Consider the following 210,852-nt stretch of genomic DNA (forward strand, 5'->3'; position numbering starts at 1 on the left):
AGTATAACTGAATGAAAGAAAAAAGACCTTCAGGTATTTGTGACAAAAACTAGTAGAACTTAAGGGAAAATTTGACGTACAATATCCTGGAGAAATATAAGTTAAACAATAAAGACCAATTATAGGGAACCTAATAAGGTCAAATTGTTTACTTCTTAAAAAGGAAAATATTATCAGTACTTTCATGACTGTTATTATTTGGGCAATTTGAAAGAAAGGCGTGGGCTGAGCTGAGTATGATGGAAGTAGTTCTAAAAAATAAAACTGTAGGGAGAGAGAAAAAAGAGTATTTCATCCAAATGAGGCATAAAAGGAAAATCTGATACAGAAACCATATAGGAACCATACTTTCATCGGGAATGGGTTAAAGAGGGAAAAGTCTTCTAAATTCAGAAAGAAAAAAGGGAGAGGGGAGATGGGAGAGGGAAAGGATAATGGAGAGAGTCTTAGAGAGGGAGGTAGATTAAGGAATAGGAGGGCAAGGTAGCTGGTAGAAATAAAACAGAGGAGTGAGGAGGGAATAGGGTAAATAGAGTGAGAAGGATAGTGAAGAAAAATAGGAAGGAGGAAAAAAGACAAAAAGTAATTATATTTTAGAATGAATGTGAATGGATATTTACCCATAAAATGGAAACTGATAGCAGATTAAAAATTTGAATTCAACAATATGTTGCTTTCAGGAAATGCTGTCGAAATAAGAGATAGACACAAAGATAAAATAAGGGGCAAGAATAGAATTTATTATGTAAAAAAAAGCTGGGGTAGTAGTTATGATCTCAGAAAAAGATAAAGCTAAGATAGATTTAGTCAAAAGAGAAAAATGGGGAAACTATACTATGTGTCAGCACTGTTATTCAATATTGTTTTAAACCATTTAAAATAACGGGATAGTATAAAATACCTGAGTGTATACTTGCCAAAACAGACACAGGAACTATGTGAACATAAACATAAGACATTTTTTTATGCAAATAAGGTTAGATCTAAATAACTGAAATAATATTAATTAAATATTATATAAAAGTTCATGGGTATGTAAAACCAATATAAAAATGTCAGTTTTACCTAATTTATTTAATGCCATCCCAATTAAATTATTAAAAAGTTATCTGAGTTAGAAAAATAATAACAAAGTTCATGTGGAAAAACAAAAGGTCAGGAGTTTCAAGGAAACCAGGAGAGAAAAGATATAAAGGAAAGCAGAATCAGTTGCATCAGACCTTAAATTCTATTATAAGGCGAGAGCATTGTTGAAATGAATAATTTCATTTCAATTTACATAAAAATGTAAAAAGAATAATTTTGATGACTTTAAATTGAAATTTTCTTGTATAAATAAAACCTATGCAACCAAGAATAGAAAGAATGCAGAAAATGGGGAAAAACTTTCATAGACAATCTCTCAGACAGGATGTGATTACGTTTGAATATCGCTGTGGTGTAGGAAATGATGAGTTGGTTGATTTAGAAAAACATGGAAAGAACTGGACTTGTGAAGGAAAATGCCATCCATCTGAGAAACAAATGGAAGTAAGCATAGTATGGTCTTAGATATATGTATATGAGTGTGTATGTGTGTATGTTTATAGATATCTGTACACATACATGTATATGTGTGTGTATATATATATATACATATGTATGTAAAAATATATCCTCTTTAGAGCATGGGGAGGGGGAAAGGGAAAAATAAAGTAAAAAGTGCATAGCAGAGAACAAAAGAAAATCTGCAAGGAAGCAAAGAAAAGCTGGCAGCTTTGACAAAAATGTGTGGTATTTATTATATAGGCTTTCTTGAAATGGAAACATTGTTTTATGTTGAATTGTCTCTTATATTCTGCTATGCACATAGCAATGTGTTTTTTCCTCATTTTCAATTTAAATTTAAAATAAATAAAAACATTAACCCACCCCCTACCCCAAAGACCCAAAACTAACAGACAAACAACCCCACAACATCTAGCTAGCACTTTAATTCAGCTTCTTGGTTGGTTCCTGGTCTCAAGTCTCCCCCTAATTCCTGTCCATCCAACACACCGCTGCTGCAGTTGGTTTCCCTAAGTCCAGATCTGGCCATGTGATGCTCCCATTCAGCTGTTTCCAGTGGCTTCTGATTTTTTCTAGGACAAAATATAAACTTCTTTGGGTAGCTTTTAAAGCTTTACACAAACAGGCCCCAAACTATCTCTCCAGCCTCACTGACCTCTTACTTCCCATTTGGCACTTGGAAACCCAGCCAAGCTGATCTTCTTTCTGTTCCCAACACACAGTCCTCTCTTTCTCTTGTCTTCGTCCTGATCATCCCTGTGCCTGGAGTGCGTGCTCCCCCTTACCTCTGCCTCATGGACACCCTTCTCTTGCTTTAAGGTGCAGCTCATGAACCATCTTCTGCATGAATCGTTTCCTGACACCCCATCTTCCAAAACAGCTTGCACTAAACTATTTTGCACACTTTGTGTGTATTGCTTTCCCCATTAGAATGTATGCATACTGTAAGTAGTTCATTCTTTTTACTTTTGTCCCCGAGGTACAGTAGAGTGCCTGGCACATAAATATTTGTTGATTGATTTATTTTATGGGTTTTTTGCGGGGAGGAGGGGCGGGAGGAGGCAATCGGTGTTGTGACTTGCTCAACACCTAGTAAGTATCTGAGGTCGGATTTGAATTCAGTTTCTCCTGACTCCAGGGCTGGTGCTTATCCATGTGCCACCTAGCTGCTACAACTGATTGATTTTAGACAGCTCTCCATGTTAGGGAATTTTTCCTTGTAATGAATCAAAATCTGACTCTCTGTATCTTCCACCTTTCTTGTTATTCTGGGACCAGAATAAACCTCTTTCAGATGACACCTCTTCAAAAATTTAAATGAAATGTTTTAAGTGCATACTGTGCGCCAGGCACTTTCCTCACTAAGTCCTCACTTCTCCAGTAAACACTCCCAGCCAGTACCTTCAAATCCTTCTGTGATGTGCTGCCTGTCGATCCTCTGTCTGCTTTACTCTTTGACCATCTTCTTGCCAGCTTCCTTGGCCCTGCTCTCCACCTCTCAGGTGCTTCCCTTGTAGCCTCCTCACTCACTATCCCGGTAGCTGTCCAAATCAAAAATACCCTCCCTGGCCACCGCTCCCCCTTTTGTCTTTGCATTTGTCTTTGTGTGCCTGGTGCCAAAGTGTTTGGAGAAGCTTTGACTATAGTGATGGACTCATGTGATGGCCAGCCTTGCTCAGAATAGAGAACCTTAGCACTAGAGGACTGATCACTGAGTATTTGTGTCCCTAGTGCTAAACACAGTGTTTGGAGAGACTTTGATTACAGGTCCAGTGATGGACTTACATAAGGACCAGCCTAGTTCAGGACAGAGAACCTTATCACTAAAAGATTGGTCACTGAGTAATTTGCAACAGCTTATAAAGAATAAGCTTGAACACTGACAAAATCACACGGGGATTCTTTAAGTATAAATGCTGCACCTTGGGGCAGACTTAGTGGTGAACAGTAGGGAGGGAAAGATGGGCAGTGGATGTTTTCTCCCAAAGTGGAGTTTCCCAAAGTCTTTATATGAGCCCTGCTGTTTGGTTTTAGGATTTGCCTTCCTACTAGTGGAGGGGGTGGGATTACACCAGAGCTCAGCAGGAGCCTTTCATCTCTTTAAGCTGGGCGCTGGATGTGGCTTGAACAGATGTTCCACCTCAGCACTGGGACTCGAGGGGGGGGGGTGGAGGTGGGGAGGGGGTGGGGAATAGCTGGCTGACTGGTCTCCACTGGAGGTATATTGGGAGGGATTTGGGATGGAGGAGCAGTCACAGATCTGTCAGGGGGCATGGGGAAAATGTCCCATTAACATTAACTCCATGGGAGGGAGGGGGTGTCCTTTGTGCTGGAACTAGGTGGAAGAACTCTCTCTTAAGGACAAACCTAGAAGGAGGAGACTGGGATCCCTTGGCTCCTGGGCAGGGGGAAGGCTGCAGGAAGATGGGGGTGGGGTGGGGAATAGGGTCTGAGGTTTCTATGTTTACTTAAGAATTCTGCAACACTGAATGAAGCAGTGGTGTGGCGCAGATTGTTGCGTGAGATTTTGTCCAGGAATCAAAATGAGTTATATTCAGAATGAATCTTAACCTTTTGGCAAGAAGTAGCCCCAGGCATGGGTTGGCCATTGTCTTGATGCTCAGTTTATGGGTTTGGGGCCCCAGGGAGTGAGCCCCTCCTGTGGGCAGCTTTGGTCTCTGGATTTGTATCCCTTGAACACCAGACCTTGATATCCAAAGCTTTGAAGTCCCTGAGGTCTGGCTCCCCAAGCTGGTGGGCCTTCTGTCAGCTCTGCTCGTGAGCCAGAGAGGAACCCCAGGGAAGCTCTTCCCACATGCCTGGCCCTGGGAGCAGTCTCTGCAATCTACATTTGGGCTGCTGAGTGTGGAGAGGAGAGGGCACTGCAGAGAGGAATTGATTTCTCCAGCGGGTACAGAGAAACCTTTTCTTCTCCCTTCTGCCTCCTGTTTCACCAGTTTTATTTGACTCCTATAGCCCCAAGCTGTGTTTTTCCACTTGGTTTCCAAGTATCGTCTGGACAAGGGGTATAAAAAAAGTCCTTCTCCTGTGAGAGAAAATGAAGCTGAGTCAGAGCAGTCAGAAACAGCCTGGTGAGCTCAGCAGGGCCCGGGCAGGGCTGGGGTTCTGAGCCCCTCTCCCCTCAGGGTTCATGTCTGAACATTCTGCGTGTAAGAGGCATGTTAGGAGCTGTGTAGCCTGTCACGTCATCCCTGAACTTGAAGCTGTCAGGCTGCAGGGCTGGGGCCCTTCACTGCATTCACTTTTTATATCCCTCTAGAACCAACAAACAGAGGCTTGAGGGGCAGAGGCTCCCTGTCCCGTCAAATGGAAGAGGCAGGGGCATAGGGCAGTGCTAGCCTCTGATCCAAGTCCAATCCTAGAGAGGCACTTTGGCTGATGTTTGTTCTCTCATGTAGGGTAGAGACCCTAGACATCGTCCCCTGATAGATAAGAGGGAAGAGGATGCCCTTAGGGGGTCTCATCTCTGGGGCTTTCTCCCACTCTTTCCCTTGAAGCCGGCTAACCGTGATCCTCTCTTTTGCTTTTCTTCCTGTTTCTTACTCCTAGGTCATGTGTGTTCAGGTAACCTGGTGTAGTGAAATGGGAACTACATTTGGGGTCAGGAGACCTGGATTCAAATCTCAGCTCTGCTACTTAAGACTATAACCTTGGGCAAGTCAATTCCTTTCAAGCCCAAACTTTCTTCATCCATTAAAATGAGAGCATTAGATGAGCCCTCTTACATCTCTAAATCCTAGGATCATTGTCACTGGCTGACAAGCCTTATTCCCAGCTCTTTCCCCTCTTGTCCCAAAACTTCTTAGTTTCAGTAAGGTGGATTCATTGTGCTTTCCTTCTTTTCTTTGCCTCAGAGTAACCTCGTGCTACCTGTTCAATGTATTTATATGCCAAATGTTAATATACCAAAATATTAATATTCTTCCTTCCCTAGAAAGCCTACCTAGATAGCCTTTCCAAGTATAGATGGTAGGATTTCAGTATGATAAATCCCCATTTTGAGACATGGAGAAGAGTGGTTGATAAGGTGATAACCTTGAGTGCCTTGTTTCTTACTCTTGTGTGAATACCATTCTGGAATGGGGTTATAGCACCCCTCTTTTGATTGCTCATGGTTCAGGGGAAGAAAATCTCTTGGACATCTTCCCCTGCCCTTGAGGAGCTCTTATCATGGTTAAGAAAGCAACACACCCACCCACAACACAATAGGTAATTGTGTTGGACCCAGGAATTCTGAGTTGGGGGAGCTTTGTAGCCTAAATTAATTAGTGGCTTAGTCTTGGAAGACTTCCAAACAGAGATGGGACCTCAGTGGGGCTTTGGAAGATGTGTGGGAGTTGAATATTCAGAAGGGAGAACATTACACGTGGAGACAATGGCATGAGGCAATAAGGCATCTTATTCCACTTTAGAATAATTGTTAGGAGATTGTCAAGGTGATGTCTCCCTAAAACTTCCCCCCACTGGATCTAGATCTGCCCTCTGAAAGCAATAAAATGCCTAATTAGCATGCAAGGACACCAAGGAGACCAGCAGACCAGGAGTGGAACATCTCTGTTAGGAAGTCATGGGAGATAAAGTCTATAAAAGTTGAGTCATAGAATCTCAGAGCTGAAAGGGTTAGCCTGACCCATCCTGGAAACTGGTCTACTCCCTTTACAACATCCCTGACCAGTGGTCTTTCAAACTCAGCTTGGACCTTCCAGTAATGAGCTCACTACTTCCCAAGGCAACTCCATTCTGCTTTTGGACAACTGATGGTTAGGAAGTTATTATTTACATAAATCTGCCTCTCTCAAGCTTCTCCTTATTGTTCTGAGTTTTTTCCTTTGACAACAGGTAGAACTACCCTAATGCCTATTCCACCTGATAGGTTGTAAGTCCTTGAAGACCGACATCATGTTTTCCTTATTACCTCGTCTTCTTTTCAGTCTAAACACCACCACTTCATTCACCTTTACTTGTACGACATTGCTTACATGCCCCTTCTCATCTGGGTGACTCTATCAGCTCACTTCAGTTGTCAGTGTCCCTGCCAAAATGTGGTTCTCAGCTCTGGACAGAGGATTTCAGAGCTCGTCTGACCAGGGCAGAGAACAGCAGAGCTCTCACTGCTTCTGAACCTTGAAACCTAAGAGCACATAAGAGGTTTTGGCTGCCACATCATAGCGCTGACTCATGGATAAGCTTTTGTTCATTAACTCCATCCCCCAGGCTGTTTTTACGTTAGTTGCCCTCTAACCAGGTCTTTTTTTTTTTTTTGATATAATTATTTTTCAATTAACATAAATTTGTTTTCTCTCGCTTCCATTTCCCCCCATTGAAAAAAAGAAAAAAAAACCCTAGCTATAAATATGAATAGTGAAATAGAAGAGATTGACACATTGACCACATCCAAAAAATTATTAATCAGGTCTTCACCTAGTACTTGATTTTTTTTGTAACCTAACTTTGGTAACGTCAAAGCTTTTCCTCTAACTTTAGAATTATCCCTACTAAATTTAATTTATTTTAAATTCACTCCATCACTTCAATTTGGCATTCTTTTTGGAACCTGAATCATCCAACATATGCTTATGAAATGTACTGGCATAGCTAGAACTATATTTTCAACCGAATCAATGACGATAACATTGAAACCTAGACCCAAACCCTATGATATATTACTAGAGATCACCCTCCAGGCTGACTCTGTGAATTAATGAATACTCTAATTAATTAATGAATATATTGCCAGTTATGAGTCTAATTTTACAATTTTTCAACCCACTTCTCTCCGTTCTGTGATAAAAGTACAGTGATGGTTTGTCTAAAGTCTTCTTGAAATCCAAGCATCCTGTGTTTATAATATTCCTCTCATTTAGTAATCTATTAATCTCGTCAAGACAGGAGATAAAGTTAATTTGGCATGATTTATTGTTAGTGAGCCTATATTGGGTCCCAGTAATCACTGCTTTCTTTGGTAAGTATTGAACAATCATTTGCCAAATTCATTAGGGGATTTGGAGATTGAACTGGTGGAGATGGATTCCTGCTTCTCATGCCTTTGAGTCAGGACAACGTTTACCTGTCTCCAGTCCTGTGGCACCTTTATGCTGCTTGTATTTGTATCCCCACTTCTTAGCCCAGTGCCTGACAGATGGTAAACATGCCATGAATGCTGGTTGTCTGTCTTGCCTGTTTTCAAAGGTCCCAGACAGATCTTCTTAGAATGTAATTCATTTGGACCTTTAACTTAGAGCAGGCAGCTCCATACTCTCTTCTCACCTCACTGAGTACCTTGAACTTCAACTCTTGTTTCACTGTTTTGGTCCTGTCCTTTCTAAGTCTAAATATGATGCTCCCTAGTGGCAGGGGGGGTGGGGAAAGAGGGAAACAAGTCAAATAATAATTATATAGATACTTCTACCTTCCCGTTCTTGTCCATTATCATCATCCCAGCTACTTCTGAGCAATAGGGCTATCCTTTGTGAGCCTTTCTCTTGTACACAATGTAATTGCTCATATCTCCAAGCCCAGGGTGCTGGGAGGAGAGTTCAAGACGACCAGAGTGTGAGTGACATGGTCTGGAAGGAGCCCGGAAATAACCAATGTGTGGTTGGTCATTCAGCTTTTGCTTAGAAACCTTTAGTGAAGGGGAGTTTGCTACCTCCAAAGGCAGCTTATTAGAAGTTTTTCCTTACAACAAGCAGAAATAAACGAGGAACAAGAAGGTTCCTTGAACTCTCCTTCTTCCTTTCCCTTTCTCATGTCACCTTCTTCTCACACTGATCCTAGGTCTGCCCTCTGGAGCCAAGAACAAGCCTCTTCCATATAGCAACCCTTCGAATATTTTAAGTCATTGATCATACTATATAAATGATAGCAGTTACTATTATCATCTCCCATATTGTGTCCTTTTTCAAGGGGACTCAGTCCAAGGATTACAGTTCTAGGAAGTCTTGGTGTTGATTCAGGGGTGGAGTTTGTTTTAAAGTTCCCAAACCTCTGCTGTGTATGGGGTGTCCCTGGACTCTCTTGTCATCCTCTAATGTTTTGAGTTTGGGGCAGCGAGAGACTCAAAGAGACACCTCTGAGGCTACTGGAAGAAGCTGCCTATTCTGTCCCTACAACTCCCCAGAACATCTGCTCCTTGAACTTGGTGCCAGAGTGGATTGGGGGGAAGAGGAAGCACTTCCCTTTAGGCTCCATGGATGACTTGGGCCACAGGGGGTGCCAGATGTCTCAGCCTCTGAGGTCAAGCTCCCAGGACCTCTGCAGAGCACAGCCCCGGGCCAGTGACTCACTGAGACTTTGGGTTGGCATCAGAATGCTCAGTGTCGGGGTTGGGGAACAGCTGGCAGTCAGGACTCTGGGTAGGACAAGCATCCCTGGGCCTGGTTTGGAGGGTGGTATAAGACTGGAGACCAAGGCAGACCTGGGGATATTTAGTTTGGAGAAGAGATGACATGGAAGACATGACCAAGGTCTTCAAGTATTTGAAGGGCTGTCATGTGAAAGAGGGATTCCGTTTGTTCAGGCATGCTTAGAGAGGCAAATTTTAGCCTCTATATGAAGAAAGGCTTCCCCACAACCAGAATGGACCTGAAGTAGAATGGGATACCTTGGGAACCAGTCTTCTACTGGATGCTGAAGGACCTCTTGTCAGCAATACTATTAGAGGAGATTCCTGCCTGCTCAGGTTCTGTTTGTTTGTGAGGTTCGGTGATTCCATGGTGGGGTTCTGAACTTGGACCCAGATCTGGCCCTCTTAAGGCAGCCAGGAAACTGAGCATTTTTAGGGATTATGCATTCAGGTCCTTAATATGACCTATGTACTTATCCCCTTTCTATTCCGTATATTGCTTTGGCACTGCAAGAGAAAAGGAAGCTGGGGGAGGGGAAGGAGTTGGTAGCCAATTCAACAGAAGCAGCTCCATTCCCTCCTCCCCCACCATCTGCCTGACATCACCATCCTTACCCCACCCTTGGGAAGAAGGAGGAAGAAGTAGTGGTTGCTGGCCCTGCCCCCCTTCTTTGGGTCTGGACAGAATGGGTACTTCAACATCTCTTGTCTCAGACTAAAGAGATTTTGTGCCTCCAGACCTGGCTCTGTGCCACTGCCCCCTACCCTTTTCCCTGAAGTTGCGTGTGGGTCTGGAAGATATGGGCTTGAGGCCCAGGCATAGAGAAGCACAGGCAGGTGATGGCAGGCGGAGAGCAGCCATCTCCAGGTGGCAGTTGGGCAGGTGCTGACTTGTGTCTGCGGGCTCCCTGGCAGGGAAGGCTCCAGTGGCTTCCCCAGCACAACCTTTGTCCCCCAGAAGCTGTGGATTCTGGGGGAGTTGGGGCCAGCACTCCAACAAGCTTACCCCCTCCCCCAGCAGGCTTGGAGTGGGCTCTTTGCCAGACAGAAGCAGCTTCCCTTGGCATGAACATCCCACCACTCCTTCCCCTAGTCTGGGAGGGACAGAATTGTGTAGTGGAAAAAGTGTAGGAATTTGGAGATAGAGGAGCAGGGATTGAATCTGCCTCTGCTCCCTAGAACCTATATAATCCAAGACTAGATAGAATCAGTAGGACTGGACCAGTGATTCAATGCCTGAGACCAGCAGTGGAGGAGCCATAGATTGGGGGGTGGGGTTCCAAGCCTAGGTGGCTGGGAGGATGGCTGGACCTGTGGATGGGTTTCCTGAAGTAAGGGTGTATGGGGAAAGGAGCTGGTTCTTTTATGGGTGCTGGTAGATCATCCAGAAGAGGCCCACCAGGCAAGTGGACTCCTTGACTAAGAGCTTAGTGAGATGTCAGGACTGGAGAGAGATGGGAATGTCTTGGCACCAGAGCTATGGATAGGAATGGAAAAAGCCTGGAGGCCCTCGACCCAGTTAAGGCCCTGCTCTTAATCATAGTAATCAACACCACACATATGCAATGTATGGGTATAAGTCTACATATACATATGTGCATCATGCATATTATACAGATAATGTACAAATAACTAAAATAGTATGCTTTTTCAAGTTTGCAAAGTCTTTATATACATCTCTTATTTGATCCTCATGACAACTCTGTGAGGTAGTTATTACCTTTATGTACATTTTACAGAAAAGGAAACTGAGTCACAGAGAATAAGTGCCAATGTCAAACAGCCAGTAAAGATGTGAAGTAGGATTTTGACCGGTTGCATGCTGGCTGAGTGACCTTGGGCAAGTGACTCTTACTGTCGATCTCAGTTTTTCCCTTTATAAAAGGAACAGGTTTAGACTGGATGACCTTTCACTTCCTGTCCTAGCTCTGATATTGTTATCCAGATTCTAACGTCCCTCCTAACTCTGACAGTCTATGTTCCAAGGGCCCTTCCAATTCTGATATCTATGAAATAAGGGGGAATAAGAAGAGGTGAAATTCTAAAAAGTCTCTTCTGTGTAGAGGCATGGAAAGATACAGAGATGAGTGTATGGCTGACCTGGAGATTGGGACTAATTTGATTTGAATCAGGCCTTTTTAAGGGTAGCCTGGGGCTCCCTGCGCTGGAAGTCCCTCCATATGCGCCACCACCCCAGATGGGCTGCTTCTGGGTGGATTCCTTTGTAGTGAGCTGTCCTTGTGGGTGGTCCATCCCTTTTACATCTGGGAAGGGTGATTCCCTCACACACACACCCCCCTCCTTTATCCCTCTGCCTCCTCTAGAGGCACAGCTGGATGGCATCCCTTGTCTGGAAAGAGCTGAGGGGAACCATAGGATGAGGACTGGGGTGCACATGTATGTTATTATATGTGGGCATGTGAACACTCATGTATACAACTTTGTTCATACATTTCCCTCACATGAGAAGCTGGCTTCTGAGAGCCCTGTCTTCCATGGGGCCTCCACACCAGGATTCCTGGCTCAGTTCTATCTGTCTGAGGGTGGGCAGACAGCCACAGGTCTTTCAGGGAAGGGTGGGTCTGCAAGATTGCCAGGTGTCCAAGGTAGTTTCTAGACTCTCCCCTCAAACTCCATCAGTGCCAACTCCTAAGGTGAGTCAGAGGCTCAGTCTTCATACTAGAGAATGGATGTTTCTCACTAGCCTGAAGCTCCAGCTAGGAATCTTCTCTCCTCCCTCTCCCCCAAAGGTTACCCCTTCCCCCCTTCCTGTGTCTGAGAAGGGAAAAGGTTGCCTGCCTCTAGGCCTTGTCTGCGGTTGTTTCTTTGTGACTAGGGGGAGGAGGGCACTGGATGTGAGTCACCTCCAGCTGTAGCCTCTCTCCCTCCTGAAACTATCCCACAAGATACAAATGCCCTGCTCTCTTTGGGGCCCCTATCTTCCTCCCAGTCCATCTGCCAGGGAACAACGGCAGCCAAGAACCGCTTCCCCATGCCCTTCATAAGATCACAGAGCAAAAGGGACCTTAGAGGCCATCTTGTCCAAGGTGTTAGGCCCAGAAAAGTTAATAGGAAAACTGGGGTTAAATTCAGGTCCTCCTCAGAGCCCAAATCTCTCAATCTCCACTGGACCATGTTGGCACTGCATGAGTTCCAACTATTTACTCGGTCATAATAGTAACAATGTTAACAGTAATACCTGATATTTCTATAAAGTGAAATTCCATTATACAGATGGGAAAACTGACGATCAGATGAAGCAACCTAGTGTCACCTGGCTAGCAAGGGGTGGAGTCAGGCCTGGAACCCAAGTCTGCTGATCTCAAGCCTCCTGATGAGTAGGACTGCAAAGGAGATAGGAGCAGGTCTAGCTTTTATAGTCACGGACCCTGAGGTCTGTTTGTAGGGGGCAGGGCATTGCCCGGTCAGTGGGTCAGAGAGCAGGAAGGTTTCCCTTCTGTGGGAGGTGAGGGTGAGAATATGTGGGCTCTCGGAGGAGGGAGACGTCCCTGGGCTGGGGGAGGGTTAGAGAGCAAGGAGAAGAAAACCAGGGAAGCTTCTTGGAGATGGTGGGTTGGAACTGGACTTGAAATGCTTGAGCATTTGAGGGGAGGGATCCTGGGGTCTGGAAGGGACTCCATTTAGTCTGTTTTAGGCTAACTCCCTCGTTTCTCAGAGAAGGAAGCTGCATTCCCAGGGGAGACACATGCTGAGCCTAAGAAAACCTAGGGAGTAGTACGTTGCGGAGCTAGGATTCGAACCCAGGCCCTCCGACAGCCTCCACTCTCTACCCCTCACCCCACCCCAATCCAGGTCTCTTTCCATTTCACCGATGGAGTCTGGGGTAGGGAGAATTTGGGGACAGGGGGAGCGCAGGTGGGGCGCCGCATTCCGCACCTTAGTCTCTGACTTCCGAGGGGCAAATTTCTGACCCAATCCGTGGGGGCGGGGCTGGGGGGGAGGGGGCGTGGTTGGAGGGGGCGTGATGACTGCGGTCCGGGGAGGGGAGCCCCAGATCTCCTGCCCCTGCCCGGGCCGGCCCGGGGCAGGAAGGGGTGTGGAGAGGGGAACCCAGGTCCCTCCCCGGGCGGCGGCTAGGACGGGATTTGTCCAAGGGAAGGAGCAGGGCGGTGTTGGGCGGGGGGCCGGCCTTCTCCTCCCCGCCCCTGCCCCGCCCCGCGGGATCTCGGGGACTTTTCTCCAGCGGAGAGAGGCGGCGGGGGCAGCCGGAGGACGGAGCTGGGGCAGCCGGAGGACGCAGCTGGGGCAGCCGGAGGACGGAGCTGGGGCAGCCGGAGGACGCAGCTGGTCCCGCTGAGTCCTGGACAGATGGACAGCTCCAGGTAACCGCGCAGACCTGGGGGGTGGGTTTGGAGAAGAGAGTGGAACTCAGTTTCCCCCTCTTTACTCCCCAGGCGGCCGCCCGGAATTTGACTGCAGGGTGTTGGGGCTGCTCATCCAACTCACCCCTGTTCCTCCCGAGACTTTCCCCTCCACCCCCACTCCTAGTGATTCTCCCGGAGAAAAACCTCCCAGGGAGAGACGCCGGGAAACTTCCCCAGAGAAAGAGAGAGCCCCTTTTGGAGGAGGACTCTGAGATGTGCCCACGCATAGTCCTCCTTCCCCTCCTCCTCAGCTAGAGAGAAACCTCTAGAAGTCTACCCCCACCTCCTGATTGCTTTCTCGTGCTTCTCCTGGCACCCCGAGTCTCCCAACCTCTTCCCCCACCTCAAGAAAACCCTTCACTTCGCAGTGTGAGATCGGTGGGTGGTCAGGGGTCCGGTCCACATCCTTCCTGCCTCTTCCCTCTGATGCTGGCTCCTCTGGGGCGTGAATCCCTCTCCCAAACCTTTTGCTAGGGAATCTGAGGGGAGGGATGGGCCGTGCCATTACCTGGCCTTCCTCCTCTAACACGTCAAACACAAACCAGATGTGGCAGGGACAGGGCTGCTGAAGAGATCTTAGGGGCTATGTCGTTCAATCCCTTCATTTCATAGAGGCAGAAAGAGGAGGCCGAGACGGGAAGTGTTTTTCTCCTGGTGAGGGTCTGTTAGAAAGCACCCTGATCCCTCCGATCCAATGTTGCCTCCCCAGGATGAAGCCCTGGTTCCTGTTCACTGTCCAGGTCCTCGGAGTATTGTTGATGCCAGTGAAAGGACAGGGGGAGAGAGGTCGAGGTATGGACAGACCTCAAAACCGTGTTCCTCCAGCCTGAGTCCCTAAGCTCCACTAATATCTAAATTCCCCTAAATCTTTCATGAACTTGAGACTTCTCAAACTGCCTTCCCCACAGGCCTGGGAGGAGGTGAGGGATCCACCCCCAAACATACAGCTCCAGCCCAACCCCAGCCCCAGGTCCCTGTTATTCTCTGTTCAAGTTTCAGGTCCTAATTTTTATATATGCAGATAAATCCATGTCCTCCATAGGAGAGACCTTAAATGGGACGGGATTGGGGCAGAGTGCTGGTACCCTGGGGAGGGAGGGGGGGACAACACCATTGAAGTGGTACCTCCAGGTACCTCCCTACCTAGGACCTATGTCCTCCATGTTTTGTTTATTTTCATGTCTTGTGCCTACTGTGATTCCTGTCTTTCAAAGTTCTGTGATCTATATTCCTTCATGTATCCATTAAGACCTAAGGCACATGTCCCCAGTGATCCATAGCTCCCACTGACCCAAATCCTCCATGTCTTGTGCTCCTGAATCCTGTGTCCTGAGTCCCCTTATGTTTCTCTGTGCTCCTCTATGAACCATATACTCCACATCCTTTGTTCCCAGTCATCTTCCATGCCCCACCTGTCCAAGTCTCATGTGTTCCTGAAGCCACCGATTGGTATCCCCTGAGTCCTATGAGCTTATGTCCCTACCCCTAGTGACCTGCACCAACCTCTATGCTGCTGACATCGTCTTCCTGCTGGATGGATCCTCCTCCATTGGCCGAAACAACTTTCGAGAAGTCCGGGCCTTCATGGAGGGGCTGGTGCTTCCCTTCACTGAGGTCGTAGGGGCTTCTGGTGTCCGCTTCAGTGTGGTGCAGTACAGTGATGACCCACGGTGAGGGCTGGGCCACCTAGGATCTTCACAGATTCCCTGAAACTCCTAACATTCCCCCAACATCTGCTAGGACTCCTAAGATTCTCAGAGACTTGTTTGACACTCTTAGAAACTCCCAGAGACTCCTAGATACCTTGAGACTCCACTTCCATAATGAGCCTTCAGAGACTCATAGAAGCCTCCCTTCCTTAGTGGACCCCTTTCTCCTCCTTTCCCTCTGCCTCCAAGGACTGAGTTTGGCCTGGATACCTATGGTTCTGGTAATGATGTGATCCAAGCAGTTCGGGAGCTCTCCTACAAGGGAGGAAACACTCGTACCGGGGCTGGATTTCGACATGTTGCAGACCATATCTTTCTGTCTCGCCTTGCCCGGCCTGGTGTCCCCAAGGTGAGCCTTACCCTAGCCCTCCCCCCAATTTTTACACTTCCAATCTCTGTTTCAGGTCTCTTCACTTCTTAGAGTTCCTCCCATCCTCCCAAATCTGACCTTGTCCTGGTTCCTGAACCATATTCTTCTCCATATATTACAACCTTATATTTGATGCCTATGGTCCCACCCTCAACCTTACCCCTTCCCCTACCAAAGGAGTCTCATCTCCTGATGTGGGTGATGCTGACTCTTGAAACTGGTTTGGCACTATCTTGGCAATCTGGCTTCTGACCTCATCACTTGACTGAAACTACTGTCTCCAAAAGTATCAACAATTCTTTAATTAACCAGTTTAATGATCTTTTTTCAAGTCTCATCCTCATTGGCCTTGCTGTATGTAACATTTGGTACTTGGCCACCCTTTCCTCCTGAAGACTCCCTTCCCTTTGGGTCTTTGTGACACTGGTCTCTTGGTTCTCCTCCTACCTGGCAACTTCTTCAACTCCTTTGCAGGATCATTATCCATACTGTGCCCTTACCTCTGGTCTATCCCAAGGTCCTCTCCTGGGCCCTCTTCTCTCTCTACACTCTCTCACTTGGAGACCTCATCCATATCCATTGGATTAGTTATCTCTATGCAGATGATCTACATATCTATCTATCTGTCTGTCTGTCTGTCTATCACTATAGAGAGATACAGATCTGTAGATCCCAGATTTATATATCTAGCCTCAGTCTCTTTCTTGAACTTCAGTTCCACATCACCAACTGCCTGCTAGATATTTCCAACTAGATATACCACAAGTATCTGAAACTCAGTGTTTTCAAAACAGAATTCATTACTTTCCCCTCAAACCCACTGCTTTTCTCAACTTCACTATTTCTGTCATTGTTCCAGCCACTCAAGTTCAAGACTTCAGAGTCAGCCTTGACCCCTGGCACTCTCTCACCCCACATACCCAACCAGTTGGAAGTCTTGTCAGTTCTGATCCTACAATATCCCTTTTAGGTGGTTGGGAGGAGAGGACCCCTGGGTGATTTAGGGAGTCTGTGTCTGTTCCTTCTCTCTACTCACAGAGCCACTACCCTAATTCAAGCCCTTATCCCTTCTCTCCTGGATTATTACAATAGCCTCCTAATTGTCTTCTTGCCCCAAACCATCCTCCACACAAATGGCAAAGTAATTTTCCTAAATCACAAGCCTGACCATGTCATTCTCCTCCTCAGTGAACTCCTGAGGCCTCTTTTATTTCTAGGATCCAATACAAACTCCTTTCTTTAGCATCTGAAATTCTTTACGATCTGGCCCCAACGCACCTTTCCAGCCTTATTATACATTACTCCTCTAGTGCAGCCGAAGTGGTGCTCTTACATTCCTTACTCACCACACTCTCCCTCTCGCCTCTGTGCCCTTGCCAGCCCTCCAGTCTGGGATGCCCTCAGCCTGCTTCTTAGAATCTCTGTTTAAAATTCAGCTCAAGTACCATCTTCTACATGAAGCCTTTCTTGACCTCTCTCAATACTAGTGCTGCCTTGCAAATGTTCCTGTATACACTTTGTATATATTTTATGTTCGCATATCTGTGTATCATCTCAGTAGGCTATAAATTCTATAGGGGCAAGTACTGTTTCATTTTTATCTTTGAATACCTAGTGCCTAGTCCAGTGGCTGGTATGTAATAGGTGACCCCACCTACCCTTGGCCTCATTAGCCTCTACATACAAAGCTATTTCTATCCCTTCACCTTTTACCTGCCTGACTCCAATCACCCCCCCCTCCCCTCCCACCAAATCCCTGATTCTCCCTACCTCTGCTTCTAGGTCTGCATTCTCATCACTGATGGGAAGTCTCAGGACCAGGTGGAATCTGCAGCTCAGAGGTTGAAGGGGCAGGGAGTGAAGGTGTTTGCAGTGGGTGAGTAGGGCTGTAGAGATTGTTGGGGGACACCGGGGGAGGGGTACAGGGCTGCTGAAGTGACATTTTCCCTCCGGATGCCCTGTACCCTCCCCCGCCCAGGGATCAAGAATGCTGACCAGGGAGAGCTTCGACGGGCAGCTTCAGAGCCACCAGATGTCTTCTTCTACTTTGTCAACGACTTTAGCATCCTCAGTACGCTGCTACCTCTTGTGTCCCGTCGAGTCTGCACCACCACAGGGGGCACCCCCCAGATCTTGCCCCGTGAGTGCCCCTGTCTGGGATCCCCCCATGCTCCAGGACCTCCCTGGTCCCCACTAAATTACCCAGGGGCTCTCTCTTCTCTACCACCAGGATTACCCTCTTCTCTCTGCCCCCAAACACATTCCACACTTCAATGGAGAGAGTCTTGGGAGGAGAATGAGGAAGGGACCAAGGCTTCATGGCTTGTTCTTCAACTTGAACACAACAAATATTATTATTCTGTGCCTACTGTGAGCAGAGCACTGGGCTTGCTCAGTCTCAGGGCAGGTACAAAGTTTAGATTAGATGGAAGCTGATCGTGTGGTAGGGAGGTAATCCACAAACATGAAGAACTACAGTGTAGAATCCTCCAGAAGCATTACATTCCAGGCTGGCGACTCCAGTCTCCAGATTTCTCCACTTATAGAAGGAGAATGATGTTTACAGGACCTGACCCACAGGGCTCAGAACTTAGATCTGTTCCTGAGAATCATAGAGTTAAATCTGAAAGGGACCTTTGAGGTCATCTAGTCCTTTTGCAGATGAGCAAACAGAGTCCCAGAGAACAGTGACTTGACCAAGGTCACACAGGTGGTCAAGTCTCAGAGCTGGAGTTAGAGCCCAGATACTCGGACTCCAAATCCATTCTTTTCCATCATACCGTAGGAACCCTTTCCCCTTCTGGGTCTGTTTCCTCATTTGAGTTGGACTAATATAGATTTCCACTCCTTAACTACCTGGGTGATCCTGGGGAAATCACTTAACCTCTCAGGCCTCAGTTTTCTTGTCTGTAAAATAAGAGGGTTGGATTAGGTGATCTCGTTCTAGGTCGATGATGCTTAAATGAAAGGTAAGATTTCAAGAACATCTCAGTAGTGGAGTGGGTAGAATGCTGGGCTTGAAGTCAGGAAGACTCATCTTTCTGAGTTCAAATCTGGCCTCAAACACTTACTAGCTGTGTGACCCTGGATAAATCACTTAACCCTGTTTGCCTCAGTTTACTCAACTGTAAAGTGATCTGGAGAAGAAAATGACAAGTCACTCCAGTATCTTTGCCAAGAAAACTTCAGATGGGCTCCCAGAGAGTTGAACACAACTGAAATGACTGAAAAACAACAAAGATTTCAAGGGGCAAAGAGGGAATAAAAGGCATTCCAGGCATAGGGGACAGCCTTGGTGAAGGCACATAGGTAGGATCCTGAGGGATATGTACAAGGGGTGGGGAATAGTCCAGTCTTACTAGGAAATGGTGCCTGGAGTGAATAATAAGAGGTAAGAGGTAAGGAGAGTGTGTGTTTCCTTTCCTTCTTTGTTGCCGAAGAAGACCATGCCATCAGAGAAATAATGACATGACTTGCACTTTGTTTTGAGAGAGGGAGGGCTGTGCAGGTCACCAGCCTCACTTCTCCTCCAGAGCCATCTGAATCCATTGATCAGATATTCATCAGGATGACTGGAGATGACCCAGGATGAGGCAATTGGGGTTAAGTGACTTGCCCAAGGTCACACAGCTAGTGAGTGTCAAGTGTCTGAGGTGAGATTTGTGTTCAGGTGCTCCTGACTCCTGCACTGGTATTCTACCCACTGCACCACCTAGCTGCAAGCTTGTAGTATGTTTGAAATCCAGGTGGAGGCATTGGAAGTTTATTTAGGAGTCCATAGAGAGCCACTGAAGATTTCTGTGTAAAGAAGTGACATGATCAGATCTGTGTGGTGGGGAGATTATTCAGGTAGCGTGTGCAGGATGGATTGACGTGGGGGAGAGGAAAGGCAGCAATGACCCATTGGGAGGCCTCTGCAGTTGTCTAGGCAGATATTGACAAGGACTTGTGCCGGGGTGATAGGAGCCAGAATAGAGGGGAGAAAGATGCTGCGGAGATGGACACCTCTAAGCTGAGTTACTCATTGGAACTGAGTGGTGAGGAGAGAGAAGAACCAAATAGAGCTCAGGAACAGGGGAGACCTGATGAATGACGGTGCTGTAGGCCGGGAGAGTGCAGTAAGGAGAAGAAGTAGGCTTAGGGGAAAAGATGAGGTGCTCCACTTTGGACATGGTAGATCTGAGGTGCTTTTGGAATATCCTGGTAAGTAGTGGGTGATATGGGATGTCTGAAACTCGGGTTTGGGAGCTGTCTACAAAGAGGCAGTAGTGCAAGTCATGGGAGGGAATGAGACTGTCATCAAGGGAGAGTGGAAAGAGAAGGAAAAGAAGGCCAAGGGCAGAGTCGTGGGGAACAGCTGCCTTAGAGGTTGGGAAAAGGAGGAAACAGGGAGAGACGCAGGAGGAGAGCCAGGAGCACGTGTAGTCTCTGCAGCCAAGGAAAGAGAGCGTGCAGCAGGAGAGGGGTGGTTAGCAAGAGATGCAGATAGAGCATAATGAGGACTGGAAGATGGGCTGAGGGGTAGCAACTCGTACATCCTCCGTGATGTCAGAAAGAGCGTGTTCCCGAGGGCTGAGGTGCCAAAGTCAGGATGCAGGGGCTGGAGGAAGGAATGACTACTGAGGCAGTGAACGTAAGTGAAATCCTTCTGGGAAGAAGAGAGATGGGCCGGTAGTTGGAGGAGAGTGGTAAGGTAAGGGAGAAGTTGTTTTTAGGATTGGGGAGGTCTGAAATGGAATGGAGGTGGTGGAAAAGGTGGGGCTGATGAAGATACAGATAAAAGAGAACAGCTGAAGATGGTGGAGGCAAGTGCAAATGGATTGAGGGCCCAGGGAAAGGGATTAGCTTTAGTGAGGAGTAGGGATACCTCTGAGAAGATGATGATGCTTAGAAGTAGAGGTCTAGAGCTAGAGAGTCATCCAAGTGAACTTAGGATTGTCTCTTCCCCTTTGGGGGCCCATTTCCTTTTCCTACTTTCCTTCTAATTTCTAACTCTGAGATCCTGTGGTTCTCAGATCCTCTGACCTGATGTATAAACAGTTCTACCCCTTTCTGATCTGCAGGACCTTCCTTTGGGCCCCAGCTCTTGGAGGTTAAAAAGGCAGTGTAGTATAGTGTGGTGTAGTGACAAGAGTATGGGCTTGGAGTTAGGAGAGACTTGAGTCTGAGCTTCAACTCTGACACGTTATAACTGTATGACCTTGGAGAAGTCACTTAACCTGTGGTGGGGTTTTTTTTTTTGGCCTCAGTTTTCTTATCTGTAAAATGCGCATAATAATACTTGTACTGTCAGACTGACAGGGTTGTGGCTTATAAAATATGGGATAAAGTATTATAGAAATGGAAACTATTATCTTGCAGTAAGTGAGTAAGGTGGTAGATATGAGAGATGCTGAGGAGGTAGAGTTGCCCATATTTGGCAGCTGTGGAAGGTGAGAGAAAGGGAAGAATCAGCTGATTTGAAGAGTTCAGGCCTGAGGGTCTGGGGAGGTAGATGGGTCTTCCCAACCGAACCAGGGAAGTAAGGAGTCAGAAGGGTTGCTTTAGGAGGAAAATCACAAGTTCTGTTTTGGACGCTAATTGAAATGACGACTGGACAACCCGGTGATGTCCAGCAACTCTGTCCCTGGCCTCGACTATTTCAATAGCTTTCTTGGTGGTTCAAATCTCTCCCCACAAATGCAAAAGTTAATCTCCTAAAGTGCTAGAGTGCATCCCTCACCTCCTCAATAAACTCCAGGGGCTCCTCTTTGCCTCTGAGCTCAAATAGAGATTCCTCTGTTTAGCTTTTAAAGCTTGTCCCAATTTACCTTCCCAACCTTATTACACACTCCTCTCCGTTTCGCCTAGTCTGTGGTCCAGCCATCCTGGTTTTCTTGCTGTTCATCACACGTGCCATACTTCATTCCCCATCTCTGTTCCTCTGCAGTGGCTGTCCTCCAACTCTGACATGTGATCCTACCTCTGCCTCATGAAATCCCTTGTTCCTTTCAAAATTCTGCTCAAGCCATACCTTGTCCATGAAGTGTTTGCTGATTTCCTCAGCAGCTAGTATCCTCTCTCTCACTCCCCCCAAAAACACCTTCTGGTTTATGTCCTTATTTATATATATTTTCTCTCTTTCTACCCCCTCAAGAATATAAGCTCTTTGAAGGCAGGGATTATTTCATTTTTGATTTTGTATCCCCAGGGCCTAGCTCAGTGGCCTGGCACATAGCTGTAAATCCTTGTTGATTTATTGACTTATCAATTCAGGAAAGAGATTGGAGCTGGGTATTTATAGATTTGGGAGTCATCTGTATGATGATTGTGTGATGATAATGGAACCTGGAGAAGCAGATGAAGTCACTAAGAGAGTATAGAGAATGGCAGGGGGCACAGGACAGAGGTTTAGAGGTTGAAAAGAGGATGGAGAACCAGTGGAGACTGAGGAGGGGGTCAAGCAAATAAGAAATAACTTCGAGAGAGGAGTGTCACAGGAGCCAGCAGGAGAGAGCATTAAGGAGAAGGGGAGGGTGACCAACAAGGAAAAAAGACTGAGAAAGGGTGGAAACTGTGTGGATGAGCCTTTCAATGGAGCATGAAGAGGAGACAGAAGATGCTAACTTGAGAGGATGGCAGTCATGCATGGAGCTAGGGTGACTCCAAGGAGGGGAGCTTCTGCCTTGAACTATGAGAGAAAGGGTGGCCTAATGAGAAACAACAACACTGTACCAAAAGTTATGAAAACTGGGTTCAAATCCCAGGTCTGATCCTTAGGAGTGTAGGATTTAGAGCAGAGATGGACCTTAGAGATCATCCTATTTCCTCATTTTGCAGATGAGGAAATGGAGGCTCCCCCAGGATGATTGACTTGCTCAAGACTTTAGGCCCAGCTCTCTTGCCATCATATCTGAGGCTTCTTCAATTCAAGGCAGTTGCCGTTTTTTTGTCCTGCGTTTGAATGGCATTCTACTCCTTGACATTGACCTCTGGACATGTCTACCAGTCACTTTGGGGATTAGGTGAGGGTACTTTCTACCATGGTTCTCACAGAAGGTGCCCTCTGTCTCTCTGCAGCAGAGGGTCTCCCCTCCGGTCCCCGAGATCTGGTGCTATCACAGGCAAGCAGTGAATCCCTCTTGGCTGAATGGACAGCAGCTAGTGGTCCTGTGGTCAGCTACAAGGTCCAGTATGTCCCTCTTACTGGGCTAGGACAGCCTATGCCTGACCAGCGACAGGAGGTAAGGAGCAAAGAGAAGTGAAGGCTTGGGAGCAGCCAGAGGACCCAGAGGCAGAGGAACAGTCAATATTGAATCCTGTGTTCCCTGGGAGCAGGTGACTGTGCCAGCAGGGGAGACAAGAGTCCGGCTGCAGGGTTTGCGACCACAGACTGAATACCAGGTGACGGTGGTTGCCCAGTATGCCAACAGTGTTGGGGAGGCCGTGAGTGGGACTGCCCAGACAGGTGAGTGATATCTCTTGCTGATTTCCCCAGGGGGTCCCCCAAGGCTTCTTAACTCCTCCCTCAGTCTGGGACTATGACTGACCCTCATATTCTCCCTTATTCCCATAGCCTGTGCCTGCTTCTCCTAGGACTCCTTTATATCCACTGATTCCCCCATCCCCCATCCTGGGGTTTCCTACTTTTGATGTCACCTGTACAAACCAGCCCTCTGATCCCCTGCCCTTGCCACCTTCCACTGTGAGTGACCCTTTGCCTTTCACAGTTGCACTGGAGGGGCCCATGATCTCCATCCAGAATGCCACAGCCTACACCCTCCTGGTGGCTTGGCGGGCTGTGGCTGGAGCCAGTGGTTATCGAGTGACTTGGAGAAGTTTAGAGAGTAAGATGGAGGGGTATCAGGGAATCTGGGGGATCCCTGACATACTGTGCTGTGAATATTCTCTTCCTTGTGTCTCAGTCATGCTCTCTCCTACCCCAGCCTCTTATTCCCCCTTTTCTTCCATTGAGTATATCCATACCTCCCCCAGGTGGATCCTCCCAGCAACTGGACATTGGCCGGGGCCAATCATCTGCCCTTCTAAAGGGCCTGAGCCCAGACTCAGAATACGTGGTGACTGTGACCCCTCTACATGGCCGGATGCCAGGGCCCTCTGCTTCACTGACGGCCCGAACAGGTGAGGTTGTAAAGAGGTCTCTATTATCAGGGTTAAGGGGCTCTACTTTTGGCTAGGCCAGGAGCCTTTGAGGGAAGGGGGGACCTAGACTTTGTTGGGAGGTCTAATGTTCATTGAGGTGCTGAACTTTCCTGTGTCCTTGGCCAGAGCTGGGCATCACTCAGAACTTACAAACGGTCATCTTGGGCCCCACATCCATCCAAGTATTCTGGACCCATATTCCTGAGGCCCAGGGCTACAGGCTGGAGTGGAGACGAGTGAGCGGTTAGTGAGGGATGGGGAGGGGGGAGAGCGGAACAGGGGGGCATCTGGGCCTGGACCATAACTATTCCATTCACCCCATCTGACGTCATCCTTCTCAGAGTCTCAGTCTTTTGACTGGTTCTGAATATGAGGGAGAGACACAGACCTTGCCATCAGGGACTCTCTCTGAGGGGGCTCAGGGACCACTCTGAAGGAGAAGAAATAGCCATTATCCTCTGTGAGCCCCTGATGTGAGGAAGAGATACATATATCCCTTGTCTTAAGGGAGGTCCCAGTCCAAGGGGAACATTTAGCAGCTGTGGGTCCCTGGAATTTGTGAAAAAAGGTCAACTTTGGTGTTTAGGCCTCTGAATCTACCTTGCCAGGCTCGGAGCCAACACAGTCAGTAGTGCTGTCCACAGATGTGACCAGTTACCAGCTTCAGGGGCTGCAGCCAGGCACTGAGTACCTGCTCACACTCTATACCCTGTATGAGGGGCGTGAAGTTGCTACACCTGCTACCATCTCTCAGACTGGTGAGCTTGGTGGGCACTGGGTAAGACAGGTATAAGGAGGTATAAGGAGAGATCCTGGGTGAGCCCAGGGTGAGGACACAGCAAAGAGAGGCCCAGTGTGTGGGGGGTCAATGATACTCTTGGTAGGGAAGGTTCCTATTAGGGCCAAGTGGGAAGGACTCTGGATTCCAAAAGACTTCTCTACTCCCACCTAGTGCTGGAACCTGCCCTGGGCCGAGTGTCTGATTTACGAATAACTGAATCGTCCCCATCCAGGCGACTGGTTAGGGTGGTCTGGAGCTCTGTGCCTGGGGCCTCTGGCTACCGTTTTGTGGTACGCAACACACAAGGTGAGTGGGGGATGTTTTTCCATCGCCTTGGGGACTGGAGACATTTGCTCACTGTCTCCTCAGTCAGGGATCTCCTCCTCCAAGTCTAGCCTTCTTCCCTCTAGGGAGCCGTCTCAGAATGATTTCCCCCTCCCCCACTATTCCTAGGGATCCAGAAAGATATATGCAGGCCCTCACTTGTTCTATCCTTGTGCCCATATTTCTATACAGGGATAGTCTCTGTCCCATTACCTGTGTCTCTGTCCCCTTGTCCCTGTATCTATACCTTACTTCCTCTGGTTCCCTAGATGGCTCTGAGAAGACACAGAGGCTTCCTGCTGACCAGACAAGCTTTGAGCTGGACAGAGTCCAGCCTGGTGTGAGCTATGTAGTGCGTGTGTCGGCCCTGGCAGGAAGCCGGGAAGGCCCTGCTGGCATCCTCACTGTTCGGCTTGGTGAGGCTGGGATATGTGGATGTTTGCCCTCCAAGGGCTGCTAAAACTTCTGGGGTAGCTGTGCCTCTGATGAGGGGAGAAGGGCTCTGTTAGCCTGAGAAGCTTGGGAGTGGTAGCTATAGTCATGAAGTGGGCAAACGTGTGAGGAGCGAGTGGGAGGGAGTGTCTCAGGTTGGTCCTTGCTCTGCTCATACAGACCCTGAGCCCTTGTCCAGAGTTCCCAGACTTCGAGTGGTAGCATCGGAACCCGGCCGGGTCCAGGTTTCCTGGGGCCCAGTGCCTGGAGCTAGTGGTTACCGGTTAAGCTGGCGACTGAGAGATGGTTAGTTGGGAAGAGTCAGTGGGGGTGAGAGGGGCTCAAGGGCAGGGCAGGGTGGGAGGGCATTGGCTCATTCTGAGGGTGAGGGGACAGGGAAAGGAGGGAGACTAGAGACCTGTAGGGGACCATGGGGTGGGCAAGGTTGGTCAGACCACAAAGAGGAACATCTCCAAATGGATTCATCCCTCTTTGGATGCAGGCCAAGAGTCTTCCAGGACCCTGCCAGCAGACACCACATCCTTTGACATCAGAGGGCTGCGGCCAGGGGCCACGTACCAAGTTTCAGTGTTTGCTCTACGGGGGGCTGACCAGGGTCCCCCCTCAGTCACCACCATCCTCACAGGTGAGACCCTGACCCCTTCCCCCTGGACTCTTCCTCCTCGCCTTCCCCAAATGCCCCAGTGGTCCCCACCCACTTAAAACTCTTCTTGTGCTTCCCCTGGTCTTCTCCCAAGACCTCTTTCTAGCTACCACTAATGCTTTCTCAGACTCCCCAGTCCACCCCCTTGTTTCCCCCAGACTCTCCAGGATCCGTCACTGGTCTTCGGGTGACTCATGCTGGGAGCTCCTTTGTCAGGATCACCTGGACGGGCATCCCAGGAGCCACAAGCTATAGGATCTCTTGGCATTCAGGCAGAGGTACAGGTTTGAGTGGGGTAGAGAGTGTTAGGCAGGGCCCTGTATTTGTGGGTCAGTGAGTGTTCAACAAGGTTACTGCAATGGGGGTCATCCAGGGAGTATGGAGATCCCTGTCCCACCCCACTAGCGTGGGGGCACTCAATGTCTGATTGGGGTTGGAGAGGGAGGAATCCTTTATGGAGAGTGCTGCTGGAATGTACTGTTGGTCTCCCAGGGCCAGAACAATCCCAGCTAGTCCCTGGGGAAGCTTCAACAGCCAAACTGGACGGGCTGGAGTCAAACACAGACTACACAGTGAGAGTGACAGCCCTGGTGGGCAGCTTGGAAGGGGCAGCTGCTTCTGTGGCTGTGAGGACAGGTAAGCTGGTTCCAGTCTGTCTCTTGGATTATTATTAACTGACCAGCCTCTCCCCAGACTGACTGAGGTTTTCTTCAGTGACTGATTGATTATGCCACATCTCAGACTGGTCACTTCTGGACTGATGAGCCAGATCAGGATTGATTACCCTTAACCCCCCTTTTGAACTGTGTCTTCATGCTCTGTGACTTGGGTCCTTTGTCCCCCAGCCCCAGAGCCTGTGGGTGCTGTGTCCAGGCTGCAGATCCTTGACTCGTCCAGTGACGTTGTCCGAGTCACCTGGGTGGGAGTGCCTGGTGCCACATCCTACAGGCTGGTGTGGGGAAGAAGAGACGGTATGACCCCAAACCCACGGGCAGCCATCTCCTCCTGCCCAGACCCTGCTTCGCCGACGCTCCGTGCTTCACCCATCCCTGATCCCCTTCATTGACCCTAGAACCCCACCGCGCAAAGATCCCTCCTCCCAAACCCTCCCGCCCTTTAATGATCTATGGCGAGTCTTTGTCATTCCCGCTTCTTGGCCACGCGTGCCTGCGTCACTCCCACCCCATGCCCCTGTCCCCCACGTCCCTGCTCCTCCCCCATCCTGCTGCTGTCCTCTTGTCCTTGCCCCTCCACAGGTGGCCCAGAGAGTAGCCGCATGCTCCCGGGAGACACAGACTCAGCTGAGATTGGCGGCCTGGAGGGAGGCATCAGTTACACCGTCCGAGTGACAGCGCTGATAGGGAACCGCGAGGGGGCGCCCGTGAGCCTCGTAGTGACCACACGTACGGCCTGGAAGGGCCCCCTGGAGGGGGCGGGTCCTCCGGGAGATGGGCGGGGATTGGGGCGGGGCCTGAGTCCGGGCTGGCCGGCTGAGCCTCCCTCCTCCCTCTCCCTTTGCCTGCAGCGCCGGTGACTCCTGCTGCCCCCGGCTCAGTTAGACTCGTGCAGAGCGAGGAGCGGGCGCTGCGCCTGGCGTGGGACCCTGTGCCCGGGGCCGGCGGCTTCCGGCTCCGCTGGCGGCCTGAAGGTGAGGGGGCGTGCGAGGCAGGACCGCCCCCCCCAGCTCCTGGGGGCGGGGCTCAGGAGTGGAGCCCCGCCCCGCCCCTTTGTCTGCCCCGCCCCTTCATCTGCCCCCGCCCCTTTGTCTGCCCCGCCCCTTCATCTGCCCCCGCCCCTTCGTCTGCCCTTCTCCGTCACCTTCCCTCTCCATCGTGTCTTCTGCTCTTTCGTTTCCCACCTCTCCTCATCTCCCCCATCTCTTTCTTCCCTGTCTCCGGTCCTTTCTGTCTGTCTTTCTTTTTTCCTTCTTTCGTTTGTTTCTTTGTTTCTTAGTTTGTTTCTTTGTTTCCTTCTTTGTTTCTTTGTTTCCTTCTCTTCTTTCCGTCTCCTGGTCGCTCCATCCTCCATCTTCCACCTCTTTTCTGGGCATAGTGAACAGAGATCTGGGCCTGGAGCCGGGAGGACCAGAGATCAAACCCCACCTTAGACTCTCTCTAGCAGTGTGACCCTGAGCAAGTCACTTAACATCTGTCTGCCTCAGTTTTCTCATCTGTAAAATGAGGATAATTGTAACACCTACCTACCAGGGTTGCTGACAGGACCAAATGAGGTAGTAATTGTAACAACTCAGTACAGTATAAATGTTATCTTCTCCATCTGCTCCCATCTCCCCATCTCCTACTTCTCTGCCCTCTTCCCCAATTCTCTTCTAGGCGGCCCAGAGCAGTCCAGGGTCCTGAGCCCAGAAGTCAACCGCTATGACCTGGTAGGGCTGGAGCCAGGGACGCTGTACTATGTGACCCTGAGCACTTTGGGTCCTTCTGGATCAGGGGAGAGCCCCCCACTGACTCTATCTGCCCGAACCGGTAAGAGCCTGACACCTGGGATCCCTTTTCTCAGGTTGGGACTTGTTTCTAGGCCAGCATCTCCTTCTCTCTGTGGTCCCTGAACCAAACACCACACCCTCTCTTTTGGGGCAGTCACCTTGATCCTAGGCAGCCTGTTGTAGTAGAAAGATGCCTGTGTGGGGAATCAGGAATCCTGGGTTCTATTGTCAGTTTTGTATGACCCTAAGTTGTCCTATCCCCACTCTGACCCTTAATGGAGGTGTGATCTCTGAGGTCCCTTCCACCTTTATCACTTTAGATCCTCTGACTCTCCCTTCTCCTCCCTAAGAAGGGTTCTCCAGGACATTAATGCCCCATGCCTCTTTCTCTCCCAACCCCTTCTGCTGCCTTCTGTCTTGGAATATTTCCTTGTGATCAATATTATTCAAGTACTGTATCTCCCCTTCAGAGACACCATCCCTATCTCCATTCACTTCCATGTATATTGACTCCTGGCTCTGCCCACAGGGCCTCCCTCCCTCCTTACCACTGACCTTCGTATTGTGGAGACCTCCCTTGATTCAGTGACATTGGCCTGGACGCCAGTGCCAGGGTCATCCAGCTACATCCTGTCTTGGAGACCACTTCCAGGCTCTGGCCACAGTAAGAGTGCCTGGCAATGAGTGGGCTGGAGGGACTCTTCAGCGTTGGTGTGGGGGGAGAGGCAAAGACTTAGGCCCTACCCCTCTCTCCATCAGCAGTAAATTCTCTTGGGGGATTATATATTTGAGTAGAGTGTTCCCAGCACCATGTTGAGAGGAAGTCTCCAGATCCTTTGTGGGTGAAAAGTTCTAGGATTGTTTGTATAATATGGGGATCCTAAGGACATTTGGGACTTTTGCAAGCTGGGGTGCCATGTGTGTACCTGGGATTTTATGAGGGGGCCTTAAAAATCTAGGAGAGGTTTTGGAGCTGTCTAGTGGCAAGAGTCCATTGTGTATTGGTGAGGCCATGCCACTCATACTTAATCTTTACATCTCCTTTACATCCGTTATATCTCCTCTTTCTTTTCTACCTTGGTAGCTGCTCCTGGGTCCCAGCAGATACTTCCAGGCTCCCTGAACTCCCAGAGAGTGTCAGGGCTGGAACCTGGTGTCTCCTACACCTTTTCCTTAACACCTGTCCAAGGAAGTAACCGAGGTCCTGAGGTTTCACTCACTCAGCATCCTGGTAAAGAGATCACAGGGCAAGCATTTGGGGTGGATGTGGAGCTAGGGGGATTGTTGGAGGATAGATCTACTGGGTATCAGTGGCCAGTGAGATTCCACATAGAGTGATATTAAGGACTGAGGGAGCCAGATCTGCTAGGTGGGAGTGATGGGTGACACCAAGAGGAGCCAGTGATCATGGGAAGCATACTGATAGTACCACTGGGGACACCTTCTCCCCTCTCCTGCCTGCAGGGTGCCCAAATGGCAAGGCAGATGTTGTGTTCCTGATCCATGCCACTAGGGACAATGAGCATCACTCAGATGTTGTGAAGTCTGCCCTCAGCCGCTTGGTATCTGCCCTGGGGCCACTTGGGCCAGATGCTATGCAGGTATTTCCTTGTCCTCTGCGCCAGCCCCAGATACCAATCAGGATTCCAGAGGAAGACATTTCACCTGTAGAGGAGCCCTGCACCTGGATGCTTGCCCCAATTCTGACTTTTCTCTCTTTTCAGAAATTTCTCCCTTCCCCCTGTATCCAGCTCATTCTGTTCCTGTTCCCAGATCCCTGATTGACACAGTCACAGAAAATAGGCTATCAGGTCTAGGGGGGATCTTCTAGGGATCGCATCTATTCTCCTTATGTTATAAATAGAGAAACTGAGGTTCTAAGTGTGCAGGTATCTTCTCCATAGTCACATAGCTAGGGAGAGGCAGAACTGGGAACCCAGATTTCCAGTTCCCAGGCCAAGGCTCTTCCAGTGACATCATGGAATCTTTATTGATCAGACTTCATTCATTTATAAGTATAGGCTAGCATTCCTTAGGTAACTTGTATGGAGACAGTCCTGGCCTGCAGGTCAGAGAACCGAGGTTCTGGTTCTAGACCTGCTGTTTCCTGAGTTCCCTTGGCTAGTCTCTGTCCTTCCTGAATCTTAATCTCTCCATCTGTGAAATGTTCTCTGAAGTTCTTTCTAGTCCTGTGAGACTGTGGTTCTCTGATTCCAAATTTATTATAGATTTAAAACCTCTTGTATTCTCTATTGTCATTTCCCTTTCCAATCATGAGTTCCCGGTGTAGGGTCTACCTGGCCTTACTGTTATCACTCACTGACGTTACTTCGACCCTGGGTCCTAGGCTGAATTCTTGTATTCAGCCCCTTGGTTCCTGAAAATGGTAGGATTTCTTCCTGATTGGGCCGCTTTCCAGTCATCATCATCAAGCCGTCATCATCAAAGGAAGTAATGTAAAGTACTTAGCACAGTGCCTGGTATACAGTTGGCACTTAATAAATGCTTATTTCCTTCCCAGCTTCAGCTAGCTTTCATCAGTCTACTTCTGTCACCTCCAGGCTACAAGTCAGCTTCTGAGTCCAGTGAACTTGGGCCACTCAGTCCACATCTCTAACATTTTATCCTATGTTTTTTCTGTTACCATTCTGAACTCTGACTCAGCATCCCCCACAATTCTTCCCCCTCCCCACCCCTTCACAGAATTCCTCCTGGGAGCACATGTGACCTCTCCACTCTGGGTTGCTACCTTCCATCTTCATTAACATGTCCTGCTGGGATCCTTCCAGATCCCTCCCTTTCTATAAACGGCCCCCTCCCCTTCCTCCCTTTTCCCCAGCCCCTAGAAAGGCCCAAATCCAGTCTTTCCTCTAGGTCCAGCTGAGAGCCATCGTTCAACAATTTATTAAACAAGCATTTACTAATTACCTGCTCTTTGTGAATACCTAGGCTGGGCTCCGGAACTCAGTTTAATGGGTAGATAAGACACAGACACCAATAGCTAGAACACTCCATTCTCCACATCAGACAGGAGTGCAAACAGAAGCACTAAGTGAGGCTTGGGGGTGGGATCAGGGAAGGCTTGCGGGAAGTGCCGGTGGGCTTAAGAAATGGGCTTTAAAGATTGAGTTGGAACATGCCTAGGACTTAATTACAAGATGTCCCCAGGCTTCCAGCCTGACTAGACACCTCTCAGCTCTCAAACCTTCTCCCTTGCAGGTTGGACTTATGACCTACAGTCACCGACCCTCCCCCCTGGTTCCCCTGAATGGCTCCTATGATCGAAATGCCATCCTTCAGCGGATCCAGGGCATTCCCTACACAGATACAAGTGGGAACAATCTTGGTGAGGGGCCAGGAGGGCAGGAGGATGGAGTCACTGGCCAGCCTCTGCCCATAGATCCTTGGGTTTTCTAACTCTCTGGAGGTGGTTTCTGGGCTCTCTGTCTTGTCCTCAAGCATCTGGATTTAACTGGCTGAGGAGGGGGTGGCCCTGGAGTTGATGGGGTTAGGAGTTTTCTCTTTGGGGCCCCAGTCTAAAAGTGCTCTTTCCCTATAGGGGTTGCCATCAATACGGCACACAGGTACCTGTTGGCCCCTGGCAGCAGTGGGCGGCGCTCTGGTGTGCCTGGTTTGCTCGTGCTGGTGGCAGATGGTCCTTCTGGGGATGATGTCATCAGCCCTGCCCGGGAGGCCCACGCTGCAGGTGAAGGGCTTAGATTTGTGGGGATAACATGACTTTAAGTGTTGGGGGGGAGCACAGTTCCCCTTTTAAAAGAAATCTTGGTCTGAGGGAAAAATATGGGGGGGCCCTCAGTCTGAGTAGTGTCTCTGGCAGGGATCTCTGTGTTTGCATTGGGTATGCCTGGGGCTCAACGGGAGCAGTTGAGGCGACTCGTGTCTGGTGTGGATCCTGCCCCTGTCTTTATGGCTGTGGACAATGCCCGTAGCCTGGAGCAGGCAGTTAGCGGCTTGGCCGCTGCTCTTTGCCAGGCCTCTGGCACCCAGGTGAGAGATGCATGGGTGGGCAGACAGAAGGGACCCAGAACTCCAAGGACGTGTTCTGGGGGGAGGATTCAGGTTGCTTAGGCTTCAAGGAGATTTTATCTGTGTCCACAGCCCGTGGCCTGCCCATCCCAGTGTCCGAGGGTGAGTGCCAGGAGCTCTTGGGCAGGGAGGAGGGATAAAGGGAATGAAAGGATGGGAGCTGGAAGATGATGCTTGGATCTGAGCACCTTTATCTCTGCCCCATGTGTGTCCTTAGGGCCAGAAAGGGGAACCTGGAGAGACTGTGAGTATGAGTTGGGGGTGGGGGAGGGATAGAGCTTGTTTATTTGTGGGAATGGGGAGAAAACTGGCGAGAAGGGGGGGGGGAGAAGCAATTTGAGTGACACTGAGAGATTCTGTGGGTGGGAGTCGGTGGGTGAGATGCATGAGGGATGACTTGGGGAGGGGATGGTCAGTGGCTTGGGCCTCATTGTTCCTTGTATCTTCTCAGGGCCAGAGAGGACCAATTGGCCCCCCTGGAGACCCGGTAACTGCCCCTCCCCTCTCATCCCCTTCCCTGTGTCTCTTTGTCTCCCTTCATACCTTTCCTGTGTCTACTAGACCCTACCTCCGTGGACCCCCTTATCCCCTCTCACTCACTCTCTTTTCCCTCAGGGCAGGAGTGGCCCCCCTGGACCTCGGGGGTTACCTGGAGGTGGCGAGAAGGGGGAGAGGGTGAGTAAGGGGAACGGGTAAGGAATGACTGCCTAGTACTCAGGTCCTGGGGACACCCCACCCCAGTCATGCTTGGGACCCCCGATGAGATACCTTCCCCTACTCTATGTGTCTGTCACTGCCATTTATTCTAGACAGGGGCAGCTGCTCTGTCCCTGACTCCCTGGAGTGTTCTCAAGACTGGCCTAGCCCTCTATCAAATGCCCAGAACTGACTGCTAGGTCAGGGAGGGAGGGGTTGAGGGCTAGATGGAATATGTCAGAGAGGAGTCAAGCTCACGTTGCTTAAAGTCAGCCAACATTTATTCAGTTTCTACTGTGTGCAAAGCACTGAGTGTAGGCAGATGAAAAATATCTCTTGTCTTCTCTCAAAGAGCTCATGATTTAATAGTGGAGAATGAGAGAGGTACATGGTAAAGTCTATTATACAAGGTAAGAGGTGCTAGAAGCAAAAGAGAGATCCAGAGAAAGTGCCCTAGGAAGACTTTGGGAGGGAGAGATCACTTTCAGCTGGGAGAAATCAAGGAAGGCTTCATGGTGGAGATGGCCTCTGAGCTGGGGGAGGGGCAGATCTAAAGAAATTCAGACAACCTGCAAAACAACATACGCAGTGATTACAACAGTGCACACAGGGATGGGGACGGCACCTGTGACGGATAAAGAAACTCGATAAATGTAGATCTGCACCTCCTCTGTTCATTATAGACTCGGAGAGAGGCCTAGAGCCCTGAGAGGAGAGGTGACTTTTCCCGGGTCCTAGCTAGGATGTCATGTAGACTCGATAAAGAACAAAAACCAACCCACTGGAAAACAGTCTAAGTATGTCTTCTTCACAGGGTTCAGGGACTGAGAGAGGAACTTTGCAGTAATGTCAGACTTGGTTCACATGTTAATTTTGTTAGTTTCCTTCTCTTTCCTTCTCTCCTTTCCTTCCTCCCTTCCTCCTTCCCTCCTTCACTTCCCCCTTTCCTTCCTTCCTTCCTTCCTTCCTTCCTTCCTTCCTTCCTTCCTTCCTTCCTTCCTTCCTTCCTTCCTTCCTCCCTCCCTCCCTCCCTCCTTCTTTCCTATATGGTATGGTTGTTTAGGTAGTAGAGAAGGAAATTTTATATATATATATATATATATATATATGCACATATAATATATATGGAAAGAGGGTCATATAAAATAATCCTAATTTTTTAAATTTTTAAAAATTTTTAAATTTTTAAAATTTTTAAAATTTTTTAAAATTTTTAAAAAAGAAAATTAAAAAACAATAGGAATAAGCTAGATATTCGAAAAATGATTTAATAAAAGGGAGCAGTAAATTGAAAGGAACTTGAAAGATAAAACTACATAAAACATTGATTGCAAAATGAATGAATGAATGAGTAAAGCTTTTAATAAGTGCTTATTATGTGTATGCTGCTGGGGATACAAATAAAAACGTAAGAGACTGTTCCTGTTCATAAGGAGTTCACTTTTATTGTATTTTAAATTTTTTAAAAAAAATTTATTTTGTTAAATATTTCCTAACTACATTTAAATTTTTTTAACATTTATTAAAAAAATTTTTTCAGCTCCAAATTTTCTCCCTCCTTCCTGTCCCTCCTCCAGCTATTGAAAAGGCAAACAAGGATGTTGACTGTACATATGAAGTCATGCAAAATATATTTCCATATTAGTCACACTGCAAATATGCACACGCATGCACACAGAGTAAAAAAGCATGCTTTAGTCTGCTTTCAGAGTTCATCACTTCTCTGGAGGTGGATATAATTTTTCATCATGAGTCCTTTGGGATTGTCTTAGATCTTTATCTTGGTCCAAGTAGCTAAGACTTTCACACGATCCTCCTTACAATGTTGTGATTACTGTGTACAATGTTCTCCTGGTTCTGCTTACTTCACTTTGCACCAGTTTATGTGTAGGTTTTCCCAGGTTTCTGAAACCCCCTCCTCTTGTCATTTTTTATAGCACAATAGTATCTGTTACAATCAGATACCACAACTTGTTCAGCCGTTCTCCGATTGATGGGCATCCCTTCAATTTTATAGTTTTATAGCCCTTTGGCCATAGTTCCAATTTGTTCTCCAGAGTGATCAGTTCATAACTCCACCAATGGTGCATTATGGTCCCAACTTTTCCACATCTGCTCCAGCATTTGTCATTTTCTTTTTCTGTCATGTTAGCCAATCTGATAGGTATGAAGTGATGTCTCAGATTGTTTCAATTTTCATTTTTCTAATTGATAATGATTTAGAGCATTTCTTCATGTGACCATTGATAGTTTTGTCTTCCTCTTTTAAAAGAGGATTTGACTATTTACCAGCTGGGAAATGGCTCTTATTTTTATAAATTTGATTCAGTTTCCTATATATTTGAGAAATGAGAAGGGGCTCACATTCTCATAGGGGAGATAGCACATATGAGAGGTAGGAGAAAAGGAAGGGAGGGAGGGGAGAGAGGGAGGGAGACAGAGACAGAGAGAGGAGATAGAGATAGAGAAAAACAGAGAAAATGGATGACCAAGTTACAAGGTGGTGCAGGGCAGAGAGTACTGGGCCTGGAGTCAGGAAGACCTGAGTTCAAATTCAAATCAGACACTTCCTAGCCATGTGACCCTTGATAAATCACTTAACCTTTGCTTGCCTCCGTTTCCTTATCTATAAAATGGGACTAATAATAGCACTTGCCTCCTGGGGTAGTTGTGAGGATCAAATGAGATATTTGGAAGGTGCTTGACACAGTGCCCAGCAGGTACTATGTAAATGTTATTAGTGAGAATTTGAGTTATGGATATATCAGAGTTGATGAGTTATATGTTAAAAGTGGGGGACATTCCTGGCTCCTCAGGAGAGGGGGGTGGTCAATCCTCAGTCCTGTTTGTGGTCTTCGATGTTCTAGCATTAGTTCTAGACCATTTCTTTGCACCTTGACCCCTGACCTTTCTTTTCCTAAAGGGGTTCCCCGGAGTGGCTGGGCAACCAGGCAGCCCTGGTAACCCTGGAAGTCCTGGTCTGACAGTGAGTAAATCTTGTGCCCACCAAAGTTACCTCTTACACAGCACCATAACTAGAAATTCCAGTGCCTGGGGCAAAGTTGAGGGTTGTTGGTGGTTTGAGGTTCAAGGATGGTTCCTTGGTCCTTCAGTCTTACTGGACGTTCCCCAGAAGCCGGTGGGGTTTGTCCTAGTTTCTTGCATTCCAGGTGGGTAGAGTAGCCCACGCTGAAGGACGTGGTGCATATGTGTGGGGAGGGGAGATGGTGGGGGCAGGAAGAACCCTCCTGTGTAGGGTCCACAAAGGGTCAGAAAGCTCTGGGATGTGGGTGGGGAGGAAGTACATTCAGTGTCCTTGAGGTGAGTCTCCTAGAAACCGTGGTTTGCCCCCCCTGCTCTGCTCATTCCGTTACTCATGCTCATTCACACAACATGAAGACTGATCTTGGGTCTCTGTTTATAGGGCTCTCCTGGCCGACAGGGCCCTCGAGGAGAAGCGGTAAGGAGCATACCTCTCCCCACCATTAACTCCCTCAACCTCGTGATGCCCTTGTGGCTCTCCTCAGCTTATGACCCTTGCCTGATCCCTTATTTACTCCCCCAAAACCCATATCCCACCTTTAAATGAGATGAGGGATTTAAAGGATACAACTGACCCCAAGGAGGGCCTAGTTATTGTCAATTCAGGAAAGCTTCATGAAGGAGGAGGAGGTAGAGGGGGAGGGAGTTTTACCCTGAATCTGTCTCCTTTGATTTGGGGGAGCCATCTATTTCCCATGACCCCCTATTTCTCTTTGCTCTGCAGGGGGAACCAGGCCTGCCTGGACAGAAGGGGGAGCCGGTAAGTAGTTCGAGGAAGGATGGAGTGCCATTATAGGGGCTCCTGGGGTAGGAGTGAACACCATCCCTGATCTCTCCTTACTGCTTGGTTCCACAGGGGAGGCCTGGCTCTGTTATAGGAGGAGGAGCAGGGCAGCCCGGAAGAAAAGGGGAGCCAGGTGTCCAGGTAGGTTGGGTGATGGATAGAGGGTGGGGAGGGAGAGGAAAGAGTGATTCTGTGGTCCTATTTCCTGATAACCCTATACCTCTTCTCTTCCTTCCTCTCCCCATACCATAGGGACCTCCAGGCCCCCGTGGCTCAGATGGGACCCCAGGCCTGCCAGGGCCCCGAGGAGCATCGATAAAGGTGCCTGTCATCTTGGGACATTCCCCTTTCCTAACTCCTTCCTGTCTGCAAGTTTCTTCCTAGAAATTCTCTAGCCCCATGTGCCCTAGTCCACCCTAGTCTCCATTGGGGGAGGTGGAGGGCAGGGGGTCCTGGAACTTGTGAAGAGGGGTTGGGAAGAGAGGGCTCTCTGGTGGTCACTTATGATGTGCTTTGCAGGGTGACAAGGGTGAGCGAGGAGAGCCGGTGAGTGAATGGGGAAGAGGGGGACATGAAAGGGCATGTGGGCGAGGGGATGAGATTTTAGGGAGCCTTCCACCTTCACTTTACCCTAACAGGATTCTCTTTTCCCAGGGTCTTCCTGGAGTAGTCCGTGAAGGTGCTGGAGGGGGTGACCCAGGGCTGCCGGTGAGTTGGAGGCTGTGGAGAGGAGTTATGAGGACTTTTCCTGGGGGCAAGTGTTGAAAACCATATTTCCTGAGTTGAGTTATTGGGGGGCTGTTTCCTCATGGATTTGGGGACTTCAGGGTATGACCCCCTTTTCTTTCTGTGATACCTGCATTATAACCTTTCTCTTTCTAGGGCCTCCCAGGAAATCCAGGTCCTGTGGGTCCCCGTGGCCCCCCTGGGGAGAAAGGAGACAAGGTAAGAGAATAGAGAAGGAGCTGGGTAAATGTTCCTTAGGGTAATCCTGGATGCAGGCTCTCTACTGACATCGAATCCTTCTCTGTTTTGTCCCCTGTGACTTTCCTCTCTCCAACCCTCTCTGATCCTTAAATCAAAATTCAGCTACCATTTATTAAGTACTTACTGTCTGAAGATCCTTGTGCTAGGTGCTAGGGGAGGTAACAATTTTTAGCAAAGACAGGGTAGGGACCCACAAGGAGCTCAGTCTAAAAGGTGGGTAAGGCACAAACATAAATCATTTTAATGCCCTAGAACATGGCAAATTTCATTAGAGAGGTGGGGGAAGGAGGGAGGCATAGGTCTTCACCACCATGACCAAGTTAGGGTAGACTTCCTGGAGAAGATGGCATTTGAATTGGGCTACAAAGGATGGACAGGAATTCAGCATGAGGTGGGGGACCTTGCAGGCATAGGGACTGGTGTGAGTAAAGGCCCAAGCTGGTGGGGCAGGCCTGGAAAAGTAGGTAGCAACAAATTCTAGAGTCTTGAATGCTGAACAGAGAAGTCTGAACTTTACCTGGTAGGAGGCTTCACAGTTCAAGTCAATAAGCGTTTATTAGGCACTTCATGTAGACAAACACTGTGCTCAAGGCTTGGGGAGGACATTATGGGATGAGAGAGCTTGAGGAAATGAAAAGAACCCACGATCTGGAGGAAGAGGACCTGGTTTTGTTACTTACCAGATGCACAACTCTGAGTTAATTATCATCCCTGGATCTCAGTTTTCATCTGATAAAGTGAAGGGATTAGATCAGAGGTTTCCAAGGTGATGCTGTGATAAGACCCCTGTCCTTATAGAACTCACAGTCTAGTGGGGCGAAGGGTCTGACCTTCACTTACTTTCCCCTTTGACCTTTTCATTGACTCTTGGGTGTGTGTATCCATTGATTTAACCTGAAATAAGGACTCTTCCCAACCAACCCTCTGTGTGTCTTCCTGGGAGTCTCTCATACCCACCCCCAACACATACACTTATGGTCCTCAGGGTGAAGGCGAAGATGGATTTCCAGGGCTCCCAGGTCGACCAGGAAACCCTGGAGACAGAGTGAGTGGGGCCTTGAGTGGAAGGGGGGAGAGGAGGATAGATCCCAAATTTGGGGGTATGGTGCTTGGTCAGGGCTAGGAGAGAGGAGGAGGGGATGGAGATAGTGCTTCCTTGGTTGCCATCTTGTCAGCTCAGGGACACAGACTGTTGGGGAGGAATATATGTCCTCCCTTCCCTGTCTGAGCTACCTTTGATCCACTAAATCTAATCCTTGCTCCTTTTAGGGTCCTCGAGGACCACCAGGAGAACCTGGAAGCAAAGTGAGTGTTGAGGGGTGTCCAGACACTTGGATTTACTTCAGGATTTGAGCTCCCCTAATTTGTCAGTACCCCTGTGGGGAGACTAGTCATGGAACTGGGGGTGAGAGGTGGTCCAGGATGAATGAGGGCTGGGCCAAGGATCTGAGGCTGAGTCTAGAGGCTGGTGCTTCTCTATACGTTCACCCATAATCTCAGCCATTCTCTCTTCCAGGGAGACCCAGGCCAGCCAGGGTCTTCAGGGGAGGTTGGAGAGAAGGTGAGTACATATGCTGTGTTGGGGGAATGGTTCTGGGAGACAGGGGCTGGACATGGTGAGAGGCATCAGTGAGACCCTGTGGGTGGTGGGGCTGGAGCTTCTCTGGGTGTGTGATTCCTCCTGCTCCAGCTAGGACATAGCCTAGGGAAATCTGAATCCCTCCCCTTCCCTTTACTGGCTGTGTGGCCTTGGGCAAGTCACTCTCACTTCTTTGAGCCTGTTTCCTGCCTTCTAAATTGGGGAAATCAATTCTGACACTCCCTACCTCACTGGGCTGTTACTTAGAAAGTGTTATAAACTTGAGAGCGATATTGACTATCATTTTTCCTGCCATCAGGGTGATCGAGGCCTTCCAGGTCCGCCAGGGCTGCAGGTAGGTCCCTTCTGTACTGCCCCATCCCCTCCCCTGCTGCTCTGGTGCCCCTTTTCACTTCCCCACCCCCCCTTGGAGCTTGTAAACTATTCCCCAAACACCTAGCCTACAGGTGGGCTTCAGGAATTGTTGAAGGAATATCTCCTGCCTGAGGAGGTCCCTGTCTGGTACAATGGAAAACTTCCTGAATGGGGAATCTTGAGACATGAGTTCAAATCCCAGCTCTATCCCTGACTGCTATGTGAGCTAGAAAGGTGGTGGGATCTCATGGAAGGAGCACTGAGTTTGGATCAAAGGTCCCCAATATATGTTTGAGGGGTGATGGGAGATGGAGGGAGGGTATTCTGGACCCCAAGGTATCTTGAGTAAGTCACTTCCCTCCCCTCTTAAAGGAGAGAGTTAGACTGAGATCTCTAAGGTCTCTGTTGCTGCCAAATCCTGTAACTTCCAAACCCCTTCCTCTTTCTGGGCATATGCTTTTTTCCTGGCACAAATGAGAGGGTTGTGGACAGCTCCCAGATGCCTCTGGCTCAGGCATGTTGTGATTCTCAGCTTGGTTGGTTGTATAAGGTAGCCTTTGTGCTGGGGGCAGGGTGTTGGAGAGGTCTTCCCTTCCAAATCACTTTCCCTTCTACTTTCCCCATCCCCTTGTGTCCACTGGAGCCCTCTGGCCCCAGCTTCCCCTCCAGATGATGGAGTTGTCAGAGCCAATTTGGACCTTCAGAACTCCCTCAGTATTTCAGAGTCTTCCTCCCTAATGGCCTTCTTGCTCCCCAGCACACTTTCTGGCTGCCCCGAACTCCACCCTGTGTCTCCTTTGTGATTCTCCTTGTTTTCAATATCCCACCTTTGAGGATGTTTACCACTCCCACCCTCCCCATGTTCACCATGTCTCACAGTCCTCCCCCAGACCTCATGACTAGATCATTGTCTCAGAGAGGGCTTTCAAAGGGGCTGCTTCTTCTTCCTCCAAATGTATCCCTTTAGAGGGAGGGGACTGTCCCCTTCTGAGATCTTCACAGGAGATGTCCCCTTCTGAGATCTTCACAGGAGATAAGAGCATCTAGAATGTGCCCAGAGAACACACTGAGTAGACTAATGTGGAGGCCAGGGGGAAGATGAGGGGGTCCTAGGAGAAAGTCACCCCGCCTTAGGATCTATGTCTCTCAACAGGGGGAGCCTGGCTTGTCAGGGAGACCTGGGGCTGAAGGCCAAGAGGTGAGAGTGGGAAATGAGTGAACAGGGACTGAAAGGGATGGGGGAAGGGGGATGGTTGAGACTGGAGGGGAAGAGGGAGATGAGAGATGGGAGCTGTATCCCCCTTTCCCCTTCCTCTTCCTGAAAAGAGCTGCTCTGTCCGTTTACAGGGACCACCAGGACCAGCCGGTCGAAGAGGAGAGAAGGTAGCTCAGAACTCAAGCCAGGCTAAGCCCCACAAGGCTGCCCCCTGTCCCCTACTCCCACCAGAATCTTTAGGATGTTGAGGAATATGGCTCAGTTGGAAGCCTTGGGCTCCTCCCTTACCCATGCCCTGGTGGACTCCCATCTTCATCCTTTCTCTCTCCCCCATTTCAGGGAGAACCTGGAGAGCCTGGCAAACCTGGGGAGGTCCTGGTGAGTAAGGGTGCTGGGGCTTGGGGATGGGAACTCAGAGGGTAGGGTCATGACCCAAGTCTCCTCCTTTGGCATACCCAGCTACCCCTTAAAGAGCAGTATGTGCCCTCCCTGCACTCCCCCTACTCCCCGGAAGTTCAATATTCCTTGGGACTCTGCATCCTGAAGGGTCCCAACATCCTTATTTCTGTGTGGTTTCAGGGATTTGAAGGAGCTGGAGTAAAAGGAGAGAAGGTATGGGAGGGCCTGGGGACAATGGGAGCTTTGGAGGGTCCAATTTCTTTATCATCCTGGAGGAGGTGCCAGAAGGCCCTGGGTCAGGAGGATTGGGGGGGGCTGAAGATCAAAGAAAGGATGCTGGAAACAATGAGAATAATAAAAGGAGCCCAAGGGTGGAGTTCAGGGTCACAGGAAGGTATCCTGGGGGCTCTGTGGAGTGTCTAGGGACCATGAGGGAATTGTGGGACAGGGGGTGCTTGCAGCACAGAGACAGCTTGGAGGGTAAAAGCTGGTCTAACATCTCTATCATCTGCAGGGGAATCTTGGACCAGAGGGACCCAGGGGAGCTCCAGGACCCAGAGGGGATAGAGTGAGTAGAGGGGAGAGGGATTTGGAAGATGAGGTCAAGGGTCACATGGATTTCTCTAACCCACCTTCTTCCCTGTCTCTTTTTCCCCTTAGGGTCCACCTGGAATCGGCATTCCTGGGGATCCTGGTCCCAAAGGGGACATTGGAGATCCAGTAAGTGAATGGGTGGATGAGGAGCTATGGGCACAAGGGGAAAAAGAGGATTCCAAAGGAGACCCCAATGCTCCCATCCCAACTTTGTCTCTCCTCACCCCCACAGGGAGCCATTGGCCTCACAGGCAGAGCTGGGCCCAAAGTGAGTATACCTGCCTATGTCTGTGGCTGTGGCTCTTCAGAAGGCATTTATTAAGTGCCTACTATGAGCAAAGCATGATGTGCTTATGTGTGTATGTGTCCACCTGTCTGAGCTTCTCAGGCTTCAGACTCCTAACTCTGGCTTTACTCTTAGGGTGATATCGGGGCTTCTGGAGAGAAAGGAGAGCCTGGGCGAGCAGGGGCCCCAGGACCCATTGGCCCTCGAGGGAGAGATGTAAGAGGGAATTACAGGAGAGAGGTCATGGTTGTGTGGCCTGAGGGAGAGGGCAGCCTGGGAGAAGAATAGGAATTGGAAGACTGGCAATGTTGGGGAAGAGGTGGGCTGCTTGGAAAAGTATACATAGCAATGGGACCAGCAAAGGGAGGGCCCAGAGAAAGGGGAGCATGATCAAGGAAGCATTCACTGTCTTCTCCCACAGGGTGAACCTGGAGAGAAGGGAAATGAGGGTCCTGTGGTAAGATGTCCCCCCCCCTCCCCACCTCTTCCTCCTGCCCAAGCATAGTGGTGATCTCTGACCTCTCAATGCCTAACTATAGTTTCAAAATAGGCCAGTCTTAGGACTGGGGAAAACCTTCCCAAGGTCACTTTGTCCTTTCCCCTGCCTCTAGCCAAGCAAGTACAGGGTCAGGGTGGGGCTCTCTGTCCTATCTCCGAGAAGTCTGAGACCCCTTCTGAAAGACAGAAGCATAGGTTCCACGCTCTGCTGTCTCCTGGGTCTCTGTTTCTCCAGGTCTCTGACTTTCTGTTAATTTTGTGTTTTCTCTTTCTTGTGTATTTATCTATCTATCTATCTGTCTGTCTGTCTGTCTATCATCTATCTATTTCTTTCTAGCTGGGTCAGCTTCTTTCTACATCTCTCTCTATCTCTTTCTGTTTCTGTAATCCTGTGTTTTTGTTTCCAGGGTGAGACAGGTCTGCCTGGAAAGCCTGGGGACCGGGGTCTTCGGGTAAGTAGGGCTTTCTCCCAACTTTGACGTTTTCCCCATTATGCCAGGCCAAGAGTGAGTATAAATGTGGGATAACTTAGAAAGTCTCTCCAAGAATCTGAGATCTTAAAAAGGAGGGCAGGATTCTCTTGGGGGCTGAGGAGGAGGGAGAGGGAGCTTCACTCTTGGAATGTGTCTCTGGGCCTTGGGTCTTGGTGGGGGGGGGGGGGTCTCTGAGCCCTGTTTCTTTATATCAATCTAGGGTCTCCCAGGCACTCGGGGTATACCAGGTGAGAAGGGAGAACAAGGTGACCCTGGAGAGGATGGACGAAACGTAAGTCTCCCTCCACAGCCTTCATCTTCTCCTTTTCCATCCCATCATGTTCCCCGTCTTCTAAAATTCTTCCCTTTTCTCCTCTATGACTTCCTCCTCACTCCTCTGCTCTCTCATTTGACCTCTGACCTTTACAACCAGGGCAGTCCAGGACCAATGGGTTTCAAAGGTGAACGTGGAGAACCGGTGAGTGATTCTCTCCATACATGGGATTTGGGATTTGGAGTGCTGGGAATTGCAGTGAGAATGAGGGTCTCTTATGAGTGCTGAGCTCTCATCCTTTGAGCTTATGAAGGGGAATATGAGGACAGGGTTGGGGCCATATCTGGAGGTTGAGGTAAAGGAACCCAAGCAGTGGCCTCAAGAATTCCTGGGACGCTATTGGGGGTAATCCCTCTCCCTAACCCTCTGTTCTCAATCGATTACTTCCGTAGGGGCCACCAGGACCCCCTGGGAGATTGGTAAGTTGGGAGTTTGTATTTCCTCCACAGCCCTGCTTTATGTCTTCCCTTTTTTTTTAATTAAAATTAGCAAATTTTAATTAGCAAAATTGTAATTTCAAATTAAAATAAGCAAAAATGTTAATTTCAGGGAGCAAACATTTATTTTCTCTTTCTTCCATCTGTTAGTGGATCTGTGAATTAGTCTAGCTCTTCTGGAAAGCAGTTTGCAACCCTGTTCTCAAAGTGAATAAACTACATGCCCTTTGACCCATCAGTACTTCCCTAGGTTTCCCCCAGGCATCTACTTCATGACCCATATCTCCCTGTATTCCCCCAAGATCCTTTCCATGTCAATGACACCTTTTATTTCCCCTCCTATGTCCCTGTATCCTGGGTCTTTCCCATGCCCTTCCCACCTTGTGTCCTACTGCCCCCTTGTCTGCTCGTAGGTGGATCCAGGGACTGGAATTCCAGGGGTTGGAGAGAAAGGAATAAAGGTACCAGGGCCTGGTGTGAGAATGTGTGTGTGTGTGTGTGTGTGTGTGTGTGTGTGTTGAGTGCAGGGGCCGGGGAGGAGCCTGGAGGGCCGTGCCCATAAACACCAAGGAGGAGTTTCCCCTTCCTCCATCAGCTGCTGCTCCCTGGCTGGTTATGGGGCTGATAGGCTCTGGTGGAACACTCCCACACCAATGCTTCTCTTGCTCCAGGGGGAGCCTGGTGACCCCGGAGAGGACGGGCCTCGGGGCCCAAAGGGTGATGCTGGACCTCCAGGAGTTCCTGGGGAGAGGGTCTGTATCAGGAGGATTCCTGGGGGGAGGGCAGTGGGGAGAGGATACTGGGGATCCTTGGAAAGCTCCCTGGACTATCTCCTGGTCTCACAGAGAGGCCAATCAGTCAAGAAGTATTTATTATGAGCTTACTGTATAAATGCTGGGAATCCAAAGACAGGTAATACAAAAACATGGTTCCTGCCTTCAAGGAACTTAAACTCTAACAGAGAAGACAACATGTCAATGCCTGTGCACACAGAAGCTATGTTCAGGGTGAACAGGAGTTGTCTCAGAGGAAAGGCATTAGCCGTGGGAGGACAATGTCTCCTGTACAAGGAGGGATTTGAGCTGGGAAACCAAAAAAGCCGGGAGCTGAAAGCGAGGACAGGGAACATTGTAAGAGAAAGAGGACACACAGTCCAGTGGTCGTGGGGTTAAGGAGGGCTGGGAGGGGGTGATCAGGGAAGATTTCCCAGAGGAAGTAAGGTTTGGGGAGCTGGCCTCTTGAATAAGCCTCTGCCCTTACTTTTCACAGGGGGCTGAAGGTTTGCGAGGTCCCCCAGGATCCCGGGTGAGTGCATCTCCCTCATCCCCATCATTCCTCCTTCCCTTGCCCCCTCCTCCACTTCCATGCCTTCTGACCAGTCCCTTGTGCTTGCTCTGTTCAGGGAGACTCAGGTGACCGGGGCCCTGCTGGGGAGAAGGTGAGGCCTGGGAGCCCTGCCCCTCACTGTGCTGGGAAGGACCAGCCTGGTCGGGGCTGGGGTGGAGGGAGAGAGTACTCACTCCTGCTCATCCACCTACTGTTGAGTGGAGGGTCGGGGACAACTGTTTGGGGTGGGTTGTCCCACAGTATGCTTTTCCTTCCCCAGGGTGAGCGGGGAGCCCCTGGGTCTGATGGTCGGAATGGCCTGGATGGGAAGCCAGGAGCAATCGGACCCCCTGGCCTGAGGGTGAGTTGGAGGGGAACATGAGCTTAGGGTCCTGTCTGTTTTGGGCCTCTGTCCCATCCTCCCAAGGGGAGTCGGCCTCCTAGCCTCACTCTCCCAGATGTCCTGAGGTTGGGCTTCTGGACCCACTCTCCTTCAGTTAGTGAGCTCTATTTTGGCTCTCGCCATATCTTATGGAGTAAATGGCAGGGTGGAGTCTGAGAGGGCCCAGAGACCCAAAGTCACTTTTCCCTATTTCAGAGAGATTCCAGACTCAGGCTTTGATCTCCAAGGGTTCTTCCCATTCACATAGAGGATTCCTCTGATAAAAAATACCCCCACTCAACCACCACACCCACATAGTGACCATGAACCTGAACTCTGGCCACATGGTGCAAGGATCCCTTGCCTACCAGGCACACATGGTGACCCTGGAAACCACTGACCTCCATCTTTCTCTCCCCAGGGTGACAGTGGCAAAACTGGGGAGCCTGGAAGAGATGTGAGTTTAGCCTGAAAGGCAGGATACTGTCTGTGGTTTTGCCCCCAATAGGCCCACGGATCACTTTAGGAGGTCCTAGGAGAGGAGGGAAGAAGGAGCAGAGAGGGGCAAACTGAGAAAAAGATAGCAGGGGTGGGGGAGAAGAGGAAAGTTTGTTGGGTCGGGGGAGTTGTGGGGCTCTCTCCCTTCGGTATGGGGTGTGTGTGTGTGGTGGGGGGAGGTGTCTCATCTCTCCTCTGGGGGAAGCCTCTGTCCCCTCCTTGGGAGAGGATGCCCTTTGGGGTTTTGGGGAAGGGGATGTTCCCTACCTGGCTTCCTCCCATATCAACAAATAGGGACTATTTCAGGGACTCCCTGGCCTGAGAGGAGAACAGGGACCCCCGGGACCGCCTGGTCTTCCTGGGGTGACTGTAAGTATCCATAGCTTTCGGTCTCCTCTGATACTGGAGTCCTTCCGTTCCCTGCACAACCCCCCACACCCTCCACCTTGGGCTGATCTTAGAATTTTTAAGCCTGGGGTAGTGGGGAAGGCATTAAGGATTGTAACTCTGAACCTGGTCCCTGAAGGTCTCCTAACCTTATTCTCCAATGTTTTCTGACTCCACTCTGACAGGGAAAGCCTGGGGATGATGGCAAACCAGGGCTGAATGGAAAAAATGTGAGTGTGGGGTGAGACTGGGAGACTGGGTGAGACTGCCCTGCACCTAAGTCCATAGTCAGTACACACACACACACACACACACACACACACACACACACACACACACACACACACACATGCACACACACATATGTGTATATATATACATACAGTATACATATACTTATACCAATTTTACATGTATTATATAACCACATTTTATATATGTGTATATATATATACACATATGTACACACACACGCATATACATAAACCACATACTGACAACCATGCTAGACGTCCAGTCAGATAGACCCATGCACTCACCTTCAATCATTACACATGAGTCACATGAGAATGTGACTACGGGGATCTGGGGGTAGGGAGCTATGGACTCAGGACAGATGTTGTACCTTCTTTCTCTACACAGGGAGAACCTGGGGACCCTGGAGAAGATGGGAGGAAGGTAAAGAGTCCCCCATCCCCCAGCACCTGGAACCAGTCCTGATGATTCCCTTTCCCTCCATCCCCATATCCACTCAATGGAATCTGGGCCTGGGGAAAACTGGTCTGAGGTATCTGTCTCTGTTAGGGTGACAAGGGTGAAGCTGGAGCCCCTGGAAGAGATGTGAGTTGCCCTTCCTTTGAGATTCCTGCGGGTACATGATCCCTTCTCCCCACCAATCTCTCAGTGCATGACTCCTTGACTGCCCCTTCCCCCGAGGCCACTTTTGCCTCTTTGCTAGAACTCTCAGAATCCCTTGAGTAGGGTCTTTCGGGCTCCATCATTCCTTGGGTCAGGGGAGGGCATGTGGGTATGAGGTGGGAGACCCTGAGGATAGAGGGGGCTGTTGGTGATGTGTGCTTTGTTCTCTCCAGGGTCGCGATGGTTCCAAAGGTGATCGTGGGGATGTAGGAAGCCCAGGACTACAGGGTCCCCCTGGACTCCCTGGCCCAGTTGGCCCCCCTGGCCAGGTACCTTGTCTATATCCACAGCCCACATATGGGCACATTCCAGGCATTGAGGAAAAGATGGAGCACATGGGGGAATCTGAGTTTGGAGAGATCTAGGATCCTGGCTTCCTTCCTGACACCTGGAAGCTCTTTGTCTGGTGGGGGTGGGGGAAGGAGGGGAAGGGTGTAAAACAAGCCCAGGGACCACCATACCCTCTATGATTCACTTTCTCCATGTGTCTTAGGGTTTTCCAGGTGTTGCTGGGAGTCCAGGGCCCAAGGTAAGTTTTCTTGGGAAGGTGAGAAAGAGAATGTATCACCTGAGAGGGAGAGGTTCTTTGCAGACTGACCCTTTTCCTTCCTTCCCTCCCTTCTACCCTCCTTCCCTTCCTCCATTTCCCCCTTCCCCCTACTCCCATAGCTCTCTGTTGGTTGAAATAACATCCCTCTTCCCTGTCCCAACTTTATTCTCAGGGTGACCGAGGGGAAGCAGGAGCCAGAGGTGAACAGGTAAAATTCCTCCTTCCTTTCCCCCAGCCCAGCTGTCCCTCCCCTCTTCAGGGCTTCCTTCCCACCAGATGGACTGGCCTCAGCCTTTCTCATGGACTTCCATAAGTTCTCCTGCCTCCAACGAGAAGCCCTGAACCCACACAGATAAAACGTGATGAGCATATCCACACATTCCCCCATCATCCAGAGATGCGCATGTGCATGCATGAGCACATGTGTGTGCACACAGTCCCAGCACCCCATGTGGTCCCCGAAAGCACTACGCCTGCCCACGTGGCCCACAATGCTTGCTTACACAGCCTGCCATACATGGGCCTCCACATATACACAATTATCTTCCTCCTGAGGCCCTTGTGGACTTCTTTGTGTTTCCTCTTGGCTTCATAGGAAAGTGGGAGGGGGAGATTTGCTGTGACTAAGAGATGGTAAAGGAAGGGACTGCCCACAGTGTCCTGGTCTCTGGAGGTCTAGGCTTGGGTGTGTTAATGGCTCCTTTCTTGGACCAGTCATGCCAGGGCAGTACTTACAACAGCCAGCACTGCTGGGATGCTCCCTCCTTCCTTTTGTGTGGAGCAGGATGGGGGGGGAGTTGAGAAAAGAGGGAACCTAGGAGGACCATTGCCTACCCTGTTTTCTTTTTTTATTTTTGTTTACCTTCTTTTCCCCCTTTCTTAGGGACTCCCTGGTGAGCGTGGCTTGAAAGGGGACTCAGGATCTGTGACAGTAAGTGAGACACTAGCAGGGAAAATGGCAGATGCATATGGGGGTGATGGATAGAGCAAGGAGCCCAAGGAATCATAACCCCTTATCTTCTGTGTCCCCTCAGAACATAGAACAATCCCTGGAGTCCCTTGGCCTCAAGGTAAGATGTTGCAGGGGTGGAAATTGTGCAGGGAAAGTGAGTACCCATGGGATAGTCAGGGCAGCAGACATCCACAGGAGGGACCACGGACAGGGGTGAGTGCCCACAGGCAGAGGACGGGTACTTTAGGGGGTGGTAGGCACTGGATATCCCAGGAACAGGAGAGATAAGAGGATTGTTTCCTTGCAGGGCAGGGCAGGGCAATGCTCTGGTGGGAGGAGAGAGGATATGGGAGCAGTAAATACTCAGGGCCCCTGGTGACAGACCTGGGGGGATGTGACAGTTCCACACTTCCCATTTAATTCCCGAGTGCTCTCAGATCTTCTCCAATTCCCTTCACCCCCTTCCAAGGTGTCTACACTTCGACAAATTGTGAAAGATAGCTCAGAGGGCTTCCTTGGCATCTCAGACCGATTCCGGGGCTACAAAGGGGAACCTGGAGAGCGTGGGCCAACGGGCAAGGAGGCAAGTGGGAGTTGGGGATGATGATGATGGGGAGTAGGCAATGTGGTATAGCAGTAAGGGCATTGATTTGAATTTTTTTTTTTTGGGTGGGGAGGCAATCAGGGTTAAGTGACTTGCCTAAGGCAAGTAAGTAAGTGTCTGAGGCTGAATTTGAACTCAGGTCCTCCTGACTCCAGGCCCAGTGCTCTATCCACTGTGCTACCTAGCTGTCCCAAAGACATTGAATTTAGAGTTAGAAGTCTTAAGTTTGAATTCCAATTCTGTGTGACCTTGAGTAAATGATTTTTCTGGGCCTCTCTTTCCTCATCTGTAAAAGGAGAGAATTGGACTTTGATTTCCAAGGTCCTTTCTAGTGCTTAAATCAATGGTCCACTATCACAAGGGGCCAAGGATTTAAACCCTCCCAGGAGTGTGGCTAGTGCAGCCACAGCCACTGGGGAGTTAGTTTTGTTAGACCTTCTTACAAGGGATTCTGGGGTCAGGGGTACCTTGGAGCCTCATGGAGTCATCCTCCTTTGTTAGGGGCCTGTTGGCTTGACTGGAGAGCGAGGCCCAAAGGGGGACAGAGGAGACACAGGTCCCCCGGGACCTCCAGGACATGGCCTTATGGAGAGGGGCCCCCCTGGTCCCCCTGGTCAGCCTGGGGAGCCGGGCAAACCTGGTATCCCTGGGCTCCCAGGCCGAGCAGGAGAGCTAGGCGAGGCTGGACGGCCAGGGGAAAGGGTGAGTATGAGGCATGAGGAAAGGGAAGGTAATGAGAATGGTGTCACTACTGGGGAGTAGGGAGAAAGCTAGAACAGGGGAGGAGGGAGGGTTGGGATGGGGAGGGGTTGATCCCCGTCACAGCCCCATCCCAGTATTGCTTTGAGTGGTTAAGGATGTACATATGGAAGGGGGAAATGAGGAGGATGAATGAGGGAACCATGATGGGGAGAGAGGGGGCAAACATGATTACCTGGGTGCTGTGGAGAGGAGGAATGAGGAATGAGAATTGAGCAGAAAGGATGGGAAGGGAAGGGTTAATGCTTGACATGATCCCCACAATATTATTTGCTTTTTCAGGGTGAGCGTGGAGAGAAAGGGGAGCGTGGTGAACAGGTGGGTAGGGTGAAGCATCTTTAGAACCCATGTCTTCCTCCCAGGAGCTCCTGCAGGGAGGGGTAGAGAACTGACTCTTTTCATCTCATTTACAGGGCAGAGATGGGTTACAAGGTCCTCCTGGACCCCCTGGGCCAAAGGTGAGGCTCCCCCAGATGTCCTCCGATATCCTCACAGTCCTTCTGAGCCATCAATCCCCCCTGCCCTTAGAGGGCTCCATTAAGGAGAAAGACCTCTAGACTTTTCCCTTGACCCCTAGGATGGAGGGGGTCACAGAACCTGAGTTCTGTTCCTGGATCTCCTATGTAGCACCAATAGGACCTAGGACTTATCTGTAAAATGTGGGTGTTAGACCAGGTGAGAATCATGGTCCCTGCCAGCTCCCAGTCCTATTCCTAGTGTCTTACTGGGATGCTTATTTTCAGTGGCCTAGGACAGAATGTTCCTGCTGGTCCATGTCTGGGGGCACTGTCCCTGCTCGTCACCAACATGACTGGGTGATCCATGGCTTTCTGATCAGGGTGCCCCAGCCTGGTGCTCTTAGACTCTACCATACAGCAGATAGAAAAGTCATCTGTTAATTAACCTTTAGACATTAATTAGCCTTTACTTAGGGGCATGATGATATTACCCATTCTGTTCATTAAAAATTCTACCTACCTCTCACTGCGTTTCTTACTTAGATCTCACCACCTGGTTTCCTCATTTTCTAGGTTGATGTGGATGGAACAATTCCTGGAGTCCCTGGAGAGCCGGGTGTCCCAGGGCTCAGGGGAGCTAAGGTCAGTCTGGGCAGGTGTGGTGTGATCAGCTCCTGTCCTGAGTCCCTCATGCCCCTCCACAGTTTCACTGTTGCCTTTCCTAAACTGTTGTTCATAAGGGACATAGAAAACCTGGGGCCTGAGCTGCCTTCTCTCCCCTCCCCTCCCCTCCCCTTTTCTCCCCTCTCCTCCCCTCCTCTCCCCTTCCTTCTCCTCCCCTTCCCTTCCTTCCCACAAAACCCAGCCCCCTCCCCCAGTATGGTGTAGAGGAGAGAACACTCAGGAGACCTTGGTTCAAATTTCAGACCTTCTATTTACTGGGGGCATTTTCTCTCTCTCAATCTGTTTTCCTCCTCTGTAAAATGGGGAGAACACTTGTGCATGAAATTGTTGTGGGGAAAACTCTTTTAAAACTTATGGTTAAACTGATATTTGTGTTATTTTACTCTTCTAAACTTAAACATTCCCTAATATGAGCATTCTCACACGAGAACATTAAAAGAGGATTGCATATGAAACCACAAATCTCAATTAGATCCTGCTTTCTTTTTACAAGAAGCATATAGTAAAGTCGGCATGTAGCTTCCAATATGGTTTTGTTTTTTCTGTGCTTCCTTCTGCTCTCTTTTATGCATTTAAAAATAGCCCTCTTTGGCATCAGTATTGCAACCGTACTCCCTTAAAAACAGAGGAGGAAATTCTTTCAGCAAATGAGCAAATCCACACAGGGCCATGTTCAAAAATGTCTCCTTCTGCACTTTATGGTACAATTGAAATGAGGTCTTTTTTCCTTCCTCTTCCTCTTCTTCCTCTTTTTCCTCCTCTTTCTCTTCACCCCTCCTTGTCCTGGGGGTGAATGGGTAGGACTTTGATAAGGGCTGAAAAAAGATGGAAGAGGGTGGGTGCCGGGCTATCCAGATGGCTGATACATAGACTTCTCCCCTGTTAGGGTGAGCCAGGTCAAGATGGAGATAGAGGCCCCAAAGGAGACAAGGTGAGAGCTGCCCCTGGGGTCCTTTCAGCAGCTCAGGGGGCTCCTTTGTCCTGACCCCAAGGTAGCTTCTCGGATTCCTTGGGGGTACTGGTGAGAAGATGGTTTGTTTTCTTTTTGAGAGACTTAGAAACCTGCCATTCCCAGGCCTGTGATCCCTCCCCTTCCCAAGAAAAGATCCAGCCTTCCTGGTCATCACAGGGCTCATCAGTGTTAATTATGGATCAAGTGTGAATTAATAAATGCCCTTGGACTCCTCCTTTAAGGGTGAGGGGCTGCACCCTGGCCTGGGGCTAAGGCCTTCAAGGTTTAGTGACTGACATCTGAAATGCAGGGAGAAAATGGAGCCAAGGGTGACCGTGGAGACGTGGGAGAGAAGGGCCGAGATGGCAGCCCGGTGAGCATCAGCTGGCTTCCTTGGGCACTGGCCTGAATGGGGGTGGCTGGGTAGGGAATGTGTAAAGGCTCTTGCATTGGCGTTCATGGGCAGACCCACAAGGACAGCAGGACTGTGTGTCTGTGGGCCATGGGAAGGAGTGTGGATGTGCATGGAACTTCATGTGGGAAACTTTGTGAGTAAATTGACATAATGTAGGACCTCAGCCCTGGGTATGTGGAGACACACAGGAATTGTATGTGTACATAGGACTGTGGATGTATATTCCAATGTGCATAAGGCCATGTGGAGGAACTGCATGTATGTAAGCTAATGTGTGTGTGTGTATGTACTATGTGGGTGGAACAATTTTGTGTATCTAGTATTGTGTGTGTGTGTGTGTGTGTGTGTGTGTGTGTGTGTGTGTGTGTGTGTGTGTGTGTAGGGGCCACACGGACTGCAATGCACATGGAACTGCATGAACAGAGACCTTGTTAGCCAGGGACTAACCATAGCTTGGTCCCTGGGGAGGCAATTCTGGAGGTGGAGATAGCAGTATCCATTCTTAGGATACCCTAGACCTATCCAGGAGCCATGCCGTGGAGGTTGGAGGTTGGGGGAGGGAAGGATCTCTCCCTAGGCTCTTCAGGTTAATATTGTTCTCTCCAGGGTCCTTCTGGAGAACGGGGACCATCAGGGCCAGAAGGAAAGCCGGTGAGTGGGGACCTGGTGAAAAGGAGGGGGGCTAGGTCACAGTTCTAGTGTAATGCCCTATGACATCTCCAGGGTGGAATGAGTCAATAATTCTGTTCCCTTGCCAAGTTCTAGGCCCCCTCCCAACATCAGGCTTTGGATCCAAGCTTTGGGTCTAGGGGTAGTTATTCAGCATACCTTCCAGGTGCAGTAGTACTCAGCCTTTGGAATGTCTGGTCCCTGGTTTTCCTTCATTGTTAGTCAATTGGGGTACAGGCGAGAGAGGGATGGAAGAGAGTGGCCAAGGGAGGATTATAATTATATCGTTTGATTATAAATCATGGGGTCATCAACTGTAGAAACTGAGGCCCAGAGAGTTTAAGTGTTTCAAGGTCTCAAGACTAGTAAGTGTCATAGATAGAATTTGACTCAGTTTTTCTTGACCCTACGTCCAGTGCTGTATCCACTATCCATCTGGGAAGTCTTACTGCAAGGTCTTGGGGCTGTTTCCCCCCTCAGCATTAGCTCTCCCGATCTTTTTCACAATTCCAAAGATCCCTGGCTATGGTCATGGTTGACTTCCACTGAAGGGTCATAGGTCAGTGTCCCCCAACCTTTACAGACTTGTAGAAGAAATCCCCATCTCATCTATTCTCCATCCAGGGTCCTCAGGGTGCAAGAGGAGCCCCAGGTCCAGCAGTGAGTAACCCCCACAACCTTTACTTTCCAGAGATCCCCTCCCACCTCTAGGGGACTCCCCTGGTGACCCAATTGCTCCCCCATGTTCCCTGGGATCCTTTCTGTTCCTGCTTCCCCAGGAACCCCCTTGTTCCCCACTTCCACACCTCCCCCTCTGTTCCTAGTACTTAGAAACATCCTTGACATCTCTGTTTCTCTTGACTGTGTCCCCACCCTCCTTCTTGGGTTCCTCCTTTCCTTCCAAGGTCTTCCTGGTCTTGTAAACCAGGATACCTCAGTTTCTCCCTCTGTTTAGTTCAGGCAGGACTTTGGGTGAGGAGGCTGTGGGGATATTGGTACTAGGCCTTTCTCATCAGATTTCTTCCTTCTCTTCAGGGCAACCACGGGGACCCAGGACCAAATGGTGCTCCTGTGAGTGAAGGGGTGTAGTGCCCCTGGGGCAATGCCATGGGAGATATTTTGGTTATTTTTCTCCCTCTTTATGAGAAATGGGGAGGGAGGAGAATAGAAGGTCTGTGGTGGTAATGGGGGCTGCCTAGAAACTGGCAGAACTGTCAGGTTAGGGCTGCAGGGATGGAGCTTGTGGCATACTCCACTGAGTGAAGGGGGGTGGTGTTGGTGATCCACCTACAGCCCCAGTCCAGGGCTATGGCTCTCAAATACCTAGTAGGTATCCTGCTTCTAGATATCACCACTTATCTCTCCTTCTCCCCTTGGAGGGCAGAAGAGTCAATAAGAACAGGGGCTCTGGGTCACAAAGGCTGTTGTTGGGCCCTGGGGGAGGGAGGGCTGTGCCCAGGTAATGTGGTAACAATGTCACAGGTCTGAGTTAGCTCCAAGCCCACCTGGCCCCAGTGGCCATAAGGAGGCCAACTGAGGTTGCCTGACCAGTGCTTCTGGAGGGGCTGGATGCCCTGAGATGATATAGGAGGGAACCTGAGATTTTCATGGGGGAAGTGAGGGCCATGCTGAGCCAGAGATCCTGAGAAGCAAAGTGATGGAATGGGGCTAAGAGACCTGCGTTTGGAGTCAGGCCTGGTCTCTTATGCTGAGCTTGTGCTGGGACAGTCCCCTGGTTTGATTAATCTTAAACTTTGGCCCTCTGATTCTACTTTGAACCTTCTCCCCAGGGACTTGCTGGCCCTGCAGGACCCCAGGGTCCATCGGGCTCGAAGGTCAGTGAAAGGTGTTTTGGGGTACTGTGTGTGGCTTGGTCATCTGGCCTAGGGGACCCTATGGGGGAGGTCAGGGTCCTGTCCTGGGGCAGAGCACCCCCCCAGAGGGAATGGAAAGGAATCGGGTGGGAGCAGTGGGGAGCACACTGTGTACTAGCTTAGGCAAAGAAAACATTAGACCGATGACAGCTGGAGGGATGTAGAGACGGACCCCTTTGGGGCAAAGGGGACTTTGGAGAGGAACGATCTGATCTGTGGGAGCCCCAGGTTGGGTTTACAATTTCATGGGATTACTTGGATTGTTTTCAGGGGGAGCCTGGTGAGCCTGGACCACCTGGGCGGGTGAGTAACTCCTTCCTTTAGGGGGGTCATTGGGATTGGTCACCTAGGGTCAGTGCAGGGGAATCATGGGTAGGGGGCTGCTGTTACTGTTTTTCCTGATCTTTTATGTCCTGATGAGGTTCCAAGGTGGGATCTCCCACTAGATACTCAGACTCTGCCTGGGATTAATAGGGGATCGGGGAGGTTATTCCCTCTGAGAAACTTTGATCTCAGTTTCTTTGTCCATCTGTGTCTTCACATAGGGCCTGCCTGGCCCCCCGGGAGCTGTGGGTCTGCCTGGCCCCCCAGGTTCCTCTGGCCTTGTGGTGAGTGGCTATGTCTGCCTTGGGTTGGGGGGACACCCTAGGTCTCTGTACCAGCTTCCCAGGCTCTGTCTAACCCCCAGCCCTACCTCTGGAGTGTTTCTCCTTTTCAATCCTTGTCCTGTTCTATGGCCTCCTTTCCTCCTTCCCATCATGTTTGATACATTCCTCTCTCCAACCCCCTAGGGCCCACAGGGGGCACCGGGTTTACCAGGTCAAGTGGTGAGTCTTTGGGCAAGGAATCTCTGGGGATATTATATATTTTTTAAATTTTATTTTATATTTTTTGGAATGGGGATATTAGTTAGAAAAGGAAGGATAGGGAAAGAGGGTGACAGATGGTGATTTGTGACATCTTTCTCTTAGGGGGAGACAGGAAAGCCTGGAGTGACAGGCCGGGATGGCAAAGATGGAGAAAGGGGAGCTCCTGGTGTCCCTGTAAGTATGCAGATTCAGAAGGTGGCATCATAGAGAGAAGGAAGAGGGGTGACAGGGAAGGACTGAGAGAGCTGGGGTAGGTCAGGGATGGGTGGAAAGGAGTCAGAGGGTTAATAAAGGAAGGGAAGGGATGAGAGGGTGGGCAGAGGTCAGCCTCTCTAATGTTCTTCTGGGGCAGGGGCCACCTGGTCTGCCTGGCCCTGTCGGACCCAAGGGGGAGCCCGGAGCTGCAGGACTCCCAGGACAGGTAACTAGACAATGTGTCCTCAGCTCTTTGCCCCTCAGCCCTCCCCCTGCAGTCCCTCCACCCAGCCATTGCTCTAAGCCCAGACCATCCAGAGGCTCCAAGTCCCAGAATCAGGAGTCAGAAAATCCAGCTTCAAGCTGCAGCTCCGACCGTAACTAGCCTTGTCACCTTGGGCAAGTCAGTAATCTCTCCCGACCTCAACTTCTTCCTCTGTAAAATGAGCGTGAGCAAAAATCTCCCGAGTTGTTGTGAGGATCAAATGAGAAAAGCACGTGTGTGAAGCGTGTTGTAAACTGTGTTCGGAGAGACTCAGATCTGGCGTTGGGGGAGGGGGGCCCAAATCTGGGTTCTTCAATTTACCGGACACTCTCTCGGCCTTAGTTTCCCCATCTGTGTAAAGGTGGGGATTAGGCGACGCCCCCTTCCTCCTCTAAATCCCATGATCACAGCCCTGAGGATACGCCTTTAGCTTTGTTCTCCAGGAGGGCCCCCATCCTACAGGAAACCGAGAAGGAAAAATTAGTCCCCTCCTTGTCGCCCCCCACCCCCAATGAGGGGATGGCGGTGCAGATGAAGAGGTGACAGCTCCTCCCAGGGGAAGCACTCAGTCATTGTGTTTCCCCTCCCAGGCTGTGATCGGACCTCCTGGTATGAAGGGCGAGAAGGTGAGTGAGCCAGGACCAAGCCCCCGGGGGAGGGAATGGGGCAAAGACCTGGGCCAGGTGAAGAGCCTGGGTGAGTGCTGAAGGGTGGAGAAGATCCCTCCCTGGGGCTGCCCCTTCCCCATCCCTGATTCCATTTTTTTGGTTCTCAGGGAGCTCCTGGAGGCCTTGCTGGGGACCTAGTGGGAGAACCTGTGAGTACTTCCCTTCAATACCTGGGGTTTCCATAATTTTTAATCAGTGACCTCTATAACCCCCTAGGATAACCATCATAACCCTTGTGATCACCCCTAGAATGAACCCATGACTCCTGATTGGTGATTCCCCCAGAGTATCTGTACTGACCCCTGTGAATCCCCAAGGATGGTGGTCTGTGGCCTCCATGTCCACCCCAGAGTAGCCATGGTGACCTTCCTCATCCCCTAGTCAGTGACTTACCCTTGAGCTATCCCATTGACCCCCATTCCCTGATCCTGTCTCTGCAGGGATCCAAAGGAGACAGAGGACTTCCTGGGCCCCGAGGAGAAAAGGTGAGCACTGGCCCCCAATATCTGAGTCCACTAGTCCAATGTGGGAGGGAAAAGGAGGGCAGCGTGCCTAGCTCTGGAGAAGAAGGGAAGCCCGTGTTTGGTCTGAGGTCCCCATATCCTCTCCTTTCTCTGTGCAGGGTGAAGCTGGACAGCCTGGGGAACCTGGAGATCCTGGAGAGGATGTAAGTTGAGGTGGGGGGCAGTGAGGGGAGAGCACATCTAAGGACATGGATGAATGTACACACTTGTACTAGCTCAGGTGTATGAAAAGAAATGGCCACTTGGATGTGGGGGGCATATGCATATTTATGTAATATGTACATGTACATTATAATGTACGTATAATATATTGCATATGCACCTTTGTGTCTGCTTTCATGTCTGAGCACATACATGCCTGTGTCCCCATATCTGAGCACACATGCCCAAGGTCACATGCTGGAGCTCTCCAGCTCATGTTTCTCTTTCTCAGGGCCAGAAAGGGGCACCAGGACTCAGAGGTGAAAAGGTGAGCGTGCATGCCTTCCACTCCAAGACCCACGTACACTTTCCTCCCAATTCCACCTTTCCAGCTGGGCTTCCTTCTTTGCTCCCCCTCTCAATCTGTGACCCTCCCTGGGACTCTAGGCTCCCCTAACACTTACTATGGTCTTTGCTGGGGTGGTGTTGGGGTGCGCTGAGATTCCCCAAGGCCCCTGAGTTAACTCCCCCTTTTCCCTTCAGGGCTCCATGGGGATTGGGATCCAGGGCCCCCCTGGATCAGATGGGCCCCCAGGCCTGAAGGTGAGAGTGCCCTCTGCCCCAGCTCAGACTGGCAGTTTTGGGGGTTTGGGGGCAGGAGAAATGGGGCATAAGAGGCTGAAAAATAGCAGGGTGGGGTGGGAGCAGGGGGTGGAGAAGAAGCAGTGAGCTCTGCGATTTGGGCAAGTCCCATCTCCTGCTTGGGATTGAGTTTCCTCCCTGGTAGAAAGAGAGGACTGACCTGGTATCTCTTGGGTCCCTTGTAGTTCTAAATCCTGTGGTCTGTGATCTGGGGGTAGACAGGGACCAAGGGGAGGGAGGATGGATGAAGGGGACACTGACTTATGATCTGGGCTTCTCTATCTCTATTTTAGGGAGACTCAGGCCCTCCAGGCCCTCCTGGACCCCCAGGGACACCAGGCGTGGTGGGATTCCCTGGCAGTGCAGGCCCCAGAGGAGAGCCTGGGCAGCTGGGCCTTACTGGAGAGAGGGTAAGAGGGACCGTGGGGTGGGTGGGACAGGAGAGGCTTCCCAGGGGGTCAAATGACCCCTCACAGCCAGTCACACAGTCAGCACATCTGTATTGAGCCTCTTCTTCCTGGAGAGTCTGAAGAGAGGCAGAGACAGGCACTACTTTAGAGTTTACTGACCAAGAGAGACTCAGCTGGGAGAAGCGGGCCAGTCTGGGGCCTGACTCCGGGAGCACACAGTCTGGGAAACGGAAGGGCCCCGGATGCAAGGCTCAGTGTAAATGCTCAGTCCCAGGGGAGAGTGGACCAGTGTGGCTTCTCCAGCAGCTTGAGTGACCTCAGGGACTTCTCTCCTTTGGGCTGGAGTGGTCAGCTAAGGCTTCCTAAGGAGGAGGGGTTGGAAAGTGAAAGACGGTGTCAAAGATTCCTTTAGAGCAGCCTTGTCGACCAGCAGGCCCTGAGCTGTTAAATAATTTTGTGATACCTGTATGTCAAGGTAATTGTAAGTATAAAACAACGTAAGAGAAGGAAGGGATCAGCTGTGTGTGTGTGTGTGTGTGTGTGTGTGTGTGTGTCCGTGTATATATCTGTGTGTGTTTATGTGTATGTGTATGGGAGTGCATTTGTATTTGTCCGTGTCTGTATGTCTGTGTTTTACAGTATTGTCTGTGTGTCACATGTATGAAAGTCTGCTTGTGAGTGTCTGAGTAGGTATATGTGAGTGTGTGTCTGTGTGTGTATGTGAATGTGTGTCTGTGTGTAGGTGAGTATATGTCTGTGGAAGAGTGTGTGAGTGTGTCTGTGTGTGAATGTAAGATGACGAGTCATTGTCAGAGTGAGTGTGTTTGTGTGAGAGTGTGTCTGTGTGTGTGTGTGAGACTGTGTGAGTGTAGGTGTGTGAGCATATTGTTTAAGAATGTGTGTATATGTGTGTGGGGGTCAGTGGCTGATTGTGTATAGTCTGGCCTGACTGGTGCCCATCTTAGGTGCTGGGGAGCAAGGGGTGACAGGGGCAGCCCAAGGGTTTGTCAGGGCCAGGGTGTGGATAGCCTTTATCTAAACCAAGGAGTTTGGACCTTGTCCTGTAGTCAGTGGGAGCCCTGCTGGCTTCTTAGCCCAGGAGGGACAGGCTCTGAGCTATGCTGTAGAGAGATGCTTTGAAGGCCTGGTCTTGGGGAGTCGCCAAGAGGGGCCGTGGGGGCAGGACTCGAGACCCAGCTCAGCTCTCTCTTGTCTCTTCATGACTTTGGACCAATCACTGACCTTCTCTGGGCCTCAGTTTCCTCTCCTGTAAAATGAGGGGCTCGGGCTTGATGCCTCCGAGGTCCCTTTTGGCTCCAGCTCCGTCATTCAACAAGCATTTGTGAAACTCCTGTTTGTGAGGATGTGGGGCCACAAAGCCAAATCATCCCTGTCCTCAAGGAACTTACATTTTATCAGGGCCCACAGGATGTCTCTACGTAATAATAATGATAAGTAGCCTTTGTATGGTGCTTATTTGTTCCCACTTTACAAATATTATTTCATTCGCCATGCACCACAGCTCTGCGAAGTCGGGACTATCATTACCCCCACTTTACAGGCAAGCAGAGGTTAAATGACTTACCCAGGGCCACACCACCAGTAAGTGTCTGAGGCCCAATTTGAATTCAGGTCTTCCTGCCTCTAGGCCCAGGCCTCTATCCTCTGCACCAAAACCATGAAATAAACTTAAAGTGAAATTAGGAAAGGAGGGCACGAGCACGGGGAGGCTTTGTGTGGGGCGTGGATTCCTGGAGGAGGCAGGGAGAGGGAGCACTGGGTGCAAGGAGCAGAGAGGCCAGTTGGTACAGTTTGTGTGGAGTGCAGCAGGGCCGGATATGTGCACTGAGCCGAGGAGGAGAGCTGGTGTAACAGAACGAGCATTGGTCTGGTCATCCGCAGATCCCATCATGGGATAGTCTTACAGCTGGAAGGCAATTTGGAAGATATCTGGGTCAGCTCTGTCATTTGGCTGATGAAAAAACCCAATGTTTAGAGAGAGGTTAAGTGAACCTAAGCTCACACAGGTAGTCAGTATCAGAGACAAGATCTGGACCCAGGTCCTTGGACTCCAAAGCCTGCCCCCTTTCTACTCTGCCACTGTCTCTGCTATTTACTGCTTGCATGGCCTTGGGCAAGTCTCCTTCTATCTCTGGGTCTGTTTCTTCATTCATAAAATAAGGAATTGATCTCTAAGGACCTTTCCTTGGAGGCCAAGGTCTGAAATTAAATCATTCAGATGAAAAGTGACTAGAGCCTGAACTCAGGTGGGGGCCTTTGTGATGGATAATGCAGTAAGATAGAGGGATCCCATCTCTGGTGCCTTACTCCTTCTTCTCCTCGGTCTATATCTAAAGATAATGCTGAGATTTGGATCCTGAGAGAAGTGGCAGCTGAAGGAGGGAGAGCCAGCTTAGGGAGAGCGGGGTGGCTTAGAAGAGGGCTCTCTACATTTCTGATTGGGGGAGTCTCACTGTGGACCCTACACTCCTAACCTTAATTTTTTCTACATGGGACATAGCTTCCTCATCCTCTCATCTCTCCTGCAGGGTTTGATGGGGCCTCCTGGGAAACAAGGGGCCCCAGGACCTCCTGGGCTCTCAGGACCCACTGGGGCAGTGGTGAGTTCTAGCATTGATGTACCTGAGTGTCCGTGTGTGTGTGAATGCTCCCACATCCAGTCATCTGAGTATTTCTATGTTCCTGGGTTCATTCCTAAGGATGTCATCTCCCAGGCCCTCCTGACCTTGCCCAACTGAGGAACATTCCCCTTCCACAGAGAGAATGAGGGCTAACCCTCCATCATCACAAATCCCTCCTTTTTACAGTTCTCTGTCTGTTCACAGGGACCCCCTGGGGCCTTTGGACCCAAAGGAGACAAGGTAGGAGGAGAGGCTGAGGGAGAGACTTGGAGAAAGTAGAGAAGAGAGGTGTGGAGGAGGAGGAGGCCCTGGCCCCGCCCTCCCTACACCCCTCACCCCCCTGGCTAGAGCTAGCAAGCTCATCTGCCTCTTTATCAGGGAGATCCTGGAGTGGGGCAGCCAGGAGCCCGAGGAGAGAGAGGGGATCCGGGCATCCGGGTATGTATGCCTTCAAGTATGGGAGTCTCTATAGCAGTGACCAGGCAGCTCCTAGCCTGGGAAGTGGGGAAGGTCACCCCATGGACCCTTACCCTCACCCCAGTTCCTTACTCCCCAAACTTTTCCTGCCCTATCTCTGAGACCCCTCTGGATTGCTGGGAAACCTGATTTTTTTCTCTAGGGTGAAAATGGCCGTCCTGGACTGGAGGGAGACAGAGGCCCTGCAGTAAGTGTTGGAGCATCCTGCTGTGGTGTCAATCCTAGTGCATGTTTCATTCATTCAGGATTTATTAGGCACCTACTGTATGCAGAACCCATCCCTAGGTGCTGGGGGAGGTAAAAATTTGCTCAGACATAGTCCCTGCCCTCCTAGAGCTCACTGATTAACAGAGAGATAATACACAGTTTTAGACATAAGCATGTTTGGGTGGGTGACTGAACCTGAACCCAGCACCCTAGCCCATCGAAGGGATTTCTGCTCTTCCACATTCTCAGCCTTTTGTTGGAGCCTCTCTCTTGTCCTGGCCTCTCTTGCTGGCATTGGTTATTTCTGTACATGTCCTCTCTCTTGTTAGATCCTAAGCATCGTGAAGTCAGGGTCTAGGGCAGTGCCACCAATGGGCTCCTCTGGCCAAACCCAGGACTTCACACATAGTGTTATCCCTGGGATGTCAGGACCAAGAGATTCTCCCATGTCTCCAAGAGAGCCCAGGCTGGGTATCTCCACCCTTAATGCCTTCCCTGCCTCTCCCACCCTTCTTCCCCAGGAATTATCCCCCAGATGGCTTCATTAATTCTTCTCCCTTTCCCCCTCCCATAGGGCCCTCCCGGGAATCGGGGGGAACGAGGAGACAAGGTGAGTATGTGTGGATAGGATGGGCCAGGCCCCAAGGAGTGTGGGAACATAGCCATGAATGAATGCATGCACATGTGTATATGCGTATATGTATGTGTATTTGTGCAGGAGCGGCTATGTGTGAGGGTTGGGGTGTAGAGACCGTGAAGAGGGGAGGTGTCTGAGAGTGGGGGTGCTAAGGGAGAGAGATCTCCAACCCATCCTCCCCTCCCAGACTTCTGTGATCTCGGGGAGATTTCTTGCCCTTTCTGGGTCTCAGTTTCCTTATCTGAAAAATGAAGGACCAGGTTAGGTGATCTCTAAGCTTTTATCCAGCTTCCAATGCTGAAACTCAATGAAACTCAATAGTACTAGACTGAGGAAACACCTTTCTCCCCCTCTCCTATCCCTTTTTCCTTCTCTTCCTCTGGCAGGGTGATGCAGGAGTCCCTGGACTGAAGGGTGACAAGGTAAGATGGGGAAGGGAGGACGGGAGGACAGAAGAAGGAGGACAGATGGAAGGGACTCACAGCACTATTTTTCCCTCTCCTTCCCTTTTAGGGTGATACAGCTGTGATCGAGGGGCCTCCTGGGCCTCGAGGCCCCAAAGGAGAGACAGTGAGTTGGGAAAGGGAGAAATGGGGTGCCAGAGGCTTGGAGCAGCTAGAAGGAGGAGATGGGAGGAGCTTTCTCTTAGTGGCATGCTTCCTGGGAGATGCCTCCCCTCTCCCTACCCTGCCATGGTCCCCAGATACCGGGGTTCCCTAAGTAGGGGTTAGACTCCTGAGAGGGGGAGAGGTAGGGTCTGGCCAATTCCTGATGGAGAATCAGAGGAAAGAAGAAGTTGGGCAGCAAAATGTTCCAATCTATGTCATCTTCACTGTTCGTCCTGGATCAAGAAGGAAGGACTTCGTGATGTTTGTTGGGATTGAACCTGGAGAGTTTTCTGAGGAAAAATAACATTTCTCAAATGAAAAAATACATTTTTTTTTCCTATCACTCTCCGTTCCCTTTCCCAATTCAGGGTGACCGAGGCCTGAGAGGCTTAGATGGTGACAAAGGAACCAGAGGGGACATTGGTCTTCCTGGGGAAAAGGTAAGGATAGTGGCTGGGCCAGAAAGTTGGGCAGGGGTGGGCAAAGGGGGCAGAATGGTACTGTTCTCCAGAAGCATCTTGGTGGAATGGACAGGGTACTGAACTGGACTCAGGAAGACCTGAGTTCAGATTCTAGCTCAAATACTTCCTAGTTCAACGACCCTGGACAAGTCACTCTTGATGCCTCAGTTTCCTCATCTGTAAGATGAGGGAGAGGGTTGGCCTTGAGGGCTTTTGGTCCTCTTTCGACTCTAGAACTATAACGGTATTCTGACACTCTCTCTACCCCCATTTCTGCAGGGCGTGAAGGGGGAACTGGGAGACAAAGGCTCTCCTGGTTCCCAGGGTATTCGAGGTGCCATGGGGCAGAAGGTGAGGACATAGGTCAAAGGCACATGTTGGTTGCATGCATATGTTCCGCCGGTCTTATGCATTTATCACGTCTCCACAGGATCCACCTTTACAGTTAGCTGCATGTATGTGTGTGTCCTACAACTGTCTATGTGTGGATTACGTGAATGTCCTCTCTGGGTTATCCCTAGTGTATGGTGGTGTGTGTGGCATTGATTGCTCCCAACTTCATGGGTTCCATGTGCCAGCTGTGGGTGGTGCCATGACTTCCTGTGTACTCAGTGTTGATTCCCAGAAGCCTCCTGGGATCCTACACTCCCTACCCCCCACCCCACTCTGATTGTCTTTTTCCCACAGGGAGAGACTGGTGACCCAGGGATCCCCGGGGCATCGGTGAGACACCCTTCCCTCTGAGCCCCCATCTAAGATTTCTCCTTCCATAGCTCACGCTGACTATGACCTTTGCCCACTAAGACACTTCCCTGTTCTTAATCCCTCTACTTTCCATTTGATCCCAGCCCCTTTCCACGTACATGCTCCATGATGCTCTTTGAGACCCTCCTCTCCTCTCCTCAGGGCCTCTCTGGGAAGGATGGTGCTCCTGGTGCCCATGGTGGGAAGGGAGAACCAGGCTTTATGGGTCCCCGTGGTCCCAAGGTAGGTGTCCAGGAAGGATGGGGATGTGAGGTTGGGGTGAGGCTTGAGGGTCAAGGTGATGGGAAGGAGTTGATGTGGTACAGCACAGAGTCCTGGTTCCAGGATTAGGAGACCTGCCCCCTGGTTCTACTTTAGTCTGCTTTGTGGCTACAGGTTAGTAACTTCCTTTCCTTGACCTCAGTTTCTTGCCCTGACAAATAAGCTGGAGGGAGGGGTGGGGGACAGAGGGGAGTTGAACTAGATGGGGCTCTAGGGTCCATTTTAGCTCAAAAAGGATATGACTTAGTGGGTCAGAGTTGAGGTGGTGGGAGATGGAACTGGTGATGAGGGGATCAGAATTGGGACCTCATCAGCATCTGTCCTGCAGGGAGATCGGGGCCTGAAAGGGGCCTGTGGCCAAGATGGGGAGAAGGGGGACAAGGTAAGAACATCCTGGGGAAGGGACTGGGTGAGGTTAGGAAGCTGGCTGGCTTTCATGGGGTGGGGGAGGCAGACTAGGGCACTGCTTTGTCAGATGACTGAATTAGCCTCTCCTCCTTCATTGGTTTTTGGGTCTTCTTTCACCTTTAGGGGGAAGCAGGTATCCATGGGCGGCCTGGACTCCCTGGACGAAAAGGAGAGATGGTGAGGGGTATGGGGGTATCCAGGGGCAAACATAGCTGGGGGGCCCTCCATCACATCTGGAGGAAGTGGGCTCACATTTAAAGGGAGAAGAACGGGTTAATACATCTCATCTCATCTAGGGGCCTTATTCTAGTCTGGGGGTGCTCATGTATGGGTCATGGGGGTGAATGAGGCTACACTCATACCTTGTTCCTTCTCAGGGGGAGATGGGACTTCCAGGCTTGTCGGGGCACCCAGGAAAGGAGGGTTTGATTGGCCCTAAGGTATGAAGTTGGAGGGGGGACCTTTCTGCTCTCTCAGGTGCTGGAATTTGAGTCTAAATCCAACCAGGTTGCTAAGGGTGTGTGTGTGAAGGTCGATATCCCCCTTGGTGGGCAGTAGAATTAGGGGACTGGAAGGGATAGGAGTCTAATGGGATGCAGATGAGGACAGAGCTGGAGGAGGCTGGGGGTAGGGGACCCCCTGAGACTTACCATTCTCTCCCCTAGGGTGACCGAGGCTTTGATGGTCAGCAAGGACCCAAGGGTGACCAGGGTGAGAAAGGGGAGCGGGTAAGTAAGAGAAGAGGTCATGGTTCCACATCAGAGCAGCCCATAAACCTGCTGGCTGAAGCTGGTGCAAGAAATTCCATTTTTTTCAATAATACTTTATTCTTTCCCCATTGGCTGGTCCAAGGGATTCTAGCTGGCTCTGACCTTCACCTTTTTGACCTTGAGCCTAATTACTCATCTCTGAAATGGGTATTAATAATAGTGCCTCATTCATAAGGTGGGGGGGAGAATCAGGTGAAATGACCTATGAAAAACATGCTGTCAACTTTCAAGGGTGCTAGAAACGTCTGCTTTTATTACTTCAATTGTCAGTGTGGCCTAGTGCTTAGAGTGCTGAACTTGGGAGGGAGTGTGGAAGTCCTGGGTTCAAATCCCACTCCTGACACTAGCTGTGGGAATTTGGACAAGGCATATGACCTCGGAGCCTCAGTTTCCTCATCTGTAAAATGGGGACAGGGTTGTTGTGAAGCCTAGAGATAATTTATATTGAAGGCTTCTCCTTGATAGAGAAATGTCAGTCTTTGTTTTCAGCTACTTCAGTCAATCTGTAAACACTTTTAAAGCACCTACTATGTGCCAGTCATTGTTGGAAGCACTGAGAATGTAAAAGGAGTCCAAAGACAGTATTTGCCTCAGGGACCTTACATTCTAGTGGGGGCTTGTAACTTCATTGGTACGGATGGCCAGTGGCCATCTTACATGTTCCTTCATCTTAGAGTGGTGCCTGGTTCACCGAGGCATCAAGGGACTTGTCTACATTCACACAGTCAGTAGGTACCAGAGGCTAGATTTGAATCTGGGACCCCAGGGTCAATTGTCCACCTGCCACCACAGGCAGCGCCTCCAAGTGTTGTCAATTACTTTTCATCTCTGCGGTCTTCATTTTCATTGCCCCTTTCTCCCCCAGGGGGCTCCTGGTGTTGGCGGGATCCAAGGCCCCAGGGGCAGTGATGGAGCCCCTGGACCTCTTGGGCCTCCAGGCATCGTCGGCCCCAAAGGTCCCGAGGGCATTCAAGGGCAAAAGGTGAGTAGTTCTGTCATCCTATCTGTGGCCTTTGGCAGCGTCCCGTCCCTGATACTCGGGAATTATCCTCAATTGTGGAGCTGTGGCCATACCAGCCAGATCCTTAGCACGGCTTCTCTCTCAGTCAAAGAAAAGAGATTTTTTTTTTTGAAGGGAGGAAAGGGGTGTAGGAACCTCTGGCTCATCATTTCCTCCTTCGTTGTCTCCTGCAGGGGGAGAGGGGCCCCCCTGGGGAGAGTGTGGTTGGTGCCCGAGGAGTCCCTGGAATCCCAGGAGAGCGAGGGGAGCAGGTAAGTCTGGGCTTCTGAGGGAAGGTTGTGAGTTGTTGGGAGACTTTCAGGGACACTTGAAGTCCCCTGGTCTGTATCTCCTTGGGAGCAGAGGGAAAGGTAGTCAATTTATTATTCATAGCACCTCTAGGGGGCTTGCTCCCATTTGGGGAGGGGCCTTGCTCAAGTCTGGGGTGTGCTCACATCTGGGTCATTCTTTCTTGGTGCCAGCTGGGGCTGCCAGGCCTCTTAGCTCCCCCAGGGAAGGAGAGTATGTGATGTCCTTCCTTCCAAATCTACTGCTCCCTGCATCTGGCACATTCATCCTTTATCTCACATCTGTAACTTTGGGGTCCCCTTTGGGGTCCTTCTTCCCTCTCCCTTCCAAACAGTTTCTAAGTCTTGGGGTTTCTATCTCCTGGGATGTCTCACTGGGTCCCCTCCTCTCTAGCCTCACATGGGCACTGTTACATGCTTCCTGCTGTACAACTTCTGAATTCCTAGCCTTCCTTCTCCAGGAAGCCTACGCTGATTTCTTCCTCTTGTCAATGCCCTTCTGCCTCCGTCCTACAGAGCACTTTGTTTTATAACTAACGCACTGCTTATGTTGTATTGGGTATTATAGGTATACATTGGTGTCATCTCATTAGAAGGCTAAACACAAAGGCAGGGACCTAGCTAACTTCATACCTCTCCCAGCTCAGCACAGGGCTCTGTGTGCAGTAGGCACTTAAGTGCTTGGTGACCTGAATTGAGTTCTGTCTCTTGCAGGGAAGCCCAGGTCCTATGGGCCCCCGAGGAGAGAAGGGGGAGCCATCTATGACGGTGAGTGGCACCCCCCACCCCACTTTCAGAGGTGTGGGGAGGAAGACAAGGGGATGGAATGGGAGGGGAGAGGGCAGGACCTCTCCCACCTTGGAGCTGGCTAAGTGTTACCTCTGTGCTCCTCCAGGCATCAGACATCCGGAGTTTCATCCGACAGGAGATGAGCCAGCATTGCGGTGAGGAGGGGCGGGGGAAGGGTGAAAGGAGAACCCCAGGATTGTGTGACAAGGGTCCATTCCTCCTCTCCCCCTCCCACCAAATGTCTGGGGCCTGGGGTTCCCGGTGTGTAATTTGGGGTGTGGGGGAAGGAGAAGAGTCTGGGGCAGGAAGTAAGACCTGTCTCAGGAAGTGAATGTGTCCTTCTCTTTCTGTCTTCTCCAGCCTGTGGGGGTCAGTTTATCTCATCAGGATCAAGTAAGCCCCCCGTCTGGGATCATGCCTCACTTCTAAGCCCTGTCCGTTCCTTTGGACTTTTACCCCTTCTTCCTGCCCCACCCCTCATCTCCTCATTCTTGACTTTTGTACTTCTACCCCTTCACAAAGACTGACATTTCCCTCTGAGCTTGGCTCTTGCCTTTAACCTTTCTCTAACCCGTGAACCCAAACCCCAAATGTTGTGGACCCACCTTTGGGCTCCTGGCCCCACCCTCTCTCCAAGGCAAAAGAGTGGCCATGACGCTTGGCAGTCTTCCCTCCTAGGACCCCTTCCCAGTTACTCTGCAGACACCCCAGGGCCTGGCTCCTGGCCCCACCCAGTACCTGTATTGAGGCTCTCCCATGCTGAAGAGGAAGGTGAGTCCTTAGGAAACAGCCTGAGAGCCACATCTGGCCTGGGTGCAGGGAGGGAACAGGGGGGCTGACTACTCGATACTGTGCTGGTGATTTGAGGGTCAGAAGGGGTAGGGCAGTCCATGATATTTCCTAGAAGTGCTGAGAGCAGAGGCGGTCACTAGGGCTCTGGGTTCCAGGGCTGGCTGGATGGAGAAAGGTGAACTCAGGACCCTGATCCCCCTTTCCTCAGGGCCGGGGCCTCCAGAAGATGATGAGTATTCCATGGACGATTACGAGGACATGGAGGGTGATGCCACTGAGGAGCCATGGGCTGCTGGTCATGGTGAGACCCCCAGATCCGCCTTGGAGCCCTTGACTCAGAGGTGCCCCCATTGCCCCCCTCCCCCCCACTGAACTCCTCCTGGCTTCTGCCTCAGGTTTGTGCTCTCTGCCAATGGATGAAGGCTCTTGCTCCAATTACACCCTACGATGGTATCACCGCCCTGGCAGGGGCTGTCAACCCTTTGTATTTGGTGGCTGTGAGGGCAATGCCAACCGCTTCAGTTCCCGTGAGGACTGTGAAAGGCAATGTCTACCCCATGGAGGCCCAGGTATGTCTGTATGATCTACCTCAAAACCCCTGCCCTTGGGAAGCCCCTGGGCTGAGGAGGTGCTTGGCCCCTGCCCTTGGGGAGCCCCTGGGCTGAGGAAGTGCTTGGCCCCTGCCCTTGGGGAGCCCCTGGGCTGAGGAGGTGCTTGGCCCCTGACCTTGGGGAGCCCCTGGTTTGAAGGGGGGAGACATAGTCCCTGCCCTTGGAGGGCCCTGATCTGGAGGGGAGATATTTCCTGCTTTTAGGGGAGTCTCCATTCTGATGGAGGAGTCAGTCAATTCATATTAAGTTCCTACTATGTGCCAAAAAGACGGTGCCAGCCCCTAAGAGCTGACAACCCAGTGGAAGAGACAACATGCAAACAACCACACACAGTCACAAATATTTAACAGACTGACTGGGGGCAGGCATGGCTCCCTGCCTCCTGGAGCCCCTGGTCAGGGGCAATGAGGCAGGGAGAGGCTGTCTTTAAGCTGTAAAGGCCTAGCCCAGGCAGGATGGAGCTGTTCAGGGAAAGTTTTCTGGAAGAGGAGGAGGGTTTTCAGAGAGATGCTAGGAGAGGCAAGAGAGGGTGGCAGGGGGTCCTGAGAGGACCGCTAAGTCATCCTCCTCCTCATCTTCCCTAGGTGCTCGCCCTGCCTCCTAGAGTTGAGATGTTGGAATGGATAGAGTGCCTGGGTCCTGGGCACTAAACCCTGCCCCTCTACTGAGGGGGAGTGAGTACTGACCCCTGGGAGAGTCATTGGGGGTTGCAGAAGGGCCTCACCCCCTACCCCTGCCCTTTATCTCCCTCAGATGGGGCCCGATGGGAACTTGGTGCTACTTGGGTGTGTATGTGTATGTTTGTCAGTATCTGTGAAACTGTATCCAGTGAAAGGGCCGAGGGGTTTGCCTGGTCCCCCTCCTTCCGGAATTCTGCCTCCCCCTCAATTCCTGCCCCTGTCCTTCAGGCCCAAATGACTGGGGGGACAAGGGCAGGTGGTGCTAACAGAACTGACCTCCAATGGACTGTCTGTCTGTCTGGCCCCTGCTCCACTGATGACTGATGGTGCTGACCCAGGTCAAGGACAAGGGGATGTGGGTGAAGGCTGGCTCCCTTGTGGGCTCCACTCCACCTCTTGGTGGTCCCAGATTAGAGTGTGTCTTGGAATCATTAAAGCTGCTGTTTTCAAAGGTGTCCGACTTCGTGTCTGTGAGGGGAGATGTTGGGAGCTAAGGGTAAAGGGGACAGCACAGAGGGGATGGGGGACCATCCTGGGGCTGGGAAGAGATTTGTATTTGTATCATTTGGCCAAGAGTGAGGAGCAAATGGTGCTGATGAGGGGCTTGTGGAGTCCAGGGTGGGCTGTCTGGGTGGGCTCTAGACAGGGGATGCTTGTGGGGGCTGTTGGGGGGAGGGCTGGAGAGGTCGGGGGGATAGTGTGCTTATGAGGGATGTAGAGGGCTGAGATGAGGGGAATGTGAAGGCCCCGGAAGCTCGGCAGGCAGCTGCTGGTCTAGCTGGAATTCCCGTGGCCTTGGATATTTATTTCTCTATCTCCTTTTCTTTTAAAATATTTTTAAAATAATGTCTTTTTTTCTCATCTTCATTTTCAAATATATTTCTCCCCCACTGCCTTACGTAGTCATCCCTTGTCACCAATAAAAAAAAGAAAAAGGAAGTTCAGCAAAACACATTATTTAAGTCTGACAGCAGATGTAGTATTCCGTACCCATAGTCCCCCACTTCTGCAAAGAAGAAAGGGAGGTGAATTTCCTTATCTCTTCTTTGGTCGTCGTAATTCCATGGTGTTCTCTTGCTCCTGTGCTCTTCATTTCTTTGCCTCACCCCCTTCTGCCGTTCGGGGCTCTTCCAGTTTTTTGGTGGGAGGGAATAGAGTAGTCAGAAGCAGTACAGCTCTTCTACAGTACTTCTCTTTCTGGGAAGCAGAAAAGAGAGTTCGGGGGTTTTACTTCCTCCCCACCCCTGGGCCCCAGCTCCGGAGAGGCTTTACTTCACCTTCCCTAGGGCAGCAAGCATTTGGTTGTCTCAGCTTGGTTTGTTTCTGTCTCATGTCCCTTTAAAAGACATTTTGTTGATACTTTTGGGTTTTTTTTACATCATAGTTACTTCCCCATAAGCTCCATCCCCTTGAACTTTCCCTTGTAATAAAGAAAAATAGCTAAGCATAATCCGCTAATAGATTGACACCATCTGACAGTGCATCTAACATTGTGCACCCACAGTCCCCCACCTCTCCAGAAGCAGGTTTCATCCAGGGAGGCGCTTCATACTGGTTCTGGAGAACCTACCGTTATACTTCAGTGTGAATACATACACTTTGAAAATCAGCAAAGGCTACAAATCACAGCTTGATTTATTGTTTTGCTGATTGTCCAGACTTAAAAAAAAAACGCTGTAGAGAAATTGTCAGTAATGTAGGCTAAACTTAAAAGTGGATGGTGTGGGGGCAGCTAGGTGGCATGGTGCATAGAGCACCGGACCTGCTGTCAGGTCCTGGCCTCAGACACTTATTAGCTCTGTGACCCTAGGCAAGTCACTCAACTCCGATTGCCTCCAAAAAAATAAGTGGATGGTGTGTTTTCCCCCTTTCCCCCCTCTACCCTCCAGAGCCTGTTAAGATCTGCCCATTTTATCATTATTCTTAAGGGGTTTTCTTTCCTTGTCTTCTCCTTGGCATTTAATACAAATTCTGAAAGTTTTTTTTCTGTTATTTTTGCCTGACCTTCTGCTGAGTATAAAGTTCCTTTTGACAGTAAAATGTCTCCAGAGATTGACCTAGAGGACCCCTTTAGTAATTCGAAAAGATTGGGAAAAGGTAGGTGGAGACAACCTTAGTTTTGTGGATCCCCCAATCTCCATGGTCTAACCTGTAACATTACTTTAAGAAGCAGGAAGTTCTCGGAGTTCTTTAGGAGGTGCTAGTTGTCTGCCTCCAGCTTGGACTTTAATACTTTATATTCTAAAATGTCCACTTTGGGGACTATGTGCACATAGTTTTTAAAAAATTAGATATTTTTTCAATTACACATAAATACAATTTTAAAAATTGAATTATTTTATTTGTTTTCAGTGTTCTACAATCACTTCCATATATCTTAGATTTTTTTCCACTCCCTCCCCCTCTCCCGACTCCCTCCCTGAGACAGCATAAAATCTTATATAGGTTCTACACGTACATTTCTAGTAAATACATGTTGCATAGAAGAATTAAAATGAATGGGAGAAACCATAAAACAAAACAAAACAGAACATAATACAAAAGAAAATGGAATGTTTCTATCTGTGATCCAATTCCATAGCTCTTTCTCTGGATGTGGAAGGTGTTTTGTCTTGAGTTCAATGGAAATTTTTTAAGTCCACGCATTTCAGTGAAGTACTAAGTCTATCAGAAAAATTACTGACACACTGTGGTTGTTGCTGCGTACAAAGTTCTGGTTTTGCTCACTTCACTCAGCCTCAGTTCATACAAGTCTTTCCAAGCTTCTCTGAAGTCTTCCTGTTCATCGTTTCTTATAGCACCACAGTATTCCATTATATTCAAATACCACAACTTGTTCAGTCATTCCCCAATTGATGGCCAACCCCTTGATTTCCAGTTTTTGACCAGCACAAAGAGAGCTGCTATAAATATTTTTGTACACGTGGGACCCTTTCCCATTTTTATGATCTCTTTGGGATATAATGCTAGAAGTGATATTGCTGGGTCAAAGGGTATGCACATTTTTGTAGCCCTTTGGGCATAGTTCCAAATTGCTTCCAGAATTGTTGGATCAGCTCACAGCTCCACCAACAATGAATTAGTGTTCTAACTCTCCCACATCTTCTCCAACATTTGTCATCTTCCTGTTTTGTCATTTTAGCCAATCTGATAGGTGTGATGTGGTACCTCAGAGTTGTTTTGATTTGTATCTCTCTAATCAATAGCGATTTAGAGCAGTAAATATAATTTTTAACATCCATTTTTAAAAATTTGAGTTTCAAATTTTCTCCCTCCTTTCCTATCCTCCCCTCTGCCCTGAGAAGGCAAGAAATTGGATATAGGTTATACATGTGCAGTCATGCAAAACATATTTCTTTATTAGTCATGTTGTGAAAGAAAATACAGACAAAATACCCTATGGAAAATAAAGTTTAGAAAAGTATGCTTTCATCTGCTTTCAAACTCCATTAATTCTTTCTCTGGGGGTGAATATGGTTTTTCATCATAAGTCTTTTGGGATTGTCTTGGGTCATTGTATCTCTGAGAATAGCTAAGTCATTCACAGCTGATCATCATACAATATTGCTGCTACTGGGCACAGTGTTCTGGTTCTGCTCCCTTCATTCTGCATCAGTTCATGTGAGTCTTTCCAGGTTTCTCTGACAGCATCCTGCTTGTCATTTGTATGATAGTATTCCATCACAATTATACAACAACTTTTTCAGCCATTCCTCAATTTCCAATTCTTTGTGTTTCTTCACAAAGTCTCAGAGCTAGAAGAAAGCTCAGAAGATTTCTAACTCAGCCCTTAGCTGAGCAGGAATCCCTTCTAAAATACTCTAGGAAAGTGATTATATTCAGTCTCCACTTGGAAGTCTCCAGTGATGGGGAGCTCACCACTTCTCAAGGTAGCCTGTTCCATTTTTGGTCAGTGCTTATATCAGGAATTTGTTACTTATATTATGTTGAAACTTTTTCTCCTGTAACTTCTGCCCATGTACAGAAGTTCTGCTCTCTGTTACAAAGGCACAAGGGAACTGTTCCACATTTTAATGCATGGAGGAGATTCTCAGACATTGTTCTGGTCCTTCCCTCTTTGCAGGGCACTCAATTCTAGCAATGACATCTTCCAGTAAAAAGCACAAAAGTCCTCATTGCTTCCAAATGATAAGGGCTTTAGTTTGTCATTGATGACATCTCCTTAGTACAGTATGACATTTCTTCAACAAGGTGTGAATTTCTCGCTTTTTTTTTGGGTTGCCCCATTGAGGATGGCTGATTCTCTGCAAGTTTATACACCTGGGCTGCACCATTGGAATTGGTCTTTAAAAGGGAAAGCTAGAGCACAGATAGAGAGAAGCCATTTGGATACATAGACTTAGTTTCCTGGGGAAGAGGAGGATGCCTGCATAGATAACCTTAACCTCCCAGGTAGGTACTCTAATGTGCTCTAAGAATCCACGGGCACAAGGGACTTGTGTTCCAGAAAACCATGCCCCAGGGATGGTTAACAGAGGCAGTGAGTGAGTGCTGAGGAGTTGCTGGCTTGACTAGGGGGAATATGAGGCAACAGCGATGAGGAAGGAGAGAGCTCCTGCACTGAGGGGGAGGAGGGAGAGAGAGAGAGAGAGAGAGAGAGAGAGAGAGAGAGAGAGAGAGAGAGAGAGAGAGAGAGAGAGAGAGAGAGAGAGAGAGAGACTGAGTGTCAAGGAACTTCAAGGGAGAGCCACAACTGGGAGGTGCACACCTACATCTCTTCTTTCACTAGTACTGTGAGTTACTGTGGATTTTGTAGATTCAGGGAGGGAAGATGCCTCGAAGTGCTTTCCCCTTGCAGGGTGGAATATGCCCTAGAGTAGTATTATGCATCTATAAAACTGAATAACTCCTTGGGAGAATTGGGGCTTATCTGAGGGAGTATTTCTTGACTCTTAAACAACTGGAGTCATTTTCCATTTCAAGGAGTGTCCAGCCAGATCAGTACTATAAATCAGGGAGAGCTCCTTGGAGATGCAAGACTTTGGAGAGGAAATTCGAGTTGTTTTGACTGTTTGTGGGTTTAGGTGTGAATCCTTTGCATTTCCTATTAAATAAAGCTTATCTTATAGTCCGTGTTTTATTAGTTTGTGTGTTTACTGAGTGAAGGGTCCTTTTCTTTCTGTGAAGATGAGCCAAATTTTAATATTCTTAGGAAAACTTTATGTCAAAATAAGAGGAAGGGAGATTTTGTTGAGAAAGTCCCAAAATTAAATCCATTCTGTGAAAATCTTAAGTTTTCTAGGATGTCAAATTCAGGGCTTTTGGCTGTATCACCAAAGCCACAGCTGCACAATTTGGGACTAACAAGACTTGTAATCACTATTTCACGGGGCTATTGTGAGGATGAAGTGAAACAATCCATGAAAAGCACTTTGCAGATCTTTAAAGTGTGAGAAAACCATCTGTTATCATGGTCATTATGTTTAGCTTGGGGAAGAGTCAGGAAAGACCTGATACTGGTCTTCAAGTGTTTGATAGGAGGTGGACTGGCGATCTCATTGGTATTGAGAACTCCTGGATGAAGACACTTCTTCCCCCAATGCAGGTTGAAATTTTTTTTTTTTGAGAAGTTGCTAAGATCAAACCAATTCTGTAAACCTGGAGCTTTGGTTCTGAACCCCAGCTTAGAGATGCCCGATGCCCCATAGACACAATTGTAGAATTTGGGACACACAGGGCAAAGAACAGCTGGCAGGGAGGCAGGCAGGTCACTGAGGACTGTACCTTCTAGAGGGTTTCCTAAAGCTTGGGGTAGGGAAGGGTCACTAACCCATACATTGACTTAGAAAACCACATGTGAATATTACCTATATTTTATTGTATTTTTATTTGTTTTGTCAAGTATTTCCCAATTATATTTTAATCTGGTTCAAGCTGATTCAGTGCCTTACCTAGAGCTCTAGGAGATGAGTTGACCTGTCCTGGTCATCCAGTTCTCCCTAGTGATAGTTGTCTAGTTCTCTAGCTAGCATTGCCATAGCACTTTACATAGATTGCCTCAAATACTCTACTGTTGAGCAAACTGAGGCAGGCAGAGGTTAAGTGACCTGTCCAGGGTGACACAGCTAGTGAGAACTCAGTTCTTCCAATATTCTATCCACCATACCACCTAGCTTCCTTGATGGAGCTTTCATTATATGGTCTATTAAAATACTGAGCTCCACAAGGCTGGAGATTCTGTATCTCTCCCCACCCCTCCTTTCACCATGTTGCCTTCTACATGAAGATTAAATTGAATCACTTTTCCAGACTGTTCTTTTAGGCTGGCCACCTCTCCTCTTAGGATTGAATTCTTGGCCGACAAGGCTGGTGAGCTCCTCCATGCCTCTGAGGAGACATGGGAATGTCCATGGATGCCCAGGCACGTTTTGGAACTGGCTTCTGGACAGGCGATCACTGGCCAATAGAGGGTAGCAGCTGCTTGTGGTAGTAGATCTGACAATGGTTCCTCCAGAGTGGACAGATGTATTGAACGCCTCAGCCCCTCCTTAATGTGACCCTGACACTGCTCCTCTATTCCCTCCTTTCTCCCTCCTTGCCCCTCCTGTTTCCCCAGAGCCAAGATGAGCCTATCATCCAATATGAGAAGCTATTTTCTTTTTTCCTGAACCCTGTGGGGCTTCCAGGGACTATTCCCTTTCTTCCTGGGCCTTTGCCATCTCCTCCCTTCCTCTGATGGCCTTGGTCCTGCCTTCTCCTCTAGATCTCCTCATAGTGTCTGGTGCAGGGCTTTCCAATAGGGGTCCCCAGGACTTTCAGAATCAGTGATCAAAAGCACTGTTTGGTGTCTTGATGGTTCTTTTTGGTTCGCCATCTTAGATGCCTTCTTCCTTTCAATGCTGATCTCATCCTGGAGCACTTAAGGCTTCCTCTGGTCTGGGATTAGAGCTAAGTCTTTTACTGTGAGCAGGGAGCTTTGTCCACAGCCAGGGTCAGGGTTCAGTCTGGGCCTCTGGTTAAGGGTTAGTCTGTGGATTTTTTTGGTTGGGGGAGGAGACTGGGTGGGGAGGGTCAAGCTTTCCAGCATACGAAATAATTGAAGTTGTCAAGACAGAGAGTGGAGAGAGAAAAGAGAAGGCCAAGGACAGAACCTCAGAGGCTGCCCACTCTTAGGGATGGGGGTGAGACAGAAGAATGTGGGGATTTTAGAAGGAGTAGTTTGATAGGAAGGAACAAAACTAAGACAAAATAATGTCCTAGGAGAGAACAAGAAAGGGGGGGCGGAGTCAGTTGTGTCCAATGCTGCCGGGACGTCACAGAGGAGGAGGACAGAGAAGGGCTGATGGGTTTTGGGGATTATGAGGTGATAGGTGAACTTGTAACAGTGTTGGGTAATTGGGGAAAAATTAAAATATTACACAATTAAAAAAAAACTGTGTTGGTAGAGGGATGGGGTTATAAATGAGTGGTGAGTAGGCAATAAAGTCAAGAAGTGTAGATGACTATTCCTAGAAGTTTGGCAATAAAGGGGCAGTGAAGATAAATCAGTGGTCAAGTCTGAAAACCATAGTCTGGGATGTTTGCCAGTCCCCCCTCCATCTCCCTAGGTCCTTGATTCTGATGCAAAACTCCCACACGTTTTGCAGGTGGAGTGGTAGTTTTCTTGACCTGGGACCCCCAGAAATCCAATGTGACCCAGGTATAGGATCTTAAGGAAACCCACAAGGTCCATGAGCAGCACATTGGGGTAAGGGCCTAAATCTTTGGTTCAAGCCTTCCTAGAAAGATAGTAGGGTCACGTGGTGAGCAGTCCCTTTGATAAGGAAGGCCCTCCCATGCTGAAGTGGAGCCATTCCAAAAGGCAACCAGCTGCATCCTGCGTGCATAAGGGTCCTGCTGATGGTGAAACCAAGTAAGTGTAACCACACAAGGCTGGGTTTGGGACTTGACCAAATTCTCCTCCCACAGGAGGTTAGTAGCCAGGTAGAAACTTCAAACTATAGGGGAAGCAGCTCAACTTTGGTTCCAGGCAAAATTTTAAAATACATTATCTAAAGTGGGGTTATGGAATGGTAGAAATTCAAGTTCTGTTGGTCACTTTTTTGGGTATTAACGAGGACTAAGATGTTTTCACCACCCCTTTTGAATTTTTCTCTTTTTTAGATAACTTGTATATCAGTCCCTCATTAATGTCATAATTGTGTCACCTCCAGTGTGGATCTCCTTTGTATGCACTTGGTTTGATTGTCATTGCAGTCTTCACTCACTTTAGCTAACATTTACATACTAGACATACTAGACTCTGAAGTCAGGGTCTAAGGATGATGCTTCCACTATCTTTAGTGGGGAAAATGCTTTGCCACAATGTTTTCTTCAAGTCTTTTCCTTTTTTATTCTGTTTGTAGTCATCTTTCAATTTGGATCCATGAATACCCATCTGATGACTTTACTTACATGTGTATCTTGCCAAGCTTTCTTTAAATTGTTTTTACTTTCCATTGCTTCCTTCTGATTCATGAGATGATACTGTTTGTAATCAAATATACCCTTCATAATATTTGACAAATGATTTAATATTCTTAATCTGGTATTGCCTCTGGAAGCCATTTCTCTCTATTTGGCAAGTACATCAGATGTTTGCTAAGGAACATCCTGGGCTGTCTTGTTCTTCTTATTGTGGTTTCAAAGTCGTTGTCCATCTACTAAGGAATGACTAAAAATATCGCGATATTGGAATGAATTGGAATATTACTGTGCTATAAGAAATGGAAAACAAGATGAGTACAGAGAAGAACGGAAAGATTTATATGAACTGACACAGAGTGAAATAAGCAGAACCAGTGATATAAACAACAACCATACCAATGGAAATAGAAAGAACAACAACAAAACAACTGAAACAATGTTGCAAAATTATGATATACAAAGTTGACTCCAAAGAAGAGAAATGAGGAGCCTTCTGATTCTTTGAAGAGCTGAGAGATCATGGTTGTGGAGCACTGCAGAAAGCATTAGGCTTTTTTGATAGGTTGCTTAGTTTTGTGGAACTTCTTCACTCCTCTCCCCCTTCTTGCTCTTTTAAATAGTTTATTATAAGAGATGCATATGAAGATGGTGGAGTAAATACAGGGACTTGCTTGAGCTCTCCCTTAAACCCCTCAAAATACCTTTAAATAGTGACTCCTAAACAAATCATAGAGGGGCAGAACCCATAAAAAGATGGAGTGAAACAATTTTCCAGGCCAAGAAACTTAGAAAGTCAGTGGGAAGATCCATTGCACCAGGGTGAGAGAGGAGTGCAGTTCAGTGCAAGCCAGACGCCAGCAAACCTGGAGCAGGGCTTGGGGGAACTGAATCAGTGGCACCAGTGGTGGTTTTCAGACCTCTCAGTTAACAGATGGAAAGGGGATCAGACAACAAGTCAAAAGGAGATTTATAGGGGTCCCGTTGTTGGACCAGGAGAAGAACTCTGTTGCATTGGATCTGGGTAGCAGTTCTGGATCTTAGTCCTAGTGTAAGGAGAAGCACTAACTTTGTGGCCATAGGGGAGAAAGAACTCTGGTCACGTTTCAGGATTAAAAAGAGTGCTTGTGGTCACTCACAAAGTAGTGCACAGTACAGGAAAGTAGTAAACATACCTCAAAATTTACAGGTCCCCAGAATTACCTCTGAAAACAGCTGCACTAAAACCTGAAGCTTGGGGCAGTGCTCTCTCTACTTGGGAAACAGAGCTTTGGCATAGAGTTAAAAGTCAAGAAATAGACCAGAAAAATGAGCAAACAACAGGAAAAAATTCTGACGATAGAAAGTTACTATGGTGACAAGGACGATCAGAACACACACTTAGAAGAACACAACAAAGTAAAAAAATTCCTGTATCCAAAGCCTCAAAGAAAAAATATGGGGGCAGAGCCAAGATGGCAGAGTAGAAAGATGCACATACACATAGCTCCGAACCCACAACCCATAGAACATCTGTAAATAGCAACTCACTGCAAATTCTGCAGGACCAGAGGCCACAGAACATTGGAGCAAAGGAGATTTCTGTTCCAGAGGGACCTGCAAACCTCTCACAAAAGGTCCTTTGCTCTGCGGACTGGGAGCCAAGTACAGCCCTGCCGCGGCCGCAGCACCGAGAGGAGCAGATCTGAGCAGGCTTCAGGGACAGAATCTCCAGCAGCCGCACGGGTCTCTCCACCCACAGGTGACGGGGGTCGGTGAAAGGGTCTCTTTGGTGGGTCAAGAGGAGAGTGGGGTGCCCCCATAACTCAGGCCCCCTCGGGAGGCAGAAGCGGAGGTGGGAGCAGACAGGGGCTCCCAAAGCATGCAGGAGCCTGGATCCATTGTTGAAGGTCTCTGCATAAGCCTCCTGAGGGAACTGAGCCTGAGAGGTGGCCCTGCCCCGACCTGAGCACCTGAACTTAATCTCACACCGAATAGCAGTCCTGCCCCCGCCAAAAGCCCTGAGGCTGGAAGCAGCATTTGAATCTCAGACCCCAAGCGCTGGCTGGGAGGATCAGGAGGCGAGCTGGGTGTGAGGAGAATATTCAAAGGTCAAGTCACTGGCTGGGAAAATGCCCAGAAAAGGGAAAAGAAATAAGACTATAGAAGGTTACTTTCTTGGTGAACAGGCATTTCCTCCCTTCCTTTCTGATGAGGAAGAACAATGCTTACCATCAGGCAAAGACACAGAAGTCAAGGCTTCTATATCCCAGCCCACTCAATGGGCTCAGGCCATGGAAGAGCTCAAAAAGTATTTTGAAAATCAAGTTAGAGAGGTGGAGGAAAAACTGGGAAGAGAAATGAGAGACATGTAGTCAAAGCATGAACAGCAGGTCAGCACCCTGCTAAAGGAGACCCAAAAAAATGCTGAAGAAAATAACACCTTGAAAAATAGGCTAACTCAATTGGCAAAAGAGGTTCAAAAAGCCAATGAGGAGAAGAATGCTTTCAAAAGCAGAATTAGCCAAATGGAAAAGGAAATTCAAAAGCTCACTGAAGAAAATAGTTCTTTCAAAATTAGAATGGAGCAGATGGAAGCTAATGAAGTTATGAGAAACCAAGAAATCACAAAACAAAACCAAAAGAATGAAAAAATGGAAGATAATGTGAAATATCTCATTGGAAAAACAACTGACCTGGAAAATAGATCCAGGAGAGACAATTTAAAAATTATGGGACTACCTGAAAGCCATGATCAAAAAAAAGAGCCTAGATATCATCTTTCATGAAATTATCAAGGAAAACTGCCCTGAGATTCTAGAACCAGAGGGCAAAATAAGTATTCAAGGAATCCACCGATCACCGCCTGAAAGAGATCCAAAAAGAGAAACTCCTAGGAACATTGTGGCCAAATTTCAGAGTTCCCAGGTCAAAGAGAAAATATTGCAAGCAGCTAGAAAGAAACAATTCAAGTATTGTGGAAATACAGTCAGGATAACACAAGATCTAGCAGCTTCTACATTAAGGGATAGAAGGGCATGGAATAGGATATTCCAGAAGTCAAAGGAACTAGGACTAAAACCAAGAATCACCTACCCAGCAAAACTGAGTATAATACTTCAGGGGAAAAATCGGTCTTTCAATGAAATAGAGGACTTTCAAGCATTCTTGATGAAAAGACCACAGCTGAAAAGAAAATTTGACTTTCAAACACAAGAATGAAGAGAACCATGAAAAGGTGAACAGCAAAGAGAAGTCATAAGGGACTTACTAAAGTTGAACTGTTTACATTCCTACATGGAAAGACAATATTTGTAACTCTTGAAACTTTTCAGTATCTGGGTACTGGGTGGGAGTACACACACACACACATGCACACACGCACACACACATAAAGACAGAGTGCACAGAGTGAATTGAAGAGGATGGGCTCATATCTTAAAAAAATGAAATCAAGCAGTGAGAGAGAAATATATTGGGAGGAGAAAGGGAGAAACGGAATGGGGCAAATTATCTCTCATAAAAGAGGCAAGCAAAAGACTTATTAGTGGAGGGATAAAGAGAGGAGGTGAGAAAAAAACATGAAGCTTACTCTCATCACATTCCACTAAAGGAAGGAATAAAATGCACACTCATTTTGGTATGAAAACCTATCTTACAATACAGGAAAGTGGGGGATAAGGGGATAAGCAGGGTGGGGGGGGATGATGGATGGGGGGATATGGGGAGGAGGGAGCAATTTGAGGTCAGCACTCATGGGGAGGGACAGGATCAAAAGAGAATAGAAGTAATGGGGGACAGGATAGGATGGAGGGAAATATAGTTAGTCTTATACAACACAACTATTATGGAAGTCATTTGCAAAACTACACAGATTTGGCCTATATTGAATTGCTTGCCTTCCAAAGGGAAGGGGTGGGGAGGGAGGGAGGTAAAGAAGTTGGAACTCAAAGTGTTAGGAACAACTGTCGAGTAATGTTCTTGCCACTAAGAAATAAGAAATACAGGTAAAGGGGTACAGAAAGTTATCTGGCCCTACAGGACAAAAGAGAAGATGGAGACAAGGGCAGAGAGGGATGATAGAAGAGAGAGCAGATTGGTGATAGGGGCAATTAGAATGCTCGGTGTTTTGGGGGGGAGGGGACAAAGGGGAAGAAAATTTGGAACCCAAAATTTTGTTAAAATGAATGTTAAAAGTTAAATAAATAAATTAATAAAAAAAAAAGAAAGAAAGAAAAAATATGGAAGAGCTCCAAGAGGATTTAAAAAATCAAGTAAGTGAGGTAGAGGAAAACTTGGGAAGGGAAATGAGAGTGAGGTAAGAAACTTATGAAAAAAGAGTCAACAAGGCTTTTGGCTCACTGCTCGTGATGGTGAAGGTGCAATTTCTTTCAGTTGCCCTGAATCCGGGTTCATCCAACACCGGCAGCCATCCCACAGCATCCAGGCCAAGCCTCCACCTACATCACCACCATGCCACCCAAGTTTGACCCTAATGAAATTAAAGTCGTGTTTTTAAGGTGCACTGGTGGTGAAGTTGGTGCCACATCAGCTCTGGCCCCCAAAATTGGTTCCTTAGGTTTGTCTCCCAAAAAGGTTGGTGATGACATTGCCAAGGCAACTGGTGACTGGAAAGGGCTAAGAATCACAGTGAAACTTACCATTCAGAACAGACACGCCCAGATTGAGGTTGTACCTTCTGCCTCAGCCTTGATCATCAAAGCCCTAAAGGAACCTCCTTGGGACAGAAAGAAGCAGAAAAATATTAAACACAACGGGAACATCAGTCTCAATGAGATTGTCAACATTGCTCAACATATGAGGGACCAATCCTTGGCAAGAGATCTCTCTGGAACCATTAAAGAGATTCTTGGAACAGCTCAGTCTGTGGGCTGCAACATTGATGGCAGGCATCCTCACGATGTCATTGATGACATCAATAGTATTGCTGTTGAATGCCCAGCAAGTTAAAATACTACAAAGGGGAGACTATTGCAATAAATTTAACATTTGACAACAACAACAGCAACAACAAAAAAAGAGTCAACAACTCTGCAAAGCAGGTACAAAAAGTACTGAAGAAAATAACACCTTAAAAACAGAATAGGTCAAGTGGTAAAAAAGGCACAAAAGTCCAATGAAGAAAAGAATGCCTTGGAAAGAAGAATTGGCTAAAAGGGAAAAGATACACAAAAATTCACTGAAGAGAACTCTTTAAAAAGTAGAATTAGCCAAATGGAAAAGGAGGTAGGAAAGTTCACTGAAGAAAACAATTCCTAAAAAGCTGGGCAAGTGGAAGCTAATGACTTTATGAAACATCAAGAAACAATTAAACAAAATCAAAAGAATGAAAAAAAATAGAAGAAAATGTGAAATACCTCATTGGAAAAATAACTTACATGGAAAACAGATGTGAGAGATAAATTAAGAATTACTGGACTACCTGAAAGTCATGGTCAAAAATAGAGCCTAGACATATTCTTTCAAGAAACTATCAAAGATGGTGAGGAGTAGAGTGCAGCTCAGCATGAGGAGTGCAGCCCAGCAGGGACAGGACAAGGAACAGGCTTCAGGGAGCCACCAGCAGCAGGAGTTCCCAGATTGCTCAACCCACAGATGCCATAGACAACTTCAAAGGTCAGTGGGAGGGCTCCTTCACCCAGGAGAGGGGAGTGCAGTCTGGACAGCCAGCAGCAGGCACTGCAGCTGCAGCTCCCATTTTTGGAGCCCTCCACCTAGAGCCCCTGCGGGAACTGAGCAGCTGCTCTGAATCTCAGCCCTGAGTAGCAGCCCTGGGAGACCTCTGCCTAAAGCCCTTGGGGGAATTGAGTCACTGATCTGAATCTCTGCCCTGAACTCAACCCTGGGGTAAGGAGGAGCTCTGGTGCAGTGGAGCTGGAGACTGTTATGGTGAGGAAATTCTAATTGCAGATTCTGGGTAGAAAAGTTTTGGTTGCTCCCAGACCAGTGTGCAGGCCAGGAGAGGAGTCAACTCCTCTCCCTTGATTGTGCCACCTTGGAGGAACTGAGAACTTACAAATCCCCAGAATATACCCTCCTCGCAAAATTTGGGGAAAATGCCCCCAAAAAAGGAGAAGAAATAAGATTATAGAAGGTTACTTTCTTGGTGAACAGGTATTTTCTTTCATCTTTTCAGATGAGGTAGAACAAAGCATAACATCAGAGGAAGTCAAGGCTTCTGCATCCAAAACCTCTAAAATAAATATTCAATGGTTTGAGGCCATGGAAGAGCTTAAAAATGATTTTGAAAATCAGGTAAGAGAGGTGGAGGAAAAATTGGGAAGAGAAATGAGGGTGCTGCAAGAAAATCATGAAAAGCTAGTCAACAGCTTGCTAAAGGAGACCCAAAAAAATATTGAAGAAAATAACACCTTTAAAAATAGGCTAACTCAATTGGTGAAAGAGGTCCAAAAAGCCAATGAGGAGAAGAATGCTTTCAAAAGCGGAATTAGCCAAATGGAAAAGGAGATTCAAAAGCTCACCAAGGAAAATATTTTTTTAAAAATTAGAATGGAGGAGATGGAAGCTAATGAAGTTATGAGAAACCAAGAAATTACAAAACAAAATCAAAAGAATGAAAAAATAGAAGATAATGTGAAATATCTCATTGGAAAAACAACTGACCTGGAAAATAAATGCAGGAGAGACAATTTAAAAATTATGGGATTACCTGAAAGCCATGATCAAAAAAAGAGCCTAGACATCATCTTTCATGAAATTGTCAAGGAAAACTGCCCTGATATTCTAGAACCAGAGGGCAAAATAAATATTGAAAGAATCCACTGATTACCTCCTGACAGAGATCCAAAAAGAGAAACTCCTAGGAATATTGTAGCCAAATTCGAGATATCCCAGGTCAAGGAAAAAATATTGCAAGTAGCCAGAAAGAAACACTTTGAGTATTGTGGAAATACAATCAGGATAACACAAGATTTAGCAGCTTCTACATTAAGGGATCGAAGGGCTTGGAGTATGATATTCCAGAAGTCAAAGGACCTGGGATTAAAACCAAGAATCACCTACCCAGCAAAACTGAGTATAATACTTCAGGGGAAAAAATGGTCATTCAGTCATATAGAGGACTTTCAAGCATTCTTGATGAAAGCACCAGAACTGAATAGAAAATTTGACTTTCAAACACAAGAATAAGAGAAGCACTGAAAAGGTAAACAGGAAAGAGAAATCATAAAGGACTTTCTAAAGTTGAACTGTTTACATTCCTATATGGAAAGATAATATTTGTAACTCTTGAGATTTTTCTCAGTATTTAGGTAGTTGGAGGGATTATACACACACACATATATGTATGTATGTATATATATATGTATATGTATATACACACACACACATATACACACAAAGAGCATAGGGTGAGTTGAATAAGAAGGGATGATACTTAAAAAAATTAAATTAAGGGGTGAGAGAGGAGGGAGGGGTGAGGAGAAAGGGAGAAATGGAATGGGGAAAATTATCACTCATAAAAGAGGCAAGAAAAAATTTTTTCAATGGAGGAGAAAAGGGAGGAGGTGAGAGGGAAAAAGTGCAGCTTACTCTCTTCACATTTGGCTTAAGGAGGGAAAAACATGCTTACTCAATTTGGTATGAAAGTATGTCTTGCACTACAGAAGGGCAGAGGAGAAGGAGACAAGTGGGGTGAGGGGGATGATAGAAGGGAGGGCAAATGAGAGGAGGGAGTAATTAGAAGTAAACACCTTTGGGGAGGGATGAGGTCAAAAGAGAGAACAGAATAAATGGGGGCAGGATAGGATGGAGGGAAATATAGTTAGTCTTACACAACATGACTGTTATGGAAATCTTTTGCAAAACTACACATATGCAGCCTGTATTGAATTGCTTGCCTTCACAGTGGGGACGGGTGGGGAGGGAGGAAGGCAGAGAAGTTGGAATTCAAAGTATGAGGAACAAATGTTGAAAATTGTTTTTGCATACTACTGGGAAATAAGAAATACAGGTAATGGGGTACAGAAATCTATCTAGCCCTACAAGAAAAAGAGAGAAGATGGGGACAAGGGAAGGGAGAGGTGTGATAGAAGGGAACGCATATTGAGGGAAGGAGTAATCAGAATGCAAGGTATTATGGGGTGGGGGGAGGGGAGAGATGGGAAGAAAATTTGGAACTCAAAATTTTGTGGAAATGAATATTGAGAACTAAAAATAAATAAATAAATAAATGTTTTTTTTAAAAAAGTTATCAAGGAAAACTGCCCCAATATTCTGGAACAAGAGGGTAAAATAGAAATTGAAAAATCCACTGATCACTTCCTAAAGGAGATTCCAAAATAAAAACTCCCAGGAATATTATAGCCAAATTCCAGAACTCCCAGATCAAGGAAAAAAATACTGCAAGTATCCAAAAATGAACAATTCAAATACTGTGGAGTCACAGTCAGGATAAACCGAGATTTAGCAGCTTCTACATTAAAGGACTAGGGGGCTTTGAATATGATATTCTGGGGTGGGGGGTGCAAAACAGCTAGGATTACAACCAAGAATCACCTACCCACCAAAACTGAGTATAATCCTTCAGGGAGAAAAATGGATATTCCATGTAGTAGAGGACTTTCATACATTCCTGATGAAAAGACCAGAGCTGAATAGATAATTTGACTTTCAAATACAACAGGCAAAAGAAATGTAAAAAAGGTAAGCAGGAAAGATAAATCATAAGGCTTTTAATAAAGTTAAATTATTTATATTCCCACATGGGAAAATAATATTTATAACTCCTAAAATCTTTCTCATCATTAGGGAATTAGAAGGAGTGTACACAAATACAAAGCAGAGGTGTGAGTTGAATGTGATGGTATGATTAACTAAAAAAAAAAATTAAATTAAATTAAAGGATGAGAAAGAAGAATGTGCTGGGAGAAGGGGAAAGGGAGAGGGGAAATGGGATAACTTATCTGATGTAAAAGAGGCCTGAAAGAGATTTTACTGTGGAAGGGGAAATGGGGCAAGTGGGGAGGGGAGCACATGAACCTTACTCTTTTTGAAATTGGCTCAGAGAGGGAATAATATACACAGTCAGCTGGATGTAGAAATTTATCTTACCATACAGGAAAGTAGGAAGGGAAGAGGATAAGAGAAGGGCCCAGGGAAGCTGATAGAAGCGAGGGCAGTTTGGGGGAGGTAAAAGTCAAAAACAAAACACTTTTGAGAATGGACAGGGTAAAAGGAGAGAGAAAGATAAACAGGGGGAAAATAGAATAGAGGAAAATACATACTTGGTAATCATTACTGTAGGAAAAAAATTTTTACATTGGGTTTCTCTGATAAAGACCTCATTTCTCAAACATATAAAAAACTGAGTTAAATTTATAAAAATAAGAGCCATTCCACAACTGATAAATGGTCAAGTGATATGAACAGACAGTTTTCAGACAAAGTAACCAAAGCTATCTATAGTCATATAAAATTGCTCTAAATCACTATTGATTGGAGACTTACAATTTAAATCAGTTCTGAGCTACTACTTTATACCTGTCAGACTGACTAATATGACAAAAATGGAAAATGACAAATGTTGGAGAGGATGTAGGGAAATTAAAACACTAACATACTATTTATTGGTGAAGTTGTATACTGATTTAATTATTCTGGATGATACTTTGAAACTATGCCCAAAGGGCTATAAAACCACGAGTACCCTTTGACCAAACAATATCACTACTAGGTCTGTATCCCAAAGAGATAAAAAACAATAAGGAAAAGGACCTATACGTACAAAAAATATTTATAGCAGTGCTTTTAGTGGTGGCAAAGAATTGGAAATTGAGGGGATATCTAATTGGGGAGTGGATGGGAAGTTGTTGTATATGATAGTGATGGAATACTATTGTGTTTTGAGAAATAATCAGCAGAATGCTCATAGAAAAACATGGAAAGACTTACATGAATTGATGCAAAGTGAGATAAGCAAAACCAGGAGAACACTGTGCACAGTCACGACAATATTGCATGACAGTCTTCTATGAATAACTTAGATATTCTAAGCAATACAACATCCAAGATGATTCTGTAGGACTTATGATGAAAGGTTTTCTCCATCTTCAGAGAAAGAACTGGTAGAGCCCAAATGCAGGCAGATCAAATATACTTTTTTCTTTACTTTCTTTCTCTTGGGTTTTTTTTTTTTGTCTGTGTTGTCTTTCACAGAATGACTTACATGGAAATGTGTTTTGCATGACTATATGTGTATAACCTATGTCAAATTGCTTACCTTCTCAATGAGGAGTAGGGAGGGAGAGAATTTGGAACTCAAAATTTGAAAAAGAATGTTAAAATCATTTTTACATGTAATTGGGAAAAATAAAATATTAAATAAGATTAAAAAAATAAGAGATGGGTATCTAGGAGGGGGTGCAGCAACAGATACAGTGGGAAACATCAGTGACATAAAAATAAAAGGCATCAATAAATTTTTCTTTTGAAATTCACATTGTACAACTTACACTAGCATTTATATGTCACTTTAAGGTTTCCAAAGTGCTTTATATGTTATCTCACTTGATCCTCACAGCAGCCCTATGGTTTGGTGCTATTATTATCCTCATTTTACAGACAGGTAACTGAGGCTGAGAGAGGTTAAATGATTTGCCCAGGGTCATTCGTGTAATAAGTATATGAGGCAGGATTCAAACTCATATATTCCCTCCTCCAATACTCTAATTCTTATATGACCTAGCTGCCTCTGATTTGTGGATGAAATTATCATAGTTGGTGTCAATGCCATTTCTCTTGTTCATTTCCATTTTCAATTACTTGTTTAAATGATTTCGGATTAAGTTGTTTCAACTATATGCCGTATCTTTTTGCCATCATTATTATGACTGTACACAGACAGATAACTCCCACATCAGTAACACATTTTTTCTTGCCTGTTAAAAATATGATCTATTTTCTTCTTTATTTGGTTCTCACAGTGTCTGGTGCTTGCTAATTATTTTCTTAAAGAACTACTCATGATATGGAAGCATGAGGCTTCTGTGTGATTTATAAGTCTTTGCCTTTCATTTCTTCTTCTTATATCATACTTTCCCATGACTGTCCTCATCCTCTCTTCTTCCCACTTGTGCATTTAAGTCACCAACTACCAGAATATAAGTTGGTTTAATTTGATTTTTCTTCAAATTCTCCATAGACTTTCTCCACCACTTCATTCTCAGCAACTGATGTCAGTGAAGAAGCTATTTTTTTCATGATGGTCTTTTTGTAAATAGCTCTCATTTGTACTTCAATATGCAATGACGCCAAATGCTATGAATTAATGTTTCTTGCTGCCTTTTGAGGTCTGAAAAAGCCTACTCTACCAATTCCTTTCTTTGCCTCTCCAAAGGATGCCTGTATAATCCCTCCTTCCATTTGGAGGCAAATCTCTTCTTTCTTCTCATTTTTGTTTTAAGCAAAAATGTCAAGATTGACATGATTCAACTCCTTCAACAACATGTTCACTCATAATCAGGACGCTGAACACGGTCCATCTCCAGTTGTCTTGAAGACTATCAGGCCACTGAACTCAGATGGCTCTGGAAGAGAAAGTGAGGCTGGTGACCTTGCACAGCCCTCCCTCACTCAAATCCAAGTCAACTACAAGTCATGTCATCATCTTGATGTCATGGTCCTCTTTGAGAACAAAGGACAAACATCACAACATTGAATTATGACCTCACCAGAAGGGTATCAAAAGTCAAATGAAAGTGTCTTGATAGTATAAAGAGTATTTGATTCTTAGAGCCCTCTGACCCCTTTCCTGTTGCTCTTTCACCTTCATGGCAGAAGTGGAAGGGGGCCACCCACGATGGAGCCATATTTTTTATTTTTCTTTGTTCCATAAGTTGCCATGGCCAAACAATTTCATCCCTCAGTGGCCATCCTATGAGTGACATGCCCCATGGTTAGCTAGGCTGATCCTTAGAAAACAGACTTGGCCTATCACTGTCTTCCTTCAATCCTTTTTTTAAGTGGCAGAGTTTTTGAGAACACAGAGTCACCTCCATGCCATGATGCGACACTGGATTAGGGCTTTGTGGAGGCATCGGACCCTGGACATTTATTAATTCAGGCTGTACACAGGTATTCCCCTCTTACCCCAAATATTGGGAGGGTCAAACTAGAGACTGCATATAGTGCTTGGTAACCCTTCAGGGCAATCAACTTATAAGCTTTTATTAAGTACCTACTATGTGGTGTGGTCTTCTCTGGCAACGAAGGACAAATACAACCCTATGAGTAGATTCAGCTCCTCCTCTCCTATCTGTCTCCCCCTCCCCTTCCTTCTCCTCTCCAAAGGAAGGTAAATTTGGATAGCCGAAAGAAGCCCAGCTGACTTGGGTTTTACTGGTTAGTCTCCCTCCCCTCCTTTCCCCTTCCCTTCCGTTCCCTTCCGCTTGAGCCTACTGCACTCTGAAGCTCAGACACCATGGGACCCCTGCCCCCTGCCTAAAGGCTCTCTTCTGGACCTTCTTACTTCAGAGTGATTATGAATAGGAACTGTTGCTGTTTCCCTCCCAGCCTGAAGTCTTTCTTTTTGTTGCCTCATTAAAGGGGCCATGCCCTGACTACTTCTTAAAGAGGCCTATTCAATGATTGGGCATTACCTCAACCTAAGTGAGTACCTGCATAGACCTTGGCCTAAAGAGGCCAAACTCACATACTGGGTCATCTCCAGTCATCCTGATGAATATTTGGTCATTGGATTCAGATGACTCTGGAGGAGAAGTGAGGCTGGTGACCTGCACAGCCCTCCCTCACTCAAAACAAAATCAAGTTCAAGTCATGTCATCATTTCTCTGATGGCATGGTCTTCTTCGGCAACGAAGGATGAACACAGCTATGTGCTAGACACTTTGCCAGGTACTAGAGGTATAAAGACGAAGTGAAACAGTCACTTCCTTCAAAAAGTTCATGTTCTATCAAGGAACAACAAGCATATGTGTATTTTCTCATTCGAGTCCACAGATACCCTGAAATCTATCCACAGACTCCATGGACTCCAAGTGAAGAACCGCTGATCTATATGAAGACTTTCTTTATTCCTTCCCCAACATCTAGTGCCTTCTCCCTGCACACTATCAAGAATCAATTTTATATACACATACATATCAGGAATACTCATCTTCCTAAATTCAAATGTGGCTTCAGATACTTACTAACTGTGTGACCCTGGGCAAGTAATTTAATCCTGTTTGCCTCCATTTCCTCATATGGAGAAGGAAATGGCAAACCACTCCACTATCTTTACCAAGAAAACCCTAGACAGGGTCACAGAGAGTTGGACAAGACTGAAATGACTAACCACAAACAACCATTTAAAAAATAAAATCATGTCAACCTCTCCTTCTCTGAACTTGATAAATCTAACCTCAGAATAAACAAGAAAGAGGTTAAGGAGGTAAATAAAACTCTGGATAAGGTAGATATGATAGATCGCTGGAGAAAATTAAATGGGAATAGAAAGGAATATACCTTTTTCTCAGCAGTTCATGGCACATATACAAAAATTGACCATGTACTAGGACATAAAAATTGATAAAACTTTGGTCAATTTGATTTAAAAAAAGAAAGAAGAAAATCATATTACTAATATCAAAAATGAAAGGGGTGAACTCACCTCCAGTGAGGAGGAAATTAAAACAATAATTAGAAATTACTTTGACCAACTTTATGCCCATAAATTCGACAATCTAAATGAGATGGATGAATATTTTAACAAAATAGAATCATGATAATTTTGGAGGAGCAATGACCCTCGCTGTTGGGGAGGGAACCAAGAAAGGCATCAGGTAAGATAATGGGTTTTTAACCCCAAGAGGTCTGTAGATTTCAGAGAGTCTATGGAGCTGGATGGGAAAAATTGTATCTTTATTTTCACTAACCTCTAACTGAAACTAAACATTTTCCTTAATTATTTAAAAACATTTTGAGAAGAGGTCGATGGGTTTTACCAAACTGTTTTCAGGGAGTTCTCCTGACTCCTTGGAAAGAAGACCCAGCCCCATCCGTGGTGGTCTGATGAATGTGTCAGAGATAAGAGGCCAAATTGAAAGTAAAGAGATTTTTATTCTAGAGATGCTTTTGTTGACAACCAATTCAGCTTCCTGTGGTACGCTGGTTTTTTATAACTTGTTATAGCATGGGGTCCTTGGTTTTTATATGCCTGCTTAGAGTACACAGCCAAACCAGCAGCATTGTATGGCAACTTAGGGTAGAAAAATAAAACATTTCCCAGGAGAGGGAAGGGTAGAGAAAGAGGAGGATCAGAGGGAAAAGAAGAATATTTGGAATGGAAGCAGCAGGATTTATTATCAGAACAAGAAAGCGTTCCCTATTAAAGAGCAGGAGACAAGGGGAAGGAGCTAGTAGATACTTTTATAATTGTGGAAGCAGTCATTTTCCCAAAAATCAATCAATTAATTAATTAATTTTCCTTCATTTATTTATTTTAATGTTCTACAATCACTACCATAAAACTTAGATTTTTACCCCCCCCACACCTACCCCCCACAACACCCCCCTCCCCAAGATGGTATACAATTCTATATAGGATCCACATATACTTTCCTATTGAATACATTTTCACTATAGTCATGCTGTGTAGATGAACTAAAATAAATGGAAGAAATCATATAACAAATCAAAACATAATACACACACACACACACACACACACACACGAACATGATCTGCTACATTCTGTGAATGAATTCCATGGTTCTTTCTCTGAGTGTGGAAGGCATTTTGCCTCAGAAAACCATTGGGAATTTTTTTTTTAAGTTCTTATGTTATTATGAAGTTCCAGGTCTACCAGAAAAAACTCTCACACACTGTGGTCGTTGCTGAGCACAAAGTTCTCCTGGTTCTGCTCCTTTCACTCAGCATCAGGTCATATAAGTCCTTCCAGGCCTCTCTGAAATCTTGTTCATCATTTCTTATGGCGCAATAGTACTCCATTACATTCATATACCATAATTTATTCAGCCATTCCCCAATTAATGGGCATCCCCTTGACTTCCAGTTTTTGGTCACCACAAAGGGAACTGCTATAAATATTTTTGTACATGTGGGACCCTTTCCCATTTTTATGATCTCTTGGGGATACAGTCCTAGTAGCAATATTGCTGGGTCAAAGGGTATGCACATTTTTGTAGCCCTTTGGGCATAGTTGCAAACCGCTTTCCAGAATGGTTGAATGAGCTCACAACTCCACCAGCAATGAATTAGTGTTCCAACCCTCCCACATCCTCTCCAACATTTATTATTTTCCTGTTCTATCATGTTTGCTAATCTTATAGGTGTGATGTGGTACCTCAGAGTTGTTTTGATTTGCATCTCTCTAATCAAAAGTGATTTAGAGCATTTTTTCATATGATTACAGATATCTTTAATTTCTTCCACTGAAAATTGCCTGTTCATATCCTTTGACCATTTATTAATTGGGGAAGGAAGCAGTCCTTTTTGACAAAACTGTAGGGTCTCTTATCCAAGGATAGCAAGTGGCTGTTACAACCATGCATGACACTATTTACTTTATCCTGCTCTTTCATGGGACTTGGGGACTTTCTAATATTAGTCCACCTGGTGGTTGGAGGATTCCTATATTTTCAGTCCATCAAGATGTCATGAAATGATTGTGGTTCCAGTTTTTCACTCATATTACCAAAGGGGTCTATGACACAAAAAAGATTAAGAACCCTCAATATAGACACTAGAGGTCTTAAGAATTAAAAGGTGTGAAGAGAGAGCATGCCTAGCATGGTGAACTGCTAATGCAAAGCATGGAGAAGGGAGATTCAATATCATGTATTCTCACCCCGAGGAAGCTGCAGATTTACCAGAATCTTGCCTGCCAATACTGGTGTTACAATAAACTTCACTACTCTGACTGAAAGAAGGCTGGAGTGGTTGAATTCTTTCCAGGCAGACCTCCCCGTACCCTTATGTTTGGTGGTTCCTAGCACACCAAATTGCCACAGCAGAATGAGAGGCCAAATATGAATGGTTAAATAACCCTGCTTACCTTATTACCCCACATCTGTCTCCCTTTCCCTAACTCCCCTTACTCCCTGGGACCTGGGAAATGACGTTCTTCAGGCCCTTGTTCTTTTAGCCTTTTTTTCCTCCTCATTAGCAATATCATCACAGCCAGCATTTCTAGAGTGCTTTAAGATTTGCAATGCACTCTCCCATTTGAGGACCCTCACCCTGTGAGGTAGGAGCTGTGATCATCTCCTCTGTAACTCCTTGGGTCTAACTCCCTCTCCCAACTCTCCGTTTCTTACACTCATTAATCCCCTTCCTTTTTTCTTCTCTCTCTCCTTCTCCTTTCTTTTTCTCTCTCTATTTTTATCCTCTTTCCCTCCTTTCTCTTCCTGCTCTCTTCTCTCCCAATCTTCTTTTTCTTCTCTCCCTTACTCTACTTAATATCTCTCTCTTCTTTTTTTCTTCCTTTCTCACTTTTCCTTCATCTCATTCTTTCACTTCTTCTTCTCTCTCCTTTTCTTACTCTACTTTCTTCCTCTCTTTTTCCCCCTCTTCTCATTCCTCCTCTTTGATTCTCTCTCTTTCCCCACCTTGATCTCTCTTGTACTTTCTCTCTTCCCCCTACCTTTCTTCCACTTTCTTCTCTCCTCTTCTCTTCTCTTTCTTCCTCTCTCTATCCCCCTGATACTTTCCTGTTCCCTCAAAGAGCTTATTTGTCCAGCCAAGCAGCACTGTTAATTATAGCGTGGCCTCCCCTGCCTTCCAATCTTCAAAGTGAAACAGAAAAAAATAATATTCATAACAAACCTCTGTATTTGCTTGGTGCTTTTCACTCTTTTCAAAGCAGACCTGCTTTTATGACCTCACTTGGGTGTCTCACAAAACACCTAAGGGGGCTACAAGTGGCAGGAATCATTATTCCCTGTGTTACAAGTGAGGAAATCCCAGGCACAGAGGAGAGAAGGGAAGACTGCTCCAGTCAGGAATCATTAAAGGTCCCAGAAGGTAGGCTCCAGGTAAGGCTTCCCTGCTGGGACAGGTGGTGTCCCTGCTGGGCTGAAAGAACATCCCTGGATGGGTCTTAGCATGTGTTGGAGCCAAGGCTGGGCTGACCCGTCCACAGAGCTGCTATCTTGCTCTGACTTGTTTGCAGAAGGCTCATGGACCTCACTTCTGCCCACAGCTTTATCTTGTGCAAATGTCAGGCAGGAAGCTACATTTCAATCAGAACCTTTTGTAATCTGATCTATAGTCAGAGATGGAGGTGGGGCTTACTCTTGGCATCTCCTACCCCTTCCCAGGATACTCCTCATCCCACCACCCAGAGAGAGTAGATCTTTGGGGTGTGAAGTAGTGGGTACAGGAAGATCAAACTCTCCTTCCTATAAATCCCTCTATATAACAATCCCTCCCTCACATCTCTTACTGGGCAAAGGGATTTCCTATCCAGCCTTTTTTTGTACCGATTCTCACAACAGCTTTGCGAAGAAAAGAGGGTGGAGATTATCCCCATTTTACAGAAGAGAAAACTGAAGTCAGAGAGGATGCACCCTATTACATATAAATCCCAGTAACCAATCACTCCACAGCTGCCCATCCTTGTAGACCTGCCCTCCATGTGTACACGAGGTGGATAATGGTGCTTTGGGCACTAGGAGGGACTTCAGATGATATACCTCAGAATTAGCTCCACACCATCCCCGACAAGTTGTCATCTTGCCTCTATCTGGGAAACGCCACTGAAGCAGGGAACTGACCATCTCTGGAGGTAGGCCCTTCCACTTTTGATAGCTGTCATGACTGGAAGTTCCTTCTCTTATGAAATACAAATTGGCCTCTCTTTTCTTCCCCTCACCCTTTCCTCCTACTGCCTCCCAATATTTCTAGCTTTCTTTAAAAAAATTATTTTCCTTTGGAGTCAAGCAGAACAGCCCTTCAAATACTTGAGCATAACTATCTCCCCCACCCTTACCTCCCAAGTCTTCTTTAGGTCAACCCCCCCCTATGCAAGGCTTCCAGTCTTCTCACTATCCTGGTCAATTCAATAGGCATTCTTTAAGTTTAAGGAACTGTGATGATAAATATGAAACAGTCCTTGGCATTAAGGTGGTATAGAGCATTGAGCCTGGAGTCAGGAAGACTTGAGTTCAAATCTGGCCTCAGACACCTACTGGTTGTATGACACTGGGCAAGTTATTTAACTTTTATATGTCTCAGTTTCCTAGAATGTAAAATGGGGATAATAACCGCACCTACTTCCCAAGGTTGTGAGGATCAAATGAGATAGTGTTTGTAAAGCACCTAGCACACAGAGGGCTTGTTGCCATCCACCACCCTCCTCCTTGCTCTCAAGGAGCTTCTATTTCAGGGAGTAGGGTAGGGTAGGGAAGGATGAATTTATGAGCACCAAAGGATTTCAGGGCATTTCGTTTCTTTAGGCAGCAACCAATGTATCTGGGTAGCTATATGCCATGGGCATCCTGTGTAAGGTTCATGGGCCAAATATTTTTCTTTCAATTTGTTAGTATACATCAACTAATTGCATAATAGGACCTAACAATCTGTAGAAACGTTCCCATCTCCCCCAGACTGTCATCAGGTGTCGTGTTAGAAAAGGTGGGTCAGTAAGTTAACTACAGTTTGGTATATCACTATAGCCCACCTGGATTCCCCTAACAGAATTTAAAAAGACTCTATGTAGTCAAACCTTTCAAAGGCTTTGTCCTAAATGTAGAAGAGGCATGAAATTTGTTCTTTTTGGAAAGAGTACTTAGTTTGGAGTAAAAAAACCTGAGTTCAAAACCTGTACTTGCTCTTTACTAAGTACTTGCCTTAGCAAGTTGCTTAAGCTTCCTCTTCTGTAAAATGATCATGCTGGGATCGATGATCTTGATGGTCCCTTATGAGCCTACGAGTTTGAATGATTTCTCCTGTGGACATATTCATGTGAAGAATTAGTGGCCTATGAAGCAACCTCAAACTAGTACAAAATTTTAAAAGAAAAGAAAGTTGGACTTATTTTATCGTTAAGCTGTCATGTTTTAAATGTGCAGAAGCCAAGGAAAATGGTGAAAAGTAATTTGCCTGTAGAGCCCCAAATATGACAGCTTGTAAGCATTCACAAAAGACCCACAATCCCACACTCAGAGTGACTTTTGAACATGTCTGGCTTCCAGCTATCACTGCTGTGCTTTTCAATAAAAAGAGTCAGAGCATTTTATAATCTGTCAATGCCCTTCCCTCTCTTTTGTCTCTACGATGACCTCTTCTCTCCTTCCCAGTCTCATGGCTCCACTGTGGGACTTGGGGCATTCTCCCTCCCCTTTTCTGCTCTATTTCCCCAGTCTTGGTCTACCCCACCACCTCTTTCTCCTCTGCTCCCACTTGCCTTAATCCTGTTAACAGGATTAATTCTCTCTCCTTTCATTTCCTCATACCCTATGCAAATTCGAGAGAATGTGAAAAATTCATTTACACAGAAGGGATAAGGGAACTAGAATCTCTCAGAGATAACAGGGCGCTTTACCATAGAATCCTCACTTGGCATGTCTCTGGAGAGTTTTGTTACCGATAAATAGGGAGAGATGATGCATCCTGGTGGTAAGGCATATACCCAACTATTTCTTTCAGTCCCTTACTGGCTCTTTGAGGTAAAGGGATTTGCTCAAGCTAGGTAGCAGGGTGTGTAGCCTGGTATGATGCAAAATTGAAATCAGCTTCTGCTGCTTAGTGGTTTATGACCAGGGGCAAATCACTTCTCTCTAAGTGGCGTATGAGTATTAAAGGAGGATGAGTGTATCTTGCATGAGGACTTGCTGAGCCCTTTCCAGGACTGCTCAGCCACCTTTGGTGCCCACCTGGCACCTGCAACTCCAACAAGCTGTAGCATGAGCGTTACCTGGGTAAAACCATCTTGGCAGTCAGGCCACACCAGACTGAGACTAATCGATGGGTTTGACTTAAGGGAGTGTCAAGCACGTGAAGATTTCCTTCAGGGGAATGAATGAATGAGAACAATTTGCTCCAACAGCCATGAAGCTGGATGAAGCAGATGCCGTGGAGCACTTAGAGCTCAGTCAAACATCCAAGACATTGCCAGATGATCATGGCAACCTGGGCCACCTCCAGTGGTCGACTTCGATGACTCAGGAAGCTGACGGCTTTGTGCAACTCTGCCTCACTTCAACCCAATTCGTGACATCCTCCTGTGATGTCACTGGTCTTCTTCCAAAATGAAGGACCAACGACAGCTTCTCTCTGAGATTGTTTTCTCACGCGTCAAACGGGAATAATAAAATGTGACTACCGGGTACAGGTGGCCATGGGACTGGAACGAAGGGAGCTGCTACGTAAGTGTGAGCTATTAGAATGATTACCTATCATTAATAATAATAACCGACACCCACATAGGACGTAAAAGCTTGCAGAGTGCTTCATGTACATCATCTACTTTGAGTACTTGGTTGTTTGCTTCTTATCTCCCTTGTTAGAACGTAAGCAGGGACCCGTTTTTGGCTTTATTTCCATCTCCAGCACATAGTAAGCTCTTAAGTACTTGCAGACTGACATGACTGATCCTCACAAAATGAGAGGTGGATGCTACAGGCATCCTCTGCATCAGTATCATTATTGTTGTTATTTTATGTATCTGGAAACCCGCTCAGGGAGGTCACTTGACTTGCCCATGGGGACGCCATGGGAAGTGTCAGGGGCAGTATTTGAATTCAGGTTTTCCTGACTCTGAGTTTATCATGCCATTTAATGATGATGATGATGAAGATGATGGTGGTATGGAAGAGGAAGAGAATAAACATTTATCCAGTATTGATACCAAGAGTTTTACAAATACTATCTTATTTGATCCTCAGAATAACCCTGCAAGGTAGGTGCTATTATTATTTTACAGTTGAGGAAACTGAGGCAAAAAGAAGTTAAGTGACTTGCTCAAGGTCACGCAGCTAGCTATTAAAAGTCTGAAGCTGGATTTGGTCTCTGGTCTTTCTGACTCTATTGAGGTCTGAGGGGTGCTGGAGATCCCTGAAATATTGACACGCTGGGTCCTGCTTGAATGAATTCTACTCAAGTCTTCTTAAGGCTAAAGAAAAACAAAGTTTATTAAAGATTCGCCATATTGGGTTGGCTCTTAAGGAGCCTAAGTATTTGCAACACTTGTATTAACAAGTAGGCCAGGTACCATCTCAGCTAGACAAAGTCTGAGCTGGATTGAATCTGAGTGCCTTCATGGAGGCCCAAAAACTGGATGGAACTTAAATACCAAGAATGACTGTAGGAGAGATCTGGGGGTGGTCTGGTAGTCTAGGGTGATGGGAGGAGTGGTTTAGGGAGGGTCTTGAGGAGAAGTCCAAGGAGCACCTTAGTGGGACTGTGGTGACTGGTCAAGGGTTGGAAACAATGGAGGGCTTGGGTGGGAAGCAGGTGAGGCAATCCAGAGGTCTTGATGGGAATGACCAGTACTCTGGGTTAATACAGATCGAATCTAGGGAGGCCCTTGATGGGAGTGGTCAGCAGCCTGGGGAATGGGGTTTTGATAGGATCAAGGGTGGGGAGTGCAACAGAGACTTGGTCTTAGTGATAATGAAAAGCCCATGGGCTTCCTGAGACTGCTGGATCCAATGGGAAGATTAGATTTGAGTAAGAAAGGCCAGATTAAACGGGAAGATTCAAGGGGAGCTCAAGGAGGTTCCCAGAGTCTGAACCCCATCATCTCCAGGCCTAAGGCTCTATCCATTGGGCCATCTGGATGGCTTTAATAGAGGGAACAAAGGTAGAATTGTGGGATTTTATAGCCTGTGACAGGTTGTGGGACAGGGATTTATGAGTCCTGGGGCTTCCCACCTGTCAAGCAAGCTGCCCCAGTGATGTCTGGGACAGTATTTGGGAGCAGGAGGAGTTCCCAAGCACCAGTTCTGTCCTGATTCCTCATACCCCTGAGAGCTCCCTCAGGGCACCAGGATGTGGTGGGCTGGGTGGAGTCCTCCCATCTGGTCTGATGGGGGTGTGGCTGCGCCTTTTTTCAATAGACTTCTGTCCTTGGGTCCCTAAGGAGACAAAGCATGCATTCTGTTCAGTGCCTAGAATTCTGTGTCCCTCTAAGCACAGGTGGCTTCCTCCTCCTTCTCTTTCCTGCCTTCCTCCTTTCTTTCCCCAGCTGTTCACCTCCTTGCTCCTGCTTTCTTGGCTGATAGTTATGCTCCTATAAGTTTTCTCCAGGAGGTAACCACTGACCAGCCCAGCCTACCCTGAATCCTCCCATAGACGTTAGAGTAGCAAATGCTCTCATCTGGAATCAGAGGACTTTGAATACTTTGGACTCTCCTTTGAGCTCTCTGGGGCTCACTGTCTACCTCCTCTAGGCTCAAGCCCCCTCCTCGAACTCCAGCCCTGGGGCCGTGCGTTCCAGGTGAGCCACCATCACAACTGGCCTGCCTCTGCCCCAGCACAACCGAGGCTCTGACTATGTGATGGCTCTGGACAGCCTGCCAAGGCAGCCCCACCCTCTCCTGGTCTCAGCATTTATCAGCCTTATCACACTGCTTTTGTCTAACCTCCTTATGGAACCTAAGAGATCATCTGATCCAAACTTCTTATTTTTATAGAAGAGAGAAAGAGGCAGGGAAAGGAGGTGAAGGGTATTGAGGAGAGACACTAGAAAGAGAGAAAGAGGAAAAGAGAGAGAGGTTAGGTAATTTCTGAGGTACTGCTCTTGTCTCATTCTGCTCAAAATGCTAATCTTTTCTTATCCTTGCCCTTTCAAAAACTATACTCTTTTAAACGGCTTCTGAAAGTTTGAGGATAAAGATAATTTGAAAAGCTGTGAAAAAGAACAAAGGAAAACAACACAGAAATCGGAGAAATCTTGCCCTATAGGCCAGGTGTAATTGAGCAGAGCTTGGTGTCTGACCACAGAGTGGAAGGATTTGGCTGGTGAAGTGTCCAGGACATGACTTTACGCATCCTAATCTGAGCTGATTTATGGAAACAGCAGGCTGACTCCATGAAAAGGGAGAGAAACGTTGTCCTTGAGAAATTCCTCTCTATGTGACTGCAATGAGGGATTCCATTTTACTGCAATTAGAACCAAAGAAGAGGAATTTGAGCTGCTGAGTGAGGGATTTAGGTTAGGCATATGTAAAGACTTGTTAAGAGTGCCAGCCATCAGCATGATTAGAAGTCTGGTTGGCCCCAGAGGGCAGAATCAGGACCAATGTGTTTTGTGCTGTTTAGTTGTTTTTCAGTTATTTTCAGCTCTTTGTGCCACCGTTTGGGGTTTTCTTGGTGGAGATACTGGAGTGATTTTACCATTTCCTTCTCCAGCTCATTGGACAGGTGAGGAAACTGAGGCAAGCAGGTTTAAGTGACTTGCCCTGGGTCATACAACTAGTGTCTGAGGCCAGATTTGAACTCAGATATTCCTGACTCCAGGCCTGGCATTCTACTCACTGTGCCATCTGCTGCCCCTCCGATGTATGGCAGCAACAATGAAGATTTCAATTCATGAAAGGCAGCATAATGGAACCAGAAAGACCTGAGTTCAAATTCTACTTTTGTCTCATACTAGCTGTGTGATCCTGGGCAAGTCTGAGCTTCAGTTTCCTCATTTGCAAAGTGAGGAATTTGGATTTGAGGGATTTTTAGCTCTAAATCTATGATCCTATGAACTTTATGACAATGAGATCTGTTCAACAGTGGAATGGATCAGCTCCATGGAAGGTGAGTTCCCTGTTACTGGAAGCATTCAATAAAGAAACTGAATCTGTCAGGGTTTCTTTAAATGCCTTTTAAGATCTTTTCCAACTCTAAATTTCTAGAATTCTAGAATTCTAACCCTGACAGTGATGATTTTTTGTTTGTTTTCAAACCCCTCATTCATTTCTTCTTTGTGTCTTGATGATTTGTAGCAACATGTACCCTCTTCCATTGATCTTTATCCAAATGATCTCCTACGTGCTTCCCTGTGATTTCTTCACATGGATATATCTCCTTAATATACAGGGGTATCACGTCACCCCTCATCTCTACCCCTTTTTTCTATCCTTTGCTTTTTTTCAAAAATTAATTTTGCTTTTACTCTGTACCTAAATTTCAAAGACAATGGGCATTTGCATGTATACATAGAACAGAAAAAGAGGATTGCGTATAGCCCTGGAAAGCTCTATTCTTCATCGCTTACTTATCTTTTAAAGCATTGCTGTCTTCTCCCTCCCATCCTACGGCCTCTTTTTCCCATAGAGAAATTATTCCCTAAACTTCCATCTTGAGGAAGGGCTCCACTCTCCCCACCTCTTTCAATTTCTTTTCATATGTTGTCTTCTCCCATTAAAATATAAGCTTCTTGAAGCCAATGAACTGCTTCTTCAAGCTTTTGTTTTTTTCTCTGGCTCATAGTACATAGTAAGCTCTTAATAACTGGTTGTTGACTTTGCTTGATTCGAACAAGAAAAATACGATCAATCTGTAGCTTTCAGGACTGTCCTGCTTCTGACAGTGGTCATGGAGTTTTCCTCCCTGGAGGTATTTCAAGCTGGACCAGATAGCCATTCAGGCAGAATTGACTGGCAAAAATGGAGTAGAGGGAGCTGTCTTTGATTTGCTCTCGTCAAGGCTTGCCCTCCTTAAAGAATACTTCCTTCTTTTGGTCTCTACCCTGCCGGTCCCCCATTTCAAATCCATTAATCAAGACAATAAACATTTATTAAGCACCTAGTTTATGCCAGGCACTCTGCTAAGCACATCCTAAATGTGACCTTAGGCTATCATAACAAAAGCATAGTGTTTAGAATGAGAAAGGTGATCTAACCCTGTTATCCTCTGCATCCTAGTCAGAGGATGCCTTACAGTTCTGGGGACCATATTTTAGAAAGGATATTGACCAACTGGAGCATTTCTAGAAGTGAGTGACCAGAAGGTGTCTGAAGACATGCCATATGAGGATGGGTTGAAGAAATTAGCGTTTAGCCTAGAGAAGCCAAGACCTAGGGGAGTTGTGATCTTGTGTCCATGTATCTGAAGGGCTTGTAGACTTGTCTGCTTCACTTTATACAGAAGAACTAGGAAAAACTGTTGGGATAAGTTTTGGGGAGGCAGACTTCTAGTCATAAATGAAAACTTCACTACCATGATAGCTGGTGGAATTCCAAAGGGGATGAGGTGGATAGCATTTTCTATCATAAATCCTTTGGAATTGTCTTGGATCATTATATTGCTGAGAAGAGCTAAGTGGTTCATAGTTGATCATTGTACAATATTTCTATGTATGTTGCACAATGTTTTCCTGGTTCTGCTCATTTCACTTGGCATCAGTTCATGTAAGTCTTCCCAGGTTTTTCTGAAAGCAAACTTGTTATTTCTTATAGTACAATAGTATCATATACCACAACTTGTTCTACTGTTCCCCAATTGATGGGCACCTCTTCAAATTCCAATTCTTTGCCACCATTAAGAGCTACTACAAAAACCACTTCTCTTCTTATCTGAGGTGTTTTCATTTTGTGCAATAGCTTTTCAACTTCACATAATAATAAAAAAAAATCTACTTTGTCCTTTGTAAGTGCGCTGACCCCTTGTTTAATTAAGACTCTATCCTCCACCTGTGGCTGTGAAATGTATATAAGTACATACACGGAAAATACTAGTTGTAACTAGTTATAATTTTATACAGAGCTTGAAAGTTTGCAAGGTACTTTCCAGAATTATTTAATCCACAGAAGAACCCCATGAGATAAGTACTACAGATATCGTTATCTCCATTTTACCAGATGAGTGACAGTAATGACTTTTTCAGGGTCACCCAGCTAGGAAGCATCTGAGGCAGGCTACAAATCAGGTCTTCCTAATCCAGTGTTCTGGGAGAGCATACTCCTGACTAGGGGAATCAGAAGAAGCTTTATGTAGGAGGTAATATTTGAGCTGAGCCTTGAAGGTGCTAAAGACTCTCAGGGATGAAGAAGAAGAAGGAGCACAGTCCGAGCATGAGCAAGAAGTCTGTGCCAAGGTATAGAGATGCAATATCTGGGGAACAGTTGGCAGGCCAGTTAGGCTGGAACCCTGAGTCTATAAAGGGGATAGTATGTAATATCTGCAAAGGTAGGTAGGATCTGGATTGTGGAGGCCTTTAAATGTCAGGCTATAGAGTGTATATTTTATGCTAACCACATCCAGAGAAAGAACTATGGAGCTTGAATGCAGATCAGAGTTTACCAATTTAATTTTTTTTTCTTTCTTGAGGTTTTTCCCTTCTGTTCTGATTCTTCTTTTACAAAATGACTAATGTGGAAATATGTTTAACATGATTATATATGTATAACCTATGTCAGATGGCTTTCTGTCTTGGGGAGGAGGGAAGGGAGAAAAATTTGGAACTCAAAATTTTAAAAAATGAATGTTGAAAACAAACTTTACACGTAATTGGAAAAAAATACTATTAGGGAAAAAAATATGTATTTTAGCTTACAGGCATTAAAGAGCCAGTGAATATTTTTTTTTTTTTTGAGAAAGACAGTGACATGGTCAAACGTGTGTTAGAAATTAGTTTGGCAGCTTTGTAGAAGGTAGATGAGGGAGAGAGATTGGAAGGAGGATCAGTTATGAGCCTGGAACCTAGGAGATCAGTAAGACCAGGCAAGAGGTGATAGAGGGATGAAATAGGGCATTGGATAAGAACATTGGAGAGATGTTAGGGGGTAAGTTCAATGAGATTTGGCAAATGATTTCATATGGAGGTTGAGGGAGAAAGAAGAGTCAGGCATGACTCTGAGGTGGCAAACCTGGGTGAATGGAGGCAAGATGATCCCTTCAATAAAAAGAGGAAATTCTGAAGGACAGCTGAGTTTGGGGTGAGGAGAGATTGTGAGTTTTCTTTTTATTTTGGACATTGTGTTTGAATTTGAGATCTCTAAGGGATATTTGAGAGAAGATATTTAAAGGCAATGTAGAACTGAAAAGTGGGAGAATGACTAGGACTAGATATGGAGATTTTGGGGGGAGTCATCTGCATAAAGATTGAATCCATGAGAACTGATGAGATCAATTAGAATGGAGAGAGAGAAATGAAGTGGGTTCAGGACAGAGCCTTGGGGAGCACCCAGGCTTAATGGCTGAGAAAAGGGTTATGATCCAGCAAGGAAGACATGTAGAAGGTGTTTCAGGAGCAGTGGATAGAGTGCTGGACTAGAGTCAGGAAGACTCATCTTCCTGAGTTCAAGTCTGTCCTCAGATACATACTAGGTATATGACCCTGGGTAAGTCACTTCACCCTGTTTGCCCTAGTTTCCTCATCTGGAATATGAGCTGGAGAAGGAAATGGCAAACCATTACAGTAATCTTTGTCAAGAAAACCCCAAACAGGGTCATGAAGATTTGGATATGACTGAAAAACAACTGGAGGAGGAGATTCACAACAAAGCAGGACCATGGAAGGCAAGGGAGTAGTTGACAGTGAAAATATGTAAGGAGATAAAATAGAATGAGTACAGAGAAAGGACCATTGAGGAGTTGAGATCATTGTTAACCTTGAGAAAAGCAGATTCAATTAACTGGTAAGGGCAGATGCTATACTGCAAGGGTTGAGAATTGAGTGGGAAGTGAAGAGGGGAGATAATGAATATATATGTCACTTTTTAGGAGTTTGGCTACAAAAGGAAAAAGACACAGAGAATGATAGATGGAGGAGACAGAAGGATCAAATTAAGTGTTTTTTTTAAGGATGGGAGAGACTTTGGCATGTAGTCTGGTGTTTCATGACTCACAGCAATATAACAGCATCAGAAGAATATAGGTATTAAAAAGATTGATCTCTAGTTCAGGGAGAATTTGGGGTCATTAAAGGACTTTGCAATTTTCCAAAAGTAATCCAATCTGCTGTCTTCCTCCTATTCCATTTTGGGCCCAACTCATTCTCTATTGGCAGTGTCTATCTACACTTTTTTCCAGCAGTATTTAACAGCATGTGCTTGAAAATGGAGAAGGTGTATGGTGAGGATAACTCATGACTGAAGGTTCTTAAAATGTAACTGGAAACATGATGAAGATACAAGGTATTCAAGGGTAGAAAAGGGTATGGAGTCAACTTGTTCAACTTGATGGGTAAAGGGAGGAAAGTGAGGCCAGAGAGGAGGGGCTGTACTAGGGAGAGCAGAGAGGGGTATTGTGAATGGAGACTGGGGTGAGGATAAAGATTAGATTTAGGAGGGTGAGGGAGAATTTAGATAGAAAGACGAGTGGTCAGGATGAGAAAGAGCAGTTTCAGAGTACAAGATCATGGTGGAGCAATTATAGGAAATGGCAGACTTAAACATATCCCTACCTCTGAGCATGACTGAGACCATGTGGAGAAAGATGAAGGACTGAGAGGTCAGAGTATTTGAAGAGAAATCAACATGTGTATTGAAATTTTCATTATGAGGATAAGACTGTGAAGCACGTCCTGAACTCCTTGCGGTTCTAGTTGTCCTTCATTCTTGAAGGGACCAAAATGACACCACTATGTTAGGGTCAAGGTACAGTGTGTCCAACTGTGGCTGATCGGACCGATACTAGCTCAGAAGGCTCTAGCACAGGTTGGGCACAAAGAGTCCATAGGAACATTTGGAGTAGAGATATCTCTAAATTTGGTGCGTTTCACGTTTCTTTTGAGTTCCTGCAATTCTGCTTTGATGTGGGCACAACATGTAGAGTGGTCTTGTGCCAGTATCTCCTATGTTTCACAATCAATTCCAAAATTCTTCAGAGGGACCTTGAGGGTATTCTTATGTCACTTCTTCTGACCTCCATATGAGCACTTGCCTTGTGTGAATTCTCTGTAAAAGAGTCTTTTAAGCAAAGATACTTTTGGCATTCAAACAATGTGATCAGCCCATTGGAGTCGTGTTCTCTGCAGTACAATTTGAATGCTTGGCAATTCAGCTCAATAAAGGACCTCATTGTCCTTTCTTGCCAGGTGATCTTCAGAATCTTCCCAAAATATTCAAATGGAAGCCATTATATTTCCTGTTATGGTGCTGGTAGACTGTTCAGGTTTCACAGACATACAATAATGAAGTCAGCACAATGGCTCTGTAGACCTTTAGTTTGATAGTCAGTCTAATATTTTTCTCTCTCACACTTAGGACAACTCCTTAGGGAAGAATGCAGATCCATTTCAGCACATTCAGTTATCAAACTGATCTTCCAAAAGCACAGGTCTGACCGTATCACTCCCTATTCAAGAAACTTCACTGGCTCCATTCTGGTTGTTATTGAGTTGTTTTTCAGTTGTGTCTGACTCTTCATGACCCCATTTGGGGATTTCTTATCAAAGATACTGGAGTGGTTTGCCATTTCCTTCTCCAGTTCATTTTACAGATGAGGAAACTGAGGCAAACAGGGTTAAATGATTTGCTCAGGGTCACATAGCTAGGATGTATCTGAGGTAGGATTTGAACTCATGTCTTCCTGATACTCTGCCCACTGCATCACCTAGCTGCCCTAGTGACTCCATAACTCAAGGTATAAAATAGAAAATCCTCTGCTTGGTTTTTAAAGCCCTTAATAGCCTGGTCCCTTTCTGCCTTTCCAATTTTCATCCACCTTACCACCCTCCACATACTCTTCCCTGGTGAAGCTGGCTTTCATGTTGCTTTGCCCAGATACCTCGTCTCCTGACTGGGCATTTTCCTTGGCTATGCCCCATCCCTGAAATGTTCCCTCCTTATCTCCATCTCTTGGCTTTCCTGACTTACTTCAGGTTCCAGGAAAAAAATCCCACCTTTCTCAAGAAAAATCCCACCTTCCTCATCTCCCTTAATGTTAGTGCCTTTCCCCAAAGATTAGCCACAATTTATCCTGAATACATCTTGTCTGTACATAGTTGTTTGCAAACTGTGAGCTCTTTGAGAGGAGTGATTATTTTTTGCCTTTCCTTGTATCCCTAGCACTTGGCAGAGTGCCTGGCACCCTATAAGTGCTTAATAAATGTTTATTATTAACTTTACCTGGAGACAGGTACATGATTGTGATAAAGACTTGGTCCAGTTGACACAGCTGGATACAGTGAATCCCAAAAGAGCTTTCTGAGTGATGGTGGCAATGTAGTCTAGAAATAATGGCCATGAGGAGCAAGGAATACATCCACTCTTCTTTCTTGTCAAGGGATGTGAGAAGGGAACCCAGAAATTGGAAAGGTGGGCAGGGAGAGAGCCAGCTTTGTTTTAGTGTTGGAACATGGAAAGAGAGTGGGGTAAAGAAAATAAGGTTTAAGGGGATTTAGTTCCCTTAAGGGCAGGGGGGCTGTTATCAAGGGCACAATGGAATGGGAGGGTAGTGGAAGATTTGAAATCAGTGGAGACATGAGAAAAGTCAACCACAAGCGCAAATAACTTTATTTCAGGTTGAAAGAACACTCTTAATGAACATGTGATGTGCCTTGGTAATAGAAATGTAAACAAAACTCTAGCTAATGAGTTTTCTGATTGGTCTTTCCTTTCTTCTGCAGAATTTTTTCTTTGTGACAGGCACAGGCCTGAGGGGCTATGGGACCATAGAATTTTCTCCCCACCCCCATACATTTCCTGGTGTGGCCTCATCTGGCCCAGTCTCCTTACCCTCCAGGCAGGGAGCTATCCAACACAGAGGGTTGTTTATCTGATTTTGAAAGCTTTCCAGAGATTGTGGCTCCACAAGCCTGTTCAAGCCTTAATTTAAACTTATTAGCCAAGAAATCTCTCCTTATGTCTTTAATAAGCCCCTTTCTGCAAGCCTGTGTTTCCCCCCCTCTTGTTCCATCTTCTAGGGAGATGGGGAACTAATCAGCATTATCCTTTCTGATTATATGGTCATAGATTGGGAGCTGGAAAGAAACAGAGACAATGTAGTCTCCTCATTTTGCAGAGCAGTTAAACTGAGACAGGAAGGAAAAGGACTTGCCCATGATCACACAACTAATACTTCTCATACTGTGTCCTCTCTTGTTACATCACACCATCTCCTCTTTTTCATGATTATAGAATCACAGGATGTCATGGCTAGAAAGAGTTGTCTAGTCCAGTCACCTCATTTTATAGAGGAGGAAACTGAGGCCTAATGAGAGAAAGTGATTTCTCCAGAGTGACAGTTAAATAGCAAAGCTCGAAGCTTTGTCTCTAAATTGAGCGTTCTTTCCACTATGCTAGGACTTAGCCCAGGTTGGTAAGGGTAAACTAAGCAGTAAACCTCCCAGGGCCATGGCCACATAACGGATGGTTGTTTGTTCAAGAACTCACTCTGCATGGAGTGCTGACTAACCTTCCATGTACGCAAGAGCCTTTTAGTTACAATGACCCATCGATTGGCCCGGCCCAATGATGTGTTACCATTGTATGTTTCAAAACGTAATGTGATCCACTCGTGACAGTTAATCAATGTAAGCTCTCTTGAAGGATGACTTCCCCTCCTGGCTGGGGGAAGATGGGTGGGGCAGAGCCCATGACTCACCACTGACCCACAGCTCAAAAAGCTGCTTTCTCTGGCTCCTGGCTGCTTGTGTCACTGGTGTGGTGGGTACACAGGGTGCTAGATTTGGAGCCAAGAGACCTGAGCTCTCTCAAGCCTGGTGCTCACTTGCTGGGTGACTTTGGAAGACTCGCTTCATCTCTAGGGTCCTCACCTGTAAAATGTTCTCTGCTTTGTTCTCCAAGTACTTCAGGATATGGGAGGGAGGAGAACAAATGCCATTTGCTACCCTTTCTATAGGGCTTAAAAGTTGACCTGGCACTATCCTCACTCCGCTCCTGTGAGGTAGGGAGTGTGAGTACTGCTGCCATCCCCATTTCTACAGAGGTGAAAAATGAAATGGATAGAGCTGAAATAACTTGCTAGTGAGAGATATGGGACCTAAACCCAGGTCTCTTAATACCAAATACAGGGTTCTTTCTACTAAATCATACAGTTTTCCATGCTCGCTTGTTGAATTGTTTCAGTCATGACCCCATTTGGGGTTTTCTTGGCAGAGATACTGGAGTGGCTTACTATTTCTTTCTCCATCTTATTTGCAGATGAGGAAACCGAGGCAAACAGGGTTAAGTGTCTTGCCCAGGGTCACATAGCTAGTAAGAATCTGAGGCTGAATTTGAACTCAGGAAGATTAGTCTTCCTGACTACATGCCTAGCACTCTGTGCACTATGGCGCCACCTAGCTGCCCCCTTTGCCCCCCATGTATAATAGGGCTTTATAAACTGCAAAGTACCTTATAGAGAGCCAGTCGATAAACATTTTTTAAATGCCTGCTATGTGTCAGGCGCTGAGCTAAGTTCTAGAGATAGAAAGAAAGGCAAAAGATAGCCCCTACCCTCAAGGACCTCCTAGTCTAATGGAAGATCATTATGTGTAGTTTGTCCTTCATTCTTGAAGAGGACTGTGACATCAGGAAGATGATGCCATGACTTGCAAGTAAACTGGTTTTAAGTGAGGAAGGGCTGTGCAAAGTCACCAGCCTCACTTTATCCTCCTGAGTCACCTTAGTGCAGTGTCCTGATATCGATTAGGATGACTAGAGATGGCTCCCAATGGAGGATCATAATCTAATGAAAAAGGTGACCTGTTTAGTCACATTTCACTTTATTCCCCTTTACAATTTTTATTCAAACTAGCCTGCTGATCACATACAACTTTTAATCTCTTGCTTCTGTACTGTTGTCCATATGGGGAATACACTTCTTTTTAAAAATTATTTTATTTGTTTTCAGTGTTCTACAATCACTTTCATATATCTTCGATTTTTTTCCCTCCTTCCTCTCTTTCCCCCCTTCCTCCCCTCTCCCCCCCCTCACCAAGACGGCATGCAATCTTATATAGGTTCTACGCATACATTCCTATTAAATACATTTTCACCTTAGTCATGTTGCATAGAAGAATGAAAATGAATGGGAGAAACCATAAAACAAAGCAAAACAAAACATAATACAAAAGAAAATAGTCTGCTTCATTCCGTGATCCAATCCCATAGTTCTTTCTCTGAATGTGGAAGACATTTTTGCCTCAAGAGTCCATTGGAAACTTTTTAAGTCCTTGCATTGCTATGAAGTCTACCAGAAAAATTCCCTGTACACTGGTTGTTGCTGGGTACAAAGCTCTCCTGGTTCTGCTCCTTTCACTCAGCATCAGTTCATATAAGTCTTGCCAGGCTTCTCTGAAGTTTTTCTGTTCATCATTTCTTATAGCACAACAGTATTCCATTACATTCATATATCACAATTTGTTCAGCCATTCCCTAGTTGATGGACAGCCCCTTGATTCCCAATTTTTGACCACAAAGAGAGCTGGTATAAATATTTTTGTACATGTGGGACCCTTTCCCATTTCTATGATCCCTTTGGGATATAGTCCTAGAAGCGATATTGCTGGGTTAAAGGGTATGTACATTTTTGTAGCCCTTTGGGTATAATTCCAAATTGCTTTCCAGAATGGTTGGATCAGCTCACAGCTCCACCAACAGTGAATTAGTGTTCCAACACTCCCATATCTTCTCTAACATTTATCATCTTCCTGTTTTATCATGTTAGACAATCTGATAGGTGTCATATGGTATCTCAGAGTTGTTTTGATTTGCATCTCTCTAGTCAATAGTGATTTAGAGCATTGTTTCATATGACTATAGATAGCTTTAATTTCTTCCTCTGAAAACTGCCTGTTCATATCTTTTGACCATTTATCAATTGGGGAATGACTTGTATTCTTGTAAATTTGACTCAGTTCTCTCTATATTTTAGAAATGAGGCCTTTATCACGGACACTAGTTGCAAAAATTCTTTCCCAGTTTTCTGCTTCCCTTCTAATCTTGGTTGCACCGGGTTTGTTTCTGCAAAAACTTTTCAATTTAATGTAATCAAAATTATCCATTTTGTACTTCATAATGTTCTCTATCTCTTGTGTGGTCAAAAATTTCTCCATTCTCCATAAATCTGACAAATACACTATTCCTTGCTCCCCCAATTTGTTTATAGTATCAATCTTTATATCTAGATCATGTATCCATTTGGACTTTATTCTTGTGTATGGAGAATATACTTCTTTCTTACCTCCACTTAATCAGAGGTGGCCTTAAGGTCACATGTGGCCTTCTAGGTCCTTGGGTGCAGCCTTTTAACTGAGTCTAAGTTTTATAGAACAAATCCTTTTATTAATGGAATTTGTTCTGTGAAGTTTGGATTCAGTCAAAGGGCCACACTTGAGGACCTAGAGGGCCACATGTGACCTTGAGGCTACAGGTTTCTCACACTTGATAGACTGTCTTTTTTCAAAGTACAGTTCAGGTGCTGCTTCCTACGTAAGAAAGGACTTTTCCTGCCTCCTCAGTTCTGGCAGTTCACGATATCCATACTGAAATTGCATTTTAGAGTTCGCATATACTTCTAAGCTACTTATTCACGTACATGTTATATTTCACCATCTCCTTCCCCATACCAAGTAAACTGTACGTTCCTTGAGGACAGGAAAGGGTTCACTTTTGTCTATCACTGATTCTTACCTTATAAACAGTAGATGATCAATATACATTTGTTGAATTGAATTAAATTGAATTCTTATTCTCATTAAGATTCAGAACTGGAAGTGGAGATTTCTGAGTGGTCCTGGAGTGTCAGCTAAACATCTTCATTCATTTACTTAGCCAATCAATGAATGCATCTCTGTGATGCCCCAGATACGCATAGGAACCTAGGCAGTGCTAGGCACAGTTGTGTTGCTCTCAACTCAGGGATCTCAGAGACTCGTAGGAAATGGAATCTTTCTTCAGATGTGACTTTCTTTAAGTCTGGGAATCTGAGACAATTTTTTCTTCCACTCATTCATTTCTACTGTGCCCTCTACATCTCCTGCTCTATCATGAACAAATTGCCTTTTATTTTAGATTTTTTGTATCTCCTGGCACTTTCTGAGACCTGGATTTCCTCAGATAAATTTCTGGTCATCTTTTAAAGACTGGTTTCACCTTCTCTTATACACTGGTTCCACTGGTCTTATACACTGGAGTCAGAATACTTCTTGTTTCTCATCACCACTTTCAGAGTCTTCTCTTGCAATAAGTTTGAAAACTGTCTTTCTTTGAGGTTCACTCTTTCCAAATTTAGCACTCAGTCCTGATCCTGGTGTGTTCCCGTTCTCTACATTCTGCCTTCTTCATCAGTGAATTCAGTCCCATTCATGACTCTCAGATGAAGAATTTCAACATGAATATTGCTGTTCCCTCCAATGCCCTAATTTCCAATTTCTCAATCTACGCAGTTCCCATGACTGATTCTTCTGCTCCATTCCAGCTACACACAAGGATAGTCATCCCCTTGATCTTGTCCCCACCCACAAATTCTCCATTTCAATTTTCAAAAACTCCCAAATTCTTTTATCCAGTCATAATCTTTTCTCATTCCATCTCTCCTTGTGTCTTACTACTTCTAAACCTATTCTTTGTCCTCACTTTGACCAAAATCCAAATCCCTCAGTATGTTCCCCTGCCATCATCCTTGCTCTGACTGCACACTCTTCTCTTCTAGTCTCCATCCCTGGGTGCCCTATCCTGTCTTTCCAGTCTTCTGACTCAGTGCTCCCCTCTATGCACTCTACAATCTAGTCATAGTGATGTTCCTCCCACACAACACTCCACCTTCCATCTGTATGTCTTTTCACTAGCTGTCCTGTTTGCCTGGAACGATTTCCCTCTTCTTCTATCTTAGAATCATGGCTTCCTTCTGACTAGTTTAAGGGGCACCTTTGCAGGTTGCATTTCCTGATCTTCCAAGCTGCTAATGCCTTCCCTCTAGAGTTAACTTGTACCTTCTTCATTTGTATTTTGTATAGAACTATTTCCGCACATGTTTTTTTTTTTCCATTAGAATGTAAAGTCCTTGAAAGCAGGTTCTGTTTTCACTTTTTCTTTGTATCTCATGATTGATACAGTGCTTGGCACATAGCAATGCTTGCTGAATTGAATTGCTGGGGAGCTTCTCTCACAGCTGGACACTGCCACCAGCTAGGACATGGCCTCCAACAGGCGCTGGTCATTCCAGGTCAGTTAGCAGCCTGGTTGTCTCAGGTATATCATTGGATATGGAGATATGATAATCAGGATTCACAATGTTTTATGAGTATCTGGTGTTTCTCCCTTTAGTAACATCAACATCATTGTGGCAGGAAGTAACCTTAAGTTCTTGAAGGCTTTGTTAGTGGAGTGTGAATTCTAGAAAGCCCTAATATGCTCAAAAGGCTTTGAGTAGGAGCCCATAATGAACTGTGTGTGCCTACCACCTCAGGGCCAGCCTCACTTCATGGAGAGTCACTGAGGGATGAGTTTTTCCTATCACAGTCACTGGTAAAGACCTGTGTAGTAAGGTGTGGAGAGACCTTGGGGCCTGTGTTGGTGGAGTGAAGAACCACACCAGGGGAATCACAGATCCTTTAAAATATTAAACCATGTATTTCTTATTCATAGATATTATTAAATGATGATTCAACTTCAGCATTATTCTTCTAAATGATGTGTAATTTAATCAACCGATTAATCCGTTAAGTACTTCCTATGTGCCAGGTACTGTATTAAGAGCTGGGAGGTGAAAGGATATACAAAGAAGAAGCAAATTTAGTCCTTGCCCTCAGAGTTCTTACATTCCAGTTAGTGTGGATTCTCCATCTACTGATGGAAATTCCAGGTACTCTATGCCTTGGGAAATGGATTAATAAAATTTGTTGTTGTTGAGTCATCTTCAGTTGTGTCAGACTCTTCATGACCCCATTTGGGGTTTTCTTGGCAAAATACTGGAGTGGTTTGCCATTTCCTTCTCCAGCTCATTTTACAATTGAGGAAACTGAGACAAACAGGGTCAAGTGACTTGCCCAGAGTCACATAGCTAGTAAGTGTCTCAGGCTGGATTTGAACTCAGGAAGATAAAGTCTTCCTGACTGCAGGCTGGGCACTCTATCCACTGTACCACCTAACTGTCCTAATTTGTATTGTAGAGGTGTTAACTGTTCGCTAAAAGTTTGATAGAGTTTTCCTGTGAATTCATCATAACCAGAGCTCCCCCTTCTTCTCATCATTCCTCGTTTTTTTCCTTTAAGAATAGTTTTATTTCCTTTAGGAAGACTGGATTATTTAAGATCTCTATTTGGAGTCTGCACACAGTAGAGGCTCAGTTAATGTTGGTTGAATCGTTTGAGGCAAACAGAGTAGATTTAGGGCTCTCAGGATTTGTAACAACAGCAGAGGGCAGCAGAGGCATGATCCAGGTCATGGTGTCAGGGTATAAGAGAGAGAGCTCACAAGGATCAAAGTTGTGGTATGTGTGTTGTGTGTGGGGAGTGGTAGTGGACGTGAGGGAGGGAACAGAAAAGTTAGCTGCAGTAGCAGGGAACCCAGTAGTCATGGCACAGGCTGACGGGCAAAAAGGTTAAGACCGAGGCTTGGAGATTCAAACTCAGAATATCAGAGCTGGACGGAACCTTAAAGATTGTTGACTGAGTTCAACTCGCTTCATTTAACAAAGAAGCAACCCAACACTCAGGGAGGAGAAGGGGTTGCCTTAGGCCCAAAGGGAATAAATGGCAAAAACACTGAGCCCAGATTTCCTCCTCCCAAACTGAAACTAGCCATTTCAGCACCAGGGAAAGCAGAACTGAGTGGGACAAGCTGACTTGAATGTGCCCTCAAGTTAATGTTATAATGAGTGATGGGAAATAGTATAGGAAGTAATTGAGGCAAATTCAGTTCAGTGGCTTAGGGTAGTGGTATCCATCTCAAATACAAATGAGGGCCACTAAACAGTACTTAAGGAACCCTGTGGGTGCATATTGACTTAGAAAACTACATTTTAACATAATCTGTATTTTATTGTGTGTGTATATATATGTATATATATACACATATAATTTTGTTAAACATTTTCCAATTACATGTTAAGCTGATTTGGGCCACACTCTTGCCTGTTAGCTGTATTTTTGACATCTCTGGCTTAAGGGCTAGAATCTTAGAGGTGAGACGGACATTAGAGGTCAGCTAGTTGAACTTATAGGATTTGAGGTTCCATACTCTTAAAAAATTCACTATAAGGTTACATTCCACACAGTGTGGGAGAGGGCAGATAGTATCTAGGTTACTTCTTGTGGAGAAAAGGGAGAGGCTAGCCCTCCTGGAAAATATGGAGGGAAGGGAAGACACTTGGGAGAGCTGGGATGGTTCAGAGGCTGTCTGCTGTTGTCATAGCTACCTAGAACCCAAAGGTCCTCCCTACTCCTCAGCCAACATCTAAATTTATTCTTCTCTCTCTACCTTCTATTGAAGGGCAGCATGGGCTAGATTTTTGCATCCTATCATTTTCCACCATAGTACAAAGCCCTGCCCTGGTTATGGCTCCATTCCTGACTCCAAGGCCAGTATTTTGTCCAGTATATCAGACTGTTCCCAGTACTCTGACACTGAGGCCAGCAGATTAGGTCACCATCTTGATAAAGGCAGAGGGAGCAGATGGAGGGCAAGGGAGTAAAGGGGGGCAGGAACAAGAGGAAAGATCAAAATTGGCAGACATCCCAAGGACAGCCATTCATCTTTTGATCCAGTTACAGTGTAAAAACGAAATCCTCACCCTTGATCCCAAATATGCACACTTTCATTGGTCACCAGAGCCACCATCAGAATCTCCAGTGAACAAAGGATCTCCAAACTTCTCTCTCTTTCAGTATTTCCATGGAGAACACCTTTAAATGGCTCCCTGCCTCCAAGCTCATGGTTATGGGGGCAGTTATTGCTCTCTTTGCAGAAGGGACTGAACTGGCTGTATCAGGCAAGCTCTGAAGGACAGTGTAGCTAATTAAAAAGGGCATTGGACCTGGAGTCAAAGGTTTTGAGTTCAAGACTGAGCTCTAGCAATTCCTAGCTGGGTGAGTCACTCCTCTCTGAGCTTCAGTTTCCTTATTTGTAAAATGGGGATACTGATCCTCGTATCTTCTTCTTGCTGCGAGGAATTTGCTTTGTAAACTTGGAAGCTCTCTAGAGGTAGGAGTTATCATCACCCTGTATGCCTCCTCTAAGAAACCTTTCCTGAAGATTAACTGGTCTGCCTTCTTTGGACTACTTCAACACTTACTGCTTCTGCAAAGCATTTGGATTCTAGACACATTTGCTGCTCATTTCCTTGTGACTTCAGGTAAATCACTTAGCCTCTCTGTAACTCAGTCTTCCCATCTGGAAAGGGAGGACAGCTACACTGATCTCCTTTCTCCAGCACACAGGAGCAGTGAGTACAGAGTAGAAGGACCTAGGTTTTAGTTTCATTTCCAGCACTTCTTCACTTTGTGGCATTGGAAGCATGGCTTCGTTTCTGTGAGCATCAATTTCTTCATCAGTAAAATAATAAAAGAATACAAAAGTATTTAGTAAGCATCTACTGTATGCAGCACACTGTACTGATGGTTGGCAGGATGCACAGTAATAATCCCTTCTTCATTACCTTCCACCTTATTATGAGGAGAGTGCTTGTAAGACCCAGAGGGCTAGAGAAATAGGAGCTCCCCCACCAAGCTATGGCAGATGGAGAGCTGCTTGTATAGGTGATGCGGAGAGGGCCAGAGACAGACTGGATGCCAGGTCTATCAGCCCAGAGCAGACAGGGTCATCAGCCATTTCCACTGCAGAAAACTGCCTATTCAGCCACTAATACCCTAAATATGGGTCCCACATGTGGGCTGTAGCATGTCTACCGAGGAACATTGGTCTGAATAGGAATGAGATTTGGAATCCCTTAGGTTTCTTCCCTCCTAGGAACTCAAGACCTTCTCAGTATACCCCAGAGGGGCCTTCAGCCATATCTAGGAAAGAGAAAGGGGCAGTGCCTTAAGAAGAAGGAAGATATACTGCATTTTTCTTAAAAAGCATCATTTAATTGATACATTTTATATTTATATCACCCATCTTTTCTGAGGCTCATAGATTCAAACGCATGCTATCAGGGCTGGAAGAGACCTTAGAGATCATTAAATAAGTTACACATTCTCTCCCCATAACCCCCCCCCCCCATTTTAAAAAGAAGCAAACCAAGGTCTAGAGAAAAAGGATTTGCTTAAGGTCCCCAAGGGAGTAAATGACAGAAGCACTGAACCCAGGTTTCCAGATATATGCCTCTTCCCTCTCCTCCCAAAGAATCATCTTTTAGGGCAAAAAATCAAAAGAGATCATTTTTTTAAGCAAAACTAATCAACATGTCGGAAAAGACTGACTTTATGTGAAGTCATCCTTCCCTGTGGTCCTGGCTAGGCGTCCTGGCCAGGTGTGCCTTCTCACGTCTCTTCTCTGGGGACAATGTTGGTCGTTATAATTTTACAGCATTCAGTTTCAGCTGTTTGGCTCTTATTCTTTTTGTTCACGTCATTGTATTCATTGTGCGTATTGTATGTCCTAGTTCTTTACTTTTTATCAGTTTACATGAGTCTCCTCATGTTTCTCTGTATCTCATAGCACAGCAATATTCTACTACATTAATATATCTCAACTGGTTTTACCATTCCTCAGTTGTTGGGCATCTACCTTGTTTCCAATTCATTGTAGCTACAAAAATAATTATAAATATTTTGGACTACATAGTGACTTTCTATTTGCCACTGACCTTGGGGTATTTCCCAGCAATGGCGTCACTGGATCAAAGGATATGGACATTCTAGTGACTTGAAGGAGCAGTCTTGAGAGTGTTCTGGGCAGTGTTTACCTCACAACAATCCTCTGTGACTTTCATTTTACAGATGAGAAAGCTGAGGCTCAGAGAGGGGAATTCACTTGTTTAAAGGTTACACAGTTAAAACCAGAGCTAGGACTCTTTTCAAAGCCAGGACCCTTTCCACTCCATGACACTGACCCAAGGGATTTTGTTTGAGATCTGAGCTCTGGATCTTTCTCTCTCACTGACCCACTGTGTTGCTTTGACCAAATGGTTTAACCCCAATGAATGGAGGAGGAGATAGCGGACCAGAGATATCCTTTGTTATATTTTGCTTTGTCTTTCTCACAGGGTGCTAAGGGGCAAATAATGTAACAAGCAACAATGAAATATGTTTTCTGGGGGCCCCAGAAAACCTTAGTTTCTGTATGAAACCTTCTCTGGTCACTCCAACCCAACTCTCCCTTGGAGTACGGCACTTAATCACTGTTTGGGGGCTGTTGTTTAACTGTTTCCTTTATGAGTCTCTCTCTGACTGAGCACCTTGAGGACAGGGGCTAAGTCAGTTCCTATTCTTTCTCCTCCAGACTGTAAGCTCTCTGAGGACAAGAATCAGAATAATTTCCTGCCTCAACTCTTAGTCCTCTGAGGACAGAAGCTAGACCTTCTCCTCCTCTGTCTTCCCCAGACTCTAAGCTAGCTCCCCAAGGTCAGGAGCTGGGTTTATGCTTTGTCTAGACTTAGAACTTCAGATTGGAGCCAGCTTTTATCTACAGCTCTAGTCTGGAGGCACAAAGGATCTCAATGAATACTTGTTGGATTGAATTGAATAATAGATGGAGAAACAAAGGCACAGGAAAGGAAAGTAATTAGCCCAAGGTCATACATATAGTAGAGCCACCAATATGACCCTAGGAGTCAGATAACCCTAAAGCTCTTGGCTAGGGACATTCTGTCCCATCCCTTCTTTTCTCTGTCCTCAAAATGAACCTATAACTTACCTCTTATTATTCTTAGACCTTCCCTTTCTATCCTTTCTCCCACATACACAGAGGGAGAGAGGGTATTCATAACTTGTAGCCTTGAGGAGAAGTGGGCAGTGAGGTAAAGGTAAGAAGATGGCTCATTTACGGGACAGTCTTTGACTAGCATCGAAATCTTTGACATGCAGTGACTTAATGATTGGTAGTTGCTGGGTTTGGGGGAAAAGGAGGAGGGTTGGAAGATGATGATTCAATGGTATGGAACAGTGAGGGAGGAAGGAAACCCTCAGGGCTGCTCCAGGGTAGAGCAGTTGTTTTCATGCAAATATCCCAAGTGGAGAAATCAAGGGAAGAGCAGGCTACAGTCATCATGGGACAGTGGACAGAGCCCTGGACACCTGGGCTTAAGCTCTGCACTGTCATTAACTTGCTGTGTGATCTTGAGCCAGCTCCTTCCTCTCTCTGGGCCCAGTTTTTTCAACTATAAAATGGAAGAGTTGAATAATATCATTCCTAAGGGCCTTTCCATTTTTTGTATTAATATCCCTTCTGGCTCTACCATTTTGTGTTCTAAGGGCCTTCCTGATTTTGACATGCTATTAAGGAAACTATTTGTTAATGTAGGTGAGTAGACAGGGTTGTGTATCAGATGGATGACTGAGGGAGAAGGGCCCAGAACACCTGCTGCATGTGGGGAAGATGTGGGCCCTACTGTGTCCTGTTCTCTAAGAAGGGAAATCTCCCTGAGAGAAGTATTAGAAATGAAAAGCTCTTCATTATTTCAACTTCTTGGCATGGGAGTCAGCCCAGTCAGAATATTCAAAACTGGTGATCTCCAGTTCACGTGTGATTGGTTAGGAAGTACTTGATTCAACTGGAGAGTGGGTAAAGTGGAAACTGGGAGATGGTGGTTATAAAGAAAGTGGAGATTACACTTTAAAGCTTCAAAAACTCAGTCATGGAATCTTTGACTGCAACTATTAACCCATCTCTAAAATCTAATAAATCTAACCTTGAAGAACCCCTGCTGAGTGACCATGGGAGCTGTGGCACTGCAGCCCATTTTGTATGCAGGTGTTCAGTCTGAATAAGCTTTAGTTATGGGGGTGCCTGTTTCTAACAAGGGGAGTTAGGCTCCCTCTTCCCACACTCAATGGCTTGTTAAGCACCTTCCCTGCCCTCCCTCCCCACCCCAGGGATGATTTTACTTAAAAGTTTCGTATGGCTCATATCCAGAGATTACTTCAAAGAGAGGGTACAAAAAGGAATTCATTGTACAATATAAATTAGGCAGTTTACTCTTACACACAAAATGAATGCTAAGTACAGGGCACTTACAAGCTCATAATTAAGAAAAACAAATTTTCAACAGGATTTGGTAACAACTTAAAAACTACTGGTTAAATCTTCTCAGAACTTAGGTCAGTTTGTGGGATTGCCGATTAAGCAGTTACATTTCACCTCAGCTTTGCACTGTCACCACACTCTGCACTGAACCTCCTCTGAAAAGAGAGCTCAGCTATTCCACAATCAACTTGCTCCTGAATTCCCCACAACCAACCACTCTTGCATGTGACACCATCAGCTTCTTCTCGCACTAGATCTAGATTCTCTGGGCTTCTTGAACTCACTAGGTCATTTCTTTTTTTCCTCCCTCTCTTCCGTATTTTAAAAAATATTTATTTTTTGTTATATTTTGAGTTGTCTCCCTCCCTTCCAACATCACATTAGAGAAGGCCAGCATTTGATATAGATATATATATGTGGAACTCTACAATATGTAGCTCGATATATCATTCCTTTTCTGGAGGTGGATACCACTTTCTTTCAAAAGTCCTTTGTAGCTGATTTGAATGATCATATTACTCAGAATGAGTTAGTCTTTCACAATTACTCTTCAAACAAAATTGCTGTTACTGCAGACAACATTCTCTTGATTCTGTTCATTTCACTCTGCATTGTTTCATGCAAGTCTTTCCATGTTTTTTCTAAAACCAGTCTTTTCATCATTTCTTACAAACATTAGCATTCCATCACTAGGTCATGTCTAAGCCTGGGCATATCCATGCTCCACCTTCAGGCTGATATTCAATTACCTTCTGAGGAGAGAAAACAAAGAGGAATTCCCCAACTGATAAATGGTCAAAGGATATGAACAGGCAGTTTTCAGAGGAAGAAATTAAAGCTATCTATAGGCATATGAAAAAATGCTCTAAATCACTATTGATTATAGAGATGCAAATCAAAACAACTCTGAGGTACTACATCACACCTGAGTGAGACAGACTTAGTGAAGACTCCTCAGATTGTAATTTTTCTCCCAGGGGTGAGGTAAGGCCTAAAGGCTCAAGGTTACAATATTTTTAGAATAGAATAGTTCCATATAAGGATATAAAACTGTGTAGTGTATTAGGGTCTCAATGATTGGACAAAACTTACATAATTCCTCGATGTCTTCATTTCAAAAGGGATTGGTTAGATTTCGTGTCTAGAATGTAAGACCATATTCTCAGCTAATGAGGATAATGGTCAGTGGGGGGAGGAGGGACTTGTGTTAGGGTCTATATAAATCACTGTCCTGTTCTTTGTCTTCGGCTTTCCTACTCCTACAGGTGAGCCCCACTTCTCGAGAATCGAATAAATCACTTTTCTGTCATCACTTTGAGAGGCCTCTAAGTAATTGATTTATGTAGGGACCTGAGCCATCCCACACAGTTTGGGGGCTCGTCCAGGATCTGTGACCTTTCTGAGAGACGGCTGACAGCTCAGTTCAAAGACTGGGCGCCTGTGGGGAGATTTCCCCATTGTCCTTGGAAAGGGCTGCTGGGCCTCCCTCTCTGCAAGGTAACGACCCGAAGCAGAGGAACTCAGTGAAGACAGAAAAGAATAGAGATAGGGACTCCAAAGACTCCGAAGCTGTGAAGTGTGTAAAAATGCCAACCGGTTGGTGTTGAAGTTTGCAGTCAGGCAACTTGTACGCGTATACGACCCAGTGGTAAGCGCAGGGTTGGGCCTGGGGGTCAATTCGTTGAGTCTTAGATAGACTCGGGGAGAAGGTGATGACTCCCAACCAAATTAGTGGACTGCGGGACCCCAGGGTGAAGGGCCCCCCCAAAAACGTTTGCTGGGTGACTGCTGGTGACGGGCGACCCTCACCTGAGAGCTGGCAAGAGAAGCTAGCAGGAGAGCTAGCAGGAGAATCTAGCAGGAGAGCTAGCAGGAGAGCTAGCAGGGGAGCTAGCATAATTCCTAAGAAGCTAGCAGGAGAGCTAGCAGGAGAGCTAGCAGGGGAGCTAGCAGGGGAGCTAGCATAATTCCTAAGAAGCTAGCAGGAGAGCTAGCAGGAGAGCTAGCAGGAGAGCTAGCAGGGGAGCTAGCATAATTCCTAAGAAGCTAGCAGGAGAGCTAGCAGGAGAGCTAGCAGGGGAGCTAGCAGGGGAGCTAGCATAATTCCTAAGAAGCTAGCAGGAGAGCTAGCAGGAGAGCTAGCAGGAGAGCTAGCAGGGGAGCTAGCATAATTCCTAAGAAGCTAGCAGGAGAGCCAGCGGGAGAGCTAGCAGGGGAGCTAGCAGGGGAGCTAGCATAATTCCTAAGAAGCTAGCAGGAGAGCTAGCAGGAGAGCTAGCAGGGGAGCTAGCATAATTCCTAAGAAGCTAGCAGGAGAGCTAGCAGGAGAGCTAGCAAGGGAGCTAGCATAATTCCTAAGAAGCTAGCAGGAGAGCTAGCAGGAGAGCTAGCAGGAGAGCTAGCAAGGGAGCTAGCACAATTCGTTGAGTCTCAGACTCGGAGGTGTTGGCGACAACCCTCGACCAAAATGGGACAGAAGCAGTCCAGGAATAGAGCTTCGGAGTGGAGTCAGGAAGAGATACCGGTAAATAGTCCCTTGGGAAACCGATTACAAAATTGGCATGAATTACCAAAATTATAGAGAAAAGAATGTAGAAGAAGATGATTAAGTACTGTTGTTTCGTATGGGGTGAAAAGACATCGGAGGAGGAGGCACAATCTGGCCCAAGTATGGTTCCTCCGAGGACTGGGTGTGACAAAAATTTAAACCTATATGTCCTATTCTATTCTGTTAAATGTTTTGTCTGTATATGTTGTGCTGGTATTTCTGTGTGAATGAAAGTCTGTGTGTCTCTGTTTTCATCTGATAAGGTTGTAAATTTAGCCAGCCAGCCAGCCAGCCAGCAGGAGCAGAAAGGCTGAGCTGAACTGTCCTTGAAATTCCTGTTACTCCCTTTCTTCAGCCCCTCCAGACTAGTTTCAGAGGGGTGGAGGGACAAGGAGGGAGAGAAAAAAAAAAAAATTCTTTTTCCCTCAGACCTAAGAGGCATGCTGGGAACCAATTAACCATTTCCTGCCTCACCCAAAAGAAGAAATTTTAGTGTAATGGGAAATAACAGAAAGTGAAGTGAATTCATTCTGGTCTATTTGGAATTGTGAATAGGTGAAATGTGTCATTCTTAATTTAATGCTTCAGATAGTATAGAATTTATTAAAGTTTGGTGGAAGTAAGCAGAAGATTAGAAAGTAAAAAAAATCTCAAGTAAGCAACTTAGAGCTGAGAGTTTTGGATTTAGGTTTAATTAGATCAATATATTTGATGCCAGACAATGTATTTAAAGTAAAAAGATAATAAGTTTAGGTTTTTCTTTTTCTTTGCAGGGTGGGAGGGCCAGAAAGGGGTGGCCTTGGGAATCCTGGCACAAATAAGAGGAGGGCAGAGACACCCAGCAGCATTTCTGCCAAAAATGTTAGATCCAGTAACAAAAGGATAGGTATTTGTTGGATGCAACATTAATCTAATGTAACTGTTTACACGATTTTGAATTTTGTAATTTGTTATATATAGATCAGGGTTTTAAAAAGATGTGGTAGAAATTTGATAATTTGAAACTTACATTTGGTTATAAAAAAGAGCTGAATAGGTTAATGGCTTCTTTTAAGTTTTAAGTAAACTTAAATAAGTTTAAATTTTTAGGTAATCCATCTAAATATTGTATTAGAAATTGCATTGTTAAGCTAATTAGTGAATTGGTTAAAAAGAGCTGTTATGAATTTTTTTTATAAGAGTTTCCTTGTTGTAGCATTCTTAAGAAAATGAGAACGCTTTAAAAATGTACATGTATAGGTGTGATTTTCAAGCCTGTTTCATCTGAGCATGTATTATGTTAAAAGTTTATTTCTGTTGTTGAAAAGGAAATTTTAGCTAAAATTGTTTTTGCCATGAATCAAGCATTTACTCTAAAGTTATGTTTGTAAAAGAAAGTTTATGGGCAAATGTGAAAAGGCTTTGGGTTTAGGTCTTTTCTTGTGAGTTCTGTCAGTTAGTTTCAAGGGGATTGTGATAAATTGTAAACTCTTCATAAGAGAGGAAATATTTGTTGTATTAAAAAATACTTTGTAAAAATCTTTCGTATGGGTTTTTGGAAGGCCTACCTATCCAATTTGTATTGTAAGTTACAAAAGTGGGAAGAATTTAGTTTCTCTAATAGGATATGAAAATGCAATTGATGTCATCTGAAATTTATTGTTCGGGTTCATAGCTAAAACAATTTGTTATCACTTATGAAAATTATGTTTGCCATTTGTAATTCTAATGCTAAAACCTAAAGCTGGTACACTGTGTGAATATGTGGGGGAAAGAAGCAGTCCTCAGACTAGTAACAAGTACAGCCCCAGCAGCTGAGGAGATTGTATATAGAACTTGCTTTGGTGAGAATTTGAAAATGTATAAGAAATGATCTTCAGTGATTGGCTTTTTAGGGCAAATTTAAGATCTAAGAGGTAAATAAAATCCCTGGGAACATTCTTTCTAAATCTAATGGGAATAAGTAGATATTGTATCATTGTTACATAGAACAAGACTGGGATTTAAACTTAACTGTAATTGTATTTTATTTACAGGGGGATTCAGGGAAAGGAATCTCTTTTCTGTCAAAAAAAAAAAAATAGTGGTGGGGGGCCCAGGTGGTCTGGGAGCTCCAGGAATGGTCTTGATGGGAGTGGCCAGTAAACTGGAGATTTGGACTGATAGAATTAAGAGTGGGAAGTAGAATAGACTTGGGCATAGTGATAGAGTGGATCTTAGGAGAGCCAGTTCATGTGGAAAAAAAAAAAAAAACCAAGGAATTTTTAAGGTGAAGTTTTCCAGGGCCTTTAGACAAATGACACTAAAACTCTTTTGGGGCAATGGACAAAGGTCCCAACTTGGAATAAGATCTTTACAGGTTACAAAATGATGTAAAAGCAATTAGTATTAAAACAATTAACTGAATTAATTACTGAGACTAAATCAGAGATATCCTCAGTTTGGGGAAAGAATTTCAGTCTAATTTTCTTAGAGGTGGGTAGCCTCTGGTAATATTTGGCATTGAAAGTTAAATGATTGTTTTGATTTGAATTCATTACATAAACATAAAAATTCAAGTTAGTGTTTGAACTTATCACATGTGTAGCTCATTCTTTTAGATTGAGCAGGGTTAGAAAGGGATAAAGTAGTTTGGGAAACAGATATAAATCTATTAGAGCAATGACTTATGATTGTTATTCAATCAGGAACTAGAACATGTATAGAAAGGCATGTAGGCTACTTAGACCTGCTTCAAAGATGTTCCTTGGCCAATGTGAAATTAGTCATGTCTGAAACTGATTATTGGAGCTTTGCTATTTTAAGATTTTTGTGGGACTATTAACTGACTGTTCTTCTGAGTCTAACTCCAGGTGTGGATAGCAAGAGAGGTGGTCTGAGCCAATGATCCATGATGCCAGTAAGCCTGTGAGATGCTTGTATGAACTGCAAAAAGGTGATCTCGTGGGAAGGTCGGGAGAGCGACTGTTCAGTCTGGGCTGAGGTAGGATTCTCCTGACTCAATTTCCCCACTGACACCTGGTAGACTTTAAGCCTGGCTGAACACCAGTTGACAATCTACTCCTGCCTGGAACTGACATGAAGTAAGGGAGATGTTGTTTCCCTGCAATGTCCCTACTCTTAGTGGCAAATTCCTAAAATCAGAAGTTTTGTAAGTAATAATACCAGATCTGTTGAAATAATAGATTGTTGGTAGGGGAACATCTGAGGTTAAGTCTAAAATTGAGCTAACAGGTTTAGGACTTTAGACCAACAACAATAAGTTAGGGTCCTCTAATTCTTAGTAATAGTGTGGAGATGATTAGGTTAAAGGCTTGTGAGACTAGCATGCATAGTTATTATTTTGTCTTAGTTGGTTAATGTTAAATGAAAAATGGTTTGTGGACTATATTGTAAATGCTTTAAAAGAAGCATCACATGATCAGAAGTTGGAATTGTTTTATGATGTGATGTGCACTGTGTTAAAAATGATTATTTATTGTATTTATATAAGTACTGGAGCCTGGTATTGACTCCTTAGTGAAATCTCATCTTCCTAATGACGGAATGAATAATGACTTACTGTGAAATGTAGAAGCTGCATTTTAATGTGAATTTTCTTTTTTTGTTAAATGACAATTTGTCAAAGTTTCAATTGTGATTTTTGTAAGAGTGATAGGAATGGTAATCTAAGATGGTATTAAGTTCAGTTTTGTAGGAGAGTGGACATCTGGATTTCTACAAGAAGACGAAGAGAAGAAGATGCTGAGATGCTGTGCTGAAGACTGTTTGAAGGAGCATCCAGATCAGAAAACTGCATAAGATGATATTTTTCCCCAGACTGCTGTATGAGATGGAACCTCTAAATGGACAGTTCATTAATTTAAATCTCTGTATCTGTACTTATGACAAGGGGACTGCCCCCTGTAATTTGCTAATGTGTCAGTCAACTTTGCTTCCTTCCCATATTCATATAAAAGGAAGATAGATGAAGGGAAGGATTCATAAGGGAAAGAATGTGAAGAGGTATTTATTGATTGGATTTAGGTGTGGAAAAAGGAAAAATAAGAGGAGGGGAGGAATATGGGTAAGATTGAACCTTGAACTATCTATTCCCCCATCCCAATTCAGAAAATGTTTAGCATGATTGGGAAACCAGTAGACAAAGTTATGGAAAGTTATTGCATTGAAAAATTTGAAAGTTGTTTACTGTCATTTATAATTATTGCTATTAGTTATTAAACTCTCAGGCTTCATGCTTGGAGACACACTTTGTCAGTATTAAAAGCTCCGTTTGAAGCGTGTGTGAGAACACACAGAATTTGGAAAGGGATAGACAATGAGGTAAATATATATATTCATTATAAGTTTTGTTATTTGGGGAACTATACTAGGATTATTATTGTTTGTTCTTAACAGGATTCTCTGTTCAGCAATTGTCCTAAGCCATTAATCACAATATCTAAACAGGACTCTTTTATTAAGACTGGGTGGACTTGACAAACCGTGGGAACAATGCAACCAAAATGTAATACCCTGGGAATGTCCCTTTTAGGCATGATCCTGTTCCCACTGCTGGGACACCAGGCCCCAGTTATCAACCCCCCCCCTCTTGAAAATAGTTTCCTGGCCCTAATTCAGACCATTGTGGACACCTTTGAGGTATCCGACTGTTGGATTTGTGGGGGGACCTCAGCGGTTAAGCCAATGGCCATGGGTAGCAGTACCGCTGAGTCCAGTCTGGATCTTAAGTAATAAATCTGTAGTACATGATGGAACAAGATTCTGGACAAGCCAGGAGAAACACCAATGGTCTTTGTCCGAATCAGTTCCAGGTGAACATTGTTTAAACCAAACAGGACCTGAATTGCAGTAGACATGGCTGGGAGAAAGTAATTGTAAATGGACATTCACACAAAGGCCAGAAACCCTGGCTCGTATTGATTGTGCCCAGTATGCAAACAGATGGGATCAAAACGGTATTACTTGTTCAGATGGTAGGGTGATTCCCTGTACCCATTCATTCTTCCCATCCTCTTCATACGAAGAGAACAAAAGGAGAATATCACAAAAATTGTGGGTATAAGTTTTACAACCCCTCTGATCCCAGAAAACCATGTGAAGGGGGTCATGACCATGACTATTTGTGGAGTTGTATATATATGAACAGTATTAAGAATAACACAGAATATAAAGAATGGGTATGGAAGTGGGAGAATGGAACACATAGGATGATGTTTGATACTTTCTGGAGTGTAATCAATAGAACTGGGGAGAATTATCAACATTGTATATGGAAGAGGAAACAACAACTATGGAAGGGTAAGTCAGAGATCATGAAAGGGGGACCATTAGGCCCGGATGATGTGATGTACTTTCCGGCTGTGGATTATAGAGTAAGACTGTTTCTAGAGGAAAATCCTGCTTTGAGAGGGCATTATTGGATATGTGGACAGACAGCCTATACTCACCTTCTGCTAAACTGGAGAGGTGTTTGTTACATTGGATTGGTGAGACCTAAATTCTTTTTCTTGCCTGAATCAGGGAAACAGCATCTAGGGGTCCCTCTATATGATGATCTAGCAAAAAGAAAGAGGAACATCGACACCTCCCTCACTCAGACTGGAAATGCAAATGGGTGGGGCGATACTTGGCCTCCTGAGAGGATAATCAGAGAGTATGGGCCTGCAACTTGGGCTCAAGATGGGAACTGGGGTTATAGAACCCCTATATATCTACTAAACAGACTAATCAGATTCCAAGCAGTAGTTGAAATTATAACCAATCAAACAGCAAAGGCTTTGGACTTATTGGCTGATCAAGCCACGCAAACTAGGGAAGCAGTACTGCAACATAGGTTGATCTTAGATTATTTACTTGCAGAAGAAGGGGGAGTTTGTGGAAAGCTCAATTTGTCCGCATGTTGCTTAAAAATTGATGATAATGGAAGGATAGTGAAAGAGATCACCAAGAATATCAGGAAAGTTGCTCATGTTCCCATACAAACTTGGGGCTCCCCTTTCAATACATCCTGGTGGTCCTGGTTTGAGGGGAGCTGGTAGAAGAGGTTACTGTGGTTTGGCCTTATCTTGTTTAATTTCACTAATTACTAAAATAGTTAGAAATTCTTTACTAAAACTTGCTAGAGTAGAAGAAAGGACCGAAGGAGCCATTCGATTGATGATATTAAAGAAGGAAGGCTGGGCACCTGTGGAGACAAGAAACATGAATGATCCTGATTGGGATGAGGAGATTAATAGACAGTGTGAGATTATGTTATAGAACTTTGGTTGAAACATCCGTGAGAAGTCTTCAGGCTGATAAAATAAGAGGAGGGATTGAGTGAGATAGACTTAGTGAAGACTCCTCAGATTGTAATTTTTCTCCCAGGGGTGAGGTAAGGCCTAAAGGCTCAAGGTTACAATATTTTTAGAATAGAATAGTTCCATATAAGGATATAAAACTGTGTAGTGTATTAGGGTCTCAATGATTGGACAAAACTTACATAATTCCTCGATGTCTTCATTTCAAAAGGGATTGGTTAGATTTCGTGTCTAGAATGTAAGATCATATTCTCAGCTAATGAGGATAATGGTCAGTGGGGGGAGGAGGGACTTGCGTTAGGGTCTATATAAATCACTGTCCTGTTCTTTGTCTTCAGCTTTCCTACTCCTACAGGTAAGCCCCGCTTCTTGAGAATCAAATAAATCTCTTTTCTGTCATCACTTTGAGAGGCCTCTAAGTAATTGATTTATGTAGGGACCTGAGCCATCCCACACACACCTATCAGATTGGCAAACATGAAAAAACAGAAAAAAATGATAAATGTTGGAGAAGATGTGGGAGAGTTGGAACACTAATTCATTGTTGGTGGAGCTGTGAGCTAATCCAACCATTCTGGAGAGCGATTTGGAACTATGCCCAAAGAGATACAAAAAATGTGCATATCTTTTGACCCAGCAATATCTCTTCTAGGACTGTATCCCAAAGAAATAATAAAAATGGGAAAGGGTCCCACATGTACAAAAATGTTTATAGCAGTTCTCTTTGTGGTGGCCAAAAACTGGAAATCAAGGGGATGCCCATCAATTGGGGAATGGCTGAACAAGTTGTGGTATGTGAATGTAATGGAATACCATTGTGCTATAAGAAATGATGAACAGGAAGACTTCAGAGAGGCCTGGAAAGACTTATATGAACTAATGCTGAGTGAAAGGAGCAGAACCAGGATATCATTATACACAGTAACAATCACGGTGTGTGAGGAGTTTTTCTGGTAAACTTAGCCCTTCACAGCAATGCAAGGACCTAAAACATTCCCAAAGAACTCTTGAGGCAAAATGCCATCCACATCCAGAGAAAGAACTATGGAATTGTAATGCAGAATGAAACAGAATATTTTCTCTTGCATTATGTTTTGTTTTGTTTGGGTTTTTCTCATGGTTTCTCCCATTCATTTTAATTCTTATATGCAACATGACTAATGTGAAAATGTGATTATAAGAATGTATATGTAGCATCCATATAAGATTGCATGCCATCTCACAGAGGGAGGTGGGAGGAAAGGGGAGAAAATCTAAGACTTATGGAAGTGATTGTAGAAAACTGAAAACAAACAAATTAATAATACTAAAAAAGAAAACAAAGAGGAAAAAGCATCCAAGGTCCTCATTGTAAGGTCATCTTAGTTGAGTCCATGCCCCACATGACAGCAAAGTCCATCTCCTCCTCATGAGTCTAGAGAGAGCATATTATTTGTCACATGGAAGAATCTCAGTTAAGGTGAAGGGCTGTTGCCTTTTGAACATGCTCCAAATCATCTGTTAATAAAACAGCTTCTTATCATATCACAATGTGCACCTCTCAGTAATGAGTCACACATGGCCAGAAGAAGCCCCACCTCCCACCCCTGAGCTTCCATGTGCTTGCCTAGAACCAGGATTGGTAACTGAATATACTCCATGTTGTTATGAGGGTACAGACAGTGGGGGAGAGAGGAAGGCTCCTGATACACGAAGGATGATGGCCATTTATGAACAATATTATTCCATGGAGCCAAGAGAAATGAATGGTAAAAATCAATTTAAAGAAAGCTTGGCAAGATAACCAATGAAGAAAAGTCTTCCCAAGGGCATTCAGGGATAAAAATAGAAAAACTACAAACAGAAACAAAATGCAAAAGATTTGCAAAACACATTTCAACAATCTGCTTTCTCCACCAAGGAAAATGGACCCTGTAGTGATGATAAAAAAAGGTAGAAATGGAACTAAAGAGAACAAAAATGGGAAAATGGCAAAGCTGGACCAAGGAGGAGATCCATGGTGGAGGTTATACAGCTATGAGGGCCCTGAAGGACCAATATCTGAAGGAGAGAAATATGCGAAAGGTGCGGAAAGAATCTCTGATATAATCAACACCAAAAATGATGACAGTCTTCCCACAACCTCTCCAATATAGACTGTTCCTGCCTTTTGTTATCTTTTGCCAGTCTGAAAGATGGGAGATAAAACCCTTGGAGTTGTTCTGATTTCCATTTCTCATATTCTTAGTGATTTAGAGAATATTTTCATACTGTCATTCATAGTTTGCAATCTTCTTTTGAAAACTATGTATATCATTTGACCAATTATTGAAGGAAAACTTTTGTTCCTAGATATTTGTGTCAAATCCCTAGGATCAAATGAGATAATATTTGCATAGTGCCTGGCACACAGCAGATGCTTAATAAATACTTGTTCCCTTTCCTCACTCCCTGTACATTTTGGATAGAAAGCTTTTATCAGTAAGCCAGGTGTAAAGATTTTTCCTTCTTAATAATTTCTCTTCTTATTCTATCTGTAGTTCTTCTGTTAGGGAAAAAGCTTTTGGAGTTTATGTAACTGAACTTCTTTATTTCTGTTTAGATTTATTTGTTATTATATTCATATTTAACATATTATATATACTTATAATGTAACTGAATTTGTCACTGTGATTACTTCTGTCTGCTACTGATCAAGAATCCTCTCCTTAATGATAGTTGTGCAAAATGCTTCCCTTAATTTTCCTTTATTTTTTTCACAGTGTGACCTTTTCCGTTCAGGTATTAATTTGGTTCTTTTTGTGTTTTATGGTGTAAGATGATGGTTAAGATAATTCGTGCCAAACTGCTTGTCAGTTTCCATAGCAGTTTTGTCAAATGCAGAGACCTTCCCCAGATAATTTACGTACTTGGGCTCATTAAACATTGGTCTTTTGCTTCTCATTTTTCTGATCCTTGCTTATCTCTTATATTATCTACCTCTGATCAAGGTAGTATGGCATAGCAGAGTGCTGGACTTTGAGCCAGGAATACCTGAGTTCACATATCACCTTTAACACTTTTCTATCTGTGTGACCCTAGGCAAGTCAAATCTCTGAGTCTTAGTTTCTTCTTCTATATAACAAAGGAGTTAGACTAGATCAACTTTCAGGTGCCTTCCAGCTCCAATCTATGATTACTTCCTACATTTTTCTCTTTTAATGGTATCAAATAGTCTTTATGTTGACAAATTTAGAGTTTTAAGTCTCAAAGTGCAATTCCTCCTTTATTTCTTTCAAAAATTATTATTTCCTTTGAAGTTCTAGATCTTTTATTCCTCAATGAATTTTATTTTATCTGGTTCTGTAAGTGTCCTCTTCACAATTTGATTAGTTCTTCATTGCATTCTGGGTCAGATCTGATTTTGATTTTTGATCATGGTGCTCCACTATCACTGAATTCCTGACATGTTAGCCGAAAAGGATAAGGTGACCTTTAACTGGCCACCTTAGCAGAGGCATAGTGTCCAGAATAAGGCAGGTGATGGATGGTCTTACTGTCTTCTGCCCTGGTTAGACCATACCTGAAGTGTTATGCTTAGTTCAGGATGTCATGCTGTAGGAAGGACCTTCTCTGACAAGCTGGGGGATATAGAAAAGAGGAAGCAGGACAGAGAGGATGCTGGGATCAGTGGCAGTGTTGACACAACTGGTGCTGTATGGCCTGGAGGAGAAAAGAGTTAGAGAAAACATGATCCCCATCTTCAAGTATTTGATGGTTTGTCTTATGGAAGAGGGATTAGACTTGTTTTGTTTGGCCCATGAGAACAAAACTAGAAGGAATGGGTAGAAGCAGGAGGGAGGAAGATTTTATGGATATAAGGAAGAATTTTCTGACAACGAAAGCCATATGGTATAGTGGGAAAAGTACATTTGACTCTCAATGAAAATCCTGCTGTTTTAAAGTTATATGGCAATAACTGTAGACAATATAAAATACTTGGGAGTCTTCCTGCTAAGACAAACCCAGGAACTATATGAACACAATTACAAAACATTTTTCACACCAATAAAGTCAGATCTGAACAACTGGAAAAACATGGGTAGGCCAAGCCAATGTTATAAAATGACAATTCTTCCCAAATTAATTTACTTATTTAGTGCCACACCAATCAAACTATCAAAAATTAATTTCATAGGGGCAGAGCCAAGATGGTGGAGTAGAAGGATGCACCTCTAGAAGCTCTTCTCCCATAGCCCATAAAATACCTGTAAAAAATGACTCTAAACAAATTCTGGAGCAGCAGAAGCCACAAAACGACTGAATGAGTGAAAGAGATTTCCAGCTCAAGGCAGCCTGCAAAGCTGACAGGAAAAGTCTATTGCACTGGGCGCAGCACAGCACAGCACAGCGTGGGCAGCACCGCAAGGACAGGACTGGAACAGTCTTCAAAGTGCCACCAGCAGCAGCTGCAGGTCCCAGATTCCTCAACTCACAAATGCCAAAGACAGTTTCAAAGGTCAGTGGGAAACCTCTTTCACTTGGATGAGAAGGGAATGCAGCAGTCTAACCCTGGACCTAGTTCATTTATTTTTTTAATCATGTCTGACTATTCATAACCATATTTGGGGTTTTCTTGGCAAAGATTCTAGAGTGTTTTGGCACTTCCTTATCCAGCTCATTTGACAGATGAGAAGTATCTCACTCAAAGGGAGAATGTGATAAGATCTTAGCCTAAAAGGGCCAGGGTTTCACATTGCATCCTGGGCTATTTTCAGTCATCATGATGAATATCAGGCCACTGGACTCAGATGACTCTGGTGAAGAAAATGAGGTTGGTGACCTTGAACAGCCCTCCCTCACTCAAATCAAAGTCAGCTACAAGTCATGTCATCATCTTGATATCATGGTCCTCTTCAAGAACAAAGGACAAGCAGCACAACAACTTGACAGATGAGGAAACATGCAAACCATGTTAAAAGACTTGCCCAGGGTCACACAGCTGCTAAGTGTCTGAGGGCAGATTTGAGCTTAGGTCTTCCCATTCCAGACCACTTTCCAGTTTTCCTAGTAGTTTTTGTCAAATATTGAGTTCTTATCCCTAAAGCTGGGACCTTTGTGTTTGTCAATACCATGGTCATTTATGCATACACAATGTGTATTGTGTACCTAATCTACTCTACTGATCCACTACTTTATTTCTTAGCCAGTACCAGAATGTTTTAATGATTAGTGCTTTATAATACAATTTGAGATCTGGTATGGCTAGATCTTCCTTCATGTTTTTTTCATCAATTCTCTTCATATTCTTGATCTTTTCTTCTTCCAGATGTATTTTGTTATTATTTTTCTAGTTCTATAAAATTAATTTTTGATAGATTGATTGGTGTGGCGCTAAATAAGTAAACACTAGGCTTTATCTGTTGTGAGACCTGGCTGTCCATATTATTTTTTACTTTATTTTTTGTGTTTTTTTTGTCTGTGTTTTCTTTCACAACATAACTAATATGGAAATACGTCTTGCATAACTACATACATAACATGTATGACCCATATCAAATTGCTTGCCATCTCAGGGAGGGACAAGGGGGAAGGTCAGAGGGAGAAAAGTTGGAACTCAAAATTTAAAAAAAGAATGCTACAAATTGTTTTTACATGGAATTGGAAAAAATAAAACATTAAAACATTTAAAAGCAAGTGATATGAAATAGAAAAAAGAGTAGATAGATCTCTGGTCTTTTTCTCTGGATACTGATCAACTCTCCTGGTTAGGTAAGAAAAACTGGGATCAAAATAACTAATGATGCTCTTGGCAGAAAAAGGCGGGGGCAGGGAGAATGAAAGGATAATGCTAAGAGCTGACAGATATATAGAATTTTAAAAACATTTTGCATACTAAAATTGTTTGAGCCTCACAACAACAAAGTGAGGCATATATTACAGGACATTATTATCCTCAATTTAGAGAGGGTGAAACTGAGACCCAGAGGGGATCAGTCAGTCATTAAACATTTATTAAGCTGCTATAATGTGCCAGGGATCAATGATTTGCCTATAATCACATAATTAATAATCATCAGAGGCATCTTCCTGATCCCCAAACCAATACTCCATTACTTAAATACCATCTCCTGACACTAAATAAATGGGCTGTGTTGATAAATTTCCCTAAACGTTTCCCTTAGCAAAAGTGTAGTAGAATGGGCCAATCCTATCAATGAATGTCTCTAAGCAGAGGAGGGCTGACCTTTGTCAGAGATTCAGTCTGACCCAGATAGGATCCATTCTGTCTGTGAGAGTCTTTGAGATCCTAGGCATGGAGCACAGGTGAGGTGAGCTTTGATAAGGGGCTGGAGAGGGGCAGATCTAGATTCTGGGGTGCTGTCCAGGGAGTACAGACCAGAGGGAGTTCTTGAACAGCCAGTGAGGGGAGTCTGTGAGACTGTAAGTGAAGGAATTTGAAGATGAATGGGTAGCTCTCTGCTTGTCTCTGTTTCTGTCTGTCTGACTTTGAGCTAAGAATCCCTTCTTGCAAGTGAGAAAGTTGGCCAGGTATATGACTAGACCAGATGTCATCCAGAGCATTGGAAATCTAGTATTTCAGGCCATTTATGGCCACTCAGAGATCAATCCTGTCACCTATAAGCTAAAACCCACGGGGTCCACTCCCCACCCTATCCAGTGTGTCATAAGATTTAGAACTGTTTCTGTCTCTGTCTGTCTGTGTCTCTCTAGGTACTAGTCATCTCTCCAGGGTCAGGCAGAAAAGGACAGGATTGGTCTTAGAATGATTGATGACAATGCCAACAGACAAGGTTGGGGGAATGGATGCAGCTCTGCTAAGTAAGCAAGGCCAGGCTGCGCTAATGAATTTCCCTGAATACTTCTCTTAGGCACAGCAATAAGTGACAGGTGTTTGGCAGCTTGGAAAGGTAATAAAGATCCTGGCCAAAAAAACACCTACACACACAAAGGAAACAAAATGAAATGTTTCAGAAGCTGAGAGCAGTCCCATCAGTGAATCTGAATTATTGGCACACTTGGGGACTGGGGTACTCACCAGTGAACTCACAGGATAAAACAGTGGGAAGTTCAGGACCTCTTCAGACTTGGTAGCAGGACCACAATGGGCCTTGTTGCCAGCTTGGGAGTGGAAGGACAAAAGGGAGAGCAGAAGAAAGGGAGGGAGAACAGCAGGGCGCTAAGTTACATTCTTGTAACTAGGAGACTAGGCCAGGTATGTGACTAGACCACAGGCCCTTCAGAACATTGGAAATCTGGTACTTAACCATTTATAGTGACACAAAAGATCAAATCTGTAACCAGTGGGATGGGATTCTAAAACCTAGGAGGTCCATTGCTCACCCCATTCAGGATGTCATAAAATTTAGAGCTGAAAGGACTTTTAAGATGATCTAGTTAAGCTCTTCATTTTTTGAGATAAGTAAACTGAGTCTCAGGAGATGCTAATAAATTTGCCCAGCCAGGATTTGAACTCAGATCTTCTTGCTCATGTGTTGAACCTGGAGGTTAGGCAGAATTTTTTTCTTTTTTTCCTCCAAATTTATTAATTATTTGTTTTCAGCTTTCAATGATCACTTCCATAAGTTCCAAATTTTCTCCCCCTCCCTACCCACAATGGCATGCAATCTTATATGGGTTCTACACATGCATTCCTATGAAACACATTTTCACATTAGTTATGTTGCACAGAAGAATTAAAATGAATGGGAGAAACAATGAGAAAAACAAAACATAACAAAGGAGAAAATAATCTGCTTCATTCTGCGATCCAACTACATAGTTCTTTCTCTGCATGTGGATAGCATTTTGCACCATGAATCCTTTGTAGATGTTATATGCCCTTGCATCACTGTGAAGGGTTAAGTCTATCAGAAACAGTCCTCGTACACTGTGACTGTTACTGTGCATAATGTTCTCCTGGTTCTGCTCACTTCACTCAGCGTCAGTTCATATAAGTCTTTCCAAGTTTTTCTGAAGTCCACCTATTCATCCTTTCTTATAGCACAATAATATTCCATTAAGGGCAGAGCCAAGATGGTGGAGTAGAAGGATTTACCTGTAGAAGCTCTCCCCCACAGCCCATAAAATACCTGTAAAAAGTGACTCTAAACAAATTCTAGAGCAGCAGAAGCCACAAAACGACAGAGTGAGAGAGATTTCCAGCCAAAGGCAGCCTGAAAGACCGAAAGGAAAGGTCTATAATGCCAGGCTCAGAGTAGAGTGCAGCCTGGCCTTGGCCTCATGGTACAGCAGGGATAGGACCTGAGCAGGTTTCAGGGCACCACTGGCAGCAGCTGCAGTTCCCAGATCCCTCAATCCACAAATGCCAAAGAGAGCTTCAAAGGTCAGTGAGAAAGCTCTTTCACCTGCTTGAGAAGGGAGCAAGGTCCTCCCCTAGCCCTGGCCCCAGGTAGTAGCAGGAGCAGCATCCATTTTTGGAGCCCTTGGCCTAAAGACCTTGGGGGACTTGAGCTGCTGGTCTGGGTCTCAGCCCTGAGTGGCAGTCCTGGGGTAAGGAGGAGCACTGGTGTGGTGGAGCTGGAGGCAGTTATGGAGAGGGAATTCTACTGACAGATCCTGGGCAGAAAAGCTTGTGGTTGCTCCCAGGCCAGAGCACAGGCCAGGAGAGGATTAAACTCCTCTCCCTTGATTGTGCTACCTTAGAGAAACTGAGAACTTACACATCCCAAGAGTATACCCTTCTCTTGACAAAGGACTCAAAAGTCAAGTAACTGGCTGGGAAAATGCCCCAAAAAGGGAAAAAAATAAGATTATAGAAGGTTGCTTTCTTGGTGAACAGGTATTTTCTTCCATTCTTTCAAATGAGTATGCATACTATCAGAGGAAGACCTAAAAGTCAAGACTTCTGCATCCAAAACCTTTAAAATAAATATGCAATGGTCTCAGGCCATGGAAGAGTTCAAAAAGAATTTTTAAAATCAAGTAAGAGAGGTAGAAGAAAAATTGGGAAGAGAAATGAGAGCAATGCCAGGAAATCATGAAAAGAAAGTCAACAGCTTGCTAAAAGAGACCCAAAAAAATGCTGAAGAAAATGACACGTTTAAAACTGGGCTACCTTAAATGGCAAAATAGGCCTCAAAAGCCCATGAGGAGAAGAATACTTTAAAAAGCAGAATTAGACATGGAAAAGGAGGTTCAAAAGCTCACTGAAGAAAATACTTCTTTAAAAATTATAATGGAGCAGATGGAAGCTAATGACTTTACTAGAAACCAAGGAATTGCACAACAAAACCAAAAGAATAAAAAATAGAGGATAATGTGAAATATTTCACTGGAAAAACAACTGACCTGGAAAATAGAGCCAGGAGAGACAATTTAAAAATTATGGGAGTACCTGAAACCCATGATCAAAAGAAGAGCCTAGACATCATCTTTCATGAAATTATCAAGGAAAACTGCCCTGATATTCTGGAACCAGAGGGTAAAATGAATATTAAAAGAACCCACAGATCTCCTCCTGAAAGAGATCCAAACAAAAAAACTCCTAGGAATATTTTAGTCAAATTCCAGAGTTCCCAGGTCAGGGAGAAAATATCACAAGCAGCCAGAAAGAAACAATTCAAGTACTGTAGAAATACAATCAGGATAACACAAGATCTATCAGCTCCTACATTAAGGGATTGAAGGACTTGGAATATGATATTCTAGAAGTCAAAGGAAGTAGAATTAAAACTAAGAATCACCTACCCAGCAGAACTGAGTATAATACTTCAGGGGAAAAATGGTCATTCAATGAAAAAGAGGACTTTCAAGCATTCTTGATGAAAAGACCAGAGCTGAATAGAAAATTTGACTTTCAAACACAAGAATGAAGAGAAGCATGAAAAGGTAAACAAGAAAGAGAAATCATAAGGGACTTACCAAAGCTGAACTATTTACATTCCTACATGGAAAGATAATATTTGTAACTCTTGAAACTTTTCTCAGTATTTGGGTAGCTGGAGGGATTACACACACACACACACACACACACACACACACACACACACACATACACACACATATACATTTATAGAGCCTCCCGGAGCCATGGGGTGTCCTCCATTGCCTTAGTTTTCTTTTGTCATGACTTTAAAGGCCTCCTGTGGGATCTGAACGTGCCTTCAGTCGTTCCGAGGCACCACGTTAGGAAGTAGCTGGGCCAGCTTGGAGGCACAGTATGAGTTGAATAGGAAGGAATGATATCTAAAAAATAAAATTAAGGAGTGAGAGAGGAATATATTTAGAGGAGAAAGGGAAAAATGGAAAGGGGCAAATTATCTCTCATAAAAGAGGCAAGAAAAAGCCTTTTCAATGGAGGGGAAAAGAGGGGAGGTGAGAAGGAAAAAATGAAGCTTATTCTCATCACATTTGGCTTAAGGAGGGAATAACATGTACACTCAATTTGATATGAAAATCTATCTTACACTACAAGAAAGTAGGGGAGAAGGGGATAAGTCAGGTGGGGGATGATAGCAGGGAGGGCAAATGGGAGGAGGGAGTAATTAGAAGTAAACACTTTAGAGGAGGGACAAGGTCTAAAGAGAGAATAGAATAAATGGGGAGCAGGATAGGATGGAGGGAAATATAGTTAGTCTTACACAACATGACTATTATGGAAGTCTTTAGCAAAACTACACATATACAGCCTATATTGAATTGCTTCCCTTCTCAGTGGGGATGGGTGAGGAGGGAGGAAGGGGCAGAAGCTGGAACTCAAAGTTTTAGGAACAAATGTGGAGAACGGTTTTTTCATGCAACTGGGAAATAAGAAATATAGATAATGGGATATAGATATCTATCTTGACCTACAAGAAAAGAGAGAAGATGGGGATAAGGGAAGGGAGGGGTGTGATAGAAGGGAGGGCAGATTGGGGAAAGGGACAATCAGAATGCACAGTGTTTTGGGGTGGGGGAGGGGAGAGATGGGGATAAAATTTGGAACTCAAAATCTTATGGAAATGAATGTTGAAAACTAAAAATTAATAAATTTATTAAAAATAAAATAAAATTTAAAAAATTAGTATTCCATTAAATTTGTATACCACAACTTGTTCCGCCATTCACCAATTGATGAGCATCTCCTCAATTTCCAATTATGGGCCACCACAAAGAGAGCTGCTATAAATATTTTTGTATTTTCTGATCTCTTTGGGATATAACCCTAGAAGAGATATTGCTGGGTCAAAGGGTATGCACATTTTTATAGCCTTTTGGGTATAGTTCCAAATTGCTCTCAAAGTTGGATCAGCTCATAGCTCCACCAACAATGAATTAGAGTTCCAACTCTCCCACATCTTCTCCAATATTTATCATTTTCCTATTACAGGCAGAATTTCTACAGTGAGATTTACCAGCCCTCATCAAGGAGGAGGAATGTAGGAAGAATCTGGATTGTAAAAAGAAGAGGAACTAGTTCAGTGAGTCAGCAGTGTGAATGACAGTGAAAAAAAGTTAGTGTTTTGGGGCTATGTTTATGGAAGTAGAGTTTGAGTATTCCTAACTGGGGAGATCACAATCCTCTCCTCCCCTGCCCTGATCAGGTTACTATTATGTTCACTTCTGGGAACCATATTTTAGGGAGGACATTGACAAACGGGGAAAACCAGGTTAGGAGACCAGACCATAAGATGATTGTTTTTAGAGATAAAACAACATTTTATTTTGAAATATTAAGGCTGGAGAAGTCTTATGGTGACGTGAGACCTATCTTCAAGTATTTGAAGGACTTTTCTATATAAAAAGGGTTAAACTTGTTCTCCTTAGGTATAGGGGGTAGGACTAGGAACACTGGGGAGAAGTTACAGAAGTAGCTTTTGGCTCCATATGGGGAAAACTTGCTAACAATCAGCAGAGTCCAGAAGGGAAAAGGGAGTGCCTTGGGAGGTAGTGGGGTCATTCTCATTAGAAGGCTTCAAGCAGAGGCTGGATGACCCTTTGTCAAGGACATGATAGAAGGCACTCAGCTTGGGTACAGGTTGAACTAAATACTCTGGGGGACTCCTTCCAACAAGTTTTAATAATTCTGTGACAAGGGTTCTTCACTTTTTTGTGTGTGTCATAGACCCCTTTGGCAGTTTGGTGTGCCCTTCTTAGAATAATGTTTTTACATGAATAAAATAAAATATATAGGATTATGAAGGAAATCAATTGTATTGTCATATAGTTACTTTCAAACAAACAATCTGCCCCAAGGGGAAGAGCCTACCCTCCTGGGATGATCTCCTGCGGGTCTATTATTCTAAGTGGGACGACCCCATTGATGGAAGAACTATGGATTGAAAGACTAAGGAATATTTGCTCCAACACTAATTAACTACTTCTACTGGAGGCAGTCTGAGAGAACTGTTTACTCTAATGGGGAGAGATGAAGGGGCCTAGAAAGTGAGAGCCTAGTTGGGATCATTCAGTGCATTGGGGAGGTGTGGCTAACATTATACTTTCCAACTCAAGAGGGCATCCAGAACACGTTCCTGGGAACCAAACTGCCCTGAACAGGATACTGTCTTGGCATCTGGATCACCAGCTTGCTTATTGGGAGCTGATTTAGGCCAAGGCACCTTGGGATGCTTTCTGCTCCCTTGGACTGTTTACTCTGGATATCCCATTCAGCCCTGACTTCTCTGGCATCCTTCAAGACTCTGCAAATCCTGCTTTTGACAAGAGCTCTTTTCCAGTCCTCCCCACATCCCCTTCCATTTACCCTCTGCATATCTTATGTGTAAAGAGCTGTTTGCAAGCGTTCCTTGTGTTGGAGGACTGTGTTTCTTTGTAATCTCAGGGTTCAGCACACTGCCTGGCAGACAGGTGATTTTGCCCAAACCTCCGTTGGCTGCATCCTGCTTGGACCTGTGACAGTGCCTAATGGACAAAAGACCTTCTCTAGAGCAGCAGGACATTGTTTAACCTCTGATCATTTTGGTCCTTGGCTCAGTGTAATAACAGCAATTGTAGCTGACGTTTATATGTAGGTTTTAAGATTCCCAAATCGCTTTATATATAAGAGCTCACTGGACCTAGTAAGTCTTCATTTCAGGCCTTCTGATACTGTCAATGGACTCTTGCCTCAAACCTGCTCAGCTCTCAGCTGCCCCTTTTCCTTTCCTCTCCCCTGCCTCACCCAACCTGGTAATGTAAAGGCCACGTGGGACAAGATAATTCTCCCCCACGTTGCAAGGCACTGCTGGTGTTCTTGAATACCCACTGAAGCACTGAGATGCACAATGTTAGATTTTATCAGAGGAGAGGACCCTAACAAAGGAAAAGAGCCAGCAGGCCAGAGCGCAGGCCCTGCCATATTTATTGCTCAATAAATGTTTGTCAGTTTAATTTGATTTGGTTTGAATTGTGGCTTGCCAGTGGGGGAGCTATTAGGAGGGGAGGGGAAGCTTCCCTCTAGCAGTATCATGGGATCAACTCATTTCAGGCCTGTTTTGGCTTTTGGCCTAGTTGAGGATTTTGGTTGAGGGTCTCAGAGATTTCTAGCATTTCCCCATGGTCCCTCCCTTCCCATATGCTCCCTCTATCATCTTCTGCCATCCAGAACAATCCCCTCCTCCCCATCCCCCTTCCATCTGGCTCTTCAGAATTATCTGATGTGATTACTCTGGGCTAACATAGATCATTAAGTGGTTTATCATGTTGGGGGTACTCCAAGGGGGAAGAGAGTGGGTTATGAGGGCAAAGAAATTGGAAAGAATCCAGGCCAGACTTATTTGCCCATTGATGGTCCATCCTCCAGGTCTTTCATAGGTCAGAGCTGTTGTCATGTATGACAGAGTCCCTAAAGAAAGACAGCCTCAATTACTGATGCAAGAACTCTACAGAATCAACCCTTTCTCACAAACAAACCTTCAGTGGGTCAGATCAGAGCCTTGGGAAGCAGCAGGAAGCTGGGAAAAAGACATAGTTCTGGCTATGAGGCCAGGCCTGCCTGCCTTCTTTCCTTCCTTCCTTCCTTCCTACCTTCCTTCCTTCCTTCCTTCCTTCCTTCCTTCCTTCCTTCCTTCCTTCCTTCCTTCCTTCCTTCCTTCCTTCCTTCCTTCCCATATTGACCCAGAAGTGGTACTTACAGACTGTTAAAATGGCAGAGCTAGAGGGATCTTAGAACATAGAATCTTAAAGCTGGACGTGCCCTTAAGACACAGGATAGGGAATGTCAAACCTGGAAGGGGCCTTGGCACATAGAATAATTGAAAGGAACCATAGAACACAATATGGCCCAACTGAAGGAATCTTAGAATAGAGAATGTCAGATGTGGGTGGGGCCCTTGAATGTAGATCGTAAGCAGTGAAGTAAACCTTAGAACACATAATGCCATAGAATGTCAAAGCTGGAAGGGGACTCAGAACAGGAGACAATAGAATGTAAGAATAGTGAGGGCCCTTAGAATGTAGAAAACAGAATGCCAGGGCCCCATGAGATGCCTCATTTGCCACCAGATACTCTGCTTGGTTTTAACTATAACATTGAATCATGGCTAGCCCCAGGTACCCTCTGGCTTCCCTCCCCTCCTTTTAAGCTTTTTTTTTGTACTGTCTTCCTCCATTAGCTCCTTAAAGGCCGGGCTATCTTTCTTTTTCTTATTTGTATTCTTACTTGTATTAGCACAGTCCTTGGCACTTAGTAGGGGCTTAAAAATGTTTATGATGCTGTAATGAATAACAAGAAAGGCAAAAGACAGAGATGTTGTCAGGCTAGTGTGGAGACCCCTTTCAGACCGTACTCTGGTTTTATGGCTCCCTCAAGGGTATATGGATTACCAGGAAACTCAAGGGTCTTTATACCTGGGCCTTCTGCCCATTTCCTCATGGGCAGATCAGGTGACATAATAAATAATGTACTGGGCTTGGAGGGAAGAAAACGTGAATTCCAGTCCTGCCTTAGATGATTACTAGGTGTGTGATCCTGGGCAAATCATGGGCAAGTTTATTAGCCTCAGTTTCCTTATCTGGAAAAAGAAGCTAATTAAGGTACCTATCTCAACCATGACATCAGAAAGGTGATGTCATGATGTGCAAGTGAATTGGATATAAGGGAGGGAGGGCTGGGCAAAGTTATCCCTTTCTCCTCCAGAGCCATCTGGGTCCAGTGGCAAGATATACATCAGAATGACTGGAGATGGCCCTGGATGCAGTGACTTTGGCCTTTGTAAACTAAGGTCTTTGAAAGATCTCAGTCTGACTGAAGCAAGGCCCATTCCGTGATTAAGGCTAGGTGAAAAATGAGGCCGAGAATGGCCTCTTTACCTAGTCAAAAAAAGAAAACAAATCAATCTGGGAGAGGAAGACCCTCAGGATTTCTAGACAAAACAGAAACAATTGCTATTTACATTCATTCTGAGCCAATGTGGGCCCAAACGATGACCAAGCAGAGCTTGGCCTGGGACCCATTGTTGGCCAATCAAATGCAGCTGATTGAATAAAAGGGGAAGGGACTACAGTGGTATCAGAGGATGTCTCTAGAAGGAAACAGCAGAAATAGTACAAGAAGTGAGAAGCAAAGGACGTGCCTAGAAGAGTGATTCAATGTGATTTGACTGAGACAGGCAGAGATGCTGGGAGGAGCGCCCCTGCTGCCACTGATGTCAATGCCACAGTTGGGGGCAGGGAGAGGTTGTGTGAGGGGAGAGGGTGAAGGACCAGACAGAAGCCACATGGAGGCGATGCAGGAAAGATCACAGCTGTTCCTGTGTTTGCCCAAACTAATCATTTCATTATTCCCTTCCACCCTTTCTCTTCTCTTTCTTCCCCAGGAAAGGCAAGTATTTCAAAGCTTATCTTCGTTGCTGTAGAGTTTACATTTTCCGCTGTTGTGATTCACCTAGTTTCTATGTGTTTTTATTAAGATAAAACTGTGGCTAACCAAAAAAAAAAAAACTGAAGAGTACCTACCTTACCGAGTTACGGTGAGGGTCTAACATGTAATGGGCTTTGCAAACCTTGAAGAGAAGAGGTTGGCTGTTATTTTTTGAGTCTGGTTGTAGGATAGAAGTTATCTGAGCTCCTCCAGCTGGACTCTCCCATGCCAACTCTGGGTCACATATGGTGCTATCCTTGGGGATGACGGCTGGCTCCTCCAGATGAAGTACTCCCTGAGGGCAGGGCTTGAGTCTGCCTCTCCAACACTTTAGCCACTTCCAGGGTTGAGCACCTGAGGTTTAAAAAGAGAAGTCAGTGGGAGAGTTAAATGAAGGATAATTCTGAGGAACAGAGAAGGAAAGCAAGGGGGAAGTCTCTGTGTGGTGAGAGGAGGTCCAAGTGATACCTTTATTAAACCCTCAAATCATGACACCGCTCTTTCCCATTCGTTCTCTCCCTGGATCATCATAGTAAGTCTGGGAGGAGGCAGTGAAGGTATTCTTCTGATTTTAGAATGGAGAACATTGACCCTGAGAGTTTAATTGCATGCCCAAGCTGGATGATGGGTCCTTAGGCCACCGAATGGGAGACTGGGGAGGGACTTTAGTACATAGGATATATGTCCCATGGCCACATGAAAATATCAGTGGAAGAACTGGGCCATCTAGAATCTGGGGTGCCGTCTGTTCTACTGAGTTACTTCTTGTTCAGGCCCGGGTAATGCAAAGGTCACTGTCCCCAGAGTCTGGAGATTTGGGTTTAAGCCTTGGCTCTGCTACTTATTCAACTATATGACCTTGAACAAATTATATAGTATGTTCATAACTGAAGAGACCTTATGTGTCATTTAGTCCAGCCCCCTCATTTCCAGGAAACAGCTTTAGAGAGGGAGTATGACTTATTCAGGGGTCACACAGACAGTAGTAAGTGAGCTTGGGTCTCCCGTCTTCAAATTTAGTAGAATTTCTACTACTTTTATGTTCTCTACACCTCAGTTTCCTCATTTGTACAAGGCTGAAGGGGCAGCTAGGGGGTACAGTGGATAGAGCACCAGTGCAGGAGTCAGGAGCACCTGAGTTCAAATCTCACCTCAGACACTTGACACTCACTAGCTGTGTGACCTTGAGCAAGTCACTTAACCCCAACTGCTTCATCCTGGGTCATCTCCAGTCATCCTGATGAATATCTGGTCACTGGATTCAGATGGCTCTGGAGGAGAAGTGAGGCTGGTGACCTGCACAGCCCTCCCTCACTCAAAACAAAGTCAAGTGTAAGTCGTGTCATTATTTGTCTGATGGCATGGTCTTCTTTGGCAATGAAGGATGAACACACACACACACACACACACACACACACACACACACACACACACACACACACACACACACACACACACACACACACACACACACACACACACACACACACACACACACACACACACACACACACACACACACACACACACACACACACACACACACACACACACACACACACACACACACACACACACACACACACCCTGATAATTGTTGTATTACCTCCGTAGAATTACAGCTCTAAAGCCAGAAGAGACCTTAGAGGCTCACGCTTTCATTTTACAGATGGGGAAACTGAAGCTCAGGGAAGTGAAGTTACTTGCTCAAGGTCACTTAGGTCAAAAGTCTCAGAGGTAGGATTTCAGCTCAGTCCTTTGATGCCAGAGCCAGTCATCTTTCTATTGTACTACGCTGCAGTTGGGGTAGAGTGAAGAGGGAGGTGGTTTTAGTTTTTATGCCTTTTTTAAAAACACAATAGGATGAGAATCATCATTGTTTTGACCCTGAGTGGTTGGTGGCAGTGGGTGAAATAGCTCTCCTCCCCTCCCCCCTCTTCTCCTTTAGTGGGGAGGCCCCAGCTTTCCTTACAAGCCCGCAGCAGGTGATTCATCTCCATTTGCATCCAGCCCACATGCAGAGAGAGGAGGGGAGGGAACCCAGCCCTCCTTTCCTGTCTTCCTTGGCTCTTGTCATGAGCCTGCGCCCTTTCAAATGAGCATAATCTCTCCTTCGGGAGTGAACCTGGCACCAGAAACCTCCCTGGCCCTCTGGCTCCCCCCAGGGATGTTTATGTTTGGACCAGCTCAGCTTTAGCCTACTAGACTCGGGGAGGGGGAGGGAGGGAGGGGAAGAGCCACATTTGAAAGTGAGTGAGCTCAGCAGAGATGGTGGTCAGGGATCCTGCTCAGTCTGATGAGGTTGGTTTGTTGGTTGGTGTAGTGGAAAGGGGGCTGAGTTTAGAATCAGAGAACCTTGGCTCAGATCCTACCCCTACCCTGTGTTATGTGACTTTCAGAAAAGTCACTGAACTCTCTGTAGCTCAGGTTCCTCATCTGTAAATTGAAGAGGATTGGATTGGACTAGATGGTGTCTAAGGTCCTTTACTCCTCTAGCTCTATTAAGGACAGGACAGACCTGTCTACACAGCCAGATTCATCTTCCTAAAGTACAGCTCTGATGAAGCCACTCTTACTCTGTAGTTTTTTCCCTATGGTCTATGGTATTAGGCATTCTTTTTTCCTTAGGCAGTTGGGGTTTGGTGACTTGCCCAAGGTCACACAGCTAGTAAATGTCTGAGGCCAAGTTTCAAACTCAGATCCTCCTGACTCCACGCTTGATGCTCTGTCCACTGTACCACCTAGCTGCCCCAAACATTGGGCATTCTTAGGGGCTTTAAGATTTGCAAAGATTTGCATTCTACTTCGAGCTCCTTAAGAGCAGGAATTATTTTTAGCCTTTCTTTGTAGCCCTATCACTTAGCATGGTGCGTGGTACATAGTAGGTACTTAATGAACACTTATTGACTGACTTGTTGACTGACAGACATTATCTCATTTTTTCTTCCCTTCCATACATACGTTTCACAATCCCCCAGAGGTTTGTTGTAGTAGAATGAGTACCTGACTTAGATGCAGGACACCTACCTTTAAATCCTTGTTTCTTTGATGTTTACCAGCTGGGTGAACTTTGGCAGGTCACCTCTTTGCGCCTCAGTTTCCTTATCTGTGAAATGCACAAAAAAAAATCTAATCATTTGCTAACCTCTCAAAAGTGCTGTGAGAAAACTGCCCTGTGCCTCTTATAGGGTTATAGAAATGAGAGCCACTTAATATTTATTCGTCTATGATGCTTCCGCTCCAGCAAACTTTGCCTGCCCAATTCCCCCAGAACGCATCATGTACATTCTTGTCTCAGCACCTTTGCTCACATCTTTCCCCCAACCCACAATGCCCTCCTCTCATTTTTTGCTCACTTCTATCCATCCTTAGAGACCACTTTGTCACTAACTTGCTGTGCGGCCTTGGGTAAGTCCACTGACCTTATCTGGACCGCAGTATTTTCCTCTATAAAAAGATGCTGGTGCAGAGTATTTGCCACTTTGTATCATCAGCACTTTGTAGCAGCTACACAGAGAATTCAGGAAGGGTGAGATTTTTAAAAATTAAACCTGGACCTTTGAATTTTGAACACTTTAAGGCCAAGAATTTCTTATTCCTTTCCCATGTCTTTCTAGCAGAATTGGACAGCCCTTCACTTCTTCACTATAAAAATAACAATAATAATAGTTCCAATTTCTATAGAACTTAAGGTTTATAAAATAGTTTTTCTTGGAAAAATCTCACAAGATTGGCATTGCGGGCATTATCATCCTTATTTTACAGATGAGAAAACTGAGGTTTCAGAAAAATGACTTGCTCAGGGTCATAGAGCTGGTGAGTCATCTCTCTGTTATCTGGCATCATCTGGGAATGTCATGTTCTGGTGAACCCAGTATTCTGGTTAATAGAGAGTACTTCCATGTACCATCCTGACTGACTGTTTTCTAAGAAGCAGAAGACAATCAGATCATCTAACCCCAGAACTCCTCTAGACACAATTTATACTTGCCTGGATCATTCAGAAAGGCCCCTTGGGATCTTCCAGGGTCTAAGCATTAGTGATCCTTGCACTGATCCAACATGAAAGCATCAGTTAACAGAAGCACAGATGCCAGATAGCAAAGGTTCCTGACTGTAGCAGCTTAGAGACACTGCAATTGGATTAGCTGACAGAAGAGTTTGTAGAATTTATATTTAAAGAGCCTCGGCTGAGGTCTAGCATTTAGCAGCTTAGCCTTTTTCCTTCTCTTCCTTCTCTCTTTTTTCCTTTCTCTTTTTCTTCCTCCCTTCCTCTCATCCTTCCTTCCCTCCTTCTATGCCCTTTCTTCTTCCTTCCTTCTGTCCATCCCTCTTTTCTTCCTTTCCTACCTGCATCTCTCCTTACTTCCCTCCTTTTCCTCCATTCTTTCCTTCCTAACTCCATCTCTCCCTCTGTTCCTCCCTCCTTCCCTTCTTCCTTCCCTTCTTTCTTTCCATCCTTTCTTTCTCTCCTTACTTTCCTTCTTCCTTCCTCTTTCTCCCTTCTCCTTTCCATTCACTCTCTTCTTTCATTCCTTTTTTTCTCTTGCTTTCCCTAATGCTCATTCCTTTCCTCATTCCAAACTAGAAATGATTTTTCCCATTTCTGAACTAACATAGAATTTAATTTGTGCCCTTTGACACTATCCACACACTGCCTAGTGTTATAATGATGTGTGCATGTGTTCTTGTTAGACTGTAAGCTAGGGATTGTGACTTGTTTAATTTCTATACCCCTCTACATACGCACGCACAAACACACACACACAGTGCCCAGCAAAATGCCTTGCACATAGTAGGTGTCATTTAATGTTGGAATATATACATTAATTAATTATTTTAACATTACAATGAGCCCCCATTTTGTCCATGGTTATTGCACCCTCTGCAAACACAGATCCCAGCCTCCACACATTTTTGTGGAGAATATGAATTTTCATGGCCAAAACAATCCTGGTTGTCTGGTGGCCAACCTTCTGGCAATGAACTTCCCTGGGCTTGGCTAGACTTGTCTTTGAAAGATCAAAATACATTTCATCCTAGTTGGGCCTGCAGTCAAAGCCTTCCCAGTCTGGTAAATCCTGCCAGATTTGGTAATCTGTTGACAATGATCTTTGAGAGGCCAGGGACCACCTCTATACCATGATGAGGAAATGAAGGAGGCCTTTAACAAAGATGAAACAACTATTCTTGGGCTGGACAAAGCCTGAGGAATCTCTGCTGGAGACTCATAGCAGTCCCAATGGGAAAATCAATTGTTTGACCTGTTTCTAGGAGTGAAAGACAAATCAAACCCTCTAATAGCTGTCTCCTTCTGAAGTTTCCTCCTGAGTAACTGATGCACTGAAATGTATACTGAGGGAAAGAAGGTGATGAGCACAGCCAATCAGAGCTTTGGCCCTGAGCACTAGTATGGAGAGAAGAGGGGAGGGGCTTCTTCCCTTAGCTCTCCTGGGGCTCACCTTTCCCCAACATCACACCTGTTACCAAACCAAGGCAAACTGCCTCCATCATACGCTAGCCTGCCACGAGGGTGAGAGACATCCCAATCCCCCTCCCACCCTACCATTCCCTGGTACCCAGTTTTGTTTTGTTTTTTTTCCAGTAAAAGAGAGGATTAAACATATTGGAACAAAATAAGGAAAGAACTGAATTAAATAATATTAAAAGATTGAAAGTATTTCCTGATTCTGATTGGTTTTTTCCATATCTCTGGATTCATGAAGTGGCTCCATCCCCTAGAGGCCAGAAAGCTTTGACCAATTCAAATTGAGTCCAAGCAAGTACCAAGTACTTACCATTCAAATCTGGGGGTGGATGAGGCACTATATCCAAGAGTAAGAAAAATCCATTGGATTCTTCATGGAAAACATAATAAAAGCCCCTACTTCCATAGTACCTTAAAGTTTATAGAGGCAATGTGGACTGGGAGTCAAGAAGAGATGGGTTTGAATCCTATCTTAGACACTTACCAGTTATATCCCTGAGCCTCAGTTTCCTTGTCTGCAAAAATGAAGATAATAATAGAACTCACTTCTCTTTCAGGGCTGATGGGTAGAAGTGGGGATCCCTCTCCATATAAAGAATGCAGATGCAGTAGATTAAAAGCTTAGAGATCACTTAGTTGACCCCTTTCATTTTACTTACTTGGTGAGGCTCAGAGACCTTCATGTGATTCACCCAGGGTCACAAAGGGAGTAAGTATCTGAGATACTGGAGTGCTTTGCCATTTCCTTCTCCAGCTCATTTTACAGTTGAGGAAACTGAGGTAAATGGGGATAAGCAGCTTGCCCAGGGTCACATAGTTAGTGAGTATCTGAGGCCAGATTTGAACTCGTGAAGATGAATCTTCCTGATTCCAAGCAGTGTTTTGTCAACTGCACCACCTAACTGCCCCCTAGTAAGCTCTTAGTAAGTACTTGGTCTCTCTCTTTGTATCTCTCTATCAAATTATCTACCCGCCTTTCTGCTATCTATCTATCCATCTACCTACTGACCTATCAATCACCTATTTATCCTCCATTTTACAGAGAAGGAAACTGAAACTCAGAGGAAAGGAAATAACCTGCCCAGGGTTATTTAATTAATTAATAACAAATCTAGGATAAGAACCCAAATCCTCTGTCCACAACCTAGGGTTCTTTTGAATTTATATACCCAGATGAAGATGGGATTTGAAGGTGGATACTTGGTATCCTTGAAATCACACCCTTTAAATAGGTTGTTGGCTTGCTGATGAACCACATATCTTGCCTAAGGTCCTATCTAGGTGAATGAGAGACACTTCTTTGTAAGTGTGCTAAGGTGGGAGGGGGAAGCTTTTGGCCCTCAGCCCCCTTTGAGACTGTCTTCTAAGTTGCAGAGAGTTTGCCATTTGCTTTCATGGATGGAGCACCCACCCTAGCATAGTCATGGATCTTTGATGTTCTAAAACACAGCTTGGAGTGGGACAGGACTTAGCAGAAGCAGACCCTGTCCTACCCTGCTGCCCTAAATTGTCCAGATCAGGAGATGTAGTCAGGTGAGTTGATAATTCTATAGAAATGTTAGTTATTATGACTAATATGGAAATATGTTTTACATGATTGCACATCTATAACCTATATCAAATTGCCTAATGTCTCAGAGAAGGAGGAAGTAAGGGAGAGAGTGTGAAAAATTTGGAACTCAAATTTTTTAAATGAGTATTAAAATTTGTCTTTACATGTAATTAGAAAAAAATAAAATGTTATTAAAAATTGTTAAGGTTAAAAAAAAGAAGAAGAAATGTCAGTTATTATTAAAGTTGACAAAGTACTTACATTTCTCCCAATAACCCAGTGAGGTAGGTGGTGGAAAAGATAGTTCTATTTTGGCAGCCAAGACTCAGAGTAAAGTGATTGATCCATGACCACACTTTCAATAAGTATCAGAGGCAGGCTTAGGCCCTGAGTCTCTCGACTCCACGTCCGCAGCATCCCCTTGCTTCTGTGGAGTAAGAGCCAGGAGGCCTGGGGTCTCAACCCAGTGAAGTCATTATCTTTATGGGACTCTGGGTAAGTCACTGAGCTAGAGAGTAAAATGGGGACAGTACCAAACACCTCCTAGGAAATCAGAGGAGACAGTGTGGACCTCCCAGAAGGGAACGCACTCCAGGCAGAGACAGGAGGAACCAAGGCAGCAAGAGCTCGAAGGTAAAACCCAATCTGGCATGTGCGATGTGTCTATTTCCCTGAAATGTGGGAAAAGAGAACAGGTGCTTCTACCTTGAAAGGTTGGAGGACCAGGGTTGGCTGAGGTTTCTTAATCTGGCAGTAAGTTAAACACAACAGGAGTTAGTGTATTAAGAGCAAGTCCACCTCTCATTCCCTCAGGCTATGAATATTGTATGAGGAGATTTTGCCAAAGCTTTTATTGCTTTCTGGCTTTAGAAAGGACCTCAATATGATTTGTAAATTCTCACTGCAGCCCTGGGTGGGATGGGAGGAGGAGAAAGGGAGGCTGGGGAGGGGAAAGGGAGAGGAGGCACAGAACTGCTTACCATTTGCTGCAGTTGGGAGTTGCCCATCTTCAGGCAAAAAAATTCTTGTTTATTCATTCCAAAGGAGGGTTATGGGAAATGTCCATAGATTTCCCTCAGGCAGGAATTAGGAGGCATGAAAGGGATGCAGAAAGGTGTGTTCTTAGGATCATAGATTTAGAATTAGAAGAGACCTTGGAGGTCATGTGACACTTGCTACTTGTTTTGACCTTAGGTGAGTCCCTTGTCTTCTTGGTCTCAGTTTTCTCATCTGTAAACTAAGGGGGTTGGACCAGATGACTTCTGACATCCCCTCCACCTCAAGATCTAGGGTTTTATATGAAATCTAGTTCGATCTCCTCATTTCACAGGGGAGGAAACTGAGGTCTGGAAACTTGCCCAACGTCACATGGGTAGTAAGTATGACTCTAGAATCAGCACTCTTGCCTCTGTCCCACACTCTTTCCCCTCTCTCCCAGATTATTAGAAGTATGTTGACGGGCTTGTGGTGTAGTGGGAAACAACATAGGATATGGAGAAAGGACCCCTGGCTTCAAATTCTGTCCCTGTTGCTAGCTGTGTGACCTTGGACAAATCTCTGAGCCTCAGTTTTCTTACCTATAAAATGGGGTTGTGAGTAAAATATTTTGTAAGCTTTAAAGTAGTAGAGAAATGGGAGTGGCCATCTTAACTGAAATTAATTTTAGAGAACTTTCCCCTGACCCCCAATGCCCCTTACCCATTTTATATGGGGAAACAGAGACAAGTGATTTCTCCAAGGTCATGAAGTGATGAGGGCACAGCTAGTCCTGAAACCTAGGTGTCCTGACTTTGTCCTCTGCCCTCCCCTCTACATTGTAATGCCTCTTTTCCAGAAAAAAAAACCAAACAAACCAGGTTTTCCAAGCACTTCTATTATTATAGCCTCTTTGAGACAGAGAGAACCCTCCCTCCTAAGCTGAGACAGAGCCAAGGAAAGATTTTTTTGGTCCATTGTGTCCCTGAGAATCTTCCACTTTGGCTATTACCACAGTGAGCCTGCGAGGAATGAATACAGAATTAAGGGCAATCTGCAGCCCGGGACGATGTGCTTGATCAATCAGTTACTAAACATTTATTAAGTACCTACTGAATGCCTGGCACTGTTCTAAGCATTGAAAACACAAATAAAGGCAAAAGAAGATTCTTGCTCTCACGGAGCTCAGTCTAATGGTGGAGACAAACATGAATAAGGATGTACAAACCATGCTATAGAGAAGTGAATTTGGAAACAGTCACAGATGGAAGGCACAGAGAGGGATTGGGAAAGGCTTCTTGTAGCAGGTAGGATTTTAGCTGGACTAGAGGCTGAGATGAAGACAGAAAACATTCATTCCAGCACGGACAGTCAGTGAAAACTGGAAGGGAGCTTGCTTTGGAAATCCTGTCTTCAGCTGAGGGGTTGGAGGGAGAATTGATCTCTGAATCCAAGACCTTTTGGCTACAAAACCTGCTCTCCAAGGGAATGTCAGATTCTGTGCTCGGGAATACTTTTTTTTTTAGGGGAGGAATAGGTAGGAAAGGGGGAGAGATGAACCTGTCCTCCGGGTGTTCCCAATCTGAGGGAGAGGCAGTCCCTATTCTGAGTAAGAAACTGTTCTACCTTAAGTTTCTAGTCTGTGGGGGAGACATTGTCCTGCTTTCAAGGCCAAGGGGGAAGGTAGTATAACCTTGCCCACATCAACCCAGAGGTCAGTCTGTCAGTCAATAAGGATTTATGAAACAATTACCATGTGCCAGGCACTGTGCTAAGTGCTTCGGATACAAAGAAAAGCAAAAACAAAATTTCTGTCCTTAAGGAGTGTATGTTTCTATGAGGGATTAAAAAATGCAAAAAAAAAAAAAATCATTCTGACAAGGTATATATAGTGTAAAGAAAAGATGATCTTAAGAGGAAAGTCACGAGAAGTAAAGGAAGCCATGAAAGGGTTGCTGCAGAAAGTAGGATTTGGGCTGAGGTTTTAAGAAAGCCAGGAAACCAGGAGGCGGAGGTGAGGAGGGAGGACAATCTGGGCTTGGAGGGTAGGAGGTGAGATGCAGCTTTGCCTTCAGGGAACACCCAGTGGGAGGGGAGCAGAATTTCTCCTCGGCACCACAGACTTTCTTCTTCTTACAGCTGTTTTCACTTTCCAGAGCCCCATCTGCTTCTGTGTGCGCCATCCTCACCATCAACGTAGATCTCATGCCTCCTGAATCAGAGGCAACGGTATAATCCACCACTGCCACACACTCAAAGTCAGCTGCGATGTGGCAGCCCCTTCCCTAATGAAGGGCAGATCAGGCAGGTGTGAGGTGACCTGATGGAGGAAAATCCTTTATCTTCGGAGATCTCCAGGGGTCACAAGGTCACCACCTCCAGTCATGGTGAAAGGCAGTCTTCTTCCCAGAGGACCCTGGTTTCTCTGTCAAGCTGTGCCCCTTCAACCATTCTGTTCCTTGTGACCAGGACCCCACTATGTGTTTAGGGGCACAATTTACCTGAGGAAATGTCAGGTATAAACTCTGAAATTGCCCCAATCAAGGATGCTTTCAATGTAATATCATAGACAAACCACCAACTTCCTCTTTTTTTTCAAAAGTGGGGGAACCAGAAGAATGTGGAATAGTGTGATGTATTCTACTAGACTGCTGCTTTTCTCTTTCATTTTTAGTATATTACAAGGGATGCCTTGCTGGGTGGAGGAGAGGGGGTGGATATATCCAGAAATGATTGTGTTGTAAAACAAAATACCAATAAATTTTTTGAAAGTCCCTGCTCTGGAAGTGAGCAGGACCAGGAGGACACTGTGTACATGAACAGCCACATGGTGCAGTGACCAGCTATGACAGGCTTAACTCTTCTCAGCCATAAAAGGATCTAAGACAACTCCAAAAAATTCATGATGGAAATGGCTGTCAGCATCCAGAGAAAGAACTGTGAAGTCTGAATGCAGATCAAAACATACAATTTTCTCTTTATTTTCTTTTGGGGTTTTTCCCTTTTGTTTTGATTCTTTTTTGACAACATGACTGATGTGGAAAGGTTTAACATGTTTGTACCTGTATAACCCATATCACATTGGGGAGGTGGTAGGGGAAGAAGGGAGGTAGAAAAATTTGGAACTCAAAATCTTATAAAAGTAATGTTGAAAACTATCTTTACATGTAATTGGAAAACACAAAATGCCATTAAGCACAAAAAAGTATCGACTCTGTACATGATCCTGTGTTCAGCACTATGGGAGATATAAAGAGGAAGAAGGCATCGTCCTTGCCCTCAGGAAGCTGATAGAGAGCATTCAAGTCAATTGAAGAAACACATGTTAAAATTAGAGTCAGGAGACCTGAGTTCTAGTGTCATTTTTGACAGTAGCCAGCTCTTCGACTTGGACAAAGTCATGGTCTCAATTTCCTTACCTGTAAAAGGAAAGGGTTGAATCAGGTCCCAACAATTACTAGATTCTGTGGCATGAAGTAATCCCATAAATCTATTTGTAGGGCCCTGTGCTACAGGAAATTGAACATGGCCTATGCAATCCTAGAACCTCGGATACTAAGCCATGGATTACGGTAGATTGAAAGGGAAAGTGCTGGAATCTGGAAGATTAGGTGACTATTACAAAAGTACAGGTGAGAGGTGATGGGATGACATGAAGTAAGTTAAGGATAGTTGCAATGAGCATGGGAGACAGAGGTAATTGATATATTGGAGCAGGAAACAAACACAGCAATTTATTACATTTGTGATGTGAAGGAAAGATCAGAGGCCAACTCATTATTGCCAGGGTTCTGGGAAAACTTAACACAGGGTGTGCCCAAGAGAATAGGGAGAGACTCAGAATTCTTTGTCAAAGACAAACTGCTACCAATCTTGTGCATTCTCTCTACCTAAGACTTCAAGCGGGCTTATAACACAGCCTAATTCACCAGACTTTCCACATGGGCATACAACACAAGGGAATGAAAATACAGAAAGATGGGGAAAGCCATTTGGGAACATAGCCACCAAGTTCTCTGCTATAAAGAGACCTTGTCTGCTCCTCTCTTTCCTCCTCTTTCCCATACAAACAGCTTCACAATCACAGTGTAAGGGGTGGTAGTCCAGCGTGGTCAAACCCAAAAAGAAACAGAGGTCATCAAACCCTACCTAAATCTCTACAGGTCCTATATTGACATGGAAAACCATATGTTTATTTATTTCTTTTTTTGTTAACTTATTTGTTTTGTTAAATATTTCCCAGTTACATTTTAATCTGTTTCAGGCCCTATTTGGAAGTGTTGTGGGCCACGTTCAGGCAGGCTGTGTTTTCATCACACTGTCCTTCCCATCTGTCCTACCACTCATCAGTCTCCTAATGTCACACTGTACTATCTGTGGGTGTCTCCCATGTCTCTGTTCTGGGCCTTCTCTTCTCCCTTGTTTGCCTGGTGAATCTCATGAGCTTTCACAGGTTCGATTATCATCTCTCTCAGATGATTCACAGCTCTGTATATCTGACCCTCATCTCTCTCCTAACAAGCTCCAGTCCCGCATTGCCAACTGTCTTTTGGACATGATATCCCACAGGCATCTCACACTCAACATGTCAAAAAGAGAATTCATTGTCTTTACTCCCAAACCCTCTCGCTTCCCAACTTCCCCATCATTGTCCAAAGATGCTACCACCCTCCTGGTCATCCAGACTCCAGGCTCCCAACCTCCCTGGTATTTTCTCTTCATTCCCACTCACCCTATATATCCAATCTATGATCAAATCATGTCACTTCTACCTTCATAACATCTATCTTATAAATGCCCCTTTCTCCTACACAACCCTACTTCAAGCTCCTTCATCACTTTCTTAGACTATATACATATGTCTATGTGTAATGTACATATACACACACATACATATCTAGTGTATATTTCACTTTCAGTTTTACTGATATGATTGGGTTTTACATTATTTACGTTTACAGATTACTTCGACTTTATGAGAGTTCTCATATAACAAAATAAAGTTTAAAAATAAAGTGATCTTCTTAAAGTACATGCAACATTTCACACCAGTATCATCCCTTTCTATTTTTTTTAAAAAAATGAACAGAAATCTATTTTTTCTACTTACTATCCTTACCTCATTGGAAGACAAAAAGGGGAAAACAGGGAAAAGAAGAAAAGAAAACTTCTTATGTGTTATTAAGTGTGCATAATCAAGCAAAACAAATTCCAGCAATGGTTATATATAAAATATGTCTTAATCTGCACCTTAAATCCATCAGTTCTGTGTGATAAGAGTTTGTTTCATTATCAGATCTTTGAAATTATGAATGTTCACCCTATTAATCATAGCTCTGTTAGCTTTTGAAGTTATTTATTTTCATAATGTTGTTGGCATATATAAATTCTTCTCCTTGGATCTGTTCCCTGCACTCTGCTGTAGGTTATATGCTTTCCTATATCTTTTTCCCCCAGTTTTTTATATAATATTAAATATATATTAAATTTAAAATAGCAGTGCCAACATTAGCTTGTTTGTCTTACATCCCCTTCAGAACTGCCGCTGCTTTCTTCTGTGTATTTTTAAATGGTATTTTTCCCCCAATGACATGTCAAGACAATTTTTAGCATTCATTTTTTTTACAAGATTTTGAGTTCTAAATTTTTCTCCCCCCTCCTTCCCCTCTTCTGAAAATGGTAGGCAATTTTTTTAAAGGTTATACATGTGCTTTCATGTAAAATATATTTCCATATTAGTCACCGTTGTGAGAGAAGAAATAAATTAAAAAAATCATGAAAAAGAATTAAGTGAAAAAAGTATGCTTCAGTCTGCACTCAGAGTCCATCAGCTTTTTATCTGGCTGTGGCAAGCATTTTCCTTTTACAGTTCTTTGTACTTGTCTTGGATCATTGTGTTGCTGAATCAGTCACAGCTGATCATCACACAATGTTGCTGATATTGTGTACAATGGTTTCCTGTTCTGTTCATTTCACTTTGCATCAGTTTGTACAAGTTTTTCCAGGCTTTTCTGAAATCTGCGTGTTCCTCATTTCTTATTGTATTCCATTACATTCATATACCACAGCTTGTTTAGCCATTCCCCAATCGATGGGCATGACCTCAGTTTCTAATATTTTGCCACCAAGAAAAGGACTGCTATAAATATTTTTGTACATGTAGTTCCTTCCCCTCTTTTATGATCTCTTTGGGCTACAGACCTAGTAGGGGTATTACTGGATCAAATGATATGCAGTTTGAGCATAGTTCCAAATTGATCTCCAGAATGATTGGATCAGTTCACAACTCCACCAGCAGTGTGCATCAATCAGGGTGCCAATTTTCCCATATTCTCTCCAACATTTATATTAGCCAATCTGATAGGTGTGAGGTGGTACCTCAGAGCTGTTTTAATTTGCAGTTCTCTAATGAAAAATGATTTAGAGCACTTCTTCATGTGTTTAGAAATAGCTTTGATTTTTTCATCTGAAAACTGCCTGTTCATATCCTTTGACCATTTATCAGTTGGAAAATGGCTTGTATTTTCTTAGACTTTCAATTACTTTTTTTATTGGTCTTTCTGTCCCAAGTCTCTTCCTACTCCAGTCCATCCTCCACTCAGCTGCCAAGGTGACTTTTCCTAAATCTGACTATGGAACTCTCCTGCTCAATAGGCTCCAATGGCTTCCAGTTACCTTCAGGACCAAACCAAAATCTTTGGTTTGGTATTTAAGTATTTACCCTGACCCTTTCCTACATTTCTAGCCTTCTTGTACCTTACTTTCCTCCATCCACTCTACGGACCCTCTACACTGGCCTGCCAGCAGTTTCTTTGAACATGACACTCGTATCTCTGTACCCTTTGCTCCAACTGTCCTCCATGTTAGGGATGTTCTGCCTTTGAGTTTCCCTAGTTTTCTCTAATGTTTGGATCAAATCCCAGCTTCTACAGGCATCCTTTCCTGCCCCTCCCCCCAGCTACGAATACTTTCCCCTTTCAGATGACCGTCACCTAATCTGTGTGTAAGTTGTATGTCCCTATTCATGTGTACATGTCCTCCCCAATTAGTAGGTGATCCCCTTGAGGACAGGCTACTTGCTTTCTATCCTCAAAGATTAGCAAAGTGCTTGGCAAAAAAGTGAGTGCTTACTAAATGCTTGTTGACCGAGTCTCGTAGCTTAGGGTCTTATCAGTTAGAGCGGGAAGGAAGGAGTTCTGGGTTAGGCAAATTCTTCCTCCCCCTCTGGAGACATTAACTTCATTAAAGCCTTGTCCAACATGGATTGTTCAGGAGTATTTCTCAGCTGAATGGAGTGATGGGGTCAGGCAGCCACTTAAATAATTATCAACTACCAAGTCTCTGGATGGAGAAACATTAAGACTTTGCTGAATAGGAGAAAAGTACTTCAGTCAACACTGCTGTTTTGGGCCAAGTCGCTGTCGATAAACATCTTAATTCACATAGGGGAACTTCATGCCTCATGTCTTACTAGCTGGGACTTACCAGTCATTCTACTGGCTACTGGGAGGCTGTTTATGAGAGCAGTGAGTATCCAAGTTACTTACTTGGATAAAACTCATCCATCTGGACCTTTTAATGTTGGTACTTCCCAAGGCTCTGTCCTTGGTCCTGTTCTCTCTATACTCTCTCATGCATAATTGCACTCATTTGCTGGCTTGGTATCAACAACCAGGTTCATGAAGACACCTCTCACATCTTCCCCTGAAGCTTTGACCTGAGTTCCAGCCCTGTACCTCTAACTGCCTCCAAGACGTTTTGCAGAGGCATCTCAAAGTCAACATATCCAAAACCCTGCTCATTATCTTTCCCACTAAGCCGTTCTGACTGTTCTATTTCTGTCTGTGACTTGATAATTCTTCTATGGTTATAATACCAGAGTTACAGACTAGACCTCTGGACACCATGCCCTGGAGGGCACTTGACTTTGCTGTGATATTATTTTTTTTATGAGCATCCAAGATTGTACCTGTTTCTGTCTGGTTTCAGTCAACACACATTGAATCACACACAAGGCTACATATTGAGCTCTATATGGAGACTGGACACAGTAGGACCCTGCACTATCTGAGGGACCTCACCTCTAGGATTATCTCTGATTGGCCAGAGGAGACAGGATCTGTTTTCTGTGCCTCCTATGTCAGATAACCTTTAACTTTATTTTATAATAGGATAGATCACATATTGGTGATATGAAACCAGATGAAACTTCGCTTTTAAGAGTGGTCTCTTCCCCCAAATCTTCCCTGGTCATTGGTGGCAAAACTCTGAAGTCACTTAAGTTAGTCTTGGCTATCCTCCCTCACCCCTCCATGACCTCCCATTTAAGACCCTTATTATTCCATATCTCATATATGGAAACATTTCTAAAATATGTTTCCTGCATTAACAAAAGATGTTACTATAGTGTAGAAGGAAAGAATCCTGGATTGAGACTCAGGAGACCTAGGTCTGAGACTTAGTTCTGCCCCAAACTGAGTGACCTTGAGCAAGTTATTTCCCTTCTTTGGACTCCATCATCCTCATCTGTAAAATGGAAACACTGAACTAGAATAAGACCTCAAAGATCCTTTCCAGGTGCAGCATTCCATATTCTGACATCTATTATAGTGGAGTGCTGATTTCAGGAGGTAGTTCAGAGGGGGTTGCACCCTATTCTCTTAACATTCCAAGTTTTGAGTTTCTTCCCAGCTCTGCCACATCTTTTTTGTTCTGTGTTCTAAGGTGCCTTCTGGGTCTGACTTTCTACAACTCATGCTATCCCCTGGAGATGCTACACTATTTCTCTCCTGGGAGAGAAGGCTCCCTTAATGCATGGTTTGTCTCTTGGCAGGGGTGGTTCTATTCCCACAGGCAGTAAAATAATCAGGTAGAATTTGAAGCCCATAGTGTTGCACTGTCTTCTGTTTCAGGTGGGTGAACTTTGTCTCTCTAAAAACCTACAGCTGTTGGTGAATAAACGTTCAAAGGTCATGAGAGTCAAGACATAATGATAAGCAGGTCCTGGTCATTCATAAGGTGGTAACAACGGGATGATGATATTAGTAATCATAAAAACACTAATAACTACTCAATTGTATTGGTACCTACTATGTGCCAGACATTGTGCTATGTGATTGCAAATATTATCTCATTGATTCTCATAACAACCCTATGAGGTAGGTGTTATTATTATCACCATTTTACGGTTGAGGAAGTAGAGGCAAGGAGAGGCCAAATGACTTGCCCATGATCACATAGCTGGGAAGTGTCTGAGGCTGAATTTGAACTTAGGTCTTCCTGACTCCAGGCCCAGCACTCTATCCGCTGTACTACCTAGTACCTCCATAAATTCTAAAGTGGAGAGAGTCTTAACTTGGGGGACATGGACCCCAAGAGGGCCTGTGAACTTGGACAGGAAAAGTGATAGCTTCATCTTCAATTATATTTGGTTTAATTCGTAATCTTCTGTATTTAATTTTTATGTACTTAAAAACATTATTCTGAGAAGGGTTTTTGCCAAGCTGCCAAGAGACTCCATGGCACAGAAAAGGTTGAGAACTGTTGTTCTATGGGAATATAGAAAAGAACACCAAGAAGAGACAAGGGAGAAATGCTTGTGCACAAAATTATGAAATGAGAGAAAACAAAGGAAAGGTCTAGGTAAACTGTTGGGGGAAATTCAAAGAGAAACTTTTTTTCCAGCTGGAGGCAATGGCCCTCAGACTGGGCTTTGAAGACTTCAACACACAGAAATGAGGAGAGAACCGCAATGTAACCCTTTGCAGGACAGGTTCATCAAAAATTTATCACATATGGAGAAACAGAAGGCTCATGACACACGTTTCAGAAATCTGTCCATGTTCAATGTTGCAACTCCAAGAATAGACATTATATATTTCCTTATACAGTTTGGTCATAGCTGGTAATAGAGAGTAGTCTAGTTTGTTTGGAAGGTAACATATGTGAATATAGAAGCGTGTAATATGCAACATATGTGAATGTAGAGGGCTTCATATACTGGTGTTGTTTATACTTTTTGCTATCTGTAAAGTGAGATAATTGGAGTAGATGGACTTTTAAGATCTCTTTCTACTCTAAATCCTATAATCCAATAAGGAAAGCTTTTGGATAGGGGAATGACATGGTGAGATTTATGTATTAGGAAGATGATCCTGGCACCTGTGTGAAAGAAAGAATGGAGAGGGGCAGGAATGGTGGCAGGAAATTCATTAGGAGGCTATTTCAATAATCCAGGGGAGAAATGACAAGGGCCTGAACTTGTATGGTGGCAGCATAAGAAAGTTGGTCAACAATCATTGATTAAATGCCTACTGTGTGCCAGGAAGTGAGTCCCTGCTCTCAAGGAGCTCACAGTAGAATGGAGATGACATGAAAACAAGTATGTGCGAACAAGATATGTACAAGATAAATTGGAGTTGGTCAGCAGAGGAAAGGCACCAGCGTTAAGGGAGATCAGAAAAGGTTTTATTGTAGAAGGTGGGACTTGAAAGAAGCAAGGGAAGCCAGGAGACAGAAATAAGGAGAGAGAGCATTCCAAGAATAGAGGAGTAGAGACAAAATGATCGACTGAGAGAGGCAGTAGAGGAATAATTGACAGGGCTTGGATTGATTCGATCTTGCCTTTGGGGAGTGAAGAAAAAGGAGTCAAAGATGACTTCAATCCATACATCCAGGGGTACTAGAAGGATAGGGATCTCATTAACAGAAATAGGGAAGTTGGTTGGAAGGACTGGTTTAGAGGGAGGATGATGAGCTCAGTTTTGAACATACTGAGTTTGAGTTACTATTGGGGCATTCAGGTGAGGATGATGCCTTATGGGAAGCTGGGGATGCTGGAGTGGTGCTCGGGCCTAGAGATGAAGAATGAAGAGTCATCTGCACAGAGGTGCCATGGGAGTGGGCACGTTCACCAAAGGAAAGAACATGGACGTTGGTGAGAAGAGGGCTAGGTAAAGGTAGGACATGGATTTTTATGCAAGGAACCTTCCAGCAGAATTAGGGTGAAGAACAATGAACCTACACTTTGGGTCTGCCCTGGATTTCTCTGTACCAAGATAATGGAATCTCACTGTCAAAACTTAACTACTGAGTCTGAGATGATTTAGTCCTTCCTTATTCATGAAGGATGAGGCATCTCTAATGACAACAATGTCAGGAAGTATGAAAGTATGAACAGAGGCTGACCAGTTTGCCCAAACTGCCATGGCTCTATGGGGACAAGGTCACTACCCTTCCTCTACCTTCTTTTGAGGGAGAACTACTTGCTGGAAAGGAGAATGGAAGGAAGGAAGCTCCTTTTGAGCTGATGTGTTACCTATCCCTCCTCCCCGCCTCTCTTTCCTTGCCCCTGTCACTGTTATGAACAAGGGGAAGACCAAGGTACAATCTCTAAATGGCTGCTTCCTAAGGAATCTCCATGACCTCAGTGCTAAATCACATTTTCCCCAGGAAGTTGCAGATTCAATTGCTCAGGCTCAGAACTCTATGACCTGCTGTTCTGCACCTCCCCACCCCCCATCTCAATTACACGTAGCATCCTAGATCCTATGATTCGTAGCCTGGGAGTGGGGTGGGAGGGGGCTTCAGGCCTGCCTTTACTCTCATCCACCCACTGCCTCTGTACCACAGGGAGAGAGAAACAGATTAACTGATGGATTGGTTGCCTGCACTAGTTGCTGGGACATGGTGCTGCTCTCACATTGTGGGGGAAGCTAGAGAGGGAGAGTGGGGGAACAGACTGTGAAGAAAGATCTGTGTGACACATTGCGCCCTGTAGACAAATTAAACAAATGAAGAATTGATTAGGATGAGCCAGATTCAGCACAAACACTGATTAGTGTTTTGATATATGGACTTGAGGGTTTTGAAAACCATCTGGGAAGTTCAGTTCTGGGTTGGTGTTTCCAATATTGATTAGTGAAGCCCACAACTTCTAACACAGATAATAGTATTCTCCAAGCTCATTCTGTGGCCTTCCTTCCTCCTGTTAATAGTGTCACCATTCTTCCAGATACCCAGGTTTATAACCTTGGAGTCATCCTCCCTCATCCCGCTCCTTCTTGGGCAATCAATTGTCAAATTTGGTTGAATTTGTCACCATAAGACCTCTTATATTTGTTCCTTCTCCACCCATGTAGTTATCACCCTAATTCAGTCCTTCATCATCTCTTTCTTGAACTGTTACAACAACCTCCTAATTAGCATCCCTGTCTTAAGTCTTTCCCCTTGCCAATCAATATTCCACACAGAGGGCAAAGTGATATGCCTAAAGCATAGGTCTGATTATATCACTACCTTGTTGGTAGACTTCAGTGACTCTATGTTATCTCTAGAATCAAATACAACCTCCTCTGGCATTGCAATTCCTTCATAAGGTGGATACATTAGTACATTGTTAGTAGAACTATGAATTGGCACAAAATTTGGAAGGCAATTTGGAATTACTAAATGGATTTACTAAATGAATTGACTTACTAGCTGGAATTACTAAAATGCCCATGCTCTGACCCAGAGATTTTATTATCCTATAGAAGTGGTTGATAAGAAGAAAGCCCTCATATACATTGAAATACTTATAATAGCACTTTTTGTAGTAACAAAGAATTGGATATTATGTAGGCATCCATTGATTGGGGATTGGGTAAGCAAATTGTGGTACATGAATGTAATGGAATATTACTGGGATGTGAAAAGTGAAGGATAGATAACTGCAGAGAAGCATTAAAAGACTTGTACAAACTGATTCAAAGTGAAGTAAGCAGGCAAAAAGCCCAATAACACAGTGACTGCAACAATGTAAATGAAAAGAACAACCACAAAACAACAAAAAATGATTGTTACAAAATTGCAAAGAACAATGGCCCCAAAATGGAGATATGAAAAGATACCCCCACTCCACTCTTTTGTAGAGGTGGGAAGTCCATAGCAAAGGAACATTGCATATAGTTTCAGATTTTTTCAATATATTGAATGATCTTCTTATTTTTTCCCTCCATTTTTTCTTTGAAAATATTCTCTAATGCATGGGATAGAGAGGTGGAAGAAATTTTGATGATGCAAAAACAAAAGAGAGCAATAAAAATAGCAAAAAAAAAAAAAAAAAGGCAAAGAACATCCTTCAGAACCTTGCTGCAACCCACCTTTCCAAGTCTCTTCCACGCTGCTCACCTTCACACATTCTGTTGTGTTGCTAAGCTGGCCTTCTTGCAGCTTTGTCCAAGATGGTCCATCTCCTGTGTCCTCAAGTTTATGCAGGTCTGGAACACGTTCTTTTCTTACCTCTATCTCTCAGAATTCCTAACTTCCTTCAGAATTCAGCTCAGAGGCTGAGAATAAAGTCTTCTTTGGCCTCACTGCCAAGATGCTAATGCCTTTCCCCCAAATGGGTTCATATTTATTCTGCATCTATTTTGCATCTACATATGTGTATGCATATATGTATATATTTATACATATTCCATACACACATATTATATATCCATATGTAGAGGTGACCTTTAAGATGTAGCTCAGGCACCATCTTCTTCATGAAGCCTTTTCTCATCCCCCTAAATGTTCGAGTCCTGGTATTCACCCTCTTCGTATAAGTTTGTATTTGTTGGCTTTTTATTTATGCTGCTCATACTTTTATGCATGCTTGTGTTTCTTCCATTGGCATAGAAGTTCACCACGAGCAGGGATCACCTCATTCTTGGTACTTGCATCCCCAGCACCTTCTATAATGCCTGGAATAGAGTAGGAAAATACATGCTTATTAGTTGATTGATTATATATACATGTATATTATTGAGGGCAGGAATCGTTTTCATTTTCCTCTTTGTGCCTAGTATAGTGCTTGGCATCTGTTGTGCAGTCATTCAGTCATGTCCAACTCTTTGTGATCCCACAGACAATACTGTTCATGGGGTTTTCTTGGCAAAGACACTGGAGTGCTTTGCCATTTCCTTCTCCAGTGAATTAAGGCAAACAGAAGTTAAGTGACTTGCCCAAGGTCATATAGGTAGTAGGTATCTGAGGCCAGATTTGAACTCAGGCCTTCCTGACTCCAGATGGAGCATTCTATCCACTGAGTCACCTAAGCTGGTGCCTAGCATCTAACAGGTCCTTAATAAATGCTTGTTGATTAAATTCATCTCTTTCTCTCTCTCTTTTTGTTTCCCCTCCCTTGGCTTCAGTGATGAATTCTATGCAAATGAAGCCCCACATGATTTCAGCTTGGATCTCTCTGCTGAGCTCCAGACCTTAATATCCAACTGCCTATAGGACATGCCACTCTGAGTGTCCTGTCCCATTGGCACCACAAACTCAACCTATTCAGGAGACTTGTTGGGAACAAGCTGCCTTCTCAACCCTAAAACATGAAGCTTTTAGCATTAGTGGAGTAGTAAGTGACTTCTATATGTCTTCTATATGTGCTAGCTCTTTTAAATCAAGGATGTCCCATTTTTCTATTTATACCCCTAGTACTTAGAGCAATGCCATGTCCATTGTGAGTACTTACTCCTTAATAAATGTTTTTCCTTTTCATTCCATAGTGACATGCTGGTAGGGAAGATGGTCTAGAACTGAATGGGAGGACTTTGTCAGCACCCCTCCCTTCATCGTCCACACAGCCTTCCACCTTCTCACGAGACTTACTCTGACAAAGATCCACACTAGAAATCCCAGTCAATGTGACCAAGAACCCCTTTGGGCCTTGACCTCAGTAGATGCTCTATAAATGCTGGCTGAGTTGAATTATTAGCCATTAATGCCATCGCACAAGTCCATTTGTCAGAGAGCCGGCTGTGATATTCCTGAAATACAAACAAATTCTTGTTTATTATTAAAGGTCATGCTCACTGAGATAGAGGCTCTTACTTAAACAAATCCAGTTATCCTTGAGAACAGAAACATCAGTAGAAAGGCAGTGAATGGATTTGCTACCTGCTCTTCTTTTGACTTTTCAGGGGTGGAAAGCGCCATGGGAGACTTGGCATGTTGGTACAACAGCTTCTGATCTTAGCTTGGTGACTTCCTTGCTGTGTGTCCCCAAGCCAGAGAAGCATCTTCTCTTTTGGAGGCATAGTCTTTTGACATTGCAATGAGAAGTTCCTGTTGCTGACCTGATCCTAGTTTGTCTTATCATGCCATAGACACTCATTTGACATTAAACAAGGTATAAGTGATCTCTCCCTCTGATTAAGTCTCAGAGTCCATTATTCACACCTCTCTAATGAACTTATTTTCGGTTTTGCATTCCCCATAATTCAGAATTAGACTGAGGCTCTCTACAGCTTTTCCTGGGAGCACCAAGTGAAAGATATTAATCTTTCTTTTGCAAAGCAAAAGGCCTTTGACCTCTTTAATCTATTTCCTGTGGGAGTATAATTGTCTCCCAGTGATTAGAGTCCACAGCCATCCAAGCAGCTCAGACTCAGAACCCAGTCTCAGATTGGCCTCAGGCATCATCTGAGAGAGAGAGGGAGAGAGAGAGAGAGAGAGAGAGAGAGAGAGAGAGAGAGAGAGAGAGAGAGAGAGAGAGAGAGAGAGAGAGAGAGAGAGAGACAGAGAGAGAGAGAGAGAGAGAGAGAGAGAGAGAGAGAGAGAGGATGATGATGATGATGATTCCTAGAGTTAGAAGAGTTGAAGAAAGAAAGGATGAGGGTAGGGGCAGGGAGATCACTTCTACAGGCTTTCAACATCCCTTCCTCACAACATCCCTTAGAGGTAGCAGGTGCCAGCAAAATTATCCCTATTTTCTACATAAAGAAAAAAGCTCCAAGAAAAGTTACTTACCCAAGGTGACTCAGTTAAAAAATGGCAAAACTGGGATTTCCAACCAAAGTCTCCCACCTTCAAATTCAGGGGTATCCTTTGCACTGCATTACGTTTTAAATCTTCTTAGAAATAAAAGGAATGAGGAGGGGGAAGGAAGGCAAAACAGGAAGAGAAAGAACCACAGAGTTAGAAGGGGTAAAAGGAGGAGAATGCATTGAATATTATTTTTAAATTTTTAGTTTTATTTAAATTTAAAGTTTTGAGTTCCAAATTCTATCCCTCCCTCTCTCCTCTCCCCAAGATGGTAAGGAATCAGATATGGGTTATACATGTGCAATTATTTAAAACATTTCCATATTAGTCATTTTATACAAGAATACTCAAAAGAAAAAACTGAAAGACAGAAAATGAAAAATAGCTGCTTCAGTCATTGAGTATTACTAATAAGGAACTTGACTTTATAGAAGCAGAGGATTTAAAGCTGGGAGAAATCTTGAAGGTCAGTTGGTTCAATTCTGTCACTTAAAAAGAAACTGAAGCCCAGATTGGCAAATGTCACATTTGAGAGTCAGTGGCAAAGTCGTGATTCAAACCCAGGACCTCTGACTTGAAATTCAGTGTTTTTCTCCTTACGTCATGCTGCCGTTTATTTCCCTCATTACTTCATCCTCCGTGAGTACAACAGTTTAAGGCTATGACTGGTGGGCAAGATTGGAGAGCAGTAAGTAGAGTGGGAGCTAAGAAGGGTTTTTGAGAAGAAATTTCAGAAAAGGATCCTTTACCCATTACCTCTCTTCTACCCTTCCCTTAAGTCTCACACACACACTCACACACACACACTCACACACACACTCACACACACACACACACTCACTCACACACACACACTCACACACACACACTCACACACACACACTCACACACACACACTCACACACACACTCACACTCACACACACACTCACACACACTCACACACACACACACACTCACACACACACACTCACACACACACACTCACACACACACACACTCACACACACACACACACACTACACACTACTTGGTGAGAGTTAGCAGTTGGGGAGTCATTGGTAAAGGGAGCTCCTTCTATTCATTCCATATGTGAAACTGAGCAAGATATTTCCCTGCTATAAGCCTTAGGTTTAAACTCATCATGTCCCAAGCCAAGCTCATTATCTTTCCCTTAATTCTGTTCTCCCTTCTGCCTTCAGAATTCCTCGTAGTGTCACCCTTGTTCAAAACCCTGGATTGACCTTTCAGTGTAGTGGATAGAGTGGTGAAGTTAGGGTCAGGAAGCAATGGGTTGGAATTTCACCTCAGGTATGTGCTAGCTATATGACCCCGGGTAAATGATTAAACCTTTCTGTACCTCAGTTTCCCTATCTGTAAAATGAGGATAATAATGGTATCTCTCACAACATTTTTGTGAGGATCAAATGAGATGTGTGGGAAATGCATTTTAAAAACCAAAGTGACATATCAACGAGAGTTATTGTTATGGTTATCTTTGATTTCCCTCTCTATCCATCCCTACTCCATATCCAATCAGTTATTGTTTCCTGTTGATTTGTCCTCTCCAAAATCTCTTGAAACTCTCTTCTTTTCTGTATTTCAGCCCTTACCATCCTTACTACCTCATTATCACCTGCCTGAGTTATTGCCATGACCTTCTAACAGATCTTCCCACTTAGGGGAGCCATCCTTAATACCACTGCATGTGCATCTTTCTTATGTGTGGATCTGGCCATGTTATTCTCTGTTCAAAAATCTTGAATTTCTTCCTGTTGTTTCTGGAGTAAAGTTGAAATTTTTATGTGGCATTTAAGGCTAGCCTTAATTGGTGCCTTCCTCCCTTTTCAGCCTCATTTTATCCTACTGCCCTCCCTGCACTGACTGATCTAGTCAAACAAGCCTACTCCCTGTCTTTCAAACTCCTTGTGTTCCCATCCTCCCATACGCTTGCTTACAATATGTTCCTGTTTTTTCTTCCTTCCTCATCTTTATCTCTTGAATTATGACCCATTTTTTGAAAACCAGGTGAAATGCCGCTTCTTCCAGGAGAGATGGGAAGGACTTCAGTGACCATCTAGTTCACTCCTTTTATTTTACAGAAGAGGAAGTGGAGATTCAGAGAGGGGGGAGGGATTTACTCAAGTCCATGCATCACACATGTAGCAGAAGAAGGATTCGAATCTACATCCTTTGAGTCTAGATCCAGGGCTCATTCTTCTGCATCTGATTGGCTTACCTGGAAAAGGGAGGGAAGGGACAAGCATTTATTGAAAGCCTACTGTGTGCCAGACCCTGTGCTTAGCTCTAGAAATATTATTTCATTTGATAAAAGTAACCAAAACTCATACTGACTCTGCTGGTATTATCAGGACTCTCTGAGTCTGAGCAAAGGGTATTGAAGGTGCTAGGAAAGTGTCAGGTGCTGACGTGGACTTTCACCTTGGCTCCCTTGAGTCACATGTCTGCTTTCAGTGATGCTGCTTTCCATCTTCTTAGGCTTAAAGCCTAGATGGGGAGCAATGGATAGTCAGGAGCCTCACCAGGAATTCCCGGGGAGGAAAAGATCATCTTAATTTTTGTTGAGTGTACGCTATCCATTTGCAATGTCTATATCCACATGGAATGTCTAAATGTATAAACCAGAAGCTCAAAGAAAGGCATTGATCTATGCCTCTGGAATATTTTTTTCATCTTAAAAATTTGAATATTTTATTTATTCCAATTACATGTAAAAATAATTTTTAAAATAAAAAAAAAATTTGAGTTTCACTTTCTCTCCCTGCCTGCAAGCCTACCATCTCCTTGAGCTGGTGAGCAATTTCATACAGGTTATACTTGTGTAATTATGCAAAACATTTCCATATTAGGCATCTTGTAAAAGAAAACAGACAAAAAACCCACAAAAAATAAGTGAAAAATGGTATGCTTCAATTTGCACTCAGACTCCACTGATTCCTTCTTTGGAGGTGGATAACATTACTCATCATGAGTCCTACAGAATTGTCTTCCATCATTGTATTGCTGAAAATAACTAAGTCATTTATAGTTGATCATCATACAACATTGCTTTTACCATGTACAATGTTCTCCTGGTTCTGCTCACTTCACTTTCATCAATTCATGTAAATCTTTCTGGGTTTTTCTGAAAGCGTCCTGCTCATCATTTCTTATGGAAAAATAGTATTCCATTACAATTGCATATTACAAATTGTTCAGCCATTTCCCAATTGATGGGAATTCCCTCAATTTGTTTTTGCCACCACAAAAATTGATGCTATAAATATTTTTGCACATATAGGTCCTTTCCCTTTTTTAAAAATCTCTTTGGGATACAAACCTAGTAGTGGCATTGCCAAGTCAAAGGGTATACACAGATTTATAGTCCTTTGGGCATAGTTCCAAATTGTTTTTCAGAATGGTTGAATCAGTTCACAACTCCACCAACAATGCATTCGTGTCCCAGTTTACCCACATTCCCCTCCAATATTTGTCATTTACCTTTTCTGTCCTATTAGACAATTTAATAGGTATGAGGTAGTACCTCAGAATTGTTTTAATTTGCATTTCTCAATGAATAGTGAGTTAGAGTATATTTTCATATGGCTTATAGATAGCTTTGACTACTTCATCTGAAAACTGATCATATCTTTTGATCATTTATCAATTAGGGAATGGCTCTTATTTTTATAAATTTGACTTAGTTTTCTATACGTTTGAAAAATGAGGCCTTTATCAGAGAAACTTGCTTCATATGTCTCTATAATGTTGCCTAACTCTCTCCAAAAAAGATTCAAATTCCTGTCTTGAGGGGACAGGTCACTACCCAATCTGTATTCCTTTAGAGAAAGGGATACTGGACTAGAAATAAATCTGTCTCCTTAAATATTACTGGTCTAAGGGACCAATTTTGGTTCAAAACAAAAATCTGCTTTCCTGGCCTCTATGTCTTGAGGAGAGATTATAACCATTGGCTTGGCCCCTTCTGGCCAAAAGCTGGCTACACTAAAGACCACCACAAATAGTGAATAATGAGTAAACCCATTTATCCAAGCATAGAGCAGACAGAAATTGGAGACATTCTACAGATTAAAGATATTAGAAAACACTTAGAATGAATGAAATCTAACTCTGGACCTGTGACATTCAACCAAAAGAGAGGCCCCTATCTCACCCAAGAAGAAATTCCCTGAAATCTCTAGGGAGGTAAGCTGGAAATGAGGGACATTTTGGGGAGCTACATTTTTCTACATGTTTGGAAAAGAGTCTTTCTCTTTGTTCTCCCTGGAGTGAATCCTGAAGAGATTATGAAATCTTGAGAAACAGAGGATAGATAGCTCACTTCTCCAAAAATCTCACACTAACTCTTCCTTTCACATAAGCATGCAGAATCATTAGCAGTTTCTCTATCAATTAGGGTAGTCTCGTGCAAAATGCTCCAGGCTTGACTATAGGCTATATTTTTAAAATTTTTATTAATTTAAATTTAGATTTAATTTATATTTTATTAATAAAAGTTATTGTTATAATTTTGTTTTAGAGTTTTTGGAGTTTGGTTTTTTAAATCACCTTTATCATGTCAATATAATCCTTCTACTTTTCCCACCCAGTGAATCATTTTTTGGCAATAAAAGAGAAAAAAAGAAGCAGAATACTTCTAGAACTTTACTAATCATATATTGTTGGAGCAGAAAAATACCTTAGAGAACATCTAGTCCATCCCTCTCATTTTACAGCTGAGGAAATTAAGATACTTGTCTATTGTCATATGGTAAGCTAGTGACAGAATTAGGGTTCTTTTCCAAGTTTCTTGCCTCCCACTCCAGTCCTTACATATTGACATTCTGCCATCATGCTTCCTGTCTTTAAAGTCCCCCTACCAACCTTTCATATATACCTATAAAAACACATATTTTCTCCCCCAATAGAATAGTAACCTCTTGAGAACAGTGACTATTCCATTTTTGTCATTGTATCCCAAATAACTAGCATGGTGCCTAGCCTGTAGTAAGCACTTAGTAAGTGCTTGCTGACTAGCTGATTTACTGTCCCCATTCCTGGACATCCCCACCCTTGGATACCAATTCTGGATCCCCTTGCCAAGGGGTCTTGTTGACCATAAACTATCTAATCCTTACAAAGGTTAAAAAGTTTACAAGCCCCAAAGGTGGGGATGGTATTATTTCAAACATCATAACAAACAGTGGGAGAGATTTGTTCGGCTGCAGTGAGAGAATCAACTTTTTAACTCTTACATAATTCTCTAGAGGAGACAATATACTTTCCACTGAGAGTACTTAACCTTTTCTATGTCATGGGCCCCTTTATCAGTCTAGGGAAACCTATGGACCCTATCTCAGAAAAAGGTTTTTTTGAAATTAAAACTTTTTAATTTCAGTTCTAAATTTTCTCCCTCCCTCCACCCCTTCCTTCCCCATTGAGAAGGCAAGAAATATGATACTTGAGGGCAGAGTCAAGATGGCAGAGTAGAAAGATATACATACTCTAGCTCTTCCCCCACAGTCCATAAAATACCTATAAAGAAAGACTCTCAACAAATTCTAGAGCAGCAGAAGCCACAGAACAACAGAGTGGAAGAGATTTCCAGCCCAGGGTGACCTGGAAGGCAGATGGGAAAGATCTGTCACACTGGATGCGGAGTGGAGCCCAGCCCAGCCTTGGCTGCACAGAGCAGGGAAGAGCAGGCCTTGGAAGCGGAATCCCCAGCAGCAGTAGTTTGCAGATCCCTTAACCCACAGGCACCAAAGCTCAGTGAGAGGGCTTTTTCAACCAGAACAAGAAGGGAGCAGGTTCCTCCCCTAGCCCCAGCCCCAGGAGGCAGTGGCAGCAGGATCAGCAGTATCAGCAGTAGGTAGTTGTTGACTGCGGTGGCAAGGGCAACAGCCATGGTTCATTGTTGGAGGGGCTCTATTTAAAACTCCTGGGGGAAGTGAGCAACTGATCTTAATCTCAGCCCTGAGCATGGTCCTGGGGTGTGGTGGAGCTGGAGGCCCCTGAGGAGTAAACTTTTCTCTCTTGATTGTGCCATGTTGGAGGAACTGGGAACTTATAAGTCCCCAGAGTAGACCCTACTCTTGACAAAGGACTCAAAAGTCAAATAATTGGTGGGGAAAATGCCCAAAAAGGGGAAAAAAATAAGACTATAGAAGGTTACTATCTTGGTGAACAGGTATTCTCTCCCATCCTTTCAGATGAGGAAGAACAATGTTTACCATCAGGTGAAGACATAAAAGTCAAGGCTTCTGCATCCAACACCTCCAAAGTAAATTTGCAATGGTCCCAGGCCATGGAAGAGCTCAAAAAAGGATTTTGAAAATCAAGTAAGAGAGGTAGAGGAAAAATTGTGAAGAGAAATGAGAGAGATACAAGAAAATCATGAAAAGTGAGTCAACAGCTTGCTAAAGGAGACCCAAGAAAATGCTGAAGAAAATAACACCTTGAAAAATAGGCTAACGCAATCAGCAAAAGAGGTCCAAAAAGCCAATGCAGAGAAGAATGCTTTAAAAAGCAGAATTAGACAAATGGAAAAGGAGGTTCAAAAGCTCACTGAGGAAAATAGTTTTTTAAAATTAGAGTGGAGCAGATGGAAGCTAATGAATTATGAGAAATCAAGAAATTACAAAACAAAACCAAAAGAATGAAAAAAATGGAAGATAATGTGAAATATCTCATTGGAAAAACAACTGACCTGGAAAATAGATCCAGGAGAGACAATTTTAAAATTATGGGACTACCTGAAAGCCATGATCAAAAAAGAACCTAGACATTATCTTTCATGAAATTAAGGAAAACTGCCCTGATATTCTAGAACCAGAAGGCAAAATAAATATTGAAAGAATCCACAGATCACCTCCTGAAAGAGATCCAAAAAGAGAAACTCCTAGGAATATTGTAGCCAAATTCCAGAGTTCCCAGGTCAAGGAGAAAATATTGCCAGCAGCTAGAAACAATTTAAGTATTGTGGAAATACAATCAGGATAACACAAGATCTAGCAGCTTCTACATTAAGGGATCAAAGAGCTTGAAATAGGATATTCCAAAAGTCAAAGGAACTAGGATTAAAACCAAGAATCACCTACCCAGCAAAACTGAGTATAATACTTCAGGGGAAAAAAATGGTCATTCAATAAAATAGAGGACTTTCAAACATTCCTAATGAAAAGACCAGAGCTGAAAAGAAAATTTGACTTTCAAACACAAGAACAAGAGAAGCATGAAAAGGTAAACAGGAAAGAGAAATCACAAGGGACTTACTAAAGTTGAACTGTTTACATTCCTATATAGAAAGATAATATTTGTAACTCTTGAAACTTTTCTCAGTATCTGGGTAGTTGAAGGTATTACACACACACACACACACACACACACACACGTGTGAGAGACAGAGAGCACCAGGTGAGTTGAATAGGAAGGGATCATATCCAAAAAAATAAAATTAATGGGTGAGAGGAACATATTGGGAGGAGAAAGAGAGAAATGGAATGGAGCAAATCATTTCCCATAAAAGAAACAAGAAAAAACTTTTCTAATGGAGGGGAAAAGGGGGAAAGTGAGAGAGAAAAAGTGAAGCTTACTCATCACATTTGGCCCAAGGAAGGAATAATATGCACACGCAATTTGGTATGAAAATCTATCTTACACTACAGGAAAGTTGGGGAGAAGGGGATAAGCAGGGTCGGGGGGATGATGGAAGGGAGGGCAAATGGGAGGAGGGAGAAATTAGAAGTCAGCACTCCTGGGGAGGGACAAGGTCAAAAGAGAGAATAGAATGGGGGACAGGAGAGGATGGAGGGAAATATAGTTAGTCTTACACAACATGACTATTATGGAAGTCATTTGTAAAACTACACACATATAGCCTATATTGAATTACTTGCCTTCTCAGTGGGGATGGGTGGGGAGGGAGGAAGGAAGAGAAGTTGGAACTCAAAGTTTTAGGAATAAATGTTGAGAATTGTTTTTGTGTACAACTAGAAAATAAGAAATAAAGGTAATAGGGTATAGAAATTTATCTTGCCCTACAGGACAAGAGAGAAGATGGGGATAAGAGAAGGGAGGGGTGTGAGAAGGGAGGGCACATTGGTGGAAGGCACATTGGCAATCAGAATGTGAGGCATTTTGGGATGGGGGAAGGAGAGAGATGGGGAGAAAATTTGGAACTCAGTTTTGTGGAAATGAATGTTGAAAACTTAAAATAAATAAAATAAAATGTAATGCTAAAAAAAGAATGAAGGATAAACAACAGATGAACAGATAATTTTGTATTAGAGCTAAAAATCCCAGTTCAAATAACCTTTTTTTTTTTTTTTACAGATGACACATTTGGAACTTAACATTTCCTCAATGTACATTTTAGTAAAATATCTATGATAAATGCATGCCACATACTTCAAGGAGAAAAAAGAAGCCATATGATACCCATTATATATACAAAGTCATGTAAAACATAAGCACACATAAGCCACATTGAAAAAAAACAAGGAAAATTAAGAGAAAAAAATATGTTTCAATCTACACTTACAGTCTATCAGTTTTCTCTCTGAAAATGGGAAAGAGAGCGAGGAGTTAGTGATGGTGTCACCAAAAATTGCAGAAAAGAATGTCAATGAAACATTTTTTAAAAATGCAATCTAGAGAACAGAAACAAGTTCAAAAGAGGGACATAGAGAAGCTGAGCAATGTTGGAACTACCACATTAAATTTACTGAAAAACAACAATACAACATGTACATAAGAGTTTATTATTTCATAAAAATTATCTTTTTCTGACCTTTATATGTAGAAATGTTCATGTTTGCTAATAATTTTCTCATTCATAATAAAAATGTTTAATTTTTAAATTTAATTTTATTATTAAATATTAATAGTTTATTATAAAATATATAAACATTTTATATACCACATATTTTATATATAATATTTATAAAAATAAATATTAAATAAATATTATTTAATTTTAAATTTAAATTTAATTTTTTTAATTTAAAGAATACTTTCAAGAGATTTGTTTTTGTCCCTTGTTGAGCCCTTCCGCCAATTTTCCACAAGCATTAAAGAGCTTTGATTGTCTTAGCTTTGCCATGTAGAGCAGTAAGAGAGATGATAGGCTTTTTCAGGAAGCATGCCCCTTCCTCCAACCCACGTTAATTCCTTCTTGGTTCCTGGAAAGAAAGAGGCAGATTTGAACCACAGGACCCCAGAGTTAGAAGGGATTTCAAAGGGTACCCAGTCTAACCTGTGCTTGGAACAGGAATTCCCTCTATGACCTGGGTATTACAACCTTTCCCTGAGCACCTCTAGTGATGGGTGGATCACAACTTTCTGAGATAGCCCATTTAACTTACACAGCTGTAATTTTTAGGATTTTCCTTATGTTGGGCAAAATCTATAAATCTGACCACCCAGATTTATAGGTCTGGGTGAAGATCACAGCAAACAGCTCCAGATTGACTCACTGAACAAAGCAGATATATCCAAATAGCTTTTTGCTTACCAGAATATTGTGCTATAGACGTAGATGTCAGTATCTCTTCCTTCTGCAGCAAAGCAGCTCCAAAACCTATCTTTTCCCTTTCTTAAAATCGGATAGCAGAGAGCAATAGACTTTTCTGAGAGGCTTCACTTCTCCAATTCTAGGTGGTGCAAAAGGACAATAGCTGACCCTGAAAGTTTCAATCCAATGAACTGCTAATCACTCTTCAGCAAATAGGAATCCAGTGGCTGAAGCCTTCTGTATGCTAACATTCTAGCTAAGATGGAGCTAGCTTTTTTCTGCCTCCTGATGAGTTTTCCTGCCCATTCTTGACTACTTCAGCTAGGCTTTCAATGGCTCAGATCTGCCTCTTGGTACTCAGTGACTCACTTCTCACTTGAGAGGTGAAAAGGGGCCGCTAGATGGTGCTGTGGATAGAGCAGGAGTCAGGAGGACCTGAGTTCAAATCTCACCCCAGACACTTGGCACTCACTAGCTGTGTGATGTTAGGCAGTTCACTTAACCTCAATTGCCTCATCCTGAGTCATCTCCAGTTATCCAGATGAATATCTGGATATCCTTATATAAACGTCCCATATTCTCCAAACACATGATTTAAAATTTGTACTTTTGTAAATCTTAAAATAGTTACATGCAAATAAGTCAAGGAACCACAATGCCCTACAGCTGCAGTTATTTATCAGTCTTATGTCTTACTTAACATTTTATCAGTTTTAAATAAGTAAAACTTTTTTTTTCCTGAGCCTTTAAACCAAGGGTGTTTCATTCATTTAGGAATGACAGAAATTATCTGTTTAATGTATTTTTATTTATTTTGCTCAACATTTCCTAATTATATTTTAATCTCGTTCCTGTGCAGTTTTGCAGGCTGTTTATAGTCTGGGGCTTTGGGTCTGACACCTGTGCTTTAAACATACAAAAGTGGCATCACTCTACATCCTTTAAAATCCTTTAAAGGTGACTTAATGGAGTGAACAGAGCCAGGAGATCATTGTATACAGTAACAGCAATACTGTACAAATTCTGATGGGCTTATGATGAAAAAATGCTATCCATCTCCGGAGAAGAACTAATGGAGTCTGAATGTAGATCTAAGTATGCTTTTTTTTTTTACTTTCTTTTCCTTCCCCTTTTTTCCCCCTCTTTTTGGTCTGTGTTCTCTTTTGCAACTTGGACAATATGGAAATATATTTTGCATGACTACACATGTATAATCTATATCAAATTGCTTGCCTTTTCAAGGAGGGGGGAAGGAGAGGAAGGGAAATATGGAATTCAGAACTCAAAAATTATAAAAAATGAATGTTAAAAATAGTTTTTATGTGTAATTGAGAAAAAATAAAATAAAAACATTTTTTGAAGTGAGTTACACCTTTATATTTATGCCACAGCTTTTTTCCTGCCTCCTTTTTACTCAAACTGCTCACAGATTATCTGAAATTATTTTATAACATATAGATTCTACCAGTTTTTATTAAAAAAAAATTAGGCATCACACAATTCACTTATAAACTTTACATTCTATATTTTATATCCTTGACCATTTGATTTAGTTATATTTTCTTATGCATAGTTAATTTTTCTGCCTCTCTCAGCACCAGAATTCTCCATATGACAGGCAGTACCTTAAAGGCAAGGATATGCTCTAGCCTATTAGAAGTTAGCAAATGCTACAATCACAGCTTAATTTATTGCTTTGCTGATTGCCTAGACTTAAGGAAGTGAGGGATAAAATGTTAATAATGCAGATTAAACTTAAAAGCATTTCATTCATTTTTAAAGCACAGGTTGTTAAACATTTACTAGCAACTCCCTACTTAAAGGGGATGCACTTGAATGCATGAATGGGATTCTACATTGATCAAATGGAATTTTTGAACATTTCAGTCACTGAAGTGATAAAATGCATGTGAAAAACACTGATTCTATTGCAAACTCAGTTTTACTTCCCCAGTACACACAACATTCTTACGAGGCAGACTTTCTAAGTATTATATCCATTTTATAGATGAGGACACCCAGGTTCAAAGCAAATTTGTCTTTACACAGTAACAACATAGAGTATCTGAGTTTACAAATCATCCTGAGAATCCCTTCCCTCTTTTGTGTGCCCTCCTCTCCAGCCCCCTAGGAACTGTGTTATTACCAGGACTCTCAGACTAATGTGGGTGGGGCACCCAACAAAAATGCAGAGGAGACTCAGGGTTGGATTTCTCTACCTCAGTGCTCTCTATCACCAATTTTTTTTTCTTATCAGGTCTATCTTATTTCTAGTTAGGTTTATTCCGGGTCCCAACTCTTCTACTAGCTCCTATAGTGCTATGTTTCCCTTATCTCTTCTGGTGCTACCAGATCCCTTTCCCACCCTACTTTGGATTATATTCATCTCTGCATAGTTTATATGGCCTTTCCCACCACCTTCATAATGTGGTTTGGGGTTCTGGAAACCCTGAGATGTCAGGGTACAGGGAGGTGTCTGCCTGAAATGAATTCAGGTGCTCAAACCTGCTTCCAGTCAAGTGACAAGGTTTATTTGAAACACCAGCAAGGTTCCTAGTTAACTTGCAACTTGTGAGGCGTGAGACTGATGTTTATATACAAAAAAGGAGAGTGAAAGGATGTGGATGGGATTAAAGAGTGATAAGTAGTCTGGGGTGGGCCAGGTGCAACAGGAATAACAAGTAAATATATTAGGGGTTCTAGATGAGATTAAGGAGTGGTCAGTACAGGCGAGTAGTCTGAGGTGAGGCCAGAGCACAGTGAAAGGATGTCTAGTACACTAATTAAGTGATTTAGGTGATCTAGGTAGGCTGGGCCAGTTGCATTAGGCAGAGGCACCAACGATCTGGGCTGCTGCTGCTGTATGGGAAAATTCAGGGACTGGTTGCTTTCAAAGACATGGTCATTTCCTTTTAGGGGTTCAGATCCCATCACCCCAACACTCACCCCCAACTAAATTTCTTGAGATTTGAAACTGTGTCATCTTCTTTTTAGCACAGTATCTTGATCACAGTGAGCGTTCAGTAAATGGTTGTTTATCCTGTTAAACCGTTCATAGAACAGACACATAACCTGGCTCAGTGCTCTGCCTCTCATGGGAGCAGGGTGTGCTGGGCACATTACCCCAATAAATACTTTTCTTTAACTTGGAGACAGTCCAAGTGAATTCTTTCAGGACAGATATGACTCATGTGCCAATTCTTTGTCAGAGGTGGGTGAACCCCAACATTTTGAGGAGCCTGTGAACCCCAACACTATGACTAGGTGATTTCTGAGCAGCTCTAAATTCAGTGGTTCTGTGCTCCAGCTTCAGGGAGTTCACAGACTGGGCAAGGCAGAGAAGAAGCACATTCAGGCTTCCCTTAGGAAGTTCACCTTCTACGAAATGCAGGAGGGTCCCAGATTGAAAACAGCAAGATTTCACATACTTGCATTGTGCTCTTATCTTTTACTGACTACTGGTTCTGATTATAGAAATTTGCTATAAAAGAAAAAAGCAGAGAAATGATGACATCAAAAAGAAAAAAATGAGTTTCCAAACATGTAGTATCAATTCTACTTCATAGCCAGGCTCAGGGACAGTCAGCTGGGAAACATTCCTTTTCAAAGGAACACAATGGGGAAACTGAGCTAGGAGGATCCCATCATAGATGGAGGCTAAGATTTCCCCCCCAGTTTTTCCCAGCTGCAGACCTCCATCTGAGTAGTTTGTGGCATTTTTCTCAGATGGTGGATTATTGACTATTGATTATGGATAGATTATTATGATCCATCAGATAACTCAAAATACAATCTGTTATGTTCCCAAGAGCTTTCACCTCAAATGACAAGTTTCACTTATCGTATCTTGGGGAAAAATTTACCAAGACTCACATCTCAAATTTAAATTTGTCCTCCTGCCAAAACCAATCACTAGAGATCATTTCTATATACTTGGAAATTCTTAGCAAGCCAAGTTCATTGTTTAGGAACCCCATAAGCCAAACCAACTCCTTTTCCCGGGGCAGATGACCTAGCTCACAAAAATGGTTTATAGGAACAACATTGGGGCAAATTTACAAAATAAAAGAAACCAAGAGGAACGCCAAAGACAGGGCTGCCTTTTCACCCCATTTACCCTTAGAACTGCTGTAGACTGGGCTTTTTGACTAGCCCTGAGGACTGCTCTGAATGGGCAGAACTAGTCAGGGTAAATATCCCCTCCTTTATACTTACACACACACACACACACACACACACACACACACACACACACACACACACACACACACACACACACACACACACACTAATTACCAGCTTTAGGTTTCATTATTAAAACAATAACTAACAATCTCACAATTTTCCTAAGTGATAGCCAAACTGTTTTATCTGTAACACAAACTATAAACTTCGAATGACATCAACTGCATTTCCAGATCACATAAAAATTATTGATAGAAGGGTGGATTTACCAAGTGCAAAGGTTGACTGGTTTCTTACCTGGTACTGCATGACCCATCCCCCTTCCCTCTCTCCCTGTGGCTGCAGATGCTGCGCTGAACCTGGATAATGCTTCCAGGTTTCCTGGAGGGCTGTGGGTGCCACAGAACCCAGGGCCACTGTCAGTGGGGCCCCTGCTGTAGCTGCTGTCTTCTCCCCCTCCTTCCTTTCACCAGGTGGGGGAGGATGAATTTGCAGGTGGTGGAGAAGGGAGGTTGGAATCCCCACACTGAAATACCCCCTTGACTAAGGAGGAAGGAGTGACTCTTGACTCAGTTTCTCTGAAAGCATCCATTTAAGGCTGGTCCAAGGACACAACAAACCTAGGAATGGAGCGTGGAAATTCACAGTAGGTTTGGACATAATTGTTATCAATATCAAATTATTGTTACAACAAATCAGTTTGCAAATGGAAATTTAGTAGGCCTTCTAAAAATCACACAAAAGATTTTGCAAAACATTTCTACGTAAAAGCATTTCCCTTTCTTAAAAACAACTTGCAATTTATTCTGATGTTAAAAGGATTAATCCCTAAACTTCCATGAAGTAAATTAGTTGGAAACTTAAAAAATTGGAATTTATCAAAACTAAGTTGGTGTAAAATGTGCTTTAAATAACATGAATCCCCAAGGTACCATAACACACTAAATTCCCAATTATCACAAAATTCCTAGTTACCTAAATTCTACCTAAATTCTCTACTCAGAAAGGTGCTTGGAATGAGGAGGAGATGCAGTTTTTATAAGCCAAGCACGTACCCAGTTAAATTAGCCTTATCACAGTAACAAAGTTTAAATATATTCACATATTCCTCCCCTCCTTTTATAATTCCCAACTCCAATTAATGTTTTCTTCTACTTCCTTAAAGAGCTGGAGTTCCTATCTCTTTTACCTTGGAGACTTCTCAGATAAAGAGCTGCCCTAAACATTCCAACTCTCCATTCCCATCCTCTCAGGAATTTCCAGCTGCATGTACTAGGACTGCCATTTTTAACGCCGGTAAAGAGACCTAAGGAATCTGGTTTAATGCTGACTGGGTGTGGTCAGTTTCTTTAAGTCTTGGAGACCAAATTTCTTGCTAGACTTGTCCCACTTTCAGAGTAAGCCACCTAGAGGGGAGTTCCTAGACACAGGAGACTAACCCATAATGTAAAAGAATGAAGCTAGTGTTCTCTAGGGCCATAGAAGATGAGCATTGAGCCCCATTGCACCAGCTGCCCCTCCCCCCCAGCCTATCTGGCTGCTAGGGTGCTCCGATGCAAGTGAAGTCTTACCTAAGCTTAGTGTTCTTAGAGCCACTGAATCACCTCCCACCACATGATCCCATGGAGGGAAAGAATAAGATGAGGCTTCCTGAACAAGGAGTCCCTTGAGTTAAGATAATCTCCAGAAACCGGCATTGAGCCCCTTTGCACCCCCTAGCCTACCTGGTCAGGTGCTAGAGGGCCCAGCCCGAAGAGAAGTCTTACCTAAGATCAGTCTGAGCCAAAGGACAGATGCCCATACCAGAGTCACCAGAATGGTGAAGAATCTGCATGAGTCATCGTATCTGTCCTGAAAGACTTCATTCAAGCTGTCTCCAAGGCATTTATTGGAGTGATGCACCCAGTGGGCTCTGTTCCTTATGGGAGGCCAGAGCACCCAGTGAGGTTAGGTGTCTGCTCTATATACAATTTGACAGGATGAGGGGAGGAGGGGAGCAGGAAAAGGGGAGGAGAAGAGCTGTTCTGGAATGTCAGGTACTTGGGGGTGCTTTGTGAAAACACACAGATAAGTCCATGGTAGGGGGCTTCTAGAGTTTTCTTGATCACTTTTCTGGCTGGTCACATCCTGTATCCTGCTTGCTCCATCTGCCTCCAGCACTCCTGTCTGCCTGGCCTCATCAACACTTCCTTGCATTTAAGGGTGAGGGCCCTGAGAGGGAAAGGTCCTTGCTCAAGGTCACACACATGGCCAATACAACAATGTACAACTTGGTCATATGCTGGTGACCGGGGATATTCCCAGAAATAATTCTTCATCTTCAGTGTTAATTTAGGATCAGAGCTTTAGAGCAGGGACGTACCTTACAAGTATTTGAGTCCAACCTCTGTTTTTACAAATGAGGAAACTGAGGTCTTTAGACAGGAAGGGACTTCAAGGTCAGACAGGTAGGGAGGAGGAAGAGTTGAGATTTGAACCCAGGACCTTTGACTCCAGAGCCAGCATTCTTTCCCCTGTGTCACAGTGTCATTAGGCCATAGAACACTAGGCCTAGGAGGGATCTTAAAGGTCACTTAGTCAAAGGGCCTTTGAATTTAAATTTTATGTCAGTCACTTCATAGCTGCGTGACCATGGGCAAATCACTCAACCTCTCTGGGTTTTACTTTTCTCACCTGTAAAATGAGGAGAACTGGACTGAGTGATCTCTAAGGTTTCTTCTGGCTCTAAAACTATGATCTATAATCCTAATCTGCTCCTTTCATTTTGTAGATGGGAGAACTGAGGCACAGAGAGAGTGAGGGACTTGCCCAAAGTCACACAGCAAATCAGGCTTTCAAATCTGGGTCTCAATTCTTAAGTGATTTCTGTTATACTGCAGCAATGCCAACTGGGATTGCCAGGTCTGTCAAGAGCAGGGTGGCTGAGTGGATACAAAGGGGTCTGGATCCCAGCTCTGGCACAAACTTGGGCCAATCTCCCCTTTCTCTGCCTCATTTGTTTCTTCTGTAAAATAGCCTTTTAGGCTAAACCAGTAATTCTCAAAGTGTGGTGCAGGAACCCCTGGAGGAGGGGGGGTGTCTGTAAGGTGAAAACTATTTTCATAGTAATTCTAAGATATTTGCATCTCTAATATGGCTAAGGTTAAGTATTGCCAGGTATAACTATAACCTGGGCTGTACTAGAGGTAGTTCACATCAGCCCCTAAGAGCAGATTGTTCCATTTTTAGTGGGACCATTTATGCCTTTGAAATGGGTAAATGACATCAGTCTGGGCTTGATTTATTATTTTGTTGCCTGTCTAAACTTGAGAAAGTGAGGGAGAAAATGCAGATTCAACTTAAACGTACGCTGTGGGTACTTGTTTTCTCAGAGAGCTGGATGTTAAACATTTACCAGCTGACTACTAGATAGAATCCATGTAAACAAAAACTCTTCAGGGGAGTGGTTCCTTGATAATTTTAAGAGTGAAAAGGGATCTTGAGACTAAAAAAAAACCTGAGAGCCGGTAGACTAAATGACACCTTCTAAATTCCCTGCCAGGCTTAGGTTCTGTGAATTCTATGAATGCTAAGACTGAAGGCTATTAGGCTAACCTCCCCAGGCCCTGGAAGATGCTTGCTCCTGCCTGCAGATAAACATTCTCTTTCAGTTTAGTTCTAACAAGCATCACGACTTGTTGGTGAGCATAGCACGAGAGCATGAATGTATGAAGGCTGACCCAAGCACGGGTGGAGCTCCAGAGCCCCTGCATTACCTGCGTGGCCTGATCCCCAGGGCCATCTGTGCCCTGGGAAACCAGGTCACACCAGAAGCATCAAAGGATGCTGGGAGGCTTAGCCTAGATCAGAAAAAACTTGGGAGAGCATGATCATTGCCTTCAAGCATCTGCAGGGCTGTCGTGCAAAAAGGGATTCTGTGGGCTCTGTTTGGCCCCTGGGGATGGGGAATGGGGGGAATGGGGAGGGCCTAGAACTAGGAGGAATTGGGGTGAGTTAAGAGGAAGGTTGGGAGACAAGAGAGCTGTTACCACTTCTATGAGCTAAGTCAGGAGAACCAAGTCAATGTCTCCATGGTCCAGGAATGGATTCTTTGTCTCCTTCTCTTACTTTTAGCCTACCAACCTGGATTCTGCCGCTATTTATCCAGCAGTGTTCAGTTTGGTGCCTGGCACACAGGGAGGAGTTTAATAATTGCTTATTAATTTGACTTACTATTTTGCCCCACACCTCTACTCCAATGCAACAGACAGCACTCTATTGCCTTTGACTGAGACCAGACAAAACTGCCTTTGCTGTACTAGACAAAGTCTGGGACTAGGGTCTCAGACACCAGAACTCTTGTCCTGGCCTCTCATAACAGGCCCAATTTCTCCTCTTAGTTGGTGCTTGAGAAAGAACTGATCCTGATCCAACCATTCTGGAACTATTCCCAGAGAGCTATAAAACTGTGCGTGCCCTTTGATTCTGCAATACCACTACTAAGTCTGTATCCCAAAGACATCAAAGGAAATGGAAAAGGATGAATTTACACAAAAACATTTATAGCAGATATTTTTTGTGGTGGTAAAAGAATTGGAAATTGAGGGGATGCCCATCAATTAGGGAATGGCTGAACAAGATGTGGGATATATGGTTTCTCCCATTCGTTCTAATCTATACAACATGACTAATGTGAAAATATGTTTAATAGGAATGTATCTGTACAGCCTATATCAGATTGCATGCAGTCATTGGGGAGGAGGGAGGAGAAGGAGGGGGAGAAAATTTAAACTTATGGAAGAAAACTAAAAATAAATAAACTTTAAAAAATGCAGTATATGCATGTAATGGAACACTATTGTGCTATAAGAAATGGCAAGCAGGATGATTTCAGAAGAACCTGGAAAGACTTACATGAACTGATGCAAAGTGAAGTGAGCAGAACCAGGAGAACATTGTACACAGCAACGGCAACATTGTAACAGTAATAGCAACATTGTAACAGGAATATCGTAACAGTAACAGCAACATTGTATGATGAACAACTGTGAATGACGTAGCTATTAGCAATGCAATGATCCAAGACAACGCCAAAGAACTTACGATGAAAAATGTTATCCATCTCCAGAGAAAAAACTGATGGAGTCTGAGTGTAGATGAAAGCATTTTTCATTTTCTTTGTGTGTATGATTTTTTTCTTGGTGTCTTTTTTCACAACATGACTAATATGGAAATATGTTTTGCATGATTGCGCATGTATAATCTATATCTATATGCTTACTATCTCCACAAGGGTATAAGGGAGGGAATGAGGGGAAAATTTGGGAGGTCCCTAAACCAATAAAATCATTGTTCTAGTCCCAAAAAAGTAAAAAAATAAAAATAAAAAAAAAAGAACTGATATCACTGTAATATCATGGCACCTTTAAACGGTGGAGAGGACAGTCCCAGTCAAAACATACCATTTCACTGTCTTATCACTAGCAAATTTGCACTTCATCTCCTAAGCTCTGTGATACAGGAGGTAAAAACTCTCCCTTCTCTCTCCTCCCCATCCCCCTCAGTTCTTCCTAGTTCCCTATCCTGAGCTGTCCCTCCCTTTTCATCATGTCCTCTGGAAATCCCATTTTATTATCAACAAACTTCTTTTGATCTTTGTCCTTTTCCCTTTTAAGCTGACAGATACTTGTCATTACCCAAAAGACAATACAGCCTGACCACCCTCTCCAGTACTAGATGTACCCCCGATTGAGACTCCCTCAAAGCACTGCATCAGGGGAAAGATTAAACATATTGTTTTTCTTCTCTCTGACACTTTCAGAGTTTCCCTCTTCCAGCCATCACTCAGTAAACTCTTCCCTTTTGAGATTTATGCCATCCAGATACCTCATGTACCAAGTCTCTGATGGCAGTGCTATTCACCAGATTCCAGGAAGAGTGAGGTACTTTATTCAAAGTCTTCCTCTCCATTCTAATCCCTTGCTTTATATCAGATGACTTTAGTCTACACATTGATGTCCTCTCAAACATACTGCCTTCCTCATTCATTAACCTTCTTAACTGCTGTGAACTACACATTCACTCTATTTCAGGGGTCCCTGTTCCTCGATCTCACCATCATCTATTATTGTACTACCTCCATCATCTGGAACTGAGACCCTTTCTGATCATAACTTCCTATTTTCCTATATTTCCTATATTCCTAGCACTGTTACAACCTGGAAGATGACTTCTCTTTTATTGAGATAATAGAGGCCATCTACTGGGAGATTTCCTCTCTTTGATGCTTCAAAATCCCTCATAACACCCCTAATTCTCTCTCTCTTTTTACTCATCTTTGATAAGATTAATTCCTTTATTTGCATGCTTGATCTCATCTCCTCCTGTCTTCTCTAACAGCTTACCCATTCAATCATTCATCCCTCCTTTCCCTAGTCTTTTACTGGTTCCTTTCCTGCTGCCTACAAATATGCCCAGGTCACTCAACCTTGCTGACCCCTTAAGCTATCATCCTATTTATTTCCTCCCTTTCACAGCCAAACTTTTAGAAGAAGGTGTCTATACTAATTACAGTTCCAAAGGACTGATGTTGAAGCATGCTTTTCACCTCCTACCAAAGAGGTGATGAATTGAAGGGGCCGAATGAGACGGTCTGGGACATGGTAGATGTGGGAATTCATTTTGCTTGACTATACTTGTTTGTTTCAAGGGTTTTGTCTATTTCTTTTCCTTTATCGATGGGTAGAGAGGTGGGAGGAAGAGAAAATAGATTTTTGTTAACAAAAAAAAAAAGAGGTGCCTATAATGGTTGTCACCACTCCCTTTCCTCCCATTCAATTATCAGCCTATTCTAAGAACCCAGTGACTTCTGACTTCACTGCTCAACTGAAACTGCTCTCTCCAAGATTACCAGTGATTTCTTAATTGTTCAGTCTGATTGCCTTTTCTCTCTCCTCATCCTTTTTTAACTCTTTTTTAGAATTTGACACTGTTAAACATTCTCTGCTTTGGAGTATTTCGTATTCCCTGGGATTTCATGAAACTGTTTTCTTCTGGTTCTCCTCTTATCTGCCTCCTTCAATTAATCACTATCATCACACCAACCCCTCCCCCACATAAGTGTCCCTCAAAGTTCCCTTTTGGGCTCTCTTCTTTTTTTCTCTCTATATTCTTCTGCTTTATATCATAGCAATCATAATAATAACAGCTCATTTCTCTAGAACATAAAAAAATACAAAGCACTTTTCTCATACAGCCTTGGGAGGCAAAGAGAGAAAACAGGTATATCCTCCTTTTACAGATGAAGAAACTGAGGCAGAGAGAAAGGAAGTGATTTTCCTGTGGTGAGTGTCAGAGTTAGGACATGAACCCAGTTCTTGTGACTCTAAGTTCAGTACTCCTCTCTGCCCCCTCTACTTCTTTATTTTTATAAGGAGAATGGAATGAGACCTCAGGAAGAAAGGATGGAAAATAAAGAGTGGGGGGGGGAGGAATAGGCTAGATGATAATATAATATACTGGCTCAATACAGAAATGGTCAAGTGGTCAGTAATTTGATCTGATTGGATCCAACCCAAGGAGAGTTTGATTAATGGATTGAAGTTTCAATGTCTAATCTCTCTGTGGCATTAGAGACAGTTTCTGGCTAATTTAATCATTTTATTAATAATGGCAACATATTTTTAAATAAAAGGATGGTTATTTGGCTATCTCTCTTAGACCAAAGACACCTAATGGTGTTGGACTCACAGTTTAAGCTCTTGGAAGAACAGGTGTTCCTGAGGGTGGCAATCAATTCTGATTGATTAATAGTTAATGAGAAAATGAATATTACAATGAGAAGCTGGGCTATATCACAATGAGGGTGTTGGGGTACATCACTTGGATCACCCAAATATTAGCACTTAACCATCCTGGCTGGGTAAGTCTTTTAGAAAGATTTCCTACACTGGTTGATTTTTAGATGAAGAAGTAGAAAAGGGGGAAAGCCTTGGTCCTAATACAATAATTAGCTATTAATACAAGAGAGAAATAATCATTTTTCTCATCTCACTACAGTCACCGTTCTCTGACTTTGTCTAGTTTTGCCAAGATAATCTGCCTAGCCTTTTAAATGGCTTCCCTGCTTCCACTATCTCTCCCAGCAATCTACTCATCACTTAATGCCTGAGTAACCTTCCTAATGCACCTCTCTGATCATAGCACTCTACTCAAGAAACCTTCCATGACTCTCCTCTGCCTACCAAATAAGGTATGAACTCAACCTGATATTCAACATCCTTCAAAACCTATCTTTCCAACCCCCTATTACTTCCCCTTAGGTACTCTACATTCTAGAAAAACTGGAAAACACAAAACAGAAAACTCCTCAAGGAGATTTCTTTTCTTTTCCTTTTTTCATCGTTTTCTTTCACCTCGTTCAGAGGAGATATTTAATAAATGCTTGTTGACTTTCTGGTCTCATTATCTCTTATTGTCTCCCAGTTTCTTGCTCTTGCATATTTCCCCATGCCTGGACTCAACTTCTCTCTCCTCCTCCATCCCCCCCTTCCTTCAAAGTCCAGCCCAAATGCTCATCAAAGTTTCCCTCTCACTGACCCCTCCTAGGGAGGAAAGTTCTCTTCCTGTTCTTTCCTTAGCATTTTGTCTGGACCCTCCACTTTTTTATTTTCCATTCTCCCTTGTATCACTCTTTCCTGTGTGCTTGTCTTTACCTCCTTTCAGGGTTTATGGAGGGCAAGATTTGTGAGTATATCTATCTTGTATTCCCTGTACCATGCACAGAGACTTGTACATAGTAAGCACTTAGTGAATATTTGTGAAATCAAATGGCATGTACCGAGGCTCTGTTCCACTTGGCATTTCTATCAGTTCAATCAATCAATAAACCATTTATTAAATGCCTCCTATATGCCAGACACTGTGCTAAGCACTGAGGATACAAAAAGAGTCAAAAGATAATTCCTACCCTCTGGGAGCTTCTAATTTAATGGATAAAGAGGCATAGATGCCATACTCATCTTATGCATAGATGATACACATCTGGGAGGGCCTGCTAACACATTGCTTGACAAGAGTCAGGATCCAAAGAATTCTTAGCACCTGGGTTAATGGGTTGAAGTCAATAAGATGGTCTTTTCTTCTTCAGGAAACTCCTAGAACTGCCTTTGTATTTTGATTAGGTACTTAGCATTTTTGTTCTAGGTTATTTACCTGTATATTATCGTGTTAGTTGGATCTGAGTGAAAGACTGTTTAGTTCATTTCCTTCAGCACTCTTGCAGATGGTATGCGATATGATGTGAAGTAGATTGAAAAAGATGAGATTTAGTAGGGATAATATCTACAGAAAGGTGGCAAGTATAGTGTGAATAGAGAGGCTTGTGGTCAGGAAGGTCCAAATTCAAGCACTGTCTCTGACACATGGTGGGTGTTGTGATCCCCCTGGACCTCATAGAATCGAGAGTCATTTAACTTGAAGTGACTCTAGCTGCTCTGGAGGACTCCTAAGTTGCAGAGCAGATGCATATTTGCATTGGTTGAGGTAGTTTCCTCACTGGAAGCTCCCTATAGCAGTCAAATCAAAGCTCCCTATAGCAATGAAATCAAATATTCTGAACCTCGCCCCCCCCCCCCCCAAAAAACCCAACTATGAAGATCTACTTCAAGGTTACAAGAGAAGTGAATATAAGAATCAGGAAACAGTTTAAAGAGACTGTCTGGAAAATATAGTATCACTTTTTGTGGTATCAAAAAACTGGAAACAAAGTAGATGCCTATTGACTGGGAAAGAGAGAGCTAAATGGAATGGAATATTGCTATGATAACATATGATAAATATAATGAATTCAGAGAAGCATGGAAAGACTTACATGAACTGATGCAAAGTGAAGTAAGTAGAACCAGGAAAATGATATGAACACAATCAATCAATAAACATTTATTAAGCACCTACTATATGCCAAGCACTATGCTAAGCATTGGAAATACAAGAAAAAAAGGAAAATATAGTTCCTGCCCTCAAGAAGCTCACAATCTAAGAGGGGAGAAAACATGCAAACAAATATTAACAGATAGGGATAAAACAGGAATTAATGGAGAGAGAAGGCACTAGAATTTAAAGGAGTTGGGAAAGGCTTCCTGTAAAAGGTAGGATTTAGTCAGGACAGCAATATAAATGGGAAAAACAATGACAAAACTTCAGGACAATCAAAACAGAATGTTGCCAAATTAGAAAGAAAAACTACGGATGCAGACATGAGATACGAGAGGACGCAACTCTCTATTCCTTTGTAGCATTTGGGACATACAGGGGAAAACACTGCATAAAACATCAAGTTCTTAATGTGTTGATCAGTTTTACTGAATGATTTTTTTCTTCTTTCCTCTTCTTTTAAAAAAATTCTTTGTAATGAGTGATGACTGTCCAGGAGGAGAGGAGGAATGCATGGGCATATTTAGGTGATGTAAAAACAAAAAATAGATAATTGTCTTTTTTTTTTTCAAATGCAAGGTGTACTTTACTTTAAACAAATGTGAAATATTAAAATAAATTTACAAAAAAGATAAACAAAGGGTGATTATTTACTTAAAAAAAGAATCACCACAGGGTTCCTTTAAATAGCTAGATCACAAATACATTTAAAATAGAATTGATTAAAATAAATTCAAGTTTAACATGAGTCAGCAGTGTGATATGACAGAATATAAAATGAAGGTCTGTTAATAGAAGTATAATGTGCTGAATGAATGAGGCGATTGATAACCCTGTTGTAATCATTCCTGGTCAGACCAAGGTTTGAGTATTGTGTTCATCTCTGGGTCCTTCCTTTGAAGTTCATCTTATCTATCACCTAATCCAACTGAGGGTAAATATTATTTACTATTAACTATTGACCCTCAGGACATTCCTCTTTCTTCTTCAAAGACTTCAATGCCAAGCTAACAACATTCATGTCCTCCCTTTGTCCTGTTTCCATGCTGCAGAGACTTCAGCACACATATTGAAGCTCCCTCAAATGCCCTAACCTCCTAGTTCCTCATTCTGTTCAATTCCCATGACTTCATTCTCCACTCCCCCAGAGCTCCACAAAGAGATGGTTATGCCCTTGATTTTGCCACAAGCATTCCCCTTTATCTTATCATAATCTTTTATTATTCTATCTTTCCCTATAGTTTATGGCCCCCCCTTGGCTCTTTCATCCTCTCCATGACCTCCATTCCCTCTGTCCCTCAGTTCTTTTCTCTGCCATCACCCCATTCACTGATTACATTCTTCCCTGTCTTGACCACTAGCTGAACCAATTCAGCTCTATACTACCCTGAACTCCAGAAACACCTGCCCCCTTCTCATATCACCAGTGACATCTTGACAAACCCAAGCCCTGGATTCTACTCACCGTCTGCTTTCGCCAAACCAAAACATCTTTTTTTTTTTTTAAAGAGAGACCATCTTTGGAGTTCTGCTTTTGTTCTGAACATGATGATGCAAAGGAAAGGGCAGAGGTCAGGTTCAGTCTGTAGTCACACTGGGGGCTACTGTTCCCCGGCCAATCCACATATGGAATATTGTGTCGAATTCTGGTCTGCTCTTGCTGAAACATGTTAGGGGCCACATTTTAGGAAAGTCACTGAACAGCTAGAGTGAGACCAAAGGACAATAAGCTAGATAGATGGTAAAGGGGTTACCCTTTGTCCTATACTGCTGCTGCTGTTGTAAGTGTTGGGGACTGGCCTTAGTGTTCAGAGCATCTGAACTCAAGACTTGCTCCTGACACATACTAGTTGTGTGGTCTTAGGCAAGTCTCACGCAAGCCTCTAACATTAAAAATTACAAAAGAATTGTGTATACATATTATGTAGACATACGTATATGTGTATGTATGTATATATGTATGTATACATGTATATGTCTGAGCTTTCATACTGGGAACTCCCTATATGGATCAAGATACAGTTACATGCCAAAAGGAAAGACACCAGCAGTGAGCGCAGACCATACCAGCATGTGGAATGCAGACTAGCACCAAGTGCAGATCAGCATGGAATGCAAACCAGCATGGAGCAGCAGGGACAGGACCCAGAACAGGGTCCAGGGTACCACCGGCAGCAGTTCCAAGATTCCTCAACCCACAAATGCCACAGACAGCTTCAAAGGTCAGTGGGAGGGCTCTGGCAGTGGCCATTTTTGAGCCCTCCACCTAGAGCCCCTGGGGGAATTGAAAGGCTGATGTAATCTTAGTCCTGAGCTCCACCCAGGGGTGAGGAGGAGCTGAAGGCTGTTGTGGGGAGGGAATTCTAATGCAGATTCTGAGTAGAAAGTTTTTGGTTGCTCCCAGGCCAGTGTGCAGGCCTGGAGAGGAGTAAACCCCTCTCCCTTGATTGTGCCACTTTGGAGGAACTGAGAACTTACAGATCCCTAGAATCTACCCTCCTTTTGACAAAGAACTCAAAAGTCAAGTAACTGGCTGGGAAAATACCCAAAAAAGGGAGAAAAAATAAGATTATAGAAGGTTACTTTCTTGGTGAACAGGTATTTTCTTCCATCTTTTCAGATGAAGTAGAACAAAGCATAACATCAGAGGAAGTCAAGGCTTCTGCATCCAAAACCTCTAAAGTAAATATGCAATGGTTTCAGGTCATGAAAGAGCTCAAAAAGGATTTTGAAAATTAGGTAAGAGAGATGAAGGAAAAATTGGGAAGAGAAATGAGAGAGATGCAAGAAAATCAGGAAAAGTGAGTCAACAGCTTGCTAAAGGAGACCCAAAAAAATACTGAAGAAAATAACACCTTTAAAAATAGGCTAACTCAATTGGTGAAAGAGGTCCAAAAAGTCAATGAAGAGAAGAATGCTTTAAAGAGCAGAATTAGACAAATGGAAAAGGAGGTCCAAAAACTCACTGAAGAAAATAGTTTTTTAAAAATTAGAATGAAGCAGATGGAAGCTAGTGAAGTTATAAGACACCAAGAAATTACAAAACAAAATCAAAAGAATGAAAAAATAGAAGACAATGTGAAATATCTCATTGGAAAAACAACTGACCTGGAAAATAAATCCAGGAGAGACAATTTAAAAATTATGGGACTATCTAAAAGTCATGACCAAAAAAAGAGCCTAGACATCATCTTTCATGAAATTGTCAAGGAAAACTGCCCTGATATTCTAGAACTGCAGGGCAAAATAAATATTGAAAGAATCCACTGATTACCTCCTGAAAGAGATCCAAAAAAGAAAACTCCTAGAAATATTGTAGCCGAATTCCAGAGTTCCCAGATCAAGGAGAAAATATTGCAAGCAGCCAGAAAGAAACACTTTGAGTACTGTGGAAATACAGTCAGGATAACACAGGATCTGGCAGCTTCTACATTAAGGGATCAAAAGGCTTGGAATATGATATTCCAGAAGTCAAAGGACCTAGGATTAAAACCAAGAATCACCTACCCAGCAAAACTGAGTATAATACTTCAGGGGAAAGAATGGTCATTCAATGATATAGAGGACTTTCAAGCATTCATGATGAAAAGACCAGAACTGAATAGAAAATTTGATTTTCAAACACAAGAACAAGAGAAGCATGAAAAGGTAAACAGGAAAGAGAAAACATAAAGGACTTTCTAAAGTTGAACTGTTTACATTCCTACATGGAAAGATATTTGTAACTCCTGAAACTTTTTTCAGTACTTGGGTAGTTGGTGGTATTATACACACACACACACACACACACACACACACACACACACACACACACACACACACATACACAGAGAGAGAGAGAGAGAGAGAGAGAGAGAAAACAAGGTGAGCTGAATAAGAAGGGATAATACCTCAAAAAAAGTAAAATAAAATTGAGGGGTGAGAGAGGAACATATTGGGAGGAGAAAGGGAGAAATGTAATGGGGCAAATTATCTCTCATAAAAGAGGCAAGAAAAAGCTTTTTCAGTGGAGGGGAAAAGGGAAGCTTACTCTCTTCACATTTGACTTAAGAAGGGAATGACATGCTCTCTTAATTTGGTATGAAAGTATATCTTGCACTACAGAAGGGCCGGGGAGAAGGAGACAAGTGGGGTGAGGGGGATGAGAGAAGGAAGGGCAAATGGGAGGAGGGAGTAGTCAGAAGTCAACACTTCTGGGGAGGGACAAGGTCAAAAGAGAGAATAGAAGCAATGGGGGGCAGGATAGGATGGAGGGAAATATAATTAGTCTTACACAGCATGACTATTATGGAAGTCTTTTGTAAAACTACACATATACAGCCTATATTGAATTGCTTGCCTTATCAGTGGGGTTGGGTGGGGAGGGAGGAAGGGAGAGAAGTTGGAACTCAAAGTATCAGGAATGAATGTTGAGAATTGTTTTTGCATGCAGCTGGGAAATAAGAAATACAGATAATGGGATATAGAAACCTGTCTTGTCCTACAAGAAAAGAGAGAAGAAGGGGATAAGGGAAGGGAGGGGTGTGACAGAAGGGAGGGCATATTGAGGGAAGGGGTAATCAGAATGCAAGGTGTTATGGGGTGGGGGGAGGGGAGAGATGGGGAGAAAATTTGGAACTCAAAATTTTGTGGAAATGAATATTGAAAACTCAAAATAAATAAATAAACATTAAAAAAGACAAAAGGAAAGACACCATCATCATTCTTTGTTGCAGTTGTCAACATCTGGATGCTACGGTGGCCTGTGGTCTCATCCGTGTGGGCCTCCAGGGATGCCTTTTTATCATTTCATAGTCAGTCTTTGGGGGCACTGGGACCACAATGCATTCCCCTGCAATGTCAGGTGTGCTGAACTTCTCAGAATTCAGCTCCTCTGGTCTTTGGGGGGTCAGACAGACATTCAGTCACCAGGCCTATGCTTGATAAGACCTTTATAGTTTGGTGGGACGTAGGGCTTGAACTTCACTGGCATAGTCTTCAAGAACCCAGGGTCAACTCTGAACTATTAAGAGAAGAAATACACATACATACACACACATATATGTAGGTACATAGGTGAGTGTATATATACACATACACACACGCACATATATGTAGGTACATAGGTGTGTGTATATATACACATATACACACATATAATCTCCACAGCATTGTAAGATTTACAAAGCACTTTCCTCACAACACCCTGGGCAGCAGATAGTGCAAATGTCATTTTACAGATAAAGAAAATGAGACTTCAATAGGTAAATGACCTGCTCAAAAGACACACAAGTTGGAAACCAAGTCTCGACTCCAGGTCCAGTCTTCTTTCTCCTACAATGCGCTACTTAACTGGAGGAGGGCTGGATGTAAAATGGATGATCCTCATACTCAAGAGATAGGTAGATAGACATATACTCCTTCCCCAAATCCTCCCTGACCCGTTGTTTCAGTTCCTTAGCCACTCACCTGTCTACAATGGAAATAAGGCCAGTGTGATGAGACAGAAAACTCTCTGGACTGTCCATGGTTCTTGTAGGCTCTCTTTGCAGTCTGGCTCCCACTCCCACCATCCCTGGCTCCACGTTCAGGGCAGATAAATGGATTGGCAGAAAGAAACAAGGTCTTCAGAAAGTATAAATGGGCGAGAATTGGAGAAGAAGCAGGTGATGAATAGATTCCCAGGTGAGAAATGATTGGAAAGACAGCCCCTCTCCCAATCTTTAACACACAAATAAATATAATAAAAGCATAGAAATACACCGAGACACAGAAACACAAAGAAACACAGATACACATGCACACAAAAACACACAAGAACGTACAAAGAAAGATTCACATACAGATATACATACACAGAAACAATCCCGAATGGACTTCATCCCATGTCTCAAAAAAGATATCCTTAGGGAATGAGGAAGGAGGGTAGGGACATGTAAACACTTTAGTAAACACTAAAGGCCTTTTCCTGAGAGCCTCCCATGGCCACTGGCTCTTGATTGTGGCCCAACTCTGAACCTTGAAAGGTGGGGAGTGGGAAGATATACATGGGACTTGGGGAATAAAATGTTTCTCCCCTCTGGCACCGAACGCTATAGACTGCCTGAGTGACAACACACTCATTTAACTTTGGTGGAACTGTCTTTTAACTTGCTTTGTATCTCATTGCTTAACCCCGTGCACCTTGCACATAGCAGAAGTTTAATAAGTATTTACTAATTGACTAATTGAAGTACCTTCCAACTCAGATTCTGTGAGGACGGGGCAGGAAGGATACTGCCCTCTCTGCAATCTCAGACTTAAGACTCCTTGAGGGCAGGGGCTGTGTCTTCCTCTTCTGACACAGGGCTCTTTGAGAACTGAAAGGGGACAATGCTTTGCTGGCAAGGAGGACAGTGCTAAGTTCCTTGGGCAGGCCTAGAGCTAGATTTTAAACCCCTCCCCTCAAATCCTAGAGGTCTTGAAGGAGACAGGGAGGAAAGAAAGGAGACTGGGAACACCAGATGTGATGAGCAGAATCCTAAATTGTAAATGAGCTAGTTCTAGCTTCTCCTTGTGTGTTTAATGCTAACCAGGCAGACAAATGACATTTGGGCTGTGCTCCTACAAACACAATATGAGCAAAGAGGCCCAATGGCAAATAATAATGCAATTTCAAATCCATTTGGCGGTGATTTGTTAAACAGAGATGAGTCAGAGTTAGCCCTGGGGAGCTGTGTTTTTAAGGGAGCCCCCAAATTATTCAATTCAATAGTCGTTTCTCAACCCAACCAGTTGCCCATCCCTTCCTGTGTGCTCAGCCTTGTCTCCCCTGTGGAGGGAAACGAGACAGAGAAGACACTGAGGAAGAATTAGGAAAAATTGAGAAGGAAGAGGAGAGCTATAGAGAGGTAGATTTCTACTTGGTTTATGGGAAAACTTCCTTAAAATGAGAGCTTCCAAAAATTAGAATAATTATGGAGTCTCCTATGTTTCCGTCATTTTTTCAGTCATGCCTGACGCTTCATGATCCCATTTGGGGTTTTCTTGGCAAAGATACTGGAATGGTTTGCCATTTCCTTCTTCAGCTCATTCTATAGAAGAGAAAACTAAGGCAAACAGGGTAAAGTGATTCCCTCAGGTCTTCCTGACTTCAAGCCCAGGACTCTGTCCACTGTACCACCTAGCTGCCCCTAATTTTCCATGACTAAAGATAATGAAGCAGAGTATGGATGATCACTTATCAGGAACCCTGTACAGGGGTCCTCCTCCAGTATAGTTTCAGCTAGATGACCTTCTAGCTCTGAGATTCCATGATTCTAGAGGAGCAAATAGAATGAAAGATAAGAATTAAAGAATTCCTGAGTCCTTAAATCTGACACTAGAAACTTTTTAATATAGAACACAGAATGTTAGTGGTGGAAGAGACTTGAAATCCTCAGCATGAAACAATCCTAAGAAGGCAAACCAGCAGAGCTTTAGCAGACTAGAACACAGGACACAGAATGATAGAATGAATGAGTGAAGGAATGAAAATGTATTTATTAAGCACTTTCTATGTGCTAGACACCAACTTCAACTGGGGCACAAATACAAGCAAGCAAGATAATCCTTGGCCTCAAAAAGCTTACATCTGATCGGGGGACACTTCGTATAAAAGGGAACTGGAGGGAAGTAGAAGTGGGGAGGAGAGATTAGTTGCCGTGGTGTGGAAATGGTTCCAGGCAAGAGAAAATGAAAGTTCACCTATAAGAGCCTGGGGTCCAGGAGCACAGTCCAAATTCTGGTGGGAAAGGGATAAGTAGAATGATCAGAGTCCAGATGGCATGGTTTGGAAATAACTAGAAAATGACAAGGAGGCCCTTAAAACATCAATAGAAAGTCATAGGTGGAAGTTTCCTCATGATGTAGAATGGCAGAGCTGGAGGAGACCTTGGACCATCTGAGTCATCCTTATCCTCAGCTGAGACAGGGCTCTCTAGCTGCAGAATCCAAGGCAGAATCCCAAGCTGCCACAAGAAGTTGCTCTAGAAATCGCTTGTGCAACGAGTGGACTCTTTAGGAGGCCACAGGGCCATGACTGTCATTTTTGCGCTCTTGTACTCTCGGTGTTTGGCCTGCCTGCTGTCTCAGGACTTTCTTGGCTGGGATAGGTAGCTCGGGACTATGAAAGGAAGAAATTAAGGTCAAAAGAATTGAGCCAGCTGGGGGCAAAAGTGGATTTGAGTTCAAACTCAGCCTCAGATACTTCCTAGCTATGTGATCCTGGGCAAGTCATTTAACCTCTGGTCTCCCCAGCTATCAAGTGGGGGTAATAATAGCCTTTATCTCCCAGGACTGCGGTGAGAATCAAATGAGATTATATTTGTCAAGTACTTATCAGTGTCGATATTTCCTCAGCTGGTACATTATGCCTGGCACACAATAACCATTAGGTTTTTGTTGTTCAGTCATGCCTGGCTCTTCATGACCCCATTTGGGGTTTTCTTGGCAGAGATACTGGAGTGCTTTGCCATTTCCTTCTCTAGCTCATTTTACATATGAGGAAACTGAGGCCAACAGGGTTCAGTAACTTGATCAGGATCACCCAGCTTGTCAGTGTGTGAGGTGGGATTTGAACTCAGGAAGATAAGTCTTTCTGACTCCAGGCCTGGTGCTCTATCCACTGCACCGCCTAGCTGCTCCACCCACTATAAAAATGCTAGTTGTTGCTGCTGCTGTCATAATGATTATATTGGAGGTGGCTAAGGAGGAAGTTACTCATTGAATTGAAATTCAACCAACATTTATAAAGTACTTATTATTTGAAGGTCTCTTTTCTAGGTGTTTAAGGAGAAACTACCTGTGTGACTTTGAACAAGTCACTGCTGGGCTCTAGTTTTTTATTTTAAAAAATGAATGGGTTGACTAGAAGCCCTTTAAGTCCCCTCCAAATCTAGGGTCTGTGATCCTACATAAATTTCAGTGTCTCTGCTCTTATGGAGCTCAGAATCTGGCAGGGAGATAGAACACAAATACAGGTTAAAATATATAATATTACATGAGAAGCTGTTGTCCATCCTTCATTCTCAAAGAGGACCAAAGACAGTTCAAATCTGGCCTCAGACACCAATTAGCTGTGTGACCCTGGGGAAGTCACTTAACCCTGTTTGCCTTAGTTTCCTCATCTGTAAAATGAGCTGGAGAAGGAAATGACAAACTACTCCAGCTTCTTTATCAAGAAAACTCCAAAATGGTTTCATGAACAGTCAGACATGACTGAAATGACCAAAGAACAACAAATCACACTATTGATATGTGGAGTTTGTAGGCCACTAAAATGCCAGGCTCTCTTTCAGAAGAACTGTTGTTTAAACATGCTTTCTTGATCTTTTGTGTGAAGGTGGGTTTGTTTGTTTTTTAACCCGTGTAGAACTTTACAGTTAATCCTATTAAATTTCACTATTTTAGATTTTGTCTTAACACTCTAAACCTGTCAGCAGCCAGCTAGTACAATGGATAGAGTCAGCATGATCAGTTTCAGACCATTACTAGCTGTGTGATCCTGGACAAGTCACTTCACCTCTATCTACCTCAGTTTTCTCAACCAAAAAATGGTGATATTAGTGCCTACCTCAAAATATTGTTGTGAGGATCAAAGGAGAGATTTGTAAAGAGCTTAGCACAGTGTCTGCTTCATAGTAGGTATTATATAAATGCTTATTCCCCTCTCCACATCCAGATTTTTCTGGATCTTGACTCTCCTGTTCAACATCCTAGCTACTCCTCTTAACTTCAGGTCCTTTGTAAATGTGATAAGCATGTCATCTATGCCTTTTTCCAGCTCACAAAATTATTAAACAGAGCAGGGTTAAGCACAGATCCCTGGGGCATTCCACTGAAGACCTTCTTCTAAGTCACCATCAAACCATTCATGAGTATTCTTTGGGTCTAGCCATTCAGCCATTCTTGAATTCTTCTCGTTATACTCTCACCTTGGCCGTATCTCTCCATCTTGTTCACAAGAATAACTATGGAGATCTTGTCAAATGTTTTCCTAAAATCTAGGTAAACGCTCTCTATAACATTCCCTTGATCTACTTGCTTCCAAATCCTGTCAAAATAGAAATTGAGGTTAATCTGGCGTATCTTCTTCAATCAATTAATTTACATTTATTATGCACTTACTATGTGTCCAGAGCCTACCGTGTTACTCACTGAGGAGACAAAGACAATAGATAAAATGATTCCTTCTTGAAATAAGTTTTTTTTGTTCTTGGTGAAGCTTTGTGGACTACTTGTGACTAATTTCCTTTTCATTGACCACTCATCTAATAATATATAATAATATAATAATAGTGGAGAACTTACAATTTCACTGGAAAAACACATATAACCAGGCATTTGAACTCAGACTGGACAAATAGAATTCAAAGGAGAGTGAGAAAAGGGAGAAGGAGAATTACAGAGAAATGCTGTGAGAAATTGGTGGAGAAAGGGACAACTTTTACCCAGAAGGGTCAGAAAAGACTTCCTGGGTTTTGAAGGGAGGGTGGAACTTCAAACAATGGAGCTTGGGTGGGAGAGAATCCATTTTAAGCTTGGTACACAAGGAAAGCAAAGACACCAAGATTGGAGGAAGCAGGACAAGGACAAGGATGAGTTCAGTTTGAGTGGAACATAGAGTTCATAAAGGAGACTGGCATGAGGTAAGTCTGGAGAGGTAGACAGGTGCTAGATTGTAGCTTTAAATACCAGGTGTAAACATTTTTACTTTATTTTATAAGCACTAGGGAGCCACTGAAGGTTTTTGAGTAGAGGAACAGAGGTCATAGCAGTGACTTAGGAAGATAATATTATGTGAGAAGCTGTTGTCCATCCTTCATTCTCAAAGAGGACCAAAGACAGTTCAAATCTGGCCTCAGACACTAATTAGCTAATTAGTAGAAGACCATTGTGATAGAGGAGAGGGAGGAGGGCTATGGGCTTAAAAAAGTCTAGAACTGCTCTTGTGGGGATTGTGACAGTCAGTGAAAGATGAATAGGGTTATTGTACAGTAGGAAGGGACCAGGTGGGGAGTGATGGAATGATTTTGCAGTGGACCAAATCAGCATGATTTAAAGCATGGGAGTGGAAGCGGTGGTTAGTCAGCATCATCCAGGGAAGATTAGTTGGGTGGAAACTGCAGAGGATTCAGAAGACAAGGGAGCTGTATATGGGTTCAGATCCCAGTGTTGACACTCACTGCACATAGAACTCCTCAAGCCTTTATTTTCTCAGCTGTTAAATAGGAATAATAATTATTGCACTATCTTATAATCTTGTTATGGGGTCATTAGTAACTCCTTGCTAAATGACTCAAATGGTTTTCATCTCAAAGAAAGGGAGCATCCTCACAGCCTGGTTATGGGGTAGCCCCAAGATGTATTAAAGGAGGGTTATACAGTACCTTCAGTTGTTACTGGTAGAATAATTGAATTCATAAGGAGAGTTTACAAAATCCTTCTGGACCAGAGATCATGTCCTGGAGGATTTAACTCTTTCAGCTCCAGTCCTCTCACCCTGCTCTCCCTCCCTCACTTCTGCAGTGATGAGTGCACATGGCCATGACATCTAGACAATTCCAGCCATGCTCCCCTTTACTCCCTAGCCATCTTTTATCTTCTCAGCAGCTATATTGCCACAAATCATTGATCCTCTTAGATCTCTCCCCTCTTCCCTCAACTCTTACCCTCCCCCCCCAGTTCTAGAAATCCAAAATCTAATCAATGCTACCATTGCTACTGGAGAAGACATGTCAGTTCTATTACCCTATACCTCCACTTACCACTTCTGTAGTTTTCTAAACCAAAATATCTCCCCCTGGTCACTACTCCTATATATGTATCGTCTCTATTAATATATAAGCTCCTTGAGGCCAGTGGCAGTCTTGGTTTCTATATTTGTCTACTCAATACTTAGCACACAGAAAATATAGAATAAATGTTTTTCTTCATTTACAGCTATAAGGGTCCTAAAAGATCAGCTGGTCCAGTAGCTCTCAAGATGAAAAGAATGCTAATCCAACTGAACTAAGACGTTTTTCTTTCTACTGTAGTCAGTATTGATAAATAGAATCCATTTAAACAAAAGTTCTTGGTGGGGAAGGGGGGAAATGGTCCTCAATCATTTTAAGATTATAAAAAGTGTCCTGAGACCAAAAAGTTTGAGAATCACTCATCTGGCCCAGTCTCCAAATTTTACAAATGAGGAAGCTGAGGCCAGAGCAGGAAACACACTTGCCCAAGGGCACACAAATGCTAAGTGATAGAGTGAGATGGGGAAGAGTATGACTAGGCCCCTCTAAGCAGGGCTTGAAGGTTCTGCTTCTTCCCAAGCTCTCCTGGCAGACTCTTCTGAGATATCTCCATGGAGTTCTCCTCCCCTCCTCCATGATGCACTAACCAAACAGCTGAGAATGACCCCTGCTGGTACCTGGGCTGGGCCTACCTCCAATAGTCCATTAGCAAGCTCCTTGAGATGCTTATGTTAATGCATCTCTACCAACAAGCAGTTGGCAACATCCTCCTGGCTGCCCATATCTTCTGTGCTAAATTCTTCCTGCCCTTCAAAATGCCTGAACAAGTCTCAAATCCTCTGGAAAGCTTTTCTTGACTTCCCCAAGACCAAAAGGATTTTTCTTCTCTAGGAATATTGTGTATTCCACAAAAATCTATCACTTGAGCATCTAGAATATAGAAAGTCATAACTTTAGCAGCAAGCTACCATAGCAGCAAACTACAAGCAAGCCTTCAGGGCTACTGAATGGTGGAGGCAGGGGTGATTTCTGGACCTCTCAGCCCACAGACAGTAAGGAAGTCAGACAACTTATCACAAAGAAATTACAGAGGTTGGCATAGGGGCAGGACTCTATTGCATTGCCCATACTTGGATCTGGGTCACAGTCCTGTGTCTCAGTCCCAGGGCAAGAAGGAGCACTAGTACACCAGAGCTTGTGGCAGCAGGTAAGCTGGGACCCTGGTCACAGTTCATGGAGGAAAAGAGCGCTTATGGTCACTTACAGACCAGAGCACAGGTCAGAAGTGTAGCAAACATACCTCTCCTTAGATCATACCACTTTAGAAGAACTGAAAACTTACAGGTGTCCAGAATTTTCTCTGAAAATAGCTACACAAAAACCCTGAAATTTGCGATACTGCTCTGTCCACTGCAGAAGCAGAATCCCACTTTAGCACAGAGTTAAAAGTCAAGAAATAGGCTGCAAAAATGAACAAACAGCAGAAAAAGATCCTGACTATAGAAAGTTACTATGATGACAAGGAACATCAAAACACAAACTCAGAGGAAGACAATAAAGCCAAAACTGCTACACCCAAAGCTTCAAAGAGAAATATGAATTGGTCTCAGACCATGGAAGAGTTGAAAAAGGATCTTAAAAATCAAGAAAGAGAGGCAGAGAAAAAATTGGGAAGAGAAATGAGAGTCATGTGTGAGAATCATGAAAAAAAGACTCAACAATATGGTAAAGGAGACATAAAAAAATACTGAAGAAAATAACACCTTAAAAACAGAATAGGACAAATGGTAAAAGAGGCACAAAAATCCAATGAAGAGAATGCCTTTAAAAATGGAATTGGCCAAATGTAAAAAGATATACAGAAACTCACCAAAGAAAAGAACTTGTTTAAAAGCAGAACAGAAAAGAGGTACAAAAGTTAAATAAAGAAAAGAATTCCTTAAAAATTAGAATTGGGCAAATAGAAGCTAATGACTCTACAATATACCAAGAAACAATAAAACAAAAGCAGAAGAATGAAAAAAAAGAGAAGAAAATGTGAGATCTCTCTTTGGAAAAACAACTGACCTGGAAAACAGATCTATGAGATATAATTTAAGAATAATTGGACCATCTGAAAGCCATGATCAAAAAAAGAGCCTAAACATCATCTTTCAAGAAGTTATCAGGGAAAACTAACTCTAATCTTCTAGAACGAGAGGAAAAATAGAAATTGAAAGAATCCATTGATCACCTCTTGAAAGACATCCCAAAATGAAAATTCTCAGGAATATTATAACCAAATTCCAGAGCTCCCAGGTCAAGGAGAAAATATTGTAAGCAACTAAAAAGAAACAATTCAAGTATTGTAGAGTCACAGTCAGAAAAGGATGAGATTTAGCAGTCTCTACATTAAAGGATCAGAGGGCTTAGAATATGATATTCTAGAGGGGAAAAGAACTAGGACTGCAACCAAGAATCACCCACCCAGCAAAACTGAGTATAATCCTTCAGGGGAAAAAATGTGTATTCAATGAAATAGAGAACTTTCAAGCATTCCTGATGAAAAGACCAGAGCTGAATAGAAAATGTGACTTTCAAATACAAGACTCAAGAGAAGCATAAGAAGAAAAACAGGAAAGAAAATCATAAGGGAATCTGTAAAGTTGGACTGTTTGTATTCCTACATTATTGGTGAAGTTGGATGCTAATTCAACCTTTCCGTAGAGCAATTTAGAACTATGCCCAAAGGACTATAAAGCCATGTATTTGACCAAGGAAAAAGAAAAAAGCCCTTTATGTACAAACATATTTGTGGCAGCTCTTTTAGTGGTGGCAAAGAACTGAAAACTGAGAGGTTGTCCATTCATTGGGGAATGGCTGAACAAGCCATTGTATATTATTGTGGTGGAATAATATTGTTCTATAAGAAATGAGGAATAGGATACTCTCAGAAAACCTGGAAAAACTTACACAAACTAATGCAAAGTGAAACTAGCAGAACCAGCAGAACACTGTACACAGTAACAGCAATTTTGTCTGATGATCAACTGTGAATAACTTAGCTATTCTCAGCAATGCAATGATCCAAGACAATTCCCAAAGGCTTGTGTTGAAAAATGCTATCCATCTCCAGAGAACTGATAGAGTCTGAATACTGATTGAAGCATACATTTTCTTTACCTTATTTTTCTCAGGTTGTGTGTGTGTGTGTGTGTGTGTGTGTGTGTGTGTGTGTCTGTGTCTGTGTGTGTATGTGTTCTCTTTGACAATATGACTAACATGGAAATATGTTTTGTATGACTGCACATGTATAATCTATATTGAATTGCTGGCTTTCTCAGTAAGGGAGAGAAGAAAAGGGGGAAAAGGAGAGAATTTGAAATTCAAAAATTTTTTAAAACAAACATTAAAATTGTTTTTACCTGTAACTGGGGGAAGATAAAATGTTAATTTTTTTTTTAAAAAAGAAAGAAAAGAGAACACAGACTACGACAGCTGAAGGTGACATTAGAGCTCAGATAGCTAAGAAAAGACTTAGAACAGAGATAATAAAATGTCAGAGCTAGAAGGAGCCTTAGAACATAGAACACAGTGCATCAAAGCTGGGAGGGGTCTTAGGACAGAAGGACCTTCATTCATTCATTTAATCATTTAACAAAGCCCACTGTTTAAGGCCTCAGGGAAGTCTAGGGAGACTGATTTGCCTCCAATTTTCCTACCTTCCTAGATAAGGTCATTGATTTAGAGTTGGAAAGAATGTCAGAGGTCATCTAGCCTAACTCCTTTATCTTCATAGATAAGCACAGTGAGGCCCAGAGAACTGAGAACACAGACTGTGAAAGCTGGGAGGGACCTTAGAACACAGAATACCAGAGCCACAATGGATCTTAGAGAAAAAGATCAGAGCTGAGGAGAGAGATATCCTTTGGGACGTAGAACGTCAAATGTTAAGGGGAAAAAATACTTAAAACATAGAACAGAGGCTGTTCAGGGTAGAAGGAACTGTAGTGATCAGTTGGTTCAAATCTCATTTTGTAGATGAGGAAATTGAGATCCAGAAAGCAGAAGTGACCTTTCCAAGGTCATTGTGGCAGAATCAAAATTAAAATAAAGGTCTTCCTCCCATACCAGGGTTACTTCTTCCCCTTAACCATTTGAAGGACACACTTGGGGACTCTTCAGCAAGATATTGAGATGATCAAAGTTGTATTTTAGGAACATCATCTTTAGACCAGATAATTGATCACTGGGCTTGGTGCACAAGTGACTCAGGACAAACATGAGGAATTGAACTGAAATCTAGTGGGGAGGGAGAGTTCCCTTTCCTCATCATTTCCTTTGTATTCTCACATTGGTGAAAGATGTTGTACAGGAAGAAGAGTACTGGTTTTAGAATCAGAGTACCTGAGTTCAAATCTGTATTCTGCCATTATCAGCTACAGGGCCTTGGGTAAGACTATTCCCCAACTGTGCCTCAATTTGTTCATCTGTAAAATGGAGCTGGATTCTATGACCCCTGACATTCTTTACAATCTATGACTTTCCGTAGGAAGCCAAAGTAGAGGCTGGTAGGAAAATTGAAGGCAAATCACTCTAGAGTTCCCTAAGACCTTCTATGTTTGAATGAATGAATGTTTAAAACCTATGTCAATCCCAAGGCATTCTTCTGGTTTGGGATGCTGTCTTATTATGGGCTGTCTGTGTTCATACATGCATATACACATATCAATGTGCACATATAAACGTGTGTGTACACATATGCACATAACATACACATACATATGCATAGGGGAGCTAGGTGGCATAGTGGCTAGAATGTGGGGCATGGAGTCAGGAAGACTCATCTTCCTGAGTTCAAATCTGGCCTCAGATACTTATTAACTGTGTGACCTTGAGCAAGTCATTTGATCCTGTTTGTCTTAGTTTTCTCATCTATAAGATGAGCTAGAGAAGGAAATGGCAAACCACTCCAGTATCTTTGCCAAGAAAACCCCAAAGGGAATCACGAAGAATTGGATACAACTGAAAGCAACTGAACAGCAAAATAATATGCATACATAAGTACATATGGATATGTATGTATATACATACACACACATATGTAGTTATTACTTCCACATCACAACTTTCCCCATCATGGTTTCAATATATCCTGGGTCAGTATAACAAATTAAATGGGAATTTTGGGGGAAGGGGAGTTTTGCAAAAGCCTCAGAT

The 210,852-nt window shown here is 44.2% G+C and overlaps 1 protein-coding gene, 2 long non-coding RNA genes and 1 pseudogene across 4 annotated transcripts; 3 read left to right on the plus strand and 1 right to left on the minus strand.

Moving 5' to 3' along the window:
• Positions 1-13,040: 13,040 nt before the first annotated feature.
• COL7A1 (collagen type VII alpha 1 chain) lies at positions 13,041-70,927 on the plus strand. Of its 2 annotated transcripts, XM_072652019.1 has the most exons (119): positions 13,041-13,257; positions 14,009-14,091; positions 14,789-14,969; positions 15,198-15,357; positions 17,161-17,254; positions 17,357-17,518; positions 22,438-22,601; positions 22,696-22,825; positions 23,088-23,204; positions 23,353-23,499; positions 23,647-23,763; positions 24,129-24,278; positions 24,473-24,607; positions 24,895-25,041; positions 25,238-25,363; positions 25,560-25,703; positions 25,880-25,999; positions 26,214-26,357; positions 26,567-26,692; positions 26,978-27,124; positions 27,247-27,369; positions 28,055-28,207; positions 28,697-28,831; positions 29,252-29,398; positions 29,632-29,768; positions 31,387-31,513; positions 31,727-31,873; positions 32,006-32,175; positions 32,287-32,316; positions 32,432-32,458; positions 32,666-32,701; positions 32,830-32,889; positions 35,834-35,896; positions 36,335-36,370; positions 36,677-36,712; positions 36,809-36,877; positions 36,989-37,057; positions 37,256-37,282; positions 37,391-37,444; positions 37,619-37,681; positions 38,709-38,768; positions 38,993-39,028; positions 39,240-39,284; positions 39,622-39,657; positions 40,831-40,875; positions 41,025-41,060; positions 41,233-41,271; positions 41,473-41,505; positions 41,807-41,860; positions 41,953-42,012; positions 42,119-42,154; positions 42,308-42,388; positions 42,594-42,629; positions 43,078-43,122; positions 43,364-43,435; positions 43,577-43,621; positions 43,870-43,896; positions 44,328-44,375; positions 44,586-44,666; positions 45,184-45,219; positions 45,317-45,352; positions 45,521-45,601; positions 46,044-46,079; positions 46,427-46,489; positions 46,693-46,737; positions 47,150-47,185; positions 47,312-47,347; positions 47,599-47,694; positions 47,919-47,954; positions 48,148-48,183; positions 48,859-48,906; positions 49,010-49,045; positions 49,397-49,510; positions 50,033-50,233; positions 50,573-50,608; positions 50,704-50,748; positions 51,322-51,390; positions 52,319-52,363; positions 52,695-52,757; positions 53,406-53,450; positions 54,093-54,128; positions 54,504-54,539; positions 55,259-55,303; positions 55,613-55,645; positions 55,888-55,950; positions 56,134-56,169; positions 56,314-56,385; positions 56,564-56,632; positions 57,262-57,297; positions 57,447-57,488; positions 57,780-57,824; positions 57,962-58,006; positions 58,297-58,332; positions 58,548-58,607; positions 58,940-59,056; positions 61,606-61,677; positions 61,903-61,938; positions 62,077-62,136; positions 62,318-62,362; positions 62,957-62,992; positions 63,406-63,441; positions 63,533-63,589; positions 63,996-64,067; positions 64,368-64,439; positions 64,776-64,811; positions 64,995-65,075; positions 65,443-65,496; positions 65,646-65,699; positions 65,900-65,962; positions 66,188-66,250; positions 67,158-67,274; positions 67,487-67,564; positions 68,315-68,368; positions 68,496-68,544; positions 68,750-68,782; positions 69,068-69,160; positions 69,390-69,482; positions 69,577-69,750; positions 70,377-70,927. In XM_072652019.1, exons 1-119 carry the CDS (start codon positions 13,244-13,246, stop codon positions 70,394-70,396), a joined length of 8,790 nt encoding a protein of 2,929 aa, XP_072508120.1. In that variant the 5' UTR covers positions 13,041-13,243; the 3' UTR covers positions 70,397-70,927. The 2 variants fall into 2 exon arrangements, with proteins under 2 accessions (XP_072508120.1, XP_072508131.1); XM_072652030.1 differs by lacking the exons at positions 65,443-65,496; positions 65,646-65,699; positions 65,900-65,962; ... (8 more) ...; positions 69,577-69,750; positions 70,377-70,927 and adding an exon at positions 65,178-65,436 and having other exon boundaries at positions 13,114-13,257.
• Positions 26,025-27,253, minus strand: LOC140532895 (uncharacterized). Its single transcript, XR_011976726.1, has 2 exons — positions 27,129-27,253; positions 26,025-26,670 (listed from the first exon to the last, which is right to left on the minus strand). It is a non-coding gene; the product is annotated as an uncharacterized lncRNA (long non-coding RNA).
• A 12,398-nt stretch (positions 70,928-83,325) lies between the features above and the next one.
• Positions 83,326-83,912, plus strand: LOC140522351 (large ribosomal subunit protein uL11 pseudogene; annotated as a pseudogene).
• An 11,921-nt stretch (positions 83,913-95,833) lies between these two features.
• On the plus strand, positions 95,834-157,141 carry LOC140522355 (uncharacterized). The gene is made up of 3 exons (XR_011973308.1): positions 95,834-95,911; positions 142,029-142,119; positions 156,670-157,141. It is a non-coding gene; the product is annotated as an uncharacterized lncRNA (long non-coding RNA).
• The last annotated feature ends 53,711 nt before the right edge of the window (positions 157,142-210,852 follow it).

Source organism: Notamacropus eugenii, chromosome 1 (assembly GCF_028372415.1).
Source record: "Notamacropus eugenii isolate mMacEug1 chromosome 1, mMacEug1.pri_v2, whole genome shotgun sequence".
NCBI lineage: Eukaryota > Metazoa > Chordata > Mammalia > Diprotodontia > Macropodidae > Notamacropus > Notamacropus eugenii.

What these genes read in the sequence shown, in the direction of transcription:
- COL7A1 (XM_072652019.1), top strand. An exon ending in CCCGAGGAGCATCGATAAAG is followed by an intron (nt 37,058 to 37,255) that starts GTGCCTGTCATC and finishes TGTGCTTTGCAG; the next exon opens with GGTGACAAGGGTGAGCGAGG. An exon ending in CAGGACCAAATGGTGCTCCT is followed by an intron (nt 54,540 to 55,258) that starts GTGAGTGAAGGG and finishes CCTTCTCCCCAG; the next exon opens with GGACTTGCTGGCCCTGCAGG.